The sequence below is a fragment of the Salmo salar genome, chromosome ssa10 (genome assembly GCF_905237065.1).
Source record: "Salmo salar chromosome ssa10, Ssal_v3.1, whole genome shotgun sequence".
In the NCBI taxonomy this organism is placed as follows: Eukaryota; Metazoa; Chordata; class Actinopteri; order Salmoniformes; family Salmonidae; genus Salmo; species Salmo salar.
The window spans coordinates 24,774,444-25,047,700 of record NC_059451.1 but is presented as its reverse complement, the minus strand read 5'-3'; the positions used below and the strand labels follow the sequence as shown (position 1 = coordinate 25,047,700).

Below are 273,257 nucleotides of genomic sequence, written 5' to 3'. Positions count from 1 at the left end.
GGGGGATGGGGGGTGCTGAGGAGTATTTGTCTCTGTAATAAAGCCTTAATGTGTGGAGTAAAAAATACTAATTCTGAATGGCTGGGCCTGGCTTCCCAGTGGGTGGACCTGGCTCCCAAGTGGGTGGGCCTATGCCCTCCCGGACCCACCCATGGCTGTGCCCCTGCCCAATCATGAAATCCATAGATTAGGGCCTATTGAATTGATTTAAATTGAGTGATTTCCTTCTATGAACTGTAACTCAGTAAAATCTTTGAAATTGTTATATGTTGCGTTATGTTTCTGTTCAGTATACATGAAGGGGGATATAAAAGGTCTTTGCATCTGGTGCTTGTCAAATGTGGAATAACTATTTTCCACCCTTCATATAGCATGGTATATTATTATGAATGATTTATGAAACATCTATATAGGCCTTATGGTAAAGGGATTGTGAAGGCTATGTTTCCTTTAAAGTGGGACTCTTTTTTTCATGTTCAAGTTTGTTTTTGAACACATTGTTTTATCTACACTAAAGTCAGTCACTGACCTCCCATCTTTTCCTGTGATTGTGTAAAGGGATGTAAGATGTGGTGTGATGTATACATTTTGACTACTGAGTGTGTGACCAGTAAGTGCTGGTATAAAGTAAGTTCACAGCTGTAAGAGAAAAGTGTATTAGAATGACATGTAATAATTAGTTAAATGTCATTATATGTATACCAAAAAACGGGGACATTCCTTTCTTAGAAATGTGTTCTATCCACTTTGTTGTGGGGTTGTGGAGGATTATGTGGCTGGAGATGGTTACATTGTAACAGGAAGGTGTTCCTATGTGGTGTCAGAGCTCTACCTACTGTTCAATAAAGTGCTGTCAATTAATCCTGCACTTCGAATGAGCTGTTTCACTTTTGTGCTGACAACATCCGTTTTGTGGCTTAATTTATGTCCTTATGAAAAACTTAACCTTTTCTATAATTAGTTGGCACCATTTTGAGGTGGTGGGGGCAACTTCAGATGACATGCATTGTGATCTAAAGCTCTGACGACTTTCCCACGTGTGGGCCATGCCCGTTATTATGACGAACTGCATAATTGTATGCTTATATATTTTTTACTGACGTATTACATTGTTACCTCTTGGTAAATTCATGTGACAACATATTTCTTTGCATTTGGAATACGGGAATAGAAAAGAGGACGTTTTTTTCGCAGAGTAAGTTAACCTAGGCCTACTTTTCAGACAAACACAGACAACCTTGTATAGTTGCACGTAGAAATTAAAATGAAATATTCTCAGAAGCTGATGTGTTCCTTATATAAAGTAATAGTCCGATATATTAGATTCATTTAATTTATATAATATTTCCCTTCAGGAGAATTATCTCAACGAGGTGATCCTCCGTTAAAGATGTCCTACAGATATTCCGCCAAAGTGCCTCCGGGCTTGATGACTCTTTTGGAAGGCCTCAGTCGGTCCGTGGTTAAAAGACGGCCAGATTCCATCTCACAGTTTGCTACATTTTACTTCGCCGAGCTCTTGCACTTCAGGACAGGTACACATGTTTGTTGAGAATAAGTACATTTTTTAAAACAAAATATCATGAAATATGTTGAGAAAACTGAAGTAACATGTTTCATTGCTATGTTGGGCACAGAAAATCCAACTCTTGCCATCAACGACCTTGTGAGAGAATTCAATACAACTAAAGGTAGGCCTAACTAGATAATAGCCCATAATGATAAGGCCGTACCCAAGTACCAAAACAGGTACCTGAAGAGTAGCCTACTGTAATAAAAATCGAAAGTCCACGGCAGCACAAGACATTAATAAATGTGACTATTACAAATCTCCTGGCTTTGTAAGAAATCACAATTCAAAGTCAATCAAATACCGTGACCCTTATATTTATTTTTCTCTTATAGTGCCTAAGTTCCCAAGTCATAGCATTGGAGCTGTGATTGCTCCGCTGGCAGTTCAGAATGAAAGTGCCACAGCAGTGTCTCCTGGTGGTCAATATGTCCAACCATTTGGAATTTACCCTCCAGACGGGATTTTCCAAACTCTTCCCAGTATTCCAGGAGTGGAGGAGCAGGATGCTGAGCAGCCCTGGGTTCACGGCCAGAACATTTTGTACACTGGCACAACGTTGCCTGATCTATCAGATTGCAAAGAAGCTGCAGAAGCAACCTCCCTGCCAAGCCAATACCTCAATGACTCTGGCCTCCAGAGAAGTCTGCAGGCAGTTACCTCTAATGTGTCCCCTCACCCCATCTCAGCAGATCAAGCCGAAGATGTAGTCGTCTTCCGCAGGAAATCCAGGAATGACTGCATGACGGCTACCTGCGATATCAACTCTGCTGCTCCAGACCGGTGCCGGCAAACCAAGTCAGCTTTCTTCGAGAGGGTTCCACTGAGTGAGATCTATCACATACCCAATGCTGTTCTGATCAGGACACCTTCTGTACCCTGTGGGTACATGATTGTGGTGCAGTCAGACAAGGTCCCGAAGACCATAGTGTTTCAGAGAGTCTCATCAGTCAGTAAGACAATGAGGAACGCTCGAACAGCAGCAGCTTGTGGTGATGATGTCACTGGTGCCCCAGGTAACACCCAGCTTGACTGCACACCATGTTTCACCCCGCCTACAGCCCCATCGCAGGTGGTCAAAGATCAGCCAGCCACCCAATTGGTCATGCCCCTAGCGCTGACTGAGGACACTCAGCTTTCTGGTGATGGAAATAGGGATCTCCTAACCCAACCTGTTTGGAATCCACTTTCACCTGGAGATAATTCTGTTTACAAGCACATGGACATAAATATAGCATTACCTGATCCGAATGCCTACAACCCATACATCAATGAAATGATAGTGGATCAAATGAACTGGGTGAATGAAGATGTTTCAACCATGGTGTCAGATGATATAATAGCCCCTGGTAATATGGGTCCCGTCAACTCAGCACTTCAGGATGGATGTTTCCCCAGTGCAGTACCTGATGTGAACGGGTACAACCCCTACATGAATGAGATGATACTGGATAAAATTAATGGGGTGAACTTTGGTGTTTTATCCAAGGTGTCAGATGAGATGACAGGCTTCAATGTTATGGGCCCACCAAACTCAGCACCACTGGAGACAAAGGATACAAGTGTGGTGAACACTCCTGTGTGTCAACCTATTTTAGCTCCACAAGAAGCAAGTGTCCCCAGTTTGGTGTACGCTCCAACTTCAGCACAAGAAACATGTGCCCCCAGCTTGGTGTATCCTCCAACACCACAGGTAACAATTGGAGCCACCTTCATGCCACCAAGTGTTTCACCAGCAGAAGAAATAAGTGTTCCTAGTTTGGTGTACCCTCAAATTTCAGCTGGACAGGGGGCTAATATACCCAGTTTGGTGCTCCCGCCTATTTATATTGCTCAACAAATTGGAGCACTCCCATTGCTTAGCCCTCCTATTGTGCCACCCGTGGCGGGACCAAGGGCAGTCACTTTACCAAACTCATATGTACCAGATCCACAAAAAACAACAGCCACTCTGCTTTATCCTTCAATCTTGGCTCAGGAGGAAACAAGACCCCCTTCATTGCCACTCCCCCAGGCCATTGTTGCCCACCAGCATCAGTGCACTGGTCGGAATGCAGAAGCATTCCATGTGAATGAGGAGAACAGAAGAACACCCAATGTGATTCCATTGGTCTACCAAAGCATTATGGGAGTGCCACAGATGTATGTTCAACCACAACAACACCAGTTTATTCCCAGCTGGTCCAGAGAAACGCGTAAGTTGAATAACGATTGGTTGTAAAAGGACAATATAATATGCTCATACCTACCCAATGTACCAATTGTAGTTCTTCACCCTCTTTGTGTAGTTATTGTCATTAACCCACCTAACAAATCTCTATCATCCCTGTAGATTCACAAAGGCTATGTGACCCAGCGCCTACTGGCCAGAGTGCCAGTATGTGCCAGTATGTTACACCTGAAGCATGTGGTAGGAGCTGGAGACTCTGCCATCTGGCATGCATTGAGACTATGGCTGGGATGCCAACAGCTGTGGCTTTCCCAGGAGGATCTAGGATTGTGATTGGCTGTGGGCAAGAGCAAGGCTACAACCCTGACCAGGCCAACTTGCCAATGTGCCAGGACTTTGGGCCCCGTTTCAGGACCCATCACATATCTATGGGTGGTGCCAGCTCGTTTCAAACCCTCTGCCCCATGAGTGGTGCCTACGTGCCAGTCATTCCTACCTTCAAACCCACAGACCATCGCTGCTGCCAGGCTGCCCCTGATGTGATCCCTCCACATTATGTATGGATCAACAGCCCAGCTCACAGTGTTGCCTCTTACCCTTGCCCTACTCCATCATCCCCACATTATGTACTGATCAACAGCCCAACTCACAATGTTGCCTCTTGCCCTACTCCATCACCTATGCAGCCCCAGGGCTTTGCCTATGCTCCTGTCCACATGTATGGTCCCCGCTGTGAAACTGAGAATGCAGTGTCATCCACCTTCAATATGAGGACCCATGCAGGCCACCAGCAAGGGACAGCAGAACACTGCAGAGAGACATGCAACAGGTGAAAATCCATATGTGCAGAATTATTTTATTATTATTTATTATTCTGGTATATGACAATTATTTATATTTTTTGGGGGGGTTAGATCAGCTTTAATATTGTGGATAGATTGTGGCTTCCATCAATGTAATTGTCTGCATCAATTCCAGTCCCCCATATATATTTTTTGTAAATATACAGTACCAGTCAAAGATTTGGACACACCAACTCAGTCCAGGGTTTCTTTATTTTTACTATTTTCTACATTGTATAATAATAGTGAAGACATCAAAACTATGAAATAACACATATGGAATCATGTAGTAACCAAAAAAGTGTTAAACAAATCAAAATATTTTTTTATGTTGGCGATTCTTCAAAGTAGCCACCCTTTGCCTTGATGACAGCTTTGCACATTATTGGCATTCTCTCAACCAGCTTCATGAGGTAGTCACCTGGAATGCATTTCAATTAACAGGTGTGCCTTGTTAAAAGTTAATTTATGGAATTTCTTTCCTTAATGCGTTTGAGCCAATCAGTTGTGTTGTGAAAAGGTAGGGCTATCTTCTGTATACCACCCCTATTTAGAAAAAGATCAAGTCCATATTATGGCAAGAACAGCTCAAATAAGCAAAGAGAATTTACAGTCCATCATTACTTTAAGACATGAAGGTCAGTCAATGGACATTAGACCGGTGGAAATCTGTCTATCTTCTGTATACCACCCCTATTTAGAAAAAGATCAAGTCCATATTATGGCAAGAACAGCTCAAATAAGCAAAGAGAAGTTACAGTCCATCATTACTTTAAGACATGAAGGTCAGTCAATCCGGAACATTTCAAGAACTTTGAAAGTTTCTTCAAGTGCATTTGCAAAAACCATCAAGCGCTATGATGAAACTAGTTCTCATGAGGACCACCACAGGAAAGGAAGACCCAGAGTTACCTCTCCTGTAGAGGATAAGTTCATTAGAGTTACCAGCCTCAAATTGCAGCCCAAATAAATGCTTCACAGAGTTTAAGTAACAGACACATCTCAACAGCAACTGTTCAGAGGAGACTGCGTGAATCAGGCCTTCATGGTCGAATTGCTGCAAAGAAACCACTACTGAAGGACACCAATAGTAAGAAGAGTCTTGCTTGTGCCAAGAAACACGAGCAATGGACATTAGACCGGTGGAAATCTGTCCTTTGGTCTGATGAGTCCAAATTTGCGATTTTTGGTTCCAACCGACGTGTCTTTGTGAGACACAGAGTAGGTGAACAGATAATCTCCGCATGTGTGGTTCCCACCGTGAAGCATGGAGAAGGTGGTGTGATGGTGTGGGGGTGCTTTGCTGGTGACTGTCTGTGATTTATTTAGAATTCAAGGCACACTTAACCAGCATGGCTACCACAGCATTCTGCAGCAATACGCCATCCCATCTGGTTTGCGCTTAGTGGGACTATCATTTGTATTTCAACAGGACAATGACCCAACACACCTCCAGGCTGTGTAAGGGCTATTTGACCAAGAAGGAGAGTGATGGAGTGCTGCGTCAGATGATCTGGCCTCCAAAATCACCCGACTTCAACCCAATTGAGATGGTTTAGGATGAGTTGTACCGCAGAGTGAAGGAAAAGCAGCCAACAAGTGCTCAGTATATGTGGGAACTCCTTCAAGACTGTTGGAAAAGCATTCCAGGTGAAGCTGGTTGAGAGAATGCCAAGAGTGTGCAAAGCTGTCATCAAGGCAAAGGGAGGCTACTTTGAAGAATCTCAAATATATATAAATATATTTGTTTAACCATTTTTTGGTTACTACATGATTCCATATTTGTTATTTCATAGTTTTGATATCGTCACTATTATCCTACAATGTAGGAAAAAATTAAAAAAACCTTGGATGAGCAGGTGCTCTAAAACTTTTGACTGGTAGTGTGTGTGTGTGTGTGTGTGTGTATATATATATATATACACACATACATATACAGACACACACACTACCGGTCAAAAGTTTTAGAGCACCTGCTCATTCAAGGGTTTTTCTTTATTTTTACTATTTTCTACATTGTAGGATAATAGTGACGATATCAAAACTATGAAATAACAAATATGGAATCATGTAGTAACCAAAAAATTATATATATATGTATATATATATATATATATATATATATATATATATATATTACTACCGTTCAAAAGTTTGGGGTCACTTAGAAATGTCCTTGTTTTTGAAAGAAAAGCACATTTTTGGACCATTAAAATAACATCAAATTGATCAGAAATACAATGTAGACATTATGTTAGCACAGCTGAAAACTGTTGTGCTGTTTAAAGAAGCAATAAAACTGGCCTTCTTTAGACTAGTTGAGTATCGGAGCATCAGCATTTGTGGGTTCGATTACAGGCTCAAAATGGCCAGAAACAATGAACTTTCTTCTGAAACTCGTCAGTCTATACTTGTTCTGAGAAATGAAGGGTATTCCATGTGAGAAATTGCCAAGAAACTGAAGATCTCGTACAACGCTGTGTACTACTCCCTTCACAGAACGGTTAGGACATCTACTTTGTGCATGACAAAAGTAATTTTTCCAACAATTATTTACAGACAGATTATTTCACTTACAATTTACTGTATCACAATTCCAGTGGGTCAGAAGTTTACTTACACTAAGTTGACTGTGCCTTTAAACAGCTTGGAATATTCCAGAAAATGATTTCTGCCCTCCGAATTCATATTCATTATATAAATAGGCCTGTTTAATTTTGTCTGACTTGCCGTTCCAAATAAAATTGAATATTTTTTTCTCATATAATTTAAAAAACAAGTTGATAGGTGTAGGCAAGGCCATAAGCAAATAGGTAAACTGGGATATGATTAAAGAGTTAATGAAGGGGATTTTTCTACAAATAGACAGGTATTTTCCTTTCAATGGTAGCAAGATCTTATCTGCTTTTGCTAACTTTCTATAAAAATGTATTGTAGTGAGATAATTTCTCTCCTTTGGGATATGAATGGCAAGTATGTCCACTTCACCGTCAGACCATTTTATTGGTCAACTCCACGGTATTGTAAAAGTTGTAGTTTAGTGATCCAATACGTAATATAGTACACTTATCATAATTTGGTTGTAATCCCGAGAGGTTAGAACAATTAACTAGATCCTCAATGAGGTATATGACAATGTTATTGCTCTGTAATTAGTTATAATGTGTCTTGAAAAAAGTGTTGTCAGACTGTAATTTTGGCTCTAATTTATTCAGCATAACTCTGTCTAAATTCCAGGTTAACGACAGCACGCCGGCAGGAATGAACAACTTCTTTCAATTGTTCCTGAAAACTGTTAACATTCCTCAATAAAATCCTGCAAAATTATGTTGTTATGTCATGATCTACAGTTACACCCAAAGCATAGCTGCGGGAAGTAGTTTGGGATATATTTCTATTGTGTTATTGACTGTGTGTTTGTTTATTCCATGTGTAACTCTGTGTTGTTGTTTGTGTCACACTGCTTTGCTTTATCTTGGCCAGGTTGCAGTTGTAAATGAGAACTTGTTCTCAACTAGCTCACCTGGCTAAATAAAGGTGAAATAAAAAAATTTAAAAAATAAGGCATCTGCTGAACATAATCAAAAAAATTACAAAAGTAAAATATTAGCTACCGAGCTAAGCTACAATGTTATGAATTACTGTGGCTAACTGAAAATGATTTCCTTGGCAACCCGATTAGATTTTTTTTACTAAAACAAGGGTCATGCAAGCCTAGCTGGCTAATTTAGCTAGCTAGATGTATTGAATACAATCAATAAGATAGAAACAGTAGAAGTTAAATATCATTGGGTGAATACCAATATTCATATCTCCCCTTCAGGGAATGGCCTCTGGATTTTAGTGGCAGCAGGTGTTCTCACCTTCCAACTGAAACACAAAATGATCTGCAACTGCTATGCTATATGGAGTGAGCATTGATTATGCATTGACTTACCTAACCAGCTAGCTAGCAATTCTAGTTGTAAATTAGCAAGCTAGAATTATTGTGTTTGTCTCTGGAACTTGTATCTGAACAGTAGGACACACCTGGTTAGTTTGCTAACGTTAGATAGCAACCCAGCTAGAACATACAGGTGAAGTCGGAAGTTTACATAACCTTAGGTTGGAGTCATTAAAACTCGTCTTTGAACCACTCCACAAATTTCTTGTTAACAAACTATAGTTTTGGAAAGTCGGTGAGGACATCTACTTTGTGCATGACACAAGTCATTTTTCCAACAATTGTTTACAAACAGATTATTTCACTGTATCACAATTCCAGTGGGTCAGAAGTTAACATACACTAAGTTGACTGTGCCTTTAAACAGCTTGGAAAATTCCAGAAAATGATGTCATGGCTTTAAAAGCTTCTGATAGGCTAATTGACATCATTTGAGTCAATTGTAGCTGTGCCTGTGGATGTATTTCAAGGCCTATCTTCAAACTCAGTGCCTCTTTGCTAGTCATCATGGGAAAATCAAAAGAAATCAGCCAAGACCTCAGAAAAAAAATTGTAGACCTCCACAAGTCTGGTTCATCCTTGGGAGCAATTTCCAAATGCCTGAAGGTACGACGTTCATCTGTACAAACACTAGTACGCAAGTATAAACACCATGGGACCATACAGCCGTCATACCGCTCAGGAAGGAGATGCGTTCTGTCTCCTAGAGATGAACGTACTTTGGTGCGAAAAGTGCAAATCAATTCCAGAACAGCAAAGGACCTTGTGAAGATACTGGAGGAAACAGGTACAAAATAATCTATATCCACAGTAAAACGAGTCCTATATCGACATAACCTTAAAGGCCGCTCAGCAAGGAAGAAGCCACTGCTCCAAAACCACCATTAAAAAGCCAGACTACGGTTTGCAACTGCACATAGGGACAAAGATCGTAATTTTTTGAGAAATGTCCTCTGGTCTGATGAAACAAAAATAGAACTGTTTGGCCATAATGACCATTGTTATGTTTGGAGGAAAAAGGGGGAAGCTTGCAAGCTGAAGAACACCATCCCAACCGTGAAGCACGGGGTGGCAGCATCATGTTGTGGGGGTGCTTTGCTGCAGGAGGGACTGGTGCACTTCACAAAATAGATGGCATCATAAGGCAGGAAAATTATGTGGATATATTGAAGCGACATCTCAAGACATCAGTCAAGAAGTTAAAGCTTTGTCTCAAATGGGTCTTCCAAATGGACAATGACCCCAAGCATACTTCCAAAGTTGTGGCAAAATGGCTTAAGGACAACAAAGTAAAGGTATTGGAGTGGCCATCACAAAGCCCTGACCTCAATCCTATAGACAATTTGTGGGCAGAACTGAAAAAGCGTGTGCGAGCAAGGAGGCATACAAACCTGACCCAGTTACACCAGCTCTGTCAGGAGGAATGGGCCAAAATTCACCCAACTTATTGTGGGAAGCTTGTGGAAGGCTACCCAAAAGGTTTGACCCAAGTTAAACAATTTAAAGGCAATTTTACCAAATACTAATTGAGTGTATGTTAACTTCTGACCCACTGGGAATGTGATGAAAGAAATAAAAGCTGAAATAAATCATTCTCTCTACTATTATTCTGACATTTCACATTCTTAAAATAAAGTGGTGATCCTAACTGACCTAAGACAGGGAATTTTTACTAGGATTAAATGTAAGGAATTGTGAAAAACTGAGTTTAAATGTATTTGGCTAAGGTGTATGTAAACTTCCGACTTCAACTGTAGATAGCTAGCTAGCTCAGTTACGCTGTCCATGGTGCTGAAAGTCTTATAGAACTGGCGTCTTGAGCGTTGTCCATGTTGCTAGAAGTTGACTGGCTGACTTTGATCTCTAGCTAACTAACATTAACAAGCTGGCAGCTGTACAGCTGTATAGCAGAAGTAGCCGTTCTGGCCACAGAGAGTTACCCATCTGCAAGAACTATAATCTTGCCTATGGGAAGCCAGCAAATAAGAACACCACAGCCTCGTACTCAGAGAGTCCAGCATTCCGCTCAGAGAGACCATCACCTCAACCAGAGAGCCCAGGCAGCACTCCACCCAGAGAAGCCAGCACTCCGCCAAGAGAAGCCAGCACTCTTCTCAGAGTCCAGCACTCCGCCCAGAGAAGCCAGCACTCCACCCAGAGAAGCCAGCACTCCGCCAAGAGAAGCCAGCACTCTTCTCAGAGTCCAGCACTCCGCCCAGAGAGACCATCACCTCACCCAGAGAGACCATCCATCACCTCACCCAGTGAGACCATCACCTCAACCAGAGAGCTTAGCTCTACACCCAGAGAAGCCAGAAACCCAGAGACCAACAGTCCAGCAAGACAGCTATGTTGAAATGGCACGAAGAATATGGCACCCTGCTACAGCCAAGCTAAAACAGATAAGGCATCATCTGCTGAACATAATCTGCTCAAAAATACATTAATTCCTTCTTTGTTATTATCATAAATATAATTATTAGAAATACAACCTATTATCATTATGAGTTCAGTTTAATAAGCTACCCAGGAAAGGGTTAAAATTTGCACATAAATATAAGTAGTCGCAGAAACAAAGTTCATGAGATTAGTGATTAGCTAATCTTAGATAATATTAACAAATCAATCAAATGTATTTATAAAGCCCTTTTTACATCAGATGATGTCACAAAGTGCTATACAGAAACCCATCCTAAAACCCCAAACAGCAAGCAATGCAGATGTAGAAGCACGGTGGCTAGGAAAAACTCCCTAGAAAGGCAGGAACCTAGGAAGAAACCTAGAGGAACCAGACTCTGAGGGGTGGCCAGTCCTCTTCTGGATGTGATGAGTGGAGATTATAACAGTACATGGCCAAGATGTTTAAACGTTCATAGATGACCAGCGGGGTCAAATAATAATAATAATCACAGTGGTTGTAGAGGGTGCAACAGGTCAGCACCTCAGGAGTAAATGTCAGTTGGCTTTTCATAGCCGAGCATTCAGAGTTAGAGACAGATGGTGCGGTAGAAAGAGAGTCGAAAACAGCAGGTCCGGGACAAGGTAGCACACCCTGTCATCAGGTCAGAATTCCTTAGCCGCAAGCAGAACAGTTGAAACTGGAGCAGCAGCACAATATAACGTCTATAGAAAAGACAGGAATGTCCAAGGGGGAGGTGTTGCTGTATATATTCAGAGCCCTATTCCTGTAAAGCTCAGAGAGGATCTCATATATCTCATTATCTCATTATTCCACAAAAAAGCTTTATGTGGGGAAAAATTGTGTAGGAAACATATTTTCCAGGCCATTAAAGCTTGTTGGTGAAACCTAGTCAATTTAGCAGGTAATCTTTCAGGAATATAATTACATTTCAGTAAAAATTGAAGACCTCCCAACTTATTAAATACATTATTTGGAATTAAATACCATATTGAATCAGTATTGATCAAACATCTTTTCAACCAGTTGATCTTGAAAGTGTTATTTATGTCAACATAATCCAACACTTCCAGACCTCCTTCAGCTCTTTTATTAAAAAGGACTGACTCCCCAAGAATCATTGTGAAAGAATTGCAGGCCTTGGTGGCGTCTTGGGGTCACCAGGTTTCAAAAAGCACCATCAGACGCCACAACCACAGGCTCTTTGGAAGGGTTGCCAGAAGAAAGCCCTTTCTGACCCCAAGACAGACGCAAGCGCTTGGAGTTTGCCAAACATAATTTAAATTATGACTGGAAGAAGGTGCTCTGGTCAGATGAGACCAACATTGAACGTTTTGGTCAGATACAGCATCAGCATCGAAACAGAGATGCATACAATGAGAGGCACCTCACACCCACGGTGAAATATGGTGGTGGGTGTTACGTTCCCCAGTTTCTGTGTTGTGGTTTGTGTATTATCATGTATGTATTTCAGGAAATGGATTCCTGAAATTCTCTACAAGCAGCTGATTGGTCAATCAACATTGATTGGAGAGCTGATATTTACTTTCTTTGCTTTGGTTCTGTTGGTGCTGACATCTTCAGGACAGGAATACCGGTTTACTTAACGGAGGAATAAACACATGTTCATCATTGGTGTTTTTAACTAGAATGGGGGAAAATGCACTTTATTTATTTTCGCACATTCGCAGTCATACATCTCTCATAGGGCATGACTGTACCAGTGTAAGAACACAACATTAGTCCACATGCCAACAGGTTCCGTCCAGCCCCTTTTCCCCAAACTTACCGTACAAGGAATAAATTCCCAGTAAATGGTATTCTCTGCCTTTTTGTCATCCTTGCTCACACCTACACTTCCATACCTCTTTCACACCACGAAGTTAAGTTGTAGCAGGGTGTTGCGTTCCCTCTTTCTAGAGGTGTGCGTAACAGTGGGTCAGTGATGTTTTGGGGCTGTTTTAATTCCAGAGGTTCAGGGGCACTGGTTAAGATTGATGGCATAATGAATTCCACCAAGTACAGGCAATTTTGGCTGACAATCTTGTTGCCTCTGCCAGAAGGCTGGGACTTGGCCATAGGTGGACTTTCCAACAAGACAATGACCCAAAACATACCTCAAGATCCACACAAATGGTTCAGTGACAAAATCAATGTTCTGCCATGGCCATCTCAGTCGCCGGACCTCAATCCAATCGAAAACCTGTGGGTTGAGTTGAAGAGGGCAGTTGATCATCTCAAACACAAGAATGTGAACCATCTTGAAAGGATCTGCAATGAGGAATGTTCCAAAATACCTCCAAATGTGTTTATTAACCTTGTCAAACATTACAGGAAAAGACTCCATGCTGTTATCCCCTGCCAGAGGTGGTTGCACTAAGTTCTAAATGAGTGCCAATAATTGTGAAACCTTGATTTAGTTAAATTTATTTTGTATTAAATAATTGGATGATTTTGGTTGGTTCCATTGAAACATTAAAGTACAGTATTTCTCATCTTTGTACATTGCAAATCAGGGGTACCAGTAATTTCAACCCACTGTATATACAGTGCTTTCGGAAAGTATTCAGACCCCTTGACTTTGTGGTACAGCCTTATTCTAAAATGTATTTTTTTTTTATCCCCCTCAATCTACACACAATGACAAAGCAAAAACAGGTTTTTAGAAAAGTTTTATTACAAATAACCTGAAATATCACAAGTATTCAAACCCTTTACTCAGTACTTTGAAGCACCTTTGGCAGTGATTAAAGCCCAGAGTCTTAGATATGACGCTATAAGCTTGGCACACCTGTATTTGGGTAGTTTCTCCCATTCTTCTCTGCAGAGCCATTCATGCTTTATCAGGTTGGATGGGGAGCATCGCTGCACAGCTATTTTCAGGTCTCTCCAGAGATGTTAGAAGTGTTCAAGTCCAGGCTCTGGTTGGGCCAATCAAGGACATTCAGAGACTTGTCCCGAAGCCACTCCTGCATTGTCTTGGCTGTGTGCTTATGGTCGTTGTCCTGTTGGAAAGGGAACCGTCGCCAAAGAGATTAAGAAGTGTCACCAGAAAGAAACCACGACTACAGCCACGACGAAGAAGCATGGAGAGGTCAACATATCAATGGCAAGAATCATGGAAAAGTATTTCATCCAATACAATATCGTGCGCCATGCTGTTGCGCTCAGTGAAGCAATCATCAAGAGTGCCCCTGCCAGTATCCTATGTCAAGACTACAGTTACCAAAATAAAAGAGTAGCACACTAATATATATATTATAAACTGCCAGTAATTTATTGGGTAAAATCACCAAAGTTTTGGCATCACTGTGCCTTCAGGACTACGGTTACCACCATGGATTACCGACCCACCATCAGTGCGCATACGACTACTCGCCTGTTTGTCAACCTCAAATAAACCTGTGTAATTGCGCTGCAGAGCACCCTGCCTCGTGCCATACGGGTGGATAATGGTGAGGACTCACACTACTGGTCGTTAGAAGAAGCAGACACACAAATCCTGTGGGACTTCGACAGCAACTAACTGCTTGAATGAAAGCAACAACTATCCACCGGACAGGGATTCCTATGGTCTGCGATGAGATACGTGCCTGTCGATGTACCAATGGATGAAGCCATGACACCTGTCCACTCCGCCGCCTACGTGCCATTCATGATGGAAAATGATGAAAGGAGGGCTCATAGGCGTCATTGCAGTGCACCCCTCAAAAGGCTCGCACCAAGGTGGATATTTATCAATTAAAAACAAAAACAAAGCACTTCTCTCAATGTTCTCTATGGAACATAGATTGGTGGTTCTTGAAGTCAGAGCCATGCCAAAAGTAAGGCATTTCATTGACAAAATGAACAAACCTGTTTACATTTAGAAGTTAGTTATTTTATTATACTCATTATTTACAAAGTTAAAGGGTCATGTTAATAATTGGATTGTACTACCTCTGCATACATTTTCCCACAACCTCAAAGTACCAGATAACTTGGTAACAGGGTTTCCCCCCATATAATCATGATACAAGGTCTCATAACCATATTACACTAGCCCTATTGTTAAATGACATAACAGTCCAATAACTTAGATTATTCTCTATTATGACCCATGCCCTATAGGATCTCTTCACAGTTGAAAAGAGGAATGTAAAAGGACAGCTGTTAGAGAATAGACACGGATAATCCTCTGTTTAGATAGTTGCATAGCTTACTGCTCTGAAAAATTTAAAGGAAGAAGAGAATTGTGCATAAAACATGTAACTACCATAACCTGTAGAAAAGTGTGCCCTTGAGTTAATTTTCTCCCGCAATGATTGTCATGAGCAGATCTTGAAGTAGTGTTGATCATAATTATCTAAGCAGTGTTGTAACGTTCAATAGTAAGCATTGTACCAGTATTTTTTTCTTCCTACAATCAATGGAGCAACAGACCAAAATATTAACAATCCACTGTGTTATGCATCAGTCAATCCGTGCCCTCACAAATTAATGTGAGCATTGATGGACTAAAAAGTCATGGGAATGAGGATCAGCAACAATTGAGCTGTGGGAGTTTACTAAAATATAAGTAAAGAAAGTGTTATAAACTAAATAAAAAAATCCCACCCTCTGAGAATATGTACATTATGTGAGTGCAGTTATTTTTTGTAACAGAAACATTTTATGAAGTTGTTAACACAAAACAGCTGTACATTAAGAGCAACATATTTAGTGTGTGGATACTGTATGTTCCTAAAGGGCCAAGGTTGTAGGATTGTGCAAATAGAATACTGTATGATAGATCACAGCATACACAATCAAAACACTGCATCATGAAGTTAAAACAAAACAGCGACTCAAATCATGATCCCGTCAACCAAGCTACAATGGAGTGAATACACATGCTAAAAAGTAATAATTATCTAAAATGGCTGCATGAAATGTGACTGAATGCTACATTTAAGCATGTTTAACAGCTTAATATTTTGTATTACAAAATCATCAATCATTGTTATTTTCATACACAGTATTTTAATTGTAATAAATTAAGGCTTTATTGTATTAATCTCCTATTTGCATATTGGCTGTAATTAACTGGTCTAAAAAAAATATTAGTGGAATGGAATCACATAATAGATAAGGAAGTTGACGTGGATAAGAATAAATCTCACTATTCAAGGAATGTCCATTAGTGTCCATTAATAAATATCAGGTAATAGGGAATAGTTGCGGTCCCAGTACCCAGTGGAGAACAACCAGTCCTGGTAGCCGTTGTGGGGATTCTGACCCTGATGAAACCACCTGGAGATACAGAAGGGATACAGAAGGGATACAGTGAGCATGGGTGGGTGTGTCAGGATTTCATCATGTCATTTTATGAATGAGAGTTAGTATCTACATTACATTTAGCTTTGCATAAGTAAAAAAAACAGTATGTCTAAAAAGATAATCAGGCATTGGTTATGTGTAATAAATAGTCAGTGGGTGTGTATGCAATTATTTCCAATTTGAGATCAGAACTGATGCATGCACAGTATGTATTATCACCAGTAGATGGAGCTACCACAACAGTTTGACAGTGTAAGGCACACCATAGAAGAGCAAGCAACTCAAACCTGGGGCCAAGGGCAGGGTTTCTTCACATCAAAGCAAAGGTGCAATACAGAGAACATGACAATGGAAGAGAAAAGTAGGACTTTGCATTAGTATAAAGCAGTAAACTAGATACCAAAGGAGAAATGGATTAAATGAAGGGATACCCTATAACAAAAATATATTGGTGTACATTGAGAATATAACAAATTCAATTGTCAAAACATGCATTTCTCTCAGTCTTACTTTGTTTTCCACTCATCATCAGATTTGGAACGGGTTTTGCGTGCAGCTCTCTGTTTCTCTTCTAGCCTCTTCTTCTCCTCACTTGCAAGATCTACAAGGAGAACACAAGGGGTTTTCATTGATCTACTTTAGATTAACTGTGCACTCAGTGCTAAATCTACAGCACCAAGTGTCACAGGAAGGCCAAGAAGATCATCAAGGACCTCAGCCACCCGAGCCACAGCCTGATCACCCCGCTACCATCTAGAAGGCAGAGACAGTACAGGTGCATTAAAGCTGGGACAGCTTCCATCTCCAGACCATCAGACTGTTAAACAGTCATCACTAGCTGGCCTCCGCCCGGTATCCTGCCCTGAACCTTAGAGACTGCTGCCCTATGTACATAGAATACATGTACATAGAGTCATTGAACACTGGTCACCTTCATAATGTTTACATACTGTATTCTAGGCATGGCTCATCGTATATAACTACTGCTGTACAACCTTTTATTTTCATACGATCTATACACAGTATATGTATTGTTGTGTCTACTTTTTTGCGCTGTTGTCGATGCCTAACAATGTTTGTACCATGTCTGTGCTGCTACCATGTGCTGATGCCATGTTGTGTTGCTCCTGTGTTGTTGTTGTTGTTGTTGTGTTGCTGCCATGCTATGTTGTGGTCTTAGGTCTCTCTTTATGTAGTGTCTCTTGTCATGATGTTTGTTTTGTCCTATATTTGTAATCCCAGCCCCCATCACCGCAGGAGGCATTTTGACTGGTTTGTTAAGCTGTCATTATAAATAAGAATTTGTTCTTCATTGACTTGCCTAGTTAAATAAAAGGTTCAATCAAATAATACAAAATAAAAATGACACTATTTTTATCCATATATATCCAGACTCTGCTATTGATCGTTCTGATGTCTTAATTTCTTGTATATTTTTTTTAAATGTAATTGTACTGCTAGATATAGAGCTGCACTGTTGGAGCTACAGACATAAGCATTTTACTATGCCTGCGATAACATCTGCAAATCTGTGTACACGACCAATAAACTTTGATATGAAACCAAGTGTTTGCAGATGATACACAAGCACATATCCTGATTCTTACCAATATCGCCGTTCTCCATGGCTCGTATGTCTGGCCTCAGCCTGCAGTCTGTCTTTGGGATGAGCCCCTCCATATCCTTATTCAGCTCATTCAGTTGCATGGCAAACGACGTGAAGCTGTACATCTACAAATACACACACAAAAAAATAACTGTTTCCAGGACTGAATATTTCAATACAAAGCCGTGAAGAAAATTATGCTTTATGATCTTGAGGTTTCTAAGCCTCTGCATCTTTGTATGCTTGAATATACCATCCATCTAAACAGAAGTGTTTTCTTATGTGTCTAACCTCTATAGAGTTTTCTGGTCTTGGGGCTATCCTCCACAGGAGCTGGCTGCCTGGGATCACCTCTACGGTGTCAGCCTCTGGTAGGGGGATCTCCTCCACCTCCTCACCAGAGCCCTGGACAACAGCACAAATGTATTTATCTTTATTTAATCAGGGAGTCACCATTGGGACCAGGGTCTCTTTGACAAGGGAGCCCTGCATATACAAATTTCATAAAATACATCCAAAATCTGATGCAGGAACACACGAGAGGAGCACTCCACTGAAGCTCTTCTACCTACAACTGTAAGAGTTGTCATAACACAGTACATATTTTTTTAATTTTACACTTTCAACATGTTTAACTTCACACCCCAGCACATTACATTCTTGGGAGTAACAAAAACCCTCAGGAATGGAGAACTCAAAAGTATTTGTTCACCATGTAATGGGGATTACAAGAGTTTATGGGGTATACACAGCCGTTTACATACACACCTGTTTACAGCTTTTCTTTTCCTCTGCCCTCTTCCCACTTCTCTTATGTGCCTCCAATGCAGCAGAATCCACTATGTACATACACTCTGTCCACTTTCCATAGAGAGAACAGACCTTCTTTTTGCTTTGCCAAAAAACACAAATACTGTCGGTTCAAATACTGCAGACATCACTGACAATATGGCAACATGCTGGAGAAATATGAAAAACGTGAGGTACTTTGAAAGGCTGGCTAAATCAAAGCCGCCACAACATTAAAATCATACCTTTTGTCCAGAATGTAGCCCTCAACTTTGTGCAATTCCTTGCCAAAAAGGCCACAGGGTTTGAAATTCAGACAGCATCTTTCTCCAGTTCTGTGAAAAAAAGCAACAATACCATCAAATATTTTCCCCTTTCATTTTTGTCATACTTCCTCATTCACACATTGCACTTCCTATCTTAGTCTAAACATGTGAGAGTGTTTCCCTTACTTGTGGTTGAGCACCTCCAAGTTGCCATACTGCTCAATCCACAGCTGCCCCACAATGATGTTGTGGACGCAACATGTAGGGTTTGTCCATGTGTAGGCCTCATTATACCTGGAAGTACAAATAACTCTAAAACAACATGTCTTTGAACAATACATTTTGGCTTCACACAGACAACATGAGAAAACATCACAACGATTGTTAGTGCATGAATGAGCATGCTTACCTGGGCAGCTCCAGTGTGATGATGCCTTTGGGTTCAGCCTCCACGCTCTTGCCCCAGAACTTGAGTTTGGGGTAGATGGAGCCGTGGAACACAAAGTCTTTCTTCAGGCCTTCGGCGTGGAACGCACTGACTGGTGGGTGGTGACTCACCTGCTCTGAGATCAACCTGAACCCTAGGTCCTCTCTGCCAGAGAAAAGGGTGTGGATTGGGAGGGTATGCTGTAAAATGGCTGGCTCAAACTTCTCATCCTCCAAATAAATCACCAGTCCTAGAGATGTACTACTCCCTCACTCTTACCTGACCAGTTCGTAGGTCTCCCCCAGTAGCGGGTTGAAGGGTTTTCCAGTTCTCTCCCACTGGGAAGCCACAGCAGAAACAGCAAACGCTGCCACACACTGTTAATGCAAAACAGATTACTTGATGTAGAGACTTTTCATTACTCTTTTTTTTTCTACATGCAGTATGTGTGTTATACAATATCTTTCTATGCTTGTCGCTCTCAATTTATGTGTACCAAAAAGTTGCCAAAAATAAATCAATACTCCAGATCATTTCTCTTGTGTGTACCTTCATTCTCTCTACGGAGTCAGAGGCGGCGTTGGCCTGGTGGATGAGGTATGTGTGCTCCATGTACTCTGTCAGACGCTGCAGGAAGCTCAGGGGCTCATTAAAAATCACTGGCATGGTAATCTTAGACAGCTCCTGAGAGAGAGAGAGAACAAGAGAAAGAAAGAAAGAGAGAAAACGAGAGCACAAGTAGTTGTACTACGTGATTCCCATCTTCAAACCATTAAATAATAAAGTCTCTTGGAATGAGGAATAAGCAGTTATGCAATGCATCATGGAAAGGTTGCATAATTCAAACATCCCATAGGCTCATCTTAGCATGACAAGCTATAGCAAAACAATGAAATGTAAATACTAGTGTATACTGTTTTAAAATGCACACATAAATCCTACTCAGAGCGTCAATTAGTCTGAATAGTATATTAGTACGCACGTACGCACGCACATACATACATATTAACCCTCCCCGGCTACTGAACCACATTCCACATCAGGATTATGACATGCTAGAGCCTGTACATGCTCTAAGCGGTAGCCCAAGAAAAGACACATAGATGTACGTTACTTACTGAACAAAACATCAGCATAGGATTGACTGAGCTTAATACAGGGACTATTATGGCCACAATAAAGCAGAATGCTGGTTGGTAGCTCACCATGCCAATGCATTTCCTCAGGATACTCCAGATGCTAAAGTCATTTCTGGAGAACATGGGTGCTGGTAAACTTGTTCTGGAGTGAGGGACATCATACACACACACATAAAAGGTAAAATGTACAAATGACACTGTGCGCTCTGTTGACTTTGACTCTACCCTTATGGTACAGTGATCTGCGTTTCATTGGATTAGACGTGTAACAGATACTATATCACTAATGCAGGAGTCATATCTTATTCAGGACAATATAGTCTGCTGAATGCAACAAAAGCCTTCAGTTTTGTTACAGGCACGTGTAGAGCGGACTATTGGACTAAGGCCCAGGTCTACAATCAACACCCCTATACAAGGTGTCCAGTAGCCAGCCGTGGAAATAGCTGCTCCTTGAGGCCTTCACCGCGCCTCTATTTATGGTTAGAGTAATTTGACCAACACATGTACATTCATATGAACAACTACATTCAACATGAATTCTTGCTCACACAAAGACAGCGGAAGAAGATAAAAACATGTGGATACTCTAGTTCACACACCCCATTTAGTGAATATGCTATTTAATTCACTTCCTAACTGCCAGACTGGTTGAGTTTGGCTATTTCTACCACCACAGGTTGTTGTTTTTTCATGTTTTTTTTCTCCCTTTGAGACACAATGAGACCGAGTGGAAAAAGCAATCAAATTAATGGCCATCCCAAAAACCTGCCCTCCACTCCTATACCCTGATCAGCCTCCAGACTGAATGGATCAGTGAACGTAGGATCCTACCGAGTTCCGATTACTGCATTATCAAATCAAATCAAATCAAATTTATTTTTATATAGCCCTTCGTACATCAGCTGATATTCTCAAAGTGCTGTACAGAAACCCAGCCTAAAACCCCAAACAGCAAGCAAAGCATGTGAAAGAAGCACGGTGGCTAGGAAAAACTCCCTAGGAAAAACTCCCTAGAAAGGCCAAAAACCTAGGAAGAAACCTAGAGAGGAACCAGGCTATGAGGGGTGGCCAGTCCTCTTCTGGCTGTGCAGGGTGGATATTATAACAGAACATGGTCAAAATGTTAAAATGTTAAAATGTTCATAAATGACCAGCATGGTCAAATAATAATAATCATAGTAGTTGTCGAGGGTGCAACAAGCACGTCCGGTGAACAGGTCAGGGTTCCATAGCCGCAGGCAGAACAGTTGAAACTGGAGCAGCAGCACGGCCAGGTGGACTGGGGACAGCAAGGAGTCATCATACCAGGTAGTCCTGAGGCATGGTCCTAGGGCTCAGGTCCTCCGAGAGAAAGACAGAAAGAGAGAAAGAGAGAATTAGAGAGAGCATATTTAAATACACACAGGACACCGGATAAGACAAGAGAAATACTCCAGATGTAACAGACTGACCCTAGCCCCCGACACATAAACTACTGCAGCATAAATACTGGAGGCTGAGACAGGAGGGATCAGAAGACACTGTGGCCCCATCCGATGATACCCCCGGACAGGGCCAAACAGGCAGGATATAACCCCACCCACTTTGCCAAAGCACAGGCCCCACACCACTAGAGGGATGTCTCCAACCACCAACTTACCGTCCTAAGACAAGGCCGAGTATAGCCCACAACGATCTCCGCCATGGCACAACCCAAGGGGGGGCGCCAACCCAGACAGGAAGACCACGTCAGTGACTCAACCCACTCAAGTGACGCACCCCTCCCATGGACGGCATGGAAGAACACCGGTAGGCCAGTGACTCAGCCCCTGTAAAAGGGTTAGAGGCAGAGAATCCCAGTGGAAAGAGGGGAACCGGCAAGGCAGAGACAGCAAGGGCGGTTCGTTGCTCCAGCCTTTCCGTTCACCTTCACACTCCTGGGCCAGACTATACTTAATCATAGGACCTACTGAAGAGATAAGTCTTCAGTAAAGACTTAAAGGTTGAGACTGAGTCTGCGTCTCTCACATTGGTAGGCAGACCATTCCATAAAAATGGAGCTCTATAGGAGAAAGCCCTACCTCCAGCCGTTTGCTTAGAAATTCTAGGGACAATTAGGAGGCCTGCGTCTTGTGACCGTAGCGTACGTGTAGGTATGTACGGCAGGACCAAATCGGAAAGATAGGTAGGAGCAAGCCCATGTAATGCTTTGTAGGTTAGCAGTAAAACCTTGAAATCAGCCCTTGCCTTAACAGGAAGCCAGTGTAGGGAGGCTAACACTGGAGTAATATGATCAAATTTTTTGGTTCTAGTCAGGATTCTAGCAGCCGTATTTAGCACTAACTGAAGTTTATTTAGTGCTTTATCCGGGTAGCCGGAAAGTAGAGCATTGCAGTAGTCCAGCCTAGAAGTAACAAAAGCATGGATTAATTTTTCTGCGTCATTTTTGGACAGAAAATTTCTGATTTTTGCAATGTTACGTAGATGGAAAAAAGCTGTCCTTGAAACAGTCTTGATATGTTCTTCAAAAGAGAGATCAGGGTCCAGAGTAACGCCGAGGTCCTTCACAGTTTTATTTGAGACGACTGTACAACCATCCAGATTAATTGTCAGATTCAACAGAAGATCTCTTTGTTTCTTGGGACCTAGAACAAGCATCTCTGTTTTGTCCGAGTTTAAAAGTAGAAAGTTTGCAGCCATCCACTTCTTTATGTCTGAAACACAGGCTTCTAGCGAGGGCAATTTTGGGGCTTCACCATGTTTCATTGAAATGTACAGCTGTGTGTCGTCTGCATAGCAGTGAAATTTAACATTATGTTTTCGAATGACATCCCCAAGAGGTAAAATATATAGTGAAAACAATAGTGGTCCTAAAACGGAACCTTGAGGAACACCGAAATTTACAATTGATTTGTCAGAGGACAAACCATTCACAGAGACAAACTGATATCTTTCCGACAATTACATTGTGACCTCGGTGTTTAACCGGTCCTACACGTTGCACGGCCTTCTCAATGAGAGCCTTTCTCCTGCCTGGACGGCTCGCTAAATTATTCACTCTGACTGACTTGGCAGGAACAGGGAAAACACAAAACAATACTCCATAGGTATGATCCTGGCAGTCTAGGAACACAAGTAAACAAGCAGTAAGGTAAAGAACAAGACTTAGCTTCAGGAGCTGGAAGAAATTCCACCTCTGTATTGAGTTAGTCCTAAAAACCATAAATTATTTTTTTTACAGAAAGGGTTTCTCTCAAATGGAAAGTTAGGGACAAAATGTTCATGACTTTAAAATGTAAGGTATTGTGCAAAGACGCAAAGTGACTTTTCTTTCCAGGTTTAATCCAAATCGTCTAGTAAAAACAGCTGTGTAATGTAAACAGGACGGTTGTCTGCGTGTGCGTGGATATAGGGTCGATGGGATAGAAGCTGGGTGGGTAGGAGGGGTGTGTCAGGGGGGCTCAGCTCACCTGTGCTTCACGATCCCATTGGGTTGGGACTCATCGTCATTCTGATGGTGATCCTCTCGAGACATGTTGGTGGGGCTGCTGCGCTCGCTGCTGAACAGGACAGAGCCTTCCTCATCGAACGAATGGCTGGCCACCGTCTCAAAGCCGCTCAGAGAGTGCTCCGATTCCGAGTCTGAGAGGGAAAGGTATAAGCAGGCATGTTGTAAAGACAGGGACTAGAAATATGAGGGACAGTGCTATGAATGACTGCATGTCGCTATTGGCAACTGACACTTTTCCCTGAGCCTCCTTAAAGCCCTGAGGGGAGAAACCTGATCTCTGGATAGAGTTGCATTTAAAGTGCCCTGAACCAACAGATGAAGGCATCACTCAATCGATCATTACAAAAATCATCCTAAATATCATCACAGGCCATCTTGTAAAGGACGGTTATAAGCATTTTCAAAGCTGAATAGTATATTGTAGGAATGTAGGCATTGCGCAACTGCAACTAAATTGGTGCACACGCTACATTCAAACAAACAAGTCATCTTAGCACAACATGTAAACACAAAGATCATAAAATACATGAACAGCTAAAGGCATCAAGACAATAATCACTGTCAATCAGGTGAGATAAGTTCTCTCACTTGAATTCCAATCGGAAATAAAAACAAGCCATACTCACCAGACACAGCGTCGTGGAAGTCATCCTCACTAAGCGCGCCCTGTGGAATGGAGCCCGTGACAACAGACTGCTCAAGTTCGTGGTGCTCTGTAGCCAGAGTCTGTAACGCTTCAGACAGGATCTTATTCTTCTCCACCTCCTGCTCCAATTTCAGACTGCGCACCTGAACCACACACACAATAATTAATAATCATACAGTATATGTTTGATGGCACTTCATGGCCTACAAATATCAACACCGAAAAGCAAGTTACAGTATACAGTGAATAGAGTATAGATATCAGCAGAGATCTCTGTACGGATGAGAGGACCTATATTGTGTAGGTCTATAGACTACAAGATCGGCATACTAACTGATCACTCTTATTACTGTTCTCAGATCAGCAGACAGACATCACAGGGCCAGAGTGAAGCAGCGCTGAGAGGAACAAGACAAGTTTGGCTGTAGTGGAGGACAGGTGCCTGAAACCTGCCATCTCAAATGGCTGTCCAGAGAACATGATCCTCATGGAACAGAGGAGATCAGATGACCACTATAGGCAAGGAAATGGCTAATTAGACATACCAGTTACTTGATCTTCTGTGAAAATACAATACATCAAAATTTACTTTTCTAGAACTGTTGAATCCTGGCCCCCGACCACTTCCTGTTGCGTGGCACAAGTTTGTTTAGTTTTTATTATGGTGAGAGCCATCAACATGTTGTAGCTAGCTCCCCTTCCCCTCTTCTGTGTCCCAAATGTGTAATTTGCACTTTGACCTGTGAAAGTTTCAGCTAGCTAGCTTTCGCTACTAAAAGGTAGCGAACACTGAGGTATAAGGGTCGAGTGCGGTGTTGTTGGGGTTTGTTGAAACAGGACAACATGCGTGGATCACTGCTATGAAGGTCTGGGTACATTTCACTTCAGGTAACGTGAACGTGTTATTTGATTAGCTAATATACTAGCTATCTGTTTTCCACTAAGTGTCTGAAGGCCTAGCTAAAGCTGTCTATTCTGTTAAAAGCCGTCTATGCCCCCCAGAAATAACTTTGTGCAACAGGAAAATAAATGTGATTGTGGGTTGCTGTAACATCTCTATCTAGTTAGCCTGTAGCTAACTAGCTAGCTCTTGACTAGTTAACATTTGAATAGCTAATTCTGTGAGACACAATAATCGCTACATCCATGTATTGTTGCTAAGCTACCATAGCTGCACTCTGTGCAAACAACTGTGATATAGCTTTTTACACCCAAAGCTGATTGGGTGGCTTGTCAAGTTAGCGCAAGGTCCATTACCGGGTTAACTAACTATCATAGAGGACTTGGCTACATTATTTTACAGTATTAGGCTTAACGTTAGACACGGTAGCTAGCTAGATATATTGAAATGCTAGCCCATAATCATAAGCCTAATACTACAGTTCAGTTCCAATCCCATGTTTGTGTTGCCCGGGCTGGGGCTTAAACCAGCAACTTTCCAGCTGCTGGTCCACCTCACCAACCTCTGTTTCTCAATCCTGGTCCTGGGGACCCAAAGGGGTGCACCTTCTTATTTTTGGCTTAACACTACACAGCCAATTCAAATGATTAACATATCTAGTGTTGATGATTTGAAACAGATGTGTAGTGGTAAGGCAAAAACAAAAATGTGCACCCCTTTGGGCCCCTAGGACCAGGAAACACTGCTCTAGGGAAAGACTACTACAGGAGCAATGAATAAGTGTGGTGCCATGACTACAATGGTTCAAGCCCAGGATGACAAAAAAAAAAATACAAATAAAAATAAAAATGGGTATGGAATTGAACTGGCAGCTGGAAGAATCCCATGTACCATCTCCTGCCATTGTATCCTTGAGAAAGGCACTTAACCCCCCCCACAATTGCTCACCACCTAGGGGTGCTGCACTGCATGGTGTTGGGAAAAGCAGAAGACACATTTCCGTTCTAACCAATGGACAATAAAGTATCTATTCTGTTCTTGTCACAAGATCTCTACACCCACACTGCTGTTGTCTCTACTGCAGCACTGCACATGGATTCCTTGTATTGTACTACACTGCCATTACGCTATGTTTGGATACTATTTAATTGTGCTATGTAAATTATTCTGAATCTTCAGAACAAATCAACTTTTAGTTGATTACTATGAGTATTAATGTGAATTACTTGTTTATTGTGAAAGATTATATTAGTCTCAAATTGTCACAATATAACATGTTTACTTTCTCAACAAATGAGAGAGACAAAATGAGAGCTAAAAATATACCTTTGAAGATGGGTTAAATGGAATACTAACTGCAATCTCACCACTATCCAGGCCAAGTAGCCCACGTCCTCTGAAGTGTCTGTCTGGCTAGCTCCGCCTCCTCCATACACTGACTAGGCTACATGTAATGCTGCATTTCCATTTTTCTAAGTAGACTTTGTTTACTTTTCTGCTTGTAATATGCATTTGGCATGTTGCGTTCTCTGGGGAGCTAGCTAGCCGGATGTAGAGTGGAGACGGGCGTGTTAAATTAGTTTGTTATTGTTTACATTCCAAAAAAAGGTCTATACCTCATGACCATACACCTTCTCCTTTCCAAAAACTGCACTTCTTAGATCCATTGAAACACTGTGGCTTGGCTGGTACTTCTCTGCATAAAGCCAGATATATGAGCCCAAAAAGTGAATTAACTTTCAAGAGACAGCAAGGATAGAGTTTCTGGTGAGGGCAACTCAAAGTCGTGAAGGTGAACTACAGTTAAGCTCAACTGTAACCAAGGCTGGGAATTGATGGGAGCGGAAGCAGACTTGTATTGTAATTGGACCGCCCTTCTTACAGATAACGTAAGGTAAGCATATAGACAAACAGCAAAATGTCTCTGAGGACTTGGTAGGATTCTGTATAGGCCTTCACTAAGATCCACTGAAACATCTCATTCAATGTCAATAACTAACAGCCTGAATGTAATGGATTAATTAACAGTAACAGCACAGGCAGTAAGTAACTACTTTAGGACCAATCTACTCAGAGATTATGCAATAGAGATTATGCAATAATCAGAGTCACATCCTGTGCAACTTCAGTATAATTATAAATAGCATATTGAATATCATATGATAACCAGGGAGCTTATGATATTATTATACCTTGCTTTGGTGAGGGTTCACCAATAAATGGAGAGAAAATCCAAACTGAAGTAATTAAACTACAGATTCAGCAACAAAATCATGCAAAATGTCTGTCCAACAGCTAGTCATCGTTAGTCCCTGTAACACTGCAATAACATCACTGATTCCCAATCACATGTAAAGTTGTTATATATATAGCAGTATCATCCTTGTTATCATACTTAAACAACATTTACAACCAAACAGTCACACTTCAAACCAGGAACCAACTGCAATAACACAATCACAGCAGAGCTCACTGAACCCAAGTCGCAAATAAATAAATGTAGCCTCTTCCATATGCTTTACTGGTAAAGAGTTTCTCCCATAGGATAGGCCTTCAGTGGGATACTGGCATTGGTCTGTGTGCTCACAGAACAGAGCAAAGTTGAGGAGCCAGCAGCAACGACAGCAGTAGCAGAATCACCCAACAGGAGATGCTGTGTTATAATCACCAGATGATGGTACTGTAGTAGCACTTAGCAGCAGTAGTAACAGTTGCCGTCCCAGTAGTTTGAGCTGGAGAGTGACTCTGAGCAATGGCGGATGTAGTTCTGTAGAGAATCCCTTTCAGACAGTCACGATCCACCAGAGTGAGTTCAATCCTTCACAAAGCACTCTATTACATTGACATTTTTGTCATTTAGCAGACGCTCTTATCCTCTATGAAGTAGGCCTAGTCACACACACATGCTCCCTCTCCACTCAAATTAATAGTGATCTCTGTACTGCATCTCTTTCCATCACCATCTGGCAGTGATGACACATGAACACATGTAGAAATGAGTGACACTCCTCTTCATTCTACCACATCATTAGACTTAAGTTCTTCCATCTCTCTGTAATCTCTACATATCTGGGCTATTGGGCAAAAATAAACATTACATCTAGGCATTTCCAAACATCAGAGTCAAACATCAGATATAATGTACAGTATGATGTAAATGCAAGCGGACACATATCAAATTGGGCCTCATTAAGTGTTCGCCCTCAAGTCCATATACAGTACACCATGGTATGGGAGAGCAACACCTACCAAGGTCATGACTGCTGGTCATTTCATTACTGTAGAGTGGCTCCACAGCCTCCTCCACCCAAGAGCCAGTTAGCTAGCACTGCTAGGCTGTAGAGCCCATCTCAAGGGGAAGCTAGCTAGCACTGCTAGGCTGTAGAGCCCCTCTCAAGGGGAAGCTAGCTAGCACTGCTAGGCTGTAGAGCCATCTCAAGGGGAAGCTAGCTAGCACTGCTAGGCTGTAGAGCCCATCTCAAGGGGAAGCTAGCTAGCACTGCTAGGCTGTATAACCCATCTCAAGGGGAAGCTAGCTAGCACTGCTAGGCTGTAGAACCCCTCTCAAGGGGAAGCTAGCTAGCACTGCTAGGCTGTAGAGCCATCTCAAGGGGAAGCTAGCTAGCACTGCTAGGCTGTAGAGCCCATCTCAAGGGGAAGCTAGCTAGCACTGCTAGGCTGTATAACCCATCTCAAGGGGAAGCTAGCTAGCACTGCTAGGCTGTAGAACCCATCTCAAGGGGAAGCTAGCTAGCTAGCACTGCTAGGCTGTAGAACCACATCTGGAAGCCACTTATGGAATGAGGCTGGAGCAATGGCTTCTTATGCTTCACTGCTCATCAATACTGTTTGAACTGTTAGTTTTTACTCTGTTTATTTAGAACCTAACTGACAACTAGAAAAAGCTCAAACCAAGTTTATTCACCCAATTGGTCAAACAGCTGAAAAATACATGTTCCCACCAGCACAAGTATATATATCCCCCCTTTAGGCGGAGTCTCCTCCTTTTCAATAAACATTACATCTTTGTTGCTTGGCAGGAAATGAAGTGACATGGGGTAATAAACTGTTCCTTCTCCCTTCATGTGACCTGACCTCGGCCCCATTCCTCACTAATCCACAGCTATCCACCCTTATCAGTGACCGTAACCATGCGATTGCCTTTCCCCTTAGTAGCCCATGGCTTATATCCACCCTTAAATGAACCCACCATATACATTCCTCCTACATATAACCCTTAACTTCTAGTGTAGCAAGTATTTCAAATTACAACCCAACAGAACACATTCACCACATGACCCTGTGATAGAAGCCGGAGAGATTGCTCTCTGACAGCTCAAATATTACAAGTTCAACTCAAAATGTAGGAGCCCAAAGTAAAAATGATTATTATAGTTCCAATGCATTGCACAGTCACTTATAATTATGTGATCGTTGAGACCTATAATACAACACATCCTGAGCTGAAATAGACATTAGCGTCACAGTAACAATCTGGGAAGCCATGGGACACTCTGTAAAGTGGTAACAACGGTTGGCCCCTGACAGCTGTGACATCCTACACAGTATGGTTGATAATCTAGATGAATAATCCATCATAGCAATCCATTTGCCTGCCAGATCACACATTTATTAGGCCTACACCCAGATGCTCATTTCACCTTTGCCACACAATCATAGGTTAGGATGAGAATAGTAAAATAATGCAGATAAGCTCTTACTAAAAAGCCAATTCAATTGCACATAAACATTTAATGTACATAACCAGCCAAGACTTAGGTGTAATACAGAAAAAACAACATCTATTCTCTACTTTATCTCTCCTGCATGTTTAGCGAGTCAAAACATCAGATATAATGTACAGTATGATGTAAATGCATGTGGATACATATCAAATTGTGCCTCATTAATAGCCCTAATGTTCTCCATCCCTATTCTGGAGCTCAACTCAGTTATATACTGGAACTCAGCTTGATTCTCTCTGCGCAAATCAAATGTTTGTAACCACAGATTCTACTCTCATAGCACTGGGAAATGGGACACTTCGCGTTTTTGTAAGGCTGCGTGTTTGCGAAATACTTCTGAATCTTTCTCCTCAGAGTGTATCCTCTGTAATCAAGTGACTTTGAGCGCTTATCGGTAGTAAAGACGAAGTCTATTGGCAGAGCAACGAAGTTAGTTGACACAGAAGTGAAGTGACGTACCCCATCCTGTCTGGAGAAGAGGCTGAGGCAGTGGTTGAGATTAGAGTAGGTCTCACTGGACAGCTCACACACCTCCCTCATCTTCTGCAGCATCAAGGGTGGCAGCTCTGAGGGGACAAACAAGACCACAGGACATTTTAGTGGTGTTCTGAGAGAACAGTCAAATGGTGTTTGTAACGGTAACATAATATGTACCACTAAAGCCTTGTCGGCTGAATTCAGACTAAATTTTAAAGGGCTATCATTGCATCCTAGTCTTACCCTAAAGATGGGTCAATTGGTTTAGGCACGAGCTTCTATTGGAAGTGAAATACAATGAAAAGTGCAATTACATTTGACATTTATGCTATGAATGAGGGTATTGTACTACATGTCTGTGGCAATGGAGTTCCTATGAAAGAAAAGGCTTTACTCTCTGCAAGTCCATCTTCTTTCACCAAGGAGAGGAATGCGCCAACCTCCTTCTCCAGCTTCTGGTGACAAGCTTCAGCTGACTGCCAGGGAGGAGGCGAAAGAAAGAAAGAGGAGAAACCAATGACAACCATACTTAAATGCATACTGCAACATTTGTATGTCTCTGCATGCAGTATGAAGGAAGTTAGTGAAAGTTTCGCCAGCCAATGCTAACTAGCGTTAGCGCAATGACTGGAAGTCACTAGCGTTAACTGTGAATATTAAGGATCTTAAGATTCCCCATTACATGTAAAAAAAAATCTAAAATTGCAGGAGAATTTACATTTTGACCATGAGAGGAGGATGGAGGTGTGAGGATAGACGGCAAGAGAGAAATAGCAACCATCAGATAAACAGGTTGTAGACTGGTATGTTACCTGTAATGATTCTGTCAGCTCTCCCACACTCAAGACTTCTTCCTCATCCTCCTCGCTGCCCTGATCCTGAGAGCAGTAGTGTGTACTGTAGGCAGAGTGTTCCTCCATAGCATCCATCCACCTCTGTAGGACAGAACAAACATGCACTCATCTGAGCTGCACGATGGACTTAAGCACACTGTACTGTGCTGCTGCATGTTCTGCTCTTAGGCTAATAATTGGGCTCTCACATGACTTATGACAGGGGGAAAATTAGGTTATGAGAATAGCGTAATTTGTTGTCTGCGCGTATGTCAGACTGTTTGTAGGTTTATTCAAATGTAGGCTGTTTTTTTCTAACAAAAAATACGTTTTATATAAAAAAATGTAAAAAAGGATGTTCCTTAGTTTATGAAAGCTATAGAAAAAAACTGAAGCAATGAAAAGCAGTATTGATGATATGCGGTGCATTCGGAAAGTATTCAGACCCCCACATTGTTACGTTACAGCCTTATTCTAAAATGTATTAAATTACTACACATAATACGCCATAATGACAAAGCGAAAACAGGTTAAGATATTGTTTTGCACCTTTATAAAAAAATTATTTAAAAAACTCATTTACATAAGTATTCAGACCCTTTGCTATGAGACTTGAAATTGAAATCAGGTGCATCCTGTTTCCATTGATCATCCTTGAGATGTTTCTACAAATTGATTGGACATGATTTGGAAAGGCACACACCTGTCTATATAAAAGGTCCCACAGGTGACAGTGCATGTCAGAGCAAAAGCCAAGCCATGAGGTCGAAGGAATTGTGCGTAGAGCCCCCGAGACAGGATTGTGTCGAGCCACAGATCTGGGGAAGGGTACAAAAACATTCTGCAGCATTGAAGCTTCCCAAGAACACAGTGGCCTCCAACATTCTTAAATGGAATAAGTTTGGAACCACCAAGACTCTTCCTAGAACTGGCTGCCCCACCAAACTGAGTAATCGGAGGAGAAGTGCCTTGGTCAGGGAGGTGAACAAGAACCCAATGGTCACTCTGACAGAGCTCCAGAGAGATGGGAGAACCTCTGTGGAGATGGGAGAACCTTCCAGAAGGACAACCATCTCTGCAGCACTCCACTAATCAGGCCTTTATGGTAGAGTGGCCAGACGGAAGCAACTCCTCAGTAAAATACACATGACAGCCCGCTTGGAGTTTGCCAAAAGGCACCTAAAGGATTCAGACCATGAGAAACAAGATTCTCTGGTCTGATGAAACCAAGATTGAACTGTTTGGCCTGAATGCCAAGCGTCACATCTGGAGTAAGCCTGGCACCATCCCTACGGTGAAGCATGGTGGTGGCAGCATCATGCTGTGGGGATGCTTTTCAGCGGCAGGGACTGGACGACTTATCAGGATTGTGGGAAAGATGAACGGAGCAAGTACAGAGAGATACTTGCTCCAGAGCACTCAGGACCTCAGTCTGGGGGCAAAGGTTCACCTTCCAACAGGACAACGACCGTAAGCACACAGCCAAGACAACGCAGGAGTGGCTTTGGGACAAGTCTCTGAGTGTCCTTGAATGGCCCAGACAGAGCCCGGACTTTCTGGAGACCTGAAAATAGCTGTGCACCGACGCTCCCCATCCAACCTGAAAGATCTTGAGATGATCTGCAGAGAAGAATGGGAGAAACCCCAAATACTGGTGTGCCAAGCTTGTAGTGTCATACCCAAGAAGACTCAAGGCTGTAATTGTTGCCAAAGGTGCTTCAACAAAGTACTGAGTAAAGGGTCTTAATACTTATGTAAATGTAACATTTCAGTTATTTTTTTGCTATTCATTTGAAAAAAATTCTAAAAACCTGTTTTTGCTTTGTCTTTATGGGGTAGTGTGTAACTTGTTTTTCCCCTCATCAATCTCAGAATAAGGCTGTAACGTAACAAAATGTGGAAAAAGTCAAGGGGTCTGAATACGTCGATTGCACTGTACAGTAATATTTCAGTAAAACAAACTACATCTCACTTTTCTTGTTGCCTCAGGATCATTCTTTGGGGACACTTTGAAATGATGCACACTGTCATCGAAGCACTTAAGGGTGAAAAAGCAGTTGTCTCTGGCTTTGATCTGAAAAATAAATGGTAAAACACAAAGTCATATTCTACCCTAATATTCCAGTAAATACTGTCACCATGTTAAATCTGATGAGAGAACAGACAATCAAGGCCTACCAAACAATGGGCTTGGGTCAGGGGCTTACAGCCTTGTCTTCGGACATTGGCAGCTGCATCCAACCTTGGAGGAAGGAGAGAGCGAGAGAGAGCGAGAGAATAGGTGTAAGAATCTAGTGCGTGTCAAGGGTGTCCTTCAGCAGTTGAATCTAACTTAAGATTCACGTCTGCTGTTGAAATTATTGTACCAATCATAGAACATCAGGAAGAGGTTCAAATGACCAAGCTTGTGTCTAAGGAAGGAGAGAGAGCACCTACTGTTTAGAGTACCAGGACAGAACCCCATCTTGGAGGACCACCCAGTAGGAACGCCAGCCTAAAAACCGGGAACTCTGACAGAAGGGTCAGGACAAGTTTATGTTTATAAGTCATCAATCATGTACATGAAAATGTTATCAAGTGATAATAAGCTTTTCAATGTTGACAACATGACAGTGAAAATAGTGGAATCATCTGCAAACAACTGTACCTTCCAAAGGGCTCCTTCAAACATCTGGACATGGTGAGTCATACCCTTTGAGAGACAGTTTAGAGACAACATTTGTAATGGTTGCTTTCTCCAACAACAATGTGCGGTCAAGTCAGACTTCAATCATTTTCTTACATAACAAATCACTTCAGCACTCACTTTATGAATATTGCCTTCCAGAATCTGCTTTATCTCTGTGTTGTTTGCAAGGTCAAACACAGTCTGATCTGTGCACAAGTCAAAGAAAAGGAATCATTATACAGAAAACTATACCAGAACACTGGCACTGATGTTAAAATAACCAACATGAAACTTTTAAGTAACCCATCTCATATGTACCCTTTCATTTACTGACTGAGCCCATCTTTACCATTTTTGTTCTTGATGTTGGGGCTAGCACCCTTCTTTAGCAGTTTCAGGGCACAAAGCTTCTGACCACGGTAGGCAGCGCAGTGCAGTGGGGTGTTACCCAAGAGATCACAGCAGTTAATGTCTGGAGGCTTTTTCCTGTTAAGCTAAAACAAGAGTGACAAAGAGAGCCTGTTGGGTAAAAAGACAAAACCCTGAAGGATATGTTTCTTATCATACACTGAAAGAAAAGTTAGTATTTGGAAATTGGTAAAGTAACAGATATTGTGTGGACCCAAACTTTGTATTGAACACAAGTCAAGCGCTCACCAGCTGTGACAGGGTAGAAAGGTCTCCCTCTCTCGCTGCCTCTAAAAGCTCTTCTTCTAGTTTCCGCTCCTCTGTCCTCTCCGCCGCTGAATGGATTGAGAAAGAATTCATGCTATAATTGACTCAAAGATTTGTAACAAACACTGATTCAGGTGCTTCTTTTTGGCCAACATAAAATAAGTTGATAAACTATTCTGAATATGTTGTGGACATATTACACCATGTTAATATGTTACCTCCCAGCATGTTTTTGATGTCCCCATTCTGAGTGACATCTTTAGGAATCTGTGCTGTTCCATTGATGACAGTGGCACATGCATCATAGCTTAGCAGCAGCATGACAACCTCCTGAACAATGCATAATTGAGTTACTGGTTGAGTGAAGGAATAAAACGCATGCATGGAATTCAACAGTCAATATCAAAAAGTCAAACATGCATATAAAATGAAAAATAAACTCAAATAAAGACAGACGTCAAAATGTTTTGTACAATTTGGTACCTTTCTTCCGGTGAAGGCAGCTTTGTGCAGTGGTGTGTCTCCTACATTATTGGGCAAATTAACATCTGCTCCTGCCTGCAGGGAATATCCAACACACGCACACATTAATTCTTCAAAATATATATGTTTGAAACAATCATCCATCTCTTAATTAAAAATAGATGCTTCTTACTGTACCTTGAGTAATTCCTCCACCACTGCTCTGTGTCCAAAGTAACAGGCCAGGTGGAGAGGCGTCCATCCCAGGTTAGACTTACTCTTACCTGAGGACAGATTAGACACTCAAATTTCTGCCTAGCATTCCTGTGTAGACAGATAACAGTAAGTGCAACCGTCCTGCAGGGTTATGCGCCTTGGCCTAAAGTTAGCTAAACCATTTTTCTAGACCAACAATGGAAATAGATTAGACACACTCAAATTCCTCAATACTGCAGTATACTAACGAAGAGCTTCACTCATTGAAATAACTGACCAGTAGCAAGCAACTACTTCATGTTACCTTTGCAGTTGATGTTGATGATGGCCTCTTCTTTAATCTTGGACATGAGAAGCTTCTGGATGCCTGCAAGATCCCCATTTCTGGCATGACGCAGAAACTGGTCTTCTGGATCGAGATCCTCCATAGATAACTGAATAAGAAGATCACAGCACTGAAATACTAAGATTTAGGCTACTACTCCTAATACACATTGCACATTCAACCAAACAACTGAAAATCAGATCTACTCTAGGACTAATTGAGATCATACAGTAAATGAAAAATGTAAGGTGGTCAGTTTCACTTCTGTCAAATGTAGCTTCTCTACAACAGTGCGAGGAAAATTCATTATCTAGGCTTTTCCAGCAACCAGACAGCAGAACCATACATACAGCACACACATTGTTACTCTCAAGATGCAAATAACGTGTGCTTTAATCATGGATTAAAAAAAAAAATGTATCTAGTTCTTCACTTGGATTGCAGAAGTAAAGCAAGATTAAAGTTGCCACATTTGTAAACATGTAGACTACCTAATGCATTGTAAGGCCTACTTGGTCTAAAAGGTAAGGAACATTTCTAAATGAAAGATGTCAGTGGAAATCACCTAAGTGGACAAGGAAACAACACAAATAGAAAAGGTTTCCGTCACCACACCAGCCCTGCAAGAGAAATCGTAACCATACAGTTTCCTTATCGTACACCACAAATAACATGTCTGGGATACACCAGGGTGGGATGTGGCTATAAAAATCTTGCTTCATATACTCTGCTGAAATGTTGCAAAGACAATGTCATACAATTATTTATTTATTAAATGAAATTGGAAAGTTGCAGTAGGAACATGCAAACATGTTTGCCTATGATTCCTATGTGTACATACAGTGGGGTCAAAAATTGACACCCTTGATAAACATGACAAAAAAAAGGCTGTATAAAATAAATCATTCATATACTGAGCTATATTGTATGTTCAAAATATTTGGGAAATTATAATATTTTATACTAATACAATTGCTCAGATAATTAGATTTTGTCTAAAAATGTATATTTTTTCCCTCTAAGGTAGGAGCCAAAATTATTCACAGCCCTGTTTTCAATACCTTTCAATTAGAGGTCGACCGACTATGATTTTTTTCGTTTTTTCTTATAGATACATACATACATACATACAATGCTCAAAAAAATAAAGGGAACACAAACAACACATCCTAGATCTGAATGAAAGAAATAACCTTATTAAATACTTTTTTCTTTACATAGTTGAATGTGCTGACAACAAAAATCACACAAAAATAATCAATGGAAAACCAATTTATCAACCCATGGAGGTCTGGATTTGGAGTCACACTCAAAATTAAAGTGGAAAACCACACTACAGGCTGATCCAACTTTGATGTAATATCCTTAAAACAAGTCAAAATGAGGCTCAGTAGTGTGTGTGGCCTCCACGTGCCTGTATGACCTCCCTACAACGCCTGGGCATGCTCCTGATGAGGTGGCGGATGGTCTCCTGAGGGATCGCCTCCCAGACCTGGACTAAAGCATCCGCCAACTCCTGGACAGTCTGTGGTGCAACGTGGCGTTGGTGGATGGAGCGAGACATGATGTCCCAGATGTGCTCAATTGGATTCAGGTCTGGGGAACGGGCGGGCCAGTCCATAGCATCAATGCCTTCCTCTTGCAGGAACTGCTGACACACTCCAGCCACATGAGGTCTAGCATTGTCTTGCATTAGGAGGAACCCAGGGCCAACCGCACCAGCATATGGTCTCACAAGGGGTCTGAGGATCTCATCTCGGTACCTAATGGCAGTCAGGCTACCTCTGGCGAGCACTTGGAGGGCTGTGCGGCCCCCCAAAGAAATGCCAACCCACACCATGACTGACCCACCACCAAACCGGTCATGCTGGAGGATGTTGCAGGCAGCAGAACGTTCTCCACGGCGTCTCCAGACTCTGTCACATCTGTCACGTGCTCAGTGTGAACCTGCTTTCATCTGTGAAGAGCACAGGGCGCCAGTGGCGAATTTGCCAATCTTGGTGTTCTCTGGCAAATGCCAAACGTCCTGCACGGTGTTGGGCTGTAAGCACAACCCCCACCTGTGGATGTCGGGCCCTCATACCACCCTCATGGAGTCTGTTTCTGACCGTTTGAGCAGACACATGCACATTTGTGGCCTGCTGGAGGTCATTTTGCAGGGCTCTGGCAGTGCTTTTCCTGCTCCTCCTTGCACAAAGGCGGAGGTAGCGGTCCTGCTGCTGGGTTGTTGCCCTCCTACGGCCTCCTCCACGTCTCCTGATGTACTGGCCTGTCTCCTGGTAGCGCCTCCATGCTCTGGACACTACGCTGACAGACACAGCAAACCTTCTTGCCACAGCTTGCAATGATGTGCCATCCTGGATGAGCTGCACTACCTGAGCCACTTGTGTGGGTTGTAGACTCCATCTCATGCTACCACTAGAGTGAAAGCACCGCCAGCATTCAAAAGTGACCAAAACATCAGCCAGGAAGCATAGGAACTAAGAAGTGGTCTGTGGTCACCACTTGCAGAACCACTCCTTTATTGGGGGTGTCTTGCTAATTGCCTATAATTTCCACCTGTTGTCTATTCCATTTGCACAACAGCATGTGAAATTTATTGTCAATCAGTGTTGCTTCCTAAGTGGACAGTTTGATTTCACAGAAGTGTGATTGACTTGGAGTTACATTGTGTTGTTTAAGTGTTCCCTTTATTTTTTGAGCAGTATGACAATTACAACAATACTGAATGAACACTTATTTTAACTTAATATAATACATCAATAAAATAAATGTAGTCTCATAAATAATGAAACATGTTAAATTTGGTTTAAATAATGCAAAAACAAAGTGTTGGAGAAGAAAGTAAAAGTGCAATATGTGCCATGTAAAAAAGCTAACGTTTAAGTTCCTTGCTCAGAACATATGAAAGCTGGTGGTTCCTTTTAAAAATGAGTCTTCAATATTCCCAGGTAAGAAGTTTAAGGTTGTAGTTATTATAGGACTATTTCTCTCTATACCATTTGTATTTCATATACCTTTGACTATTGGATGTTCTAATAGGTACTTTAGTATTGCCAGCCTAATCTCGGGAGTTGATAGACTTGAAGTCATAAACAGCGCAATGTTAAGCATTGCAAAGAGCTGCTGGCAAACGCAGTAAATGCTGTATGAATGAATGCTTACGAGCGTGCTGCTGCCTACCACCGCTCTGTCAGACTGCTCTATCAGATCATAGACTTAATTATAATAACACACAGAAATACGAGCCTTAGGTCATTAATATGGTCAAATCTGGAAAATATCATTTCTAAAAACAAAACGTTTATTCTTTCAGTGAAATACGGAACCGCTCCGTATTTTATCTAACGGGTGGCATCCATAACTCTAAATATTGCTGTTACATTGTACAACCTTCAATGTTATGTCATAATTACGTAAAATTCTGGCAAATTAGTTTGCAACGAGCCAGGCGGCCAAAACTGTTGCATATACCCTGACTCTGCGTGCAATGAACGCAAGAGAAGTGACACAATTTCCCTAGTTTAATATTGCCTGCTAACATGAATTTCTTTTAACTAAATATGCAGGTTTAAAAAAAATATATACTTCTGTGTATTGATTTTAAGAAAGGCATTGATGTTTATGGTAAGGTACATTCGTGCAACGATTGTGCTTTTTTCGCAAATGCGCTTTTGTTAAATCATCCCCCGTTTGGCGAAGTTGGCTGTCTTTGTTAGGAAGAAATGGTCTTCACAGTTCGCAACGAGCCAGGAGGCCCAAACTGCTGCATATACCCTGACTCTGTTGCACAGATCGCAAGAGAAGTGACACAATTTCCCTAGTTAAAAGAAATTCATGTTAGCAGGCAATATTAACTAAATATGCAGGTTTAAAAATATATACTTGTGTATTGATTTTAAGAAAGGTGTTGATGTTTATGGTTAGGTCGACATTGGTGCAACGACAGTGCTTTTTTTGCGAATGCGCTTGTTAAAAATCACCCGTTTGGCGAAGTAGACTGTGATTCAATGATAAATTAACAGGCACCGCTTCGATTATATGCAACGCAGGACAAGCTAGATAAACTAGTAATATCAACCATGTGTAGTTAACTAGTTTATGTTAAGATTGATATTTTTTTATAAGATACATTTAATGCTAGCTAGCACCTTACCTTGGCTCCTTGCTGCACTCGCATAACAGGTAGTCAGCCTGCCACGCAGTCTCCTCGTGGAGTGCAATGTAATTGGCCATGATCGGTGTCCAAAAATGCCGATTGTTATGAAAACTTGAAAATCGGCCCTAATTAATTGGTCACCCTCTACTTTCAATACCTCAACTTAAAAGGATAGCGGCACTGAGCCTTTTTCTAAAATGTTTTATGAGTTGGGGAACACATTGGGAGGGATCTTATGCCATTCCGCCATAGAGAATCTTTCCAGATCCTTGAGATCCCTTGTCTGCACTTATAGACTGCCCTCTTCAATTCAAAGCAAAGGTTTTCAATGGTGTTCAAGTCAGGAATATGAGATGGCCATTAACAATTTCTTTGTGGATTTTGATGAGTGCTTGGGGTTATTGTCTTGCTGGAAGATCCACTTGCGGCCAAGTTTCAGCCTCCCGGCAGAGGCAACCAGGTTTTTGGCTAAAATGTCCTGGTACTGGGTAACGTTCATGATGCCGTTGACCTTAACAAGGGCCACAGGACCAGTGTAAGCAAGATAGCCCCATAACATCAAAGATACACCACCATATTTTACAGTAGGTATGGGGTTCTTTTCTGCTCACGCATTCTCATTTCGACGCCAAATCCACCACTGGTGTTTGTGACCAAAGAGCTCTATTTTCATGTCATCCAACAAATGTAAATACATGCCGTTTGCTGAATGGCCTTGGCACTTGGATTGGAACCGGTGCTTTGGTCAGAAGACATGAAAATAGAGCTCTTTGGCCACGTACACCAGTGGTGGGATTGGCTTCGAAATGAGAATGCATAAGCAGAAAAGATAAAGTCTACCTACTGTAAAATATGGTGATGGATCTTTGATGTTATGGTGCCATTTTTAAATGGTTAATTGGCCACAAAATCTACATTTTGCAAGATCCATCCAGTCTCCGGACTTGAAACGCATTGAAAACCTGTGGTTTGAACTGAAGATGGCAGTCCATAAGCACAGACAAGAATATCAAGGATCTGGAAGGATTCTGTATTGAGGAATGGTCTAAGATCCCTCCCAATATATTCTCCTACTCAAAAAACATTTTAGAAAAAGGCTCATTGCCATTATCCTCACAAGGTGAGGAATTGAAAACAGGGGTGTCAATCATTTTGACTAATACCTTTTTGAGAATTTTTAAAAACTTGTCTAAAAAAAATCTGTCTATGAGCAAGTGTATTAATTACAATAAAATTATTTTGTTTTTTGCATACAATATAGTTCAGTAATTTAATAATATATTTTATACAGTAATTTTTACTCACCTTCATCAAGGGTGTACATTTCAGAACCCACTATACAGCAATTCAGCAATCATGCTTCTAGGCTTACAGTTACAATTTTTCTAAACCAACAATATATATAAAAACGTATATTATTATTTCTGTCATCCCCTGGTTTTGAGCCATGTCACCACTGGTAAATGTAACATTCTAGAAATGAAAAAAAAACATTGGCCTATCTTGTGACATCCTTGATTGAACCACAAGATTATGAGAAGCCATTACTTAGCAAAACGAATTATCACAGGCGTTTGATAGACAAAACGCCTAGATGGGTCAATTTGATTGGAGTAGCCAATGGGATGTGTTTGAAATGTTATCTGAAATGTTTAGGCTACAACATCATGATGTTTGCAAGAGGACACAAGACATTGTGGGAAATAAACTCCCCACATGAACACCAATGTTTTTCATCACGTCACACAATGGGCAACCTGAAAAGACAAATACATATATTTGTGAACAACATTACTGCTGATAAGATTAAATTCCCTAATTGACAGAAATCGTGAATACGCTTGAAAGGTCAAGGGGTCGTGTTCAGTACGGAGACAACGTTTATGAACGAAGTGGCACGTTTTGCCTACTAAATAAGACCCAGATGGTTTCAGAACATTAGTGGTTACCTTAGGACTATTAACACCAACACTGGCCACAAACATGAAGACATGTAATGAAAGATACACAGTTCAAAGAAAAACAAAATATGAACTAACCGTAAAAATCGTTCTGCGGGTGTCCTTCAGCCGGGGGATTGTTTTCGCAGTCTTTACTGCTCAACTTCTTCAGGAGTAGGCTAGGTTTCCATTAACATGTGATTTTCTAATCCCTCGGTTGGAACTCTTCCTGTTTTTGTGCACTGTCGGGTGAAAGTGTTTCGCAATACGCATAAACTAACTACATCACAAGTCAGATCAGCAGGCCACATAGTTGGGAACTGTATCAAGCATCCTGCATGTCAGCCATTAATTACAACGACAATTGATAAGCGTCAACTGCGAGCGTGTCACACATCTATGTTTACAGTGATCAGCTGATCGAAGGGATTCACGATGTGCACGCGCACTTGTCCCAGGCAAGTGTTGCATTATCAAAAATGCTCCTCTGATTACATTAATTTGATATTATTACTACTGTACCTTATGTAAATCATAGACCTATAGCTACAAAAATTGTATAGCCTAGTACAATGCATGTGTTATTCTTCTGGGATATACTTACCATATAATTAATTAATTTACTTTCCAACGCTTCAATATTTTTCAATACAAGCTATTAATTAATTATAGACGTGAGTGATTAAGGCATTTCACTTGAATCATTTGAATCCTTTCATTTCATATGGTAAACTAAACTATGCCCCGGAAGCGCAAGGTTATAGTGTTTCTTGGTCACGCGCAGAGACTGTATGCAAAGATGATATATTATATTGACACGATAGTCGAGTGACCGCTCTAACCACAGATCGAACAAAGAGACAGCTATTTCACCGGATGTTTAAATGTGAAGCATTCACTTCGCCTTTCTACTCACTACCAAAAATGGTAGTGAGAGGAATTCCAGTGGCCGGCAGTGGGAGAAGATGGAACGAGATTAATTTTGGCCGACATTCTGCAACTCTTGTTATCGATGAAACATTTGATCTCAATACAGTTTTATGTTCCCGAAACTAAAATATGTTATGAACAGAGTGGACAGAGTTTTGTAGACTTTTTTTGTTTGTTTTTGTCGCGTTGTTTAGGAGCGCAAAGGCGAATTGAGTTATTGCACACGTGCACTTCCCTAAAGGAAATATGAACAGGCACATCTCCACAGTAAAGTCGTTTTCTTTCGCCCAAAGTTGCCAACATACCACGTGCGTCCGTCACTCAGTGCACCAGTAACAACTATCCATTACGAAACTTATATTCGATAAAATAAGCCTCACGTAGCAAATTAAAGATGAAATTTTTTTGTCGACCAAATTCGACACTCATTGACCATACAAAAATGTCTCACTTTGTGGTCTTATTTTCGTGGACCGATTTTGGGCAGAGTAAATCCTCTCGGTTCGACTCATCCTCTCTGCTTTGTGCCTGTGGAACTTTCTTGTCCATGTGGGAAAGATGAAGTGCTGCTTGTAGCGAACTGTTACAGAAAATTCCGTGAAGTGAGTACGATTATCTTTGAGCTGTTCCGGTGAAGTATTTAACTAGGCGAGATTCGGCTTGGATATGGCATGATATTCATTAGCAAACCTAGCTAGCTAGCCATGTTATCAAACATCTTTACTAGCTAACGTTAGCTTGCTGGTTCTGTAACTAAAGTTATCTAGGCTGCTAGCCTGAAAAGCATAGCTTATGTGAACCAGCAATGCAGCTGTCTAGTTTTATACTAGGGAAAATTGTTTGTTGATTGGATTTCGTGTTTTATACTAGATGAGCAATAGCTAACTACATATTCAGTTAATTCACTTAACATCCTCACCTTTTCTGATATTTTCCCCCTTTTCAGATAGCTACAGCCATTATTATTCTCAGAATGGCAAGTGAGCAGGAGGTGGCAGCAGTGGGCAAAATTCTGGTCAACCCAAAGCAGCACCTGACAACACGGTTCAGAGCACTCTTCACCCTGCGTAACGTGGGTGGACCAGAGGCCATAGAATGGATCAGTCAGACTTTTGTGGATGACTCTGCTCTGCTAAAACATGAGTTGGCATATTGCCTGGGCCAAATGCAGGATGAGAGAGCCATCCCCACGTTAGAGACTGTTCTGAAAGACACAACACAGGATCCTATGGTCAGGCATGAAGCAGGTCAGTATGCCAGATCATGAGTCCACTCTCATTCATATACATACTGTATTGATAAACATGTTCACAGAATGTAATAGTGCTTATCTAAACGGTTCACTTTTTTATTTAATTTATTTAGGGGAAGCATTAGGAGCTATTGGGAACCTCGAGGTCCTTGACTTACTGAAAGAGTACTCCGAGGACCCAGTCATCGAGGTATGTAAAACTAGGCATATTGGATATAAATAAGTAGCAAAGAGATTGTGGAAATCAAACATCACACACATTTAGCATTTACATATAGTAATATTCATTGAGGAGGAATTCCAACCCGAGTTAAGCATGCGTAAATGGAACGTAATTCCCTTTATGCACTTCTCTCTCTGCGTATTCTGACCTTGAATTTAAGCCTGAGAATATTATGCTATTTACCAGCAGCTATTCATTTGGTGTGGCGATAGAGTAAATTAAGGTGTGGCGACAGATATGCCGTATTCTGACCTTGAATTCCGCCACCTTTATACCCAAGGAAACCATGAATAAATAGTCTAGCGACCTACTGGTTCCAAGTGGAAAAAGCATCTACTTTTTCCAATAGAAATAACACCATTCTCCATGCATTGTAATTTACAACTTGATTATAGCTAGGTAAATTAGTAATCTGTTTGGATAAGGGAATTGTAAATATCACACTTGTTCTACAGTGCATTTACTTTTTCCACATTTTCTTATTTTACAGCTGTATTCTAAAATGGATTTAAAAAGAAATCCTGGTCAATCTACACACAGCCCCATAATGAAAAACAGGTTTAGAAATGTTAGCAAATTTATTACAAGTTAAAACAGGTACATTTATTTACATAAGTATTCAGACCCTTTGCTATGAGACTCGAAATTGAACTCCCGTTGCGTCCTGTTTCCATTGATCATCCTTGATGTTTCTACAATTTGATTTGAGTCTACCTGTGGTAAATTCAATTGATTGGACATGATTTGCAAAGACACACCTGTCTATATAAGGTCCCACAGTTGACAGTGCATGTTGGATCAAAAACTAAGCCATGAGGTTGAAGGAATTGTCCGTGGAGCTCAGACAGGATTGTGTCAGTGCACAGATCTGGAGAAGGGTACCAAAAAGTTTCTGCCACATTGAAGGTCCAAGAACAGTGGCCTCCATCATTCTTAAATGGAAAAGTTTGGAACCACCAAGACTCTTCCTAGAGCTGGTCGGGAGGTGATTCTGACATGGTCTGGAGGAAACCTGGCACCAGCAGCCCTACGGTGAAGCATGGTGGTGGCAGCATCATACTGTGGCGATGTTTTTCAGCAGCAGGGACTGGGAGACTAGTTAGGATTGAGGGAAAGATGAACGGAGCAAAGTAAAGAGATCCTTGATGAACACCTGTTCCAGAGCGCTCAGGAACTCTGACTGGGTGAAGGTTCACCTTCCAACAGGATAACGACCCTAAGCACACAGCCAAGCGTCTTCAGGACAAGTCTCTGAATGTCCTTGATTGGCCCAACCAGAGCCTGGACTTGAACCCTTCTATCATCTCTGGAGAGACCTGAAAATAGCTGTGCAGCGATGCTCCCCATCCAACCTGACAGAGCTTGAGAGGATCTGCGGAGAAGAATGGGAAAAACTCCAAATACAGGTGTGCTAAGCTTGTAGCGCCATACCCAAGAAGACTCAAGGTTGTAATAGCTACCAAAGGTGCTTCAACAAAGTACTGAGTAAAGGGTCTGAATACTTATGTAAATGTAATGTTTTTATTTTTTATACATTTGCAAAAAAAATACATGTTTTTAGCTTTGTCTTTATGGGGTATTGTGTGTAGATTGGGGGGGGGACAATTTTAATCAATTTTAGAATAAGGCTGTAACGTAACAAAATGTGGAAATAGTCAAGGGGTCTGATCTGAATACTTTCCGAATTCACTGTATATCTATTTGACCATAGAATCACTGGAGACAAATGAAACCAGTCATATGGCAGCAAACTGAAGCATGTCAACATATTAACAGTCCCACAAAGTTTATAAAATACTGAGCCATTATGCATAATTTAAATTGTACGGCTTTTTAACTTGCAAGGATGGGCATTCTCAAATGTCTTAATTATAGGCTGCCCCGACATTGTTTCCTATTTCTATCATGTTAAATATTACCCACTATCAGTATCGAATGTCGGTAGTTCTAATAACCACACACATTCAACTGCCAATTTACTGTTAGTTCCCTTCAGTTGGTATAGCCTACATTATCATTCCATTTGTTTTCATTTACCTTCATTTGAGCCTCTGTAAATGCTGTCACGACCGTGCAGTTGAGGATCGTTATTGACAGTAGGCTAATTAAATCGTTATGGAGACCACGCCGTAACAGTTTGAACCCTATTAGTGCGGGCAATAGATGAGGGTATAGCCTACTATTGTACACTATTCTCCCTATTGTAATTCTATGTACACTAATCTTCCAACATTACCATGGGTTGAACTGAATATGACGACTTTCAGGATGAAGGAGATGTACCACTTTTTGAATCATCAATATGTTTTATGCGTAAAGGCCCTCCAAACCTTTTTTTAATGCTGAATAAAATACTGTCTTAACCCTAAATTGTCTACAAGATCAGAATATTTTTTTATCTACCAATTGGTGTTTATACGGAGATGAATATGCATAGTCACACTGAACAAAAATAAAATGCAACATGCAACAATTTCAATTTTTTTACTGAGTTACAGTTCATATAAGGAAATCAATCAATTGAAATAATTTCATTGGGCCCTAATCTATGGATTTCACGACTGGGAATACAGATATGCATATGTTGGTCACGGATACCCTTTTAAAAAAGATCGGGCGTGGATCAGAAAACCAGTCAGTATCTGGTGTGACCACCATTTGCCTCATGCAGCGTGACATCTTCTTCGCATAGAGTTGATCAGGCTGTTGTTGTGGAATGTTGACCCACTCCATTTCAATGGCTGTGCAAAGTTGCTGGATATTGGTGGGAACTGGAACATGCTTTTGTACACGTCAATCCAGAGCATCCCATACATGCTCAATCAGTAACATGTCTGAGTATGCAGGCCATGGAAGAACTGGGGCATTTTCAGCTTCCAGGAATTATGGGGCAGTCAATTATCATGAAGCATGAGATGATGGCGGCGGACGAACGGAACGACAATGGGCCTTTAGGATCTCGGCACGATATCTCTGTGCATTCAAATTGCCATCAATAAAATGCAATTGTGTTCATTGTCCATAGCTTATGCCTGTCCGTTCCATAACCCCACAGCCACCATGGGGCACTCTGTTCACAACGTTGACATCAGCAAACCACAAGACGCCATGCACGCTGTCTGCTATCTGCCCGGTACAGTTGAAACCGAGATTAATTTGTGAAGAGCACACTTTTCCAACGTGCCAGTGGCCATCGAAGGTGAGCAGGGCCTAAAATGAACTTTTTGGTCCACCAGCCCCTGTGGCAAGTACAGTAGATGAAAAAAATCTACCAGCCACTGATTTTATTTTACCAGCCAAAATATGTTTGTGCCATAATTACATTAAAAAAAATACTGATTACCACGCTTTGTTTCTAAAACAAGAAATGTATTAGTAAGAAATGTGATATATTGCTTAATTTCATTTTTTGTGACCTCAGTCTTATAATGAAAATATCAGAATCTTCAGCTGCCCCTTTAAGGGCAGGATGTTACCATGCTAACGGTGTCACTCCAGTCCTTTCACCTGTGTGAGAGAGGGAGAGAGAGATTTGGGATCTGACTAGGGTGTCTCTTCGCTGTCAGTAGAAGCAGCAGACTCAAACCAACATTGAAAAACACCTTAGCTTGTGAACAAAACAATGTTAATAGCCAAGAAATGAGTTCTAACCTTGTCAAAATTCAAGTGAATTAGAAATACTTTTATGCCAAATGTATCTATCATCACTTCACTCAGTGCCCCTGTGCGAGGTGAGATATAGGCTTAGCTGCTAATTGGACAAAAATACTATGAAACAAAACAGCAGAAATACTTTAAACAGCTACTGCAGCATTTTTCTAACTCGCACGTGTGCTTATACATGACTTTTGACTTTTAATTCGCAAATGTAATGCTCGCACTGTAGAGCCCTGCAAATTGACCACCCGCCAACGTGGCTGGTGAAAGACTTTCTTACCTGCCTATACCGAAATCTACCCACGTTTGGCTGGTGGCGGATTTATATTTTATGGCCTGAATTTGAACATTTGCCCACTGAAGTCGGTTAAGACGCCAAACTGCATTCAGGCCAAGACCCTGGTGAGGGCGACGAGCATGCAGATGAGCTTCCCTGAGACTATGGTTTCTGACAGTTTGCAGAAATTCTTTGGTTGTGCAAACCCACAGTTTAATCAGGTGGCTGGTCTCAGAAGATCCTGCAGGTGAAGAAGCCTGATGTGGAGGTCCTGGGCTGGCATGGTTACACGTGGTCTGCGGTTGTGAGGCCGGTTGCACTTACTGACAAATTCTCTAAAACGACAGAGGTCGGGTTATGGTAGAGAAATGAACATTCAATTCCTGCGGATAATTCCTGCAGTCAGCATGCCAATTGCACGCTCCCTCAACTTGAGACATCTGTGGGGTTGTGTTACAAAACTGCACATTTTAGTGGCCTTTTATTGTCCCCAGCACAAGATGCACCTGTGTAATGATCATGCTGTTTAATCATCTTCTTGATATGCCACACCTGTCAGGTGGATGGATTATCTTGGCAAAAGATACATTCTCACTAACAGGGATGTTAACAAATTTGTGCACAAAATTAGAGAAATAAGCTTTTTGTACAAATGGAATGTTTCTGGGATCTTTTATTTCAGCTCATGGGACCAACACTTTACATGTTACATTTTCTATTTGATACCTAATATTCTGAACCTCAATTATATTCTAGTGAGTCTGACAAAATTAAAACTAAAAGGGATGGCTTAAGATGAATGTAATAGACCCTATAGAATAAACTCAAATAAAATCTGTTGGTTAGCAAGTGGGAGGGTTTTCAGCAATTGAAAGAAATGTATTCAGAGCGTGCAAGGTAGCCACACCTGCAGAGCGCGTTACGCAACTGAATAAGGTAAGTCTGAATACCAAATACTGAAGTGCGTAGGAAAGGCGTCAATCGGCCCCTACAGTGCCTGTATGATGGTCATGACAGTACTCTCGTTGTCCTCCAGGTGGCAGAGACGTGCCAGTTGGCTGTCAGGCGGCTGGAGTGGCTGATATCTGGTGGGGACCAGAACGGAGAGGAGGGCACCGACGGAAACCCTTACTGTTCTGTGGACCCTGCTCCCCCAGCCCTGAGGAAGACTGTCCCTGAGCTGAGGACACAGCTCCTGGATGAGAGCCTGCCGCTGTTTGAGCGCTACAGGGCCATGTTCGCCCTCCGCAACCTGGGCACCGAGGAGGCTGTCCTGGCTCTAGGAGATGGTGAGAGAGACTGGCAGTCCTTCTTAGACTATGCTGTCTATGGCAATTGTTAATAAAGGAGTGAATTTGTAGCATTGAAGAGCTTATTTTCTGCAAAAATGTGCAGCCACATTCGTATTCACATAAGCACATTTTCTTGTCCTGAATCATTACGTATCCCTCCACTATCAGCGTCTGAATCAGTACGTATCCCTCCACTATCGGCGTCTGAATCAGTACGTATCCCTCCACTATCGGCGTCTGAATCAGTACGTATCCCTCCACTATCGGCGTCTGAATCATTACGTATCCCTCCACTATCGGCGTCTGAATCAGTACGTATCCCTCCACTATCGGCGTCTGAATCAGTACGTATCCCTCCACTATCGGCGTCTGAATCAGTACGTATCCCTCCACTATCGGCGTCTGAATCAGTACGTAACCCTCCACTATCGACGTCTCTGAATCAGTACGTATCCCTCCACTATCGGCGTCTCTGAATCAGTACGTAACCCTCCACTATCGACGTCTCTGAATCAGTACGTATCCCTCCACTATCGGCGTCTGAATCAGTACGTATCCCTCCACTATCGGCGTCTGAATCAGTACGTATCCCTCTACTATCGGCGTCTCTGAATCAGTACGTATCCCTCCACTATCGACGTCTGAATCATTACGTATCCCTCCACTATCGGCGTCTCTGAATCAGTACGTATCCCTCCACTATCGGCGTCTGAATCATTACGTATCCCTCCACTATCGGCGTCTCTGAATCATTACGTATCCCTCCACTATCGGCGTCTCTGAATCATTACGTATCCCTCCACTATCGGCGTCTCTGAATCATTACGTATCCCTCCACTATCGGCGTCTCTGAATCATTACGTATCCCTCCACTATCGGCGTCTCTGAATCATTACGTATCCCTCCACTATCGGCGTCTCTGAATCATTACGTATCCCTCCACTATCGGCGTCTCTGAATCATTACGTATCCCTCCACTATCGGCGTCTCTGAATCATTACGTATCTCTCCACAATCGGCGTCTGAAAACACCAACACTCACTCAACCCTTTTATCCTTCACAGGTCTTCAGTGTAGCAGTGCCTTGTTCCGCCATGAGATTGGCTACGTCCTGGGTCAGATCCAGCACCCAGCCAGCATCCCCCAGCTGCAGGCAGCTCTGGCGCTGGACGGGGAGAATGCCATGGTGAGACACGAGTGTGCAGAGGCCCTGGGATCCATCGGCAAGGAGGAGTGTATGAAGATCCTGGAGCGCTATAGGAAAGACGCAGAGCGCGTGGTGAAGGAGAGCTGTGAGGTAGCCCTGGACATGCTGGAGTATGAGAACGGCACACAGTTCCAGTACGCTGACGGACTACTACGACTGCAGGGGGAGCAGTGAGGGCCAAACGGCAAGCACGGACATTGGAAGCTATAGGAGAACTGCTATACAGCACTGTAAGAGCTTTCCGCAGAGGTCATAACTCATTATCACTTAGACCCATTTTCATTCATTGAAACGATCTTACTCTTGCCAGTGATTATTGGCCTCTGAGACAAGGCAGTGTAATAATAATATTACAGGGCATTGAGCTATGTTTTAGTTTGTTTATTCATTGTTTTCATGGAAGCTACATGAATAAATTAAGATAATGTAATACTTTTCCCCCTATGCTCAGTGAACCATTCACATTTATCTTTAATTCAGAATGATCTGATAAGCGTCTGAAATCAGAACCTGATTTGTCAATCAAGATTGTTAATCCACTTTTCTGCTCTGTCAATCACATTTATTTTTAATCTGAAATGAAAATAAAGGCTTAGGTAATAACATTGAGACAATAGAACAATGGTGTCATTTAGCACTATCATGGCAGTAGCTTGCCTGTGTTCTAGCCCAGTCAGCGGTGTTGCATCATCAGGGATAATCCACACAGCCACTCATACTCCCCCATCAGAGGCATTAATAATAGGGTCATATGAATTTGGAAATACTCTACAAGTTATTTCCCTTCAGCTTTCTCATTCCCACTGAGACACATTGCTATCCTCTGTGCTTTGACAAAGATTACAAATGGGATGAAAATGTAGCATTTACACTTAACAGTACAAACATACTCTTTTCATAACCCGGATCAGGGGAAAGCTTTTGTTCGTGTGATGTACAGTATGTGTGCATCTTCAGTTGTGAGCTCTACAGAGAGTGGAAAGAAAAGCAGCTGTCAGCTCTGTGGAGGGATAGAGAATTACCAGCATGCTGAGAGAGAGGGCCACAGCTATAGTAAAATGGTGATGAATGACCCATTCCTGTGCACTAAACGTAGCTAAACACAGAGCTATGGAAACAGTGCCCGGCCTTCCCTCAACCTACCAACACCTCAGTCACCATGATGCACCCCATCATGATCGGCATCGTTGTTGTCAACACCATCTCCGTCATCTACTGGTTCTTTGTCCTCACAGAGGCCTTCTGTAGAAAGGAAGAGGATAACCCTGTCTAAATAACTGACCTTACAGAGTTGTACTGCTCAGAGTAGATAGGAAACATGAAGCTGTTTTGTCTGGGGGAAATGCTCAGTCCTCCACAGCTCCTGCCGTTGGAGCACAGTTTTACACATAGTTAATGCATTTCTTTGAAACTGATAAACAAATATATTTCTGGATATAATTAACTATTTTTAACATTATGAGGGGTTTTCTGACTCACAGTTTAGGCTGTGACCTTGTCTTGCCTCTGTGGCATTTTGGTGTTGAAGCTTATCTCCGGATTGGGTAGAGATTTAATCATACACACAATGCAGAGTTTTTCACTTGGTGTGTCATCTTATGGATACCAGATGATTACTTACTACTGCTCACATAAGGAGAGGAAAATTCACCAAATACAGCCTTAGGGAAATGTTATGGACTGTAGCGAAACAGCCAAAGGAATCTTTGTCTGCAGCTCAACCCAGCAAGGTATTTTGCATCTCTGTTTTCCTCATTCTACAGTGTCAAAATGTGTCATTTGTTTACTGGTGCTACATTTGTTCACTCAACATACACTGCTCAAAAAAATAAAGGGAACACTTAAACAACACAATGTAACTCCAAGTTAATCACACTTCTGTGAAATTAAACTGTCCACTTAGGAAGCAACACTGATTGACAATGCATTTCAAATGCTGTTGTGCAAATGGAATAGACAACAGGTGGAAATTATAGGCAATTAGCAAGACACCCCCAATAAAGGAGTGGTTCAGCAGGTGGTGACCACAGACCACTTCTCAGTTCCTATGCTTCCTGGCTGATGTTTTGGTCACTTTTGAATGCTGGCGGTGCTTTCACTCTAGTGGTAGCATGAGACGGAGTCTACAACCCACACAAGTGGCTCAGGTAGTGCAGCTCATCCAGGATGGCACATCAATGCGAGCTGTGGCAAGAAGGTTTGCTGTGTCTGTCAGCGTAGTGTCCAGAGCATGGAGGCGCTACCAGGAGACAGGCCAGTACATCAGGAGACGTGGAGGAGGCCGTAGGAGGGCAACAACCCAGCAGCAGGACCGCTACCTCCGCCTTTGTGCAAGGAGGAGCAGGAGGAGCACTGCCAGAGCCTTGCAAAATGACCTCCAGCAGGCCACAAATGTGCATGTGTCTGCTCAAACAGTCAGAAACAGACTCCATGAGGGTGGTATGAGGGCCCGACGTCCACAGGTGGGGTTGTGCTTACAGCCCAACACCGTGCAGGACGTTTGGCATTTGCCAGAGAACACCAAGATTGGCAAATTCGCCACTGGCGCCCTGTGCTCTTCACAGATGAAAGCAGGTTCACACTGAGCACGTGACAGACGTGACAGAGTCTGGAGACGCCGTGGAGAACGTTCTGCTGCCTGCAACATCCTCCAGCATGACCGGTTTGGCGGTAGGTCAGTCATGGTGTGGGGTGGCATTTCTTTGGGGGGCCGCACAGCCCTCCATGTGCTCGCCAGAGGTAGCCTGACTGCCATTAGGTACCGAGATGAGATCCTCAGACCCCTTGTGAGACCATATGCTGGTGCGGTTGGCCCTGGGTTCCTCCTAATGCAAGACAATGCTAGACCTCATGTGGCTGGAGTGTGTCAGCAGTTCCTGCAAGAGGAAGGCATTGATGCTACGGACTGGCCTGCCCGTTCCCCAGACCTGAATCCAATTGAGCACATCTGGGACATCATGTCTCACTCCATCCACCAACGCCACGTTGCACCACAGACTGTCCAGGAGTTGGCGGATGCTTTAGTCCAGGTCTGGGAGGAGATCCCTCAGGAGACCATCCGCCACCTCATCAGGAGCATGCCCAGGCGTTGTAGGGAGGTCATACAGGCACGTGGAGGCCACACACACTACTGAGCCTCATTTTGACTTGTTTTAAGGACATTACATCAAAGTTGGATCAGCCTGTAGTGTGGTTTTCCACTTTAATTTTGAGTGTGACTCCAAATCCAGACCTCCATGGGTTGATAAATTGGATTTCCATTGATTATTTTTGTGTGATTTTGTTGTCAGCACATTCAACTATGTAAAGAAAAAAGTATTTAATAAGATTATTTCTTTCATTCAGATATAGGATGTGTTGTTTAAGTGTTCCCTTTATTTTTTTGGAGCAGTATATAATCAACAGACTATGTATGATGCAGAATCATGTGGAAAGTAATTGGTCATTACACATCATCCAATGTGTTTTCAATTATTTCCAATTGTATCCTTCTATTCTGGCAATTATATGATAATCAGTAATTGGCCTATTTATGGAGAACGTCCTACTAAATTGATACATATCTATTTTGACACATCTATAAGACTTTCCATCAAACATGATTTGGTGGAAACCAGGTTTATATGAAATCTGTCAGAGAGAAAGGATGCCATTGACTACTTACTCATGGTCATACTCATTCACAGCCATCATTCTAGTCTGACAGGGAACACCCTTGAGGAATAATTAGGTCTATGTGTCGAAGGTTATGAGGGACACAGACTTATTTAGAGTTAGACACAGAGGAGTGACTCTTGACCCTTCAGTCCAGTTTCACTCAAAGTTTGAGTGGAGTAGAGCTACTGACCCTGTTGCTGACAAGATGGACTCCAGTCCTCCCTGCCAGGCTAGCCTCACACAGCAGACAGACAGCCTGTTGTCTCAAGTTTTCTGCAAGAAGATCAAGGATGCACCCAACCCTGAGGAGATCGTCCTGGTATGAGTGAGCAATGCTTTTACTGACTAGAGAGAGAAGGCTTTAGGTTCATTTATAGGTTTTGCTAATGCTTTTGCTGTCAGTACTCTGCTTTTGATGAGGGAGAGTGGCTCATGTAGTACTTGTGTAGTATTCTAGTCAGTGATGATACAGCTAATGCTAAACCAGCCTGAACTGTTGAGAGGCAGTATTCAGTATTATGTTGGGAGGCAGTATTCAGTCTTGACAGCCTCAGCTCTGTTGGGAAGCAGTATTCAGACTCGACAGCCTCAGCTCTGTTGGGAAGCAGTATTGTCTCGACAGCCTCAGCTCTGTTGGGAGGCAGTATTGTCTCGACAGCCTCAGCTCTGTTGGGAAGCAATATTCAGTCTCGACAGCCTCAGCTCTGTTGGGAAGCAGTATTCAGTCTCGACAGCCTCAGCTCTGTTGGGAGGCAGTATTCAGCCTCGACAGCCTCAGCTCTGTTGGGAGGCAGTATTCAGTCTCGACAGCCTCAGCTCTGTTGGGAGGCAGTATTCAGTCTCGACAGCCTCAGCTCTGTTGGGAGGCAGTATTCAGCCTCGACAGCCTCAGCTCTGTTGGGAGGCAGTATTCAGTCTCGACAGCCTCAGCTCTGTTGGGAGGCAGTATTCAGACTCGACAGCCTCAGCTCTGTTGGGAAGCAGTATTCAGTCTCGACAGCCTCAGCTCTGTTGGGAGGCAGTATTCAGCCTCGACAGCCTCAGCTCTGTTGGGAGGCAGTATTCAGTCTCGACAGCCTCAGCTCTGTTGGGAGGCAGTATTCAGTCTCGACAGCCTCAGCTCTGTTGGGAGGCAGTATTCAGACTCGACAGCCTCAGCTCTGTTGGGAGGCAGTATTCAGTCTCGACAGCCTCAGCTCTGTTGGGAGGCAGTATTCAGTCTCGACAGCCTCAGCTCTGTTGGGAGGCAGTATTCAGTCTCGACAGCCTCAGCTCTGTTGGGAAGCAGTATTCAGTCTCGACAGCCTCAGCTCTGTTGGGAGGCAGTATTCAGCCTCGACAGCCTCAGCTCTGTTGGGAGGCAGTATTCAGACTCGACAGCCTCAGCTCTGTTGGGAGGCAGTATTCAGTCTCGACAGCCTCAGCTCTGTTGGGAGGCAGTATTCAGACTCGACAGCCTCAGCTCTGTTGGGAGGCAGTATTCAGTCTCGACAGCCTCAGCTCTGTTGGGAGGCAGTATTCAGTCTCGACAGCCTCAGCTCTGTTGGGAGGCAGTATTCAGACTCGACAGCCTCACCTCTGTTGGGAGGCAGTATTCAGCCTCGACAGCCTCAGCTCTGTTGGGAGGCAGTATTCAGGCTCGACAGCCTCAGCTCTGTTGCGAGACAGTACTCAGTCTTTTACGTGACATCAGCCTCCTCAGTCTGAGAGAACTCTTTCTGCACTTAGGTTGCATGAGGAAACTTCAAGTGTTTTTACATGTACTTACTTTAGACACCTCCACATTTCATCTTACAGTCACTCTCTCATTCCTGTGTCTGTTGTTTAATTCCATCTCCCCCACCTCATTAAGGGACATGATTTGGAGGGAAGTTGCTATCCGGAAAGACGGGGCAGTGTCACAGGAGGATATTTCCGGGTAAACGAGGAATGCACAACTGAATGGTGTGATGGGCGCTGGAGGGAAGAGGAGGGCTGATTAATAGCACTTTAAGCCTCTTTGTCCATAACTGAAGTCAGAACTAATATTTTCCTACCAACTGCTCAACATTACAAATAGCAACATATTCTCTGAAAATCAGACTCTTTGTCAGTTGACTTCAGGGAAGTTCATTATGGGAAGGAAGATATCCTTCGTCAACAGATGTACTGTATGTTCCCCTTATTTGATCTTTCATTTTGAGAGTTTCTGCCCTAAAAAAAAGATACTGCTACCTCCCTTATTCTCTTATTCTGTCGTCTTACCAGCCATAAGGCTCAGTATGAAGAATATACTGCACATGGGCCGCACAGACCAAGTCTCCATTCAGTTCATTGTTCTTTTCTTTGTAAAATAATCTTTCCATGAGATATCATTCCATGATGGTGTTTTTCACCAACATGGTCAATTCATTCTCATATACCCCTAATCAACGTCCCCTTTCAACTAATTCAATTTGCGGATGGATTCCTCACAGACCAGAATACTTTGTACCACGGAGCATCATGGGGCCCAGACCCAGCCTACTGCCATGTGGGGAGAGGTGTGGATCCGCCCCAGGACCTATAACCCCAGGCAGCTCCTACAGGCCGTGGAGAAAGACGATCTCTACTTTGTTAGCCTACGTCGCCTCTTCCCAGGATGCCTTTCACATGCCTCCTCATGTGCTCTATGTCATAGTGGTAGTAGTGTCCTGCTATGCCATCCTAGGACACCTGATCAATGACTTGTACCATGACTTGGCAGGTAAAGTGGGATGATCACATGAGAGAGAAACAGGCAGGCAGACAGACATCTTTGTAATCTGATTAATCCAACCAGAGTCCTTTCACTGTGACTCACCATTGATACTCAGCTTTCAGTTCACCTTCACACCTTGTAGCCTCCATCTGAAGCCATGGAACAGGCCAGTCAGCTGGATCTGTGGATTAAGAGGGCTAGCGAAGGCTACTTTTCAATCAAAAACACATACATGTAAAGGTGTAGTAGTGACTGAGCTTGTTCTTATATTTCTATATGAGAAATGTGTACATGCCAAACACTAAAACTGTCATTATGTGCATGCAGACTGGGTCTGAGGAAGGTGTGTGTGACCGCAAGGGAGTGGAGAAGGAGGACGGCTGCCGTCAAGGCGAAAAGGTGGATGACCATCAGAATAGTAGACGAGGGGAAGGGGATCCTTACATTGGTCAAATCTCCCAGCATATACAAGCAAAGACAACCTTCTTCTGAAGAAAACAGACCCACAACTTTTTCAGTCAGTTGGGGTCAGAAGAACAGTTTGCCTAAGGTCCCCTGATAACAATTCACTGTCCAGTCTATTCTGCTCTGTGCTCTGTCCTCAGTTCCTCCCAGGTTGGCTCCCAAACACCTACATCCCATCTCTGTTACTACCAATCATCTAATCCTGTTTTTATACAAATGAAATGAAACTGCAACCCAATCCATTTTTTAACAATGTAATTTAAGCATCAGATGCATAAACTAAGATACTGTATGTACAAACAATTCTACTATATTATGTCTGTACTGTATAGGAAAACAAGTGTAGACAGTTTGAACAATCCAACGGTGCAGAAACATTCATTTGTGCCAGTGCTCTGAGATTTTCCATTTCCTTTTGACCCCAGAAGAAATAACGGTTGAATCTTTACTATAAGATGTCAGCTCACATAACACCATAGGATTGAGCAGAACCTGAACCAGAACACATCCCTTTTGCGAGTGCCGAGCTATATGTGCTGCTGTAACGCTGTAGACGTAAATACATCTGTTTTCTTGAGGTGGCCAAAGAGGATGACCCTCGTTCCAATAAAGGAAGGACTAAACCGTTGTCTGTCTGAATGTGTATATCTGCTTTATCCCCTCATCTCGATCCTCCATTATCATGTGGCGCTAAACTAAGCCAGTCTGACTCAGAGACAGGGCAGGGGAGAATAAGGCCTCAGCCTCAGCAGCTCAGGGATTTAGCAAGGGCACACAAGGTCACACAAGACGTGCTGTCATCACCTACCATTCTGGTCTAGGACCACTATAGTACATTGAGGTGAGCAGCTCTGTAAGAGCAGTCTGGTAGGTCACTACAGCATTGGATATCAGTATATGGTTTGGCATTAGGAGAGTTTGGTTGATTGGAATTCTTCCATTGCCCAATAAAGGCCAGGATTATTACAGATCTCAGATTAAACGGTGGGTTGACAGAGGGGTCTTGGTAAAAAGATTATTGTCAGACATGCTTAACAGTAATACTTACTGACAAAACATACAAAAATAAAGGAACCATACCTCCTATCTCGCTTTTGGAACTATGGATAAAAGACCTCTCCGGCAACACAACCACCTCTTTTTTGGAGATGTGGGTGGAACCTCTGGCCTAATTTACACTTTTTGTTTTACAATCCTAAATCCAGGCTCAGAGAACTGACCTTGACCTGGCCCTTACAGTACGTCACTAAGTACATTAGCTCGCGTGGGTCTCTTTGCAGTCAATGCAATCTGGGACTAGAGCACTCCTGCAGCCATGGCAACCTCATGCTGCGTGGTACCCAGAACAAGGGCTGCAGTGGGATGACATGTAATACATCTAAAATAACAGCTTCTCAGTGGGAGAGAAGATTGATGAGCGAGATCAACTGATGCATGGTTGTTCTCGAAGATTGGAGATTACTGTTGGAAATTAATACAGCCTGCCAAATTAGGAAGCGGCGAAAAAAAACATTGAAACTGGTAGGTACACAAGTAGTTCTTATTTGAAAAAATCTTTGATACACATTACCTATAAAGAAATGTAATGGATACATTATACTGAATTGACTGCCAATATACTCAGCATACTACTTCAAGCACGTCTTTGTGTATGGACAGGTAGACCAGATGGCAACATCAATGAGGCTGCCACACTCCCCTTGAAGAAGAGTGGAGGTAGACTAGAGTCTGGGGACAATGGACCATAACTTGGACTATGGGGAACCACAAGAGGAGGTGTTCTTTGAAAGCTACAAGCCTCCCTCTCGGGACGCTATCACCCTGCCCAACTATGTTATCTATCTGTTCCTAGCATCGGTGGTGGCTCTGATCGCCCTGTACGCAATCATCAGGCACCTCATCAAAGAGCTGATTCATGACCTAGCAGGTACAGCTATCACTACACTCCCACACCACACTGAAGCCAACTGGACGCACTGTTTGTCTTGTGTCAGTCAGCAATGAAATGACGAGAATATTATCAAAATATCACAATCAAATTATTTGAAATTATCATTCGGTAGCTGACTACAGACATGCTGATACAGTCTGGATTTCACTGAATTGAATATCTCCGTTAAAAATTATTTTGCCATATTGTGTTCTCCCCCCCCCTTTGTAGACTACCTGTTTGGGGTACAGCCTGACGAGGAGGTGGTTAACCCCTGGGAGTGTAAGGACAAGTTCCAGGTGGACTGGTGTCCAGAGACCAACGCTGAGCTGGAGGCTATGGTCAAGGCGGAGGAGATCCACTGCCTGATGGAGGGCAACAAGAACATGCCTGCCATCTGGGTCATCTCAGATGGACGTGAGCCACGGCCCCCACGCACGGGCCCCAGGGTCGCCTTCGGCAGGATGAGCTAGCTACAAAGGGGCAGACACACAGACTCAGACTGCTAGGGACAAGGCAGGGTACAGCAACGTGGCAGATGCACTGTAAACTGTAAGCCAAAAGAGATATGCTGTGTTGTAATCATGTACTCATTACTGCATTACACAATAATCTCCACATGCTGGCAGCATGCCAAGAGCTTCATAAGTGACCAGTCCTTGTTGTTTTGCTAGTGTTTAGACTAGGCCCTAGACCTCCTTTTGACCATATGAAGAGGAAATGCTTTCAGGACTTTCAACTGTGAGCTATGTTGTTGAACACGTTTATTCCGTATGGTTTCCAATTTTAAACCATTTCTCTCACAAATACTCTTGTTTTCTATTTATTGCACATTTATTTTATACAATATTACACATTTGCATGCTATCCAGTAAACACATGGCATGATCGTTACTGAAAGCTGGTTTCAGGAACAAATGAAAAGTCATGAGTTTGGAGTGGACACACCTTTCAGGCAATAAAATCTGCTGGTATCATTGGCAACATGGTGCAATCTGGTTGCTCTCTGTGCTGTATACTGCACTTTGACCTCACAGGACGTTACCAGTCCAGAAGGAGTATCGTGACAGTGAACAGGTTTTACACAACACCAACCTCAGAGGCCTCCTGGGATAAACAAGGATTCATAATGTCTCTCCACAAAACTTTCCATGTCTGCTTATTACTGTCTGTTTGTGTTAACCTGGCCCAGAGTGGTATGCCAAACGGTAAGTCATCATCGATGATCAATCATACTGGCTAGATATTGATGCAAAGCACTGTGTTTAACAACAGTTATGTCATAATAACCTCACCTTGCATCTTCCCTCTGCGGTTGGCATTATGTTACAGCTGGGTACACTGTTAGTCAGTACTAGCCAGCGATGTTTAACTCTTTGTTCAAATATCTTACATCATCATGATAATATAGTCCACATACTACAACACTATCAATGGTGTGGTATCAATGATCAAATCAGAGTTTTCTGATCAATACATAACTATTTATTCCTTATATAGGAGGCTTACGGCTCACTACATCCAAGGGTGGGACCCTGCAGCCTTGGCTTGTTGGTCTGGCTGCTGTAGTGGGATTCCTCTTCATCGTCTTCGTCATCCTTATTGTACAAAGGCTTTTCTTCAAGAAGGAAAAGTGAGTACCACAGAGGTGATAACCTAAATGCACTGCACCTGCATATATTCTGTGTACTTACATGGTACTGGTGACACTTGTTGTAAAGTGGGACGACAAGGGTAAATATCTAAGCAAAAATAATCTCCTTAACCTTAGAGATCCTATTAAATGACTATTCTAATTCCTAATTCTATGTCCTAAACATTGTTTTGACCATTCAATACATAAAATTATTTAGCTTATTGCTGATTTGCTATACTATTGTCTTATCAGTGCAGGCTGCTAGCCATCTGCCAAGGTAATATTCAGTCAGTGACTACAACAACAAGTCCACAGAGATGACCAGAGGTGCCTTGTGTAACAGCAACCTGACTCCAGTGGTTTAAAGTACTTTAGTAAAAATACTTTAAAGTACTACTTAGGTTGTTTTTTGGGTATCTGTACTTTACTATTTATATTTGTCAACTTCTACATTTATTTTACTACATTCCTGAATAAAATAATTTACTTTTTAATCCATACATTTTCCCTGACACCCAAAAGTAATCGTTACATTTTGAATGCTTAGCAGGACAGGAAAATGGTCAAATTCACACACTTATCAAGAGAACACCCCTGGTCATTCCTAATGCCTCAGACTCACTAAACATAAATGCTTTGTTTGTAAATATGTCTGAGTGTTGGAGCTGCCCCTGGTTCTCCGTAAATAAAATAAAAAACAAGTAATATGGTGTTTGGTTTGCTTAATATAAGCAATTTGAAATGATTTATACTTTTACTTTTTATACTTATGTAAATTTGAGCAATTACATTTACTTTTGATACTTAACTATATTTAAAACCAAATACATTTAGACTTTTACTCAAGTAGAATTTTACTGGGTGACTTTCACTTGAGGCATTTTCTTTTACTCAAGTATGACAATTGGGTACTTTTCCACCACTGCCTGACTCTTCACTGACATAATCTTTTCATACTTTAATATTGTGACTTCCCGTTGTCCTTAACTGACTTATCAGGATCTCACAAACAAGTGTATTTTCTTATGAAATGTTCAACTGCTGCAGTCCTAGACAGTAGGTTATCAAACTACACACGCTCATTGTAAAGCCCATGTTTTTGTCATGCAGAGAGGAAGATGGTGGTTGGTATGAGAACACAGCTGTAGGAATGGAAGCTGGAGAGGCCAGTGAGGTTAAACAAACCAGCCTATAGAGAGACCAGCAAACAAACCATCCAGGGAGGGGAAACGCTCAGACACCAGTTTCCACGCCATATTGGGTTTCTTACTTCTCCTTCTCCTGCACATGTATTTCTTTCAACTCTATGATTGTCATATCCTATGTTTGTGCAATTAAACAAATTAAGAAAATATAGATATTGTCCTCAATTTTGCCAGTTTACTGTGCAAACAAGATCATTCTGAACAGGATCTGTTTTATTGTTGGTAAAACTGTTTGTTGTGCAGTCACAGTGTTGGCTGTATTATACTGTAATGAAAGACATGTTGATGGTAACAATAATGATTTTGTCTCATTTAGTAACCAATGCTTTTACAGTGTTACTGTAACAGAAACTAGTGATTTTACTTATACTACCACTAGATGGAACTGGATTCTCTTTTTCCATTTAGAACTCACTAGACCTACAGTACTAAACAAATTGTTTAGGGGAGAGTGGAGTAAGTTGAGCCATAGGGGTAAATTGAGCCACCCTTGTTTCTAGGAAACCATACACAATTAATAATTTGACCAAATATTTAGGAAGAGGTCATCATGTCACGGAGTCTGTGAAGGAAGAAACAAGAGTGGTAAGCAAGTCAGGTCCAACAAAACTGATTCTCACCAAGTCAAATGAATTTATTGTGTTAGAGGTTTCATAATGTATCTAAACCAAAGCAGATCATTTTAAGATGGTTCTATTTCAGTCGGGGTCTCTATAAGCTTAACTGTGACATCCTAAATCTAGCATGAAAGTGCATCCTTGGAGCTGTGTGGGCTAATATAGTCAAAATGTTTGCCATGGGGTAAGTTGAGCCAATGGATGAGCCAATGGAAAGTTTAGTAAATTCCCAGGCATTATCACTGGGATATGAGGTAACAACAGGCCTGTGTTAAAAAATATATTTTTTTAAGTACAAACTGTTTGTTAGGTGTTAAACCTGTGTTAAAGATGTTTCAAAGACAAACAAGCGATTGTGTTGAATTGTGTTTGGGAAATAAAGGTAGACATGGTTTTAAAAAGGTAGTGGTAATATTTCATTCAGTACAGGAATTTGTAGGCGGTTTAATTTACCTGGGGTAAATTGTACCAAGAGACCTCTTTTTTTGGACAAGCTATGTTTTCAAAATTGTAATGTTTACATGAATTCTGATTATTTTTAGGGATAAACAACATCCTGAAATATATGTACATATCTTTGTTAGAAATAATACTATATTGCCTTTGACAGTGTCATGCTGAATGTCAAAAATGGCTCAGTTTACCCCACTCTCCCCTAGTCAATTTTAAATTGAGAATAAAGAAAGTGTAAATTGTGAAGCTATAGCTGAAATGTATCTAAATACATGTATTACAATCAATGTTATTGATTGGTCATTTGCAAGTATATTTCCGCTGTCAGTTGTTGCAATTACATCCCAAAATACCATACAGAATAGGTAGTGTACATTCAACTGCCAAACCCTAGATTGGTAATACAATGCATTTACATCAGAAATTCTTGCCATAACCCTAACCCTAATCTCGGCATAACCCTAACCCCTAATTTGCATAACCCTCATATTAATTTTCGCATTACCCTGACCTCAATGAGGGAAATACCCATCTTTCCCTCATTGCTTAGGCAGTACCACAGCATGAGATGGCAATATTGATGTCCATGAATGCAAATCACTGGAGGACTTGAAATGAGGTCAATTTAGCCATCCTCTCAAATTGCTGAAGAGAGGATATAAAGGGTAGCTTGCCTTGTAGCTTAAAGTGGAACAATCATAGCTACAGTAGGCTGATATGCAAATAAGCAGTTTGCCTCACAGGCCTGCCATCCTCTATGAACTGGACTGTGATTACAGCCAGTAGTAACAGCGCAACATTAGAACGCATTCGCCAAAAGCCACCTGAATAGATTTCTGCAAATATGTAAATACCATGGGAGCCCTCTTACATTTGGGAAATTCACAGTCCTATTGATCAAACAACCATGAAAAGGTAGGCTCTCTCTCCCTCAGTTGCCTATGGACAAGTCAAGAACAACAAGATCAACAATTAATGCCAGCTAGAGCTCATCGTTTTGCAGTTTGCCTGCCAACGCATGCCATAGCGATTCACATTTCTTGCTAGCTAACGTTAACCAAATGACACCTGCATATCTCGCTGTAGGCAACGAACAACCATATGAGTGGAAATGTCTGTCACTCACCAACTCCTCCAATGACATGACATCCTGCCAGCACCTAGCAAGCTAACGTTAGGCTCCGTGTTGTTAGCTTGCTGTATATAGAACGTTTACATATTATAACAAAGTAAGAGATCAATAATATTTGTCCAGCCTTTGCTGCTATGCTTGTGTAACAGTGTAGGTTCCGTCCCTCTCTTCGCCCCAACCTGGGCTCGAACCAGGGACCCTTGCACACATCAACAACTGACACCCATGAAGCATCGTTACCCATCGCGCCACAAAAGTCGCGGTGCAAGGGGAACAACCACTTCAGGTCTCAGAGCGAGTGACGTCACCGATTGAAACGCTATTAGCGCGCACCACCGCTAACTAACTAGCCATTTCACATCGGTTACACTTGCAGATGTGCATAATATGCTGCGACCCTAATAAACAAGTATTTAATAAATCCAAATAACAAAAAGGTAGCTATAGGTTGTTGTAACATTTAAAGTTTAAACATGTTTAAAAAAGAGCTGTTCTCCATCAATCACCGGTGCAGTTGAATGCAGCATTGCTGTATGGCGCGCTCAAAATGTATTGTAGTTGAGTAGTCAGCCTAGGCTACTGGTCAAATGTAGTTGAAGTTGAATCCACCGAAGCAAGTGCATCAGGCTGTAATTTCATAAAGTAGATGGCTCAACTGTTGACTACTACTTGCTTGTGTGTCCTATTCGGCCTGCGGGCCTTGTGTTTGACACATGTGCGCTGGCCTATTAGCCAAGTTATGACTGACTTCTGATCATTGCCCTTGCTAGTTTGATTGTACTGACATTCAGTGGCGGTTCTAGACCATTTCAACTGGGGGGCCAAGCTGGAACCAGTTGTACTGTTAGAGGGGCCAGTTACATTAGACGTTATTGTTGTCATGTCTTTTTCTTCACTGCATTGCCGGTATTAGCAGGCAAAAGACCATGTTCATAATCATCATCGTTGCCAATGTCTAATAACGGATGTAAAAAAAGAACGATAGCAAAAATGTGTTATGTAAAAATGATTTCATACTGCACATTTAGGGGGGCCACAAGGGGGTCCAAAATTGTTGTCACAGGAGCACTGCCCCCCCTCAGAACCGCTAGTGCTGACATTCCCAGCCTAGTTACAGTCGTCTGTTTGTGTTCAAAATATTGAGTCATTGAAACTGAGTGGGTGGAGGCAGCAAACAATTTTCTCGGTAGCTGTGATTTACAACCTGATAGCAATATGTTTAAGACTATCAACGCATTTATTGGTGAATTATGTTAATCATACATTGAACTGCTTCCATCAATTCTGCCAACAATGCCTTACTGTACGTCATGGAAGGTTTTGTCAAATATAACCTATTTTTAAAACCTTTTATAGGTTTTGGAGCATAAACTGGGAATTTGATATTTTTGCTGATATTATGATTCTGTTTGTTTCATATCTGCAAAGTAGTTAAAAAAAACCCTGCCAGTTCCACTTTAAAGAGGTTTCAGCATATTCAGGCTTTCTGTTCCGGAGTTCAGGCTCTCCTTTTTTGTCCAAAGGGCCACCACAGTGCAGAGGGTATGTATATTGGATCACTGGCACTCTTCTCCCTGGATCCTGTGTTTTGTAGGAAATGGCTTGTTTAAATTAGTTCGTACATTGGGTGGGCTTGCGTCCAAATGTGAATCATCAAGAAGCCAGAGTGCCAGAATGGAATGATTAACTGGGCTTTGCATTATATTACAGCTCTGAAATCTACAAGTATATGTATAAATGCAGTGCCCTACAGTATGAGGTCGAATGCTCATTTTGAATGGCAGCCCTGACAGCTTAAATGGTTCCAGCACAGTGATGATATACGCAATTTTTTATCGATATTTCTCATTTTATATTCATCATCAGGTTTCCAACCATCCAAATACCAGAGAATGCTCAGATCTTTGGCACAATAAAACTGATTCACTTGATATCGACATAAATCAGTGACTCGGTCATGTTGTAAGATAAAAAGTCATTTGAAAGTAGGTGTTTGCGCTGGAGACCAATCCATTGTCTATTTCTCTATTTAAATTGAGCCTGCTGATTTTTAGAGAGGCACATAATCAATGCCTACTCTCTGATTACCCGTCCATGGGGTTAACTGCAAGTGGTGTGAGTACAGTTTGATGATGTTTTCACCTTCAAATATAAGCAACTTTAGGCAACAAATCCGTTTTATAATTGCAGGATAATCAACATAACAAGACCATCTGCACTCTACAGTGCACTCTACCTGACCAAAAGTTACTTTAAAACTTGATTGTATGTTAAGATTACAATGTTACAGGCGTTACAATTTCTCACCATTAGGTGTGACTCAATCCCACTGCTCCAAATGTGTAATGACAAGAGTCTGTAAAGGTCAACTTAAAAGTTAGACAACGAAAGATAGACAATGAAAATGTATTCATAATGCATCTAGATAAAGAGACTATAAGACCAAATTTAAAGTAAAGAATGAGCAAAATGGCTCAGAAAACATTTTTTTTTAGAAAAGCATGGAAAACCTTGAAATTGTTATTCCTGTTTGACTTCAGTATTACATTGATCCCTCAGTGGAGGAAAAAGAGTGACATAAATCCTGACTTTGCCTCCTTCTCCAGACAGCTTGCAGCACTCCAGTGGCCAGAGAGAAGACAGGAGACAGCCTGAAATAGAAGCACTCACAAATAGACCCATTTAGAGCCACATATGAGCCAGAAGTCCGTGTCAAACTTTAACTGGGCACGTGGTGGTCTGGTCCTCAACCACAGAGCATGAGGATACAGCAGGGGAAAGCTGTGCAATCCACAACTTGTGGCAATCTAGAACTTGTCAGCGAAGCAGAGGGGTTACACGTCTGCCCTTATTTAGACCACTACTTCCAGGGCCCAAACCAAACGATTTATAAACAACAGTCCAAGAGGATCCACTTTTAGCTGAAAATGTCTTCTGCCTTAGACTTTAGTGCTGCTTTTTATGAATCAAGCAAGGCTAACATGATCTTTGCTAAATGTTTTCCAGCCTTGACTGGTTTGAGTTCTGAACATTGGCTAGGCCTCCTCGGGACATTAAACAGAGTGGCAGCATGACAGGTTTCTGCGGGTGGAGCTTTTCAAAGTTAGTTGAATTTCCAATGTGTTATCACTATGCGTTCAACCATCTAAAAGCACAACAATGGAAAAACAATGTTTGATTTTTGGTTTAGTTGTCACCCAAATGTCTGTCACTCTGCTTTCAAACATTAAGAAGCACAGCGAAGTTGAAATGGGAATCCAATGTCAGGTATGTTATTTATTTATACAACAGATGGCGTTATCACTGTGCTTTATCTAATAGCAGAACCAAATGACCTGGATTGCAGTTGAGATTACATTAAAAGGACATGGTGCAAGCGATCAATGCCGTTTGAGATTCTATGTAGCAGATTATTACATCAATTGCGAAGATCTCCACAGACCTGTGACGACCTATGCATGCTATCTTGAACATGCACGCTTTATATGATTACATAAGAAGATATTTATAGTTACAGTAACCTCAAAATGTGGCCATGGGATGTGTTACTCATTTAAGGTTAAATGTTACATTAGTTTGTAAGATAGCCTCAATTTATTTAGTGCTATTTAGTGTATTACAAAAGTAATATTGAATTGTGTTTGCTTGACAAGCAACCAAATATCGACATTTAAAGGAGATGTATCTACTGCTTGGATAGTTCCATCTGAGCCACTGGATTAATCCCATTCTTTAACTTTTATTTTTGGTTGCGTTGGAGACGTGAATCCAACATATCATTTGCGAATTTGTCGACAAGTTAATTGGCTAGTTATTGTTTTTCAGAAGTGATACTGAATTGTGTTTGCTTGACAAGCAACCAAATCTCAACATTTGAAGGAGATGTATCTTCTGCTTGGATAGTTCCAGATGGAGACATGAATCCAATATATCAATTATAAAGTTGTAAACAAACTGGAATTAAAACCAGACTAAGTCAGTGGCACAGATGGAACTATCCAAGCTATTCTCTGGATGAATTGTGCTTTCAAGGCAACTGGGAACTCTGAAAAAAACAAGGTTGAATCATGATGACGTCAGTGATCTTCAGGTCGTAGCTCTAGAAAGAGACCCAAGTTCACGACTTACAATTACGAGTTGGATGACTGTTTAAAACTTGTTTTCCCAGTCGGCGCTCGTTTTTTCCCCGAGTTCCCAGTTGTTTTGAACTCACTGAAGTCAGATTTCCCAGCTCTGAGTTAAATTGTTTTGAGCGCGGCAGAAATCATGCTGGATTGACAGCATGGCCAATGTTGAATGTTTATCATTTTAATATTGGAAAAGAGACCCTTAAACCCAGACTTGGACCACACACCCACTCCACTGAATAGCAGGCTAGTGATAGCTTTGCAATGCTTGTAGTTAGCCACTGATTCCTTCCAAACCACTCATTGTTGAATTTGCGATTTCCAACTTGTTGTGTAATGTTTATGTCCAATGGCCGATGAGCACCGATGTGTTTTATCTATAATTTCTCTTCATTATTTATTTTCATATGACAAGGATTAAAAAGTATTTTCCAGTAGATTGTCGACTTGATTTATGTTGATGACTACTAGCTAAGATTTTGAAATCAGTCCAATCAAAGCAATTGTAGATATAACGTGATTTGGCATCATTTTATCTGTTGCCAATGACCTTGAGCCTTCTTGGATGGACACTTTTAATGTAACTCTATGGCAGCACCCAAGGGCCTTGAATTTTTTAGCTCTACCCTTAGATTTGGCGGTGACGTAGTGTCCCCATGAGTGACAGAACACTGAGCCAATCACGGGGCAACTAGAGAACATTACCAACCCCTACGCTCCATATTTTCCGCTGGCTGCCCCACCACCACAGAAAGCACTGAGCTAGGCTGAAACACCTGCATTTTGGAGCTGCCTTACTCAAGAAATCAAAAAAAGAGACCATGTTTGTATGCGGCTTTATTAACTCAATGATAATTTTTTACATTGTTTGTAAACTGATATGTGACACGTATAAAAAAATATTTAATTCGTTTTTTTGGGGGGGGGGCTAAAAATGTGGGGCTCAAAACCCCACCTGCCCGGAATGACGGGTCGCCACAGTATACAAGGTTTGTCTATTTTGAAATTTGGTTAATATGATGACATAAACATCTCCAATCCAAAAGTAAATCTAGAATCGGCTTCCTATTTCGCAACAAAGCATCCTTCACTCATGCTGCCAAACATACCCTTGTAAAACTGACCGTCCTACCGATCCTCGACTTCGGCGATGTCATTTACAAAATAGCCTCCAACACTCTACTCAACAAATTGGATGCAGTCTACCACAGTCCCATCTTTTTTTGTCACCAAAGCCCCATATACTACCCACCACTGCGACATGTACGCTCTCGTTGGCTGTCCCTCGCTTCATACTTGTCGCCAAACCCACTGGCTCCAGGTCATCTACAAGTCTCTGCTAGGTAAAGCCCCGCCTTATCTCAGCTCACTGGTCACCATAGCAGCACCCACCCATAGCACGCGCTCCAGCAGGTATATCTCACTGGTCACCCCCAAAGCCAATTCTTCCTTCGGCCGCCTCTCCTTCCAGTTCTCTGTTGCCAATGACTAGAACGAACTGCAAATATCACTAAAGCTAGAGACTCTTATCTCCCTCACTAGCTTTAAGCACCAGCTGTCAGAGCAGCTCACAGATCACTGCACCTGTACATAGCCCATCTGTAAATAGCCCATCCAATCTACCTCATCCCCATACTGTATTTATTTATTTATTTATCTTGCTCCTTTGCACCCCAGTATCTCTACTTGCACATTCATCTTCTGCACATTCTACCATTCCAGTGTTTAATTGCTATATTGTAATTACTTCGCCACCATGGCCTATTTATTGCCTTACCTCTCTTATCCTACCTCATTTGCACATGCTGTATATAGATTTTTCTACTGTATTATTGATTGTATGTTTGTTTATTCCATGTGTAACTCTGTGTTGTTGTATGTGTCGAACTGCTTTGCTTTATCTTGGCCAGGTCACGGTTGCAAATGAGAACTTGTTCTCAACTAGCCTACCTGGTTACATTTACATTTACATTACATTTAAGTCATTTAGCAGACGCTCTTATCCAGAGCGACTTACAAATTGGTGCATTCACCTTATGATATCCAGTGGAACAACCACTTTACAATAGTGCATCTAAATCTTTTAAGGGGGGGGGGGTCTCCGGAAGGTGGTGACTGACTCCGCTGTCCTGGCGTCGTGAGGGAGCTTGTTCCACCATTGGGGTGCCAGAGCAGCGAACAGTTTTGACTGGGCTGAGCGGGAACTGTGCTTCCTCAGAGGTAGGGGGGCCAGCAGGCCAGAGGTGGATGAACGCAGTGCCCTTGTTTGGGTGTAGGGCCTGATCAGAGCCTGAAGGTATGGAGGTGCCGTTCCCTTCACAGCTCCGTAGGCAATCACCATGGTCTTGTAGCGGATGCGAGCTTCAACTGGAAGCCAGTGAAGAAAGCGGAGGAGCGGGGTGACGTGAGAGAACTTGGGAAGGTTGAACACCAGACGGGCTGCGAGTTGCAGTAATCCAGACGGGAGATGACAAGTGCCTGGATTAGGACCTGCGCCGCTTCCTGTGTGAGGCAGGGTCGTACTCTGCGAATGTTGTAGAGCATGAACCTACAGGATCGGGTCACCGCCTTGATGTTAGTGGAGAATGACAGGGTGTTGTCCAGGATCACGCCAAGGTTCTTAGCACTCTGGGAGGAGGACACAAGGGAGTTGTCAACCGTGATGGCGAGATCATGGAACGGGCAGTCCTTCCCCGGGAGGAAGAGCAGCTCCGTCTTGCCGAGGTTTAGCTTGAGCTGGTGATCTGTCATCCACACTGATATGTCTGACAGACATGCAGAGATGCGATTCGCCGCCTGGTTATCAGAAGGGGGAAAGGAGAAGATTAATTGTGTGTCGTCTGCATAGCAATGATAGGAGAGACCATGTGAAGATATGACAGAGCCAAGTGACTTGGTGTATAGCGAGAATAGGAGAGGGCCTAGAACAGAGCCCTGGGGGACACCAGTGGTGAGAGCGCATGGTGCGGAGACAGATTCTCGCCACGCCACCTGGTAGGAGCGACCTGTCAGGTAGGACGCAATCCAAGCGTGGGCCGTGCCGGAGATGCCCAACTCTGAGAGTTAAATAAAGGTTAAATAAAGGTGAAATTCTGTGGTTGAAATTTCACCCTCAAAACAACAGTTTACGTTGATGACTTTTTTTATCCAATGTATTTTACACGTAGATTCCACAATACATGGACAAATTATGTTGAAGCAATGTTGAGTCAACCAGTTTGTACCCAGTGGGTATCTACGTATGGGTGAATTTCAACATAGTAAACACTCTGCTTTGACCTCTGAAGCAATGAAAGAATGACTATCATGAAGCATTTTACAATCCTGAAAAGCTCAATCTAGAGCTATACACTGAACTAGCAGATATGTATACACTGACATGCAACTGCATGCTATCAACCTACTAAAAACCTCTGGTACTTTTATAGGTCTCCTAACAATGCTGTCAGAGTCATGGGCATCACAAAGGAGTCCTCACAACCCTTTTGCATGCTCTGCCAGAGTCTTGTTAACAAGCAAGGGTCACTTTTTAATGCATGCTATTCCTCCAGCAGCCTCCATATAATTTTGTGATCTAATTGCTATCATATTGCAGAGAGGAGAGTCTCAGGGGAATACTGGCCTTTGTTTGGACATCTGGAAGCAGTTGACGCAGTGTTTTTACAAGGCGTTCACATCACATACTGTAAATTGACTTATTAAATTCATAAGCATAGACAAGCAGATTAGAGCAAGGGGGAAGAAAATGACCTTTTCATTATAGTTGACAGTCACACAAAATACAAACCACCGTAATTAAAAGAGCCACTGAATAACCTGGTCCAGTTCCAAGCATGGACCTTCTTGAATGGGGTTTTCTGAACAATATAATATATATTCTGTACATTATGTACATTGGAAGTAGGACGTTTCTACTCCCTTTGCATGGTCACATTTTGTTGCCTGTTTTTCAAGCAGATTTAGTGTAAATCAGAACTGTGATTAGGCCACTCAGTACCATTCTCCAGTGACTTTCAAGACGGGACTTATCTTTGGTTGATCTGGCTGTTGCTCCTACACAATTTCCCTTTGCAGTGCATAAAATCCCCCTTTTTTAAATTTGATGTGAAATTTGACATTTTTACAATGTGTGGAAATTTCACGTTTTATACTGCATCGCTCAACTGTGGCATCAACTTCATATTTCCTGGCAGTAGTTGGTGCTTTTGTCGGCTTTGTTTAATCTGGAGCCTGAAGAGCAACACACTCTTCCTCCCCTCATATTTAGAATCAGAGGAGCAGTTTTGTCATCCTATCCTGAGAAGGAGACATATAAGCTTTTAGTCTCTTTGTGTATAAAAGAGACTCATACTGTAGATGGCCTCACTTGTTCCAGCAAGCAGTCACTTGACAAAATGAAAAACGTGGAATGGAATAATCTCTCTATATATTCCAATCCAAATATAAACCTCTGTAGTTTTCATTTTGGACCCTTCCTGATGCACTGACCCCATATCTGCCCCAAGCAGAGTCATCAAATTCTCCCATCACATTGACACCAGGAAATGCTATTTCACTCAAAGGCTATATTTGTATGATTACTAGGATCAATGGCAAAGAAGCAGCGAGTTCACCCAGGGATTTCTCTGTAAAATCTACAGTATAGTGATAATTGAAGTCATAACAGTTAAGAAGCCAAGAACAATTGCAGGAGAGAAGCACCAGGCTGCTGTGTAAATACTTGGTGATCAGGCCGGTGTGACGTTTTTTTTCCCTCTATCTTTCGGATGGGACGTTAGACGGGTGTCCTGACTTTCCGTGGTCACTAAAGATCCCATGGCACTTATCGCAAGAGTAGAGGTGTTAACCCCAGTGTCCTGGCTAAATTCACAATCTGGCCCTCATACCATCGGGCCACCTAATCATCCCCAGCTTCCAATTGGCTCATTCATCCCCCCTCCTCTCCCCTGTAACTATTCCCCAGGTCGTTGCTGTAAATGAGAATGTGTTTTCAGTCAATTTACCTGGTAGAATAAAAAAACTAAAGACTGTCTTGGTAGCAGGCCCTATGCAGCAGTGTGTCATTAAAATGTTACTTTGTAAGTCATTGTTTTTATGAATCAGTCTTCAATTCTCTCTCTCATCTATATGCAGCGGGGCCTTTGCAAAAACAACTGACTTGGTCTCTGAGGTATTTGTTTTCTTTGGATCTGTGGACGGTGTAATTTCAGTATGAAACAGCTACAGCTCATGGCTCTGTCTGTATGGGAGTCGCCCCATTAGTCATTCATTCAATGGCTTTGTTTCATAACCCTGCTCACACTTGGCGCCACTTCTGTTCTCTGAGCTGTTCTCCTCCGGTTCTCTTTTATTTTATTGTCTCCCGCATTGATATCTGGAGCAGAGGAAAGATTGCTCGAGCCGTTACTCACTATGTTTCCATAAGGACATTGTACTTATATTTCTTAAAGCCCCTGTCTTAAATTGCACTCTACATTCTTAAGTATCTTTCAAGTAATCGGACTCAGGGTAAGTTAAAATGAGTTAGTGGGGTACAAACATCCCCCTGGGCACACAATGGTTGAATCAACGTTGTTTCCATGTCATTTCAATGAAATGACATTGAACCAACGTAGAACAGACGTTGAATTGACGTCTGTGCCCAGTGGGATCCCCTTATGTTTATTTCATTTTGATCTTTTTGTGGTGTGTATGCAACGTATGTGATACCCCTTCAACTAAAGTGTTTCTACACTCACTCACCCTTTCACAAATGTGTTGCTGGTATTTTTTATTGTGAATCATTAAAAACTAATAAAACTTCACTTCCTTTGCAAAAGTGAAATTGTGTTTTTCCAAGCTTGGTTCCAACAAACTTATATTGAGGGTAATGGCTTGAGGAATGATTAGAGTCAGGTGCGTCAAATCCTGCAGCCAAGTCTAACTGAAAACATACCTTAAACCGCAAGTGTTCAGCTTTCCTTTTTATTCTTCTAGAATTAGAGTTCATTGTCTGCTCTGCTGGCCTCCTGAGGTAAGTGCTGTAGTTGCCAGTGATTGACATGCTATTGTTAATATATTTCTCCAAGGACAGAGATGGGCCAATGCTTTGTACTCTTTAGTTTATGTAGGTAAAACAACACAAAGAGATGGAGCACTGCTAATCTGTCTATTATACAGCAATGGTGTGGGGTTTCACTTAGCCCCCATCACCAAACTAAGCATAACTAAACTGTATGCCTGCTAACATCTTTACATGGAACCATTTCAAAGCCGCCATTGTACAATTCCGGCCAAGGTAAAACCATCAAACTGCCAAACAGCCACAACTTTGAGATTCATAAAAAGTCTAGTAGCTGTGATAAGTGATCATACTGATGTAGGATCTTAATTTGAGCCAGTTTGCTATAGCAGGAAAATAATCCTGCAGTAACAGGAAATGTGAATTATTTTGTGGATTATAATTAATGGAAATGTTTTGTAGGGGTTGATACATTTTTCATTAGGGCAAATCAAGTATGACATTTTAAAGTGAAAATTTCAAACTTTAGAAGCCTTTTAAAATCTTTCATACACTACAGGTTTGCATTTCCTTCAGTGCAGGACATTTCTCAGCAACAAAGGAGTGATTAAATGAAGATCCTACATCTAAACATTGCAAGAGATTGCATACTTTAAAATGTACTATGACATCAATTTCTGGGAAATTGCAAGGCAAATAAAGGTAACTGACTAATAAGTAATTGATTATAAGTAGAAATCAGATATAAACTATTTTGGATAAATTAACAGTTTGATGACTGAGAAAAACACAGAAAGGTCAGCTAATAAACTTTTCACTCAAATGCAAAAGTAAAATGTTCCCCTGGTTTTGCCTACAGACTGTGTATGCTTATGCATACAGTATGTGCATTTGGCAGTTACCATTTAATGCATCATTACGTTTCCAAATGAGACATTTACCGTCCAAGAAATGACAGTATTTCCTCTCTGTGTCCAAGACGTTCCAGGAGGTGTGGGGGTTATGCGAGGCCAGGGCCAGAGGTGCTATAATTAGCCCATCTTTAGGCCTGGGTAGTGTCTGCTCTGTCAGCCAACCGGCCCTGGCCTCATCTGGGCTTCCCAACCTCAAGGCCAGAGATCACAGACACATCACTGGCTTCTATTAGAACTCTGTTCACAGTATCTTCAGTTCCATACAGCCAGACACCCCCACAGGTCTTCTTCCACTCCCATCCTCCAGCCCGGGAAAGCCTTCCAAAGTGCATTCCTTCCAAGGCAAATGCTTTTGTTGGTTCAAAGACAAGTTTTTATAGCAGAGAATAGATATTGAGGAAGAGCAGACAATTTCAATTGAGGAATCAAAATGAATGAGGAAAACTGCTTCTTCAAATTAGTCACTTATTAGTTATTCCTCATTGTCAAAATGAATAACATTGCAATTACCCTCAATGATGATATATTGTCAAGATCACTAGAATTAAACGAACAGATATCAAATCAGAATGTTCAAAGAATTACAAGGCAGACAGTACTTACATGTAATTGATATGAACAATGAAAATATAAAGATGACAAGGACACATCACTGAGTTGTAGCATAGCTTGTTTATTATTTTTTATACTTTTTTTGCATAGGGAAACATACTCACTTCCAGTAATGTATTTGCTAACAGCGATGGCTAAATACAATGTTATAATGAAATATTGTCAAAGCTGTAAATTTCTCCCACACCAGTTCAAAAACACATGGCAACTTTAGTTTTCCTGTATGAGAGTCATTTCAAATAATTAGCAGAAAAGTTTTATTACCGACTTTTGCTGATACTTTTGTACTAAAAGTTTCAAAAAGGAAAATAAAATCACAAGCAGTTCAAAGTGATCCGTGTGCGCTATGAAGCCGTTTCCTGTTCTATTCTACCGGATGTGTCAGAACTAAACGTCCACATGCTCTTTCCTGGTGTGCAGTGTGTATGTCTGTGCAGCAAGCAAGCGATTAATGAATAACTACTATGGTAATATTTGTAAAGAATAATGAGGAAAAACAAAAAACCTTAAAATGTAACACTGCATTAGAATGTTCTCTGAGAATCATCTCAATCTCTTTCCTCCTCCACCCAACCAACTTCATCACACTGAGAAAACAGCTTAAAGATGGAATCAACATACATGTCCAGAACCAGATGAAAGTAATAGAATTGCCAAGAAAGGTTTGGCGCGCCAAGCAGTTGAAGATCATGTGAGGAATTTTATTTTTGTAAAAAGAGCCCTCATTAAAATGTCGCCTTGTTCTTTCCTCTATTGTGTGGGTGGGGCTTCCTGGTCCTGACGTCAGTGAATCTGTGATATGGATTATCAATAATATTAACAGATCTTCATAACTGCACTTGTTTTGTATGGCTTTTCACCTCCATAGCCAAAGGCCATTGGCCAGTGGGTGCCCTTCACCTTGTAGTACTGTAGGACCTCATTGTGACAGTTTGTGTGGAAAGCTATGAGCAGAGGCCAATGTGAGAGTGGGGCTCAGGCACCAAACACAGTCCCACACAAAGTCAGAATGACCCCCAACAGCTTAGAGTACAAAGACTATGTACATCAGAGATTGAGAAGGGCAATGGCCACAAATAAATGAAATTAGCAGTAAAATGACAGGCACTGCTTGTTTAAATCATTTTTGGTATTCAGTATTCACATCTATGTAAGTTAGCTTTTTTACCTGCTGGTTTGTTGAAAGTAAAATATAGAGACCAAACTTAAAAACAGTTACCATTATCCACTGTGTGAACAGAAGCACATTTCACCACAAAAACGATGTTGTGACACATCTGAGAGTTGTGGCCTGGTCTCCATTATTCTGTGCTCCATGTCTCTTCATATAGTGACAAGAGGATTATGGAGACTGTTTACTACTCGCCTCCTCATTTGCGATTTTTGAGTTTGCATAAAAAAACTCCACTAACTGATCATTAAGGGGAATAGGAAAAACTAAATTCAATAAAAGTAAAATCATTGCGTTGATCTAACTGAACTGGGCTTCCCATCTACTGATCCCCAAAACTCTCACAAACATACAAGTCTGGTCATTCTACACTTTGGACTGGTGTACTGCTAGGTATTCTGGATCTCTGAAGAAATAATCTTGACACTTGAACGGGAATTGTGACCATTTTAATCCAGTCCGATTCTAATTGTAGGTAAATAAATATCTGCATCAGTCTGGACAGTGACTGTTGAGTTACTAGGAACTTATGAATGAATATCAATAGGTATCAGATTCCCAGGTCTTTACCCTGTCAGGGTACACCAGCCCTTAATTGCATAGGGAGAATTCAGAGTTCCTGCCCGAAATAGTTGCACAGACTATAAACCACATATTTCTAATCTATATACTGTACCAATTGCATAAAGATAAACTAGATCCGTTGAAAAACCGTGAAGGAAAATCATAGGCCAATATAGTAAATCAACTTTTTTCATATTCTAATCTTCAACGTTGTGTTGCCACCATGTGTAAAGACTTCTCTTTTCATAAACTCATACTCCATCAATACCCGTTGCAGTGCGGCTGCAGCATGAGCTACCACACACGCCTTCCACACCCTCGCATCATATCAGTAGCAAGTCTCTGGGTGGAGCAGAGCAGTGCGTCGTTGAGTAAAACTAGAGTAACATTCACAACAACGCAGCGCTGCTGAAGAAAGGCACTCGGAGCAGTGTGGGGCCTCACACCTGCACTACCAGAGGAATGTGCTTCATCTGCACACATGCCTTTCCTGACCAAACCCTCAGACAAAAACACACACAAACACACTGTGACCACACTTTGTATGGACTGCAGCAAAACTAGTACGACCGTCAGCCCTGCCGTTGTTTGTCTAGGACTGATTCAAATATCTTTACAAGCCCGAATCCCACAAACCAATTCAACATCTTCAATGGATGTTTAAAATGTACCACCCGGGTGGACGTTCAAGTGATGTACTCAGTGAGTTCTCTAACGATAAACAATAAAAGGGGCAAAATATGGTGAATAATATTCTTAGCTTGTTACAAGCAGCTGTTTTCTCAATTTATCTTGTTCTGTCTCTCTCTCACGCACAGAATTCCTACATCTCAAAGGTTAAGCTTGAGAAATATTTCCAGAGAAGCTCATCTTGAGAAGTTTCCTTAAACATCAATAGCAGGTTATTTAGTGCAACCTTCCAAATAGAAGGAGAGTGTTTGAGATCTTGAAGCTTGCACGGCAACAGTTAAAATAAAAAGAAGTGCAGAACTGTTAGATGACTTGTGGAAAAAAGAAAAATAAATGGCAATGGAATTTGCATATCCCCTTAGGCTTACTGAAGCTTTTGGCTCTGTTTAAAATGACAACAAGTGATGCTGAAATTACTGGAGTCCAAGTTTCAGGGTTAATAAAAAACAAATACAGGTACCTTGTTTAAAAAGGCATGCAGCATTGGTGGTGAGCTCATACCAACCATAGCAGAACCCTAAGAAGGAATTCTTATATTTTGTGGCTTGGCCACAAGCTTATAACAACTAAATCTAAACACAAACATAAACATGTACTTTCTTATACAAAAAAGGAAAAAAAATGGTATGTACATTTTGCCTATTTCATTCTCATTGATATACTGTAAGCATTTATACACAGGATAATGTGTCCAAAATGTAACACTCCTACAATAATCACAATGATAATAATCACTACAAAAATATTAGTAAGGGTTTTGAAATATAATAAGATAATGTTTTACATGCATCAGTATTGAATGCATATGAATGTCTTTCAGAGTAAGTTCAGCCATCACCTGTGGCCACTTTAAAAAGTGTTGGGGGGGTAGCACCCTGCTCTGAAAACCAAAATCTATGTCGCTGTCATAATAATATCATGTATAGCCGAGTTTAGTTACAAAAAGCGAATGAAAAAAGAAGACGGTGTGCTGAAGGACCACTGTGCTGGCTAGACTACCGTGGCGTTAGACCTCTGTCCCTATGTGTCCCAGTCAGACCCAGGCTGGAGGGTAAACTGGACTGGAGAGGTGAGTGTGGAGCAGTGCAAATCTTCACAGAACATGTCATGAGACTCCAGCGTCTGCTGCTACTGTACAGTTAGAACCAGAGGGGAACTTAACATGGGATTCATTCTCTATTTCCATGAATTGTGTGTGTTTAAAACGTACAAATGTAGTTTTTTGAAAAGCCTAATAAGTCGACATACAGTAAGCTTGAGCATTCTCCAGCGCTACCAAACATGAGCACTTTGGCGCCCTCAGTACTACAGCAGTAATTGGACTCCATGCTGAAATCAAGGAGGCGAATGTGATGACTTGATTATGGGCCTTGTGCTCCAACTAGCCCACTGATTGTACTGTGTGTATGGTTAACACGTCAGTTGGCCTTGTCCTCCTTCGATACATGACAGACCCCAGGGACATAACCCACACCGTGGGAGTTCTTTGATCAGGAGCAGACGCTTGCCTCACCACATGTCCTGTTTAACAAATAGAAATTAGCTTGCTGAATGACGGCAGCATTTTGTTTAGCTTGAGGATCGTATGGATTTGATGGAATGCCTTTGCTACAGCACGCCACTTCAACCTGGGACTTTGGACCGGGACACATAAACTGTCATCGCCAAGATCTTAAGAAGGGCATGCAAACCAGTGTTTCCCAACTCCAGTCCTTGAGTACCCCCAATAGCACACATTTTTGTTGTAGTCCCTGACAAACCCATCTGATTCGACTCATTGAGGGCTTGATGATTAGTTGACAAGTTGAATCAGGGGTGCTTATCCGGGGCTACAACAAAAATGTGTACTGTTGGGGGTACTGGAGTTAGGTAACACTGATGTAAACGATACCTCTTGTTCTGCCATTTTACTTGAATTCTCAATAGCTACCAGCATTGCAATATCCATTGCAGAAACAATACTGTACACTGCATAACAAACTTTCACATGGCCTTTTCTGACCTTGCTGAAAAAAATACACAATATCCTCTCTTATTCAATATACTCCCATTACACTACACAGTAAGAAATGATCAATTATAATCTACCCTCTAATAAAAAAACTAATGTCTTGGCATCTTTCAGTAATTTGAACAGCTATTAACAGATTTTCTGTTGTTTTCATTCTCTATACCATGATTCTGACTAGGTCAGTCTATACTTCTGAAGGGCTAATATTCAAAACAACATAAGGTGGATTTGTAGATTCCACACAATGGACCTAAATGCGGAGAACCTAAAAATGTAACTACACACTAAACATGAAAATAATAATCTACACATGGTACATAAAGCTTAACATTGTATTGTAGCCAGTGTTATGAAACCTTCAATTGTTTTTTCTTGTTTTTTTTGTATTTTTTTTTTTAAACAGATTTTCGATCAGTTAATTTCAATAACATCCAGGTATTGTGCATATTCCCAGTGAAATAATTTGACCCCTTAACCCGATGGAAAATGCAGTGCGATGCAAAAATGTAACTCTAAATCACAAGGTATAAAATTGAGGAGGGGATTTATCATGTCACTATTGCATCTCACTGCACTAGTTTATTGTGTCACACATTTCTACTCTCCTCCGACAATTCCATCTAGTAGTGCTAAAATACCCCATCCTTTTCTCTCTCTCTTTCGTTTTCAGTCTTCGGAAGTGAAATCCACATCTAGCGTTTTTGAACACTCCTTTCCCCAATACACCTAATACACTCTCTCTCTTTGCTATCGGCCGATTTATGTATGTGCAATCTGAGAACCAGCAAAGTACTGCGGTAGGTGAGGCTATCTAGCCACACACTCACACGATCTCAATCCCTTTCTCTCTCATACACCCATGAAACACACAAAGAAAAACAAAGATGTGAAGCACTGTGCCCTGCTCATCACTGACACCACATAATAACACAGTTAGCATTCCATGTAAAGAATTTGTCTCGGAAGCTTCAGCTTTATCCTTAAACAATTCCAAATTAGTATTTTCCCTTGTTTTAGCATATGGATAGAGATTCATCATTTTTTAGATGTTCCTGTTTGAAAAGCTATTAAAGTGCTTGGATTTGCCTATCTGCGTATGGGAGACTCGCAGGTTGTAATGTAACAAAATAGTGGGACAAAATGTACCCCATATTCAGTTCTGGTCATTTGGTGCTAAAAATTGTCTGCAGGGGCAGAAGTTGCCATGGTGCTGGGGGAAATGTGAGCCCATCTCAGTGCTTTACAGCTCTGTCCGTACTAGGAGCATGATCACCTACAACACATCCCTCACAGCTCTCTACCCTGACTTCCATCTTGAATTGGAGTACTTTGACATTTTCTCTAATTCCTGCAGCACATTCTTTATCATTGAAGAAGAGCTTTAAAAAGGGGGCAAAATACAACTTAAGCAAACGCTGAGCAGAGGAAACGAGAATTGCATATTTCACAATTTACACCAAGCTGGAAGACATAATGAAAGGGAAAGCAACCAGAGTAAATAAAAACGAAGAAATTAACAAGATTCAATTGTAGCAAGGTTTCCATGTGATGGAATGACAAATACTACTGTATAATAACCACAGAAAGGGAAAATGGTGAAAATACCCCATCTCGATAATCGCAATCTGTCACTACTTTAATCTACTACTGTATTCATCTAAACTGGATAATGACAAGCAATCAAACATGCATCAATGTTTTTTGTCATTTTTGCAGCGTTACCGGTTATACCAAAAAGAGAAATGAATTTACATAATTTGTATCATGTATTATTGTTCTTAACTAAAGGCAAGGCACATAATGTGTTATATAAAATATCGTGCAAAATAGAAGTTAACAATAGGGAATAAAAATCCAAACAAATAGGTAAAAAGTTAAGAACCCATCAGTATTACTTGCTCTCTGTTCCAAAGATTAGAGGGAAGAGCTATGGGGGCAGGGGGGTCAGCTTCAGAAGGGTAGTAAGAGTTTCTGCCATGCACCCATGTCAGCATTATGGTGGTCAATAGAGCTAGTATCTCATTATTTTCTTTTGAAAGCACCATGCATGAATATATATCAGTATAATTTCATATGAGCACCTTTAAAACAAGTCATTGTAGGTATTCTGTTTTGAAATAACAGATGTGAATTGGAACACTCACCGCAAATTTGACTTTTTCCATTGCAAAGCCGTATTTAAAGGTTAGCTTTTCATAACCAGCGTGTATGGACATTATTCCCTAGAAGTGTATCTGACTTAATGAGTAATATCTGCATCTGTGTTCTCTCTCTCCACTGAACAAAAATATAAACGCAACATGCAACAATTTCAAAGATTTTACTGAGTTACAGTTCATATGAGGAAATCAGTCAATTGAAATCAATTCATTAGGCCCTAATCTATGGATTTCACATGATTGGGAATACAGATATGCATCTGTTGCTCACAGATACCTTAAAATAAATGGGCCTCAGAAACCTGTCACAGTATTTCTGCGCATTCAAATTGCCATTGTTCAAATGCAATTGTGTTTGTTGTCCATAGCTTATGCCTGCCCATACCATAACCCCACTGCCACCATGGGACACTCAATTCACAACGTTGACATCAGCAAATCACTTGCCCACATGATGCCATAAATGTGGTCTGCGGTCGAGACCGGTTGGACGTACTGCCAAATTCTCTAAAACGATGTTGGAGGCGGCTTATGGTAGAGAAATGAACATTCAATTCTCTGGCAACAGCTGTGGTGGACATTCCTGCAGTCAGCATGCCAATTGCACGCTCCCTCAACTTCAAACATCTGTGGCATTGTGTTGTGTGATAAAACTGCACATTTTAGAGTGGCCTTTTATTGTCCCCAGCACAAGGTGCACCTGTGTAATGCTCATGCTGTTTAATCAGCTTCTTGATATGCCACACCTGTCAGGTGGATGGATTATCTTGGCAAAGGAGAAATGCTCACTAACAGGAATGTAAACACATTTCTGCACAAAATTTGAGAGAAATAAGCTTTTTGTGCATATGGTACTTTTCTGGGATCTTTTATTTCAGCTCATAAACATGGGACCAACACTTTACTTGTTGCGTTTACATTTATGTTCAGTGTGTGTATATAGCTTTGATATGTTGGTTTAATTATGTCATTGCTGATAGCAGGGTTTTACACTTGTCTTTTCTTAGCTTGTCCCCAGCAGACAACCAATGAGAATCCTGTGCTCAGAAAAACACATGGACGGTGCATTTGGCTGGAAACAGGTTAGGGCTGTGAGCTCTCCATAACTTCTCCCCCTCTGTGCATCACACCTCTCTCTCCCACCACTTCTGTTGCATGCCTAGAGCTCATTAATGTTTGCAGTACTTCAAACAAACCAAAACAATAATACAAAGAAATGTAGAAAGAACTCTTGCTATGTCTTAGGCACTTTTCATGGCTGTATATATGGTTTGGACTTGGTTGAGGAGTCTTAAGCCCTGATGTTTTCAATTTATAAATATGTATCTGCATTCATCCCAACACATGCTGCAACAAAGTCTGTTGTCAGAAACATTGCATTAGCAAATGAGACAAGGACAAAACCTGTAAAGAAAGTTCTGACCAAATAGACTGGTGATGGACACTGCTGGTCAGTCAGTTGCCCATCATCAATGAGCCAGAATCATGCCATGTGCACACATGGAAACATGCAGTGCCGTTGGCCTAGCAACCATTAGGACTGGGGTCAGTGGTGGCACTATCAATGGTTACCTTTACAGACACGCTTCTAATGATCAAATCATTCACATTCTTCTCGACTCATTCAAAGTATGTGATCTGCTTTAAAAAAAGAATCATAAATTGCTTTTGTTTTCAATTATATAAAGACAGCATGAGTAAGATAATAAAAGTGTGACTTAGATACACAGCATGTAGAAAGAGATCCAAAAGGGTGCGATTACCTAAACCTGTCAGGATTCCCTGTACCTCAACATACACAAGGAAACGTCCTCTAGATGAGTATAGAATATCTGAAACACAATAGGGCTGGATTGTTCTGATCCTAATCGATAGCTCAAGAAAGCCAACACTCATAACTCTTGTACCCTGCTACCAAAACAACACAACATAGTAGTTTCTACAACATAATCCTAAAACCTACCTCTGACTTGCAACATTTCATATGATTAGGCCAAGGGATAGCTGCTAAAAAGGAAACATTTACATTATAGTAGTGCAATGCCTGTAATGTCCAATGCAATTTAAACTAAATACACAAAAAAAGAAAAACTCTCCCCTCTACACCCAATACTGTCTCAATAGTGACATTACTATTTTTGTACTCCCTTTGTCACTATGCAGAATAAACCCCTGTTATCTACATTAATACAAACTTTATGCAATATTAACTCAAGAGTGGGGCAAGGATAGGAAGAGGAGGTTTCATTATGTTTGAATCGTATGCAAACACAAACAAATGTCTAAACAAACAGACAACAGTTGACAGGCACAAAAGGGCGTCTCAGTTATTGTGAAAACGAACACAGACCTGTTACAGTACCTGTCTTTTTACGATGCTCTCTACTGCTCTAAAGACTGATCCTTTTGATTGTGTGTGCATATCACTGTGCCTCATAGAAGACACTTTTAAACATGACAAATGGGCTGTGTTAAATGAAATCTTAAAATACCCCACTCTTTAAACAAAGTAACTGACACAGATACAGGATTGTCAATCAAACTGGATGAAAAGTAGACTTTTCGAGTGTAAAGGGAGGTTATTGACCATGCATGACCAGCCTCCCCTAACTATTTTCAAAGAGTTGTTTTTTACCGTCTCCGAAGAAGTGTGGAAAAGTATAATGACTGGATCCGGATTCTTCTCTTTCTTGTTGATTAAGAAAATAAAGGATACTTATTTTGCATATATGAGGAAGCAGCACCTGTAGCAGAGGGGGTGTTGAAGAGGAGGGGCACTATCCTGGAGACAGGGGGGTTCATGGGGTCATGTCTCTGCCCCACCGTTCATTTTGGCTGCACAAACCTTTTCTCTTTCTTTCCTTGGCGTTGCTCTCTCTGCCTCTGTCTTGCATTCCAAAAAGGTGTGTTGAAGTATCTTTTATGTTGATATACATAAATATATATGCACACATATATTTATATATATATACATTTTCCCTCTTGCATCTCATTTGCAATTTTCTTAATTCCACAAAAAGTGTTGAATCTCAAATCCATGTGTCCCTGCCCCTTTCGATTATCCTTGTGTTGTTTAGTTCCCCAGGTACCAGGACTGAAAGAAAGAAAGAAAAGTCACTTTACACATGAATTGCAGAAATGGTTATATGATAGTCAAAGACAAATAATGTTCTCTACATTTTCATATTTGACTACAATGCTGATAAACAGTCATTTTATGTCTACATCAAGTGCACATGCACCACACCCACCCACCACCACTTATGCTGCTGCCATACCGTTTACAAATATTATCATCTCTCCTGCTACCAGTCACTTTATCCTAATCCCTGACTACATGTACATATCTAGCTCAATCCTCCAGTATCCCTGACTACATGTACATATCTAGCTCAATACTCCAGTATCCCTGACTACATGTACATATCTAGCTCAAACCTCCAGTATCCCTGACTACATGTACATATCTAGCTCAATCCTCCAGTATCCCTGACTACATGTACATATCTAGCTCAAACCTCCAGTATCCCTGACTACATGTACATATCTAGCTCAATACTCTAGTATCCCTGACTACATGTACATATCTAGCTCAAACCTCCAGTATCCCTGACTACATGTACATATCTAGCTCAAACCTCCAGTATCCCTGACTACATGTACATATCTAGCTCAAACCTCTAGTATCCCTGACTACATGTACATATCTAGCTCAAACCTCTAGTATCCCTGACTACATGTACATATCTAGCTCAATACTCTAGTATCCCTGACTACATGTACATATCTAGCTCAAACCTCCAGTATCCCTGACTACATGTACATATCTAGCTCAAACCTCCAGTATCCCTGACTACATGTACATATCTAGCTCAATACTCCAGTATCCCTGACTACATGTACATATCTAGCTCAAACCTCCAGTATCCCTGACTACATGTACATATCTAGCTCAAACCTCCAGTATCCCTGACTACATGTACATATCTAGCTCAAACCTCCAGTATCCCTGACTACATGTACATATCTAGCTCAAACCTCCAGTATCCCTGACTACATGTACATATCTAGCTCAAACCTCTAGTATCCCTGACTACATGTACATATCTAGCTCAATACTCCAGTATCCCTGACTACATGTACATATCTAGCTCAAACCTCCAGTATCCCTGACTACATGTACATATCTAGCTCAAACCTCCAGTATCCCTGACTACATGTACATATCTAGCTCAATACTCTAGTATCCCTGACTACATGTACATATCTAGCTCAAACCTCCAGTATCCCTGACTACATGTACATATCTAGCTCAAACCTCCAGTATCCCTGACTACATGTACATATCTAGCTCAAACCTCTAGTATCCCTGACTACATGTACATATCTAGCTCAAACCTCTAGTATCCCTGACTACATGTACATATCTAGCTCAAACCTCTAGTATCCCTGACTACATGTACATATCTAGCTCAATACTCTAGTATCCCTGACTACATGTACATATCTAGCTCAAACCTCCAGTATCCCTGACTACATGTACATATCTAGCTCAAACCTCCAGTATCCCTGACTACATGTACATATCTAGCTCAATACTCCAGTATCCCTGACTACATGTACATATCTAGCTCAAACCTCCAGTATCCCTGACTACATGTACATATCTAGCTCAAACCTCCAGTATCCCTGACTACATGTACATATCTAGCTCAAACCTCCAGTATCCCTGACTACATGTACATATCTAGCTCAAACCTCCAGTATCCCTGACTACATGTACATATCTAGCTCAAACCTCTAGTATCCCTGACTACATGTACATATCTAGCTCAATACTCTAGTATCCCTGACTACATGTACATATCTAGCTCAATACTCTAGTATCCCTGACTACATGTACATATCTAGCTCAAACCTCCAGTATCCCTGACTACATGTACATATCTAGCTCAATACTCTAGTATCCCTGACTACATGTACATATCTAGCTCAATACTCTAGTATCCCTGACTACATGTACATATCTAGCTCAATACTCTAGTATCCCTGACTACATGTACATATCTAGCTCAAACCTCCAGTATCCCTGACTACATGTACATATCTAGCTCAAACATCCAGTATCCCTGACTACATGTACATATCTAGCTCAATACTCTAGTATCCCTGACTACATGTACATATCTAGCTCAATACTCTAGTATCCCTGACTACATGTACATATCTAGCTCAATACTCTAGTATCCCTGACTACATGTACATATCTAGCTCAAACCTCCAGTATCCCTGACTACATGTACATATCTAGCTCAATACTCTAGTATCCCTGACTACATGTACATATCTAGCTCAAAACTCCAGTATCCCTGACTACATGTACATATCTAGCTCAAACCTCCAGTATCCCTGACTACATGTACATATCTAGCTCAAACCTCCAGTATCCCTGACTACATGTACATATCTAGCTCAAACCTCCAGTATCCCTGACTACATGTACATATCTAGCTCAAACCTCCAGTATCCCTGACTACATGTACATATCTAGCTCAAACCTCCAGTATCCCTGACTACATGTACATATCTAGCTCAAACCTCCAGTATCCCTGACTACATGTACATATCTAGCTCAATACTCTAGTATCCCTGACTATATGTACATATCTAGCTCAATACTCCAGTATCCCTGACTACATGTACATATCTAGCTCAATACTCTAGTATCCCTGACTACATGTACATATCTAGCTCAAACCTCCAGTATCCCTGACTACATGTATATATCTAGCTCAATCCTCCAGTATCCCTGACTACATGTACATATCTAGCTCAATACTCCAGTATCCCTGACTACATGTACATATCTAGCTCAATCCTCCAGTATCCCTGACTACATGTACATATCTAGCTCAATCCTCCAGTATCCCTGCACATTATACATTTGGTACTGGCACTGACCCTATATATAGCTCCTTTATTTCTTATTTCTCGTGTTTATATATATTATTATTAGTTATAGTATTTCGATAATGAATACTGTACTGTTGGATAGGGCTTGCAAGTTAAGTAATTCACTGTACTTGTGTATGCGACAAAAAAAGCTTGAAGTGCATAAATACAATAAAAGTATGTTTTGCTTTAACAATTGCCATTAAGAGGTTTCGTAGTACATGTCCGTGTGTTGCATATGACTTGTATAATTGCACAGTCTGTGTGTGATAGTAAGTGGGTGCCCGCATGTCGGTGTTGTTCTGGGCCTACGGTACAGTATGAGATGTGAAGAGCAGTGATTGGGGATAATGCATGACCAGGGGTAGCACTGTGGCCAACACCAGACACAGTGTTCTGCAATCAGTGTCTTGGGCCCCAAACACTTAACTCCGGTCAGGACGACCAACCAAATAGAGCAATTCAAAATAACATGGAGTAAAAGAGCAGCTACGGCGACAGATCTCAGCAGGATTCCACCCAAACCTTTATAAAACATAATGAGACGTTGGCTTTCTCCTGCAGACCACTGAAGTCTTTTTAAAACTTGACAGGGCTGAATAAAGAAATCACATACAGACCTCGGCCCCCACCTCAACATTTTCCAAGTGGTTTATGTCATTTTAACAGCCCTTAAACAGACGTCTTTAACTACACCCAATTGTATTGATTTAATAAAGTTAAAAAAGGAAACATCTAGCCTATTCCTTGTTACTGCTCAGAGTAAAATACCATGTGGTCCATGGCCCCAGCCTCTAACTCCTGCCTGCCCACCAGGCAGGCAAGCAGGCAGGCAGGCAGGCAGGCAGGCAGGCAGGCAGGCACACACACAGCCTGCTAGTATGCTTATACCATCAATGTAGTGGCACTTCATCATTCACAGATTGCCAAATTTGTACTTACTTAGCACTGTATGCTGGGGGAATGGGGAGTGAGCTATGGACAGACTCTTGGAAAAACGTTGAAATGGGGTTTGGAAACAAACTGCTGAGCAGGGTCAGGAGAAACCAAGCCAAAGCCACATTAAAGAGGCAGTATTGTAATTCAGAGGGGTTGCCTGGCTCATTGGAAAGACCACAATGGAGGTTGCCAGTCAAAGCAGGGGGCGATGAGGGTCTGTGCCAGGGGTGAACTCAGGAGGGCCCCTTGCTTGTTGAGTCTATGGGGATAGAGCCTACTGTAATGACTGGGGCTGGTGTCTTCACCGTGTGCAAAGGCTAAATGCACATACTGTAGGCTACAGGCGCCATACCTTAGCCATTGAAAGAAAACTTACTGCAGCCCCTCGTCAAATTCATAACATTCAACACAGTCCCCTGAGTCTTCTACAACTGGCATAATTGAATCAACAAATACATGTGTTTCTTGAGTTCTGGATCTCATCTATGCAATAGATTAAAATGACCGCATGCCATTCCAGTATTTTGGAAACGCTTTTTTGTTGTTGGGATAAATATACAATCTACACCCACTCTCAAGAAGCCAGTCATGATTCAATACATTTTGAGTTTATGTTATAGAAACACAATACTTGCCTCAGTGGAGGCTCGTAATTTACATTCTGAGTTTCCCCCTCTCATTTGGGCATTTCTGTGGCAACCTCCTGGGTCTCTCTCTTTACAAATGAGCATAACCTTTACCAGACCCCTCTGCATTGGACTCCGACTCCTTCCTTCAAACAGAACATCTCTCTCTTTACATGTTGAGCAATACGACGTAACTGATGAATGTGCTTTCTAAAGGCCCAGCTTTAGGTGAAACCTTCATGTGAGTCGGTCAATAGCAGCAGCCCTAGCCTGGAGTCACAGAGAGCCCACGTTACCATCAGGGGAGCTGGAGAAAACATCCAGCTGTATCCTACTCCTCTGCACACTTGGAAGGAAAGACACATCTGCAATGGGAGCGATGTGGACTTGGAGCAGTGAGAATGGAGACTGTTTCAATATGCAGTAGTACTGGACCTACAGTCCAACTAAGTAACATACAGGCCAAACCAAAACACACTCAGGGCTAAATTAAAGTGTGAGGCTACAGTACATAAACAAAATAAACCCATCAATTATTCAAGGACTACTGTTGTAACAATTCATGTGATGATTATGAATGAACTTTGAACAACAATGAAGGGAGGGGACACTGCGCCATCAGTGAAGCAGTAGTTCACTGCAGTAGTTCACTATGTCCTCTTGGGGGAAGCCTCCCTCCCCCACTACTCCTTTCTTTACTACCGATACAACTAGAAAATACATTCATCCATATGAATGATGAATCTCAACAGTGTAACATGGTAATGAGTATGCCTACTAATGTAAAAATAAATGAATACAAAAAGTTGATCTCATCTTAAAGTTAAGTCCTTTAAGTCCCTTAAAATGTTATGATTTGATGGTGAATTACGCGTAAATAGGAATTACGTTGTCACGTCCTGACCAGTAAAGGGGTCATTTGTCATTGTAGTATGGTCAGGGCGTGGCAGGGGGTGTTTGTTTTGTGTGTTTTGGGGTTTTTTGGTTCTAGGGGATTTTGGTTCTAGTTTTCTATTTCTATGTTTCATTTTCCAGGTTTGGCCGAGTATGGTTTCCAATCAGAGGCAGGTGTTTTTCGTTGTCTCTGATTGGAAGCCATACTTAGGCAGCCTGTTTTCCTTTGGGTTTGTGGGTGGTTGTTTTCTGTATAGCCGTGTGCCTCACGGAACTGTTTGGTCGTTTGTTTATTTTGTTTGAGTGTTCTCTCTAATAAAGAAGGAAGATGAGCACTATACCCACTGCGTTTTGGTCCAATCCTTACGACGCCTATGACATACGTTTAGGGAAAGGAGCAGGTTAAAAATGCTGGAAATAAAACAAGATAGTCTTACCATTTCTCTCTGTTGTTTTGGAAAGGCGTTCAACTTTTCTTTCAGTACTCGTTGCATGCCAACTTATTTAACAGACTTCATTATTTGAATATTATACACGAAACCAAAAGCACATTTTAGTGACGGTACAGACAACCAATCACGGCCAATCAAGGTTAACCGTGGTGAGTTTCTCACTCCAAAAATAATATTTTGTTTCTTGCAAAACGTTTCGCCAGGAGGGGAAAGTATAATTCTGAAAATACAGGGCTGGGAGTCTGGGACAGAGCTGCACAGTCTGAGGGAAGCAAAACAGCTACCCAGATGTCTCCTCAACGCAGCACACTATTGTACTAAATACTCACCGACATTACATTACTCTATTACACTGCTGCCTTGAGTTAGGAGGTCGTATGTTTCTGAAAACAAAAATAAACTGTACCGCTATCCAAAAGAAAATGATAAGATAATTAAAATGTAAACAATAGTGACACAGACACACACAGTACACACTGCATGTGCTGGAGCAGGTTTTCAATCGAGGCCTGCGCAATCAATCCCAACTTTTTTGAGTAGTGGATGGGCCGCTAGCTGATGAATGACTGGCGCTGGACAGGGCTTGCATTAGTTTGGTCTGCTGTTACTTTTTATTCTACACTCCCTGAAGTTCAAGTTCATCCTGCAATTACACCATGTCTGGTTTCCCTTAGCAACCAGACAGCCCTGGACGTGACCATCCCCGGAGCAGGCTCATAAGGCCCCCTCCATCCCCCTTCGGTTCCCTTATGTTCCTCTCTCTGAGCAGGGCTGAAAGAGCAGAGGCCCACAAGAGGCCAGACGACACAGAGCAAAGGAAAAAGGATTTCCTCTGACAAAGAAAGACTTCCCCTATGAGTGCAGCAGGACTATGCAACAGAGACTAGATATCCTGTGACAATTGGCAGAATTAACACTACAAAGTCGTTTCTCTCTATACTTTTGAGTTGGGTTACAACAAAAGAAAAGGTAATCTGGGGTGTAGCATTGTCCCTGTGTTATTACATTCCAATGTGTTTGTAATTATTGCATGTGCATGATCCCTGCGTTCTTTCATGTTTCTACTGGCCAGATGACATGACTCTGCCATTTTACTTCACATCTAATTCACCTCTTACATTTTTAAAAACGCGCACACACACACGCACACCTCTCCTAGCTCAGCAGTCTCTCTCATTCTCTTCCTCTACATCATCACACCCCTCACCGAGGTGCACTTGCACTTTTTATGGAGCAGGAAGCACTGCAATGCAGCAGCAAGCCCCAAAATGCCTCAGCTCTGTAGCCACATTGGGACATATAGAGGTAATGTGTTTGTTTCGTTGGTATTTTGGTGAGATCAACTTCATATTTCAAAGTTGACAAAATTCAAGCCTCAACTATCCCTAAATGGAAGAGAAATCCATGAGTGTTAACACTGAATATCTACGATCACACTGAGGTAAATGTAAGCTTGAATAAGAGAGACATTTCTTAGGCCGTGTTAATCTCTCACACACAGCCAAAAGCCCTGTTATATCAAAAGGGTCCTGGGCTGGCTGTAAACATTCGGACCCTAAGGCAAATCCTAGCTAATGCCCTCAGATATATAATTGAACATAGACGTATGGCTTTGATATTAGCGAGAGGAACAGAGCCAGGGGGTGAGAGAGTTTACAGCTCTAAGCTGCTTTGAGCATTAGAGCAGAGGCCTATATACAGTATGTCTGACATCAGCAAAATTCTTCAATCATAGTGATTAGGATTATTTGAGTGATTTACATAATATACTGTAATACAGTGTATAGATATTCCTTTCATCAACTGTTACTAATTCAGTAGCATTCCCTGTGGTGGCTATGTGAACATGAGCGTGAGTTATGTACAGTTACGGACATCCGTAGTGTGTAACAAACATAGAAATCAAAGTTGCTTTTCTCCTGTAAAGTTAGAAGTGCTGTATACCTGTGCCTGATAGAGTGCGCCAGGGTCTCGAGGTCCGATCCCTACAAAGGAGCGGTTGGCAGGGGGCGTCCCAGGAGCTGAGTATGCTGAGAGAGAGAGAGAGAGAGAGAGAGAGAGAGAGAGAGAGAGAGAGAGAGAGGACACTCTTATAACATAAAGGCTTGTTATGTCAATCAGGTTGGGCAGTAATGAATATATGTGTTTAATCTCTTGTTAACTGAATTAGCAGCCTGTGCCAGATTGTTAAGAATGGCAGATGTGTCATGCACACAGTTATTTCAAGGGAATTCCCCGACCTTCAGACACTAACTGAAACTGACATCTTATTCTGGTATATGCATCATTTTGAAATACTGTGCAGCAATACAAGACCTCAGTCCCTTCATCAGAACCATTGTTGGTCATAACTTATCTTGATCATACGGTACAATGTAATGGAACTTAGTATCCTATCAATTAGACAGTGATCTGTGGATTGACATATTGATCTGTTGACAGGTAGGCCCTGTTCACTTCACTGAAACAGTGGACTCCTGTCAGCATCCAACAAACTTTGTACTGTAACTTTCCAATACTGATTAAGAAAATGTATCGCTAATGGAAGCTGGCGTGGTGAAGGACCTTAGCAGAGACTTCAATCAAAGTCACATGAGGATTTATTGGTATTGTTAAAGCGTCCTCAGTAAAGCATATAGAGCTGTCCTCTCTGAATGAAATAATCATGATTAATGATGATGGGAGTAGGAGTTGCACTGCAATGCCTGAACGTTTCCTCTCTCCCCCCTCTCTTATAAAGGACTGAGAGACTATAGCCTCGTCCTTCAGGTAATGAATCAGTAATAAGTACGATGGGTCTGTATGACAACCCTATGCACTTAGAAACTATTGTCACTGACGACCTAGGGGCTGGGAGTAGCAGGCTCACCAGCGGCCCACTTACTGGGTGACGTGGGGGAGTTGGCGCCCCCGTCCGAGGTGGTGGTGCTGGACTTGGAGTCGGAGGGCAGCGTCAGTCGGGGCATTCCAGGGGGCGGAGGAGGCGCCAGCATCTGGGAGGAGATGTAGTGACTGGGCACCTTCACTTGACCACTGCCGTTCAGCTGGGAAGGGAGAGATGGGGGCACATGTCAGCTGTACAGTGGGGGATGGTGAGAAGGAGGGGGAAAGGAGGAGGATGCTTCACTGCTGCAGCACAGATTATATAATACTGTAGATGTCACTGCACTGTCCCGGTCTCTCAAACTATTTCTCACACACACACTTTCCCTCTCCATTAGCGTGTGTGTGTGTGTGTGTGTGTGTGTGTGTGTGTGTGTGTGTAAGGGAGACAGAGAGAGAGAGGGGAGAGGGAATGAGTGATGTCCAGGGGACTGCACTGCTCAGCCAGTCATCCATCCATGGCTGCTCTTCTACTGGCTGGCATGGCTTTCAGAGACTCTCTCCTCCCCAGAGGAGAGGACTGCAGTGCACACTCACTGTCCTCCACAACAATGGATGAGCAAATGAGTCAGCTACATTGTGGTCCCATGCGCTCGTCCTTTGTGACTGCCTGGCTGCAGTCGCACTGCAGCAGGGGGAATTTCAATGACTCTGCAGTTTGGGCTGAGCAGAGCCCAGCGTGGTTGCTGCTGGGGGGCACTCCTGATAAATGTCTCTCCTCTTTCCTCTGTGAGCTGCCTGCCTGCGCCAGGCCGTGCACTCTGCCAACCTCAGCATCACCGCTAGAGACGTACAGGGATCTCCTTCTCCCTCCACCCGTCCACTCCTTTCCAAGTGAAAACAGCAACAGTACAGCAGCTTCATTGAGCAACCTGGCTTGTAATGCCGGCATTATTGAAGCAGGGAGGGGGGTCATTTGCATGTTGTGCAGTGGCAGGTCCTCTCAGCTGTGTGTCATAAATGGATAATGAGTATAACCATGTCTGAGGATCTGAGCTGGTCCCAGGGCCAGCAGGCTGAGTCTAAACACAGCAGGAAGTCTCTGGGATGATTTTCCTCTCTGTGACGGGGGATTCACAACTGCTGTACTACCAGCCAGCCAATACATTGAAAAAACTATAATCTAAGAAGTTGGCTAAAACACAGTGATTACAATGATTTTATGGCTTCAGATCAATCGAATTGTCGCCCCTTTCTCCTTTGTCATGTTTAAAGATACAGTATGGTGAGTGTTAATTGTTCTGAGAGTCACAGAGGGTCTGCAGTCTGGAGCAGAGGGGAAGAGTAGCAGCTATGTGAGGAAAACCTGATTCTAGCTGTTTACTATGTTCCTACATGGCTGTGGGCTGCTTCTCTCTCAGGTTACACCACCTACAGTAGAATATCCCCTGGCCAGTAAAGACCATGGTGGGGGAGAAATGGCATATCATACTGTTCACAGGGGACCAGGCCATCTGAGACAGGGTGACGATATAGGAAACATGAAGCATGAAGGAATTTAATATCAAACAAACGATTAGGTGAATTTAAATGACAAATGGAAATAACACAATTCTCTGAATAACCCACTCAAACGTATAATACATTCCCCCTGGGAAATATACCCGAGTGAGTGAACTTCCCTTAACATGACCTCAAACTGAAGAGCTGGCCATGAAATCACAGCCCGACATGATGTCACAATACTACAGGTTCTACTAGATGAACACATTAAACATGGTGAACTGGAGGCCACCTCTCTCTGCACATCAATGAGTGACAGCATTGGTGGCTGGCTCAGTTGTAACCTGGCGCTGCTGGGTTCTACTCCTATCTAGTATGACAGTGATTAATGAGTAGGGTCAGGAGTTTTACTGACCACATGACCTGACCAGGACAAACTCTGGGCCTTAGTTAGAGTTGTTAGATGGGCTGGACTCACTGGGCTGGGCTGCTGGTTGGACGGGTCACAGGCCAGGGAGACCAGGTCCTTCAGCGGATCTTGGGAGCTGAGGTGTGGCGGGTAGCGGATGGCGGTGTGGGGGAAGTAGGAGGTGGACTGGGGCAGGATGGAGGTGGTGGGGAAGTGCAAAGACGAGGAGGGGTGCGGACTCCGAGAAATCCCTGCACAGAGAGAGAGAGAGAGAGAGAGAGAGAGAGAGAGAGAGAGAGAGAGAAAGGGAGAAAAGAGAGGGAGGGAGGGAGAGGAAGAAAAAGAGAGATGGAGACAAAGAGGGACAAGAGAGAGAAAATATTTGAATAAGTGTACTTGTTCATGCTCCAAAATGATGGTATGCTTGAGATAATATAAGTGACATTGAAAGATGTGTGGTTCTGCAAAACAAAATTATAATTCCGTGTGAGTGCAATTCTCTACACTCAGTGACTTTAATACAACCACTCTTCACGGGAAAAAAATGGATATACATGTAATGAAATGACTCAGTCTTTGCGCCTCTCCTTTGGTACAGTACCTATTGCAAGAGTTTGTGTTTCACATTTAGTACGGCAACTCTATCAGCACCACGCGCTAATTTAGCTGACATATGAGGATGCACGGCCAATTCATTTTAATAGCGGCTTTAATTGTTCATGCATCATCCAGCAAACGTTTGGCTGGGGAACACTACCCAGTGGGAGTTCTAGACATTTCAACTAGGGGGCCAAGCTGGGGCCAGTTGTACTGTTAGAGGGGCCAGTTACATTAGACGTTATTGTTGTCATATCGTTTTCTTCACTGCATTGCAGGCATTAGCAGGCAAAAGACCATGTTCCGCGTTGCCACTGTCTAAAACGGATGTAAAAAAAGAACGATAGCAAAAATGTGTTATGTAAAAATTATTTCATACTGCACATTTAGGGGGGCCACAAGGGGGTCCAAAATTGTTGTCACAGGGGCACTGCCCCCCCCCACCCGAACCGCTAGTGACACTACCTGCTCATCGATTACTCTTCATTGACTCCACAACAAATTATCTGTCACAAATTATCTGTTCACGGGATGTTCAATTAAAACCTCAAATAATGCATTGCCTGAAAGGAAGCTGGTCTTGTTGAAAGCATAATGCCTGCAGTCAGAGCCTACATCAGGCTTAACTCAACAGATACAGGCATTAAAAATGTGGAACTATGTAGATAGTGTTGCTGTTGATGATGAACCTCCGTACGAGACACTACATACTGAAACTTAGCTGTGGAGAAGTACGACACGTCATCTCTTTTTTATTGACAGTTCAGACCTTTTTGATATTTTTATAAACATTTCCCATCCTTGGGGACGTGCATGTGTGAGGGTGATGTATTGTGGCAACAGTGACAAGACGTCTCCTGTGAATGTGATTTGCATAAGAGTGTGTGTACTGACCACTGTGCACTGCGATGACGGGCCGGTGGTGCTGTGTGAAGCCGAGACGTGGGGAGCTCTCCTGAGGAGACGGGCTGTCCATCTCTGTCTTCTTTACTCCAGGGGACATGCCTGGACACAGAGACACACAGAGGGTGTTACTGATGCCACTAGGACTCCCATAATAAAAATGCCTGTCTGGAGAAGACTATTGAAAAGACCCTACATTTAATTGCCCAATTGAATCTGCTACTACATGGCTTTTGTAATTACAGTAACTCACCACAGGGTGGCAGGGTGCATTGAGGAGACCAAGTAAGTCCTCAGTGCTGCAGCACATTGCAGTGAGCACATGGGCTCCCAACTAACTTCCTCATTGAGGGGAAACAACAGGATCAGAATCAATGTTATATTTTGGTCAGGCCTACCCCAAATCCGGTTAGTCTAGGTAGATCACTCACATTCCCAAGAGGCCTGCAGTGCCTGATACCAGAGTTGCTTAGATGTGCTAAACAAATGCATCTTTGTTGCAGTGGTATTACTGGCAGGGTGCAACCCTCCTCCTCCTCCTCCTCCTCCTCCTCCTCCGTGTTTAGTTTGCTATCGCACATAGAATGTGCGTGAGGAACCCTTTCTCCACCCAGCTCGGGCCTGTTATACATTAGGGTATTAACATTGCACAGCTCTTTGTTTCCTTCTTAGGAGTGGTGGAGCACACAGTACACAAGTTCTTACTGTGATGCCGTACAGAGGGAGTCAGTCATGGAGTGATGGAGGTTTCTCTCTCACACATTATACATTTATACCCCTCACTCTAATTGTTTTCTGAGAAAGAGATTGAGAGAGAGGGAGGAAGACAGAGAGAGAGGGGGAAAGCCTTGTTTGACAGCTTCCTCTTCCCCTGCTCTACCCCAGCCCTCTGTCTCAGAGTGGAGTGAGTAAACCAGAGCTTTTCAGGAATGTCAGAGGGCAAGCTGAGGTTCAACGGGAGACTTGCTCATAGGATAAACATGCACGTCCGGCTTAGTGCTGGGGGCTAGGCAAGGGCAGCCATTACAGCACTGACGCTAATTACCTGATCACACTAATCTGACTGACCACTCAGCTCAGTCTTCAAGGGTCTAGGCCAACCCACACATCTACCTACTGTAGTGACACATTATATTAATATTTACATTACAATATCTTGAGAATGTATCTTTTGAACAAAGTCTACAGAGTATGAGATGTAAGTGCGGCTTAAACCTCCTTAACTGAGAGTTGGTAGTGCTGGTGACCTGAGCCAGGGGTCAAACCACAGTTCTACAGGAGGCCAGGCATTACCCTTTCCAATCCAGTAGCCCCACTGCAGACTGACGCAAGCTTCCCCTAGTATAGAGACAAGCTTCCCCAGACCACCTCTACCTGGGGTAGGTGCACAAACATCCTCCTCTCACACAGCCTATAGCCCCCCCCATCATCTCAGAGCAATCATCCGAAGGGGTCGTTAAAGAGGAGCTCGTTAGAGCTGTCTAGACAGGAAGAGAGTGAGCACGACACGAGGAGGGCTGGGCCAGACTCCTGCAGGGTCTCTGACGGGGTTGGAGCTGGGGGGGAGAGGGGCCTGCTCTGCTCTGTTGACCTCCACAGCTCTGGTGTCAGCATCAGGGTCCCTGTATTGTGGGGCCCTCCTGGAGCCCGGGGCCCAGCCGGGGCCACTCTGGTTAATAGCACCACAAAGCCCCCAGACACACCACCAGGACCCTTTACAGGCCACTGGACACTCTATTAGCGTAGCGTGAAGAGTCCACCACAGTTTAAGAGCATTAGATCATATGGGAGACCGAGAACCCCCCTGGTAGAACAACACACAGTGTGTTAAAAACTCTGGTAACAGTTCTGTTGTAAAGATGTTGATCCTCCTCCCACTTACTGCTGCCAACCCATGATGAGAGAGCTGCCTCGTGGCTCGTACACACGTGTGTAGTGCACTTACTAGGCAGGCCCCACTCACTCTGCACACCCACTACCTGACCACTTACTCTGTCCCACACTCACTCACTCAACCATTGGACCACACTGTGCATGCTGTAACCTACTCATCCTATTTTTACCAGAACCAGGTCAGTGCTGTTGGGGGATGAGGGTCATACTGTACAAGACCATGAGAAAGGCACATGCCATTTCAATATTTAAAATACTGCTTTATACAATCATCTTGAAACGATTGCTTGTATCTAGATGAGAGATCCACAGTAGCTTTCCTGTTTACTAAATATCTTTGTTAGGAATATTATTCCATACTAGCAAACTGATAGGTGAACCTGAGGTGAGAGGAAAGCAAGAAGGAAGCTACTGCGACGTTGCATCTGTGGATTCTGCTCCAAGGTACCTTGGGCCACTTGACTTTTTGCAGACTTTCACAAAAAATGTTGGTTCATTAATTAATTACGACTTCAGGCTCAATTTGGGAAATTTGAAGCTGCGTACTTTCTGTTTATAACATGATATATTTATCATTTTCTCTTTTGCACTGTGTCAGTGGCTTTCAAGGTAATTGAAGTGAAAGTACGGCCTGATATTTCAGCTGTTTCCCCACTGTGAAAAGTACGAGTTGATGTTTCTCGACAGCCCTAATGAAGAACATTTAAGAGGGACACCAGAACTGAGTCACCGTTTGTAATTACTGAAGAGTTGGAGGATAGCCAGTGTCCTCAGCATGACATCATGAGTTTGTACTAACTGATGAGCAACAAGCACTGTCCTTGTCAAAACTATATAATAGTTAAGAGTTTGTGTGGAAGCCCAGAGGGGATGCTCACCTCCTTCCAGATCCTCTTGCCAGTTGCGGGAGCTGCTAGCCGGGGAGTTTGGAGAGGTGTAGTACTCCCCTCCAGGACTGGTGTCCACATCATCCTCCATGGAGCCTGACTTGTGCCTCTTACTCCTGAACGTCACACAAAGGGAGAGAGGGAGGAGGAAATAAGGGGAAGGCAATGTGACATATTGACAGTTCAAAACTGTGTATAAAGTATGCACACACGCACAGTACACAAGTGGGTCAACACCGGCAACCTGGAGATGGCCGGGAGGAAACTGAGCAGCTCCAGGATTCTCAGGTAAACCAGTTATTTACGGTCTCAGTTTGTCCCAGCTTTACTTGACGTTTCCAGTGAAAAATAAGACAATAAGTCACAGCTTGTGTTTTGGCAGTGTTGCACACGCCCAGATAAATCACATGAGGAACAGCCATTGTCACTGTAGTGAAGGTCTTGTGCTTTCAACACCAGGATACTGCTCTCTGTGCACCAATAAAAACAACCATACAGTCCTCCTGTCATCTGCCAAGTGGTTGCACATCCAGCCATTCACTTAGCCTCCTGTTAATATGGAATGTATTCTAACATTCACTCTAAATGTGAGTTTATTCGCAGGGTAGAGTACAAACAAACTGAGTGTTATGTCTATTTGAACTATATGCAGTATATTCATTTTCAGTCTAGATGTGTGTGTGTGTGTGTGTGTGTGTGTGTGTGTGTGTGTTTCGGGGCTGGGTACTGACCCGCTGGAGGAGGTGCTGGGCAGGGTTCTCCTCATGCCCACCCCTGAGGGGTTAAGGTCATAGGCCAGGTGCCCCTGCAGCTCTCCCAGAGAAAAGTTAGGGCCTGCCCCTGTCACCACCGGAGCTGCACACAACACACAGGGGGGACAGGTCAGTCAGGGGAGGAACACACACTGTACCACACTTTCAATTAGACATCAATTATCTATGGAATAACACTTAAATATCTACATAAATGACATAACACCATCCTCAAGCTCACTCACAACGCAGCTGAAGAAGTGTGTCGCTCTGTGAGCAAACATATTGTGTTATGTGTACTTCAAAAATCTAATCAAATCCAAGTTTATTGGTTGCGTACGCAGATTAGCTCCAACAGTGCAGTAATACCTAGCAATACATAACAATACACAAATAATCCATAAAAGTAAAAAGAAAGAAATTACGAAATATCAGAACGAGCAACGTCACAGTCCGGAATTTATATATACAGTACCAGTCAAAAGTTTGGACACAACTACTCATTCAAGGCTTTTTCTACATTGTAGAATAATAGTGAAGACATCAAAACTATGAAATAACACATATGGAATCATGTAGTAACCAAAAAAGTGTTAAACAAAACAACATTTATTTTATATTTGTGATTCTTCAAAGTAGCCACCCTTTGCTTTGATGACAGCTTTGCACCCTCTTGGCATTCTCTCATCCAGCTTCACCTGGAATGCTTTTCAAACAGTCTTGAAGGAGTTCCCACATATGCTGAGAACTTGTTGGCTGCTTTTCCTTCACTCTGCGGTCCAACTCATCCCATCTCAATTGGGTTGAGGTCAGGTGATTGTGGAGGCCAGGTCATCTGATGCAGCCCTCCATCCCTCTCCTTCTTGGTCAAATAGCCCTTACACAGCCTGGAGGTGTGTTGGGTCCTTGTCCTGTTGAAAAACAAATGATAGACCCACTAAGCCCAAACCAGATGGGATGGCATATCGCTGCAGAATGCTGTGGTAGCCATGCTGGTTAAGTGTGCCTTGAATTCTAAATAAATCACTGACAGTGTCACCAGCAAAGCACCCCCACACCATCACACCTCCTCCATGCTTCATGGTGGGAACCACACATGCAGAGATCATCCGTTCACCTACTCTGCGTCTCACAAAGACATGGCGGTTGGAACCAAAAATCGCAAATTTGGACTCATCAGACCAAAAGGACAGATTTCTACCGGTCTAATGTCCATTGCTCGTTCCTTGGCCAAAGCAAGTCTTTTCTTCTTATTGGTGTCCTTTAGTAGTGGTTTCTTTGCAGCAATTCGACCATGAAGGCCTGATTCACGCAGTCTCCTCTGAAAAGTTGTGTCTGTTACTTGAACTCTGTGAAGCATTTATTTGGGCAGCAATTTGAGGCTGGTAACTCTAATGAACTTATCCTCTGCAGCAGAGGTAACTCTGGGTCTTCCTTTCCTGTGGCGATCCTCAGCCAGTTTCATTAAAGCGCTTGATGGTTTTTGAGACTGCACTTGAAGTAACTTGAAAGTTCTTCAAATGTTCTGTATTGACTGACCTTCATGTCTTAAAGTAATGATGGACTGTCGTATCTCTTTGCTTATTTGAGCTGTTCTTGCCATAATATGGACTTGGTCAATTACCAAATAGGACTATGTCCTGTATACCACCACTACCTTGTCACAACACAACTGATTGTCTCAAACGCATTAAGAAGGAAAGAAATTCCTTAAATTAAGTTTTAACAAGGAACACCTGTTAATTGAAATGCATTCCAGGTGACTACCTCATGAAGCTGGTTGAGAGAATGCAAAGTGTGTGCAACGCTGTCATCAGGGTAAAGGGTGGCTACTTTGAAGAATCTAAAATCTAAAATATATTTGATTTGTTTAACACTTTTTCTCATTACATGATTCCATATGTGTTATTTCATAGTTTTGATGTCTTCACCATTATTCTACACTGTAGAAAATAGTCAAAATAAAGAAAAACCCTTGAATGAGAAGGTGTGTCCAAACTTTTGTCTGGTACGTACGTACACACACGTACACACACATACACACACGTACACACACTGTACAAAACATTAAGAGCACCTTCCTAATATTGAGTTGCATCCCATTTTTCCCTCAGAACAGCCTCAATTCATCGGGGCCTAAACTACAAGGTGTTGAAAGTGTTCCACAGGGATGCTGGCCCATGTTGACCTCAATGCTTCCCACAGTTGAGATGTGTCAAGTTGGCTGGATGTCCTTTGGGTGGTGGACGATTCTTGATACACACAGGAAACTGTTGAGCATGAAAAACCCAGCAGCTTGCAGTTCTTGGCACACTCAAACCGGTGCGCCTGGCACCTACTACCATACCCTGTTCAAAGGCACTTAAATATTTTGTCTTGCCCATTCACCCTCTGAATGGCACACACACACAATCCATGTCTCAATTGTCTCAAGGCTTAAAAATCCTTCTTTAACCTGTCTCCTCCCCTTCATCTACACTGATTGAACTGGATTTAACAAGTGACATCAATAAAGGATCATAGCTTTCACCTGGTCAGCCTATAACATGCCAAGAGAAGGTGTCTTTCATGTTTTGTACACTCAGTGTATATATAAAGTGGGTAAAGCAGTATGTAAACATTTTTAAAGTGACCAGTGTTGAATGACTATATACATAGGGCAGCAGTCTCTAATGTGCAGGGTAGAGTACTGGGTGGTAGCCGGTTAGTAACAGTGTCTAAGGTTCAGGCCAGGGTACTGAGTGGTAGCCGGTTAGTAACAGTGTCTAAGGTGCAGGCCAGGGTACTGAGTGGTAGCCGGTTAGTAACAGTGTCTAAGGTTCAGGGCAGGGTACTGAGTGGTAGCCGGTTAGTAACAGTGTCTAAGGTGCAGGCCAGGGTACTGAGTGGTAGCCGGTTAGTAACAGTCTCTAAGGTTCAGGCCAGGGTACTGAGTGGTAGCCAGTTAGTAACAGTGTCTAAGGTTCAGGCCAGGGTACTGAGTGGAGGCTGGCTAGTGATGACTGTTTAACAGTCTGATGATAGAAGCTGTGGAGATAGAATCTGTTTCTCAGCCTCTTGGTCCCAGCTTTAATGCACCTGTACTGTCTCTGCCTTCTCGATGGTAGCGGGGTGAACAGGCTGTGGCTCGGGTGGCTGAGGTCCTTGATGATCTTCTTGGCCTTCCTGTGAAGCAGGCTGCTGTAGATGTCCTGGAGGGCAGGCAGTGTGCCCCCGGTGATGCATTGGACTGACCGCACCACTCTCTGTCGGTGTGGAGGGACCATTTCAGGTCCTCAGTGATGTGTACGCCGAGGAACTTTAAGCTTTGGACTCTCTCCACTGTGGTCCTGTCGTTGTGGATGGGGGAGTACTCTCTCTGCTGTCTCCTGTAGTCCACGATCAGCTCTTTCGTTTTGTTGACGTTGAGCGAGAGGTTACAAAAAGTGGACCATCCCAGCTGCAGTCTGCTACTGCACTTCAACTCTCAGGACAACAGTATGAGGATGTAGCAGCCATCTATCAGCATTTACCGCATTTCCCCTCTCAGGTTTCCACTAATGTCATTTATATGGCCATGTGCATTAATGGCTGCCTGCTACTGTGCTGTGATCAGGCTGGAGTGGTCAGGGATGTTGTTGCAGTATACTACGCTAGTGTGTACTATACTGTACTGAGCCGTGGGGAGACAGTGAGCTTGGAGAACAATGTCCCATTTGTTAGGGCAGGTACGCTTATTAACAGTGGGATGGCGTCACTACAGCTCCCCAGGCAATCAATCTCTCCCTGACTCATACACTGTACCGAGACGCTGGGGAACACAAGACAAAGGGAGGTTTCATGGATCTCCAGTGTAGAAAGTCCTTCACGTGCACCTTACAGGAAACTCTGGCCAAAAAGGAATAACCATGGAGGGATCTCCAAACATGAGCAGGGGTGGTTGAACGCATAGAAACATAATTATTAGAACAGGAATCCCCCTTTAAGTCAATGTGTGGGATTCTATTTCTATGGTTGAGCTGGATAGCCGTGGTGATCCAAAGCAGTAATAACAACACATTCTGTTCTGTTTAATTACACTGGTAAAGTAGGTCAGTGGAGAATTCATAACTTCTAAAAAGCGGCTAATGTCTCATAGGATATGCATCCCATATGAGGCCTGGGTAAATACAGTAGAAAGCACTTAAAAGTAACATTAGTTAAATAAGCTAATTACGTAGTCTAAAATCATCGCCGCTTGGGGTTTAAAACACACGCTTTGATATTAGCGTAAATACATGATACAAGTGTTGTGGAGTTTGTGATATGAATTTGAATGTGTCACATAAACAGAGGTGCAGGTGATAGCTGTTATAGCATAGCATCATGTGCAGCTGAGGATTTGGGGAGTGGAGGGAGTGAATCTGAAATAGCAGTCTTTTCCCCAGAGAGACCAGATGGCAGGTGGTTAATTGAAGTCTTTAACTACGTTTCCTTCCAATTAGTCAGTCAAGGCGTGACATGGAAAACAGAGAGCCTGTTTGACAGGCGTAAAGTGAAATGTTTTCCCTATGCACAATAATAACTCACTCACTCATTTAGTTTTGATAATTGTAGCTACAGCGTTCCCCATCAGCTGTCAGCTGTGGTGTGTGCGTGAATGTACGCGCATCAGAGCTTGTTGCTCTTACTGAATGACCGATGAAGACTGACCCTTTGGAGAACGGCATATCACTGGGAAAACTGAAAATGTGATCAATTACATGTGACAGATGGCCGAGCTTCTCTCCCTTCAGCTCCCTTCACATTAGCCCTCTTTCAAATCGGATTCAACTCCATTTCTTAACCTAATGAAATAACGGATGCAAATGACAAGTCAGATTGGAGGGTAAGTGAATGGAGATCTCAGGTGGTGACCAGTGAAGCCTGTGTGTGGCTGGGAGAGGGTGCTTATTCATACAGAGTGATTAGAGGCTGGTTGGCCATGTGGGGGCTGTGTTAATGTGGCCCTAATTCACTGCTAATGCCAGGCCTGGTGAGCACAGCATCCCCAGCCAACGACTGAGCTCAGAGCATGCAGTACAGCGCACATAGCCTTGGCAATGTGAATAGAAAATATTGAATGGATATAACATCTGCAAAAATCAACCCTGAGACAGATAAAACGACATAAAGGACGAGGAAGTCATAAAAAATGTCATTCTAAAGCCATATGATCTGATTCCCAGTCAGAAATCCTATTGAGTGTCTGATGGGGTGTAGACAGCAAGGAGAGGTTTACTCTGCATGTTGTCTATGATTAATGCTGTAAGTGGATTACGTTAGTATCTCCCGCAATCCTGGACCTGGATATTCCCTACCATCTTTATCATCTAGCCTGTTATAGCATCCATGTGTTTCCTACCTCTGTGTATCTATCTGATGGGGATATGGTTGAATTGCAGTGAAACACGCAGCATTGCAGAGACTAGGAGCTCAGCTACTGAGGGGAGCAGTGTGACTGCCAGAGAGGCTGGGAGTTTCCACCCCCTGCCTGAGGGCCAGAGTTAGTGAGCTAGCAATGTTTTCACTGAAGAGGGCTGTCAGAACTTTAATCACCATAGTTTATGTGACACATGTCCAGCTCCTAAGCATGTTGATGTGTAAGTTATGGCTAGGAAGTTATAATGAAAGTAGCCACACATTACGTTTTAAGAACAAAATATGGATTTTTGTTATATTTTTCCATTCAACCACAAATATATAAAACCACGAGTAGCTTAATAAAAAGGTGAAAAATCTTACTTCTGGACACTTGCACCAGCTCTGTTACATTAAAAACTCCTGACGTCACAAAGCTTTCCTGAAACTCAGGAGCATCTGGAAAACACAGAGATGAGTCACCATGGAGAGTTCTATGACATAATACAACAAGCATCACAGTAACTTCTCACTTTTCAGAGACATCACAAGAAAAGGACACAACAAATGGCAGAGTATCAGCAAGCCAGTAAAACACATTTAAATAATGTTTTAGCCTGATAGAAACCTGTAATATATTGGATTCCATATATTACAGTGAAAGGTATTGTGTGTGTGTCTGTGAGTACTGAATTAATAACTATCTCAAAGCTTATGTCACTGTCTGGTAGTGTGTAAATGTGTATGAATAATTCAGTGTGTGTTGGTATTTGGATGTGTCTGTGTGTGTGTGTGTGTGTGTGTGTGTGTGTGTGTGTGTGTGTGTGTGTGTGTGTGAGAGAGAGTCCATCGGGCCCCTTACCCATGGTGGCAGCTCGGCTATCCTCCTGATCTGACCCAATACCTGTGCGTGGGCTACTGCTCTGCTCTGACTCTGAAGAGAGGGAATGAAAGGAAGAGAGAGGGGGTAGAAAGAGACAGACAGAGAGGGGGTGGGGGGGGGGGGGGGTCAGAAACAAGTCTAAACCCAGCATCATTTGTCTTACCACATAAAAGGCTCATTTAAGGGTGTTTAAGTAGTTGTAAACAGTCTCAAGAAAATAACCTATTTAGTGAGAAATAATGTGAATATTAAAAAATAAATAATAATAATAATAAATATTAAAAAGGTTAAGCACTATATTAAATAGATAGTACTAAAGCTATTGTAACAAGTAGGGTTTCAATGTGAAACATGACCCAAATACCTCACTTAATAACTTTCTTGTTTAGGAAATGTAACTCTAATCCAATTGCAAAAAAGGTTTCTGGCAGGCTATTTTAGTTGTTTTGCCAAAATGTACACTCAGTGAAGCGTCACAACAATGGCAAGGCCACACAATCCAACCAGAAAAACAACGTTTATTTGTGTGAACTGACACCTGGCAAATGCAGATAATCCAAGTAAATCAATAATGTGCGGTCCAAACCAGAAGAACACTAGATTTACCACAAAGAGTCTGGCTGGCATTCCAAGTGAACAGCAGTGAAAACCTAAAAGATAAATAAATGGGGCTCTCTTCTATCAGATAGGCATGACTCCACTCACAGATCAAAGCCACAAACATTCCACAATGGTCCACATGTTGGAGTTTAGAGCCTGTGGAGGGAGCGCCTCATTGAAATCTTCACATTGACTCCCCGTCACTAGAACAAGCACCCTGCTTCCCTCTACACTGGACAAGTGAGCCAGACATAGGGCTGTTGCGGTGACCGTATTACCGCCACCCCGGCGGTTGTGGTGGATGAATCAGAATTAGTTGGGTAACATAGATAATTAAGATGTTTTAATTTGGTAATGCAGAATTAGCCACCACACACACGGTCACGAGTCATGAAGGCAGTCAAATTCCACATGACCGTTTAGACACGGTAATTAGGCTTCTCCAAGCTCTGATGCTGCTGCTGGTCATTAGTAGCCTACCAAACTTGATAACTGCACTCTATTGTCCCATTAAACACTCTGACATCAATGCTATGCAATTGCGGCAGAAAACAGAGTGATGGCCACTAATAAAAAGAGGAGGATCCCATCAGCTTCTAACAGGCTAGGCCTATTATATTTATTTCTCAACTTTCCTAATATTACGCACATTGCTTATATTTACAACAGGAGTATAGCCTATATGGCTGGGATGAAGAAAAAAAAAACATGGGGAAAAGCGTCCTCCATTTGCTATTTAAGTGCATAGATGACATGTATTTTTTCCCACTGCCCCAGTTTCGATACAGGTGCACGATAATGGTCAATTCTAAATCAAAGTAAATGTCACACATATTATTTAGTATATGTAAAGACAAGATTAAAACAAGAATAGTCTGATGGGTGACAATATTAGCCTATCACTTGTGAATGATATATTATCACTTGCGAATGATGCACAGCATAAACAATGCCTTTTTTTTTGCAACTCGTTCTAATCAAAGTTGCACACCTCATGTAGCCTAGCCCATAGGCCTATATGTTTTAATAAGGTTGGTTTCACAACTAAAGTGACCAAATAACTTAAAATTAACCACATTAATCTGCTTTACAAGGGGTGTAGAGCCTAACTGGCATACAAGCAGCGTGTGAGTTTCAAGTTTGGGGAAGATCATTTTCACCATAAAAATGCAGCTTTATTATAAAAGCATTACATGCTTTTGCAGTCACTTTTGATAATGGTGTTTTCCACTAATGGAACATTTGTGTTTATAGCCTACTACCATGTGTGCACTGCTGTGCTTCTAATGTGAAGAAATAGCCTAATAGTTTATCAACATTTTAAGTTAAACGTTCTGATTGACATAGGCTAGTGCTTTTGTTGTTTGTTAGGTCTACTCATCTTGTTGACTGACGAAAAAAAATCTTCATTATGCATTGGATAAGGACGCGTGCGGTTGCATCCCCGATGTGTCTGTCTTAACTTGTAGCCTGTGAGAAAGACCCAATCACGTGACAGAGAGCCGTGTGAGTGAGAGACGCTTCCAATTGCGCAGCACACTCAGGGTGAAGGGCACAACGCAGCACTCCGGGCCGCAAAAGGCATGGATTTTTTTAGGGTGCATTACGTGGAATTCGAGGCATTATCAAGTGCTTGTCAAATTGTGAATGAGAGACTGATGTAGTGTGTACAACCTGCGCAAATAACAAAGCAGAGCTCATGCCTTTCAAGCGACTTTTTTTCAAATCATCATTAGAGTCGCATCATGCAGCCTTACAATGTATTAAAAATCAAAACATATAGCCCAACTAAAGTTACATTAATATGCCTAAATTAAGCATATAGGAATACCTATCTCTTTGTTAACCGCTCAACACAGAATAGCTGCATGTGCGCACACCCTCAAATCGTTTGGATAAAATATTTATATTTTATTCAGCTTTGTTCAATTGTATTCTTCATACTATAAAATAATGTCACGGAATTCTAAGTAAATCTTGTCTGCTAAATGACCTAATGTAGCCCACAGCCATTGGGCATAGCCACATCAGGACCTAACATAAGGACAACTCAGAGAATGCTATTATGTTCTTCTGAAACAGACTACATTTTCTTCATATCATGCTTCTTTAGACCTGTCTAAAATAAATAATGCACTTATTGTGCAGGTGTAGGCTATATTACATGGATTGATTAGACTTTTTAATATGCCCTCAGCCAAAATTGCTGGCACAATGAGCAAAAGAAAGAGAGAACGAGAGCAAGACTAGGCTAGACAGACTGGCACACACAAAGACCCGTAATGCCACAAAGACAATGCTCTGGAAAACAAATACATAGTTTCCATATTTTCTTTCATATATTTTAGAACAAAGTTTATATTAGGGTTTCTAACGGTTTTTGGGAGAGTGGGGGTGCAGGGCATCATACCATATGATGATGCAATAAAACGATGGCCGAAGCAGGACACCATCCATTTTCCCTACGAAGGTAGTTGACGGCCATTTTGTTAACTGTTCAAATCTTATTGTTATATTTTCAAGTAATATCTTACTTTTGATGGTTTTATCATTCCAGGATTGTAAGAGTTAATGAACAAATCACCAACACCTCTGCAATACCATTTAAACGTGATAAACTTATAAATGTCAGAACGGATATTAAATGACCATTGCAGCTGTCCCCTCGTGAGTTTGACCAAAGTTCAATAAGGGTGAAACTGATCTTCTTACTACCCCACCCTGGCCCTAAACTTGTTATTTTTTTATTTTATATTTTTTTATTCACATTCCATCAATATAAGCAGTTTGGAAATGTATTATTACGTACTTTCTGAATTTGCCGAAAAACTCTCTCTCCTATCTCTCTCTCTATCCTCTCCCTCATATTCCCCGACCTCATCTTTACACATTTACTATTAATACATATTTATCGTGGCCCTTGTTGTTGCTATTTTCTTTCCAAGTAAGTTATTTCTCTGGCCAGGGATCGCTCAACATAACATCATTTTTTGGCAGACATTTCATGTGCAGAGGACTTTGCTGTTGGCAGCCATTTTAGATTGCTCTTTCTCCCGTCTCTCTTTCACTCACTCACTCACTCACTCTCCCTCCCTCCCGCTCTCTTTCTCGCCCAGAGCAAGAACACACAAAGTACAACTAACCCTGTTGAACAGTGCCAGCATGCCCCTGTGCCAAATCACCCCTTGAGACGAAAGAGAAAAAGACAGAGCAGTGCCAGTGAACTGCTGTTGGCAGAGGGAGAGAAAGAGAGAAAAAGACAGAAATAAAGAGAGAGGGATAGAGATGCACAGAGTGTGTGTGTGGGGGGGGGCAGAGAGAAAGAGAGAATGTTTTGTTAAAGAAGTGACTTAACGAGAAAGACATTCTAGCCGAGTTACTCTGGAATCACAGTGAGTCACAGTTAAATTACAACACAGAAAAGACAGCATTACAAGCACCTGGGAAGCAAAGTAGGTTCCCTCCTCAGTCCAACCAGGGGACACATGCTTGTCTGTCGTAAACTGACCACAATTACTCATAAAAGTCCCCCACCATCAGAGATATGGTCCATGATGCAAGTATACTCGTAACTCAGAGATTCATTGTTGTAACACAATCATTTGTACAGTGTACATGTTCCCATAACAGGAAAACCACAAGGCTGGTGAATTAGAATTTCTACCATGCTCCCAGTATTTGGTTTCATTTTGATCTCATGACATTATTGTAAATACAGCGGCTGGCTAAAGCCAACAGCAGGCTGAAGTGGACAGAGGAAGCCAAGAGACGCATTTGGAGGCAAGGCTGTCTATTCACAGTTACCCTGGTGCCTGGGCTAATTTGGAGAGAAAACCTTTGGCTTCTCCCAAACCCATTTCCCATCAGTCACTCAGTGAGAGGAGCTATTTCTCCAGCAGCTCTGTTTCTGGCAGGAACTAGCACCCAAGCTATGATGATGTGACAGTAGGACAGCATAGGCCAAAATACTGAAACAATTATGACCGGTCTGTTCCCTTACAACCGAGAGCAAGAATTTCATATGAATCAGAGACATTGCTGTGTTCTCAATAACACATCCCTTACTGGAGCCATTAGGAAGAATAACTTAATAAACATGAACCATTATGAGAGGCTTTAATATGTAGTGATAATGCACTAATTAATGAAGATAATCAAGCTTTTGCCATCTGTGTCATTGGTATAGAGAAGGCTACCTTGTAACGATTAAACCGGTCAGACCAACTTTCTACTGTGAAATCTCAAATGGAATTGGAATTGAATGGTCAATTCAAATCCAATTTATAACTAATAACCTCTCTGTAGTGTGTAACAAGGTAATCACAGTAATGCACTTTTTAGCAGTATTGACAGTGCTGGAGCAAAGCTCATCTAGGCTCTGTCTGGCTGGAGTAACACCTCCCCTTCTTACTGCTGTATAATAGATAATTCACTCAAATTCTATCCTCAACCACAGTACCCTATATGTTTCCTAAAACATGAATATATACGAAGCTTACTTCTTGTTGTGGTATGTTGAAGCATACTGCACGCTTTACTAGTTTGGAATGATACTGAAAAATGCAGGTAAATAAAACAATGTCTCGTGCTTGTGCCCTGACACCAGTGGCTGTCTCTTGTGATCTCTCTCAAATCTGTTTACTTGTCACACGCACCAAATACAACAGGTGTAGACATACCCATGAAATGCTTGCTTTACGATGCAGAGTTAAAAAATTATAATAAAAATAAATATAGTAACACAAGGAATAGAATACACAAATGTTTAGCTCTATACAGGGAGTACCAGTACCAGATCAATGTGCAGGGAAGGGTATGAGGTATTTGAAGTAGATATGTACATTGACAACTTAGATGGAAAGCTACCGAGGATGGTACAGTAGCTGACTCTATAGCCACTACTATCTGTCATATCTTTAATCTGAGCCAAGAGGAAAGCCTTTGTCCTCAGGCCTGGAGGGAAGCCAAAGTAATTCCGCTATCCAAGAGTGGTAAAGCTGCCTTTATTGGTTATAACAGCAGACCTATAAGCTTGCTGCCAGCTCTTAGCAAATTGTTGGAAAAAATTGTGTTTGACCAAATACAATGCTATTTCTCAATAAACAAATTAACAACAGACTTTCAGTACACTTATAGAGAAGGGCACTCAACATGTACTGCACTGACACAAATGCAAAAAGTACACAAATGTACTTTCAGTACACTTATAGAGAAGGGCACTCAACATGTACTGCACTGACACAAATGCAGCACAAGTCTTTGATATTATTGACCATAACCTGTTGTTGAAAAACGTATGTGTTATGGCTTTTCAACCTCTGCCATATCATGGATTCAGAGCTGTCTATCTAATAGAACTCAAAGGGTTTTCTTTAATGGAAGCTTCTCTAATGTCAAACATGTAAAGTATGGTGTACCGCAGGGCAGCTCTCTAGGCCCTCTACTCTTTTCTATTTTTACCAATGACCTGCCACTGGCATTAAACAAAGCATGTGTTTGAAGCAATAAACTGGGCATGCACATCTCTAAAACTAAGAGCATTGCATTTGGTACAAATCATTCCTTAAGTTCTAGACCTCAGCTGAATCTGGTAATAAATGGTGTGGCTGTTGAACAAGTTGAGGAGACTAAATTACTTGACGTTACTTTAGATTGTAAACTGTCATGGTCAAACTATATAGACTCAATGGTTGTAAAGATGGGGAGAGGTCTGTCTGTAATAAAGAGATGCTCTGCTTTTTTGACATCACACTCCAAAAAGTAAGTTCTGCAGGCTCTAGTTTTGTCTAATCTTGATTATTGTCCAGTTGTGTGGTCCAGTGCTGCAAGGAAAGACCCAGTTAAGCTGCAGCTGGCCCAAAACAGAGCGGCACGTTTTGCTCTTAATTGTAATCAGAGGGCTGATATAAATACTATGCATGCCAGTCTCTCTTGGCTAAGAGTTGAGGAGAGACTGATTATTTTCATAAGAAACATCAATGTGTTGAAAATCCCAAATTGTTTGCATAGTCAACTTACACACAGCTGACACACACACTTATCCCACCAGACATGCCACCAGGGGTCTTTTCACAGTCCCCAAATCCAGAACAAATTCAAGAACGTTTACAGTATTATATAGAGCCCTAATTGCATGGAACTTCCTTCCAGCTCATATTGCTCAAATAAAGAGCAAACCTGGTTTAAAAAAACAGTTAAAGCAACACCTTAAGGCACAACGCCGCTCCCCTATTTGACCTAGATAGTTTGTGTGTATGCATTGATATGTAGGGTGTGTGTGCCTTTACATTTTTTTATGTAGTTCTGTCCTTGAGCTGTTCTTGTCTATTGATGTTCTATATTATGTAATTCTGTATTATGTTTAATGTTTTGTGTGGATCCCAGGAAGAGTAGCTGCTGCTTTTGCAACAGCTAATGGGGATCCTAATAAAATACCAAATATACCAATACATGAAGGCTGGGAAAAGTGACTAGTTATCAGGATGGATAATAATGAGTAAAATGAAAAACAGAGTAGCAGCAGCAAATTCCTGGATTCACCTGCTCAGTCTGTCACTCCCCCCCCCAAAAAAATGTAAATGTAAAGAGCAGGTGTTCCTAATGTTTTGTGCACTCAGTATAGTCGTGTGAGTGTGCATAAAGTCAGTGCAAGATCGGGTCAGTGCAAATAGTCCTTGTAACCATGTAATAAACTATTTAGCAGTCTTATGGCTTGGGGTAGAAGCTGTCTCAGATCCATTTGGTCCGAGAGCCGACGCTCTGGTACCGTTTGCTGGTACGTCTCAGTGTACATCTATGTCTCAGTGTTTGTGTGGTAAGATTGTTCTGCTCACTGCAGCTGAGCTTAGAGCCTGGCTGGCAAGGCCTACATGCCGAGAGAACAAACCAAACAATGGCGTTCTGCCCCAGCAACAGAGCTAGCGAGCTCACCGATCTCCCTTCATTTTGTCTGCCTCGCTCTCTCTCTCTCCATCTCGGTTTTCCCTTCAGCAACCCCAATCAATTTCACATCGCCAATTCAATTTCAAACCTAATTTTTGGGAATGACAAGAACATAGCCAATGCAGAGATATTACAGCAAAAAACGTTCTCCCCATCTGTTCGATTTCTTTCCACCTCTTGCTTGCACTTCTCTGCCTCGCTTCTTTCCCTCCCTCATTTCTGCCCATGCAGACAGTCTGAGTTACAGCTATCGACCGAGCCCCAGCAGCCCTCCCCACCCACAAACTCCCTACGCTGTTTAACATTTAGAATGGATGTTGTGGAGAATGTCCAAAAAATACAGTCAATAGAAGAGGACTGATCCATTAGACCAGATTCCATATAGAAACCAATCCTACGGAAAACTTTTATTGGCCAAATGATCCAACCATCTAATGAGTTCTATGGTATTGTTAAACATAATCCTAATTTATTCAGAATAAGTTGCAGAGACCGCTAATTTACATTCAAGATAGCTAACCTCTCTTGTAAACAAAGCAAGTGCTGTCTGCACTGGCTTGGCTGGTAAATGGCTGCTTTAATCCTGTTTATACTATATATTTCAAGACAGACTTTCCTACATCTTAAGCCTGAATCTGGGTTATTGCTGAAATACACAGTAAACCTGCTCTGATTACACAATGGAAAGTCCTTGCAGAATTACAGAGCCCTAAATCAGCTTGGAGATCATTCTTCTTTTAATTCATTCAGAAAAAAATAGCTGAGCATGAGAAAATCAGGCGCTGCAGCACTGGCTTTAATTTAACTTAATTTAATACAGCCATCCTTTTATGTGCTGGAGCACTAAAGTGTCCTATATACAGTCTGATAGATAGAGGCTACGCTGAGGAGAGCTGGGCAGAGGACAGCCTTAAGTCTTGTCTGTCAAACACTACGCACAGCTCTCAAACTGATAAACAACCACGGCCAACTGTAAAACACATACAGAAAAAGTACAGGGATTCAGAGGGGTGGAAAAGTAAGACGCAAGGACAGAGAAGGATGAAGGGAGAGAAAATTAGATGACAGGAAAAATAAAAGTACAGTAGAGGTCAGGTTGTCGTCAAATAAATGTTACGATACTAAAAAAGAAATGAATGGGAAAGGTCAGGCAGCTGAAAAATATGTCAACAGTAAAAGACGCACGTTACGCAGCTGCAAAAAGCCAAAATTCCGGCTCCTCGGCTGGCTGGGCTGAGAATCCAGGAAAGGAGTGGGTTACAGTGAATGTCAGGCATTTGTGTGAAAATGGTGGGCTCTGATAATTGGACCAGCTGGCCTTTTCTTGCAGTAGATTGCAGCTTCCTGTGGTACTGGGTCTTTAAGGGGTGGGAGCGGCGTGACAGTAATAACACACAAGGCTTTTTACTCTATCAGGAGACTAGAGGAATAGCTACCAGCTTGCGGAAGGGAACTCATTCAGATAAAGGATAAAGTGTCTGGATATGTGTGTTTTTCCCCTAAGCACACACATTGCAGTGTTTCCCTAATATTTATTTAGCAGTGGTGGTGCGCCGCTACCAAATTGTAGCCGGCACCCCGAAAAATATGATTTCATTGTAATATATACAGTACCAGTCAAAAGTTTGGACACACCTACTCATTCAAGGGTTGTTTTTTTTTTTGTACTATTTTCTACATTGTAGAATAATAGAAGACAACACTATGAAATAACACATGGAATCATGTCGTAACCAAAAAAAGTCTTAAACAAATCTAAATATATTTCATATTTGAGATTCGTCAAAGTAGCCACCCTTTGCCTTGATAACAGCTTTGCTACTCTTGGCATTCTCTCAACCAGCTTCATGAGGTAGTCATCTGGAATGCATTAACAGGTGTGCCTTGTTAAAAGTTAATTTGTGGAACTTCTTTCCTTCTTAATGCGTTTGAGCCAATCAGTTGTGACAAAGGTAGGTGTGGTATACAGAAGAAAGCCCTATTTGGTAATTGACCAAGTCCATATTATGGCAAGAACAGCTCAAATAAGCAAAGAGAAACGACAATCCATCATTACTTTAGGACATGAAAGTCAGTCAATACGGAACATTTCAAGAACTTTGAAAGTTTCTTCAAGTGCTGTCGCAAAAACCATCAAGCGCTATGATGAAACTGGCTCTCGTGAGGACTACCACAGGAAAGGAAGACCCAAAGTTACCTCTGCTGAAGAAGATAAGTTCATTAGAGTTACCAGCCTCAGAAATTGCAGATAATAGATTGCAAATAAATGCTTCAGTGTTCAATTCCTTTTTCAACAGGACAATGACCCAACAGACCTCCCCTAAGGGCTATTTGACCAAGAAGAAGAGAGATGGTGCTGCATCAGATGACAAGGTCTCCACAATCACTCGACCTCAACCCAATTGAGATGGTTTGGGATGAGATGGACCAAAGAGTGAAAGAAAAGCAGCCAACAAGTTCTCAGCATATGTGGGAACTCCTACAAGACTGTTGGAAAAGCATTCCAGGTGAAGCTGGTTGAGAGAAGCTGCCATCAAGGCAAAGGGTGGCTACATTTAAGAATATAAAATATATTTACATTTGTTGAACACTTTTTTGGTTACTACATGATTCCATGTATTATTTTATATGATGTCTTCACGGTCATTATTATTTTACAATGTAGAACATTGTAGAAATAAATAAAAACCCTTGAATGAGTAGGTGTGTCCAAACTTTTGACTGGTACTGTAGATACAGTGCATTTGGAAAGTATTCAGACCCATTGACCTTTTCCACATTTTGTTATTGAGTAGGTGTCCAAACTTTTGACTGCTACTGTGTACACACACGCACACACATATATATATATACATATATATACACATACATATATTATTATTTATATATATATATATATATATATATATATATATATATATACACACACATAAAAACACCAGTCTCAACGTCAATGGTGAAGAGGCTATTCCGGAATGCTGGCGTTCTAGGCAGAGTTGCAAAGAAAAAGCTATATCTCAGACTGGACAATAAAAATAAAATATTAAGATGGGCAAAAGAACACAGACACTGGACAGAGGAACTCTGCCTAGAAGGCCAGCATCCTGGAGTTGCCTCTTCACTGTTGACGTTGAGACTGGTGTTCGGCGGGTACTATTTAATGAAGCTGCCAGTTGAGGACTTGTAAGGCGTCTGTTTCTCAAACTTGACACTCTAATGTACTTGTCCTCTTGCTCAGTTGTGCACCGGGGCCTCCCACTCCTCTTTCTATTCTGGTTAGAGCCAGTTTGCGCTGTTCTGTGAAGGGAGTAGTACACAGCGTTGTACGAGATCCTCAGTTTCTTGGCAATTTCTTACATGGAATAGCCTTCATGTCTCAGAATAAAGATAGATTGACGAGTTTCAGAAGAAAGGACTTTGTTTCTGGCCCTTTTGAGCCTGTAATCGAACCCACAAATGCTGATGCTCCAGATACTCAACTAGTCTAAAGGGCCGTTTTATTGCTTCTTTAATCAGAACAACAGTTTTCAGCTGTGCTAACATAATTGCAAAAGGGTTTTCTAATGATCAATTAGCCTTTTAAAATGCTAGACTTGGATTACCTAACACAACGTGCCATCGGAACACAGGAGTGATGGTTGCTGATAATGGGCCTCTGTACGCCTATGTAGATATTCCATTAAAAAATCAGCTGTTTCCAGCTACAATAGTCATTCACAACATTAACAATGTCTACACTGTATTTCTGATCAATTTGATGTTATTTTAATAGACAAAAAATGTCCTTTCATTCAAAAACAAGGACATTTCGAAGTGACCCCAAACTTTTGAACGGTAGTGTGTGTATATATATACAGTTGAAGTGGGAAGTTTACATACACCTTAGCAAAATATATTTAAACTCAGTTTTTCACAATTCCTGACATTTAATCCTAGTAAAAATTCCCTGTTTTAGGTCAGTTAGGATCATCACTTTATTTTAAGAATGTGAAATGTCAGAATAATAGTAGAGAGAATGATTTATTTCAGCTTTTATTTCTTTCATCACATTCGGAGTGGGTCAGAAGTTTACATACACTCAATTAGTATTTGGTAGCATCGCCTTTAAATTGTTTAACTTGGGTCAAACGTTTTGGATAGCCTTCCACAAGCTTCCCACAATAAGTTGGGTGAATTTTGGCCCATTCCTCCTGACAGGGCTGGTGTAACTGAGTCAGGTTTGTAGGCCTCCTTGCTCGCACACGCTTTTTCAGTTCTGCCTACAAATTTTCTATAGGATTGAGGTCAGGGCTTTGTGATGGCCACTCCAATACCTTGACTTTGTTGTCCTTAAGCCATTTTGCCACAACTTTGGAAGTATGCTTGGGGTCATTGTCCATTTGGAAGACCCATTTGCGACCAAGCTTTAACTTCCTGACTGATGTCTTGAGATGTTGCTTGAATATATCCACATCATTTTCCTTCCTTATGACGCCATCTATTTTGTGAAGTGCACAAAATAGATGGCCCACTGGAATTGTGATACAGTGAATTACAAGTGAAATAATCTGTCTGTAAACAATTGTTAGAAAAATTACTTGTGTCATATGCACAAAGTAGATGTCCTAACCGACTTGCCAAATCTATAGTTTGTTAACAAGAAATTTGTGGAGTGGTTGAAAGACGAGTTTTAATGACTCCATCCTAAGTGTATGTAAACTTCCGACTTCAACTGTATATTTCTGCTTTAAAAAAGGGACAATGCAATATTTGGATATTTAAACCATTTTCTACTTACCCAGACTCAGATGAACTCATGGATACCATTTGTTTCTGCGTGCAGTTTGAAGGGAGTTAGCTCATCCCATAGACTTCCAGTCATTGCGATAGTTAGCAATGGCTCACGAAATTACCTTCAACTTCCTTCAAATTACATGCAGATCATTTTTATCCATCAGTTCAGATGACTCTAGATAAGTACCAAAAGGGCTTGATTGCCATAATCTTGCACTATGCCTTTAAGAACAGTGACAAATTATAACTTATATTTGTAGTAGACAGAGCGAGCAGTGGCACAAATGAGAGCCATGAGAGCACAGCCACAGCTTGCTCCTCATCATCTCCCTACAGTGCAGTGGCGTGCATCAGTTATATTTCAAATGGTGTCAACATAATACCATTTTCTTGTAGAGTAGAATGTCCTTTTAAAAAGTCACCAGAAGTGCCCTTCTCACAGTTGTTCTAAAACCTTTCAAATCAATAAAGTTTTGTCATTTAGCAGACGCTCTTTTCCAGAGCAAATTATAGGAGCAATTAGGGTTAAGCACCTTGCTCAGGGTCACATCAACAGATTTTTCACTTAGTCGGCTAGGGGGTTTCGAACCAGCAACCTTTCGGTTACTGGCCCAACAATCTTAACCGCTAGGCTACATGCCGGGAGGGTATTCCCACAGACCCCCCCCCCCCAGCTAACACGAAGAGCTATTAAACAACAATATAGCGACTAGTCGTGAGCTTCAATCGCGCCAGGAAAGGCCTCGTTTATATTGTGTGTAAGAATGATGAAACTCTATTTTTCCTGCTTTTCCATAAACCACAATATTAAAACCAGATGCGAATGCCGTGTACTTTTCAAGCTATTTTTGGACAGATTTCATTGACTTATTAAAATATATATTTATATAAAAGGTTTAAACCACCCACCATCCCCTTTGGATTGGATATAAAGCTCTCTCCCTAAAATCTGAGCACAACATGTCATTTGTGGAGCGGTGTGCACACAAAATCTTGCAGATTAAATAATAAATTATAAAACACACGCACACCTTAACATATAATCACATGATAACATAGTGACACCATGCTCAAGCATCCCCGTATGGACAGGGCGGCACAGTGACTCTGTGGCAGCCTGTCTTCGCCTCTCCTTCCTGGGTGGGCACCTAGGTGGCGTGGCCTGTTTGGTCTGTTTGTGTTGGAGACAGCTACAGGAGTCTTCCCGCCACCACCTGGACCCTCAACAGAGAGGAATTACCACCAGGCATGCATGCTGTCCTTCACGCTCCCCTCATTCTTCCATTCACAGCAGATTCCCTTTCAAATAGGCTTTTGGTTTGGCAACAATGTAGTATATCCATAACAAACTCTCACACTCCGTGGTGAGAAGCCCCGGCTAGCTCACTGATCCCTTTCTTTACACTCGGTCTACAGTTTCCCGCTTGCTTCAAGTGGACTTTACTGGAATGACAATAATGTGAGCCAGAGAGCTGAATTGATGGCAAACAATAACATATATCAGACCACAATGGTACGCTGTAGGAACAACTTCATGGACAGACCCGCCAAGGATGTTGATGTCTCACTTTCCTGCTGCTCTCTGTCTGCCCAGCTCATTTTTTACACAGATTTTTTTACACAGAGGCCAATGCCTTGTTATTCTGTGTGGTCAATGATAATTTCACAGCAGACTCACATAATGTTCACCAAGACAGTTAGTTACACTAATATACAGTGCATTCGGAAAGTATTACGTTACTGCCTTATTCTAAAATGTATTAAATTAAAAAAAATCCTCATCAATCTACATACAATACCCCATAATGACAAAGCAAAAACCTTTTTTCCATTTTTTTTGCAAATGTATTTCAAATAAAATTTCTGAGCAAAAATCAAGCCATGAGGTCAAAGGAATTGTCTGTAGAGCTCCGAGATAGGATTGTGTCGAGGCACAGATCTGGGGAAGCATTGAAGGTTCCCAAGAACACAGTGGCCTCCATCATTCTTAAATGGAAGAAGTTTGGAACCACCATGACTCTTCCTAGAGCTGGCTGCCCGGCCAAACTGAGAAATCAGGGGAGAATGGCCTTGGTCAGGGAGGTGACCAAGAACCCAATGGTCACTCTGACAGCACTCCAGAGTTCCTCTGTGGAGATGGGAAAACCTTCCAGAAGGTCAACCATCTCTGCAGCACTCCACAAATCAGGCCTGTATGGTAGAGTGGCCAGACGAAAGCTACTCACTCCTCAGTAAAAGGCACATGACACCTGGCACCATCCCTACAGTGAAGCATGGTGGTGGCAGCATCATGCTCTGGGGATATTTTTCAGCGGCAGGAACTGGGAGACTAGTCAGGATCGAGGGAAAGATGAAAGGAGCAAAGTAAAAAGAGATCCTTGATGAAAACCTGTTCCAGAGCACTCAGGAACTCAGACTGGGGTTAAGGTTCACCTTCCAACAGGACGACGACCCCAAGCACACAGCCAAGACAACGCAGGAGAGGCTTCGGGACAAGTTTCTGAATGTCCTTGAGTGGCCCAACCAGAGCCCGGACTTGAACCCGATCGAACATCTCTGGAGAGACCTAAAAATAGCTGTGCAGCGATGCTCCCCATCCAACCTGATAGAGCTTGAGAGGATCTGCAGAGAAAAATGGGAGAAACTTCCCAAATACAGGTATGCCAAGCTTGTAGCGTCATACCCAAGAAGACTCAAGGCTGTAATTTGCTGCCAAAGGTGCTTCAACAAAGTACTGAGTGAAGGGTCTGAATACTTATGTAAATGTTATATTTCAGTTTTTTTTATTTGTAATACATTTGCTAAAATGTTTTTGCTTTGTAATTATGGGGTATTGTGTGTAGATTGATTAGGAAAAAAACAATTTAATCCATTTTAGAATAAGGTTTTAACGTGGAAAAAGTAAAGGGGTCTGATTTCTTTCCGAATGCACTGTAAAAGCATTACCATTTTAAAAACCTTTTCCAAGTAGCCCTGGCCTGGGTGGATGTCCACCTGTAACCACAGGGGGCAGTGTGGAGGCCAGTGGTGCCCTGAGCACTCACTACTGATACAGCATGCTTCAGCTTAGATGACCAGGCCACAGCCACTAACTACTACATTACTGTACAGTGCTCTGCTTGTGAGTAAAGACATTTCCAGCTGCAACATACACACATTCACAACTGGTGGCTTGTCGTCTTGACCAGCCTTAACATAACGGTGCGCTTCATGGCGGCTATCAAGAGGATGAGCCTGAATTGACTAATGAGTGTTTTCGCAATTGATCTTAGTCTACATTACATCTACTGTAATACATTAAATTAAAGCACTAGTGTAATCAGTCACTATGGGACATTTCATTGGCAGATGCAGATGCTGTCATCCATCCTATTGGTGCAATAAGCAGCATTGAAGTGAACCAGACCCAGTGATGTCAGGGAGGCTAATGAGAATCAGACCGAGGTGGTCTAACTCTGGCATGTTTACGCCACATGTGAGGGGTGAACCAGCAGCGACCAGAAAGAGAAAGGGAGGTTGTTAAGCAACCAGAGTGGTTTTTCGTAAGATTGTTAGTGTTCTTTTGACGAGACCTCACCACTGTCTGTCCACCACCACAGCACAAATCTGTGAGCTGTCAAGTGCAGCCTGGGTACACTGAGAGAAAGAGAGAGGGGTGGGAGGGTGCAGCCATGACAGACCTCTGTAGGTCTCATGTTCAGTTTAGATACAGGGATAATGCTCGGTCTAATATGCTGTTGGAGATTCTTTGAAAGTATTGCCTTGAAAGTGAGACCCTTAACTTAATCTCTCAGTTCAAACCACTTATACTCTGAGTTGCTACTGTATTCACGTCATAAACAAGTACAATCGTGGGGGAAAACAATTGCGGTTCACCATCTCCTCCCATTCAACATAGCATAGATTTACTTAGTTATTACTTTTCATTGGCTTACAATTATGTTTTGTTAATTGCTTGAACAGTCACTAAGATTATATTTGGTTGATATAGTTGCAAAATACTTATTTTGGATGCAGCAGTTATTAGCTAGAATGCTAACACTCATTGACATACACTGTAGCAAAGCTAGCCAAAGAGCCATTTTACTGGTTGAAGTTGAAGTGTTTTTTTTTTTTTTTGTATAATGCAGCTGATTTTCATTCATACGAGCCTTACAATCCAATTATAATCCAAAAGTAGTGTGAAATGCACTCAAAAGCAACATATGCAGTGTCTTCAGAAAGTATCCATACCCCTTGACTTATTCCACATTCTGTTGTGTTACAGCCTGAATTCTGAAATGAATTGAATATATTTTTTACACAGAATACCCCATAATGACAAAGGGAAAACATGTTTAGACATTTTTGCAAATGTATTAAAAATGAAATACAGAAATATTTAATTTACACAAGTATTCACAGCCCTAAGTCAATACTTTGTAGAAGAACATTTGGCCACGATTACAGCTGTGGGTCTTTCTGGGTCTCTAAAAGCTTTCCACACCTAGATTGTGCCTATTATTCTTTAAAGAATTCTACAAGCTCTGTCAAATTGGTTATAGATCATTGCTAGACATACATTTTCAGGTAATGCCATAGATTTTCAAGTATATTTAAGTAAAAACTGTAACTCAGCCAGGAACATTGTCTTCTTGGTAAGCAACTCCAGTGTAGATTTGGCCTTGTGTTTTAGGTTATTGTCGTGCTAAAGGGTGAATTCATCTCCCAGTGTCTGGTGGAAAGCAGACAAACAGGTTTTCCTCTAGGATTTTTCCTGTGCTTAGCTCCATTACGTTTATTTTTTATCCTGAAAAACTCCCCAGCCCTTAACGATTACAAGCATACCCATAACATGATGCAGCCACCACCATGCTTGAAAATATGGAGAGTGGTACTAATTAATGTGTTGTATTGGATTTGCCCCAAACATAACACTTTGTATTCAGGACAAAAAGTTAATTGCTTTGCCACACTTTTTGCCGTATTACTTTAGTGCCTTGTTGCAAATATTTGGATTCGGTACAGGCTTCCTTCTTTTCACTATGTCAATTAGGTTAGTATTGTGGAGTAACTACAATGTTGTTGACCAAATCCTCAGTTATCTCCTATCATAGCCATTAAACTCTGTAACTGTTTTAAAGTCACATTGGCCTCATGGTGAAATCCCTGAGCAGTTTCTTTCCTCTCTGTCAACTGAGTTAGGAAGGACGCCTGTATCTTTGTAGTGACTGGGTGTATTGATACACCATTCAAAGTGTAATTAACAATGTCACCATGCTCAAAGGGATATTCATAGTTTTTTTTTTTTTTTTACCCATCTACCAATAGGTACCCTTCTTTGTAATGCATTGGAAAACCACCCTGGTCTTTGTGGGTGAATCTGAAATTGTTTGAAATTCACTGCTCGACTGAGAGACCTTACAGATAATTGTATGTGTGGGTTACAGAGATGAGGTAGTCTTTAAAAAAGAATGTTAAACCCTATTATAAGCACACAGAGTGAGTCCATGCAACTTATTATGTGACTTGTTAAGCACATTTTTATGCCTGAACTTATTTAGGCTTGCTATAACAAAGGGGTTGAATACTTATTGACTCAAGACATTTCAGCTTTTCATTTTTTATTAATTTATAGGGTATTGTGTGTCAGCCAGTGACAAAAAAAATCTAAATTTAATCCATATTAATTTCAAGCTGAAACACAACAAAATGTGAAAAAAGTCAAGGGGTGTGAATACTTTCTGAAGGCACTGTAAATTGAGGCTTCCCCCATGTTTTCCCCCAAGGTGGGGAAATAGTGAATAACGACTGAGTATCTCAGCACTCCTATAAAACTTGCAGCGTGTGCCGAGAGACCAGATAGGCATCAAAACAGGAGGTCATCTGAGGCAACCCTCCTCCCACAAATGGCTGGGTGCTTGCCTGGAGCCTGCTTGGGTGATGCGATGTGTTGTATAGATGGATGGCAGCTCCAGCTGATGGACTGTGGCTTGGCACTAGTGCCTAAAGGCTTAACCTCAACTACTAGGCAAAAGGAATCCCTCTGGAGGGAAAATTGCCTTGTCAAAAGGCGATCTGCTAGAGCTGGGGCCTGGGACTGACTAATATCTTGGGTGTTGATCATATAGACTTTGAGAGGTACAGTAGAACTACTGAGCATAGCTAAATAGTTCAGAAAAAGAGCACATGCATCTGGATTCAATCAATTCAATAAAGCGGTAGGAGGGAAAGCGATGAGCGAGGACGTTTCATAAGAATATCTTCATGACGCCCTCTCAAAGCTGTAGCTTTGTTACTCTTAAATAGCAGGACACGACATGAGAAGATGACTGCGTCCTTGGTTCGGTTGGAGGGTAAAGGCAGTTACAGGATGACGGTTATCGAGCTATCTTTCCTCCTGTAGTTGTGATCCCGCCCCTGACGTAGGCTACGCGGCAGTGTGCTTCACATCTCCCCAGTTTAGAGGGAGGGGTGTTATCTGCAGTGGCAGGGGGCCTGTCCTGGGACTCAGCTCTGCCTGATTATACTGACGAGACGTTGTGCCTGATTACCATATCTGATTTTGTGGAATTAGGGAAAGCATCACTGCCATGTACTTTGTCATTATCCCCAATCTATACCCTACAGTTAACAACTATCCTAACCTAGCTAGATTCACCAAGATAATACAGTGTGTTGTTTCTGAAACCCTTCACTGATTAAAACTGGAGAAATGGAATTAAATAACAGACGCTTGTCATTTCTTCTGCATGGAAACTTAAAAACAAGATTAATCAAGGCTGAGGCTCCCTCCATCTGTGTGGGATTAGAAAACCTGCGATAGACAGTTATGGTTCCAATCAAAATGATGGTGGAATCAATCACACATGCAATCCATGAGGTTGAAGGAGATAGAAAGTGACATTTAAAAAGGTTCAAAGACTTGCTGTGTTGACATGCTGTTCTCTCACTATATCACTGGTGTGTTAGTGTAACTTTAATATCATACTCTGAACTAAGATTGACACTCTCTGGCAAAACATTTCTTATAAAGATATGATATTGTACTGTGCAGTAATGGCGACAGAGAGAGAGAGTGAGTGAGTGAGTGAGGGAAGGAGGGAGAAGGGGATGGAGGAAAGTTTGAGGGTGTGATGTGGCACTTGTCCTGAAATGCCCTTTCTTCAATACGTGACTGTTATTCCCCTCCCCCAACTCTCTCTCTCCCCTTCCCTCTCTTGTTTTTCTCTCACTTTCCTCTCTTTATAGTTTTATTGTATGCTTTGTGCAACAATGCAGCAACGTGGCAAACATGAACATTAACCTCAAGCCATCTGGAATCCTCGTTAGAAAGGGAGCTACATCTACTTCCCTTCTCTCTTTTTGCTGCCTCTGTAATCAAGTTTGCTCATTTTCTGGGCTTCATCCAAGTAACAAAGGAACAAGTAGAGAAGAAGTATAAATCAATCAAACAAAATCATGTCATAGTATATCATTACTAAACGCAAATAGGCTACTGTCTAACTAAGTCTGAAAAAGTGAAACATTATTTTACAGCCCAGTGCCTGCAGTAACCAAAAACAAAGTATACTTCAATGTACAGAGTCCAGTGCAGTGTTCAGCATTTCTACATGAGTGTCCCTATCTTGGCACTAACAAAGCGTTACTATAATTTTACACGTGGTAATACAGTATACTGGCTCGGATGCTTGTCTTGATACATATACAGTAAAGAAAAAAACTCAAAAGTAAAACATAACAGTAATATCAGTGCTTCTGGCTTCACTTCAAGCACAATTTTCTTCATTGTCTTGTAGTTGAAAAGCATCATGACTGCTCTACAATAGCAGACAAGCCCTACAGCATGATAGTGCATGAAACTAGGCCTGTGTTCCCATGGAGCGGAGCAGCAGCCCCATGTTGTGCTGAGTGCTCAGGGCCCCAGTGGGACTAAGAATAGCATGGAAACCCTGATCAATATGAGAGAGGCAGACAGAGAGACACAGCCAGGAAATCCAACCCTCTAGCAGGCTCATCCAGTCACAGAGCATGTGTCTGGGGCTGCCAATCTGCAGGTATTCTGCTGATTGGGGCCGATCCAGATGGGAGCTGAGCTGCTGTCTGTGACTGACATACACACACACACGCACCACAGATCCACAATCCAGACTCCTTAATAAAAATACCAGAATGGCTGTGGTTGTGTGTGTGTGTCAGAGCTGCAGTGGCACATTCTAGACCAACATCCACTTTTAGCCAGTTGTTTTTGGATACACATTTACTCCCGTAGAGACGTTTACTCTCCTATAGGCAGAAGACTTGAACACGAGCCAAAGGCATACCGCAAGGCCTTGCAAATAACTGATTGACGACTCTTTGATTCACAGCATAATTATGTATGGTAACGCTACAAAACGCACAAGCCATCCAAATACTGTCCAAACAGCGTACTGTACAAAGCCAGTCATTCAGACGGACGATGCGGTCACCCACTTGGAGAACAGGAAACGTCCAATTGAGCCAATGGATTGCAGTTCATGGCCCCAACAAATGAGGCCTGTCTTTTAAATCAAAACAGACTTTATTAGCCATCGATACACACGCCATTAATCATATGGATGAATGATGATCTAAGCAGATACTTGCAGCTGTAAATCTGCTGGAAGAAGCTCAATGACCTTTGCAACCTGTAGTGGTCTTATTTTGAGCAAAAGGTATTAACACTAGTAATACATGAGCTTGTCTATTACAGTCAACCTGCATGTTCATAGTTTTCCCAGAGCCAGATCTCCACACCACTCCTATCTATTCATCTATCTATAGTATCTATCTATCTATAGTATCTCTCTCTCTCTATCTATCTATCTATCTATCCATCTATCTATCTATCTATCTATCTATCCATCTATCTATAGTATCTATCTATCCATCTATCTATAGTATCTATCTATCCATCCATCTATAGTATCTATCTATCCATCCATCTATAGTATCTATCTATCCATCCATCTATAGTAGCTATCTATCCATCCATCTATAGTATCTATCTATAGTATCTATCTATAGTATCTATAGTATCTATAGTATCTATCTATAGTATCTATCTATCTATCTATCTATCTATCTATCTATCTATCTATCTATCTATCTATCTATCTATCTATCTATCTATCTATCTATCTATCTATCTATCTATCTATCTATCTATCTATCTATCTATCTATCTATCTATCTATCTATCTATCCATCCATCTATAGTATCTATCTATCATCCATCTATAGTATCTATCTATCCATCCATCTATAGTATCTATCTATCTATCCATCTATCTATCTATCTATCTATCTATCCATCTATCTATCCATCCATCTATAGTATCTATCTATCTATCTATCTATCTATCTATCTATCTATCTATCTATCTATCTATCTATCTATCTATCTATCTATCTATCTATCTATCTATCTATCTATCTATCTATCTATCTATCTATCTATCTATCTATCTATCTATCAGTCTGTTGCAGGCTCATTTATGGGGCAGAAATCCCTGCAAGAGGCTTGGGGCTGGTAGGATGGGGTTTATGGAGGGAGGCGAGGGTCATGGGTGAATGCAGCTGTGTAACTCAAACCCCCTAAACAGCTGCTGCCAGCTCGTTCTCTGTCGGAGTAATCGCTCACAAGCTTTTTATTCCAAATAAACATGCATATAAAATATGTAATATTTTTCGGGTGGATTTAAGTATACAAGTCTACATTTTCCTGTTCTCAATCAATTTAATAAGGGATTGAGGGAAGAGGCAGAGATGGAAAAAATCTGTTCAGTGAAAAATTCTACCCCCTCCCACTTGGACCCTATGCCCATAAAATGTGATCTGGACACAATAAGGGAGAGCCATTTAACTTTCCCCTAATATCTGGACTAAGCAGTTGTCCCATACTAGGAACATTATCCGGAGCTTATCCTGAACTTGTACCAGATATTTTTTCTTTTCTTTTAAATAACTTTTTTTCTCTTCCTTTTTTGAATTACACTGCCTTTTCCAACGTAAACAATCCAGATACTTTATCGCCTGTGTTTATGAAGCATTTATTCCACTGTCTACCTCCTCTTACAACAGTTCAAATCAATCAAATGTACAACCTAGTGAATTTACTGTCGTTTTTTAGGACAGCCCTTTAGGACCAAATCAGTAAAGGACCTAAAACATCTCCCTCTCTCCTAACATGCTGACAGAGCATAACACAGAACACAGGACGAGAGGCACTAAAAGGAACCCCAGTCCACTATCTCCTGTTCAATATCCATCTCTGCTCTAGCTGTCTTCCCTTCCCTCTCTCCTCCCCTTCAGTTCCAGTCCAGCTGCTCTGTGCTGCCCCTGCCCTGCTGGTGCCAACGACCCACTGTTCTGTGTGCAGTCTAAACACACAAACACACACAGTCAGTTGGCACATGGAAGGTTTGCCCAGGCCTGTCCCAAGTCCAGCAGCCCTGAGTAGCCTTCTAGTCATGTGCAAAGAAAATGGCCCTACTACCACACTTCCGCTCCAAGAAATGAAAACAGAGACAGTCAAAACCAGACTGTAACTGTACAACAAATAGTAGTAAAATCCTGAAAAGAGCGGTCTGGCCAGATAAGGTGTGGCAGGACATTTCTGACCTATCAGCAGGCTTCCTGTCTGTCTGCAGGCCCTCCAGTCTTGGGAGATAACTCAAATTCGCAATCTAGCCTCAGATTAGTGGAAAGGTCATCTCTCTGGGTGAAAAGAACCAGTGTTAATATTATTCTATTTTAGAATGTAGACCATACATTACAGGTGAACAAAGGTGAACAATAACAATCATTTCAATGTGAGCCCCTAAAATGGACGCCAAAGACACATTTCCATTTTTAAGGTAAACAGTTTTGAACTTGAAAAACCAAGTGAACCTTCACTAATCATTAACAATAGAACACGTTTAACATGTTTCATTCTCCCACAACAGGTCCTGAGGTAAAATAACCTACTGCAGCTCCTGAGGAATAAACAGGACTGGGCCTTGGTAAAATCAACTGTTCATCTGCCAGCCCCTGGGGAGTGGTATTGAGTTCAGAGGCTGAAAGGATCAGGGGAGGGGAGAGAGATTTATTATTAAAACCTGCTTAAAGCGTAGCCTCACTTTGTCCCTGTTCAGTCCTCCTCTCCCCATCTCTGTCCCTGTTCAGTCCTCCTCTCCCCATCTCTCTCCCTGTTCAGTCCTCCTCTCCGCATCTCTGTCCCTGTTCAGTCCTCCTCTCCCATCTCTCTCCCTGTTCAGTCCTCCTCTCCCCATCTCTGTCCCTGTTCAGTCCTCCTCTTCCCATCTCTGTCCCTGTTCAGTCCTCCTCTCCCCATCTCTGTCCCTGTTCAGTCCTCCTCTCCCCATCTCTGTCCCTGTTCAGTCCTCCTCTCCCCATCTCTGTCCCTGTGGCTGACATATCAATCTGTTTCCTCTCAGTCAGGCCACTCACTTTGTGCCACTGTTCTGTGGTAGAGCTGGAAAATATATATTTTTTTGGGGTTGACCAACAACACAACAAAGGCTGTGTTAGATCTTAACACAGATTATCCAGATTTTTTATCTATTAAATTATGACAATTCTTATTTCCCCATTGATGTGAAGATACATGGGAGATGTCCAGTCAGTTTTTCTGAATCATTGATCTAATAGATAATGTGGAAGAGTTGGGACAAACAGAGCTTGCCATTTTAAACACAGTAGATGTTGCAGCCACAATGTTTATACCATAATGCTTCTAACTCTAGTTAGCACCGTCTTGGCACTGTGTGGTTTAATGCAGCCTGACGACACCAACAAAGCCTTGTGACTTACTGCCATAGACCACATACTTCCTCAATCATAAAGGCAATAAAGGCTGCCTCAGACAAAGCAGACAATATTATCAGTAAGCAGTAAACACGAGAGGAGAACAATAACACCCTGTGTAGCATACGGACTGCAAATGGACCAATCTAGCACGTTGTAATTAATGTGTGACACAAGGCAGCTGCCCCATTCTGCCAGATGTAGATTGTGGAGTGGAGAGGTTTTTAATCAAACCGTAATGAATCAGTAGGGGGAGGGGAGAAAGGGGGAGCTGCGTAAACCTAAACAACCATGTAATTGCCCATTCTCTCTCTTTTCTCCCTGTGTAGATCCGCTCCTGCTGCTTTTCCATCCTTCCCCCTCTTCATCTTCCTCTTGATGCGGATGGGCAGCATGCCAAGCATGCCATCAGTGGCAGTGTCATTGTCTCCATGCCACCAGTGATACCAGCTGCCACTGTTGGCAGGGCTCCATGCGGCCTATAGACAGCTGGTACTATGCTGGGAACACTGAGGAGATGAAGGTTCTGGGGGGTTGGGAGATGGGATGGGAGGGACGCTGGTTGTGGGTAAATTAGGGTTGGGGGGAAATGTTACGTTAAAGCCTGTGTTGAGTTAAAGACTCAAAACAGTTTAGGCCTTGCACTGACATAATGCAGTGATCTGTGATGATACTACTTATGACCTTTGTCTTCTGCTGAATGAGGTAGGCCTACATCATCTGTTTAGAGACAGTGTGTAATGACATGATAAACAACAACAAACAGCATCCAACCTGACAACGTCCACCATCTCTAGCCTGCCTACCTTCTCAGAGGCTCCAGGTGTGTATTGGTTCATAGTGAACAGCTGCCACCAGTAACCCCACTCTGTGCCCCTAACCAGATGCCCAACGGAATGCCTTGTCGACTGGCTGTTATGTTCCTTCTCTCTCTCGCTCTGTTGTTTATTTGTTTGTCTCATCAATAGCAGGTGGTGCAGGATGCACAGCAGCTGCTCACTATCAACCTCTCTTTATCTTTGATGAATTCTTTTTTATGGAAATAAAGATAAAAACAAAAGATGTCTTAAATTGGAAACAAGCATGCGTGCATAATACACACCCACGCACACGCACACACACGCACACGCACCCACACACAAAATTGGGTCTCTGACAAAAAGTATGCCCAAAAGCTGTGCTATTCTGGTCTCCAGAGAACCATGAACTATAATACTCCCTGGCATTTAGTCTCTGTCCCTTTTAAGTACAACTAAAATGTAATTGTAGGAAGACATACGCTTACAAACAGAAAGGGGAATAATAATGATGAATCTGTTAAACTTGAAACACAATTTGAAAATGCAGATCCTATGGGAGTTGAACGCAAATGCAGACAGCCTCCTTTTATTCAGTCTATTCAGCGTGTTCACTGTGTTATGCACCAAATTAGGAACTAGAAGACTAGAATGGACATGATTGTTCTTATGACAGTATAAAAGGTCAGCCATTTTGGTCAGGGAGAGTAGCTCAGCCATGGTCAGCCAGTGCTGTGATAAGATACTGTAGTGTAAAGAATGAATTTGAAGATTATCTACACAGCATGTTTGTTAGCTAGCTAGCCCGACAGTTTAAGTGGAATGATTCCAAAACAAATTCAAATGAACTGCTAATACGCCAACATTCCATACAAACAATGCAGTCAATCCACAGTCATAAACTGTCTGAAATCAGATGATGATAGGATTTACACAGGCTTTAAATGCAACAAGTACTGATATTGTATCATATTATAACACTCACAGCTTTCCAAGAAAACAAACATGAATACATTTATGTTTACATATATTTTAGAGGCTATGTATACAGAAACTTGGTATAAAACCTGTATAAACTGTATTTAGAACTGTATTACAATATTTTAGGTTAACAGTATTTCTATAACATCATTTCTGATATATCACATGCCTTACTTTTATTTTCCTGCATAAGTAAAAGCAGGAAATGCATCACCCGTGCCTCTGCTGCTATTCATTCCAATTAGAATGGTTTGGATTTCTCCCTGACCACAACGGCTGCCACTTTCATACCATTCTGGAACTTTTGAGGGTTTATGACACATCCCCTCTAGTAATTTAATATGATCTCTATGGTGTTTAGTGTGAGAGATAATAGAGACTGCCATTTGTTTTATTTTACCTTTATTTAACCAGGTAGGCCAGTTGAGAACAAGTTCTCATTTACAACGGCGACCTGGCCAAGATAAAGCAAAGCAGTGTGACACAAACAACAACACAGAGTTACACATGGAATAAACAAACGTACAGTCATGAAAGGAGGAGCTAACTGAGATGAAGTGCAGAACACACACCCTTCTCAATCTTTGGACCCTCATGTTCCACTTTCTAATGCCAAGGGGTGACAGGTGGAAGGCAGTGGAGACACCCCCTTTCTCCCCCCCCTTCCCCCACCAAGGACACTTCATCCACAGTCCTCCTCTCAGCATAACCGACTGGTAATGTGCAAATATGTGACATTTACTGTAGATGTGTTACTCTATTCCAATGAGACAGTTGAATCAAGTCTGTTCATGTGGGTACACTGTAGACCATGGCACATCACTACAAAGTTAACCCTACTTCAAAGTACTGTACAGCAGCATCTACATGTACTGCTACACTATTGATTTATTATTGTGGAACTGTAAAAATATGAGAACTGTGGATATCGAGCATTGTAACTTCAACGAGCCTTGTAATACAAATAAAGTTCTGCATGGCTGATGCAATAAATATTGTATATTAATGAGACCACAATGCCGCTGCAACAATATTTTCTCGCTATCCTGTTATTTTTGTTTAACTTTTGTACCCTACTTTTATCCATTCTTGTAAAATCAATATTGACAATGTATCACATACTGGCAGTGAAAAATAAACCCTGGAACAATGAAAACCACAAACACGCTCAGCCAAACAGTCCGACCACACTCCTCCTGGGTACAGACATAGGGAGATAGACAGAGCAAAGGAGGACGACTTATGCTGAGTAGGTGAAAAGAAACAGAGGTTACTTATACATATACAGTGTGAGAAAAGAATTACAAGCACAAGTTTCAAACTCCTTTTACTCTGTGTACTTCAATGAGCTGAAAATGACCTTCAGGTGGCCCTAAGCACACAACAGCCTCCATAACTCCCTAGAACTTTAATGAAACACCATGACATGCAGTAGGTACATCACATTATGTGTACACCTTTACTGCCTCGATCATGTCCCTCTACAGTAAAATAACTCAAATCGTCTCACACACACAATGGCGACGTGAAAAAGTTTGACATCCTATTCAAAGTGTCATTTGTTTATTCCCCAAGGAAGAAGCCAGCCTTCTTCCGAACCCTCAAACGAGTATCACGTTTTGTTGCTTTATATGCTACCATTGATTAAATATGTTATCCATTACTCTGTGAATGTTTAAACATGAATTAACTTACAGAAAATCTAAGTTGACAGATAATTTATTCCTTGCACAGAGAAAAATATAAATAAACGCTGATCCAAGCACTAGCTTTGTTGTGTATAGCTGGAAAACGGTTTGAGCTATACCATGATGTCAACTGAGGTTAACTTACTGCAGCCCAAGCCTGCTGTGGCTCATTTGAGAGCTATTATGGAGAAAAGAGAATTCTCCAGATGTTGACAGTGAATTAGGCTGACAGCAAAAAGAATCTATAGATATGGACCAGATAAACCAGGCTGAACCTAAAGCATTCCCTCTCCCTTTTCTCAGCTTATGGAGAGAAAAGAACTGATCAGATCACACTACAGTAAATAAAGGATGTGCATGATAATTGAAGATACTGGGTTTATAAAATGTGTTAAACGCAACATAGCACTGTTTCCCATTGTTTAGGGGTAAGCTGGCAAGGTTTTTTCCTTTTACAGTCGGACAAGGCACAATATATCATAACCAAATGTCATTTCAGAAATGTTGAGTTTAAAGGTCCAATGCAGCCGTTTTTATCTAAATATCAAATCATTTCTGGTTAACAATTACTGTGATTGTTTTCAATTAAAATGGTCAAAAATAAACACAATTAGCTTCTTAGCAAAAAGCAATTTCTCAAGCAAGAATTTATCTAGAACTGTCAGAGTGAAAAACGGAAAACTATCTGTTAAATGCAGAGAGGTTTGGAACTTCTTTCTTATTGGTCTATTAATTAATTTACCACCTGGATGAAGTCACCTGGCAGGCCAAAACTCCATCCCACCAAAACAGGCAGACATTTCAGGCGGTACTATCAAACAGCTCTTTCACTAAAAGGGCATTATCATCATTTTCACAGTATTATTCCAATCTCATGGGTTGGAAATATACACTGAGTGTACAAAACATTAACAACACCTTCCTAATATTGAGTTGCAACCCCCCCCTCCCCTTTTTGCCCACAGAACAGCCTCAATTCGTCAGGACATGGACTCTACAAGGTGTCGAAAGCGTTCCACAGGGATGCTGCCCATGTTGACTCCAATGCTTCCCACAGTTGTGTCAAGTTGGCTGGATGTCCTTGGGCAGTGGACCATTCTTGATACACACAGGAAACTGTTGAGCGTGAAAAACCCAGCAGCGTTGCAGTTCTTGACACAAGAACCATACCCCGTTCAAAGGCACTTAAATCTTGTGTCTTGTCCATTCACCCTCTGAATGGCACACACACAATCCACATCTCAACTCTCATCCACATCCCACATCTCATTTACAAGTGGAAACATCAATAAGGGATCATAGCTTTCACCTGGTCAGTCTATGTCATGGGAAGAGCAGGTGTCCTTAAGGCTTTTGTATATAAAATACAGGAAATCACGTTTTTTGACCACAGTGGGCCTTGAACAGCCAGGTTTTTCTTTGTTGGTTTTAGTGAACAGCTACCATAAAGGGACTGACCACAGCACTCTGACTATAAACACGTTGTCTGTTTTGTCATATGCATCATGTGTAACATCAGCAGGTTTGGCTCACCCCTACAGATGAAGTCACACACATACTGTAGGCTAGAAGGAGAGATTGAAAACTGGAAAGACAGATGGGGAGAGGGAGAAATGCTAGATAGAAAGAGGAGGAAGACAGGACTGATTGCCGCCAGCTGTGTAGTCCTGAGAAGAAACCTCTGGAGCCTAGCTATTACAATCCCACATGAATTTGTAAGTGCCTATTTAGTCCATTACATAACATATACTCCAAGATCATATGGTTTGAGAGAAAGAAGAAACCTCCCTGATTCAGACTGTAAATTAGAACTCATTCTGTACATTTGCACTAAAGAGAAACAATTATTTTTATGGTCAAACTGTAAACTACTTGCCCCCAAGACACACTTGTCTTTCCAAATTACCATACTAAGCTTCCAGTTTTAAATCATAAATCTCATAAAACATAAACTAAAACATAAAACATCCAGGACAGTTGCAGTCGCATTCTCAGAGCAACTTTACTAAAATACTAAGTTCATTTTCAGTTTCAGTTCAAACACTGATATACTTTTCTCTTTAAAGTAGTTCAGCCTTTTAACCTCGGCTAAATACCGATCCTGCTATTCCCAACAGCAGTCCCTCTGCAAAACAACCACTTATGGTTCATTTGGCCGTCAAAGTAGTCTGCAATCTCCCTGTTTAACTGCAGGGATTTAAGGAAGGGTCTTAATTGCTTCCTTTGAGGGCAGAAAGGATTTGATCAAGGGAGATGAGGCCAACAAGAAACTAGGCCGAGGCGCAGGGTCTCGTAGGATTCTCCCACCAAATGAATAAATACGTGCATTTACAGACTCTTAGCACATTAATTGGTTCTAGGTAGGACTTTTCCAGGAATTTAGAGTGTACTAATGACATGCTGGCATGTTGGAGAGTAAATAGCTTGCCTTAAATGTATCATATCTGTCCAGATCTAGACTATTAGATGATCTACTAAAGACGTCATCGTAATCACAGAAAGTCAGATATCTAGGGGAAGCCAAGTTTTCCAACATTTTCCACCATCCTCCATTGACAAGCCTACTGCATTTCTCCACCAACGAAAACAAGAGGGACTGTTTGAGCACTGCAACTTTATTTTGAACTCACTGAACTATACTGTGATCAATATACTTTGTTTTAGAACGTACCACTGTCAAACACCAGCTCAGTATTCAAAGGGGATGCACATGACAAATGCTTATGGATGGAGTGCCGTGTATGCAGGGCAGCAAAACGGTTAATGCTTTCAATCTCTGTCGGGGAAGCGTCACAAATGTGCAATAAGCCAACACCCACAGCAGCACAGACAGTAGCTGAGGAACAAACTGTAATGCTGTATGCTGTTCCACTACCACGCTTTGAATTGCTGTTATTAAGGGTGCACATCTCATGGATGTGTCTCCTGTTCATCTTCATGGATGGACACTTCATCTTATGTATTGTGTAGCATGGGTATCTGGAGCATGTACGCTCCTCTGTGACTCCCCTGAGTGTTTATTCATGCGCACGTGTACGTGTGTGTGTGCGTGCATGCGTCTGTGTATGCTGTGTGAGAGTTGCTGCTCCCCGAGCATTGAAAGGAGGCCAGTATGTAGGCTAGGTCTCAGTGAGCGGGAGATCCTGCCAAGTCTCTCTGGGAGGACCTGTGCTCCATCTCTCCATCTGGGAGGAACAGCAGCACTCCTTCATGTCTGCCTTTCATCTGTCACTTCTATCCTTCAGCAATTTGATCAGCTCCAACGCTACCAACACCGCAGCCTGGCTACCAACACCACAGCTCCCAGCCATCCCCTACAACAGGCCTCAAAGAGGCTCAGAGGTCTAATCATCTACCTACAACAACGTATGGATGCAGATACATCATCAACCTCTGAAAAGTGATTTCTCATGAGTAGGGCTGGGCGGTATACTGTATTTTATGATATACCGGTATTGATGCTGGGCCAGGTTTTGGTATTTGAATGTTTGGTTTGTTAAATGTGATACGACATGTGTAATGTCAATTTTTATAGTTTACTTCATCGCTCTCCGCTCTTTCTCTCCATGCCGCTTTCCACAGACCTAGCCACGCCCCCTGTCACTCAAGGAGCACATTTGATTTTCCTCAACCACGAGACGGTCAATGCAGCACATGCAATAATGTTGACGACAACAATCCTGTTTCACTTTGCTTCTTAATATAATTCCACTAGCGTTCTATTATGACACTATTAGTTTGTGTTTCTTACATCAGCAAACAGCTAGTTTGTATTTTCTTAGCAAGTTGCCCTAAATCTTGTGAGACGCTAATTGTTAGCCGCTAATGCTAATAGCTAGCTAGCTAATAAATGTACTGAGTAAGAGCAAACATAGCTAGCTAATACAGCCTGATAATACCAGTGATTGTGTAGACCTAAATCAGCATGTTGTTTGCACAACAGTATCTTCTAAATCAAAGAGGAATATGCAAAGCAAGAATATGCTAGCTACATGAAGTAGCTAAGAGAAAACATGCAATGTAGCCAAAGCTTATTGGGTCCCCTAGGAAACACTTATCAACACTTTAGTTCCTACCCTGTCACAATAACTCCTCCCTGGCATTTGAATTCGTTGTCAACTCAAACAACACTGTATTCAAAGTGCCCACTATTATATTCTAACTATAGAATTATAATAGTCATTCTATTTCCATGATTCCAAGAGTTTTGCTCTAATTCGCAAGTCAAATGGCAACATTTGGTTAAAAATAAGTCCTAGATTATTTGCCCACATCGTGCAGCCCTACGTGGCAGTGTGGAAATTATTTCAATTGAGCAGTGGTGTAAAGTACTTAAGTAAAAATACTTTAAAGTACTACTTAAGTAGTTTTTTTTGCTATATGTACTTTACATTACTATTTTTTATTTTTGACAACTTTTACTTCACTACATTCCTAAAGAAAATACTGTACTTTTTACTCCATACATTTTCCCTGACACCTAAAAGTAATCGTTATATTTTGAATGCTTAGCAGGACAGGAAAATTATCCAATTCACGCACTTGTTAAGAGAACATCCCTGGTCTTCCCTACTGCCTATGATCTGGAGGACTCACTAAACACAAATGCTTTGTTTGTAAATTATGTCTGAGTGTTGCAGTGTGCCCCTGGCTATCCATAAATATAAAAAAACAAGAAAATGGTGCCATCTGGTTTGCTTAATATAAGGAATTTGAAATGATTTATACTTTTAGTTTTGATAGTAAGTACATTTGATCAATTACATTTACTTTTGATCATTAAGTATATTTAAAACAAAATACTTTTAGACTTTTACTCAAGTAGTATTTTACTGGGTGACTTTCACTTTTTCTTGAATAATTTTCTATTAACATATCTTTACTTTTACTCAAGTATGACAATTGGGTACTTTTTCCACCACTGCAATTGAGTGCAGGAAATGCAGAAATTATTAATGTGCTGAAATTTGTTTAGGTTGAAGTTGAATTGAACAGTATAAAACAATCAGAATGGAGAAAGACCGATTGAAATCACTTAGAATATGTGTGTTGCCATCCTAGGATCAGTCACTACTCATAAAGCAAATGTAGAACTTTTATTATTCAAAAACCTAAAATACCATCAAATACCGTCATACCGTCCAATTCCTTTTAAATACTGTGATATAATATTTTGGCCACATCGCCCAGTCCTACTCATGAGTCATTTCACCAACTGCATGAAAGCAACTTAAAGTTATGCTCTGTAAAACAGAAACCTCACTAAGTTTTGGAGTCCCATAGGTGTGTCTATGTGAAGTTTCACTCTGTGTATGAGTGCTTTGTTTACTGTACACATACAGTGTGATACCAGAAATGACAGAGAGCTACTGTAAACTGGACGCTTTAGAAGGTTACAGTCCCTATACTATATGAATATACTGTGCAAAGTTGGAAACAACGTGACTGTGTGTCAAATTGTCACTCCTATGTACTCAAGATGGGAAATGTTTTATGTGTAAGTTCCCATTAGTGAGGAGGATGATGTACATATACTGAAAATAACACTGGCTGAGAATGAGACGTGTTTTTACATTGAAGTCCCAGGCCTAATGAAAATAAATGTCTCTCCTGCTGCTCCAGTACAGTGCTGGTGCTTGGCTGGGGCATGGCTCACTAAGGAAACCAATCAGAGCACTGGGGTTTGGGGAGGCTGTTGGATTGGCCAGGGGCTCCGTGGCTACACTAAGGTCCTGGAGGTTTTAAAGAGATTTTATTAGAAACATCAACAGTGGGAGAAGCAGGGCGGCCAGCTGAATTAGCTTGTTTCAAACCATGATTAATGGAATCAGGTGGTTTACTGAGTGACTGGAATGAGAGTATAAACAACAGCTCCAGCTCCAGGACTAGAGGCTTATTTTCCTCTCAGTGGGTCTCTTTTGTCTCTGATACACAGGCGTAACGTAACACGGCTCTGTGGAGAGGATTCTGACGTCTGACGCCCTCCACCAGACCAAATAACAGTCTGGCAGTGTCGGGACAAGGGGAGTCAATTAAGCTGTCTTTCTGCATGACAACAGCTGCACATCGATTCTGATGAAAATATTTGTATTGAGAGTGAGACCTCTTCACTCTCTCTCTGACAAACTCCCCCGTCCTCCCTCCATCAAAATCTCTCTCTCTCTCTTTTGCGAATAGCTGGGAGTTGGGGAAGAGTTTCCCTCACATTGTTTGGCCTGAATAGAGAGACCTGGAGGTAGGGCTGTGACGGTCATGGAGTTTAGGATGTCGGTAACTGGCCAGCCAAATGACTGCGGTCTCCGTAAAACACATTCGAATACGCACATGTTCCCCTTTCCTCTGCTCCTGATTTCATGTGCTTGCCATAGAAATATAATGAATAGAACGGGTATTTCCATTCAAGTCAAAGATGGGATAATGAGTGGACTAGCGACCAATGCGAGTGTACCAATAGGAGCAAAGCAGGAAGTAATAGCAGGAAGTGTACCCATCAACACGTGCTGTGATTTTTTTATTTGACTCAACTGAGGTTACAAAAAATACATTCCACTGCATGAGCCACATCAGTTAGCATCATTTGAATGAACGAACATTCTACATTACATAGAAATGATTGCATCACAATACCAGACAGCCATTGCGAGTGTAGCCAGTCAAATTGCCTGGGTTAGAGGTTCCAAGCCGATTCTATTCATCATTTGCTACAACACCTTGCTTGTTTCAGCAAGTGGAAAAGCTTCATCATGTTGTTAAGAGTCCATGTTAATCGCAGAAACTGACTCAACAGCACGAATGCCAGGGCCGTCCCATCTTCAGTCAGCTGTTCATTCCAAAATAAATGATGATGTTTAATATATTTTCATGACGGTCTTCAACCATAACCGTCGGTTACATGGTGAATTAGTAATGTTGCCAGCCCTACCTGGAGGAGAGGTAACTTCAGACTCCCAGAGAGACTGATGGCCTCATCGCCTACCCACAGGATCACGACTCAAATCCACTTCTCCTCAGCTCCAATTAGCTGTGGTTGGGAGCCCTGCTCTGCTGTCTGCCAGGCCCTGACCAGACCACTGGGCGTGGGATAGACCAGGCAGGGAGAGAGTGAGCCTAATGTTAAGTCACTGATGTTCTAACCTTCTCAGCAATTAGGGTGCATATGAGCCTGCAGCTGGTCTGAAGCTGAAAAGCAGCAAGGGGATGGAGGGTGTTAGCACTAGCAATTTTAACTGCCAGGCATTAGGGCTAGTGAGCTCTTTGTTTTTCACTTTTTGTTTGGAATATTTTTAAATTGTATATTAAAACATACAATCTACCAGCAGTGAAGCCATTTACTTAACATTCGAACAGACTCCCATCCAGAGCGACCCACAAGAGCAACCAGGGACAAGCACCCCGTCCAAGGGCACGTCAACAGCTCTCCCACCAAGTCAAAATGGTGACCCGAACCAGCGACCTATCGGCCACCGGCCCAAGCCCCCAACCGCCAGCCCTCCAAGATCCCCTTGGAAAGTCAAGTGTGTGTTATGGTGGCAAGAATTCTGTACAATAATTTTTGCTGAAAAGCACATTTTTCAATCTGGCATCGTTTTATATATCAACTCATAAAATCTCTTCCCAGCTATTTTGAAATCTGCTTGGCACAGCTGTCAACATCTTGGTCCTCAAATGAAACTGGCATACTTTCCTATTTATGCTATTTTTGTTCCTCTGCCAGCTTTGATCCCTTTATATTGGGCAGACAGACCAGTTCCCTACCTCCTTCTGCTGCCACCTGCCTTCTCCATTTTTGTGGTAATGCTGTAATCAATTGTAATTTTGGATTGAGCAGATCTTCCCAGAGAATTCTGACAACTCCATGAAAGACATAATTCTACCATTCCAATTTACAATATAATTTAAAAACTAAATCTTCTTTTCAAACATATTTTCCATAAATACAGGTCTTTTATCAACCAACACATTTAAGTTCAACCATCATTTTTGTTCTATCTTTTCAGGAGGATGAAATTGAAATTGTTACCAGCTCTGTGACGCTTGTTTGAAAAATGTATTGAAAATGAGACATGGCAATGTGCAGTAAGGTAAAACTGCAATTTTTAAACAATGGATCAGCTTTTCTTAGTAATCTACTTGAGAACCATTTTGGGTTCAAGTAAAACTTTTGTATAAGTGAAGCTTTTAGAGAGAGGTTTAGTGCTTTTATAGTTAATAATCTCAACCCACCCAGTTCATATTCATTATGTAGATAGGCACACTATATCTTTCTTGCTCATAAGATTTGAAAAACTAATCCTCAGGGGTAGGCAGCGCCGTAAGTAAGTGAGTAAACTGAGATATGACTAAGGAGTTAATCAGGGTAATTTTTCCATAAATACAGGTATTTACCTCTCCATGGTTACAGGATCTTATCTATTTTTACTAGTGTTCTATTGAAATTCATTGTGGAGAGCCCATTTATATATTTTGTGATGTGAACACAAAGAATGTCTACTTCAGCGTCAGCCTATTTTATAGGTAAACTGCAGCGTAATATAAAAGTAGTATTTTTTTAAGATCCAATACGTAATATGGTACACTTATCATAACTAGGTTTTAGTCCAGAGAGGCCAGAAAAGTTACCTAGATCTTCAATGAGACGTTACAGGGATCTAGCATCCAGATTTAATATAAAACATGAGCCATCGGTGAGCTCTTTCTTAGCTATAACATTATGAGTAACTTTGTGAGTTGGGTTACAGCAACATAGAGGATGTGGTCTCATAATGGTTTGGTGGGGGTGGTAAATAGCACTCTTACAGCACAGAGACAGGGACTCAGAAAGCAATGTGTAAAAGTGCTCTGCTTGAAAATCAACTTAGAGAATGTCAGATATAATTCTATTCCATTAGCCTCTTCAACTATTATTGGTGAGTAGAATGGTGAGTAGAATTTGTTATTGATAACTTAATGCTGCTTTTGATACCATCGATCACCACATTATTTTGGAGAGATTGGAAACCCAAATTGGTCTACATGGACAAGTTTTGGCCTGGTTTACATTTTATCTGTCGGAAAGATATCAGTTTGTCTCTGTGGATGGTTTGTCCTCTGACAAATCAACTGTAAATTTCGGTGTTCCTCAAGGCTCCATTTTAGGACCACTATTGTTTTCACTATATATTTTACCTCTTGGTTATGTCATTCGGAAACATAATGTTAACTTTCACTGCTATGCGGAAGACACACAGCTGTACATTTCGATGAAACATGGTGAAACCCCAAAATTGCCCTCCCTGGAAGCCTGTGTTTCAGACATAAGGAAGTGGATGCCGGCAAATGTTCTACTTTTAAACTCGGACAAAACAGAGATGCTAGTTCTAGGTCCCAAGAAACAAAGAGATCTTCTGTTGAATCTGACAATTAATCTTGATGGTTGTACAGTCATCTCAAATAAAACTGTGAAGGGACCTCCGCGTTACTCTGGACCCTGATCTCACTTTTGACGAACATATCAAGACTGTTTCAAGGACAGCTTTTTTCCATCTACGTAACATTGCAGAAATCAGAAACTTTCTGTCCAAAAATGATGCAGAAAAATTCATCCATGTTAGACTACTGCAATGCTCTACTTTCCGGCTACCAGGATAAAGCACTAAATAAACTTTAGTTAGTGCTAAACACGGCTGCTAGAATCTTGACTAGAACCCAAAAATTTGATCATATTACTCCAGTGCTAGCCTCTCTACACTGGCTTCCTGTTAAGGTTAGGGCTGATTTCAAGGTTTACTGCTAACCTACAAAGCATTACATGGGCTTGCTCCTACCTATCTTTCCGATTTGGTCCTGCCATACATACCTACACGTAAGCTACGGTCACAAGACGCAGGCCTCCTTACTGTCCCTAGAATTTCTAAGCAAACAGCTGGAGGCAGGGCTTTCTCCTATAGAGCTCAATTTTTATGGAATAGTCTGCCTATCCATGTAAGAGATGCAGACTTGGTCTCAACCTTTAAGTCTTTATTGAAGACTCATCTCTTCAGTAGGTCCTATGATTGAGTGTAGTATGGCCCAGGAGTGTGAAGGTGAACGGAAAGGAACTGGAGCAACGAACCGCCCTTGCTGTCTCTGCCTGGCCGGTTCCCCTCTCTCCCCTGGGATTCTCTGCCTCAAACCCTATTACAGGAGCTGACATGCTGACCAGACCGGACACGTTGCGTGCGCGAGCGTCGCAAAATACATTTAGAAATCCATGTTATTCAATTATTGCACCCACACTGCCCGCGCCCGCCAACGAGCGTCTACGTTGCCAAGGGCTAAAATAGAAGTAATTCCTATTTCTGACGCAGATCACGCTGCAAGTCCTGCCTCTCCCATCTCCTCATTGGTTTATAGAAGCAGGTACCCACGTGCCTTCTCCTCATTGGTTATACCCACGTGGGTGACTGAAAGATGAAATGTTTTGCCGGTTGTCGTGGTAATACTATGAAAGTGTAGATGCCAATCACCATATAAGTTCAAAGATGAAAAAGCCTGGAAGGAGGAGAGATGACTAGAAACGATTCGGTTGGCCGTTTTATGTGTGGATTAATAGTCAGAGTAGAGGACCTTGTGCATTTCAGATAAAATAACAACTCAATATTTATATCCCAGGACAAATTAGCTAGCAACAGCAAGCTAGCTAAATAGGACAAATTAGCTAGCAAGTGCAAGCTAACTAGCTAAATTGCCACACATATTTAATGCTTTTCAACCTGTCCCCAAATGAATGTAATTGGTTCACAGTTTGTTGTGATATTTTAACCTGCGTGTCGTGATCGCATTTGGTGTAGGGGGACAAAAAAAATGTATGCACGATAGCTCACAATGGCGCACGCGTGCAGCCGGTTTGGGTTCCGTGTGAGTCACTGGCTTACTGGTGCTCTTCCATGCCGTCCCTAGGAGGGGTGCATCACTTATGTGGGTTGAGTCACTGACGTGGTTTTCCTGTCCGGGTTAGCGCCCCCCCCCCTGGTTTGTGCCGTGGGGGAGATCTTCGTGGGCTATACTCTGCCTTGTCTCAGGATGGTAAGTTTGTGGTTGAAGATATCCCTCAAGTGGTGTGGGGGCTCTGCTTTGGCAAAGTGGGTGGGGTTATATCCTGCCTGTTTGGCCCTGTCTGGGGGTATTGTCGGACGGGGCCACAGTGTCCCCGACCCCTCCTGTCTCAGCCTCCAGTATTTATGCTGCAATAGTTTATGTGTCTATCCGGTGTCCTGTGTGAATTTAAGTATACTCTCTAATTCTCTCTCTCTTTTTCTCTCTTTCTTTCTCTCTTTCTGATGACCTGAGCCCTAGGACCATGCCCCAGGACTACCTGGCCTGATGGCTCCTTGCTGTCCCTAGTCCACCTGGTCGTGCTGCTGCTCCAGTTTCAACTGTTCTGCCTGTGGCTATGGAACCCTGACCTGTTCACCGGACGTGCTATCTGTCCCAGACCTGCTGTTTCAACTCTCTAGAGACAGCAGGAGTGGTAGAGATACTCTGAATGATCAGCTATGAAAAGACAACTGACATTTACTCCTGAGGTGCTGACCTGTTGCACCCTCTACAACCACTGTGATTATTATTATTTGACCCTGCTGGTCATCTATGAACATTTGAACATCTTGGCCATGTTCTGTTATAATATCCACCCGGCACAGCCAGAAGAGGACTGGCCACCCCTCATAGCCTGGTTCCTATTTAGGTTTCTTCCTAGGTGCTGGCCTTTCTAGTGAGTTTTTCCTAGCCATCGTGCTTCTACACCTGCATTGTTTGCTGTTTGGGGTTTTAGGCTGGGTTTCTGTACAGCACTTTGTGACATCAGCTGATGTAAGAAGGGCTTTCTAAATACATTGATTGATAACTACCCCCAAAAAAATTCTAAATATACACCTATTTCCTGTTTTGGACTAATTTTCAATGAAATTCATCACCAGTCATCGCTAGGCCTACTTTAAATGGCCCAATAACCAAGTCCAAATGTATAGATATTGACGTATGACCAAGACCACTTGCTGTGCTAAAATTATACTTTCTTTGAGAACACAAACACCTAGAAAATGAAGGTAAAAAAAAAGCCAATGCACAACAAAACAACTTGCTTGTGGGACAGAGCATACAGGCATATCTCTTATTGAGTCAGTCTGTGTTGTTTCGTGTTCCTAGTAAACAGGCACATTAGTATCCTCTCACACCCCGGCCAGCCTGCCTATCTGAGTTCTCTCACATGTCCACTGACATCTCTCCAACACAGAGCCCAGACTCAGCACAATGCCTGGGTCGTTCTACGAATAGAGTACATTTTGCGTCCCTTTGATATTTTAAGTCGAAATTTTGCACCAATATTGAATTTTAAAAGTGTTTTATATTAAATGAAGTACCCTATTAAAAGCAACAAATCCATTTGAAAACAGCCTACAGTTGAAGTCGTAAGTTTACATACACTTAGGTTGGAGTCATTAAAACTTATATTCAACCACTCCACAAATTTCTTGTTAACAAACTATAGTTTTTTTAATTTATTTTATTTCACCTTTATTTAACCAGGTAGGCTAGTTGAGAACAAGTTCTCATTTACAACTGCGACCTGGCCAGGAATAAAGCAAAGCAGTTTGACACATACAACAACACAGAGTTACACATGGAATAAATAAAACATACAGTCAAGAATACAGTTGAAGAAAGTCTATATACAGTGTGTGCAAATGAGGTAAAATAAGGGAGGTAAGGCAATAAATAGGCCATGGTGGCGAAGTAATTACAATATAACAGACACTGGAGTGATTGATGTGCAGAAGATTAATGTGCAAGTAGAGATACTGGGGTGCAAAGGAGCAAGATAAATAAATAAATACAGTATGGGGATGAGGTAGTTGGATGGGCTATTTGCAGATGGGCTATGTACAGGTGCAGTGATCTGTGAGCTGCTCTGACAGCTGGTGCTTAAAGCTAGTGAGGGAGATAAGAGTCTCCAGCTTCAGTGATTTTTGCAGTTCGTTCTAGTCATTTGCAGCAGAGAACTGGAAGGAAAGGTGGCCAAAGGAGGAATTGGCTTTGGAGATGACTAGTGAGATATACCTGCTGGAGCGCGTGCTACGGGTGGGTGCTGCTATAGTGACCAGTGAGATGAGATAAGGCGGAAATTTACCTAGCAGAGACTTGTAGATGACCTGGAGCCAGAGGGTTTGGCGACGAGTATGAAGCGAGGGCCAGCCAACGAGAGCGTACAGGTCGCAGTGGTGGGTAGTATATGGGGCTTTGGTGACAAAACGGATGGCACTGTGATAGACTGCATCCAATTTGTTGAGGAGAGCGTTGGAGGCTATTTTGTAAATGACATTGCCGAAGTCGAGGATCAGTAGGATGGTCAGTTTTATGAGGGTATGCTTGGCTAGCATGAGTGAAGGATGCTTTGTTGGGAAATAGGAAGCCGATTCTAGATTTCATTTTGGATTGGAGATGTTTAATGTGAGTCTGGAAGGAGAGTTTACAGTCTAACCAGACACCTAGGTATGTGTAGTTGTCCACATATTCTAAGTCAGAACCGCCAGAGTAGTGATGCTGGACAAGCGGGCAGGTGCAGGCAGCGACCAGTTGAAGAGCATGCATTTAGTTTTACTTGCATTTAAGAGCGGTTGGAGGCAACAGAAGGAGAGTTGTATGGCATTGAAGCTCGTCTGGAGGTTAGTTAACACAGTGTCCAAAGAAGGGCCAGAAGTATATAGAATGGTGTCGTCTGCGTAGAGGTGGATCAGAGAATAACCAGCAGCAAGAGCGACATAATTGATGTATACAGAGAAGAGAGTCGGCTCGAGAATTGAACCCTGTGGCACCCCCATAGAGACTGCCAGAGGTCCGGACAACAGGCCCTCCGATTTGACACATTGAACTCTATCAGAAAAGTAGTTTGTGAACCAGGCGAGGCAGTCATTTGAGAAACCAAGGCTGTTTAGTCTGCCGATAAGAATGTGGTGATTGACAGAGTCGAAAGCCTTGGCCAGGTCAATGAATACGGCTGCACAGTAATGTCTCTTATTGATGGCGGTAATGATATCGTTTAGGACCTTGAGCGTGGCTGAGGTGCATTCATGACCAGCTCTGAAACCAGATTGCATAGCGGAGAAGGTAAGGTGGGATTCGAAATGGTCGGTAATCTGTTTGTTAACTTGGCTTTCGAAGACCTGTTTTGGCAAGTCGGTTAGGACATCTACTTTGTGCATGACACAAGTAATTTTTCCAACAATTGTTTACAGACAGATTATTTATCTTATAATTTACTGTATCACAATTCCAGTGGGTCAGAAGTTAACATACACTAAGTTGACTGCCTTTAAACAGCTTGGAAAATTCCAGAAAATTATGTCATGGCTTTTGAAGCTTCTGATAGGCTAATTTACATAATTGGAGTCAATTGGAGATGTACCTGTGGCTGTATTTCAAGGCCTACCTTCAAACTCAGTGCCTCTTTGCTTGACATCATTGGAAAATCAAAAGAAATCAGCCAAGACCTCAGAAAAAAAATGGTTTACCTCATCCTTGGGAGCAATTTCCAAACGCCTGAAGGTACCACGTTAATCTGTACAAACAATAGTGCGCAAGTATAAACACCATGGGACCACGCAGCCGTCAAACCGCTGAGGAAGGAGATGCATTCTGTCTCCTAGAGATGAACGTACTTTGGTGCTAAAAGTGCAAATCAATCCCAGAACAGCAAAGGACCTTGTGAAGATGCCGGAGGAAACAGGTACAAAAGTATCTATATTCACAGTAAAACGAGTCCTATATCGACATAACCTGAAAGGCCGCTCAGCAAGGAAGCCACTGCTCCAAAACCACCATAAAAAGGCCAGACTACGGTTTGCAACTGCACATGTGGACAAAGATCATACTTTTTGGAGAAATGTCCTCTGGTCTGATGAAACAAAAATAGAAATGTTTGGAGGAAAAACGGTGAAGCACGGGGGTGGCGGCATCATATTGTGGGGTTGCTTTGCTGCAGGAGGGACTGGTGCACTTCACAAAATACATGGCATCATGAGGAAGGAAAATTATGTGGATATATTGACGCAACATCTCAAGACATCAGTCAGGAAGTTAAAGCTTGGTCGCAAATGGGTCTTCCAAATGGACAATGACCCCAAGCATACTTCCAAAGTTGTGTCAAAATGGCTTAAGGACAACAAAGTCAAGGTATTGGTGTGGCCATCACAAAGTTCTGACCTCAACCCTATAGAAAATGTGTGGGCAGAACTGAAAAGGCGTGTGCGAGCAAGGAGGTCTACAAACCTGACTCAGTTACACGAGCTGTGTCAGGAGGAATGGGCCAAAATTCACCCAACTTAATGTGGGAAGCTTGTGGAAACGTTTGACCCCCGAAACGTTTGACACAAGTTAAACAATTTAAAGGCAATGCTACCAAACACTAATTGTGTATGCAAACTTCTGACCCACTGGGAATGTGATGAAAGAATTAAAAGCTGAAATAAATAATTACCTCTACTATTATTCTGACATTTCACATTCTTAAAATAAAGTGGTGATCCTAACTGACCTAAGACAGGGCATTTTTACTAGGATTAAATGTCAGGAATTGTGAAAAACTGAGTTTAAATGTATTTGGCTAAGGTGTATGTAAACTTCCCACTTCAACTGTATGTGGCATCAATATGAGTCAAAAACAGTTATTCTAGTGTCAACATTTACTACAAAGTGTAAATAGGATAATTTGGGGCATAAATTCAGTCTTGTCTAAAACAGAGTTTGGCACATCCGTTCATCACAACGGGTAAATGAAGGTTGGGTTTTGATTTGATTATGTACATTTGCCCATTAACATGGGTTAAACAACTGCGGTGATTGCTCTCTATCCAATAGCGTAGACAGTGAGACAGACCTGCCCAGCATCCCAACTGTTTACATAAGACAACACGTCATACAATTTTTTACTTGAGAAATATTGCACCAAACAACTTAGTTATATGTAAAATTGCGCAACTAAAACATCCTTGGCAAAAACGTCAACATTTATTATAGATTTCTTGAGTTTCTAGATTCATTCTGTGGATTTTGAGGAAGTGCAATAGGCGTGCCCGCGTCTACATTGTCGCATGGGGGACAAACATCATTAACCAAACGCGGAATCAGTCAGGAAACACCTCCAAGACTGAAATCTTGTTTTTCTAATGAGCAACTGAAAAACACGTGCATATTGGCATGCTCAGTGGCTCTTTAATATAGACCACATGGAACATTAAATAAATCAGATTTTTTTTATATGAATAAAGACTTGCTAAAGCGCCAAACATCAGCATTTTGACATGTCCCTCTTGATGTTTTTCCCGACTTCTAGGAAGAGTTTAACCCACTTAAACCCAAAATATCGCAATTCTTTCACCATCATTGTAAAGCCCTAGTTATGTTCTTGCTTTGACAAAGTATTTTCTGAAGAAAATAATCAATATCATGTGATTAGTGATCAATTTACTTCTGTCCCTCATTTTAAGGTCAACCCTGTTATGTGAACTGAACTCTTGTTTTAATATGGTAAAACTATTCCTTTTTTTTACTCATATACTAGTCAAATGATAGTGTAAAAGCAGGTGAGCTGGTTCTACTCTTTTGTTGGCCATTGTCTGGTGTTTTGTGATGGAAAACTGAGTGCATCGAGCATAAAACGTCAACCATGAAACCCATAGAAAGATAGGCAATACAAATGTTTTAACAATTAAAAAAATATATGTGTGAAGTGAAGCTTGCATTCAATTGCCCTTCCCTGTGGCACACAACAAGCTTCCATTTCCCCTGTCACAAGGGGGAGTTATGCCTGATTTAGGATGAAAACCCTGTTAAGGTCAACCCTGTTACTTTAAAGCCACTTTATTGGCACTTACTATAGTACTTTTTTTATGGAGAAAACACTTTTGTTATTAAGTTGAACTTGTGCTCTATGACAGAATGCTAAAATATGTTGATTTTTGACAACTTCTTTTATCAAGTTACACTACCCAAAATGTACTCTATTCGTGGAACAACCCATCTGCATTCTGCCAGCACACTCCCAGCCTATCGATCTACTAGATTGATTACTGTAGCGCTGCAATGTCTTTGACTTTCACCCGTGACCTCCCTCTCCTTCTCTCTCATGCTATCTACTGTATTTTCTCACTCACTCTCTCTCTCTCCCTCTATTTATCTCTTGCTTGCCTTGCCTTTCTATCCATGTCCTCTCTCACACTGGTGGTATCTATGTGTGTGTGTGAGTGTAGAAGCCTGGTGATAATAGTGAAAGATAGGGTTGTGAAGGTGACTACAGTGGAATCACATCCACCAACTCCCTGCTCTACTTCATTTCATATTGACATATGCAGCCAAGCGCAAGCTGGAGCGGGGAGGGGGGGGGAAAGGGGTCAGCCCCATGGATTTTCCAGCAGGCTGAAAGTGAGACTCCTGGCCAGGCTCTGGTCCAGGCTCAAGCTTTATTTCTGTCGACTGGGAATGGGAGCCCTAAGGGCCAGAGGGGGTAGAGACAAAGGATACATACCTCTATTTACGGTAAACAAAAGGCAAACTCATATGACAATATGGACTAATGTCTTGTTTACCTTTAAACTTCTGTGTTTAAATATCAAGCAGTAATTAACACCACCACCAGATTGATTAATTCCTATGTTGAACAACGTGGCCTACCAATGAATGTAGCCTGGTGTGGTTCCATATCAGTCATACTACAGCACCTTCAAACTACTGGCAGTGATATATGATAACAACCAGAGGGGGAAAGGCATGCAAAACATGGAGGGGAGCTCACAGTACCATTTTTAGCCATCCAAGGTGATATAATTAGCTCAAGTGTCTATCACAGCCTGTTTCATTGGCTGTTGAAGAACTCCAGGCGCTGGCCCTTTAAAAGAGATTAGGCGAGAGCAGAACACCTCCCCCTATTGGAGGCAAACAACACTGCTGAACTTGACCTGAGGTGGCTCGCTCCTCCTCCCGCCCCTTCTAAATTTCCGTTGCCAGACCCGCGGACCACATTCCTCTGTGGCTGTGTTGACTGAACATGCGTGCTGTTGACTGAGCCGGAGAGAGCGTGATCTCTCTGAGGCTGAGCCTCTGCAGCAGCAGACTCCAGCCGCCACAGTGCAGGGTGCAGACTTACGGTATGCCGTTCAACAGTCACAGAGACAACTGTACTGTACAGTGCAGTGTAGTAGTTTTAGTCTGTGTGAGATAACAGCACAATGTTACAGTAAACACATACAGTACCAGTCAAAAGTTTGGACACACCTACTAATTCCAGTTTTTCTTTATTTTTACTATTTTCTACATTGTAGATTAATAGTGAAGACATCAACACTATGAAATAACACATATGGAATCATGTAGTAACCAAAAAAAGTGTAAAACAAATCTAAATATATTTTTTGCCTTAATGACAGCTTTGTACGCTCGGCATTCTCTCAACCAGCTTCATGACGTAGTCACCTAGAATGCATTTAAATTAACAGGTGTGCCTCGTTAAAAGTTCATTTGTGGAATTTCTTTCCTTCTTAATGTGTTTGAGCCAATCAGTTGTGTTGTGACACGGTAGCGGTGGTATACAGAACACAGCCCTATTTGGTAAAAGACCAAGACCAAGTCCATATTATGGCAAGAACAGCTCAAATAAGCAAAGAGATACGAAAGTCCATCATTACTTTAAGACACGAAGGTCAGTCAATCCGGAAAATGTCTTGACCTTTGAAAGTTTCTTCAAGTGCAGTAGCAAAAACCATCAAGCGCTATGATGAAACTGGCTCTAATGAGGACCACCACAGGAAAGAGTAACCAGAGTTACCTCTGCTGTAGAGGATAAGTTCACTAGAGTTACCAGTCTCTGAAATTGCATCCCAAATAAATGCTTCACAGAGTTCAAGTAACAGACACGTCTTAACATCAACTGTTCAGAGGAGACTGTGTGAATCAGACCTTCATGGTTGAATTGCTGCAAAGAAACCACTACTAAAGGACACCAATAAGAAGAAGAGACTTGCTTGGGCAAAGAAACATGAGCAATGGACATTAGACTGATGGAAATCTATCCTTTTGGTCTGATGAGTCCAAATTTGCAATTTTTGGTTCCAACACCTGTGTCTTTGTGAGACGCAGAGTAGGTGAATGGATGATCTCTGCATGTGTGGTTCCCACTGTGAAGCATGGAGGAGGAGGTGTGATGGTGCTTTGCTGGTGACACTGCCAGTGATTTATTTAGAATTCAAGGCACACTTAACCAGCATGGCTACCACAACATTCTGCAGCGATACACCATCCCATCTTGTTTGCAATTAATGGGACTATCATTTGTTTTTTAACAGGACAATGACCCAACACACCTCCAGGCTGTGTAAGGGCTAATTGACCAAGGAGAGTGATGGAGTGCTGCATCAGATGACCTGACCTGCACAATCACCTGACCTCAACCCAATTGAGATGGTTCGAGATGTGTTGGACCACAGTGTGAAGGAAAAGCAGCCAACAAGTGCTCAGCATATGTGGGAACTCCTTCAAGACTGCTTGTTGGAAAAGCATTCCTCATGAAGCTGGTTGAGAGAATGCCAAGAGTGTGCAAAGCAGTCATCAAGGCAAAGGATGGCTACTTTGAAGAATCTAAAATCTAAAATATATTTTGATTTGTTCAACACTTTTTTGGTTACTACATGATTCCATGTGTTAATTCATAGTTTGATATCTTCACTATTATTCTACAATGTAGAATAATAGTAAAAATACAGAAAAACCCTTGAATGAGTAGCTGTATCCAAACTTTTGACTGGTACTGTACATACACACGCACACACACACGTGTTTTGTGCAGTGCTGTGGCTGCAGATGGAAGAGGCCGCAGATGGGAGGGGTTCACGGGCAGGTCGAGGAAGAGAGACTGAGCTCGGCTTCTCAGTATGAGCTCACTTAGAACTTTGGCACACTCTCCTCACAAGAGTGTTTTGTGAAATTGGTTAAACCACCGTACAATCTATTATGACAACTTTTATGCCACATTGAGTTTAACAAAAAGTATTTGAACATGAGATCTGGAAAATCCCGAATGACACAATATAAGTTGAACGTGTTCAAAGAGCTGGCACAGTTTGCATTGGGTAATATTTTTTTCCATTCTGCAATAGAAACTGTTAACTCAAACAACAATTTTTAACCCAGCATCGTCCTTGCGGATCCAATGCATGTAGGAGTACTGCACTCTGTTCAATTAGTTAAGATACCAAAACACAGGCCATGAGAAGGGACCAACACAAAGCCCAGCTGGTGTTGCTGTTTGATGGCTTAACACTGCTCACTCTGTCCAAGTCAGAGATGAGAGCAGGGAGGAGGGGGCCAGAGAGCTCTGATGAAGGAAGCAGAGCATAACATAGCCTTGAAACTGAAAGGGGGGTCTGTGCCTTTAAGAACAAATGCTGACTGGTTGCCTCCCTCCCCCTCCCGCCTCCTTCCTTTCCCTCTCTCAGCACTAGCCTTCCTCCCTCCCTCCCTCTTTCTTTGGTCTGAGTGAAAGTGAAAAGCTGCAGCTCCTTATCTGAGTGTTTACAGCCAGGGGTTTGTAGGCTATTAGGCAGGTCAGGTGACAGGGAGGCCGAGCAGCACCATGACCCAGACGTTTCAGGGTGAAGGTCAACTAAGGGGGGGGTTGTGATAGGATTTACTGGGAGGGGCCAGCCGGCCAGAGGTAGATCAGTGGCGGAGACACGCAACACACAGCTGGAGGACAGAAACAACTTCCAGTGCTAGCTCTGCTATCAGGTTCCCACCCCCTTTCTTTTTCTCTGCCATCTTCCTTTCTCCGTTCACCTCAGGAACAGCCATGTTTATTCAATCTAAACGAGTACAGCAGATTGACCAGAACAGAAAGGCTTTCAGCTTTCCAGATACAGTAGGCCAGTCATACTCAGTGTGAAATGTAGAAAAATATCCTAAATAAACATACCAAGATATTAATAATTAAGAAGAAAACAAACTAGGCTAACAAGCGCCAAAACTTTTGCAAAATGTATTTTGGCTAAGAGTATTCAGGGAAATGAAAGCAATTACTGATAATGTAGCCTACACAACACACTCACACACACACACACACACACACACACACACACACACACACACACACACACACACACACACACACACACACACACACACACACACACAAATCACACCGGGACAGTGTGCATAGCAGGGAACATCCACAGGGTTGCCTGGGCTGTACAGGGGAGTGCTGTACAGTACAGTATGTACAATTGCATGATGATACTGGTGGTGACATGAGAAGGTAATGAATGTGAGCATCCGTAGCTGCAGAGGGAGGGAGGGAGGGAGGGAGGGAGGCCTGTGTGTGAATCGGGGCTGTGTGGAGACAGCCTGCCCTGGGATGCTGCTATTGCTGAGTACAGAAGGTTGGTAGCACCTTAATTGGGGAGGACGGGCTCGTGGTATTGACTGGAGCGGAATAGTGGAATGGTATCAAACACATTGTTTCTTTGTGTTTGCTGCCATTCCATTTGCTCTATTCCAGCCATTACTATGAGCTGTCCTCCCCTCAGCAGCCTCCACTGCTGCGGAGTCACCCTATCTGGGCCACCGCACTGCACACACACCATTGGCAAACTTGCCACGGGGGATGGGACATGTTAATACGTCCCACCCAAAATTGTCTTTAAACCCCCCCCCCCCAAAAATAGATAAATTATTTTTTAGAACCATTAAGCAATGGCTAAATGTGGAGAATTGCAGGGAATTAACTTTAATGGTCAACTTTGGGCACGAAAACGTTCCAACTCCTCCTCTTTCTCAATTTTTAAACATAAATGGGGTGTGCCTTTGTAGTGTCATACTGGTCATGCACGCCACGAAAAAACATAGCTAGTTCACTAGCTAAGCTAACTACGTGTAGTTAGCCAGTAACTCTTCCAGTATGTGTTGACGTCATTTCACAGGATTTGTTTTTGGGCAAAAGCTGTAGAGCATGGTTTCCCAACTGGCGGCCCGTGGATGTTTTTTTTTGTCCCCCCAAGTCTTTTGAGAAAAAAATAAAAAAATAAAATAAAATAAAAATATATATATATATATATATATATATATATATATATATATATATATATATATATATATGTATTTTTATTGTTGGACATATATATATACATTTTTGAACACCATCAAATCAGCTCAAATTGATGTTCATTTTGTAAATCTGTTCCAAAATATTTTCCATGCATAATAGAGAGATATAAACTGAGTGTACAAAACATTTGCTCTTTCCATGACATCGACTGACCAGGTGAATCCAGGTGAAAGCTATGATCCCTTATTGATGTCACTTGTTAAATCCACTTTAATCTGTGTAGATGAAGCGGAGGAGACAGGTTCAAGAAGGATTTTTAAACCTTAAGACAATTGAGATGTGTATTGTGCGTGTGCCAGTCAGAGGGTGAATGGGCAAGATTGAAGTGCCTTTGAACGGGGTATGGTAGCAAGTGTCAGGCGCACCGATTTGTGTTAAACCCGGCAGCGTCGCACTTCTTTTCACGCTCAACAGTTTCCCGTGTGTATCAATAATGGTTCACCACCCAAAGGACATCCAGCCAACTTGACACAACTGTTGGAAGCATTGGAGTCAACATGGGCCAGCATCCCTGTGGAACACTTTCAACACCTTGTAGTTTAGGCCCCGATGAATTGAGGCTGTTCTGAGGGCAGGGGCGGTGCAACTCGATATTACATGCTGACTAGACGGGGCACACTCATGCGTCCGGGTGTGCCATCTCTCACATGTTGATTTTGTCCATCCACACCAGACACGATTAGGACAAGCAGGTTGAAATATCAAAACGAACTCTGAACCAACTATATTAATTTGGGGACAGGTTGAAACAAATGAAACATTCATGGACATTTAGCTAGCTAGCTGCTGCTAGCTAATTTGTCCTGGGATATAAACAGTGGGATGTTATTATACCTGAAATAAACAAGGACCTTTTTTCTGGATCTTTGTTGAATTTTGACCCATTTTGAGTCACACAAAATCGTATGTTCTCTACTCCAACAATTCATCCACAGAAAAAAGGGGAAACCTAGTTCGTTTTTAGTAATCTTTCCTCCTTCAGTCTTCTTCTTATTCTGTGGACTTTATATAGCGCTTGGCAACCAACTTTGACTGGAGTGTGGACCTCAGTTCATCTTTCAATCACCCACGTGGGTATATGCTCTATTTTAGTGCCTGGCTACACAGACGCTCGTTGACGCGCGTGAGCAGCTTGGATGAAATGATTGAATAACAAGTATGTGTACATTTATTTTGCAATGCTCAAGGAAACACACCGCAGGCGGTATGGTCAGCATCTTAGGAAGGTGTTCTCAATGTTTTGTACACTCAGTGTATGGTCATGATCATCGGGCCGCGGCTGAATCAAGTTGATGATACCTGCTGTAGAGATAAGTAAGAAATGGGACTTCTGTAGCCAAATATCTTATTCATACATTTTTATTTATTTTAATGACCTGGTATGATGGTACAGTACATTGATCAGCTATACAGTTTAAAGGCGTTATTTGTGTTTTTGCCAAGTCAACCTTTAAAGTAACTGTCCAGTGTTTCCAGATTTATATTAAATATATTACAATATGAGTGTAATAGTTTTCCATCCAAAAAAATTGTTATTACGTATGTTAAAAATAAGCTTTTCTGTGTTGGAATGGTGTAGGCGTACGCCAACAACAGAATGGTGTGGGTGTATACTGGTCATTAAAAATATTAATGCGAGTAGACTGCATGGCCAGCTCATTCTCCTCAGGAAGATGACATCATCCTCTATGAGCAAATAGCAAGCATTTTTTAAACGGTCTGTTTGAGATACAAGTGTTCTTTTTACTTCAATTTATGCTTTGACCACAAATATGAGTATAGGATGAGTCAACAACATTATTTAGGTATGAGTTAACAGAATATTAACTTTTAAATGTGGGATTTTCACTAGACAGTTACTTTAAAACTGCAACATTTTCTCTCAGCCTCATGGCAAAATGTGTAGAGTAGTTGGAAATGATCTTTAAAACTGTAAAATGTTCTCTCAGCCTCATGGCAAAATGTGTAGAATAGCATTATAAAACTGCAAATATCCTTCCACTTATACTGTTTTTCTAAATACCCCTCCATATAGCTCTCAAAATACCCCTCAAGAAAAGCATAATAAGAAAAGTCAAACTGTATAGAATTGCAGGAAATGCATTTTAAATATCCACACCACAATTTCGGCCATGCCATACACACATATATACGCACACATCACCCCCTCACACTCGCTCTACATCATCCTGACACACACACACACACACACACACACACACACACACACACACACACACACACACACACACACACACACACACACACACACACACACACACACACACACACACACACACACACACACACACACACACACACAAGACCCTGTCTGTCTGCTAGGGCCAACTCACACACTGAGGACTTCATCTGCAGTGCTGATTCCCAGCGTTCAGTATTTAAAACAGTAAAATTATTATTTTAACTGCATACGGACGCCAAATTGTTCCCATAATATTTTAAAGCTGTTTTCATTGTAACAGAGGCTTACAGTCGCAGATTATTCCGTTTTTATGATCATTTTACTTGATGACAGGCTGTGCTCCTCCCTGCCACTAAAGATGCCTAATAGAACAGCCTATTCGCCTAATAGTGGGCACACAGGCCCATTGTGTGTCTATCCTAATGGTTGTGGGTTATGTGGGGTGGCCTGGCAGGCTGATCGGGACCCACGGCAGGGTCCAGGGAAGAGCTGCCCCATCGGAGGATGAACCAAGTAGCAGTGGATATGGAGAGTGGTCCTGGCTGATGTCTGCTGGCACCAGCCCTGAGAGACAGCCCGCCTGCCTGTGCATCAGCTGGCGCCCAGCTTTCCCCGCTAACTACCAGGCTACGCCCTTTTTTATTCAACACTGTAAATTTTAACACATCTCCGAGGCTGGTGTTCGAAACCCATGCTCATTTAAAATTATTTACACTGTCAGGACTTTTTCTTTCTCCCTCTCTCTCGGTAACGGTCAGTCTCTCTCCTTCAAAACAAACCAACTTCTACAGCACAGTGCTGAGACAGAGTAAAACAGATGTTTAAAAGGTCCCAGAGCACAGTGCTAGGTCTGCTGCTGCAGGATGTGTGCGTTTACAACACCACCCCTGGACAGGGCTGAACAGCCACTGAGTTTTCACTATGACTATCTACGTAGGCTTCCTCCTACAGCACTGACATGTCACTGACGCATAAGGATACTTCCTACCTATAGTCTGTTCCTAGTAAAACACGTAGGCGTCATAATTGTAATAAGTATTTGCCGTTACTGTATGGTTGACTGACTTCTGATAAAGACTATAAAGAGGGAGAATGCGTGTGTGTGTTTGTTTGTGAGTGTAGTGCACGTACCTCTCTCCTGTACGAAGTAGGCCAGGTAGAGGTCCAGCTCCTTGACCGAGACGCTGATGTGGTGTGGCTGGACACAGAGGATGGGGTTGTTGCACGGCCCCGCCTTGACCAGGCGCTCTCCGTCCGTGCTCTCCAGCGGGATGCCCTTGAACAGGATGACCATGACCAGGTCCAGCCTCCATACCTTGTCGGCTTGGCGAAGGCAGTCGATCCTCCTCATCTTGCCCTTCTGGTCTGGGTTGGAGAGGACGCAGCAGGGGGGCTTCTTCCCTGTGATAGACAGCACAAAGTCCTCGCGGCACTCGGGCCGGATGTCTTTGCGGAGTTTGGCCAGCAGGCGCGACGCCCACTTCTGCTTGACCTCGGGCTTCTCTCCCAGCAGCTCGTCCTTCACTGCCCGCTCTTCCTCCTTGGTCATCCTCTTCTCGTGCTTCTTGAAGTACTTGCGTTTGCGCGCCTGCAGGTTGAACCAAGTGTAGGCAAAGGCACGCACATGCGGCAGTAGGGCCTCGATGAACGGATGAAACTCATCCTGGAGAAGGAGACAAGAGAAGAAGGGGTGAGTACTACTGTACCAGAAAAGACCATGCTGTATGAACTGTAACCGTTAACAGCATCTACAGTACACGTGTACGGAACAAATGACCGTAAATAAAATACAAGTTTAACCATAGTTGTTCTTTGTCTCCATGCTCAGTGAAACACCACCAACAGTAATCATTTATTCAATTATGCTTTGTTGATTGTTTTCCTTCTTTGTGGTCCGATTTTCAACAACCAAAATATACATCTGCATGCCTTTGGGGCACCTCACAAGCCAGTTGCTTTGCTGTTTAGAACACAACCGTTCAGCAATGTCCTCTTGGTATCTCTAATTACTTCCATATTTCCACAGAGCAAAAAGCCCATATACACCAGCCTGCCCACACCTAGTAATTCCAGGGTTTTTCTTTATTTTGACTATTTTCTACATTGTAGAATAATAGTGAAGACATCAAAACTATTAAATAACACATATGGAATCATTCAGTAACCCCCAAAAAAGTATTAAACAAATCAAAATCTCTTTTAGATTTTAGATCCTTCAGTCAATCCGGAAAATTTCAAGAACTTTGAACGTTTCTTCAAGTGCAGTCGCAAAAACCATCAAGGGCAATGATGAAGCTGGCTCTAATGAGGACCGACACAGGAAAGGAAGACCCAGAGTTACCTCTGCTGCAGAGGATAAGTTCATTAGAGTTACCAGCCTCAGATTGCTGCCCAAATAAATGCTTCACAGAGTTCAAGTAACAGACACATCTCAACATCAACTGTTCAGAGTTGAAATTATAAATATATTTTTATTTGTTTAGCACTTTTTTGGTTACTACATGATTCCATGTTATTTCATAGTTGTGATGTCTTCACTACTATTCTACAATGTAGGAAATAGTACAAATAAAGAAAAAACCTGGAATGAGTAAGTGTCTAAACTTTTGACTGGTACTGTATAATATGCAAAACTATATGGTATTAAATATAGGCATGGTGCCTGCGTGTATGTGCTTGCACGTATGCAGGTTGAGCCAAACAATGTATTTGTTTGTGAGCAGATAGTTGTTTGTGAGCACATAGGCTATAAATGCATGCATATGTATGTGTTTGTACTCGCACATGGAGGCCAATGAATTTTGAGTGACTGTGTGCAAAGAGATCATCCATCCAAATATAATAAAATGAAACTTGCACACATAAGCAGAGTTAAAGATGTATTGCGAGTATAGTGTTCAAATTGGTACAAGTTGCCCTGCTGCCCTTTTGGCTTAGTATGTTTGTCCTGGTGTCAAAGAGGTTTAACCCTTCGTGGAATACAAATGTCACAATATCAACTATCCAGTGATCATCATCTCTTTCATAAAACTGTACAATTCCAAATAGAACATTCTAGAATCTCTTTCCTCAAAGGGTTAATATGTTGAATAATGGAGTCTCTATGGGCTGCTTGGTGTCCACACACAGAGGTTGGAGCAGAGTGGAGTGTGAAGGTGCTTCAGAGAGCAAATACAGGCCCTAGGAGCCGGCCAGGGAGTGTAATTGGACATGACTGTGGCACTCTGCAGATCTCATGCAATAAACAGTCTGCAGCACCGCTCTCAGCAGCACAACATTTTAAATGCTTCCAGCTGTCTCAACCATGGCTGCCTGCTCCAAGCGGACGCCATCGGTTTCAGATAAACCTTTAAAAAACCCATCCCTCCCACACTGATGTTTCATTTCATCTGGGATGGCCAGTGTATTCTTTCCTTTGTTCTTGAAAAGTAACACTACTGTTTGTATTAAATAAAATATGCATCATGTCCTTGAGGGCATTCTGTATGATAAGGTTTATGCTTTTTATTTTTTACTTTAATCGTAATAAAACATCTGTGGTGACATCCTTCATTCAGGTTTATTCAGTCTGGCTTCATTGTATTCCGATTTGGGACAGTTGTAAAAACCAATATATTGAAAGCAGTGACTCCACTGAGAAGAGGAAACCAGACTTATACCTTCTATTTTAAACAGTAACAACAGGGCAAATTGTGTTTTCATGACCGCTTATGTCAACTTTATATCTGAACAGGGTTCAAAGAAAACAGTCAGCTGTAATTCCAGGGTTCAGAGTCCCTTGTCTTGGCTTGTTGAATGCACAGCACACATACACACATCTACAATCAGGGGCGGAAGAGGGATCATGGAGAAGTGATAGAGTTACGGTGTAAACGTTCCAAAGCTAACAGAGAGAAACTCTCCTGATAGAAACCAGAGGCCTGGAAACAAGACAGACAATCTGACGAGGGCTTTATGAATTTCCAAAAAGAGAAGGCAATTCAACACTGCCACGGGTACAACAATCTCTCACTACATCTATATAACATCGACATAACGTTTGGGTTTTGAACTGAACGTTTAAAGTAGAGCTGCATCTCTCCAGTCAAAATGAAGAGAGGTTAGCTTCCATTTCAGGCATTCATAAATCATGTGTTTTAGCCAAATGATAACACCACAAAACATTTACGGGGGAAAGCCTGAAGATATTGTAACAGTTTGAGACCAAGGCCAAATCCATTTTCAATGTGTGCTATACTTCTCAATTGGTGGCTTATTTAACAGTCTAGCCCAGACATACAAGACTCCTAACCATGGATGTTCCCCTCCCTGGCCCATGTAGAGTTGCTCTCATTAAACACATTGAGCTGGAATCTCCACCAACCACTGCTGCGGCAAAAGTAAACACTAATTAGGCTTTCACTGAGGTTAGTTCATATTTTTTAAATATTTCCATGATGTTTAGAGTGTACTCCAAACATGTTAACTGGAGTTAAAGGGGTGCATTTCTGATCTTTAGGGTAGGTCGCTCTTTTCCACTTATCCCTGCCTCCACTTTTATGATGTTCTTATGTTTTCTTAGCTCTTTCCATCCACATACCCCCTAGCTATAGCCCCCATCTGTGCAAACCAGACTTTTACAGGCCCCTAATGGTAGTCCCTAGCCACACAAACCTGTCCCTCTTTCACCTGTGCTCCAGCGTCTCTTCAGCCCAACTCCACCAATACACAGGTGAATAGAGGTCTGAGACCAAACAGACGCCTTCATTTAAATGTACCCATTAACCTAGCCGCAAAACAAGTGCTGCTTTATGGCGTGTTTACTACAGTAACACGAGGATGAAAAAGCTGCGCAGAGGGAAGGAGTTGAGAAGCAGGCCCTCTCTCTCTCCTCTTGCCTTTCCATATTAGGCCTGGACCTGCTCCAATGGAATGCTCTGATTTTCCTACAATCAAAATCAAAAGGTTGCCTCGACTTCAGATCTGTTTACGCTCTGATGATGAGAATGTTATTGATAAACAGAAGTGATGAATGAGTTCCCTATTGCAAACAGACTGCAGATCTTTGATCAGAGCCTGGGTCTGATGGCAGCTCAGCACAGAGGCTTGCTGAGAGATCTGCTCTGTGCACCTAGCTCAGTCTGGCCATTCAAAGGTATCCCTTACAAAAAAAACACTTGGTTTTCAGACACGTGTGAACAAATCACATCCGAAAAATTCCACGTGAATGTCTCTTTTTTTTTAATGATCTTTTTCCCCCCCCCCCAAGAACCAGACACAAGGTTTTCAGACATGTGAAGTTTCACATGTTAACTTTTCAAGTGACATTTATTTTTCCCACGTTTATTTTTTACCACTTTCAGCTACATCTGGTCTTCCATCCAGGGACCAACCAGGACCAACTCTGCTTAGCTTCATAGGCAATCCAGCAGTGGGATGCAGGGTGCTATGCTGCTGGAATGAACCTGCCAAAACTTGCAACTACAAAAAAAAGGCATCCAAAACAAAGGTCAGGGTAACATAATTTTACTTCACTGAAAACATTTTTTGGCATCCATTTACAATTAATTTCTTCTCGCATTTTGAAATGATTTCCTTGCAATATTTAGTTTTGCAATCAATACTTTTGGGTTTATGTTTTGCTTTCAATATCATTATTTTTGTTTGCAATAATGAGAATTTTGTTCTTGACTTCTGAAGTTTGCTTGATATTAATGCCGCAAAAGTAACTCACTAGAGGATCACACCATATAATAACACCATTACTCTTTTAAAAGGTGTTTAGTTTAAAGTAGCAATCCTTGATTAAAACATTAACAAAGTAACCTCCCCGCCACAGTTTCAGTAAAAAGCTGAGGGATGGGGCTTGAGAAATGCAACCACAAAAAAACGGAATTCAATTGTTGCCAGCACTCAACCACTATCAAATCTATAGACTATGCTATGGATGCAACGACTGACTAATCACGATATCAAAATGATAGTTTTAACCACGTTTTTAGGATATACAGTTGTTGTTTACGCTTTGGTTACAAACATTTGAGTAAAACAAGCTAATATTTGGAGTTATGATGGGGTACGACAATTCAACCTGGTCTCAGAGAATATCGTATTATTCTGTATGAATGAATTACATTTTATTTTTGTATCAAATCGCCAGTTGGCAACCCATCCCTTATGGGATTAATTGACACATCAACAAATATTACAATAATTCACTGTGATAATTAATTGATCCTTCTTCCGGTGTTCTCTGCAGTTCGCATCGCATAAAGAGTGAAACATTATTTGATCAAAAAAATCTATAATAACAGTAAATAAGGTTATCCAAACAATAATTATATCCCTGGAGCAGAAAAAAATCGATACATATATATACACACACACACACACACACACACACACACACACACACACACACACACACACACACATATATACACATACACACTGTATATATACACATCCAGTGCATTCGGAAATTATTCAGACCCTTTGACTTTTAACACATTTTGTTACGTTACAGCCTTCTTCTAAAATTGATTAAACCATTTTCCCCCCTCATCAATCTATACACAATATATTGTAATGACAAAGCAAACACAGATTTGTTGAAATGTTTGCAAATGTACGTTAAAAAAATGTAAATATCACATTCACATAAGTATTCAGACCCTTTACTCAGTACATTATTGAAGCACCTTTGACGGCCTCGAGTCTTCTTGGGTATGACGCTACAAGCTTGGCATAACTTTATTTGGGGAGTTTCTCCTATTCTTCTCTGCAGATCCTCTCATGCTCTGTCAGGTTGGATGGGGAGCATCGCTGCACAGCTATTTTCAGGTCCCTACAGAGATGTTCGATCGGGTTCAAATCCAGGCTCTGGCTGGGCCACTCAAGGACATTCAGAGACTTGTCCCGAAGCCACTCCTGCATTGTCTTGGCTGTGTGCTTAGGGTCATTGTCCTGTCTGATGGTGAACCTTCACCCCAGTCTGAGGTCCTGAGCGCTCTGGAGCAGGTTTTCATCAAGGATTTCTCTGTACTTTGCTCTATTCATCTTTGCCTCGATCCTGACTAGTCTCCCAGTCCCTGCCGCTGGAAAACATCCACACAGCATCATGCTTCCACCACCATGCTTTACCGTAGGGATGGTGCCAGGTTTCCTCAAGACATGACGCTTGGCACTCAGGCCAAAGAGTTCAATCTTGGTTTCATCAGACCAGAGAATCTTGTGTCTCATGGTCTGAGAGTTCTTTAGGTGCCTTTTGGAAAACTCCAAGCTGGCTGTCATGTGCCTTTTACTGAGGAGTGGCTTCTGTCTGGCCACTACCAAAAGGCCTGATTGTTGGAGTGTTGCAGAGATGGTTGTCCTTTTGAAAGGTTCTACCACGTCCACAGAAGAACGCTGGAGCTCTGTCAGAGTGACCATCGGGTTCTTGGTCACCTCCCTGACCAAGGCCCTTCTCCCCCGATTGCTCAGTTTGGCCGGGCGGCCAGCTCTAGGAATAGTCTTGGTGGTTCCAAACTTCTTCCATTTAAGAATGATGGAGGCCATGGTGTTCTTGGGGACCTTCAATGCTGCAGAAATGTTTTGGTACCCTTCCCCTGATCTGTGTCTCGAAACAATCCTGTCTCGGCGCTCTACAGACAATTCTTTCGATCTCATGGCTTGGTTTTTGCTCTGACATGCACTGTCAACTGTGGGACCTTATATAGACAGGTGTGTGCCTTTCCAAATCATGTCCAATCAATTGAATTTACCACAGGTGGACTCCAATCAAGTTGTAGAAACATCTCAAGGATGATCAATGGAAACAGGATGCACCGGAGCTCAATTTCGAGTCTCATAGAAAAGGGTCTGAATACTTAGTTGAAGTCGGAAGTTTACATAAACCTTAGCCAAATACATTTAAACTCAGTTTTTCCACAATTCCTGACATTTAATCCTAGTAAAAATTCCCTGTCTTAGGTCAGTTAGGAACACCACTTTATTTTAAGAATGTGAAATGTCAGAATAATAGTAGAGAATGATTGTTTTCACATTCCCAGTGGGTCAGAGGTTTACATACACTCAATTAGTATTTGGTAGCATTGCCTTTAAATTGTTTAACTTGGGTCAAACGTTTCGGGTAGCCTTCCACAAGCTTCCCACATTAAGTTGGGTGAATTTTGGCCCATTCTTCCTGACAGAGCTGGTGTAACTGAGTCAGGTTTGTAGGCCTCCTTGCTCGCACACGCCTTTTCAGTTCTACCCACAAATTTTCTATAGGATTGAGGTCAGGGCTTTGTGATGGCCACTCCAATACCTTGACTTTGTTGTCCTTAAGCCATTTTGCCACAACTTTGGAAGTATGCTTGGGGTCATTGTCCATTTGGAAGACCCATTTGCGACCAAGCTTTAACTTCCTGACTGATGTCTTGAGATGTTGCTTCAATATATCCACATGATTTTCCTTCCTCATGATGCCATGTATTTTGTGAAGTGCACCAGTCCCTCCTGCAGCAAAGCAACCCCACAACATGATGCCGCCACCCCCGTGCTTCATGGTTGGGATGGTGGAAGGCATATATTCAGCCTAGGTATAATTTACATTACATTATTAGTGAGTCTTATGGTTGTGGAAGGCCTATATTCAGCCTAGGTTTAATTACACAAGCTCTGAATTCATTATATTATTGCTGACTGTTTTAAATCCAGTGTATCTGACCTTTAATTGTACAACGTTTATTTAGAGAAAACATAATTTTTTTAAATCAAGATATATATCGTGAATCGCCCATAAGTTAGAAAAAAATAGAGATATGAATTTTAGGCCATATCGCCCAGCCCTTAAATTTGACATGTTTTTATTTTTTATTTTTAAAGGGATATACTGGTGGCTACTGGAGTCAGAGTGGCCAGAAATAACTTTAGTCTAGGGCCCTGCACACAGAGAGGAAAGACACAGAGGAAAGACATGGCCTTAACAGCTGTATTTATGCAGTAATTGAATAATTTTGTTATTGCAGAGCCCAGGGAGATGTGCTTTTATTCCTGTTCGTTGCTCGGATACCATTTTTTATTTTGTTTTAAACAGAGAATGTAATTTATTTGCCAATCTTTTTTCAAGAAGAGAAGAATTGGGAGGGGGTTGGTCTTTCTAGCGGATGAGAGAATGGTGGAGTTGTGGTCAGACGCACGTGTCCCGACCCAAGCAAAAGTGTTCTTACAGTTAATGAAATAAATCTAAGCGGTGGAACTTTCAAATGACTTCTACAGAATCTATCAACTTTGCCATCAGGAAGGTTGGTATAGCCTTACTCTATTTTGCATTGTGAATATTATAGGTACGGTATTATCACATCAACTTAAACTGAAGAGATTTTTTTTCTTCATATTCTCTTTATCCAGGCAGGTGTGATGGAGAAGTTATTAAGCTCTGAATTTATGCCTTTCTAAGCTTTCATGACAATAATCCCTCCCTCCCCACACCATCCTGCACTGTAACTGCCCCAATCGCCAGAGGCTCTGGATTCAAATTGAACTAAATCTCTCTCCTACCCTCTCTCTGCCACTCCCTCCCCTTTTCGCTCTCTCGTTTCAATGCAAATGGTAGTAGAATACTAAAACAGCTGATTGCCAACAATCTGAAAAATGCTCTCTGCTAGTACCAAAAAGGCCTTCCAACCACACTTCCGGCCAACTCCACCTACAAAGAGGCACAATACTGCAGAGAAGGGAACCAGATTTAGAAAGAAAGTGACGAGGGTGTGACTGGCTAGACACTGACCATTCATGAAAGTGTCTGCAATGTCTGTCTCCTCCAGACCAAAAACTCAATTCCACTAGTTTCAGAGGCATTCCTTAATATGATGTTAAACGATATCATTCCCCTCAAGAACAAACCAACAATCATAACCTCAAGAGTGCACCACTCTCACACTTCTCTATTACAGGAATGTGCCTGTGTGATTCTGAATGTCAATAACGTTGGCTCCATTACTGACTAATAACAGAGCTAGTTAGGGAAAGTGTGTTGGCGTGTTTCCAGCAGGGCCTTGGAAGGTAGGGCTGTGCATGTTAAGTGGGTCAAAGGGGATATGTAGTTAACTTCCAGCAGTGAGTCATCCTGCCTTGTCGCTGCACAATTGCTGAGTCAGCCCTCAGCCACGCACAATGACAATAGTGAGGCGGGAGGACACTCAAACAGAGGCAGCAAGCTACAGAGGGAAGACTCACTGCAATATTTGGGTTAGCTCCTTGTGCCGGCTCTGTCGATCTCCCTCGTGGAGGCTTCAACTTTGTGAGGTTCTGACAACTATGGAGGTGCTCCATCAACTGAAAGGAAACCCCCTGACCTTTGAAATGATGATCTAACAAACTGTGTTTTGTGATGTGTTGGTATGAGTTTCGCCACATTCACATCTTAATACGACACAGTTCAATACTGGGAAAAACCCATCTGGCATTTCCGCTTCAAAGTTGTTTATTATTGTTGATGAACAGATCACCCAACAGATAATGTTCATTCTCTCCTACAGGGGATTGATATGAAGGGCCATTGTCCATGGAACTTCTTCTTCTTAGAAAAGACTGAAGTCTGAAGCTGAATGAGAAAACAACATTAAATCAGTCTCAGTGTGAGTAGTGAGGGTGCATCATTCTCTGCTATTAATTGTAAAGAAGTGGCAAATAAACCATTAACTCCACTGCGTGCCATTAACAATAAGTTGCTTTATGTTGACGGATCTATTTCCTGCCTCTGCCTTGGGTTCAAGCAGCACAAGCAGTTGTGCGTCTGAGCTGCTTTGAGACAGCCTTATGTCAGAGATAACGGAGCCACGGGGGGCATCTGTGTGCCTTCAACACATCCCAAGAGAGCCCCTAATGTGGGAAAAGAGACTGCAAGTAACGACCATGCATGTCTCTGTGTATATAGGATGGTTGAACATGTGGGAGTCTGGCTCTCTAGGCTTGGCAAAGGACTGTTCAGTAACAGACATCCTGAGAGAGTAACTGATAATGTAGTCTTGCCTCAACATCAAAGAAAGACCTTTCAATGTTAAAAAGCATAATTTAGGAGCGTGGGAGTGATGGGGGTAGGTTTTCTAATTGCAAGAAATAACAAGATTCCTGAACCGTTCAAGAAATCACAGCAACAGGAAAAGGAGGACCGAGCACGCCCCCATTCTCATCGACGGGGCTGTAGTGGTGCAGGTTGAGAGCTTCAAGTTCCTTGGTGTCCACATCACCAACAAACTATCATGGTCCAAACACACCAAGACAGACGTGAAGAGGGCACGACAAAGCCTATTCCCCCTCAGGAGACTGAAAAGATTTGGCATGGGTCCTCAGATCCTTAAAAAGTTCTACAGCTGCACCGTCAAGAGCATCCTGACTGGTTGCATCACTGCCTGGTATGGCAACCGCTCAGCCTCCGACCGCAAGGCACTACAGAGGGTAGTGCGTACAGCCCAGTACATCACTGGGGCCAAGCTTTCTGCCATCCAGGACCTTTATACCAGGCAGTGTCAGAGGAAGGCCCTAAAAATTGTCAAAGACTCCAGCCACCCTAGTCACAGACTGTTCTCTCTGCTACCGCACGGCAAGCAGTTCCTGAGCGTCAAGTCTAGGTCCAAAAGACTTCTTAACAGCTTCTACCCCCAAGCCATAAGACTCCTGAACAGCTAATCTAAAGGCTACCCAGACTAGAGGTTGACCGATTAATCGGCATGGCCGATTAATTGGGGCCGATTTCAAGTTTTCATGACAATCGGTAATCGGCAGTTTTGGACGCCGATTACATTGCTCTCCACGAGGAGACTGCGTGGCAGGCTGACCACCTGTTACGCGAGTGCAGCAATGAGCCAAGGTAAGTTGCTAGCTAGCATTAAACTTACCTTATAAAAAACAATCAATCTTAACATAATCACTAGTTCACTACACATGGTTGATGATATTACTAGTTTATCTAGCTTGTTGCGAACTGTGTGAAGACCATTTCTTCCTAACAAAGACCATAATTAGTTTGCCAGAATTTTACATAATTATGACATAACATTGAAAGTTGTGCAATATAACAGCAATATTTAGACTTTGGAATGCCACCCGTTCGATAATATACAGAACGGTTCCATATTTCACTGAAAGAATAAACGTTTTGTTTTCGAAATGATAGTTTCAGGATTTAACCATAATAATGATTTAAGACTCGTATTTCTGTGTGTTTATTTTATTATATTTAATCTATGATTTGATATAGCAGTCTGACTGAGCGGTGGTAGGCAGCAGCAGGCTCGTAAGCATTCATTCAAACAGCACTTTCCTGCATTTGCCAGCAGCTCTTCGCTGTGCTTCAAGCATTGAGCTGTTTATGACTTCAAGCCTATCAACTCCTGAGATTAGGCTGGCAATACTATAGTGCCTATAAGAACATCCAATAGTCAAAGGTATATGAAATACAAATGGTATAGGGAGAAATAGTCCTATAATTCCTATAATAATTACAACCTAAAACTTCTTACCTGGGAATATTGAAGACTCATGTTAAAAGGAACCACCAGCTTTCATATGTTCTCATGTTCTGAGCAAGGAACTTAAACGTTAGCTTTCTTACATGGCACATATTGCACTTTTACTTTCTTCTCCAACACTGTGTTTTTGCATTATTTAAACCAAATTGAGCATGTTTCATTATTTATTTGAGACTAAATTGATTTTATTTATGTATTATATTAAGTTAAAATAAAAGTGTTAATTGTTCATTCAGTATTGTTGTAATTGTCATTATTACAAATATATATATAAAAATCGTCCAATTAATCAATATCGGCTTTTTTAGGTCGTCCAATAATCGGTATCGACGTTGAAAAATCATAATCTGTCGACCTCTAACCCAGGCTATTTGCATTGCCCCCCCCCTTTTATGCTGCTGCTACTCTCTGTTTATTATCTATTATACTACCTACATGTACATATTACCTCAATTACCTCGACTAAACGGTAACCCCCGCACATTGACTCTGTACCAGTACCACCTGTATATAGCCTCGCTACTGTTATGTTACTGCTGCTTTTTCATTATTTGTTACTTTTTTTCTTACTTATTTTCAGTTACTTTTCTTAAAACTGCATTGTTGGTTAGGGGCTTGTAAGTAAGCATTTCACTGTAAAGTCTACATCTGTTGTATTCGGCGCATGTGACAAATACAATTTTATTTAATCTTAACCGTTTCAGTATTCCTGTAAACTGTGACATTGGGATTGAATACAAATGTATAGGCTATTTCAGTTTATATTTCAGTCATGACTGAATCAGTGCTATTTATGTTTGTTTGTGGGAGGGAGTTGTGCATTTCCTCTGCCATACATAAGTTTCAGATCCATGAATGACTGGAGCAACCCATGTCATGACGAAAGATTCAAAAAGTGCGAATCCAGAATCATAATGGCACAGTTTAAAGCGACGATACAGACATATCTCTCCTCCTCCATCAGTGCCAGAATGATGAACTCAGGCTGAAAATACTCAGCCGATTCAAGGTGAAACTGATAAGCTTACTTTCCTGTAAATGCAATATGACATTTTTTTCAGTCCGTGTCTCACTTCAAAGAACTTACTTTTAATCTGTCCTCTCCAACCCTCCCCTGGCTTGCTCATACTGAGAAAGAGAGAGAGGTGAGCAGGCTAGGAATTCCCTGGTTTGCACCCATGCTGACTGAAGACTGAAAGTCATGTTCTGCGAGCAGGTTGAGGCGCCGACACTGCAGACTGCAGCTGAGACCACCAGCACGGTTAAGTTGTTAGGCCGCCAGCGTGGGAACAAGACCAATGCTTCAACCTGACATTGAAACTGACAACCCTGCCAGCCCGGTTCTGATCGCAGGTGTGCTAGTAGGGCTCTTTGAAACAAAGACAGGCAGTCATACATTAGCTACATTGATTGGTGCAGCATAACAGAAAATGACACAGGGGAGTCACGTCTCAAAATCAATAGTGTTTCAACACGTCTCTCTCTCTCTCTCTCTCTCTCTCTCTCTCTCTCTCTCTCTCTCTCTCTCTCTCTCTCTCTCTCTCTCTCTCTCTCTCTCTCTCTCTCTCTCTCTCCTCTCCCCCAGCTCGCTCTCTCTCTTTCTTTCCCAGCTCGCTCTCTCTTTCTTTCTTTCTTTCCCAGCTCGCTCTCTCTTTCTTTCTTTCCCAGCTCGCTCTCTCTTTCTTTCTTTCTTTCCCAGCTCGCTCTCTCTTTCTTTCTTTCCCAGCTCGCTCTCTCTTTCTTTCTTTCTTTCCCAGCTCGCTCTCTCTTTCTTTCTTTCCCAGCTCGCTCTCTCTTTCTTTCTTTCCCAGCTCTCTCTTTCCCAGCTCTCTCTTTCCCAGCTCTCTCTTTCTCAGCTCTCTCTTTCTCAGCTCTCTCTCTCGCTGACAGACAGTGTGTTTATCTTGGTTTGTTGTCTAGGTTACAGAGTAGACTACATATACTACAAACTATGACTACAAAGACACTATATGATCCATTTGTTGTTCATTAAATTGGATCATAGACTAATGATTTTGTGTCGCCACATGGCTCAGAACAGCATGATTGGTCAGGTGTCCTCAGTCATGCATTGCTGAATCTCACAGCAGAGCAAAAAGTTTGAGCTCTGACCTTGTTAAGCACAAAACAATGGGCCTTCGATTTATAGGATCAAAGTGCCCAAGCCCCCTTGACCTTGAGAATATATGCTGTCTCATAGACTCCCATAGCCTCCTATTGACTCTACAGTCCCAGGCCTGAGAGACACTGACCTCCACACTGAGCTCTGCTTAAGCCCCAACTCAATGGCCAGGTCAGACAGGGCATGACCTCGGGACTAAAACGATTTGAGGCCATGCACACTGACATTGAGACAGCATCGCCAGGGGCCACTCAACATTATGACACGGCTGACATGAATAACTTTCAAGTTTAATTAGTCGTATGTACGGGATACACATGGTATACAGTACACCATCCAACTAAATGCTTATTTGCAGGTTCCTTCGCGACAATGGAACAATAAGAAATAATAATAGATAAGAATATGAACATAAAATAAGTGGCTCAGTAGAATAGAACATTTTAGCATAAGTATTTATACGTGTTATGGGGAATGGGGGATTGGTGGGCAAGTGTTTAAATTGTGCAGTATTTAATTGTAATGTGCGTGTAGCATGAATGTTTGTGTAGCGTGTGTGTGTTTGGATCAGTGTATATCTGTGTGTGTGTGTGTGTGTGTGTGTGTGTGTGTGTGTGTGTGTGTGTGTGTGTGTGTGTGTGTGTGTGTGCTAAGGTGTGGAGAATCAGTACAGGTGGTCAGTCTAGTTCAAGTGTTCAGCAGTCTGATGGCTTGTAAATATAAACTGTCTCTGAGCCTGTTGGTATCAGGCCTCATCCTTAGGTCTTTGATGATGCTGCGGGCCTTCCTCAGGCACTGTTTCAAATAGATGCCCCAGATGGGTGGGGACACGGTCCAAGAGATGTACTGGTCAATCTTCACCACCCGCTGGAGGGCCTTGCGGCCGTGGTCCCATTCCCGCACCAGGTCAGGATGCTCTCGATGGTGCAGCAGTAGTATATGGAGAGGACCGGGATGGCGTGCCGAATTTCTTCAGCCGCCTTAGGAATTAGACGCTGTTGTGCCCTCTTGACAAGAGTGGTGATGTTGTTAGTCCATGACAAGTCCTCGGTGAGCTGGACGCTCAGGAACTTAAAACTGCTGGCTCTCTCTACTGCAGTTCCATTGATGTTTCCTGAAGTCAACAATCAACCCCTTTGTTTTGCTGACGTAGAAGATGATGCTACCATCTGCGTCGCACAACATCCATCGAAACTCGCATCGGACTAACCAACCGGTTACTGGGTTCAAACGCACACTAAAAGACCCATTGAGCGGCTTGAGTCACAGATGCTGTTATTCCCTCATTGAGTAATAATATAAAACCATATGCATGACATCATGACAGAACTTTCTAGTGGTGCTGTTGGATCATTTCCATTCATAGTCCCAGTTTGTCACAGTTGTACACATATAAAATTGGTTTAATTGGAACTTGATTCAGATGTTATCCTGATCTTTCCCTTGCAGTAGATATCAGAAACCACAAACCCAATGAACCTACAGACACACAAAGAAGGCCTAGCTAAAACAAAAACATTGTAACAGACTTCATATAACAGCCGGTGGCAAGACTGAAAATTCCAATGCGCCACGGCCCATCGATAACTATCAGAGGGGGCCCATGTAGAGCAGACACTGTGACTGCAGGCTAGTGGACACGTCATGTCTCCACACGTGAACATGACAGCAGCAGACCCCATTAGCTCCAGTGACACAGAGATGGGGTCGATAGTGTTCTTCAACACATACTGTACTCACAAAGATACATGTACAGTGTGCTCAGGAAAAACACACCTTTAGATACAATATATACACAAAAGTATGTGGCCACCCCTTCAAATTAGTGGATAAGGCTATTTCAGCCACACCCGCTGCTGACAGGTGTATAAAATCGACATGCAATCTCCGTAGACAAACATTGGCAGTAGAATGGTCTTACTGAAGAGCTCAGTGACTTTCAACGTGGCACCGTTATAGGATGCCATCTTTCCAACAAGTCATCTTTGCCCTGCTAGAGCTGCCTCAGTCAAATGTAAGTGCTGTTATTGTGAAATGGAAACATCTAGGGGCAACAAAGGCTCAGCCGCTGAAGTGGTAGGCCACACAAGCTTACAAAATGGGACCTCCGAGTGCTGAAGTGCGTAGCGTGTAAAAATTGTCTGTCCTCAGTTGCAAAACTCACCGAGTTCCAAACTGACTCTGGAAGCAACGTCAGCACAATAACTGTTTGTTGGGAGCTTCATGAAATGGGTTTCCATGGCTGAGCAGCTGCACACAAGCCTAAGATCACCATACGCAATGCCAAGCGTCGGCTGGAGTGGTGTAAAGCTCGCCGCCATTGGACTCTGGGGCAGTGGAAACACGTTCTCTGGAGTGATAATCCACTCTTCACCATCTGGCAGTCCGACGGACGGATCTGGGTTTGGCGGATGCCAGGATAACTCTATCTGGCCGAATGCATAGTGCCAACTGTAAAGTTTGGTGGAGGAGGAATAATGGTTTGGGCCTGTTTTTCATGGCTCGGGCTAGGCCCCTTAGTTCCAGTGAAGGGAAATCTTAACCCAACAGCATACAATGAGATTCTAGACAATTCTGTGCTTCCAACTTTGTGGCAACATGTTTCAGCATGACAATGCCCCCGTGCACAAAGCGAGTTCCATACAGAAATGGTTTGTCAAGATCGGTGTGGAAGAACTTGACTGGTCTGCACAGAGCCCTGACCTCAATCCTATTAAACAGCTGCGGGATGAATTGGAACACCGATTGAGAGCCAGGCCTAATCGCCCAACATCAGTGCCTGACCTCACTAATGCTCTTGTGGCTGAATGGAAGCAAGTCCTCGCAGCAATGTTCCAACATCTAGTGGAAAGCCTTCCCAGAAGAGTGGAGGATGTAATAGCAGCAAAGGAGGGACCAACTCCATATTGATGTCCATGATATTGGAACGAATTGTTCCACAAGCAGGTGTCCCCATTTGGTCTAGTGTAAAAACTGCTTGTTTTACTTCATTTGAAAACTCAACTGCCCTGCTATCTAATCTGGTATCTTCAGAATACTATTCTTATTAGCTAGAGTTTTTAGTTAAGCACAGACTACTGGTGTGACCTGTTGTAGTAGCTATATGGCTTATAGTTTTCAATCATGTTGATAGCATGGATCTGGTAAGCAACAGCACGATGGTGAGATCATTTGACTGTCATCTCATTCTAATCTCATTCTAATCTCATCTCAATCCAAATACATAAAAAGGACAGTCTCTGGAAACTATTTCCACTCCAGCTGTTTCTACATTACAATAGTCTTTATTTAAGTGGAGACAGATTACAAAATGTTTTCATGGAATTCTGACGTCCTTTTGAAAACTGCCCCATTTCAAAGCATGTCCATCTCTGTGATAGAGAAACAATGCCATTTTGTAAACCAGACAATTCTTTTTTTAGGCTACACTCACAGTCATCATTTTTAGGTTTTTACATGTGAAGGTGCACCATGTACACAATCATTAAGTCATTGTACAGTGAAAGTACAGTATGCACTAGACAGAACACAGGCCCCCTAGACTTCATGCAAATACAACGGAACATGTCTATACAATATTGATGTCCCTATTACGGTACACTGTGCATGGAAAGTAGAACATGGAGTCTTGGAGAGGCATCTGCAAAATAGCATAAAGCGCACCACAGGGAACCCTGTGAAGAACTACTCATAGCTGGATTAATAATGGATGTTTATCACGCTGCTAAACACAACAAAACTATTTGGGAAAGCAGACAGCAGCTATTTAAAACCCGCCTGTGTAATGAGTGTGCCAATGCAGGCTCAGACAACACTAAACCCAGAACGGTCCTCCTCCCAGCTCGACGGAGAATAACCCAAACAAGACAGGGAAATAAACTGACTGTGGTGAAGAGCAGACCACAGACGCACAGGTGACAGATCTTCCTGTTTCTACAGAAGATGTTCATTTATTGTAGTGTCATAAAGAAATCATATTTGATACTATGTAAGGTGATTTATGATTAGAATGAGGGGAAAAAGGACCCAGGCTGATTATGCCTGAGGAGCTAGGGGCTTCAGTAGCCTTCCTGGTCTGCAGTTGACTGGTCCGTGGACAGGCGGGGTCCTTGTCTCCTCTCCCCCCGTCCTCTCCACTGCTTTAATCACATTAATTGAATTTGGGTTTAGCTCTCTACTGTGACAGCACAGTTCTAATCCTGGAGAATCCAGGGAAAAAATAACTAGGTCTTCCTTCTCTCTCTATGTCTTTTTCTCCACTCCTCTATGTCAGGGGAACCGCAGATCCGAGAGAGAGCGAGAGACCCAAATCAAATTAAATCTACTTCCAAATGGGATGAATAATTGATCAGTCAAAAAGAGGACGATATGGAGCCTTTCAATAATTTAAAGTCAGAAGTAAATTTCAAGACTGGCTGACAGTTATCCGTCCCAGTTTGAAGCTTTCCTTATCAAGATCGGTTAAGTCATATGGTTTTTAAAAGCAAGTGTGAGAGTTTTATTGAAGCACTAACAAAATGAGTTGCTGTCAAGAGAATGTAGTTCCCTTCCATGAGTGCGAGCAACACTTGCAGCCTCTGGCTCTGTGCTGTAAATCTGATTGAGGAGCAGGTATAATGTGTTTAACATTTACGTCATTTAGCAGACGCTCTTACCCAGAGCAACTTACAGCAGTGACTTAAAACATTTTCATACCTTTTTCGTACTGGTCCCCAATGGGAATCAAACCCACAACCCTGGCATTGCAAGCGCCATGCTCTACCAACTGAGCCACACGGGATACTGACTAACATATTTTACTTTACTAACATCTCTAATGAGAAAAATGTAATGAATGGATAAGCTGTTGGTGCCAGAAGCACAAGCGTTCACAAAATGTTTAGCCTCATTAAAAGTAGGTCTGTAGCAACTCTGTTCAGGTGCTGTGCTAATATTCAGGAAACATATGAGAACTTGCATACGTGGATCGATGTCTTGAACAACCAGTTAGATTTCCTATGATCATAAATACAGTTATCCTAAGTTGCCCTGACCTCTTAACAGCCAGGATGTTGTGGCCAGAAGCCTCAAGGCATTACATAAATAGAGGGAAATAGAGAATTACAATAGTATTACTGTGCTTTTCTAGTGGATTAAAGCACATAAAAGCAGTGGTTTAAAGTACTTAAGTAAAAATTGTTGATGTACTACTTATGTCGTTTTTTGGGATATCTGTACATTACTTTACTATTTATATATTTTTTACTTCACTACATTCCTAAAGCAAATCATGTACTTTTTACTCCATTATATTTTCCCTGACATCCAAAAGTACTCGTTACATTTCGAATGCTTAACAGGACAGGAAAATGATCCAATTCACACACTTATCAAGAGAACATCCCTGGTCATCCCTACTGCCTCTGATCTGGCAGACTCACTAAACACAAATGCCTCTTTTGCAAATGATGTCTGAGTGTTGGAGTTTGCCCCTGGCTATCCTTGGAAAAATAATAATAATGGTGCCATCTGGTTTGCTTAATATAAGAAATGTGAAATTATTTATACTTTTACTTTTGATACTCAAGTATATTTTAGCAATTACGTTTACTTTTGATACTTAAGTATATTTAAAACCAAATACTTTTTGACTTTTACTCAAGTAGTATTTTACAGGGTGACTTTCACTTAAGTCATTTTCTATTGAGTTATCTTTACTTTTACTCAACTATGACAATTGGGTACTTTTTCCACCACTGCATCAAAGTACATTGTTGTTTTCCATACTGGTCACTGAATGATTCAAATAGAGAAATGTTGGAGGCTTACGTGGCTGATTAAAAGAAATGACAATTTGTGTCTATTCATATAAATTGATTGAATAGATAAACATGGTTCTATATCTCAGAGGGCATAACAGAAGGATCAGCTTAAAAACAAAATATAATTAGGACCAGCTTGGCAATGGATAAATTTCTGTTGACTTTCCGCTAAATGTTTTCCAGATTAAACTAACTCTGACCCAAATTGGAAGAGCTTTACGTCTGCCGCGCCATTCTAGGTAAAATAACTGAGCGACCTGATCATGACGGGCCATCAGCAAGCCCCTATCTCTGTCTCTTTCTCCATCTCTCTCCGTCTCAGTCTTTCTCTCTCTGTGTCTCTCCCTCGCTCTGTGTCTGGGTGATTTTTCAAGCAGCAGTAAATCCTGACAGTGATGTCCCTAGCGCCTCTCTCCCTAACAGTTACATTCAATTACATAACATACTAGCGGGCTAATCTCCCTAATCCCTGTCGTGCCACAACAGGGCACCGCTCTGAGCCTTGAACAAAGCCTGTTCTTTAAGCTCCCTTCCTCCTCCATAAGTGTTTTGAGGAAGAAAACCCTGCCCTGAGAGCTGTGCTGGAGCCATCAGGCCTTGTGCTGCCACTCAGTGAGATGTGGACTGACTGCTCTTTGAAGATCAACCCACTGAGCCTCACTGTGGCTGAATCCCACTCTGGTAATGAGGTTTGCTTTTATTGAGTCTTCAATTGACCTGCTTGTTCCCTAGTCTCAAGTATCATTTCGTAACTGGAATCTCCCAGTGATATTGAAACAGCGTGGTCGGGGGGGGAAAAGCATCCTTTCAGTAACACATGTTCAGAATCATAATTTCATAATATACAAACTTAAAAAATGACTGGAAAAAATGCCCACCATTTCTCTGAGGAAGTGAGTAAGCTAAATGCTTTGTTTCAATATTTTCCCACTGAAATGTTAAATATGTAGTCTATTTCCTGTAGACTGAGTGTTCTCAGAACAGCTCATATGAAACAGTTACTGTACTTCACCATCGTTTCATTGATGTCATAACATTCAACCTTTACTTAACCAGGTTACAGTATTGAGAACGTATTATTTTTCCATACGTGTTCCATTAGACAGCCTCCTCTACAGCTTCCAACAACCTTGACAATGTTTATCAATAAACATCCCACCGCCTCGGAGTGCAGTTATGTGGCAACCATCAGGGCTGAAGTAAAAGGAAATTCTCATGTGCAATACTGCCTGTTGAGATAAGACTGGGTGAGAGCGATATTCCTGCCCTACGTCTGCAGCCGAATGGTGCTGGAGTCATATTAGGTCACAGCAGAATGGCCAAATGTTGACGTGTCCTCATGGTTCCCAGCTCGTTGCCAAGCCTCCTAATTCACAGGGAGCCCTGTCTGGGCTTGTGACACACACACCTCTGAAGGGGCCTGCAGTCTTTCTGCTTCTCCCTCTCTCTCCTTCTTTAGGGCTCAATACAATCTGTTTTATTTTTTCCCAAATTCAGTTTTCAGTTTTTTCCCCCGTTTTTTGTGGGGGTTTCTCTCTCAAAATCACACGTTTTTAATAGAAAGACAACAACATTGTGTGTTCTATGTCCACAACAATACTTAAACCACATCAAAGAAATGTGTATCATTGGGTGTAGATACCCTTTAATTCAGTGCGAACCAGCAAGAGACAGTTAGCGTACCAGAAGACAGTTAACATTATTAGCATCATTGCTAACGGCTACACAAAGTGGAAGACCAACATGCACATACAGACAAAGACATTCCCACACTGCCGCTGTAGAAAGCTGAAGGAAAATAAGAATCACTGATGCATTTTGTTCATGTCTTATGATAATCTGTTGCAAATTACTGAATGAATACATTTAGTAGATTTCCTACTTGGTTCAATACATTTTTTTATATTGTTGAACTCTGTTTTAAAGCATGTATTCCGTGATTCCGTCCGCGTTTACCGCATCACGGATTTTATAGGGCCCTCTCCTCGAATGTCATTTCTGACAACTCTTAAGACCGTGGATATATGTTGCACAGTGAGAGAGCGCCGGGAAGAAGAGGAATACACTCACAGCGTCATCTAAAGTGAAGAGAAAAGAGAGTGAGCAGGATGCTCTTAAACCCTTTCAATAAAGAGACCCAGCATGAATAGACCCTCTGTCCTCAGTTTTTCTACTCTGCTCTGCTTGGTGGGAGAGCGGTTGTAAGTGAACGGTTCATGCAAAAAAATGAAGTCCACAAAAAAAGAGGGAGAACAGAAAACTTGCTGAACATTTGTTATCCCCCAGCAGCTTTGCAATAGAGATTCATTCAGGCACAGGGTAAAGCCCCCAATCATATCCCAACCTCTTGTCAGCCCAGGCCCAAGCACTGTCCTCACAGGTATCCTAGGTCACCGCCCTTGAGAGTACACCCCTGCCCACCCTCCTGTTCCCCCCACTATTAGCATGGCACACCGGATGAAAGGGTGAACTTATTTCCCACACAAAGAAATCCCTCTACAGGGGGACAATGACAAACATGACTGTGTCGTAGATTGCCTCATTAGGTCAACTGTCATGGAAACGTTGACATGCACTTAACTGTAACTGCAAAACAATATCCTTTCATCAAACATTCAGATCATCACCACCATCATCAGATCTTCTGAAACATCAATATCATACAATTCCCTCAAGAATTGACTTTGGTTTGCCCTCATTTTGGAGAGGAGCTTCCTAAATGAATTCAGCTCATGTCTGGGACCAGTGCCGTGTGAGCCAAGGAGAGTTGAGTTCCAGCAGCCCAGAAGCAGCCAGCTAGCAGGAGTCCCACGGGACTGTCTCTATCTCCGTACTTCCTGCAAATCTCTACACTGACCAGCCTCTGCTTTGACAGTGATATATGATGTGCCTAAATACTCACACATTGTCTGCATTCACTGCCACAATGAAGTTATTGCTGATGAATAGGTCTTTGTGAGTTATTATTTTTCTTATGCAATTAAGTTAACCCTGTGTAACTAGGAAACCCTGTGTAACTAGGAAACCCTGTGTAACTAGGAAACCCTGTTTAACTAGGAAACCCTGTGTAACTAGGAAACCCTGTGTAACTAGGAAGCCCTGTGTAACTAGGAAGCCCTGTGTAACTAGGAAGCCCTGTGTAACTAGGAAACCCTGTGTAACTAGGAAACCCCGTGTAACTAGGAAACCCCGTGTAACTAGGAAACCCCGTATAACTAGGAAACCCCGTATAACTAGGAAACCCTGTGTAACTAGGAAACCCTGTGTAACTAGGAAACCCTGTGTAACTAGGAAACCCTGTGTAACTAGGAAACCCTTTTTAACTAGGAAACCCTGTGTAACTAGGAAACCCTGTTTAACTAGGAAACCCTGTTTAACTAGGAAACCCTGTTTAACTAGGAAACCCTGTTTAACTAGGAAACCCTGTTTAACTAGGAAACCCTGTGTAACTAGGAAACCCTGTTTAACTAGGAAACCCTGTGTAACTAGGAAACCCTGTTTAACTAGGAAACCCTGTTTAACTAGGAAACCCTGTGTAACTAGGAAACCCTGTGTAACTAGGAAACCCTGTGTAACTAGGAAACCCTGTTTAACTAGGAAACCCTGTGTAACTAGGAAACCCTGTGTAACTAGGAAATCCTGTGTAACTAGGAAACCCTGTGTAACTAGGAAACCCTGTGTAACTAGGAAACCCTGTTTAACTAGGAAACCCTGTGTAACTAGGAAACCCTGTTTAACTAGGAAACCCTGTTTAACTAGGAAACCCTGTGTAACTAGGAAACCCTGTTTAACTAGGAAACCCTGTGTAACTAGGAAACCCTGTTTAACTAGGAAACCCTGTGTAACTAGGAAACCCTGTGTAACTAGGAAACCCTGTGTAACTAGGAAACCCTGTGTAACTAGGAAACCCTGTGTAACTAGGAAACCCTGTTTAACTAGGAAACCCTGTGTAACTAGGAAACCCTGTTTAACTAGGAAACCCTGTTTAACTAGGAAACCCTGTGTAACTAGGAAAACCCTGTTTAACTAGGAAACCCTGTGTAACTAGGAAACCCTGTTTAACTAGGAAACCCTGTTTAACTAGGAAACCCTGTGTAACTAGGAAACCCTGTGTAACTAGGAAACCCTGTGTAACTAGGAAACCCTGTTTTGACTGAGTGAAACTAAAACAAGGGAGTAAAATCAACCACGGAACAGTTTCTAAGCATTTCAGGTTCCTGCTAAACCAAATAATTCAACAGAAGGGATCTGTCATTCCTTTCTAAATTCCACCTTTATGTCAAAGTAACAATGAACAATGCGTGTGGTTTCGAACCTGCAGGACAGTGTCAGTTTCCTTCACGGTAAATGTTTTATGCTTCCGATTCTGCTAAAGAAACATAGGAATGAATTTTGTTCTGGTTATTACAGGCCGACTATTAAGCAGTGTGAACCAGTACCTCGATGCACTGGGCATCTCAACTCTTCCCCCTACTGTAATGAAATCACAAATGACCTGCAACGATGATGGAATATCACAACTGGGCATCTCAATAGAGGGCAGGATAGTTCCTTGTCACTTGTCCAACAGGAACATAATAGACGCAAGAGAGCATGCTGCAGAGGGCACCACCATACAGTACAACACAACACACATCCCATCCGTACTGCACTGTATGTCTGCTGGTGTCTGCTGAAGCCCACTGGGCTTCTGCTGCAGCAGTACAGTACCTGCTGTGTCCCTGACCTGGATGAGATGACATGATGGGCTGTGGATCAGGCTTTAAGAGAGGCTGTTCTACTGTATGCATTAGTCAGTCAGGGATATAGCTGAACCCAGCTAGGAGAGATGGAGGGACAGAGAACAAGCCTGTTTTCCACTGTGACAAGCATCACTAGTGTTTCAATTGAGTATGTTCTTAGAGACATGCATTTTGAAATATGCCAATAAACTGTGTTGCATTAATTAAAGCCTCGTACGCTATTAGATAGCGTTTCTAAGCCACTTAATTTCAGGTGGTAATATAGTACCCGTATTAATATTAAGGATATAAACAAAGTGGTGGACAAGTCACACGAGGCTGGAAGTCACATGCGGCTGTCTCACACTGAGCCAAAATATTTGAATTTCAGCTCCAGGAGGGAAAAAAAACTCAAGCCATACAAAATATGCATGATTGACCTCCTGAGAGCACCTGCAGCAGAACAGTGAGCAGGACGAATGTTTGCTCTCCCTCAGCGGCAGTCGTGCATGGCTAGGTCCCAATCCCAAAACACAGCTTTATCTCCTCGCTTACCGTTCCTCTCTACAGCCATAAACAACAGAACCATCTCCACACACTGCTACAGCACTTGCCATGTATGCCATTCTTTTATATTGCAGTACACAGGAGAAGAGGTGTTAAAGTGGTCACGATCACCCTGCCACCGCCCACCAGCACCTCTACCGACACACACACACACACACACACACACACACACACACACACACACACACACTTATCAAAGGCAAACAGAGCCAAGATCCTGAATGCCCTTTCTATCCCTATGTGTTGAGCCTTCAAAATAAGAACTTGTCAAGTGTCAGAGTATTCCTGATAAACAATATCACTGTCGGATCAATATACACTACGTGGCGTACAGCCTCACACAAAGACAACCTGAAGCTATGAAGAGTTGAGCAAAATCCTTCAGAAAATATTTCCCATTTTACGAGCTCTATGGTACACTTAAGGATAAAGTTTGGTGGACGTTAGAAAGAGTAATTGAATGGTTAAAACTCAGGAATTCAGTCAGGTGCATAAAAAGCCTACATAACAAGGCTACATTGGCATCAGCAGCGGACCAAGGTTAGATTCACAGATATTTTAAATAAACCCAGTGCTGTGCCACGGCAGCAGCATATTTTTGATATCCCTCCAGTTGGACCATTTCAAAAAGCGTCTCCAGCAGCCCTCTGTGTTGCCAAGAACGGAGGTTCATCTCACATCGACCTAATACTGAGCCTCAAACCCTGTAACTCTGAAACAAACTGCCTGCCTTCACAAGCTTTCATCCGCTTCCAAAACACATAGACAGACAGAAAACATAGTAAAGACCATGTCTCTCCATTTCCAGAACTTTGCCCATGTGGGTACACACAATAATAGATATTATATATCTTTCAGCCAAATACAAATAACAACTGAATAAGAATAGGGACCACAGAGCTGTGAGCTGAAGTGTAGCCTATTTGTTTGTGTTTGTAATTCCTTCTATCTAATAGCTCTTCAGAGACTAGATGTAGTTGTTCTAACTGGCTCCTGAAGGCCAGTTCTGGGCCAGGGTTTTGCAGGCCAAGGCATCCACTATAAGCATCATTCCACAAGAGAGACATTGCCAACCTGGCTAAACTGTCACAGAGAGCTAGCAACACCCTGGTCTGGCCAATGTGACAAGTGAAAAGCCCAGAAAGCTTCCACAGTTCTAACCTCCCCTGGCTGCCGGTGAGAGGAGGTTGCATATTCAGATGGAATTTAAACAAGGCATCATACTGTAAATATTTAAAAATGTTCCTCACCATGCTCCCTGCCGAGGAACCTGGGTGTGATATGAAATGCAGCCAACCTTCCACAGACATCTGCAGCGACGGACACATGGAGTCCCAGCCTCTATGCCAAGAGTCCCGAGGTTTTATAACTGCGGGCACTTTTTAGGGCCCCCGCCCTCTCACTTTCCCTAGTGACAATCAGGCAGTCACCGGGATCAACACATGAAGGCAGTTGCTCCACTTAAGAACCGTCCCATTTTTCCACTTCTTGACATGAATAAATAAAGACTTTTAAAAAGTATAAGACCCTCCCCCAACACTCTGGAGAGGCCAATAATCAAAATAAACCTAATTTGCATGTTGATTGGCACAGGCAGGCAGACAGCGACCGTCATCAGATACAGTGCGTCTGATGAGTGGTGCAGAGGAACAGCATGTCAGGGACTGCCCCTCAGGACACAGAGGAAAAGTGGGGCAAGAATTTCTGCTCCGAAAGAACTCTCCCCACCCCCACTCTAGCGATGATTGCTTCAGAGAGGACCAGTCTCTGCTGGGTAGAGACTGGTCCTCTCTGGCTTCAGAGAGGACCAGTCTCTACCCAGCAGGGGTTCTGTTGATGATGATGGCTTCAGAGAGGACCAGTCTCTACCCAGCAGGGGTTCTGTTGGAAACTGTTGGGTTTGAGAGAGCAGCAAGCGCCACTCAAAACACAATGTGTCCAACCATGGAGAGCATTTCAGCATTAATTAAAGAAGGGCCTGCTCTGTCTGCTAGGCCCAGAACAACTGTTAAACACAAAAACAGTTCTTGTTGAGACTGGGCTTAAAAAGTGTTGGGGAGGAAACCTACATTTTATAACACGCTTATGCAACGCATACACTGATCGCACAAAAGCAAAACTATTATGCGGATGGATGAATGGAAACAAGTTTGCAAACGACAAGTACCACAGGGACAAAAAGAAAGGCCTGTGTTGAGTAAGAGAACAACCATGAGATTTAGATTTCACATCCATTACAACAAAACACAGGGCAAGTGAGTGAATTCTGGGTGATTTTAACATGGTGAAATGGTGGATTGGCCTGACGCTGGGCTCTCTTGTGGGAACTAATTGCAGCTCTAATGGAATGAATCGATGACAAATGGGGGCAGGAGAGCACACTTACAACACAGTGGGATTTGAGATCTCCAGCAGATATCAGAGTGTGTTGGCAAACATGCCCCAAACTGTGTCTGCTCAGGCTTACAAAGCGGCAGTCTCAGATTGACAGATAATATAAACTGACATGCTTCAAGGTACCCTATCTTGAAAATGTATGCCTTCACAAAACAAAAGGTGGGTCATAATTTCATGTTATTCATGATCATGTGATTCAGCATATAATACATTTAGTAAATATCTACATTTGTCAAAAAGAACAGATTAATTGTCATCCATGAATTCCACATATATTTTACCAAGCATTAAACCCCTGTCTACTAATTTTATGCTCTACTCCCTCTTAAAATATATATTTGACCCTATATCTGTTTTTGTATGCAGCTGTAGGAATACCCTGGTGTGACTGTCACTTTGTAGCTGAGGGCATGCACTTTGTCATGACCAGATTTATTGACCATACTGATGCTAGCTTGGGGTTATGCCCCTTAAAACACACTACCACAAGCAGGGAAACCTGCTGAAAATAATTTGCTAAACAGTGGTTTAGGGGTCAGCAAAAACTCAGTCAGGCCATTAAAGGAGAATCGCTCATGAATTCAAGGAAATGAAACTCTGAAGTAAAGAAAAAAATCTTCTTCTTGGAAAAGTTAGCAGAACATTTGACTCTAGCGATCTGCATTTTGCAGCTACAGAGAGGAGAAGCAGAAAAGGAATAATGTGTAACAACTTGTGTTTAGCGTTAGCAGTGCCACAACCCTTCAGGTTGCCAGCAGAGCCAGAGCCGCAGCAGCGTTGCCTGGCACGCCCTGCCTCCCTCCCTCGCTCTCTTCCAGCCTCCCCACTCTCTCCCTGCCTCAGACAGCCAGCAGACCAGAGGCCTCATGCAAGCCTGGTCCGGCCCTTCACCTCCCGCCTGCCTGCCTAGCTGGTTGGCCTGCTACAGCACAGTGCAGCAGCACACTGTGGAGCTCAGCCTGGCTCACTCCAGCTATCAGACCCTGTCAAAATCCACACCAGGAAAAGGTGCAACTTGAGCTGGGCACAAGAGCAGCTCTCCTCTCCTCAGGTGGAGGCTCACGGCTCAGAAATTAGCATGGCAAAGTGCCTCAACTCCAACTTTAGAAAACTATAGCGGAGTGCTTTTTTGTAAACAAACATTTCTTCCCTCATTTAGAACAGGAATACTAGTGGTCTGAACTCAGAAGTCTCAGGTGTTTACAAATTAAAATAGACAGGAATTTATGAATTACTTGTGCATTCCAACTCAATGAAAGGAGCCGATCGCTGCTGTTTTAAAAAGAACCGTTTCACTTTATTAACGTGAATCTAAATATTACAAACAGCACTGATATTCTACTACCATAAAACAAGTCTGAATTCACCATTGTTCAAAACTTTTAAAGATATGCATATGAGCAATTCAACAAACCAGCTGGCTGCATAAACTAGGGGTTAAAACTACTAATCCTACATAATTACTCAACTTTATTACTTTTCACGTCACAATTGGTTTAGCATCTTAATTATTTCATTTGGATAATCTCAATAAATAAACCATAGGCTCATTTTAACGAATCATAATTATATACTGTACATTTCAGTAAAAATATAATGTCACTATCTGAGACATCAATAAAGTCTTATAAAAAAGAAACTGGCAAAGGCATTATTTAGTTTGAACTACTACAATTCATATAAGGCAACTCCAAAAGCACACGAATAATACAACTGTCACCAGTATTATTACAAAGTTAAGTTACAATACTATTGAAATATACATTCAGTAAAACATATGAAACCTGTTGTATACAGCAACATGAGTAATTGTTTCTAATATTATTTTTTCTCCTTCAGAAACCCTCCTTCAGAATAACAGTTTAGAACCATGCAACAATGTGTCTGTTTATTTTTGAAGAAAAGTACAATTTCCTCTGTAATTAAAACAAATCTTTGAACAGGGCTATTAAATCCATTGCAGATCCCAAAGCCAAAGTAAATACGGCAGTTGTGTCCATCTGAAATGCCACATCAAGTCTCATATTCAATATACAGTATGCTGCCTTTTACTGAAAATCGACCTTAAAACACCCTTTGTCCTTGCTTGAGTTCTGCCAACTGGCAAGAAAATCCAAGCTCTTCCCTGGATTCCTCTTGCAGTGCATTTATTAACGGAAACTAAAGCACTATTTATGTCTCCAGCTATTAAAACAAGGTATATACATTTTTTATCCCGTTACTTTATGTGAATTAAGTTAAGTGTATTTCCATTTGAAAATAAAAAATACATTTGAATTTTACTGGTGAACTACATAGGTCTCTATGAAGACTATATGGCTATGACTTGTCGTGTGTAAATGGCATCTAAAGGCTATCAATAAATGGAAGAAAGTTTTTTCATATTTAGATCATTTTAACCAAGTGAAACACATCCACCTACAGACTGAAACAGGCTCCTCAAATCTAACCATGGACTATTATAGGCCTACCTTGCAAGGTCATAGGCTACGTGGTTTCTCTCATACAGGCCAGGCTGTCCCTTTCTTTAGATATTACTTCTCTCTAAGTTTTACATTCAAAGTGTATGAAATATTATCTCCTCAATTAAATGTTAATTGCATACTAGATGAAAAATACATTTTCTTCAACTAGTCTAAAAACGTTGTGCGTCAACCTGACTCAAAATAAGCCTAATCCTAATGCATGAAGCAAAAATAAAAGAATCCTCAACATCAGGTAAGAAATGTGCCTCTGACTTGTTCAATCATAAATATTCTAAATGAATATCCTGATAGCAGACTGTGATAGTTGTTCTAAATAAACAGATAGACTATTTGGATACACAACTTTCCGCACTCCAAAATGTCACAAAACGCTTTAAGTGCAAATTACTCCATGACACAGGTAAAGAACACACACACACACACACACACACACACACACACACACACACACACACACACACACACACACTTTATTTACAATGATTCTAAGCATTTAAATAATTAATCAGGACATCATTACTGAGCCGAAGTGCTCCAGGCCTGACCACAGTTCTTGGGCTGGTTTGTTGTCCCTCCTTAACTCAAAAGAGAGTGGGATACTTTGTGGAGAACTCTCCCATACACAGGGTCGATAGCCTAACTTTTTCTGATACTTTAAGATGAAGAATTCTGATACTTCTGGCATGCACAGGTTGCCATCATGCGTCTTCATTGGTCACAGCTAATTAATGAAATGTTATTTTAGCCATGCACTTCTCCAAAGTTAACAAACTTCATGAAAAGCTGGGAGAAAAAAAAAATCTACTTTAAACATGAGTCAGCATAATGCTATTGAGTAAACTATAGCAGTGATAACAAAAAGACTGAAGTTAATATAGGCTGAGAGACTCAGGTTTCCACGTCTCCTTACCGACTGTGCCAACACTCATCCCGCCCTTTTCTAAACTGAAATATCATCTGCATTTCATAGCCACGTTCATTCAGTCAACACAGACGCTCATGCATAATAACTCCCCAAAAAGTAAGCAAAATGAATAATTTACCTGAGTAAGACAGAGAGGAGAGTACATCATGATGAAAATGAACTTATAACGACTTGTCAGGTAGCAAAAGACAGACAAGTTAGTGAATCATTCTTTTACAGTTCATCATCATCATCATCACCATAAACACCTCCACCATCGCCTCAATTGACTTGCAGTTTACGTCCACTAAGGTGTTAGCCCTCCAAAAACGATGACACAGAAGAAAAGTTCAACTTAAAAATCCTGAAAAATAAAAAGAGTAACTTTGAATAAAAATTGGGAAAGCTAGGAAATGAAAAGGCTCGGGCAATCTGTTCCATTTAGGAAATGGGGGGAGAAAAAGAATCAAAGAATGACAAAATGAAAAAGAGGGAGGAATGAAATGACGTTATGAAAATAGCCCATCCCCCAAAAAGAACTTAAAGAAGCAGTAACCCTGATTCCCTGTGTCCAGCAATACCCGTTAAATCCACGAAAAACAAAGTATTGCGTTTAGATCATCAGGAGCAACGCTGGACCGGATGGTCAGAAACAAAAATTGCAGAGGACTTTCTCTCGCCCAAGCAAGAACGTACACTCCCTCCCTCGCATAGCCTATCCCAGCATCGAGGACAGCGATGTTGCATGTGCGCTTGTGCCGTTTATTCAAAACGTGTCGTTGGCAAATTGCTGCGTAATATCGTACAAATGAACCATTGGAGTGCGTTGATGACAGTCTTGCATCACAGATACAATAGCCTGCACTCCCAAGTGGCCTCTCACGACTAACCTACAACACTTAATTGAGCTGTTATTACTGTAAATGTAACAGCTCTTCAAAATGTTCAGAATCGATACACTTCTGATAACGTGGATATCCTAATTATGCAATACCAATTCAGAAAACCAAGCTTCTGAATTCATCATCCGTTATCAACTGTTTTCTATAATCATGTCACACAGACATCTATACAAACTAATAATAAGCTATAAACGTATGTACGTAAAAGCGCTAAGACGTCAATGGTGAGCATAGTTACTTTTCATTGAATTCAGACTTAACCTACTTTTATCAAATTCTACAGTATTGTATTTATTGTCCGATGGGACTTGACCACAAAACAAGTGGTAGGTGTAATGACAATAATATTTGGAGAACTGTCCAAGAAAGATGGTCACATTCTTTCTTTCAACTATATGGACACGTTCTGCTTTTGTAACTATGCACACAAAAAGTTGATTGTAAGGGGCCTATAAAGTGTAAGTATATCCCCATGTCATTACACACAAGAGTAGGCCTATACATGGACTCTCCATATGGGCAGACCAGAGAAAAAGGACATACAACATTTCTTCTTGGTCTACTTTGAGTGAGTAGACCAGGTTATCTTGGGCAAAGCTAAGAAAACTATTCTGAGATCAGTCTGAAGGGACAATGTTGTCTGCATCAATATTGTTTTCACCTTGATCTGACAATACCGTGAAGTAATAATTGCATCCAATCCATTAGCACAAGTTTGTCTATAGCAGTTCGGTGGTGGTGGGTAAATCAACCTTCATGAAGTGAACTGCAGTTCAGACAAAATTGGCCATTTTGTTATCTATGACACCCAAAAATATAACGTCCTGAATATATTTGTTTGATATTTCCAAAACAGAGGGCCAAATAAATTATATTGTTTTCACAAAAACTCTAAATAAGCCAGTTGAGTGCACTTTCAAAACACTCGCGAGTATGTGTGTTATAACCGCACTCGGACTGTACTGCAACCAGGGACGGAGCGTCTCTGTCGGTCTATGGTTCAAATTCAAGCCGGCGCGCCTGAGGCTACGGCCACGGCCATTTTCTGCTGAACAAACTAAACCCGGTACAGAGTCTATTGGCTTTGAACTTCAACTTGGCCTTCGACGTCAGGTATTGAATCTGCGTTGCCCCACTCAAACTGGCAAAAAACTAATACATTTCACTACGGGAGAAGTGCCAAAACGCTTTGCAGACGATCTTAATCATTACGCGCCGGTGTAACAAATATACAGTATGTCTGCATTTCTAGCCTTTCCCACAAACGTTCCGCTTGGCTGAAAACCAACAAGAAAATGAGTAGCCCAACTGCTGAGAAACAAAGGAGCAGAAAACCAAAATACAGCTCTACGCGATTATCGTAATTGGATTTTACAAAGTGCACACAACTCGTGATCATTCTCGCCTTGCGTCTGTTGGAACATGGACAAATAATGATTAAATTGATTTGTTAACGTACCATTTCAAAGCGAAACTGCCAACCCCCCTAGAAAAGTTCTAGTTTATGCAGCACCGCGGTTCAGCGCCTGGTCATCTCGTCGACTGGTTTCTATTATTATTCCATATCCATTTATCCGCGAACAGAGGTAATCCGTGGTCTTCGGAGGGGAGACTACACCGCACAGAGATCAATCAGAAACGTCCCACGCGAAGTCTACAGCTTCAACCCCAGCAGAATCTTCGCTACAAGGTACAATAGAACAAAATAAAGATTTTACTACAATATTACAGCTACGATTTCGGGCAGAAACTGCTAACTGTAAACTGCTTGATGGTGTCGTAATGTATCGTGCTGTTGTTGGTTGTCTATATTTAAATTACAGAACTGAGTCTTCGGTCTCATTGCTTTGCAGCATTGTACACATAGATGTCCTTAGTTATGATGGTACCAATGCTTCGTATGATCATGGATGTCCTTAAAGACTGCCCGAACGATGGGCTAATAGGAGATCTTACAGTCGTCTCGGAGAAAGGATATATATGAACACGAAGGTGGTGTGTGTGTCTGTGTGCGCGGAAGTGTGTGTGCGAGAGAGGGAGTGTGTGTGGTTTAGGGCATTGTATTAGGGTGGCACTTGATGCCGTAGTTCATAAAAAGCAAAAAGACAACTATTTACCCACTGTGAGCCACTATTACAAAACATGTCATCTCTGACAGATATACAATGAAATTGTTCTTCCTCTCACTGTTCTAGGGCAAGTTTCAAGTTTGGAACGTAGCTATACTTCTTTCTCTCTCTGTATGTATGTATGTGTGTGTGTGTGTGTGTGTGTGTGTGTGTGTGTGTATGTATGTATGTATGTATGTATGTATGTGTGTGTGATTTCAGAATTAGATCCCCAGCTCTTTATTACACTGGTGATTACATCTAAACAATTCAATTCAATGTATTTCCTGGGAGGGATCCTCATGGTTTAGAGAGCTGTCAAAAGTTTCAGGTGTTGTCAAATCTGCCATTGCCTTTAACCCCACTTTGCTCGCACACTTTTCAAAAGAGCAGCAGGGAACTTGACCACAGTCGGTTGTGCGTAAATCCTCAAGGAAAATACATCCCAAGTTTGCTATAGCCTACTATTATACTAACATTCCAAACAGAAGATGATTTGATAATGTATTAATGAGTAGCCTATTTATAATTAATTCAGAGTCTAGTCGTTTTGCTATTGATATTCACTTTCATAAATGTAGAAGTATTCTTATAACTTAACTTTTTCACGGAATTAACCCCGCGTCTCCAACTGGTTTCTGCAGCTTCATATTGGAAACGTAAAAAAAAAAAAGGTTTACCAATATTCTTCAACAGTCACGAAAGAAAGTATGTGCCTTGTGACATGTTATAACTGAAAACATTTAGGAATGTCATACTTGAGTTTATAAGAGTGACATTCCCAAATAATAACCCAGTGTGTTCACCTGCTTTCTGCGTTTCAGTTCATTAGGCCTAAAGCGCTTGAAAACTGTAGGCCATGAGTACATTTAAAAACATCATAAAGCAGTATATATATTACATCATTCTAGAAATTAGTGATAATTGACCTACATGAATATGCATTCTTTGGTTGAAGAATTCGGTTTTTATTGCAATTATATAACTAGGTTCTAAGAGATGTGTAGCTTGCATGCGAGAGACCATTTTTGTCGCTACCTATCTTAAACTGAACTAATGATTTTTAGTACTAGCAATTACATCCCCCATGTATAGGCAATTACTGGATTATTTTTCTCTTTCGATTTAACTTCACTGTTCAAATGTCAAATGGCCCTTTCATTAGAATCATAATATAACAATTTGATTAAGAATATTAATGTCTTATCTAGGGTAGGAACGTGATTACGCAATGGATAATACACCTGTTTGAATTGAAGTCTCAGGTTTGCATTTTAACAGTCAAACGAATCATGCAAAATCCATTCAATAGTGAGTGTGCGATTGTGTTTTCTGACTTTTATTACACTTTTTAATTTGCTAATGACGCAATAGCCTAATGTTTGATAGTTAGATCTAGGCCCAAACAAGGCATAGGCCCACTTTTCATTATGTTCTGTTTTTTGAAAATGCAGGTTTATGCAACTGAAAGCATTCTTTTTTTATAACATCTACTCATGGGAAAAATATGTTTTAACAAATGTTTTACTTGTTGCTCACTTCTTGGATGACGTTAATCAACAACAAAAAATATTGGGGTCCATGCATTGTGTATTTCACCACAGTGTACTGGGTAGACCTATTTCAATTGAATATGGCTATTTGTAATTGACGGTTCCAACATGCATTGTACAAGACATTAATGGATTTGATTATCAATAACCATAAATGTATCATTTGAAGACTAACTATAAACCATTTTTCCTAAACTGGTGATATGAGAGGTAAAACAAATGAGTAGGCTATTTATATAAAACAAACAATAATATTTCTAAAATGTCACATTGCTTTGACAATAAACTCAATGTATTTTAATATTTTTTATTGAAGAAACCTAAGTTGTATTTCTCCTGACATGGATTTAAAATACAAAATCATTTCCAGGCTACCAATAATTATGAGGTCTTTTACATTACACTGTGAGATAAATTGTATTTTTTTCTTTATTTGTGGTTGGTTGTTGATACGTTTTAGTTCTGAAGTCCAGTAATTGTTCATTCTAAGCCCCTTAGCAGGAGTATTGGAAGTGTTATAAAATGTTTATGATAGTTTTGGACAGGACCACAAGAACATTCATTAAACAGTAAACAAAATTAGAAATGCAATTATCTTGTATTGATTAGAAAGCCTCTGGCCAAACAAATTGTTTTGCTTGGAAGAGTTTGTTAAACTCTAGCCTATATGGTATGACATCAGAATAACAAATGCAACAGGTTTTGTCTATAGCTGCATGCGGAAATGTCTAATTAACCATCGGGAAACATTCACTGATCCATGGATGCACGAATCAAAAGGAGACAAAGAGAAAGTACAATACTTAAATCTCAAATGAAAAGTTATTTTAACCTCAGCAGAACTACTTGGGATTGGTCACTCTTTTGTTTCTTTTACCTTGGACTTCTTAAAAAAAACAGATGTCTGGTAGTTATTTTATGATTTCTAAATCTGTAGCCTAATTTTAAATGAAATTATTAGAAAATCAAACTGAAGAAATCTTGCAGACAGGATAAAAACATTGCTTTTGTCATTTAATTTGAATGAGTTTTCAATATGAAACCATGTGGTGCAAACTTCATACAATCTCCCGCCATTAGGCTATTGTGCATCAAAGTTGTTTTTAAAATGTAAATGATTGATTTCATAAAGTTGGCCTTGTCAGGCTAATTTATAACTACATCTTCTCATGGTGTAGGCCTGATATAGACTCAATTGCGTGGATAGTAGGCCTAGATTAATATAGCCTAAGGTATCATAAATACTTCATTTGAACATTCCAAAGTATATTTCCTTTAATAATAAAATATGTATGCTACTGAAATCTCAGATTAGGATTTGGCCCATCAGGAGGCATTATACAGATTTATTATTATTTTTATAATGAAAAGTGAAGAACAAATACATAGTCTTATAATGCAGAGTCTGGGTCTGTGGGACCACTCACAGTAAAAGACTATGGGTTGGACCAACACATATAGATGCTGTAAAAAGTAAACATGTATGCTATATATAATGAACAAAAATCTAAGCGCAACATGTAAAGTCTTGGTCCCATGTTTCATGAGCTGATATTAGAAAAGATCCCAGAATTTTTCCATACACACAAAATGCTTATTACTCTCAAATTTTGCGCACACATTTGTTTACATCCCTGTTAGTGAACATCTCTCTGTGCCAAGATAATCCATCCACCTGACAAGTGTGGCATATCAAGAAGCTGATTAAACAGCATGATAATTACACAGGTGCACCTTGTGCTGGGTACAATAAAAGGCCACTCTAAAATGTGCAGTTGTGTCACACAACACAATGTCACAGATGTCTACAATTTTGAGGGAGCATGCAACTGGCATGCTGACTGCAGGAATGCCCACCAGAGCTGTTGCCAGATAATTGAATGCTAATTTCTCTACCATAAACCAACGTTGTTTTAGAGAATTTGGCAGTACGCCCAATCAGCCTTACAACCTCTGACCACGTGTGTAACCACGCCAGCCCAGGACCACATCCAGCTTCTTCACCCACGGGATCGTGTTGAGACCAGCCACTCGGACAGCTGATGAAACTGAATAGTATTTCTGTCTGTAATAAATCTCTTTTGTGGGGAAAAATGAATTCTGATTGGCTGGGCCTGGCTCCCCAGTGGGTGGGCCGATGCCCTCCCAGGCTCACCATGTCGGCCGTCATTGTAAATAAGAATTTGTTCTTAACTGACTTGCCTAGTTAAATAAAGGTTAAATATTTTTTTTAAATAAATGGCTGTGCCCCTACCCAGTCATGTGAAATCCATAGATTAAGGCCTAATGAATTTATTTAAATTGAAGGCCCAAAAGATTGTCAAAGACTCCAATCACCCAAGTCATAGACTGTTCTCTCTGCTACCCGCACGGCAAGCGGTACCGGAACGCCAACGCCAACACTACTCACTGGTTATTATCTATGCATAGTCACTTCACCCCTACCTACCTCAACTAACCTGTATTCCCACACATTGCCTTGGTAGCGGTACCCCCTGTATATAGCCTCGTTATTGTTATTTTATTGTACTTACAACTGTTTACTTTAGTTTATTTAGTAAATATTTTCTTAACTCTATTTCTTGAACTGCATTGTTGGTTAAGGGCTTGTAAGTAAGCATTTCATGGTAAGGACTACACCTGTTGTATTTGGTGACAAATACAATTTGATATGATTTCCTTATATGAACTGTATGTTGCATTTATATTTATATTTTTGTTCAGTATACAGTACATGTCATGTTCTGCAACAAATATTGATATTGGAGAATAGCATCCTCTATCACCTGTAAAATAGGACTTGACAATGTCAAGCATACATTTGTTAATAAACTCTATTTGCAAGATGCAGAGAGGAACATTTAAGAAATCACTAAATGAGAGCAAAACCCCAACTTGATTAAATACTACATACATTACTCAGTGAAAAACTACTTATGTTACCACTTGCTTACACAATGCAATTCCTGAGATTCATTCACTTATGGTAAAATTAACTTGCAGATTCATGATGTGTCTAACCCACCTTTGGTTATCTGCTCTTCTCATCCATAGGCCACTGAGTTTGGTGGAGTAAGCTGTCTTGGCATGCCATCTGACTTTACCACAGGAAGGCTGTGCTGGAGCGAGAGGTAGAGACATGATCCGACCGTTCAATGTGAATTGAAGGGTTCCTGTAAAATCTACAGCTAAAAAGGTGTATTTCCTAAAGGCAGAGGAGTGAGAGCCAGGACTCACGCTATGATATCAACTGACAATGAAAGTAGTATTTCAAACCTCATAAAACTATGACAAGTGTGTTGCATGTCATCTTTACGCAAGTGAACAGGATGCATGCAAAGCATACAGATATGCTGAACTCAATCGAAAAGTGAGTGAAGTGTAATGTTTGACATGAATAAAGGTCTCCTGAAGAGGGCAGTACCAAAGTGTGTTTCATGGAGTTGCCTGGTAGTCAGCATTCTGTCTCATTGCTTTATGAACCTTACAGTGATGTTCACTTTGCAATGGTGAAATTCTAAATGCTGTACATCAAAATGATAATAAACTACACTACATGACCAAAAGTATGTGGACACCTGCTCGAACATCTCATTCCAAAATCATGGGCATTAATATGGAGTTGGTCCCCCCTTTGCTGCTATAACAACTGCCACTCTCTGGGAAGGCTTTCCCCTAGATGTTGGAACATTGCTGCGAGGACTTGCTTCCATTCAGCCACAAGATCATTAGTAAGGTCAGGCACTGATGTTGGGCGATTAGGCCTGGTTTGCAGTCGGCGTTCCAATTCATCCTAAAGGCCTTCGATGGGGTTGAGGTCAGGTCTCTGTGCAGGGTGTCAAGTTCTTCCACACCAATCTCAACAAACCATTTCTGTATGGACCTTGCTTTGTGCACACGGGGGCATTGTCATGCTGAAACAGAAAAGGGCCTTCCCTAAACTGTTGCCACAAAGTTGGAAGCACAGAATCATCTACAATGTCATTGTATGCTGTAGTGTTAAGATTTCCCTCCCCTGGAACTAAGGGGCCTAGCCCAAACCATGAAAAACAGCCCCAGACCATTATTCCTCCTCCACCAAACTTTACAGTTGGCATTATGCATTCGGGCAGGTAGTGTTCTCCTGGCATCCGCCAAACCCAGATTCGTCCGTTGGACTGCCAGATGGTGAAGCGTGATTCATCACTCCAGAGAAAGAGTTTCCACTGCTCCAGAGTCCAATGGCGGCAAGCTTTACACCACTCCTGCCGACGCTTAGCATTGCGCATGGTGATCTTAGGCTTGTGTGCGGCTGCTCAGCCATGGAAACCCATTTCATGAAGCTCCCGATGAACAGCTCTTGTGCTGACGTTGCTTCCAGAGGCAGTTTGGAACTCGGTAGTGAGTGTTGCAACTGATGACAGACAATTTTTACACGCGTGGTCCGTTCTGTGAGCTTGTGTGGCCTACCACTTCGCGGCTGAGCCGTTGTTGCTCCTAGATGTCTCCATTACACAATAACAGCACTTTAGCGGCAGCTTTAGTAGGGCAGAGACATTTGACAAACTGACTTGTTTGAAAGGTGGAATCTATGACGGTGCAACATTGAAAGTCACTGAGCTCTTCTGTAAGGCCATTCTACTGCCAATGTTTGTCTATGGAGATTGCATGGCCGTGTGCTCAATTTTATACACCGGTCAGCAACTGGTGTGGCTGAAAAAGCCAAAACCACTAATTTGTAGAGGTGTCCACATCATTTTGTACTATATATATATATATATATATATATATATATATATATATATATATATATACTTTATAGTATTTCTAAGTGGAATCTAAGAGCATTGTTCTTGTATCTATGAGTGATATATTAAAGTATTTCTGTGCATACATAAAACTAGAACTGTTGTAGAACTTTGACTGCTTCATGGTGAACTACTCCAGATGCTGGCAAGCAGAGGTACTACAACAGCTTTTGTTTAGTTTAGAAAAGCAGATAACCATCAATTGGCAGCAGACAAAGAGTAGGCCTACTTATAGGCTACACAGATTTATGTGTGGTGTAATTAATGAAGTGGTTTGATATCTGTATAGTGTAGCACTTTTTATCCCCTGCACAAACAGCCTGCAGATGTTATAGATAATTAAATAACCAACCTACGATCACATCTACAAGCTGTAAAATAATGAAATAATTCCCCGGGGATGGACGGGAAAAGACATCAGACCGGTTATTGCCTCGGGGAGTCAAACTATAGTACACAGCATTCAGTTTGATGCTTATGCCACTTGACAGTTGGTTTAGTGTAGGGTACTCAGGTAGCTCATGAGTGAGAACACATGTCAGTGGGTCTATGTGTCATACAACTGTAGAACAGCACACACAGTAGAAGGCTTTCTGTTACTGACCTGTTACTGGCTCAAAACTCTGCAGAATGAGATTCGCCTCGCTTTCCAAAACATAAGCTAGATAAAAGTAGAAAAAGGAGAAAAGTTCTGGAAACTCTCTCCAAATTGGACCAAGACTTGCCAAGATGCAGAGTGCCAAGACCTCTCTCCTTTTCAGTGAAGGTAACTGTTTTACTACGCTCAGCCTCTGAATGATTACTAAGAGAAAATTGCGCATAATTTTCCCAATTTGGACCATTTGTGGCACATTACAGTCATCTTCAGTGAGCCAAACCATTCCATTAAAAACTAAATGGTTCAAGTCAAGCAGCCTTGCTTTTATATATAAATGTTTTTGATTCTGCAACCCCACAGTAACTTTAAAAAAAAAATGTTTTAGACAATGTGGGTGCAGAGGGTCAGTAAGGGTCATATGTACTCTGCTTGGGAACATGACAGACAGTAAGGTCTAGATGTTCTAAGTGCTTATATATGCAACTTGAGGAAGGTGGGAGAAGATTTAGTCAGATTTAGAAGGACTAAAGTGACTGACATGGTATTGGAAGTTCCTAGATATACAGTGTCTCGCTGGTGTTGGGCCAGCAAGAAATACAGTGGACAAGCCTGAAATCCTCCAAACCAGAGAGATGTGGATGGGAGGCCATCAATGGAGGGGAACTTCAGACGTGCTGCCAGCAGGGAGACGCGCTACATCATCCACTGGTGTGGTCCCGGTATTGACAAGAACCAACGTAAACCAGAACTAAAAAGAAATGGGAGCTTGTCCAACTAGGAAAAGTTGATGAAAAGAAATCTGTCATTAACCAGGTTTCCATCCAACTATTTCATGCAGATTAATTACCTGGCGTATAGACCTAAAAAAAAGACTAGGCTGACGGTAACACAAAATCTCTGTACAATTTCATGGATGTCGACAGACAATTTGTTAGTTCAACATAGCGGGATCTTTTTGTGTCTGTAAAATTAACTACGTGAGAAATGTCAGTGGAATCGTCTCTATGCGCAAATATTAATATGATAATCAGTGAAGTAAACTTGTAGTCACGCGATGACATGATACGTTGTAGGCCTACCAACACTATGTGGAAAAGCATGAAAAGTTTAAAGGCAGATGAAATAAGTTATGAACTTCACATGGTAGTTAAGTGGACGGTGATCATGCAAATTTCCAATAGGCTAAATATCGAGGGTAGGCTATTATTTGAAAGCTGGTGACATGATGATCAGTGCCTGGCTGCCAATTATCAACTAAAATGATCATGCTCTTGTCCATATCTCATCATATAACCAACCCCCGTCCACTTTATCAGCAAACGTTTGTCTGGAAACCCATTTATTTAAGTTTTCTGTTCGTTACACAGGAACTTAACTGCAATAGTGATTTTTATGTACAATACGTCATCACACACAGCCTTTTATCCAGTTTGCTGGAAACGCACCTCTGGTGGGATATTGTGCATATTGTTTTTATGCAGATTTTTTATCATATTCGCATGAAAATCTGTCACCAATTGGATGGAAACCTAGCTTTTGTCAGTAGAGTGAAAGTGTTCAGGATTGGACTGGAACACCAGGATAGCTTTTGAGAGGGAGCTATCTACATTGTCTTCTAAAAGAACTGACATAAATCACTTCAAAGAGTGAAACAGTTACACAACCTACAGTCTTGAAGTGATGATCTGAAACTGGCGGAGGTGGAAAGGGTGGTACAAAAGCTGAGGGGAGAGATCCAAATTGTTATACAGGGCATGAGCCGAAAGCATAAAAGCTTGACAATTTGTAAAAACAATCAATTGTCCCATGAGGTGCTGTAACCCTGACCAAGGAAACTACTGGGCCAGATAAAACTCTCTATCCTGCAAGAGGGTTGGAAGCAGCTGCAATTGACCTGATAAGGTACAGTAAGTAGATCTACAGAACAAGGTTGAGATGGGTATGTATAATAAGCCTGAATCACGTTAAAATACCTAGAGTAAAAACACATATAGTGCTCAAAACGACCCTCTTTAGAGGCTAAAGGCATCTTTCAAACAGTATCAGCAAAAATGTAAATGACAAAGAAAAGAGCAGTGTCAACCCTCCTTGTCATAATAATTGAGGGTGCTTGGTACAAAATGAAAATCTGAGTGCTTTTAATTTAATAATATATGCTACTTAGCAGACGCTTTCATCCAAAGCAACTTACAGTTATGCAAGCATACATTTTACGTATGTGTGGTCCCGGGGATTGAACCCACTACCCTGGCACTACATGCGCCATGCTCTACCAACTGAGCTACAAAAGGACCACAAAGTAGGCTTATTCAGCTCCCTTTCCCAGAATCACACCACATCAATTTGCATAATGTAGAGGTTTAATTTATCATGATCCAAATCTCCTTGGAGACAAAACTAATGGCTATTAGAAAATGATTACTCTGCAGTAATTTGGCACTGATTATCCTGTAATAAGCTAATGTACGTATTAGGTACAGCCAATCCAAGGGTTTTCATTAGGTACTGATGTTAGTTCATGTCAAGGCCTGTTATTACATAATCGTAAATCTATAATTCAAACCTTTGCTTACTGCACAGAAATACAATAAAAGGACAAAATGAGTAAGAATTGTACTGCTGACTGAGTAATTACAAATATGGATGACTTTGGAAAAGTGAGTTGCTAGAATTCTACTTTTAGAGAGAACAATGGGAGATAAAGGTATGTGTCAAGTAGACTGTGAGTTATTTCACAAGACAGCTTTTGAAGCATTATGTCATTATTCTCCTACCAAGGACCTATAAGGTTATGTGGGGCCATACAGTACATTATAAACTGGGTGGTTTGAGCCAAGAATTCTGATTGGATGAAGGCCATGGTATACCATGGGTATGACAAAACATTTAGTTTTACTGCTCTAATTCGGTTGGTAACCAGTTTATAATAGCAATAAGACTTCTCGGGGGTTTGTGATATACGGCCAATACACCACGGCTAAGGGCTGTGTCCAGGCACTCTGCGTTGCGTCGTCCCTAAGAACAGCCCTTAGCTGTGGTATATTGGCCATATACCACACCTCCTTGGGCCTTATTGCTTAAGTATACACCAGCACGTCTGGCTCTATGAGTTGGACCCGAAGTGCAAGTGCTGACTAGCCTGGAAGACTCACACAGCAGTCTCACAACACACAAGGCTGGTCTTGTTTCTGTACCCATCTTGTCATTCCTTTTTCCATTTCACCTGAACTGGGCATTTCTTGCAAATCTGTGAACAAAAGTGATGGTCCCGTAATCAAATAAATAGTTAGATTATCACAGGATACCTTTTAACTGACTTTCTGATTTCATTCTATATTCCACATGAGCTAATGCTATTTTCTTCTCTCATCTAATGCTTGTATATCAATGTTTAGGTTGTTTAACTTCATCTTTATTGCAGCTCTGTAAAAATAAAATGAAATAAATTCAGTCATGTCACCGTGCCAAGAAACAAAATGCAATAAAATCAGACAAATGTGCAAATGACGTCATGTGCAAATGTTTTTGCTGTAAATGTATTTTATCCAACTAAACTTAAAAATGTATTGTCTGTGGTCCTCTTCTGTGATCTCTGCTCTCTGTTCCAACGTCAAAGGCTGAAAGTTAAAGTGCAGGACGTCCATATGTAAAATCTACATCAGGAGCAACCAGTTACTGCATGAAAAACAACGTCTACAGGTCTGGGACTGAGCAGAACTGAGAGTTCATACCATTCTATCAGTAGAAAACAAAAAAGTGCACGATAATAAACCAAAAGCAAATTCAGTATTTTGGAAGCAAATAGTCATGAAATTAGTCTACCAAGAAATAAACAAACTGTAATTAAAAAATGTCAGGACATTCAGTGACTATCTAGTGACACCTACTGTTGAGTCTCCACTCCAGACTCAGAAATATGATCAGAAAAAAAGAAGAGGTTCATTACCACCCTCTACTGGTGATGAAATATCTAATTACAACATCCTAGTCCACATATTATTGCAACTAGTGGGATTCAACAGATTAGTTTACCTGACCTCAGTAGTCAACAAAAGCAGTGACCTTTCAAAACCGACTGAAGGTATCCTCTCTCTATACACATTCAAATAAACTCAAGCTCTGGTAATGCCCACTTTAAGGGTGATGTTTGTAATTCAAGGTTAATGCCCTAAAGCCAGGTAATATGTAAGCCTCTTCAAATAGGTGAACCATGCCCAGGCTCTCACTCATTGAGGATAACTTGCACTCTGTAAACACTTAGACTCCCTTTTTACATGTTCAAACTTTTCTAAAGTCCAAAGAAAGTCCCACACAAATCCGGCAAGTAATCCAAAAACTTAATCACGCTAAATGCACAATTTCCAAAAAGGAGAATTACACTAATACCCAATTCAATCTAATGAAAGCTGGGATGGAACAGAAAACTCTCAGGAAGGCCAAAGTTGAACAGGCAAGTGCCCTAAAACTTTAAACCTCCCTTATTCAATCTAGTTGGGATTATCTCAATGTAAAGCAGCAAGTGCCACTCCCTTATTTAACAAATAACTCAGTTCTGAATCGGTACCATACCGTTGCTCACTTCAACACTAAGAGCATCAGTGAGTACTGAGTAGGCCTATTCTATCCATATGAAAGGACTGTTTATAAAGCTATATAATCTATTATATGTTTTAAACATCCTTGTAGTCACAGTTTATTTGTATAGGACGGTGGACATGAAAACATCATAAAAAACAACTGACTGATCATCTGGCCGAACCAGCTGAATAGAATACCTTTTCCATAATACTACTGATAAGCAAATAACCACTCATGTCTTACAGAACAAAGTAATGTCCCTTTCCAATGAATACAGTCTATATAGATGATACAGAATGTTACATATTGTGTGTGTCATGATCAAATTCAATTGAGTGCAACCAAATAAAAGTCATTTTTTTTGTAGAGTATGTCCTGAAATAAAGCTGGGACGATAAACCGAACATTTTCGACAACAACGATTTATCGAGGACATTTAACAGATATTGATAATCACCACAAGTAGCCTATACTAGAGAAATGTGACGTTTGAAATGAAATAATTCTGCTAATATGGGCTATCGATAACGGTAGTTATACAATTGATAGTTACAACATTCAAAGTATTAGTAGTAGTTCTAAGGGTATGGTAATATACAAAAGTAGGTTAACTGGTGCACATTAAAGTTAGAAACGTATCGTTCTCGGGATAATTCAGTCAATTTATCATACAGATTTTTGTCCATATCACCCAGCTCTATCTTGAAAGTATATACAACTTCTTGCAGACACCATGATACCACAGTGTTTTTAAACCCAGAGAGACGCAACATCACAAGACTTCCGGGAACACTTTTGAAACAGACCAAGCAGGCCAGGGCAGGGTTTGAGAAGTCAATGAGAGAAGTGAAAAATTCTTCCTTAGTTATTAATTTTCTAAAGGTACAACCTAGTTTCGAGCCAATGTCTTAAGTAGTTGAACATGTTATCAACCTCGTGAAAGTGACACATTTTCATCAAAAACAACTTTGCGCTGCTCGGCCCAACACGCCGTTAGACCCAATGACGTGTCCTGCGCATGAGCTTAGCTTGCGTCGCCATGGCATCGCTTACAAAAGTGATCTGGGATTTCTATTGGAGAAGCAGTTTCTGCCTATCTTTATACTGCACTGTCTTTGATGATACTTAGCACAGAGTGATGTACTTAAAGTGTCAATCAGCAGTTGAAACAATAAAAAAGCGAAATCCCTGCCACTGTTTCGGGTAAAAAGCTGAGGAATTGGGCTGGAGAAACGTAACCACTCAAATTCATAGACAGAGCTATGGATGCAAGGACTGACCATCCATGATACCAACATTATACTTTTAACCATGTTTTGAGGCTAAATAGGGTTTGTTTACATGTATTTGTTTCCAAACATTGGAGTAAAACAAACCTATATTTTGGGTTCTGATGGATGTAGCAACTGCAGATTGCCCCTTCAATGAATAATATCTTGGGCCAAGTGAAGCCAAAACAGACCAGAGGGAAAAGGATAACATGGGATATAGTGTACAGTAACTAGGAAGGATTGCCACAACATGGCGTGCATTCCTTAAGATCTGATAGCACAGATGGTGTGAGGATTATACTGTCCGATTTGCAGAGAAACTGAAAATAAAATGTTTTGGCCTCTTTAAAGAGAGGGATAATCTGTAGTTTGGAGATTGCCCTTTCTGTGCTTAGCCTGGGCTGTTAATTATGAGTTGGTCAAGAAAAGAGTGCATCCTCCTCCAGCATCTTCTCATCACTCAAAGAGGATATCAGGAAGGTCATTTTTGGGGGAAGTGGCCAGTTTTGTTAAGGCTTTAAAAAAGATGAATAGAGAAAGCAGGAAATAATATCTTCTTTTGTCATGCCAGCTCCTCCTGTATGTCGGAATCGCATGTCAAGGCAGATAAATGACTGTTACCATTTTCTCGAATAACCATTATTTCCCCCTAAGTTTAGCCTTGTTGAAGTAGCCTATGGTTCTCTGAATAATTCACGTCAGTTTCCAGACATCTGATGTCATGGCCTGGAACCACAATCCCAGGGCTGACTCTGTTCCCCCAGAGGATAGGAGAAGGGCTGAGGAAGGAGATCCACCAGCATAAGGATACATTTTACTGCCCTCTGTGGTGAACAGCAACATCCAGAGGACACTTTAATGAAGTCGGGCTGTAAAAACTAGGCACGGATGGTAGCAGAGGAAATACGCACATTGTTCTAAATTCACACTGCAATGCTGGACAATGATGCAAGCAAAACAACAAGTGTCAGATGTGTCATGCTGGGGGGTTGGTTGCAGAGCGACACATTGTGTACAGACAGTGAAAGGCTCTCTCACTCTCCAGACTTCCTGATGAAAGCTAGTGAAGATAATGTGGTTTATCTCTTAGGACCTCCTTCATGATATATCACCCAGCTAGCTGCACTGTACATTATTGGGTAATAAATGCAAAATTGGCTCATATAAACATCCGGCATTGGAAAGCACTGACTGGACAATATGCACAAAGACTTCAGAGTACGATCAAAGGCCTCTCATGCACCGTCCAAAATACGATTTAATCAAGCTACACTTAAAGCTGAGTTACAGTACAAGAGCTCTTTCATGTTGCCATTCATTATTCAATCATCACTGAGTAATTCCTCAATACAAACCCTTGTACTAAAAGACATACAGTACAGACCCTGAGAATAAACTGTCATTAACTCGTTTTTATGTTAGATGCAAAGAACTTAAAAGAAGTACACTTTCATTAACATGTTTATAAATGTCCTGTCAGAGGGATAAGGAACTTGGAAGGATTCCTCCAGAGTGGCACAGTAGGGGGTCTTAAATCCCAGCCCAAATTCAGATTTTCACTGAGCTGCAACTATAGCGTAATGCTGCATGAGCCTGAAGTCCACCAAACTTTTGGTCATGTAAATGTTGGTATTTAATTTCCCAAACCCATTAGACATTACAGCCAACACTAATTCCCTCCCACCATTTGGCCCCTACTTTTGGAAATCCTACATTCTGAAGAGATGTTTCTTTGATTAAGGATTTTTATTTGGTTCCCTTAAGCATGGTGTAGATCAGATTTGACTGAATCAAAAATGTAAACATTGGTACTTGGGACATGTCTACATTATAAAACGCAGAGGCAAGAGACTTTGGCAATTAGACTATCAAGTATTAGTCAACTGAAAGTTACTGAAACTTTGATTATAAAGTAAATCAAGGCCAATTTGGAATATCACTGTAGTCCTCACACTTCATTTTCCATGACAATCTTTGGAATCAGCACATCAATAATGGTAAACCTCAGGCCTCCCGGGTTGCGCAGTGGTCTGAGGCACTGCATCGCAGTGCTAGCTGTGCCACTAGAGATTCTGGGTTCGAGTCCAGGCTGTCGCAAGCCGGCCGCGCCCGGGAGACCCATGGGGTGGCGCACAATTGGCCCAGTGTCATCCGGGTTAGGGAAGGTTTGGCTGGCAGGGATATCCTTGTCCCATCACGCACTAGCAACTCCTGTGGCGGTCCGGGAGCAGTGCACGCTGACACGGTCGCCAGGTGTAGGCGTTTCCTCCGACATATTGGTGCGGCTGGCTTTCGGGTTAAGTGGGCATTGTGTCAAGAAGCAGTGCGGTGCGGCTTGGTTGGGTTGTGTTTTGGAGGACGCACGGCTCTCGACCTTCGCCTCTCCCGAGTCCGTACGGAAGTTGCAGCGATGAGACAAGACTATAACTACCAATAGGATACCAGTGACATAATAATAAGGTGAAAATATGAAGGTCTGGATGGAACATCCTCTCACATCCCTATTTTTGAAATCCAAATGGATTTTTGTTGTATCTCCCCTTTTGGAAGGTGAACTTCTTTTTCCGGCTTGTACTGCCTTTTACCCAAAACCACAACCCAGTCCAACATGTGTCACCCATTCCTAATGATCTTGGCAGAGGTTTGCATGGGGGGAACAGGAAGCTCCAGTAGTACACAGACATGCATTCGACTGGGCATAATGGCTGTTTTGGCATGAGTTTGTTATTCAGAAGTAAAGAAACAGGCCATTAGGGCAAGACAGTGGTTTGTGCTCAGCCTCAGCTAGAGATGGCTGTTGACTGAGACCAGTCAACTAACCTAAACCCTTGTCAATCTTTAGCAACAGCAATGTCTGTTTATTGTAACTGTCACACAGGCATACAGTGCCTTCAGAAAGTATTCACACCTCTTGAATTTTCCCACATTTTGTTGTTACAGCTTGAATTTAAAATTGATTAATGAGATTTTGTGTCACTGGCCTAAACACACACAATACCCCATAATATCAAAGTGGAGTTATGTTTTTAGAAATGCCTCGAGTCAATAAGGATTCAACCCCTGTGTTACATAATATGTTACATGGACTCACTGTGTGCAATAATAGTGTTTAAAGACCATGGAGATTTTACAATGCCTCGCAAAGTAGGGCACAAATTGGTAGATGGGTAAAAATAAAACAAAGCAGATATTGAATATCCCTTTGAGCATGGTGAAGTTATTTGAGGGTGTATCAATACACCCATTCACTACAAACAAAGCCGTCCTTCCTAACTCAGTTGCCGGAGAGGAAGGAAACCGCTCTAGGATTTAACCATGCGGCCAATTGTGACTTTGAAACGTTACAGAGTTTAATGGCTGTGACAGGAGAAAACTGCGGATGGATCAACAACATTGTAGTTACTCCACAATACTAACCTAAATGACAGAGTGAAAAGAAGGAAGCCTGTACAGAATAAAAATATTCCAAAACATGCATCCTGTTTTCAATAAGGAAAATGTGGCAAAGCAATTAACTTTATGTCCTGAATACAAAGTGTTATGTTTGGGGAAAATCAAACAACACAGAGTACCACTCTTCATATTTCAAGCATGGTGGTGGCTGCATCATGTTATGGGTATGCTTGTCATCGGCAAGGACTAAGGAGTTTTTTTAGGATAACAATAAACAATGTAGCTAAGCACAGGCAAAATCCTAGAGGAAAACGTGGTTCAGTCTGCTTTCCAACAGACACTGGGAGACAAATTTACCTTTCAGCAGGACAATAACGTAAAACACAAGGCCAAATCTACACTGGAGTTGCTTACCAAGACTACATTGAATGTTCCTGAGTGGCCTAGTTACAATTTTGACTTAAACTGGCATGAAAATCTATAGCAAGACTTGAAAATGTTTGTCTAGCAATGATCAAAAATCAACTTGACAGATCATTTTTTAAAGAATCATGACTCTTAGATACTTACCCAGAAAGACTCACAGCTGTAAATAACTGCCAATGGTGATTCTAACATGTATTGACTCAGGGGTGTGAATACTTATGTTAATAAGATATTTATGTATTTCATTTTCAATATATTTGCAAAAAATTCTAAAAACTTGTTTTCACTTTGTCATTATGGGGTATTGTGTGCAGATGGGTGAGAGAAAATGTATTTAATCGATTTTGAATTCAGGCTGTAACACAACAAAATGTGGAATAATCAAGGGGTATGAATACTTTCTGAAGGCACTGTAGGCCTTTATGGAATGAAGAGAATGAATCATATAGGCTAGATTCACATTCAGAGAGAAGGAACTAAACTACTCATTAGCTCTAAAAGCTTTTCATATGTGCAGTGGAAGAAAAAAAACTCTGATGAATTGAATGAATTGAGTTACAAGGCAGCACGCACGCAATTTTGATTTGATGTTTTCCAAAAGGGTACTTCCAGGGTAATGGCAGCAAAACGGCTCCGCACACATACAGGCAGGATCAAAAGGTAACTCAAGCAGCTAATGTTGACAAAGGAGAACATGTGTGAAACACCAGCTAGTGAGACAGCTCATTTCTCATTGTGGGTTTGACAAACAATCAAAGAGCAGCATTTTGATTAGTTATTAGTTAGGCCTCGTAGCAAGTCTTAATTGCCAAGCTGAATTAAACAAAAGTGCGGGTGGCTAATGCAGAAAGAGAGAATGAGCGGGAGGATAGCAATCACCTTTGTTATAATATGGGAGAAAAAAAACGCAATTTATTACAGATGAATAAATAATCAAAACTGGGAACTTGGACATTAAGCAAATACAGACCATTCTGAAGGAAACTGGCTGAGAGAAGACAGGAGCAGGCCAGACTTTAGTAGACAGTCTAGGAACTGCTGCCTAGTCACTTTATTCCTAGTTATATGTCCATATCTACATCATTTACCTTGTACCCCTGCACATTGACTCAGTACTGGTACCCTGTGTATATAGCCAACTTATAGTTACTCATTGTGTATTTATTATTACTTTTCTATTATTTCTCTATTTTCTTTCTCTCTGTATTGTTGGGAAGGACCCATAAGTAAGCATTTCACTCTCAGTCTACACCTGTTGTTTACGAAGCATGTGACAAAATAAAAATACATTTGATTTACAGTAGAATGTACAAATACTGTGCAGTGCATACCCATAGAACAGTGCATATGCATATCACAGTAGGAATGGTATAGACTCAGCATAATGATAACACCCAAAACATTTGAGAGCTTGATTATTTACATAACTACTGATATTGTATATGACTGCCAAATTGTGACCAGGTTCACATAACTGCAGTTAGGATGTAGTCCGCTCTTACTGAAACTGAACACGAGACATGAGTTTTCGTGTACAACTTAAAAGTATGTTTATCTTCTTATGTTGTGCTTCTCCAACATTTTGGGGACAGAAAATAGTGTCTGTGTTCAAATGCATTTGACAGTGTAATCCAATATAGACTCACAGATTTGTCGCAATTGAGCTAACACAATAACAAAACATGAGAAAATGTGTGAATGCGTGCATGAGAGTGGTTTGGGAATATGCGTGACAGTACTTATGATCTACATGATAGTGTAAGCAAACAGATTTTTTTTGCTGATCAGTTGTAAGAGCGTACTCTGTCTCAAGTTTCTCACGAAGAGAGAAGTCATGCATTTAGGTCAAAAGAAAGACCTTGACCTAGTTTATTCTGCATCTGTGAACGAAAGAGTAATGAAACAAACACAATGTCAATTGTTTTCCCCTCAACAAATACTAAAATATAGATTTTAGTTCATAGTAATCAATCGATGAACTACAGTGGCACTATTGTCTCTATAAGTTGAATGTATAGTGTATTTTTGTGTGTGGTGATGCATGTAATATCTCTGAAGACACCAGGGGACACCTGCTGCCCACATGGTTTGTGTAGATTCATCAACATATTGACTTTCATACTATTTACCAAGAAATAAAGAAAATAAACTATCATGCAATGTATTCAGTGGGCTATAAATCATGGTGATGGTGGCCCACATATTTTGATCAAAACTAAATATTTGCAAAGCACAAAGTTCTGTATATTGGCACAGGACAGACAACACAGTGACGTTCACGATGTTAGTATAGGCATTCACTGTTGTTTTGACCACTTGTATATTAAGTTTTAGTATAAACAATTAGCCTAGGCCTAACCATTTTTGAATTCATGCATGTTCAAACTTTGCATTTTGGAATAATATCAACACCAAACAAGGTTATTATGAATGACGGGTATTTCTATGGCCATTTTTGTTTAAACTATAATAAATCTGTAAACTACAAAGCAACTGAAACATCTGGACGCACAACAATATTCAGTGAGATATCAGATAGCATAAAATACATCTTCAAACCAAAGGTAGTTTTAACAAAAGCGGTGGATAAAGGCAATAGAAATTATGATTTCAGGAATACTTAAAACACTGACCATACATAAAGACCTCAAATTAGTTTTCATGTGAACTCACCATCCACCAGGTTTTGGCCGTCATGTCATAGCACAGCTGCCATTTGATAGCATTGTCTGCTGCCTTGCCACCCATATGTGTGATGTTGGGGAGCTCCATGGAGAGCCAGATGTAACGCTACAGTGAAGTACGGACGCTCAGCACAACTCCAGTCTCACAGTCAGGCAGGAGTCACTTGCACACAGCTACCAGCCCTCTCCGGCATCTCCCTCTCTCATCCTTCCTTACCTCCCTGCAAGGCTCTCAGAGAGATTGGGTAGTCTACAGAGAGTGGGTAAGACCAGGAAGATTAGGACACCAGCAGCCAACTGCAGCCATACACACACACACACTCACTCCAGACCATATAGACACCACCACCACAGGCTGCTAGACAGCCTACCAAATTCCAGCTGTACTAACCCACACACACACACACACACACACACACACACACACACAAGTTTGAATAATATATCAAGCACACGTTTGGAAAAAACATAAGAGTGGGAAGATATTCAAAGAAAAACAACAGTACAGAACATATTAAAATTCAGACTATCCTAAAAAGACATATAGGCTAACCTTTGTTGAACAGAAAGTACAAAACGACCCATGTTCAAACGACCCATTCCTAAAAACAATCACCCCCATGTTATAAGAAGTGGACCCCACGAGGCAATCCTACTTCAAACAAGCAAGAGGCTGTGCTTTAAACTTTGCAAGCCCCTTTCTATATAGCTTTGAGTGAGCTTATGATACAGGGGCATCCGGTCTGTGGCTTTTCTCTCCCCCCCAGCCAAGGGAAGCCATCAGAGAGAGCAGCTTCTCACCCATAATAACCACACAGCTGGAGTCAGTTAACAAGGCTGTCTTCCAAGATTTTCCTTCTTTTTGGACTTTAAATGAGAGAAACTCATTACATGCTTTCATCGGAGTGTAGTCAGCAGGCATTCTGCACTGGCTTTTTCTTTTAAAGAGTGTAGAAAACAAATGTCTCTTCCACAAATCCTCCCCACTCCCCAGGCTTGAGGTTACCAGCCTTTGATTCATTAACATGTGTTTTGACCACATAAATGCTGAATGTGCATAGAAGAGATGTAGGTTACTCGTTTTGTCTTGTTATTCTTCCTTTGTTTCTCTCATAACTGTTTCTGTGGTCAAAGATATCAATGACCAAATATGTTGTTGCATGTTTCATGTTTTTAAAATTAGGCAAAAAAAAAGATACAAAATGAAGACCACCACACAGGTTTAACGATCCATTATGAAATACGTAGATCTAAAAAGAATCACTGAAATGTACAAAAGACTAACGTCTACTTTGCATAGGTATGGACAATGCAGACTTCTTTCTCATAATCTAAAACTGCATTTTTAAACTATCACTTTGTTTTTGACAACCCTAAGTGTTGTGATGAAAAATACAAGTGAGCATAAACCAGGCAATGGCATCAGTCCAACCACAGTGTCTCAGAGCATGCTGTTGGTTCAGACACTTCAGTTAGCATCTTCTCAGTAGAAAACAGAAGGTCTGCATGAACCACTGTCTAAACGAACCACATGCTTACTCTGACTTTATGAGCAAGCATGACCATAGAAAAAGGGCAAACCTCAGACGAGGATGACATTTCACCAACCTTCTTGGGGACAATTGGCTGAGACAGACTCAATGTTTTAAAATGATATGTCAGGCTTGAAAAGTGGAAAAGGCTGGCATTATTCAAACATAAAACCACAACTAAACTTTGGTGGCGCTCCGCAAATAAAACCAGAGTCATTTGAAATATCCTCATGAGGTGATATGCAACTTCTAATGGCTGGTGAAAGCTCTTTCAGGGTAAAAAAAAAAAAACAGCCCTCCTTTATAGGCTGTTGTTGGATCATACATGCTGTTGTAAGTATGTACGCTGGAGTAATGATATGGTAGTAAATGTGACTGTTTGAATTCCAGCTCCAGCAGGTCTGATCTGGACTTTTGCTGGCTGAGTTGGCATCATAACTCATGTACATTCTTTGGCCATCCACAATGAATCATGACCTATCCTTACTCTGAAAATAATGACACACTGCGACAGTAACCTTTTCCCTCCTCTAATTCTCTTTTCACAGAGTTTCATCAGGACAGTGTGGTAATATTGTGGCAACACTCTTTCCATACCATAAAGAGATGTTTCCCCAACCATAAAAATAATAATAGTTTCAAAAGGAAGGCTAAAAGTTGAGAAATTGTTGTGCCCACAAAAGGGGCATCATTCCATGACTCACAAATGTAACCCCATTCAATCAGGCACTCAACAAACAACCTCCATAACTCACAAGAAAATACATATTATTTGTCCAGGAGTGCGTGGACATCAATAGAAACCTCAGTAGTCTTCAACTGAAGAAAACACAAAACCAGTATCTGACTCAACATAGGCTAGTGGGCTACTTAGGCAATAGCTATGGTCCCAACACTGGTCCAGGGCGTTCCTGCAATAACAAACATAGCTAGTAGACTACTGGCTACATAAGCCCTACTTGAAGTCAAACAAAAAAATGCATTGACATTCTGCTACGTCGTAATTATGTGTTCTAACGTGTTTTAATGAGACTATCTATTTAGCTGCTTAGCTAAATTAGCAGCGTATAACAGCTAGCTAGCACTTCTGCAGCCTTCACATTTTTTGCCTACTTTTTGTGGTTACGTAGCTAAGTTTAGTTTCAAACAAATACGTTTTCCTGTAAACACAAGCTGAAATTTCCTCTAAACGCCGAGTGAAAATTGATTCATTTATTTGAATGCAAAATGTTAGCAATGTTCTTGTCAATGACTGGCAAATAGTAGACTACTTTATCTTCATGGCTGGCAAATAGTAGACTACTTTATCTTCATGGCTGGCTAGCTAGCTAGCTCTCACCTGTGTATGCCTACAGTCGACTTTCAAGTTGGCGGGAGTTTCGTGACGCTCTATTTTCAATCGAATGAGCAAGCGCTCTGTCTGGTTGGTTGGCCCATGCAACGCATTTGAGCCGTCAATCATCCACATTTTGACTGCAGCACCTGACCTGAGTGGCTTGTTGCACCCATTACACCACTAATGAGTTAACTTCAGCATTGTCTTCCTGTTTCTATGTAAAATATAAAAAGTATATAATAAAAAAAGATACATGCCAGTTTATTAGGTACACCACCCTACACAAAAATGGATCTCTCCTACAGTCAAGTGGCCATGGCTTGCTATATAAAGCAGGCAAATAGGCATCAAGGCATTCAGTTACTGTTCATTGAGTGTTAGAATGGGAAAAAAGAGTGACCTAAGCAACTTTGAGTGTGGTATGATCGTCGGTGCCAGTCCCGCCGGAACCAGTATCTCAGAAACGACCACCCTCCAGGGATTTTCACACGACAGTGTCTATGGTTTACCGACAATGGTGCGACAAACAAAAAGCATCCAGTCAGCGGCAGTCCTATGGGCAAAAACAGTTAATTGATGCGAGGTCGAAGGAGAATGGAAAGAATCGTGCAAGCTAACAGGCTGGCCACAAACAGACCAATAACTGTGCAGTTCAAGGCCAGTACAACAATGGTGTGCAGAACGGCATCTCGTAATGCACAACTCGTCGATCCCTGTCATAGATGGGCTATTGTAGCAGATGACCACACCGGGTTCCACTCCTATCAGCTAAAAACAAGAAGAAGAGGCTCGTGGGCTCACGATCACCAACACTGGACAATTGAGGAGTGGAAAACATGGCCTGGAACATGACATCACGTTCAGTTTACTTGAGTGGCCTGCACAGTCCCCAGACCTCAACCCAATAGAGTATCTTTAAGATGAGATGGAACGGGCTGTTCACAGTACCAATATACCGCTGTCCAATCAGCAGAAACTGCGTGATGCTATCGCGTCAGCATATACCAACATCCCTGTGGAACGTTTGACACCTAGTAGAATTACCTGAAGAATTCAGGCTGTTCTGGAGGCAAAGGGGGGTCTGACCCGGTACCAAATGGGTGTACTTAATAAACTGTCCGGTGACTGTATATGTTTCATCCACAGTAGTCTGTAGTTTAGGCCAGTCAAACATCTCCTTAACTGTTTCACCTAATCAAGGGCTTGATAATCAGGTGAAAAGTTGAATCAGGTGTGACAGCTTTTGAATAGTTCAAATACATGGAATCACTGGGGGTCCCTGAGGTGAGGTTTGAAAAACCCTGGTTAAGGCTATACTGGCCTACAACAAATGAAAATGTATATTGTTACCACAAATGCAATGAAGTATTTAAATATAGCATAGTCAGAGTAAAAATAAAAACATAATTTCAGTACATGTCCATTGTCCAATGCTTTGTCTTTTATTGCAAAACAAATTCAACTCAAGGTACTCAACTCAAAGCAGCAGGGCAAACACACAGGAATAGGTCAGCGTGTCACAGATCCAAGAGCGCAACTCAAGCAGCTGTCGTGACTTGCCACAGTTATGTTGGGACACAAGAACTAATGTAAATGTCAAGTTGCTGTTTTAAGCCATGAAATATCTTCAGAAACCGAGACGTTGGCTATAATTACATCTGTTTGAGAGAATTTGATAGCTTCGAGGGGCCACAGAGCATAAAAGAGACATAGCATTGACATTGGAACAATGGACACCAATAGTTATTTTGATCAAGAATAGATGGGTTGGCCAAGTTAATTTTCAAACATGCTGCTGTCCTAAAATCAAGCCTCCTTATTTATACAATTGCTCACCAAGCACTTATAGCTTTATCGCTGGCAACACATTGGGGGAATTTCTGCTGTTTACATTCATCAGTTAACACTGAACAAAATCTGTTTGTTCTCTGACTCCCTCTAACTCTATTGGAGGTTATGTATCTGTGTGTTTTAAACACTAATTAGATGGTGTGTAGGAGGTGGTTTATGGTCAATCTGACACATTAATGAGAAAGAGCTCAGATTTAATGGGATTTATCCACTGATTAAATATTCCTCCTGAAGGAAGCATGATAGCTGTAGTTGACAAGCAGGCCTACAGTTGACAAGTAAATGACTGTGTGATATGTGCCTTCTTGGTAGGAGGTGGTTCATTTTCCAAGACACAACTGAAAAAAACAACTGATGAAGCAGCTAGTGGTGTAGAATGTCGTGTAGACTATCTTGATATACAGTATGATAACATTTAAATGGGGCAGCAAAAAATGTAATCTAAAAAATGTATTTGTCATATGGACTTATGAAAACAAAGAAGGGTGTCAGTCCTGAATAAGCCTCTGATGATGGTGTGCTTTCTGTACAACACTGTTCCAAATCTATAGCCCCTGAGGGGACCACTCACAGTGTACCACCGCTCCCGCCCCCCACCAATTGCCAGCACAGACTCCAATTAGTGGTTCAACTAACAAGCAGTGATGACGCCCGCCCTCCAAATTACCCAAGACCGCATCTCTAAACAGTGCTTTGGGGAATCAGTTAGATGGCTGTAGGCTGAGCAACAAGCCCATCTCACAGAGAATAATGAAAGGACCTTTTCTCTCTTTGCTTCTCTTGATTATATTTCATAACCTTTGGACTCAACTGACTGTACTCACCAAATGGTTACAATGTGTAACTCACAACATTAAATTCAACCTTAACAACCACATAAATCCAAGCTGCAACGTGGTCATTTGCGATTGCTACCCAGGGAGCCCACCTGTGGAAAATAGTATGCAACTGTACTGATGATGAATTGTCTCATCTCGCTCTGTGAAGATGTGAGTGAGACGTAAATGTTTATTCCTCTGAGATAACCCATCTGCATTTTCATCAGAAACTAGGCATTGTGGTCATTTTGTCATTCTTTCCACCATGCATCAGGCAAACGTGTCCAAAAGCTCTCAAAATCGTAAAGGAAACAAGACATATTAACATTTTAAATCTGAAAAGAATAATGCAAAAACAGTTTACATCGCTAAGTGACTGACAATTTCAAAATCTGTACAATGAAAATCTGAAGGAAATAATGGAGACAATAAGCAATGGAAGAAAGAGAAAAAAGTGATTCCCTTTTAAGTGTAAAACATTGGCATGTCTGTGTAAGTAGACAGTATTATTATAAAGTAGAATATTGTACCCATTTATTGGTACCCATCATTGTAAATAAGAATGTTATTCACTGACTTGAGACATAAACGTTTAAAAAATGATTTTTTTCCCCCATAAATTCCCCATAAATGCATTACATCTAAATCGCTTAAAGGTATAGATAGATATGGGGATGTTAAAGTCTTGCTGTAAAGTTCCTATTGTATTTCCAATGGGTATACTGAACGTCTCCTGGTCTTTGTCCTGTGAACAGGCACAATGTTTTCCCCACAGATTAATCAGTGTAATGAATCTCTGTTCTTCAGTTGACTCCTGTGTAGTCTCATTCTCTATCTTCTGCCTCCATCTGGACAGAAGTACTGGGTAAACCTATGAGGAGAGAACAATGATAGGAAATACAGTGTGCCCATGTTTGAGTGCTGTTGTGTGCAAGGGCCATATCAAACTGAGGTGGTGTTCAACATTGTTTCCACTAGATGGAGACGTGGTTATATCTTATGGCAGTAAAAAAAAAAGTTTGGATAAGACATTATTTGTAATTAGCAAATACAAAATCCAAGTCAAAATATTTCTGGAATTAGTAGCTCAAGCTTGCAAATATAAACAGCTAAGCATATTACCTATATACCTTCAAGCTGCATGCGGACTAATTTTAACCCTTCCCCTGTCAAAAATAATTTGATCATCAAAATAATAAAAACACCTCTCTATAGAGCAGATCTCCCACCGTTTAACTGATTTTACTGTGAGACTGGAATACAGAGCAGTAAGTTACAACACCACCTCCACCAAGATCATACTCTCACAACCCAATAACCAGATATTGCACACACTCAGAGATAACATCTGCGTTCCCCTGCTCAGACGTTGCATGCATCAACCAATGGTTGCGTGCCACGTCATCAACTTTGCTGCAGTCACCAGATTGCTATAAAATATGTGGTTCTTCGATATGTGAAATACCTTACAAGCGTAAGATCTGGCATGCTTCAGCAATGTCTGAGCAGCGGAACATGACCAACAACTGATTTGGACACTTACGTTGGCGGATCCTAATAGGCCAGATGAGGAGGGTGCATAGGGAAATTGCTGCTGCTAAGGCCACACCCCCGGTCACAATCACCATGACATCACGATAGAACCACACACTTTCTGGACAGCTGTCTTGTGAACTGTATACAACCAAGAGCGATAGTTACTCGTAAAGTTGTACCCTGGTTTCCCTTGGGGTCTGCAAACCGCGCTACAGAAGGGATATTTAGAAGAACAGATCCCAGTCTGGTCCATACTCACTTGCAGGGATGCAGTCTCTGGATTATGACGACACCAATGCCATTGGCCACCTTATCTGTGAAGCTCATCGCCCCGTACACAAAGGCCCCACTTTGCTGCCAAACAAGGTCACAGTTAATTCCTTTGACATTGTGAGAAATGTCATGACAACAGTGGAGGAAAATCATCTAGCTACAACATGCAGGGTGTTCCTACCGTCTGCTCTCCAATCAGTTTGGCCGTCATGGAGAGCGACATGACCAGGATGGTGGCAGAGCCTGCACCCAGCAGTACAGCAGCTCCATAGATCAGCCTCCCTATGTTCATGCCCACCAACACCCAGGAGGAAAACCCCAGGATCAGCACAAGGCCAAGCAAATAAGTCATCTAAGGAGAGCGGGAATTACAAAATAAAAAATGGGTATACAGGAAACTTAATACTCTGGCTTTTTATACGATTTTTCTGACAGTTTTAAAACATCACAGACAGAAAAACTCACACTAATGCCTACGAGCTTGCTGATTGGCTTCATGACCAGAGAACACACAAACCCACTGACATACATCACTAATGGAACGGTGGCAATGAAGTTCTGGAAAAGGAGAAGGAAATGAGCCCAACATTACTAAACAGTCAGCAAGTTTCACAAGCACAAAGGATTCTGAAGAATGGTTATAAATGGCACCATTATAATGTATTATATGCATGTAGCCTTACCTTTGGTAGCAATAAGGAGTTGATGAGATACATGGAAACGTAGGTCTGGGACAAGTTGACTGTCAACCTGGTGCACATGTACAGAAAAGCAACCTGGACCAAAAGAAGCAGGTTTACAGTTTAAAATACACTTCCACAATACCTAAAGGTCATTTATATTGTATACACTCAGATTAGAGAAAGACCTGGTAAAATGAAGGCTCCTTCAGCCAATGATTCCATTGGAGGAGAGATTGGGGTATGGTGTTATGGGAAGTTGGGGAGATCAGGGGTTGACTCTCATCATTCTGCGCGCCTGGCTCTTCCCTGTGAGGAACCCTCTCTCGGGTGCCCAGGTGGAAGACGAAAGAAAACACTGCCCCGATCCCCAGCACAATGAGGGACAGATCCTGATGGCAGGAGACAGAAGAGGGGAGGGAGAGACAAAGACAGACACAAAAGAGAGAGAGAGCGAGAGAGACAGACAGAAAGACAGAGAGAAACAATATATAGAATCGTCACCTTCATTCACCAAGTACATTTACCCATACCCAGAGTTTGCCTTAGAGAAGGCGTTGCCAGAAATAGACAATATACAAAAGAGAATATTGACACAGACATCATACAGAATATGCAATATCGGAACAGTAAACATAAAACTCTGGAGTATAGGCTGATTACAGAAAGAATATACAGAGGGGACATAGAGATATATAGTAGAGGGATGCCGCAGTGGCAAATATATACAGTACATATACAATGTTGTCGACATACTGCATTTGTGCTACAGTGCAGATTTGCATTAGAGGTCATTGATGACTAGGTGCAGTAATCGGCTCAATGCAAAATCAACGAATCCCTATGAACCCGATGGCCGGTTTATGAGGGACATAGCATGTCGGATGAAACTGCTCAGGTTGGCAGGCGGTTTTGGTCATGATTGATAGAAAGTAGATGGGATGGGTGCAGGGTGGTGGCGGTATAGTCCTGACGGCTGAGGGTGTTGTCAACTGAGGGGCAAGATGGCTGAGGAGACTATTGATGGCCGAGGGCACTTTGTGTTTCAAAACGACAGTAGAACTCGTTTGCAGTTTGTGATCTGTTGGAGAACCTTCCAGACAGACGAGCAGTCGTTAGATACGCTCCTTGAAACAACTTTTGGCCACTTTAATCCCCTTGTTGAGCAGCTGCTTTGGAGTTCTATAATCATCTTTGTTGTTACACCTATGTGCCACCTCTTTAGCGGAGTGCAGCACTCGGAGTTCAGCATGAACCAGGGTTTGTAGTTGTTGAATTTGACAAAAGTGCTGGTTAGAATGCAGTTTTCCTCACAAACACTGATGTAAGATGTGACCCTGTCAGCGTAATCGAGAATGTTGGCGTTTTCATCTTTGAAAATGTCCCAATCGGTAGAGTCGAGGATAAAGTAATATCCAGGATTACAATCGAGAGCAGCCTACCCACCGGGCACAGATGTCAATTCAATGTATATTCCACATTGGTTCAATGTAATTTCATTGAAATGACGTGGAAACAACGTTGATTCAACCAGTGTGTGCCCAGTGGGTAGTCTGGGTACCAGTCTTTTTTAACTAACATTCTTCTCCTTGCCACTCCTGTCTTTGGCAAATGACAGGAGTGACAAAGAGTGGAATGTTAGTTAAAAAGACAGGTACCCAGACTACATTCAGCCATCATGACTAACAATCTGAACACCCATGTGTTCTTGAGGACTAAATGATCTTCCCATTTCAACTGTATTGTACCAGAGTACCGTTTGTAAAACAGTGAGGTCAGGAAGGGAAGCTCTTACCCTGAATATGGGGATGTCAACAATGCCCAAGCTGTCAGTGACAGAGGGATCTCCAGTCTGCTGGGCCTGGAAGTGAAAGAGTAACAAGGCCACAGCATACACTGTAATATTGGCCACCACCGTGAACGCATACCTACACAGTGAGAGAGACGGTACAAGGTTGTAAAACTACATCAGAAGATATCACTAATAATTAGACTATGTAATACTGGTGGTAAGGTGGCACCTTAAATGGGGAGAACGGGCTCGTGGTAATGACTGGAGTGGAATGGTATCAAATACATCAAACACAATTTGCAGGAGTTTGATGGCATTCCATTTGCACCATTCTGGACATTATAATGAACCATTCTCCCCTCAGCAGCCTCCGCTGGTACAGTACCTTATTTCTTTCACTTTAAACTGATTTCCTCATACATGCTTTTATTTAGGGCGATAAGAGTCACCTCACTAGATGGCTGTTTACCTCCTGCTAAAGTAGCCGATTCAGCTCACCTGTAGGCAGTGAGCTCCACCTTGGCATGCTCACTGGACACCAGCTCTGGGATGAGTGACAGGTGGGAGATCTGGGTGGTGGCCCAGCCAAACTGGAAGATGATGATGAAGGGGGTGAAATAGGTGAGCCACACCCACTGTGGAGTGTTGTCACCACATCCCAGACACGGGTTAAATATGAAGGGAAAGGAGATAAGTACACTGATAGTGCCTGTAAGGGTGGAGGGATACGAAGGATGAGGTCAGGGTAAACAAACTATCCAGCCTATGAGAGTTAGTCATGCATGGAACTAACAATAAAGAGAAATGTGGACAGGACAAATAAATCATTTTTTCATGAGCCTGTTGTAATGATGTTTAATCAGCTGGTCTAGTTATTATACGATTATTAGTTAATTGATGGTTTTTATAATACAGTATAATCCTGTACAATATGACTATATTTTACATTTTTATCCATAGGAATTAGGGTTAAGTGCCTTGCTCAAGAACACATACAGATTTTATCTAGTTGGCTCAGGGATTCGAACCAGCGACCTTTCGGTTACTGGCCCAACGCCCTTAACCACTAGTCCTACGTGTAAACTTACTGGGATTATTTCATAATTACATTAATAATGGTCCAATGCATGGGACATTTCAAAACCTAAAGCTGGGCACCCTTACTAGGTACACCTCTGTCCTTGACCCCCCAGAGGACCACTCACCCTGTAATCACAGAAAGTTGCTGGTTCAAGTCCTGCCTGTTCCCCCTCAAATACTACATTGGTGGTAGTGGTGAGATGATCCCAACAGTAGCTATATTTTCATTAACTTGCCCAGTGATTTTTTTGTCTACAGTTATACAGTTTGCATAGAAAATAGATTCAACAATACCCTGCATCATTTCCAATGTAGTCATTTAGCAGACGCTCTTATCAAGAGCAACTTACAATAGTGTGCATATACATTATCGTACTGGTCCCCCGTGGGAATGAAACCCACAACCCTGTCTTTGCAAGCGCCATGCTCTACCAACTGAGTTACATTGGACTCAAGACTGTTAAAAAAACATTCCTCGTGAAGCTGGTTGAGAGAATGCCAAGAGTGTGCAAAGCTGTCAAAGGCAAATGGTGGCTACTTTGATGAATCTCAAATACATAGTATATTTTGATTTGTTTACCACTTTTTGATTACTACATGATTCCATATGTGTTATTTCATAGTTTTGATGTCTTCACTATTATTCTACTATGTAGAAAATAGTAAAAATAAAGAAAAACCCTGGAATGAGTAGGTGTGTCCAAACATTTGATTGGTACTGTATGTGCCAACATAACGCCTGGGTCCGCGCCTTGGTGAACTTGCACTCCTGTAGATCTGAAATAATTGGATGGTGGAACTTAACAGCCAACCAGAAAAGCAAGGGCAAGCAATTCAGGCATTCTTGAAATACAGGAAAATCCTTGTCCTGCAAAGAAACATAATTTTGATAGTTGAAAAAATATATTTTGCAAGGAGTAGGCATTTAGAATTAAATGTGGATTGGAATTTATAGTTACGTGATTACATCACTTGCCCCCGTGTTCCTTAAAAAGTATTCGGCAATTACTTATTCGAAAAACATCGGTTTCCATCATCATTTGTCGCAATAAAGGAAGTTCGACAAAATAAAAATACACCCGTCTAACAGATACAAATATCGTCGATCTTTAGAAAACGTATCCTCTGCAGTTTCCTTTAGACCTACACATCTCGCAATGATTTTTTAGTTGTTATTGCGATATTTCTTTAGTCTAATAAACCTGGGACAATTGAAACCTGCCAACGGTCTCAAGCTTGTTGGAACTGTTCTCTTATTCTCATGTGTGCAAGAGATTTTCGACAGATGGAGTGTAACCTAGCCTACCTGCATGTAAGTATAGAATTATGGCCTCTGCCAAATGGTCTGGATCTTTATGGCACAGGTGCACTCACCTAATAGTGTTACTGGGTAACCCCTCAATTGCTACATAACTTTAGTTAAACCAGGTTAATCAATTATCATTATTGAAGTCATACTTACCGACTAAATGCCATGTTTTTCTTTTGCCATATGCTCCACATCCAGCTGTTCGATCCGACTCGATACCGACAAGGGGCGTGGAGACACCATCCGCTATTTGACCTATAAACAGCAATACACCTGCATATGTGCTCTTGAACCCAAGCACGGAATGGTAGTAGACCAATAGGTAGGTAAACCATAATGACGCGCAAAGGTCGTTCAAAAAGTGACCAGCTGCGTAACACAACCGCCTGAAGAGGGGTAAAGACCGCTCATTAGAGAGCAACTGGTCAGACATAACTGTTACCAACAATTTCACTTCAATATCAGTGATTTAAAAAAAAAAAGTTCCTTTCATATCCCCAAAAACGAGCTAAGGATACATTTCTTAATTGCGCAAGGCAACTCCAAAAACGCTCAACAATATTGCTAGAAAACTGAAACCAGCCAAATTAGGATTACATCAAACTGTTTCCCTGCTTGATCAGCTGAAACGATTTAACATAGGATTAGGTCAAACTAGGTCCTAAAACAAAAGACACTTTACGCAGGCTGAGTCTCAACCTGCACCCACAAGCCAGAGACTCCTATCTGCTGGCAAAATTGTTTAGAGTGAGTGCTCATGTCTTCAATGCCGCCTGTTAAAACGAAACCCATGAATTTGACATGGTTCTCCAATTTGCATTTCCAGTCCTGTAGAAACCAATATCATCCAAGTGCAGACTACTCAATGTAATCTAGCCTTGAACAGGCTGAACCTCCTACATACAGTATGTTTCGCTTCCCTCTCACTTCACTGAAATAGCTCAAATAACATGCTGAATACACTGTCATACAGGTTGATCAACAGCATCATGTGATTACAATCTGTGATATTTTCATATTGCAAAAGTCCTATGCATTTGTGGGTTATTTGAGTAAAACCTAGTGACAAGTGGTGCACCAGAGCTCAAACCACATAATCCTAATGGAGATTGGCCCGAATCAGAATGATCATGACATGAATATAAAGCTTCTTGTATTGGTGAAACTCATATTCATTCTGTTGTGTTGAATATTGTGTCACTGTTGAATATTGTATAACCAAAGCACTCACAGTATAGCCAGGGGTTAAATTAGGAGGAAAAGAAGTGGAGGAGTTCTACCACCTCCCTCGATAGACAGCACATCGTGGAAATCAAATAGATTTATGATAAAAATGATCATTGGAAAACAACGTCGGAGACAGTTCTACTACATGAAACATCTCAATTTAACCCAATGAATTAACCACTTAACTCCATTCATTTAGTTTAGTGAAACATATTTTCAATTACATCTATATTGCTCTTTTCAGTTTGAGACGTTTATGAAAATGTTCACATATAGCTGCTATTGATATTGTCATAGTTTTGTTTAGCAACCCTAACCCAATGCCCTCATGTCGACTTTTCCAGAAAAAGCTAACATCTATGACTGATCTCATTACAACAATAGATTCTGGGTCACATGGCCTTGACTCATAACCACAATGACACCAGCATACAGTATGCTACTTAAAAGGGCAAAGTGATAAATCAGTCTTTTGTAACAGGGAATATACACTAAGTGTACAAAACATTAGGAACTAATATTGAGTGCACCCCTCCGGCCCTCAGAACAGCCTCAATTCATCAGGGTATGGTCTCTACAAGGTGTCGAAAGCGTTCCACAGGGATACTGTCTAATGTTGACTCCAATGCTTCGCACAGTTGTGTCAAGTTGGCTGGATGTCCTTTGGGTGGTGGGCCATTCTTGATACACATGGGAAACTGATGAGAATGAAAAATCTAGCAGCATTGCAGTTCGTGACATATTCAAACCGGTGCGCCTGGCACCTACTACCATACCCCGTTCAAAAGCACTTAAATACATATTTTGTCTTGCCCATTCACCCTCTGAATGGCACACATACACAATCCACGTCTCAAGGCTTAAAAATCCTTCTCTAACTGGTCTCCTCCCCTTCATCTACACTGATGGCAGTGGATTTAACAAGTGACATCAATAAGGGATCATAGATTTCACCTGGTCAGTCTGTCATGGACAGAGCAGGTGTTCCTAATGTTTTGTCCACTGTGTAAATCTATACAGTAATAAAAAAATCAAGGGGACTTTGCTTGTGAACTAATATATATATATATGCACGGCCCCACACTGCAGTCATCTCTGATCAAAACCATTTGGGACAACTGTATATACTGTAGAGATGACAGAGCATGTTGTTGTGGTAACATCTCATGTTAGGCCATGACAAACATAGACCATTACCATGTTCAGGCAAAGATGCATGTAACTAATGCAGCGAGGAACTTCAAAAGAAAAACAGTTGTGCATCCAATACTTCTGGTGGAAACTTCAGTCATTGATGGGCTGTCGCTTCATTTGTCTTTAAAAAAAAACTTGACTTGCTTGCTGCTACTAACTTTGATCTGCCGTCATCAATGACTTGAATTGCTTAGCTCGCAATACACAAGCTTTAAAATCTTTCCTTTTTTTCCCAGAAAGTGCACATAGAGTTAACCTCCACTGTAAAGATCCCTTGATTGTCATAGCAGAGGAGATAGACTGTAGTTGTGATGGTGGAGACCCATACAGTCATTAGTGGAGACAGTATGACCTCTACATAGGACCACACCCTGGGAATGTCAGACATCGACAATGCTTTCAGAGAGATAAAGCACACACGCGCAGTCAATGAGCAACATTTGGAATAATTCAGATAAAATGTCATTGCAGGACACTTACTTGAGCTTTAAACATTTTACTTGGAAAGGCACAAACTATGATTTCCTGGTAAATGATTCTGATGTAAGAAATAAAACTGAAAGACATCTTGTTTCATGTAGATTGACATTTCGGCCCTTACTCAGATTTAAGCATTGTATAGGACTATTCCTAGATCAGTCTTTATTTTGTTGTTTGTTAATTTCAAACCTAGTATTCCGCTGTACTTTTGTTTTCTTTGAAAAGTGCAATAATAAGAAAAGAGCTTAATATCTGTTTCTTTCAATCTTCCACAGTACCTGAGGCCAGTGACTGTGCTACAAAGATTTCCAGAAACACTACAACATAAAAGTAAAAGTTTGTTTTCAATCCAGGAAGTCAACTTTGAAAACTACTGAGGATTAAATTACAAAAAAATGAAAAAAAATCAAATGCATAAAGATCCTCCAATTCTGGTTTAGATGAAATGCTTCCTGTTGCGCTCAGTGATTCCAGAGTTAGTATTGTTCATTCTTGCTTCTTACCTTGATCCCATAAATAAAGGACTATTTCTATGGAACAGATTTCTTTCACTCGACTCATTGACAGTTTCCTCAGATCAATGGCTGTTGAACAGAAAATGTTCTGTATGGAATCTAAAATACAACAACTGTTTCAAACAGTATCTTTTTTTATATATTCACGTCACGGTATTCACGTTTCATTTTTACAGCTTTTAACGTTCTCTCAATCTCCCTTTACTATGCAGGTACTTTAAAATGTTTCTTTTCTTTTTTTAAAGGAGCCAGAGTCTGTAAGACAACATTCCTTTACACGTCTGTAGCAGGGGAGTGCTGAGAGAGAGAAGAGAGAAAGAAAGAGAGATTGGGAAAGAGATAAGATGGGTGATCTGTGTAGTTGCTTCCATTTAAAACTTGACAGTGACCAGAATGTTTCAAGTTCTTCTCTTCACTTGTGCCGCTGGAGGGGTTTCCTCTTTCTCCTTTTGAAGAAACAACAGCACCTGCAGGCAAGGATATACTATCATTTAGTTTCAAAGTAAATTAATGTTGCATATCAAAAAATGTCATGTTAAAAATGTAATGTAAACTCAAAACAGTATTTTGAATGAATGGGTTCAGAACCCATATTTCTATTTGACAGTGTGTTTCTTGCAATGACTGGCAGAGGTAGTGAGACCGAGCCAGTCAACCCCAGGGAAAGACAGCTGTCTTACTTTGTATCATCAGCCACCTCCACCTCCGTGGGAGCAGTAATGGGAGCGTTGGAGTGTCCTGCCGTCGGGTCGTCAGTGTTCAGCTCTCCATTTGTCGAGCTCATAACCTGTACAGGTGAACACAGGGAATTTTAGACAGGATGTCTGTTTTTAGGATATATGATCAAATCATGATACATTATCTGTACTTAATCCTTCATAGGAAATGAGTTAATTGAAGCATTAGCTTATAATTGTTACCCTTGACCACATTACATTGTAAATGTATCTACTAGTTGGCAAAAAGACGTAATAATTCCAAAGGGTGCAATTCCCTTCCAGAACACTAGATGGCACATTTGCTTTACTAATTATCCTAAAAGTTTCTAATCTGAGACTGGAGACTGTACATCACTTACCATTTAAAGCAAGTCATAATTGGACTATAGATATGAAATATCCAGTCAGATATTCAAATGTTTTTAAACAGAGGTATCTTCTGAGCTGCTGTTGCCCCTTCATCCCTTCAAAGTGGAGTCAGCGCTGAGACTGTTCATACTCAATGAGATCCCTTTTCTAGGGAGAGGGGAGGGGGGTTCCTGTCCTGATAAAATGTTTCAATGACAGTGACATGGTTCTCCTGACAGCTTCCCTCCCCTGTTATCAGCCTGGAGCAGATGAGTGAAGCAGAGCAGAGCAGACAGAGCGAGCAGACAGACCGAGCAGACCGACAGACAGACAGACAGACCGGCAGACAGACAGACAGGCAGAGAGGCAGAGAGGCAGAGAAAGCTGGGGTGGACAGACCATCATGCAGCACCATGCGCAGCAAGCAGTACCTGTACAGAGCCCCCCAGCCTTTCGGCCGTGAGATGCGACCCCAGTGTCTCCTTATTGGTCATTGGAGAGGGCTGACGCTGAGACTCATCTCCTTTGGGCTCAGGAGACTGACGCAAAGAGCACAGGGGGAGGGGAGGCAGGTTATGGGGGCAGGAGTGAAGAGGTGGAAGGTAATGTGGTGGTGATGGGGGAGTGAATGGGGAAAGAAAGTCAACAAAAACAAACAAACGAAAATAAATACAGAAGACATCTCACAAGAAGCAGGCTTGTTAAAACAGACTATGTTAACAGAAGGAAAATGGAGCAAAACCAAGCAGAGCCCACTGCCTCATGCAGGAGTGAAAACAGCCTTGATCGGAAACACTAAGTATCTAGTCTTTTATTCCAAAATCTATATTTTCTTCCAGCCCGCAGCAATCTCCTGTCTATTGTCCTGACTGAATTAGCTAGTCATTGTTGTGACTATTCCTGGTTTCTGTAATAAACTCTGTGATTGTTTGTACTATGCAACGTGTTGCCTGTTTATGTTCATAAATGATGATACTCATTACATTGTACTGGAGAGTCATAATTACAGCCGCGAGTACACGGCAAAGGACAATTATAAAACCTTGTGCTTTTTTAGAGAAAAAGATTGAAAAAGACTAATAAGGTCTAAAAAACATGATGTGTCATGTTGATGACAGTGTAGTAGGATCAAGGCTCAAATAGCATGCTGATAGAACCAGGAAGAGATTAGAAAGCATGCAATTTTGCCACACACGAAGCAAACTGCTTTGTCATTGCTGATGTGAACAACGCACTGCATTTTGCAAAGCAATGACTCGTTTTTAAGGAGAAAGGTTGAAGACAAAACCCTCCAATGCTAAAGCAGTTGAACTTTCAAAAATGATGCTACAACATTTAACCACAATTATAATAGGGCCATCAGTTCCCTATCATTCTTGCTCAATCGCAAAAACAGAGTAAAGAGTAGATTAAAGAGGACGGAGTGAATAAAGGTAACACTGTAAAAGAGGCCATATTCTTGAGGAAGCTGAGAGCAGGACAGGAGGGTTGGCAGTTGCCTCTGAGACAAGGGGGAACTCGACTGACAAGGTGGGTGGGTGTTGCGGGCGGCGGTGAGGTCACCTGGTTTTTGGTCTGCTGTTGTGCTTTGTCTCTGCTGGGCTGAGCGGGTGTGTCACTGGGGATGGGGCCTATCGGTGTAGGCTATGGTGGGGGACAAAATGACACAGCATTTTATCTAGGACATAAAATACTTTACTCCGACCACAACATGAAGATATGAATATCTAAAAAAATAAATAGGCCCTTGAACCGCTAAGACATCACAGGAAATATCCCGTCTGATTATTTACAGAAAAAGACAAATGAAAATCTGCAGATAGAGGGGTCAAGCGGTCCCCTCAAAACTTTGAATAGGGAAAAGAAACAAGTGATGAAGGAGACTCACAAGTGGCTTGCCGACCCAGTCGTATTCATAATCAAAGACATAGCCGTTCCTATCGAAGAGGTCAGTGAAGAGTTTCCGTAAGTAGTCGTAATCAGGTTTCTCAAAGAAGTCCAGCCTCCTCACGTAACGCAGATAGGTGGCCATCTCTTCTGCAGGACGAAGGCACACAATTATTACATTTGCATAAACTGATCTAGAACTAGACCTAAACAAAAAGGAAGGAGTAACACATTCCAAATGAAACCAATCAAATCTGACCCGGGAAGCTTTCACAAAGCACTTCAATTGGAGTAGCTCGCTTGGTATCTCCAATCTTCTGATACCTCTCCTTCAAAGTGTCTGCCTGGAATCAACAAAGTACAACAATTATTCTCCCACGCTTTTAGCTTTAATTCCCACACAGCACAGTAGAGTCGAAAAACTACAGCTTTGCAGAAAGCAAAATATTATGCCAAATTTGGGGCAACACATAGCTGGAGGCAGTGTAATTGAATGGGAATAATGTTCACACGTAGAAAATTAAAGTCTTAGTTCGCATCCACATGCGAATCCTCTCGTAAGCCATTTTATATCTTGAGTCATCCCATTGACATGAGGCTGTTATACAGGGGGGTTCTTATTTTTTTAATTTAACCTTTATTTAACTAGCCAAGTCAGTTAACCTCTATGGGATCGGTCTCCCCCCACGGGACGGTTCAGCTAACGTAGGCTAATGCGATTAGCATGAGGTTGTAAGTAACAACAACATTTCCAAGGACATAGACATATCTGATATGGGCAGAAAGCTTAAATTCTTGCTAATCTAACTGCACTGTCCAATTTACAGTAGCTATTACAGAGAAAGAATACCATGCTATTGTTTGAAGAGAGTGCACAGTTATGAACTTGAAAATGTATTAATAAACCTATTAAGCACATTTGGGCAGTCATGATACAACATTTTGAACAGAAATGCAATGGTTCATTGAATCAGTCTAAAACTTTGCACATACACTGCTGCCATCTAGTGGCCAAAGTCCAAATTGTGCCTAACCTGGAATAGTACATTGTCACCTTTCTCTTGCATTTCAAAGATGATAAAAAATAAATAATAATAATAATGCATCTTTGTATTATCTTTTACCAGATCTAATGTGTTATATTCTCCTACATTAATTTCACATTTACACCAACTTCAAAGTGTTTCCTTTGAAATGGTATCAAGAATATGCATATCTTCGCTTCAGGCCCTGAGCTACAGACATTTACATTTGGGTATGTCATTTTAGGTGAAAATGAAAAAAACGGCCTACCCCAGCCAAACCCTAACCCGGACGATGCTGGGCCAATTGTGCACCACCCTATGGGACTCCCAATCACGGCCGGTTGCGATACAGCCTGAAATCAAACCGGGGTCTGTAGTGACGCCTCTAGCACTGGGATGCAGTGCCTTAGACCGCTGCGCCACTCAGGAGCCCCCCAAAAATAGTTCTGAGTTCTACCATGATATTCTACAGTTGGATAGCTATATGCTGCCACACAGGTCCTCTTCCTGACACTAGCCTGGGTGGAGAGGACCTCAAAGGGGAAAGTGTGGGAGTGACTTATGTTGGTAAAATAACATGACATTTACATCTATTAAAAACGGCAGAGACCAAAAGGTATGAGCTAAACGGTGGTATCCAGTATAAATTGTACAATGATAGAAATAAAACAATTACAAAAATGTAGAAACTGCATTATATGAATATGTTTTTCCATTGTTAATTCAATTACACAGAGACGATTCAAATCTTAGGAGGTGAAAATCCTTCCTGTGTATGGTTACAGCACTATTTACATTGTATTTTCCCCTAGCATGTCTTCCTCGTCCCTAAATACTGTAAACACTTTCTAGAGTCTGAGGCCTTGAAATGTCACTTGGGTCTTGAATGAGAGAAGTTATTTTGTGCTGGGGGGCTAAGTGACAGGGTGAGTGTCTGAGATCATGTAGATATCATGAAACTGTATACCTTCAGGCCTTGCCAGGGAAGGCTGCCTCGCAGGAAGTACATAAACATGTGACCCAGAGCCTCCAGATCATCCCGTCTGCTTTGCTCTGGAGGAGAAGAAGAGTTTGTCACTCACACAATTATCCACCACTTCAACTATATATGACACCATAAGGCTTAGGTCATAATGTGAAAATCTAAAATGCATCAATCAATGCATGATCCATCTACATGAAGTTATGCATACAGATCTCAAGTTGGGATTCAGCTCTTACTGAACATAATAGAAAACTTGATAATCAACTTCAGCCCAGGACAGGGTCACAGGATTAGGAAAGAAAAGGTCCATCTTTCCAATAACACAGCAGCGTGTCTTCATGATCATTTCTCACCTTTCCCCAGGTGTGTGTTGATGCTCATGTAGCGCGCCGTGCCTGTCAGGCTCTTGTGCTCCCGGTACGGGATGTGTTTTTTGGTCTCGGGGTCGATGTATTCTTTGGCCAGCCCAAAGTCGATGATGTGGATTGTGTGCTGCCTCTTGCTGCCCGGCCGCCCCACCAAAAAGTTCTCTGGCTTCACGTCTCTGTATATCAAGCTCTTTGTGTGGACAAACTCCATCCGCGTTATCTGGGAGATAGAGCATTGAGCATGTAGACAAGCTATGATCTCAAACTCTCTCAGTGCACTTTTCAAATGCAAACACTGTAAATGAGCCATCGGCACATCTATAGACTATAGAGATAACATCATTATAAAATATGGGTTGGGCACCTGTGTGTAAGACACTTACATAAAGAACAATTCAAATCTTACCAGCTGTATGGCTATCATGAGGACGGTCTTGAGGGAGAAGGTGCGGTCACAGAGATCAAACAGGTCTTCCAGGCTGGGCCCCAGCAGCTCCAGCACCATAGCATTGTACTTCCCACATGGCCCAAAGTAGTACACCTGAGGAATACCCTCTGCAACACAGAGACAGGCAGGGACACATGATATGAGTGGGACCACACAACTTACAGGGAGAGTGCTAGCATCCTAAGGGTTTAAAAAAGGCTTAACTACTAACCATCTGTTTTAGCATCATAAGAGCCACAGATATTCTAAAAGCATTAGGCCCTTCTAAAAAAGCTTAGAGGCGGAGGGACTACGGATGCATGAAAGGTGGTAGTTAAAAAAGGGTAGTAGGGCTTTGACTTGCTGACATGAAATCAGGCTACAGAGCCATGTTGATATTGAGCAGCCTATGTGTGTGGGAAGGCGGTTTCGATTAGAACAACATGGATGGTAAACAAAAACGTGTCAACGTTGATGCCGTGTGATGGAAAAAAACTGTTTGCCAACACGCCCTGTCATGTGGTCATACACTATATGTACAGAAGTATGTGTACACTCCTTCAAATTAGTGGATTCGGCCATTTCAGCCACACCCGTTGCTGACTGGTGTATAAAATCGAGCACACAGCCATGCAATCTCCATATACAAACATTGGCAGTAGAATGGCCTTAATGAAGAGCTCAGTGACTTTCAATGTGGCACCGTCATAGGATGCCACCTTTCCAACAAGTCAGTTCATCAAATTTCTGCCCTGCTAGAGCTGACCCACTCAACTGTAAGTACTGTTATTGTGAAGTGGAAACGTCTAGGAGCAACCATGGCTCAGCCGCGAAGTGGTAGGCCACACAAAATCACAGACACGCTCTGTAGGCCACACAGGACCGCCGAAGAACATAAAAATCGTCTGTCCTTGGTTGCAACACTCACTACTGAGTTCCGAACTGCCTCTGGAAGCAACGTGAGAAGAAGAGCTGTCCGTCGGGAGCTTCATAAAATGGGTTTCCATTGCTGAGCAGCAGTAGACAAGCCTAAGATCACCATGTGCAATGCCAAGCGTTGGCTGGAGTGGTGTAAAGCTCGCCGCCATTGGACTCTGGAGCAGTGGAAACACGTTCTCTGGAGTGATGAATCACGCTTCACCATCTGTCAGTCCAACGGACAAATCTGGATTTGGCGGATGCCAGGAGAACGCTACATACTCGAATGCATAGTGCGAACTGTAAAGTTTGGTGGAGAAGGAATAATGGTCTGGGGCTGTTTTTCATTGTTTGGGCTAGGCCCCTTAGTTCCAGTGAAGGGAAATCTTAATACTACAGCATACAATGCCATTGTTGACAATTCTGTGCTTCCAACTTTGTGGTAACAGTTTGGGGAAGGCCCTTTCCTGTTTCAGCATGACAATGCCCCCGTGTGCACAAAGCAAGGTCCATACAGAAATGGTTTGTTGAGATCGGTGTGGAAGAACTTGACTGGCCTGCACAAAGCCCTGACCTCAACCCCATCAAACACCTTTGGGATGCTCTTGTGGCTAAATGGAAGCAAGTCCCCGCAGCAATGTTCCAACATCTAGTGGAAAGCCTTCCCAGAAAAGTGGAGGCTGTTAAAGCAGCAAAGGAGGGGACCAACTCCATATTAATGCCCATGATTTTTATTCAACGAGCAGATGGCCACATACAACATGACCAAAAGTATGTGTGACCTGGGAGGAATTTAGGAGTTTATCATCACAGTAAAAATTCTCTGAAGAGGAGACTTCCAGTTTAACAGTAACTCTATTCCCTATGTGGAATAGAACAAAGGGCAATGGCCATTTGTGACCCCATGGCCACCATGACCTTATGGTCCAGCCTCCAAGGACACATACAGCTCCAGGTTATGTCTCACCAGTTCAGACCAGTATCTGATACCAGTGGCCTTCATTCCATTCCTTGGCTGGCAGTTGTGCCAAAGTGACTGCATGCTCCCCTCCCAGCAGGCGGCTGTCGCTCCGAGGGCACCCCGACCCCGTCAGAGAGAGGACAGGATCAGCAGCTTTAATAGTATGGCAGGCTGGCCGGGAGGCTGTGTGAGTGTGGGGAGGAGGGGAGAGATTAGAGCAGGATTTACCTGATCACCCCTCATGTCACTCCCACAGCGAAGCAGTGCAGATCTCACACATCCACACAGCTGTCCCAGGGCGCTTTCGGCAGCAGGACTTGCCTGGTAATGATGGCAATGGTGGACGAGGCAGCAGCGACAAAAGATCAACAAGTAAGCTGACTCATCAAAGCCCGCCCAAATCTAGAGGGAGGGCATTCAGCAGCCCTGCCAATGCACTGATCAATTGGAAAGTGCCTACGCTAGAACAACTGTCCCTGGCTACACCTACAACACTCCCTACTGGGGAACACAACAAAGATAACAGCTGGGGAAAAGCTTCAACTGAAATGGAAAAGGCCTAGAATAAATGTCAATTTCAGAGAAACCATTCAAAAGAGAATGATTTTATCTTTGACAAAAGCTAGACCTAATCATATTTGCTAAGTATTATGTGGATGATGTTATTGCAGTGTAAAAATAACCCTAGCCAATCACGCCTGTAATAAAAGCACTTATGCAAGGGGTGAGTGGTTTCCTAGAAACTATTCTTTATCGTGATTTATGACAGCAGATATAATTGGCTGCTGTCCGCAGCACCACTAGCTTCAAAGTCTATTCTGCTGCCTTCCAGTGCCATTCTGTGCACTGCTCACAACCCACTCTCTCCAAACACAAGTGAAACGTGTCTGGAACAATCCAGAGTATTGTCTCAGACAGGGGCCCCTCTCAGTCTGGCCACTGTGGCAGACAATGTTGCCCTACAATGAAATGTCAAAGTTTAGGCCGAGCCCGAGAGGGAGGCGGTCTCAATTAAACATTTAGAATGCCGAGTGCATCGGGGAGAGAAAAAGAGGCGCTGATTTCATTAGGCCGGGCTGTGGCGATGTAGCCGGGCTGAAACGTGATCGTCCAGCCGGCCTGCCCTGCATAGAGCCTGTCTGACTCAGTGGTAGATTATGTTATCCATCCCAGGCAGGCAGCGCATAAAATATCCAGACTGCTCTGGACTGGATGGACCACAGAAGATCACTGCAAACTCATACTCAAAATGGCACTGATTGATTTATCACTCCCAAGATACCAGGGCAGTGGGCATTGAAGAAGGACACATACGACTTGTGTAAGAGCAGGCAATGCTGCGAGGCAAAGCTTTGACGATGGGTTACTAAATATTCACATGCACTGATATTATCAGTGAAATCTTAAATCATCTCATAAGGAGACGTGAAATCACTGCATGCGACCAAAGTGAAGAACATGCTATCAGGACTGTGAGCTCAGTCAACCAGTCATCCAGTTCAATTATTCATAGTGACGTAAAAAGTGTATGTCGTCTCAGACACCCCATGCTCATTGGTTAATGTTGGGGTTGGGGCGTGGCCAGACCAGCTAGTGTGTGTAGCTGAATGTGTTGTTCTAGTGATTGGGTGCTTTCCAGGGCAGGCGAGAATTAACACTCTTAAGATAAGCTCCTCTTAAGCATCATGTACAGCTGACAACGCTCCAGTATTTGTGGCAGTGGGGTCCAGGTTCAGACCAGGGCTTGACCCTGGCTTAAATTGTGTCACATTCACATTGTAAAAGGACTAGACGCCTGTATCCATCTTTACCATACAGAATCATTTTTACAGAAGAATCATAAGCAGAAGAAGACTTGATAATTCCTCACTACTCCACACAATCTTTCAATAGATGTAGCAACCAGTAAGAGGAACACTTTCCCCCCTCCATTCTATAATGCGAGGGAAGCTGGACCAACATTGTCACTGGCTCCATCTTTAGCTCAGCCTATGAGATTGTAGCAGGCCTCTCTCTGGTGGTCCCTCTGCCACAGTGGCCGGAGGAGGAGAGGGAAGTCAGGATGTGTATAACGCATTAGTGGAAACACTACAGAGGACATAGACTCCTTCAATGGGCTGGCCCAAGGGGTGGGGATAAAGACTCACTATCCAATGAATGGATGAGGATCCACAAGCAACTTCGATCGACTGTTCTCAAATAGGTGTAAGGAAGATAAATAGTACATTGTGCTATGCTGTGCTGCCTGGGATGGGGAATACATCTACTGGCCCAGTCAGACAGATCACAACAAAGGATAGCTGACAGACAGAGATAGGCCAGCCCTTTTCCCTGTACATCACGGGAGAGTTTCCCTGGGCTTTCTTCTTCAGGCAGGCCAGAGGCATTGCTGAGACGAGCGATGGAAGTAGATATACGATAATGACCCTACTGCACATTGAAGGCCATCTATAAATAGACTAGCCTAGGACACCTCTAATGCCCTGCACTCCAACTCCCTATTAACACTGTGGAGCTGCTGCTCTGGCACAGGGACCGAGAGCAAGCTGGCAGGTGATCAGCTCTCTATGAGAAAGAGACACACACTTGCCTTATGAAAGAGAACATCCCTGGGCGCAGTGACACACACACTCGTCTTAGAGTGCGTGTGTCTGCGTGTGGCCTTCCACTCCAGTGATCAAATGAATGCACAGGCTTTGCCCAAGCTGTTTATCTCTTTCTTTAAAAGCCAAAAGGATCAAAGACCAGTGTCCTCAGTCACATTTAATGGAATTAGAATACAAGTGGTCAGCTTGTCCCTACCTACCCTCAAATACAATACAATCTATTTACGGACCGTAAATATAATATATATTCACCAGCTGTTTTCTTAACAGATCAAACGCTCATAGAAAGTGACTTGAACTAACGAATGATGAAAAGTATAGTACTAATCACTTTGGTAAAAAAAAAAATAGAAAAAGTGGCCCAATGTCAGAGAGATTTTTCAATGATAGAATTAAGCAGTGAGAGGATCAAACATTAAGCATTCCAGGCTGGCCAAGCTTTGCCGTGGGCTGTTTCAGGTCCCTGTCCCTCCCCACCACCTGATCCTACTGCCCCACCTCTCCCCTCTGAAGCCAAGCGGCCACATCAAAGGGCTGGAGGTACAGCACAGCACAGCCCCATGGATCACAGCACAGAGAGAGCACATAGACATGGCATGAAGGTCCTGGGCCTGCTAGGGAACAACCATCTGTAGGAGGGGGACAGGGCTCTCATATCTCCCAGATACGTGTGCAGAGAAGATCGCCATCCATCCAGCTGAGCCTAGTAGCGAACACTGCGTTATTAAACAGTTATAATACTGTAGCTGTATGTGCTTACCTGAACTTCCCAACTGTTTATAAAATCTATATTCCAAGTGAAGCTGTGGAGCCCGGGACTTTATCGGTTCCTGAAAAAGGAAAGAAAGAGAACCCCATTAGTAATGGAAAACACGTAGTGGTTATTAACATATTCAATAGGTGGATCAACGTCAAGATTATGGTGATAAATGGTTAAAAAACAATATGTTGTATGTGAAACAGTATAGGCCTTTTCATAGATTCCATGAGACAACTAAGCGATGCATCCATGCTTACTATAACATTCCCAAGATCCCTCAGGCTTAGACACCACGTAGAGCTAAGAACCTAAAACGTAAATCATCATCAACTTAACACAACATCCTTCCTCCACGATGATGATGCAAGGGCATTATGTATTTATGAACAAATGTAGCTTGCAAGATGCAAAACAAACCTGTAAAAACTAATAACGGAGAAATCGGAACCAGGCAAAACATTTCACAGATTTTATTGGGCCCTAGACACATCAGCCACCCAGGACAGCATTAGCCTCCTCCACACAGCTCATCCAACCAGCACCAGCCTCACCCGTTTCACAAAATTGGGATCCTTAACTTTAAGAAAAAGGTATTTTATTTTCCGTGTTATAGCCTAACTAGACAATAGGCTATATAGGCTGGGGAACTTTGTGTCATTTCAATAAAACCGGAGAGGAAGAGGCAAACTTTTGCCTACTTTGGTGAACGTGAGGCATGCAAGACAAGACATTAAGAGAAACAGATTACCAAGACGTATACAGACGGTTCCTTCTGCCTGCCTGCCTGCCTCCTCCTCTCTCTCCCTCACACTGGCTCGCCTGCTCTTTACAAATGATGCGAGTGTGTGTTCAGTCTTCGGTCTGTTGCGTCTAGAATATCCTAGCCTATTCATTGATGATAGACCCTGCTTTATTGAAGTTGTGAGACATTGCAAGCCAAGAAATTGCGAGATGCAATGGAATGCTGTGAGATACAGCTTTTGATTGCCACAAGGCCTAGTGTATGGTTCTGACTGTGTGCCTGGTGGCCGACCTGCCTATACTGTGCCCTTCCCCTCGCTAGTTTGCTATGAAAGATGCAAGTGTTTATGTTACCGGAAGTACTGTTCCAAAAATACTGAATCATAAGAGTTGATTCATAGCGGAATCGAATCTTGACACTCAGAAATAGGAGTCGACCTGCAAGGAATCGTGGAAACAATTCTTTTGGAGTCGACTCTCCACCATGACGTCATCGTCGTTACAGTTGGAAAAATTGATAGAGAAATGCAAGAGAGAGACCCAAACCGTTTCTGGCAGCATCGCAGCTGCATTGTGAATTCACATGGAATTTTATGATAATGGAAAACCAATAAAAACAAATTGCAGTTTAAACACGAAGGAAACATTTTTATTTGTCACATCCCTATTCAACAGCTTTCATCCACCCAGCACCAGTCTATTCAACAGCTCTCCTCCACCCAGCACCAGTCTACTCAACACCTTTCATCCACCCAGCACCAGTCTACTCAACACCTTTCATCCACCCAGCACCAGTCTACTCAACACCTTTCATCCACCCAGCACCAGTCTATTCAACAGCTCTCCTCCACCCAGCACCAGTCTATTCAACACCTTTCATCCACCCAGCACCAGTCTATTCAACACCTTTCATCCACCCAGCACCAGTCTATTCAACAGCTCTCCTCCACCCAGCACCAGTCTACTCAACACCTTTCATCCACCCAGCACCAGTCTATTCAACAGCTCTCCTCCACCCAGCACCAGTCTATTCAACACCTTTCATCCACCCAGCACCAGTCTACTCAACACCTTTCATCCACCCAGCACCAGTCTATTCAACACCTTTCATCCACCCAGCACCAGTCTACTCAACACCTTTCATCCACCCAGCACCAGTCTATTCAACACCTTTCATCCACCCAGCACCAGTCTACTCGACACCTTTCATCCACCCAGCACCAGTCTACTCGACACCTTTCATCCACCCAGCACCAGTCTACTCAACACCTTTCATCCACCCAGCACCAGTCTATTCAACACCTTTCATCCACCCAGCACCAGTCTACTCAACACCTTTCATCCACCCAGCACCAGTCTATTCAACAGCTCTCCTCCACCCAGCACCAGTCTACTCAACACCTTTCATCCACCCAGCACCAGTCTACTCAACACCTTTCATCCACCCAGCACCAGTCTATTCAACAGCTCTCCTCCACCCAGCACCAGTCTACTCAACAGCTCTCCTCCACCCAGCACCAGTCTACTCGACACCTTTCATCCACCCAGCACCAGTCTACTCAACACCTTTCATCCACCCAGCACCAGTCTATTCAACAGCTCTCCTCCACCCAGCACCAGTCTATTCAACAGCTCTCCTCCACCCAGCACCAGTCTACTCAACAGCTCTCCTCCACCCAGCAGCAGTCTAGTCGACACCTTTCATCCACCCAGCACCAGTCTATTCAACAGCTCTCCTCCACCCAGCACCAGTCTACTCAACAGCTCTCCTCCACCCAGCACCAGTCTACTCAACAGCTCTCCTCCACCCAGCACCAGTCTACTCAACAGCTCTCCTCCACCCAGCACCAGTCTACTCAACAGCTCTCCTCCACCCAGCACCAGTCTACTCAACAGCTCTCCTCCACCCAGCACCAGTCTATTCAACAGCTCTCCTCCACCCAGCACCAGTCTACTCAACAGCTCTCCTCCACCCAGCACCAGTCTACTCAACAGCTCTCCTCCACCCAGCACCAGTCTACTCAACAGCTCTCCTCCACCCAGCACCAGTCTACTCAACAGCTCTCCTCCACCCAGCACCAGTCTACTCAACAGCTCTCCTCCACCCAGCACCAGTCTACTCAACAGCTCTCCTCCACCCAGCACCAGTCTACTCAACAGCTCTCCTCCACCCAGCACCAGTCTACTCAACAGCTCTCCTCCACCCAGCACCAGTCTACTCAACAGCTCTCCTCCACCCAGCACCAGTCTACTCAACAGCTCTCCTCCACCCAGCACCAGTCTACTCAACAGCTCTCCTACACCCAGCACCAGTCTACTCAACAGCTCTCCTCCACCCAGCACCAGTCTACTCAACAGCTCTCCTCCACCCAGCACCAGTCTACTCAGTGTTTTCATATTAGTGCAGGTGAAGGAAAGGAGATGAAAATAAGATTAAGACACAGCCCCATCCTGCTCCCAGGCTGAACATTAGGCACATCTCGTCCATCTTAAGTGGATATCTGAGGAGAGAGAGACTGGTTTAGTGGAACTGAACTGGACACATGACCAGGCACGGGGCGGTGAGGGAGGTCAGGGCGGGGCACTGTCTGTGACATCATCAGTGGAGGGAGGCTTAGCCTCTCCACTAGGGAGGACGTGGGAAAAATATATAAATAAAAACAGATGGCTGAAAACCACAGGACCCTAAAACAGAGGCTTATGGGGCTTTACATGCTTAGACTCATCCCAGCAGTTAACTATGCAAATGACCAAACCAACCCAGGAAATAATATCTACAATCGCGGTAGGTAGCCTACCTTTCCATGTTTAATGGTTCATAAAATTCCTTATCATTGCCTCTCAAAAATTATAGCAGACCCTCTCGATGCCCAATCTCCACACCCAACCTTTTAAAAGAAGATACTCACAGAGCTCGCACTAGAAGCATTACAAACAACCTTTTCACTTAGATGGAATAAAGTGCTTAGGAGCAAACAATAAAATGTTATTAGACACATGCTTTGTAAACAACAGGTGTAGACTTAACAATGAAATGCTTATTTACAGGTCCTTTTTCAAACAATGCGGTGTTAAAGAAAAAACATTGAAATAAAAATGTAGAAATAGTGACACGAGGAATAAATACACAGTGATTAACAAATAACAATAAATAGTAAAAAATGACATGGCTATATACAGGAAGTAGAAAATAACATGGCTACATAGAGGAAGTAGAAGATAACAAGGCTATATACATTAAGGGGAGTAACCAGTACCAAGTTGATGTGCAGGGGTACAAGGTAATTGAGGTAGCTATGTACAAATACACTCTCCCGGCAGTTTATTAGGTTCACCACCCTGTTCACAAAAACTGATTGCTCCTAGACAGTGAGGCACGTGGCCGTGGCTTGTTATATAAAGCAGACAGACAGGCATCGAGGCATTCAGTTACTGTTTGATTGAACGTTAGAATGGGCAAAACGACTGACCAAAGCGACTGAGCGTGGGTTGACAAATAATGGAGTAGTATAACAGTGTGCAGAACAACATCTTGGAATGCACAACTAGTTGGTCCTTGTCACAGATGGGCTGGAGTGGACAGTTGAGGAGTGGAAAACATGGCCTGGAACATGACATCACGTTCAGTTTACTTGAGTGGCCTGCACAGTCCCCAGACCTCAACCCAATAGAGTATTTTTAAGATGAGATGGAACGGGCTGTTCACAGTACCAATATACCGCTGTCCAATCAGCAGAAACTGCGTGATGCTATCGCGTCAGCATATACCAACATCCCTGTGGAACGTTTTCGACACCTAGTAGAATTACCTGAAGAATTCAGGCTGTTCTGGAGGCAAAGGGGGGGTCCAACCCAGTACGAGATGGGTGTACCTAATAAACTGACCAGTGGGTGTACAGTGCCTCCCTTGACTTTTTCCATATTTTGTTGTGTTTAAAATGGATGAAATTGAGACGTGTCACTACAGTACACACAATACCCCATAATGTCAAAGTGGAATTATGTTTTTAGAAATGCTTACAAACTAATTAAAAATGAAAAGATGAAATGTCTTGAGTCAGTATGTATTCAACCCTTTTGTTATGGCAATGTCACGTCCTGACCAGTATAAGGGTTATTTGTTATGGTAGTTTGATCAGGACGTGGCAGAGGGTATTTTGTTTATGTGGTTCGGGGTGGTGTTTTATGTAGTAGGGTGTTTGATTTATTATTTCTGGGTTTTTTGGTTTATGTTCTATGTTTTGTATTTCTATGTTCTTTCCGGTTTGGGGTATTTCTATGTGTAGGTTAATGGGGGGTTGGACTCTCAATTGGAGGCAGGTGCTTTCTCGTTGCCTCTGATTGAGAGTCCTATATATGGGTAATTGTTTGGTGTAGTGTTGTGGGAGATTGTTTCTTGTTTTGCGTGTGCGACAAGACTGTTTGTTGTTCGTGAGTTCTTTGTTTTTGTTATTTTGGTGTTCACTTTGATTTAAAATAAATACAAGATCAGCATCCACATTCCTGCTGTGTTTTGGTCCTCCATTCCCGACGACAACCGTTACAGAATCTCCCACCACAAAAGGACCAAGCAGCGGAGAAAGGAGCCAAGGGAATTCGGTCTGGACTATAGGAAGCAGCGCGCTCGGGAGGAGATGGCATCCTGGTCGCTGGAGGTATTGGAGTCTAGGATTGACTGGACATGGGAACAATTACTGGACCACTGTGACAACCTGCCTGGGAGGAAGGTAGAGCACGAGAGGCACCCCCAATAAACATTTTTGGGGGGGGCACACGGGTAGTTTGGCTGGGCCAAGGGTGAGCCCTAAGCCAGCTCCCCGTGTTTATATGGAGTGGAGGGTGCCGTGTTTTGCTGAAGTGCGCACAATTTCGCCCATACGCACGCACAGTCCGGTGCGAGTTATTCTAGCCCCTCGCAGATGCCGTGCTAGAGTGGGCATCCAGCCTGGTAGGAGGATGCCTGCGCAGCACGTCTGGTCGCTGGTACGCCTCCTAGGACCAGGCTACCCTACTCCCGCTCTACGCACGGCAACCATCAGGCCCCTGCACAGCCCAGTTCGCCCTGTACCAGCACTCCGCTCGTACAGGGCTACTAGTTCCATCCAGCCAGGACGGGTTGTGCAGGAGGTGAGATCAAGACCGCCTGTGCGCCTCCATGGCCCGGTGTTTCCAGTTCCTGTCTCTCGTGCTGACCCGGAAGTGCGAAACCCCAGTCTGGCACGTCCAGTACCAGCACCACGCATCAAGCTTCCAATGAGTCAGCCCAGTCCAGTACAGCCTGTTCCTGCTCCTCGCACTAGCCCTGAGGTGCGTGTTCCCAGGCTGATACCTCCAGTACCAGCACCACACATCAGGCTTCCAGTGCGTCAACCCAGTCCGACTCGGCCTGTTCCCGCTCCCCGCACTAGCCCTGAGGTGCGTGTCCCCAGACTGGCACATCCAGTACCAGTACCACGCATCAGGCTTCCAGTGCGTCAGCCCAGCCTCGAGAGTTCGGCAACAGTGTGCAGTCCAGAGTATCCGGCAACAGTGTGCAGTCCAGAGCATCCAGCAACAGTGTGCAGTCCAGAGTATCCGGCAACAGTGTGCAGTCCAGAGTATCCGGCAACAGTGTGCAGTCCAGAGTATCCAGCAACAGTGTGCAGTCCAGAGTATCCGGCAACAGTGTGCAGTCCAGAGTATCCGGCAACAGTGTCTAGTCCAGAACCGAGGGAGTCTGCCTGCGACCCGGAACCGAGGGAGTCTGCATGCGACCCGGAACCGAGGGAGTCTGCCTGCAACCCGGAACCGAGGGAGTCTGCCTGCGACCCGGAACTAAATATGAGTAACTGTGTTTCAAATGAGTCTGCCTACAGTGTGGAACGGAAGAGGTCTGCCTACGATCCGGAACGAGGGGAGTCTGCCTACGGCCCGAAACTGATCAAGTCTGTCTGCATTCTGGAGGACAGTAGGCCGGAGCAAGAACCACCTCCTGTATAGGTGGGTTGGGGAGGGGGGGTGTAGCACAAGTGCCGTTGGTGACGGCAGCCACGCTCCCTTCCCTCCGTTTAGTTTAGGAGGACTTTTTTTGATGGGGGGGGGTTGTTTATTTATGAGGTGCATCCGGGGTCTGCACCTTTAGGGGGGGTACTGTCACGTCCTGACCAGTATAAGGGTTATTTGTTATGGTAGTTTGGTCAGGACGTGGCAGAGGGTATTTTGTATGTGGTTCAGGGTGGTGTTTTATGTAGTAGGGTGTTTGATTTATTATTTCTGGGTTTTTTGGTTTATGTTCTATGTTTTGTATTTCTATGTTCTTTCTGGTTTGGGGTATTTCTATGTGTAGGTTAATGGGGGGTTGGACTCAATTGGAGGCAGGTGCTTTCTCGTTGCTTCTGATTGAGTCCTATATATGGGTAATTGTTTGGTGTAGTGTTGTGGGAGATTCTTTCTTGTTTTGCGTGTGTGAGCGTGACAAGACTGTTTGTAGTTTGAGTTCTTTGTTTTTGTTATTTTGGTGTTCACTTTGATTTAAAATATATACAAGATGAGCATCCACATTCCTGCTGCGTTTTGGTCCTCCATTCCCGACGACAACCGTTACAGGCAAGCCTAAAGTTCAGGAGTAAAAATGTGCTTAACAAGTCACATAAGTTGCATGGACTCACTGTGTGCAATAAGTGTTTAACATGTATTTTTGAATGACTACCCCATCTCTGTACCCCACACATACAATCTGTAAGGTCCCTCAGTCGAGCAGTGAATTTCAAGCACAGAGTCAACAACAAAGACCAGGGAGGTTTTCCAATGGTTCTCAAAGGGCATCTATTGGCAGATGGGTAAAAAAAATGAAGGCATTGAATGTCCATTTGAGCATGGTGAAGGTATTATACCTTGGATGGTGTATCAATACACCCAGTTACTACAAAGATACAGGTGTCCTTCCTAACTCAGTTGCTAGAGAGGAAGGAAACCCTTTAGGGATTTCACTATGAGGCCAACGGTGATTTTTTTTTAAAGTTCCAGAGTTTAATGGCTGTGAGAAAAAAACAAAAACGGGATGGATCAAAAACTGTAGTTACTCCACAATACTAACCTAAATGAGAGTGAAAAGAAGGAAGCCTGTACAGAATAAAAAATATTCTAAAACATGCATCCTGTTTTCAATAAGGCACTAAAGTAATACCGCAAGAAATGTGGCAAAGAAATTTACTTTTTGTCTGAATACTAAGCGTTATATTTGGAGCAAATCCAACACATCACTGAGCACCACGCCATATTTTCAAGTATGGTGGTGGCTGCATCATGTTATGGGTATGCTTGAGTAACCGGTGTAAAACGGCTAGCTAGTTAGCGGTGCACGCTAGTAGAGTTTCAAATTGGTGACGTCACTCGCTCTGAGACCTTGAAGTAGTTTCCCTAGCTCTGCGAGGGCTGTGGATTTTGTGGAGCGATAGGTATTGAGGCTTCGAGGGTGACTGTTGTCGATGTGTGCAGAGGGTCCCGGTTTCATGCCCAGGTGGGGGTGAGGAGAGGGACGAAAGCAATACTGTTCCACTTTTAGGATAAAAAATACGGAATAGAGCTAGAGGAAAATCTGGTTCAGTCTACTTTTCAACAGACACTGGGAGACAAATGTACCTTTCAGCAGGACAATAAGCTAAAACACAAAGCCAAATATACACTGGAGTTGCTTACCAAGACGACATTGAATGTACCTGAGTGGCCTAGTTACAGTTTTGACTTAAACCGGCATGGAAACCTATGGCAAGACTTGAAAAAGGCTGTCTAGCAATGATCACCGACCAACTTGACAGCACTTGAAGAACATTTTAAAGAATAATGGACAAATATTGTACAATCAAGGTGTGCTAAGATCTTAGAGAGACTTACCCATAAAGACTCACAGCTGTAATCTATGCCAAAGGTGATTCTAATATGTATTGACTCAGGGGGTTGAATACTTACCTAATCAAGATAGTGTTTTATTTACCATATATCTTTTTTTTACCATATATCTTTTTTTAAGTTATAATTTTTCTTCCACTTTGACAGAGTAGTTTGTGTAGATCGTTGGCAAAAAAATTCCACTTAAATCAATTTTAATCTCAACACTGTGGTTTGCATGCTCAAATGCCGATGTGGGCTTGTTTACATTGGTCAGACAAATCGCGCACTCAAAGTAAAAATAGCTGAACACATAACAGCTATCCTCACCAAAAATATGGACTATGCGATTGTGCGGCATTACGTAAATGTCAGTCATCGCTCAGCCTCTACCTTGAAATTCTGGGGAATTTAGAAAGTTTCTCTTTCCTCCAGAGGTGGCAATATAGTGAGAAAATTGTTACAGTGGGGCACTTTGAATCGACTGCTTAGATTGTGGCGAGGCGAAGGGTCTGAATGAACAGCTCTCTTATCTTTTTTGTAAATACATTTCTTTGTTTCTCAGTCTTTTGTTATTCAAGAGGAATGTTTGTGTAGGAATCTTGAATGATGATCATACTCCTGTTTGAATAACCTGTGTAGTTGCTACTACTACTTCTGACAGTATAGATATTATTGACATGTTTAGTTGACATGACGAGTGGGACACTCCCCTGCGAGGACACATACAGTAGGTGCTTCCCACATGTTTCCTACTCAAATCAAATTTTATTTGTCACATGCGCCAAATACAACAGGTGTAGTAGACCTTAGTGAAATGCTTACTTACAAGCCCTTAAACCTACAATGCAGTTCAAGAAATAGAGATAAGAAAATATTGACTAAATAAACTAAAGTATATAAAAAGTAACACAAAATAACAATAACGAGGCTATATACAGGGGGTACATGTAGTACATGTTTGTACATGTAGGTAGGGGTAAAGTGACAATGCATAGATAATAAACAGCGAGTAGCAGCAGTGTGTGGGGGGGGGTCAATGTAAATAGTCCGGGTGGCCATTTGATTAATTGTTCAGCAGTTCTATAGCTTGGGGGTTGAAGCTGTTAAGGAGCCTTTTGGACCTGGACTTGGCGCTCCGGTACCGCTTGCCTTGTGTGTCGTCAGCAAACTTGATGGTGTTGGAGTCGTGGGTGAACAGGGAGTACAGGTGGGGACTAAGCACGCACCCGAGGGGCCCCGGTGTTGAGGATCAGCGTGGCAGATGTGTTGTTGCCTACCCTTACCACCTGGGGGCGGCCCGTTAGGAAATCCAGGATCCTGGTGGGAAAGGGCAGTGTGGAGTGCGATTGAGATTACGTCATCTGTGGATCTGTTGGGGCGGTATGCAAATTTGGTGGGTCTAGGGTTTCCGGGATGATGGTGTTGATGTGAGCCATGACCAGATTTTCAAAGCACTTCATGGCTAACGACGGCTCTGATGAAGGCGATTCATGCCAAAACATAAGCCTATTGTTTGCTTTTCCCATCAATAAATCTATAACATTTACACAGCCACAAAGTCCTCCATTATCTTTATTGTCCCAGATAGTCAGTTGAAGTATCCTGGGGTAAGGAATGTTTTTGGGGGTTTTCCATTTTAATGCCACACAAAAATATGTGGAAAAAGTCAAGGGGTATGAATACTTCGAGAGTCATTGTAGTTAGGGGTAAAGTGACTAGGCAACAGGATAGATAAGATAGTAGCAGCACTGGTGCCGCTTGCCTCGTGGTAGCAGAGAGAACAGTCTATGGCTTGGGTGGCTGGAATCCTTCACCATTATTTTGGGCCTTCCTCTGACACCGCCTGGTATAGAGGTTTTGGAACCTTAAGCGTTTAAGGATGTCCCTACAGCTGCTCTTTTCAGGAAATGAGCAGTCCAAAAGCAGATTATCTGTAACGTAAGGTTAAATCTAATATTCAAATGAAATCACGCATTTGGGCTTGTAAAGATTTTAACGTATAGGCTGCCTAATGGCTTACGTACTTCAGTGAAACAAATGTATTCTTCCTAGAAACTTGTCAGCTGGACTGGACACAGGTGTCTGTCAAACCCAAAATGTGTTGGATTTATGTATGGAAAGCCCATTATGTGTGGAAAATCCAATTTTGTTGGGGGGGGGGGGGTTTGAGAAGATAAATAGAAAAATAGGCTACCTTTTTGTCAATATCCTTTTCATAAATTGTGATTTTTGTAACATTCTATAAGCATATTATTTAGTTGAGCATGTACAGCAGACATGGAGTGTGACCAGGCAAGTCTGGGGACTGGGGCAGCTGACCTGCAGCCAGGGCTAAAAGGAACTTCAGTGTTGGACCTCCTGCTGCAGCCCCTCTCCTGCTCAGCTGCCACCACCACCACACTGCTCACAGACCGCTCTCCAACAAAGGACTAACCAAAAAGGATCAGCCAGTCTGTTTCACAGCCAAGTCTGTAGTAGCATAGTAGTTGTTGTAAGGGAGATAATTTTCCTATCAAGCTTGCCTTGACTTATTAGCATTTTCATTCCAAGAAACACGCTTTAGGCTCGTCAACATCTCATTATGTCATAGATCTCATGATCATGGCAGATTTTAACTTTAACTCATTAATGTGTTCCTGAGCTGGTCTGAAAACTGTGCTACGGATCTCTGGGTGGATTACGGACGCAGCTGATCATCTAAATCTGATCATGGTAGCTCCATCGCAGCTGACAGAGAGAGAGAGAGAGAGAGATCCTGTTGCCACGGATCCCGGGAGACTGCCTCTTGACCCTTCTCCGGAAGATCCTCACTGTAATACAGCATATTACTGAAACTGCCATTACGTAAGACGTGGGAAATAAATACACTACTGTGTATCCTCATCTTGACCATCAATCAGGCACTGTACGTGGTGCAGAGTTCAGAGAAATGGGCATCCCTGATTATATCCTCACTGCTATAGTGAAATACTAAACCATAAAAATGAAAATTATATTTATCATTTTAGAGAGCCGACTGAACATTCAAACAGAGCATAAGCCCAGGTATCGCCACTGTGCCCAGACCTGCATAAGGAAATGAGTGATGCTATAATACTAGTAAACAGGGTGCAAGGGGCTGTCCCTTCAGCTTTAATTGCCAGAGGTGTGGAAGAGGCAATGTGAGAGAGCAACAGCTGGCCTGTGTCCAGCCCTTCTCCTGTTTCAGATCAGGTTTCAGACGGAGCCGGCAGCTGCCACCACGTGATAGCAGCGCTTCAAACATGTCTGCCTCAGCTGCCCCCCAGCCACTGAAAGAACACTAGCACCAGTGACACAGGCGGCTCCGCTCTGACACGAGATGGAGGAGTGGACCTCAATAGCTAATGGAACGACTACTACCCCCAGTGTCCCCCTGCTACTACACAGCTCTCTCTCCCCACAAACACAACCCTGGGTTTTATAGGTCATAATTAACCATTTCCAGAGCAACAGCTTGATGTATGTGTTGGGCATTGATTACGTGAATAGCCTGTTCACTAAAAGCAGCCTTTTTACATCACAGGGTTAATCGGTTGGCTTGTGAAAAATAGGCAGTTCAATCATCAACATGTCAGTTTCGCTCATGCACAACATGCTGATGGAGCGTTTGTACTTGAACACACTACAACAACCACCACAAGCTGCAATAGGTATGTGATACAGTAAAAGGAGGAAGAGGACACAGCAACTCTGATTTCCATGTTATGGTTGACCACAATTCACCTTCTCGCCAGCCACAGCAAGTCCTTAGTATCTTACACATATTGGTCTCCACATACATATCCACTAAGTAGTAATGAGCACTATGAGGTCATTCAAATATCCGTCCTTCAGCAACAGGGAAATATCTTACAGGGAGTCTCCATGGAAGTGTAATTGACTTATCACTCTCCTTCAAAGCCGTGAGCTATTGCCAGTCAAAGCAGAAGCTGTCCATCACGGTCACCAGCAGATTCAGCCCACAAGCCTGCCCGGGGTTTATTGCAAATAACATGGGCCTCATAGGTGGCAGGTTTAACAACTCCCATCCTCTATCTCCAGCTGTCAATAAATGACTGTACAGGAGGGGGAGAAATGAAAGACAAGAATGATTTCCCCCACACCTCTTCCTTATAGAGGGATGGAGGCTGACTTCTATTTACAGTCTTCGCCCTAAGTGTGTGTGTGCGACAGGGAGAAGAGGTCCCTTATGTCTAAATCCATGGCAGATTTATTGAGGGGGCACCAGGGCATCATGACCTTGATCGCCAGATCCCTAGTCCACTCAAAACGGCAGAAAGGGTGCCAACCAGGAAAGAGGGACACATTAACTGGGGGAAGATTGTAGCACGTGAAGAGATTTCAGTAGGAAAAGAGAACCTCTCCGGGGCAGTAAAAGAGAATGAGTAGTAGCCTAATAAAAATGTGATAGGAAAAAGGCTAATGGATATCAAACAGCATAATAGATCATCTTTATGTACAGAAACGTTATCCGTAAATCACAAGTCACCATGGGAGAGCAGACGAAAAATGTCATGGCTGTTTTTCCAAGTAAACGGCTTAAATGAATTATGAGCTGCAATTACTGTAAAGTTGTTAGGATGTGTTTCTTTAAGGCTTGGGTTCCCCCCCAGATTGTAAGCCTGCAGTGTACTTACAGGAGCGGGCTCCTGCTTCCATCACTGAAGGATTCGTCAGTGTGAGAAAGTGTACAGCTGAACCACAGACTAGACCACTGTGTGTGGAAATGGCTGGCCAACAAAGACGACCTTTCAGCGCTCAGCAGTTTGTCGCTCTGCCTTTTCTCTCTGTGCAGTGCAGTTCCAGATAGTCTGACTGAGGGCTGCAACTAGCACGTCCCTCTCTCTCACTGGCAAGGGTAACACTGGCATTCACCTTTGTCCCAGGTTTAGCCACCACCCAATCGCATGCTGCTCATACAACTTCGTATGAGGCAGAAAATTATATACAAAACACTTGCCAGTCCATAATGAACAGAGGCTAATACTGACAACTAAAACAGAAGCCATATTACAAAGGGCTGCAACATTCACTGGGTTATTCAGGGCCTGCATGAGAGTCGTTCCATGTCATTTCAGCAAGACATGACACCCACCATGTCAGACTGTTCTGAAATCTTTTTTGTAGTTAGAAATAGATAAGATTAGGCCTACCGACCAGCACAGCGGTCTAAGGCACTGCATCACAGTGCTAGAGACGTCACTACGGACACGTGTTTTCGGGGGACGCATTGCTCTCGACCTTCGCCTCTCCCGAGTCCGTACGGGAGTTGCAGCAATGGGACAAGACTGTAACTACCAAATGGATATCACGAAAAAGGGGTAAAAAGTACAAAAATAAAATAAATAAAATCGATAAGATTAGCATTCCGGCAACTTTATTTTGTTGAGATTTCTCTGGGAAATTAAGTTCATTGATTGCACCCATATTGGCTATTCTAATTTATAGGATTCACATAATATTCAATAAATACAGTAACCAAACATCCAATTATCACTTCTCCATGTCTGACAAGTAGTATGGAGCTTCTTTAGTATATTTTACATTTTTTGTGAATTTTAAAACATACAATCCACCTGCAGTGAAGCCATACAACATTTACATTACATTTTAGACATCTAGCAGAGGCTCCCATCCAGAGCAACCGACAAGAGCCCCGGGCATATCGATGGATCCCCCACCCAGACGACTCGGGGACCCGAGGCAGCGTCCTCTTGGCCAACGGTCCAGCGCTCCCAACCACCAGGCCACCCTCAAAACGGGCATTGGCTGTAACAACCTTTTTTAGTGTCATTAAAAAAAATATATATTTTATTTTTTACCATCATTTTACCTCTCAGTCAGCAATTTCACTCTCACTCATCTCCAGTTCCACATTCCAACCCTGAGTTTCCCTCATCCCATCCATCTCTGCTGGCTACTCCCTCTGGATTTCTACACACCATATACAGTATATTTCAGCTATGCTGTGATGTTGAACATACAAGTTCAATCTAAATCGAATAGAATCTGATTGAGAGTTAAATAATAATTAAGATAAATCATTTTGCAAAGAGCAGTGTTTCCACTGCATCACGGCAAAATGATTGCTGCCGCCCCTAAAGAAATATGGAACATGAAAATATATTTCTGCCGAGGCGCAATTTGAAGATGCAAGAACAGTCCACATTAACTTTTCCTCTGCAAACAAAAAGAGTAATGAATAGAAACAACAGACAACCCCATCGTAGAATAGTATATCCATTTACCTAGTCGGCTTGTTGTGTGTTCTATAAGAGAGAAAATATTTGAGGCACATTGAAGTTACAGTGCATTCGGAAAGTATTCAGACCCCTTGACTTATTCCACATTTGTTATGTTACAGCCTAATTCTAAAATGTGTAAAATTAAACGTTTTACTCATCACTCTACACATAATACCCCATAATGACAAAGTGAAACAGTTTGACATTTTTGCAAATGTATTAAAATGAAAAAACAGAAATACCTTATTTACATAAGTATTCAGACCCTTTGCTATGAGACTCGAAATTGAGCTCAAGTGCATCCTGTTTCCATTGATCATCCTTGAGATGTTTCTACAACTTGGAGTCCACCTGTGGTAAATTCAATTAATTGGACATGATTTGGAAAAGTACACACCTGTCTATATAAAAGGTCCCACAGTTGACAGTGCATGTCAGAGCAAAAACCAAGCCATGAGGTCGAAGGAATTGTCCGTAGAGCTCCGAGACAGGATTGTGTCGAGGCACTTGGTCAGGGAGGTGACCAAGAACCCGATGATAACTCTGACAGAGCTCTAGAGTTCCTCTGTGGAGATAGAACCTTTCAGAAGGACAACCATCTCTGCAGCACTCCACCAATCAGGCCTTTATGGTAGAGTGGCCAGACGGAAGCCACTCCTCAGTAAAAGGTACATACATGACAGCCCGCTTGGAGTTTGCCAAAAAGCACCTAAAGGACTCTCAAACCATGAGAAACAAGGTTCTCTGGTCTGATGAAACCAAGATTGAACTCTTTGGCCTGAATGCCAAGCGTCACGGAGGAAACCAGGCACCATCCTACAGTGAAGCATGGTGGTGGCAGCCCCGGCCAAAGCCCTGACTTGAACGCGATGAAACATCTCTGGAGACCTGAAAATAGCTGTGCAGCGATGCTCCCCATCCTACCTGACAGAACTTGAGAGGATCTACAGAGAAGAAAATGGGAGAAACTCCCCAAATACAGGTGTGCCAAGCTTGTAGCGTCATACCCAAGAAGACTCGAGGCTGTAATATCTGCCAGAGGTGCTTCAAAAGTACTGAGTAGAGTCTGAATACTTTTGTAAATATGATTTGCAAAAAATTATGGGGTATTCTGTGTAGATTAATGAGGGAAAATGTCATCAATTTTAGAATAAGGCTGTAACATAACAAAATGTGGAAAAAGTCAAGGGGTCTGAATACTTTCCGAATGTAATAACTTTTTGGGCAACCCAACAAAATTCACATAGAAATGTGAGTTATAGATCTGTCACTCGTTGAAAGCAAGTCTAAGAAGCGGTAGATATTTTCTATGTGCAATATTTCTATGCTTCCCATTTGTAAGTTTAGTTTTTGCATTTTTTTACTTTATCACAAACTGAAATTAGGTGAACTATTCAAATTTCTGCAACCAGAAAATGGCAGAGCGATTTCTGCATAGTGCATCTTTAAGAACAAATTGTCCTCCAGTTGACGGATTACATTTCCAATATCCCCATCCTGTAAGAGTTATGTGAAGGCCAAGTAGTTCGAAGCTGTGGCTTAGAGTATTGCTTCTTCATCCTTTGTAAAGTATTCCCAGTGAAACTGGTAATGTTTTTTCCCCCCGTTCAGAGAAATTAGCAACTGAAGTCACCTGCATTATTTTGCATAATTTAGTGTTAAAGTAACAACCACTAAATGCCGCTGTTCCTGCTACTGCAAGGCTACACATTGCAACCATTTTAAAATCACATATGCACCTAAATATTTTGCTGTGTGCCATGGACATTTTATTTAGGAGCACCAGTGTGCCTTGGAATATTTGTTTTAAATCACCCAGATGATTTTTGTTGTAATGATCACTTCACCGTAGCGCAGCCAGAGTGCCATGGTGCATACACTGAACTCAGATTCCTGACCATCAAGCTTGTGCTCCTAAATGTGTGCGCTCCTACATGTTTTACTTAGGCACACGTGCTCCGAAAAAAGGTCAGCATAGAGCCCTGTACTGCCACACTCTTGTCCACTTTGCTGGTCACTTGTTTTTATTAAATGGATCACAACATTTTTTATTTGCAACTTTGGGTAGAAAACCAATAGCTTTTGCTCATTAGACCCATTTGTATCCTGCTGCAATTTTGATCCTTTTAAAAATGGTTCCGAGCACAATATTTGTATTCACTCTCAGCAGGTGAACACCGCTCCGGCGACCTCTGGGTCTGTCTCTGCCCTCTAGGGCAGGGTCTAGTTCTTTTACTTCGCACAGTAATGGTGCAGGCAGATATTGGAGGCTGACTGTGGGGCTCCCATTCCTGGTTCTCACTCCCCACATTAGACCATCCATCCCCTTGGTCCCTCTGTGTGTCCTACCAGTTTCACTCCTCCTCACCGATAAGCATACATGATCCACCCTGTGAGGGCCCCATCAGCCGTGCCTCTTTTGGACACCGCACCCCCCTGCTCTACTTGTTGATCCTGCCATTTTCTTGTCCCAAAGATTAAGCCATGCTAGTCTTAGTACACATGGTCGATACAGTGAAACGGTGAATGGCTCATTAAATCAGTAATGGTTCCATTGATCGCTCCAATGTTACTTGGATAACTGTGGCTGAACGCCAAGAAATGGCACTGACCTTCGGGGACACATGCATTTATTAGACAAAACCTATACAGGGTGCTCTCTGGTGCCCCGGCCGCTTTTGGTGACCCTTCGTGGCACTCATTCAAATGTCTGCCCCTATCAACTTTCAATGGTAGTTTCTGTGTACTACCATGGTGACCATAGGTAATGGGGAAATCAGGGTTCGATTGCAGAGAGGGAGCCTTGAGAAACAGCTACTACTTCCAAGAAAGGCAGCAGGCACACAAATGATCCACTCCCGATTCAGGGAGGTGGTGATAAAAAAAAAAAAGACAATACAGGACTCTTTCGGGTCCCTGTAATTGGAATGAGTACACTTCAAATCCTTTAATGAGGATCCATTACTGATGTTTAGAAGCATTTTTACAGTGGTCAAAACTTCTGAAAGTATCATTGTTTTAACAGTAAAATTTGACTGCATGTTGTACATTGTCCATCGGTGTGACAATGTCCTATTGGGTGACGCCAATAAATAAAAGGTGCTGTCTTGGACAAGATGTAAAAAATAAAAAATTAAAAAATACATAAAAATTGTTAGGCATGAGGCAGATAACATAATAATACAATAGTTTTGTCTAGGTTTAGAGAAAATACTGTGAATCTTACCCAAAATGTAATAGTTATGATCATTACACAGGGAAATTGTGCTGTTCATTTCAAATGCCAGAATGTGACTGGCTTAAAGACATCTAAATAACAAATCCAAGTATTTTGTCTATTTTGGGAATTGTTAAATGCGCTGTTGAAAACTGTTTAACCGGAATAAAGTAGCCCAGGCTACTGCCGGTGACGACTCATCTCGCTCTAGCCTACCAGCTGATCAGGGCTACGTCAGATTTTATTTCAAATGTTCAGGTTCACCATCAGCAATAGTTCTGCTAGTTTTGTTTTAAACAATCAGTGTATAGTCATTTATAGATATGAAATGATCAACTTTATCCTATATAACGAAGACAGCTACCCGCACTGCATGGCCGAAGCAGGAGAAGAAAAAAGTTCACTCCGTAAAAACTTTGGCGTGAAATCCAAAGTTGTGCTCACACATTGGATATGTAATGGCACATTTTAAGATAAATATTGACACATTACTAGATCAAACACTTTGAATCTGCAAAAATGACAAATTAGTGGGTGATGGTGTTTTCACATCAAAATTGAGGGGACAAAAAGCAATCATCAAATGAAATTGTATTTTGTCACATGGTGTAGACTAACAGTGAAATGCTTACTTATGGGTCCTTTTCCAACAATGCAGAGTAAAAAAATATTTGAAAAACAATGACAAATACACAGTGAATAACAAATAATGAGTAAAAATAACATGGCTATATACAGGGTGTACCAGTACCGAGTCGATGTTAAAAAAACAGTACTTAGTGTATGGGCAGAGTCCAGTATGTGTGCATAGAGTCAGTGCAACAACAAAAAAATAAGATCAATGCAGGTTGTCCAGGTAGCCATTTGATTAGATATTTAGCAGTCTTGTTTAGCAGCCGTTCAAGGTCCTGTTGGTTCTAGACTTGGTGCAATGATACCGTTTGCCGTGTGGTAGCAGAGGAAACAGTCTATGACTTGGGTGGCTGGAGTCTGATAATTGTTTTGGGCCTTGCTCTGACACCGCCTGGTAGAGATCCTGGATGGCAGGGAGCTCGAGCCCAGTGATGTACTCACCAACCTCTGTAGCACCACGCGGTCGGGTCCCTTGCATTTGCCGTACCAAGCCGTGATGCAGCCAGTCAAGACGCTCTCAATGGTGGAGCGGTATAACTTTGAGAATCTGAGGGCCCATGCCAAATCTTTTCAGCCTCCTGTGGGGGAAGAGCCGCTGTCGTGCCTTCTTCACAACTGTGTGGACCATGTTAATTCTCTTATTGATGTGATGTGGACGCAGAAGGAACTTGAAGCTCTTGACCTCCTCTACTACAACCCCATCGATGTGGAGAGGGGTGTGCTTGCCCGTCCAGTTCCTGTAGTCCATGATCAGCTCCTTTGTCTTGCTGACGTTGAGGGGAGGGGTTGTTGTCCTGGCAGTCTCGGACCTCCTCTCTATAGGCTGCCCCATCGTCGGTGATCAGTCCTATCACCGTCGTGTCGTCAGCAAACTTGATGATGGTGTTGGAGTCTTAAGCGGCCACGCAGTTGTGGGTGAACAGGGAGTACAGGAGGAGACTAAGCACACACCCCTGAGGGGCTCCCATGAAGGTCAGCGTGGTGGATGTGTTGCCTACCCTCACCACCAGGGGGCGGCACATCAGGAATTCCAGCATCCAGTTGCAGAGGGTTCGGTCCCAGGGTCCTGAGCTTGGAGGGGACTGTGGTGTAGAATGCTGAGCTGTAGTCAATGAACAGCATTCTTACATACTGTGGTGGGTCCAGGGTGATGGTGTTGATGTGAGCCATGACCAGCCTTTCAAAGTATTTCATGGCTATAGCATTTCTTGGCGTTCTTGGGCATGGGGACTATGGTGGTCTCCTTGAAACAAGTTGTTATTACAGACCGGGTTTATTGTTACGAAGTGGGATTAAAATGGATTTAATTGTCAACAACCTACTGCAAAATACTATAATGTCAAGGAGGAAGATTTTAGATAAGTTGTATAAGTATTCCACCCTTAAATTAGTTAAGGAGTAACATTTGCCTTAACAAATCAAATAATAAGTTACATGGACTGTGTGAAACAGTTGATTGACTAACAATTCCTCTGTCCTCCATACATACATCTGTAAGGTCCCTCAGTCAAGTATTGCATTTCAAGCACAGATTCAACTACCAAGACAAGGGAGCTTTTCAAAAGCCTCTAAGAAGGGTAGTGATTGGTAATAATAACAAATCAGATATTGAATATTTATTTAAACAAGGTATTTATTTGTTTGGGGCAACAGGTAGCCTAGTAGATAGAGCGTTGGGCCAGTAACCGAAAGGTTGCTAGATCGTATCCCCGAGCTGACAAGGTAAAAATCTGTCGTTCTGCCCCTGAACAAGGCAGTTAACCCACTGTTCCTAGGGCGTCATTGTAAATAAGAATTTGTTCTTAACTGACTTGCCTAGTTAAATAAAAGGTCAAAAAAATATATTTATTAAAAGTCTAGTTAATTATGCCGGGGATTATACAGTCTAAAAAACATTAAGGACACCTGCTTTTCATGACAGACTGACCAGGTAAAAGCTATGATCCCTTATTGATGTCACCTGTTAAATCCACTTCAATCAGTGTAGATGAAGGGTTTTTGAAGGATTTTTAAACCTTGAAACATGGATTGTGTGTGTGCCAGTCAGAGGGTGAATGGCCAAGACAAAAAAGTTCCTTTGAATGGGGGTATAGTAGTAGGTTCCAGGTGCACCAGTTTGTGTCAAGAACTGCAACGCTGCTGGGATTTTCACACTTAACAGTTTCCCATATATATATCAAGAATGATTCACCACCCAAAGGACATTCAGATAACTTGACAACTGTGGGAAGCATTGGAATTAACATGGGCCAGCATCCCTTTGAAACGCTAGACACCTTGAATAGTCCTTGCCAAAACGAATTGAGGCTGTTTTGAGGGCAAAGGGGGGGAGCAACTTAATTAGGAAGGCGTTCCTAATGTTTGGTATACTCAATGGATATAAGGGCTGTTTGTGGGACAGGTAACAGAAAGACTGACTGATGCTGTTGAAAAGCAGTTCTTGAGGAGAAACGACCACATCGGATGTCCAAGGACAACACGGCTTGGATGGCTGCAGGTCAAGTTGTCTAGTCCCTGTGTCCTTTTGTGGACAACAGGGGTAGGAGGTACCATTTCATAGAGCCTGTGCTGGCAGATTAAAGGGTGTAACATTAATACAAAGCATGAGCTCATATAAAATAATAAGAAGAAGAATTGAGTTGTTGTATGTTTATTCTGTTACTCAGTAGGTGATTTATTTTAAATATGAAATGTTATTATCAAACAGTCATTAATGATCTAGAAAGAAACGACTAAAACATACATTTGAAATGGAGTGCAGTGTCATTTGTCTGGTCTCTTTTGGGACCCTGTCACATCCATAACAACATTTTCCTCTAGCCTTATTATGAAAGCTCAAATACTTCTATAAATTGTTGAGGTCTGCCATGTCAGAGCAAAAACCAAGCCATGAGGTTGAAGGAACTGTCAGCCGTGCGCCGAGGCAGGATTGTAGTTGTAGCATCATGCTGTGGGAATGTTTTTCAGCCGCAGAGACTGGGAAACTAGTCAGGATCAAGGGAAAGATTAACGGAGCAAAGTACAAAGAGATCCTTGATGAAGTCCTGAGCGCTCTGAAGCAGGTTCCCATACTGGAGCGAAGATTCACTTTCCAACAGGACAACAAGCCAAAGCACACAGGCAACGCAGGAGTGGTTTCGGGACAAGTCTCTGAACGTCCTTGAGTGGCCCAGCCAGAGCCCGGACTTGAACCCGATCGAACATCTCTGAAGACCTGAAAATAGCTGTGCAGCGACACTCCCCATTCAACCAGACATCTTTCTAGATCTACAGAGAAGAATGGGAGAAACTCTCCGAATACAGGGTTGCCAAGCTTATAGAGCCATACCCAAGAAGACTCAAGGCTGTAATCGCTGCCAAAGGTGCTACAACAAAGTACTGAGTAAAGGGTCTGAATACTTATCTAAATGTAATAGTTATTTTTAATACATTTGCTAAAAATTCTAAACACGTTTTTGCTTTGTCATTATGGGGTATTGTGTGTAGATTGAGGGGAGAAAAAAACAATTTAATCCATTTTAGAATAAGGCTGTAACATAAAATGTGGAAAAAGTGGTCTGAATACTTTCTGAATGCACTGTAGAAATTAACATTTATGCCTGATAAGTCAATTTTGTGAGACATTGTGTGTAAATGTCATATCCGTAATGCTGAAATTGCCCTTACTCATTGTTAGGAAGAATGATGGTTTAAAAATAAGATGATTTTATGAATACCATAAATTAAGATTTAGGTACAATCAACTATCTTAATTTCTCAGATCAAATTATATTTGAAAATAATGTTTCAGGAATGCTAATCTCATCGGTTTCTAACTACAGAAATGATTTTAGCACAATCTGAGATGGTGGGTCTCGAAATCCTATTTCCTTGTGCATGAGGTGGAAGAACCCATGTTTGAGTGACCAGGGAGGGGAACGCACAAACATGTGGACAGCTGCACTAGACTGGAGGTCAGCCAGGGGAGCTAAAGCAAAACACGCCACTCATGCCCAAACTTAGGTCAGAGGAGTTCACATGGGTCAAAGCCTCAGAGGAGAGGACACAAGTCAAACCAGCAGCACATAAAAGCCTAAAGTTCCCTGGAGAAAAACAGTCTTGCGGGCAGTGATGCCCAGTAACAGTTCAGTAATGCCATTATCTGTTGCCTGGCTGAACAGGTCCATGTTGCTAGCTAGCTGATGAGATCAATCAACGGGGCACAATGCCATTGCCCTTATTAGGAAAGGTGAGAGAGTAGCTAGCTAGTAACTAGCGCCATTGAAACAAATTCTTTGGTTCACTTCAAAATGTACTCATGGAGCAACAGTGGCACAATATCCAGCGATGTTACGGAAATAATGCCAGAGCCGGATATAAAATGGACATGAGGATAAAAATACCCAAAACAGATGGAACGTTTCAGACAGAGAGGAGAAGCATCGCAGTGGAGGATTTCAGAAGTAAAAGAGATTAAATTACAGCGCTAACCTCGGCTTTCAATGCGGTTAGCAAAGCCTTCAATATGTGTCTAGTCAGAGATAATGACCTCCCTGGGAGATACAAATGTAAAGATAATCATACACGGTCCAGTGTTGCTGTGTAGGTGTTGACGCCAAGCCCACACTCGAGTGCAGCGTTCAGACGCCATTTATGACAAACAACCGCTCTCGAGGTAGAGTGCAGAATTACACCAAGGCCTTTTTCCAAGAGACTTCTAATTGGCAACTTTAAATGACCCCATTAAAACATATGGATATACCAGCGTTTACGGTGACATTCAGGCTTCTACATGACTGGAGGAAAGCAGAAACTTAAAATGTTGCAGAGGAAGCTCAATTTCTGGCTGGCTTCCCTTCACCAATCAGAAAAATAAATGGCTCTTGCCATTTCATGTGGTTTCCCAGACCCACTCTCTGCAGGCTGCAGAATTAAAATCTTGACTTGCAACCTCTGAGCCCCCTACGCTGGTTTACTCTGAGATTCCATTTCACCTTTGAGCTAAAAGGTAAGAACCCTACTGTGTGTGTGTACATGCATGCACACACCATGAGACAGTACTGTAGTTGACTTGTTCTCATAGCGATATTGTGCAACAATTCCCTTACCTCCCTCAAGGAGTTCTAGTGGGCGTTTCTCTGGTGTGTATATCATGACCTAGGAAGTTAATTATTCTTCCTTCTCTTTAATATAATACAAATTGAGCATAGTTGACTCATTAACAGTGCATGGGACAAGCTACAGATAAGTAAATATTTGCCTGTGGGAGAAAGAGATTGTCAGCACTAAAATGTTTCCTGTCTCTTAAAGGTCAACAAGTCATCAGGGGTGGGGTGTTCTGCTGCTGTAAGGAAACAGGATTCAATTACCTTGGCCAAACTACAGTAACACAAATCTAATAACACAACAAAAAAAATGAATGTCACAATGCAGCAAACCAATGGCAAGCTGCACTAGTTGTAGTGAAGTAGCGTAGAGGAATGTTAGATTGGAGGGGATGGCAAAATATAGACCTACAGTATGTAATTTGAAAAAGACAGTGGTGAGGATGATTAATGGAGGAGTGCATCCAAACAGAAACACACCACAGCCATGCCGTTTAGTCAAACATGTTGGCCTTACCAATTTGATGGCCACATATTCGTTGGTGTAGAGGTTCTTCCCCAGCCGCAGCTCTCCAAAATTGCCACAGCCAATCTTTTTTCCGACACGGAAGTTTGGGCCAACCATAAGAACCCCAGAATTGGTCCCTGTACCCCGGCCCCCATGTCCAGTCCTGCTGCCAGCTGCCTTAGACATCTTTTTCCCTTCCTCTGTCTCTCCTTTACTCCCCTTCTTGTCAAAATCCATAAGCTTGTGATACCCTGGCCTCTCCACGATTACTCTCCGGCCATGCAAATCACAGAGGGGCCAAAACAACCAGGACTCTTAAGGGAGGGGGAAGGCGATACAAAGACAGAGGAAAGGTGTTGTATAGAAATATGCAGTGTATTAAAAGCCACTTCCACAGGGGTAAAACTGCAACCAAAACACACAGTATGTCTATCTGCCAATGTTGTACCGCGTGCTCTCCCCTTCTTGTTTATGGTGGTCGACTCCTTTCTTCTCTGTTTGTCCAACTCCAGTCTCAGAGTAGCATGTCCCAGCCTGAAGTGAGCAGGTTGTGCTAGCATGCACCCACGCACACACAAACACAAACACAACAAGCACTCTGAATCCCAGCTACTGGATCCACAACGCAGCTTGGCAACTTTCCCCGGAGCCCCTCATTGCATCCTTCTGGTCAGTCTTTGGTAATACAGCAGACATTCTTCATGTTCCAGTGCCACGGCGGAAGAGGCAATGGTGGAGGCAGAGTCAACAATGATGAGATACTGCAGTAGAGTTCTGTTAAGTTGGATATCTGAAAAACACAAACAAACTGAATTAGCCCTTAGGTGTAACAATCCATTACAGAACATCTTGCCAAATACACATTTGCAATGGTCAGATATCAATGACATGTCTTTTCTAATTGCAAGCCTTAAAAATGCAGCAATCCGCATGCAACAATAGTCTGAGATACAATTTTATAAAGCCTAGTATGTTACTGGTAATTCATACATTTCTAGCCTGAAGTAGAAATGGGATCCATTTTCTGAGTGGTACATGCAGTGAATTCAATAAAGCAATCAATACGGGTGGAAACATCACAAACTAGACTGAGTGTTGTGATGAGAACAATGCACCCCTTTCCAGGACGTATCATTTTTGAACATCCAAAAACCAACACTATAGGGCTATGGCTTTGGACAAATGGTGTTCCTTGACTATTAGCTGTAAAGACTATCAAACGTGACTGATTCACAGGAATGTAAAATTTGACATTCAACTGGAGTGTGCTACCTAGCCTATGCTTTGGCACACTCATCCACAACATATCAGTTTTCACTGGTAGTGTGATTTGAAAGCCTTTGAATAGTTAATAGCATACATGGAAGTTTCTGTATAACCCTGAGGCCTAGCTTTCCTCCCTCTCCTTCCCTTGGGAACTGTGATGTTGCTGATACTCATGGAGAGCAGGTAATGCCAGCAATATCAGCAGGCAGCTATGCTTTCCTCAGGAAATGCACTTAAACTGATCAATGACTGCCAAAAAACTGATTCACTGAAAAATGATTCACATCAGAGTTAAGGGGATACATAGAAATGGAGGGCAAGCCAAAGGGCTTTTATATATATATATATATATATATATATATATATATATATATATCTCATATATCTCCATGTGCATCATTGAAATAGCATGTAAAGAAAGCAGTAAAACACAACATTAACCAATTTAACTTGGCCAATACCCAGTGCAAGCTTTTTGCAGTAGTAGAATAAACTAATTTACATGAGTAGAATAAGCTAGATGTAGGAATGTGTGTGTGCCTTTACCGGTGCAAAGACAAACAGAAGCATGTGTTCAGAGTAGATAAGGTCAATTATTAAATCACTGTATCCTCTATGTAGTTGGACAAGTCTTGGTCATTAAAAGGTCTATCAATGAAATGGAAACCCCATTACTTGCTAAATGTATCCACCACAAATTATGAAATTGTGAGAGCACTGAATACAAGCTACTTCCATCCCAGTAATGTAAACATAATGGGGTAGCAAGTGCAGCTGGTTTTAATAGGAAAACCATATTTAAAATCGGACAGTAAAAATAAAAGAATTTGAGTCAGTGTGCTAATACATCTATCTATTCCAACTGACTTTGTTTAACTGAGAAATTGAAAAGCCACAGAAACAGAACATAACAGTTGACTAACTAGGGACTAGTTAAACAGTTGAATATCATTGTCATTTTTTTTACCTGGCATAAATTGCCAAAGTGGTTATGAGTGTAACCACCGCCTTTCATACATAAATTAGCCAGCATGTATTTACAATATAGTCATCATTCAAGCAATATAAACATACTAACTAGCTATGAATAATATAGCCTATATGAACCATTGCATTTAATCCTATTTGGTAGCCAATTTGACACTGAAGAAAGAATAAATGCCTGGTCAAATGTTTGCGCGACTAATTTTCACGAGATGTTGTGTTAGCTAGCTAACGTTAGCTATTTGCCTTAGTAACCTGCTTTATTCTCTTACCAAATAGTTGAGTCCTAACAGTAACAAACAAACGAAACAATAACGTCTGCAGTAAATTAGCTAACAAGTAAGATTACTGACAAAATATAAAACTAGCTTATGTGATGAAGGCAACTCCACTGGTTAATGAAGGCCTCACATCGAGCTAGCTCGCTAATTTAGCTAGCTCATTCTCTTCGTCGCGCAGAGTTCATGCTAGCTACCGAGTTATCTAGTCTGATTCTATGGCAGTTGCTGTCAGTTGTGTGGCCCATTTAGGAAAGGTAGTTTAACCTGGTACCCGTACGAAGATGACAATGCTTGTGATCAGTCTGTAGTTCCCATATTTTTCTACTTGTCAACTCCGTAAATACTCCGCAGAAGTTACAGAAACGGGAGTCTGAAAAAAAGAAAAATATCAAATCGTTTCAGACTTGCAAGCTAGATAACTAACGTTAGCTACCGTATCGTCCGTAGTGCTACCTAGCTAACGTTAGCGAACTAGCTACTACTAGTACTAGCGTGCTGAGGTGAGGTAGCTGACATGTAATTGGAAATGGCCAATACTGATACATTATCACCAGCTTGTTTTCTTGTCAAACTATTCAAATTGTTGATTAGTTAGCTACTCATCGAACATATCCTGGCCTAGTAGCTACTTGTTCCCAACACACACTGATCAGTCACGTACTAGCTAACGTTAGCAAGCTAATGCCGAGTAGAACAAGCTAAACTGCATAGAACATCAAATATTCATTACCATAACCTTAATTACACATTAATCAAGACAAACCCTTATAATATTGCAAACACATTATACGAAGTACGTAAAAGCGAATTAACAAAGTTCATTTCACCTAAATTAGCTGCGTTTGTTTTCAATTCCCAAACATATCAGTGGGCAACTCCTTAATCCCCACAACATAAATCCAGTTTGCAGCTAGGTCGTTAATTTACGGCTAAATGCGATTGCCTTCGGAAAAAGCTCTCCCACTTAACCATGTATCATCAAAGAAACGTATTTTACCTGTCAACGTGTATTTTCAAAGTGGATGTATCAACATGGTCATGTATTTACGAGATTTTATCTCTTCTCCCTCGCTAGGTCTTGCTGTCTCTTTAAGTCTCCCAGCCGATAAGCAAGCATTCAGCGTCATCTTTCACTCCTACCGTTATCCTTGCGCTGGTAAACTAGCGCACCTTGCTTGAAGAATAGAACCAAAATCCATACAGCTCAATAACCCATGAAAATATTCGAGTGTGGATGCTGTGGCTCAGTTTCCAGCTATACAATTTATGAAGCACAAATTCTGAGCTTTTGTGAACTACTGGACTGTCATTTGGTCAAAATCATGAAACATCAAGAGCATTTGTTTGTCTAACTTTGGTGTCTTGAGGGGGCTATATAACATACTAGACATACAAGTAATTGGCATGTCCTACTGATTTACACAGCATGAGAATTTGGTCAAATATTTCCTCCTCTGCCATGACCCTTATTTCAAGCTTTTATTGTGCTTTTGACTAGTATATTAGTTAAATCTAACAATCTTCTATCTGAAGCTCTATAGTTGATGTGTGCTGTAGGCCTAAAACCACCATCTGCTACCTCTGGTCACCTGGCTGGTAGCCTCCCATGCCAGGCTTATTGGCTGTCCTGACACAGGGGTATCTGGTTGGCACTCCCTCCCTGCAAAGAATCTGTTGGAGCACATCCCAGTCATTTACCCTCTGTTCTAACACCTTGACCTCCCATTGCTTGAGTTATTGCCTTCTTCTGCCCTAGACCAGAGACCCAAACTCATCTGGGTTATTATTTTTCTATATGCAAAAAGAAACAAATGGAAACTAAAAAGACATTCAAAATAATTGTATTCACACAGAGTTGAATTATGATTTTATTGTGTATTACCATGAAATTAATGTAGGATAGGCCTAAAGATTCACTGGGGCGGCATGTAGCCTAGTGGTTAGAGCATTGAGCCAGTAACTGAAAAGTTGCTGGATCGAATCCCTGAGCTGACAAGGTAAAAATCTGTCGTTCTGCCCCTGAACAAGGCAGTTAACCAACTGTTCCACGGTAGACCGTCATTGTAAATAAGAATTTGTTCTTAACTGACTTGCCTAGTTACATTTTTTTTTGATCATACCTTGAGACATTACAGAAAATTGTCTTGAACAAATGAATATATGATGTGAAAAAAGTGCCCGAAACCACATCTCAATTCTCTATTCTCCTAAGTGCTTGTCATAAGTGAGTAAAAACTGACTGTAACAGCTCTATGCAAATGAAGTATGTACCAATCCACTCCTGATTGTGATCCTGAATGCTCACAACATGTCTTGAGTCTTTCTTAATCAATCTAATCATCTACAGACATAATCACTTGTCAGGGGTCCTTCACACATACATACAGATGCATAGTGTCAAAGTATACAATCAGTAGTTTATGTGTCCGTATTGATACTAGTGCACCAGTGTACCAGTCCCTTTTTGCCATCACACACTGCAGAGAAGTTATAGACCCAGGTTGGGGTGGGGTACAGCTTTACTGGGAAAGAAAGTCTGAAGGGAAAGGCTGCAGTTTTTACCAACCGGTGGGGCAACTCCTAAGGCCGGACTGTGTTGCTGTAGAATGGGCCAGAATTTGGGGGTGAAATCTAGGCCAGCTGACAGCATCCCTAAAGCATGATGATGTGGAAGGTGGTTCCGCTCTCCATACACAAAGGGAAAAACGGGAGGATAATGTAATCTTGTGTGGACCTGAGTTGCAATGGTATCTCCAGGACAAGAAATGGTTGGAGCATCACTGACTTCCCAGAGAGGAGCGAATTTGCTTTGTGTTTTGGAGTCCTTAGTAGTGCTCTCTTCCCCTCCTGCCTTGGTCTGATGTGGTTCCTCCAGGTTTTGCTCTCTGCGAAGAGGGGAGCATCGCTGTCCCTTACGGAGCTTTGCTCTTCTGTTCTTGAACCACACCTGGAGGAGCATATCATTTAGTTATTGGTGAAGGGTTGAAGTGTTTATAAAGCTTTTAAAAAGTAATATCTGAAAGCACTACAGCTTTTATATACAGTTCCGTTCAGGAAAGTATTTAGATCCCTTCAATTTTTCCATATTTTGTTGTTACAGCCTTATTCTAAAATGTATTAAATAGTTTTTCCCCCCTCACACAATACCCCATAATGACAATGCAAATTTTAGCTAATTTATACAAAATAAAATAAAAAAAGATCACATTTACATAAGTATTCAGACCCTTTACTCTGTACTTCATTGAAGGACCTTTGGCAGCAATGAAAGCATCGAGTCTTCTCGGGTGTGATGCTACAAGCTTGGCACATCTGTATTTGGTGAGTTTCTACCATTCCTCTCTGCAGATCCTCTCAAGCTCTGTCAGGTTGGATGGGGAGAGTTGTGCACAGCTATTTTCAGGTCTCTCCATCCCCACAGCATAATGCTGCCACCAATATACTTCATCGTAGGGATGGTGCCAGGTTTCCTCCAGACGTGACACTTGGCATTCAGGCCAAAGAGTTCAATCTTGGTTTCATCAGACCAGAGAATCTTGTTTCTCATGGTCTGAGAGTCTTTACGTGCCCTTTGGCTAACTCCAACCGGGTTGTCATGTGCCTTTTACTGAGGAGTAGCTTCCGTCTGGCCACTCTACCATAAAGGCCTGATTGGTGGAGTGCTGCAGATACGGTTGTCCTTCTGGAAGGTTCTCCCATCTCCACAGAGGAACTCTAGAGCTCTGTCAGAGTGACCATCGGGGTCTTGGTCACCTCCCTGACCAAGGCCCTTCTCCTCCGATTGCTCAGTTTGGCCGGGCGGCCAGCTCTAGTAAGAGTCTTGGTAGTTCCAAACTTTTTCCATTTAAGAATGATGGAGGCCACTGTGTTCTTGGGGACCTTCAATACTGCAGAAATGTTTTGGTTTTTTTTACCTCATGGCTTGGTGTTTGCTCTGACATGCACTGTCAACTGCGAGACCTTATATAGACAGGTGTGTGCCTTTTCAAATCATGTCCAATCAATTGAATTTACCAGAGGTGGACTCCAATCAAGTTGTAGAAACATCTCAAGGATGATCAATGGAAACAGGATGCACCTGAGGTCAATTTCAAGTCTCATAGCAAAGGGTGTGAAGAGTTATGTAAATAAGGTATTTCTGTTTTTAATTTTTAATACATTAGCAAAAATTTTAAAACACCTGTTTTTGCTTTGTCATTATGTGGTATTGTGTGTAGATTGTTGAGAAATATTAATAAATAATAATAATAATAATACAAATATTTAATACATTTTCGAATAAGGCTGTAACTAACAAAATGTGGAAAAAGTCAAGGGGTCTGAATACTTTCCGAAGGCACTGTATATTACAAGAATAACGTTAGTAAAAGCAGCAGTTCAAATAAATATTATGAATGAATGAATGAATGCACACTGGCTGGTCCTTTTTGAAGAGCGACCTTTACTGACCTGAATGCGAGCTTCGGGCAGGTTGATGCAGACAGCCAGTCTTTCTCTCATGCTTACATCAGGGTACTGGGTCTGCTGGAAGGCTTTCTCTAGAGCCTGTAGCTGGGACACGTTGAAGGCTGTGCGGCTCCGACGCTGCTTTTGCTGGTTCCCATAACGGGCCTCCAGGATCAACTCTGTGGGGACAGAGGAAAAGCCACAACAAGATTACTGGTGAAACAGCCAGACAGTTGGCATTTCAGATATCGGGCTAAACGTGAAAATACCAGCATTTTGGCAGCCTACAAATGTTTTTTAATGTTTGTTTTTTTGTGTGTGTGAAAAATGTTGCCATCTGCATTTGTTTGATTGCATGCATCGATTGCAGACACTGTCATAAATGAAAGTAGTCTAGTCTAAATACCTGCAAGTCTTTCAGCAACAGAGAACGTGTTAACCGAGGAGGGATTGGCCAATGAATAAACCTGGTACTGGTCTGCCATCTGGTGGTGGTCGAAACAAACGGAGTTGAAGCTGTGTAGAGGATAGACTCCACTGTTGGATCCCCCGCAGAAATTCAAAGCATTCATAGCGCCCCTAAATGAATATAGACAAAATAACAGTTTTTATTTTATTGGCATTACACCATAATAACTAAGCATACAATGTCGCCTATATAGCTTACTGTAAATGTAGGACGCTTGCACTGTGCAAAATTGCACGGTGCAATTTTGATTTACAGTCTAAACTCACAACAACAACAAAAAAATATATACAGTACAAACGGTAAATATACATTTTCAACTTTCTTGATAATTCAAGGTAATTGAAAGTTGTTCTTCTCTAAGCATAAACCATTGCCACTTGATTTAGTGGCAATCTGCTGCAGTAGGCTACCAACATACAACTATTTTCAAAATACAGATCAGACCAAAAAAAAATATTCCAGTGATGAAGTGTGTAAAAGTTCCAGTATTTTTTATTTTACCTGAAAAGCTCACAAAACAGCAGAAATGTAACCGATTCTCGTGCGCTTTAGAGTCAAAGAAGTCCACCTATACAGTCCAATACTTTCGAAATGCAGGCCTTATCCTCGTACGCCACGGCATGGATCTAATTCTCCGAAAACCATTCTCACCCACCAACCCACGACTATTTAAGAAGCATTTACTTCAGCTCCACTCAACCATTAGCCAATAGAAAGAAAGGTATTAGCCTGGATTAGGTGGGATGAGGGAAAAGAGGGGGGTCCAAGGGCTCAAGTTTTTGAAACTATTGAACTTGGGGAGATTTACGCAAAGGATCCCCCCATAATAAGCGAGCGCATCACTCCCTCCCGTTAAAACAATTAAAACAATGTGGTCTGCTAATCTCTGAGGCAGCCCAGATTAAAATAACAGCCTTTGATTGTCCTCTGTTCTCAGCCTCCTTTCTCCCAAACTCCCTGCTTTGTCAATCTCTACTTGGAGGGGGTTTGCTTTGCGGTTTGTTTTGCTAACAGACTCCATATTTTGCCCATAAACTGTCAGCCTGTGAAATAAAATCTAGACATTGGCCATTAAGACCAATTTCCTAAAGTTCAACTAAAACAGATTCAAGATCTCTTCAAAGATAACTATTATCCCACCAAAATAAGGAAAATAATTAATCAATTAAGTTTTCCATATTATTGTGCTTTGCTACATTGTCACACTCAAATAATTAAAAACAACATGCAAATGTTTCATTCATAATTTGCATGTAGGTTAGATGGAGTGTTTTTTCAGTACCACTTGCATAGAACTCACAGCACTTATATTTTTTTCACAAATGCAGTATTG

General features: G+C 42.0%; 7 protein-coding genes and 2 long non-coding RNA genes across 31 annotated transcripts; 4 read left to right on the top strand and 5 right to left on the bottom strand.

Annotated features, from left to right (window-relative positions):
- The first annotated feature begins 1,108 nt into the window (after positions 1–1,108).
- LOC106614018 (uncharacterized) lies at positions 1,109–2,021 on the top strand. The gene is made up of 4 exons (XR_006757145.1): positions 1,109–1,195; positions 1,356–1,535; positions 1,638–1,691; positions 1,906–2,021. It is a non-coding gene; the product is annotated as an uncharacterized lncRNA (long non-coding RNA).
- Positions 2,022–2,061: 40 nt separating this feature from the next.
- LOC123723809 (uncharacterized) lies at positions 2,062–7,903 on the top strand. The gene is made up of 3 exons (XM_045688779.1): positions 2,062–3,765; positions 3,903–4,569; positions 7,820–7,903. The coding sequence occupies exons 1-3, from the start codon at positions 2,313–2,315 to the stop codon at positions 7,845–7,847; spliced, it is 2,148 nt and encodes a 715-aa protein (XP_045544735.1). The 5' UTR covers positions 2,062–2,312; the 3' UTR covers positions 7,848–7,903.
- A 6,899-nt stretch (positions 7,904–14,802) lies between these two features.
- osbpl1a (oxysterol binding protein-like 1A) lies at positions 14,803–60,100 on the bottom strand. Of its 5 annotated transcripts, XM_045687547.1 has the most exons (30): positions 42,614–42,766; positions 42,109–42,251; positions 35,890–36,019; positions 35,568–35,653; positions 35,391–35,465; positions 35,126–35,237; positions 34,890–34,975; positions 34,582–34,726; positions 34,371–34,438; positions 34,212–34,256; positions 34,001–34,074; positions 33,743–33,806; positions 33,537–33,638; positions 31,544–31,666; positions 31,126–31,207; positions 30,714–30,820; positions 24,589–24,751; positions 23,922–24,093; positions 20,536–20,611; positions 19,880–20,014; positions 19,610–19,707; positions 19,313–19,495; positions 19,090–19,197; positions 18,883–18,972; positions 18,617–18,740; positions 18,140–18,253; positions 17,850–17,973; positions 16,753–16,843; positions 16,530–16,550; positions 14,803–16,215 (listed from the first exon to the last, which is right to left on the bottom strand). In XM_045687547.1, exons 3-30 carry the CDS (start codon positions 36,011–36,013, stop codon positions 16,113–16,115), a joined length of 2,895 nt encoding a protein of 964 aa, XP_045543503.1. In that variant the 5' UTR covers positions 36,014–36,019; positions 42,109–42,251; positions 42,614–42,766; the 3' UTR covers positions 14,803–16,112. The 5 variants fall into 5 exon arrangements, with proteins under 5 accessions (XP_045543503.1, XP_045543505.1, XP_014072012.1 ...); XM_045687549.1 differs by lacking the exons at positions 42,109–42,251; positions 42,614–42,766 and adding an exon at positions 59,855–60,100; XM_014216537.2 differs by lacking the exon at positions 42,614–42,766 and having other exon boundaries at positions 42,109–42,553.
- Positions 43,114–51,456, top strand: LOC106613855 (deoxyhypusine hydroxylase). The gene is made up of 5 exons (XM_014216539.2): positions 43,114–43,541; positions 43,886–44,186; positions 44,305–44,381; positions 49,385–49,637; positions 50,705–51,456. The coding sequence occupies exons 2-5, from the start codon at positions 43,913–43,915 to the stop codon at positions 51,019–51,021; spliced, it is 921 nt and encodes a 306-aa protein (XP_014072014.2). The 5' UTR covers positions 43,114–43,541; positions 43,886–43,912; the 3' UTR covers positions 51,022–51,456.
- A 16,256-nt stretch (positions 60,101–76,356) lies between the features above and the next one.
- Positions 76,357–216,443, bottom strand: LOC106613851 (nuclear factor 1 C-type). Of its 10 annotated transcripts, none has more exons than XM_014216524.2 (12): positions 216,405–216,437; positions 213,523–213,783; positions 160,873–161,404; positions 107,761–107,832; positions 107,283–107,357; positions 101,520–101,643; positions 100,780–100,904; positions 98,000–98,110; positions 96,515–96,759; positions 94,643–94,817; positions 93,718–93,803; positions 76,357–86,004 (listed from the first exon to the last, which is right to left on the bottom strand). In XM_014216524.2, the coding sequence occupies exons 2-12, from the start codon at positions 213,619–213,621 to the stop codon at positions 85,984–85,986; spliced, it is 1,665 nt and encodes a 554-aa protein (XP_014071999.1). In that variant the 5' UTR covers positions 213,622–213,783; positions 216,405–216,437; the 3' UTR covers positions 76,357–85,983. The 10 variants fall into 10 exon arrangements, with proteins under 10 accessions (XP_014071999.1, XP_014072000.1, XP_014072002.1 ...); XM_014216525.2 differs by having other exon boundaries at positions 94,658–94,817; positions 216,405–216,435; XM_014216527.2 differs by having other exon boundaries at positions 96,578–96,759; positions 216,405–216,431.
- Positions 193,541–199,249, top strand: LOC106613853 (uncharacterized). Its single transcript, XR_001330568.2, has 2 exons — positions 193,541–193,825; positions 198,851–199,249. It is a non-coding gene; the product is annotated as an uncharacterized lncRNA (long non-coding RNA).
- A 2,763-nt stretch (positions 216,444–219,206) lies between the features above and the next one.
- On the bottom strand, positions 219,207–226,692 carry LOC106613850 (major facilitator superfamily domain-containing protein 12). The gene is made up of 10 exons (XM_014216523.2): positions 225,894–226,692; positions 223,850–224,060; positions 223,355–223,487; positions 221,748–221,951; positions 221,563–221,655; positions 221,345–221,437; positions 221,061–221,231; positions 220,866–220,960; positions 220,614–220,744; positions 219,207–219,941 (listed from the first exon to the last, which is right to left on the bottom strand). The coding sequence occupies exons 1-10, from the start codon at positions 226,171–226,173 to the stop codon at positions 219,895–219,897; spliced, it is 1,458 nt and encodes a 485-aa protein (XP_014071998.1). The 5' UTR covers positions 226,174–226,692; the 3' UTR covers positions 219,207–219,894.
- Positions 226,693–228,641: 1,949 nt separating this feature from the next.
- csnk1g2 (casein kinase 1 gamma 2a) lies at positions 228,642–268,147 on the bottom strand. 10 transcript variants are annotated; one of them, XM_045687139.1, is made up of 12 exons: positions 268,007–268,147; positions 267,274–267,379; positions 264,488–265,268; positions 240,161–240,230; positions 234,895–235,043; positions 234,474–234,708; positions 234,103–234,188; positions 232,370–232,454; positions 232,112–232,260; positions 231,787–231,867; positions 229,837–229,943; positions 228,642–229,623 (listed from the first exon to the last, which is right to left on the bottom strand). In XM_045687139.1, exons 3-12 carry the CDS (start codon positions 264,713–264,715, stop codon positions 229,569–229,571), a joined length of 1,245 nt encoding a protein of 414 aa, XP_045543095.1. In that variant the 5' UTR covers positions 264,716–265,268; positions 267,274–267,379; positions 268,007–268,147; the 3' UTR covers positions 228,642–229,568. The 10 variants fall into 10 exon arrangements, with proteins under 10 accessions (XP_045543095.1, XP_045543092.1, XP_045543094.1 ...); XM_045687136.1 differs by having other exon boundaries at positions 267,281–267,379; XM_045687138.1 differs by having other exon boundaries at positions 267,287–267,379.
- Positions 268,148–268,864: 717 nt separating this feature from the next.
- LOC106614016 (diencephalon/mesencephalon homeobox protein 1) lies at positions 268,865–272,568 on the bottom strand. Its single transcript, XM_014216909.1, has 4 exons — positions 272,426–272,568; positions 271,862–272,034; positions 271,459–271,634; positions 268,865–269,956 (listed from the first exon to the last, which is right to left on the bottom strand). The coding sequence occupies exons 2-4, from the start codon at positions 272,025–272,027 to the stop codon at positions 269,498–269,500; spliced, it is 801 nt and encodes a 266-aa protein (XP_014072384.1). The 5' UTR covers positions 272,028–272,034; positions 272,426–272,568; the 3' UTR covers positions 268,865–269,497.
- Positions 272,569–273,257: the final 689 nt, after the last annotated feature.

What these genes read in the sequence shown, in the direction of transcription:
- LOC123723809 (XM_045688779.1), top strand. Translation starts at nt 2,313, where the DNA reads ATGACGGCTACCTGCGATATCAACTCTGCTGCTCCAGACCGGTGCCGG. An exon ending in CAGCTGGTCCAGAGAAACGC is followed by an intron (nt 3,766 to 3,902) that starts GTAAGTTGAATA and finishes TCATCCCTGTAG; the next exon opens with ATTCACAAAGGCTATGTGAC. An exon ending in TGCAGAGAGACATGCAACAG is followed by an intron (nt 4,570 to 7,819) that starts GTGAAAATCCAT and finishes TCTAAATTCCAG; the next exon opens with GTTAACGACAGCACGCCGGC.
- osbpl1a (XM_045687549.1), bottom strand. Translation starts at nt 36,013, where the DNA reads ATGGAGGATCTCGATCCAGAAGACCAGTTTCTGCGTCATGCCAGAAAT. An exon ending in GAGACCTACGAACTGGTCAG is followed by an intron (nt 19,496 to 19,609) that starts GTAAGAGTGAGG and finishes TTTCTCTGGCAG; the next exon opens with AGAGGACCTAGGGTTCAGGT. An exon ending in GACCAGAAAACTCTATAGAG is followed by an intron (nt 17,974 to 18,139) that starts GTTAGACACATA and finishes GTGTATTTGTAG; the next exon opens with ATGTACAGCTTCACGTCGTT.
- LOC106613855 (XM_014216539.2), top strand. Translation starts at nt 43,913, where the DNA reads ATGGCAAGTGAGCAGGAGGTGGCAGCAGTGGGCAAAATTCTGGTCAAC. An exon ending in CCGAGGACCCAGTCATCGAG is followed by an intron (nt 44,382 to 49,384) that starts GTATGTAAAACT and finishes GTTGTCCTCCAG; the next exon opens with GTGGCAGAGACGTGCCAGTT. An exon ending in TGTCCTGGCTCTAGGAGATG is followed by an intron (nt 49,638 to 50,704) that starts GTGAGAGAGACT and finishes TATCCTTCACAG; the next exon opens with GTCTTCAGTGTAGCAGTGCC.
- LOC106613851 (XM_014216524.2), bottom strand. Translation starts at nt 213,621, where the DNA reads ATGGAGCTCCCCAACATCACACATATGGGTGGCAAGGCAGCAGACAAT. An exon ending in CCCAGCACCTCCTCCAGCGG is followed by an intron (nt 100,905 to 101,519) that starts GTCAGTACCCAG and finishes TGTGACGTTCAG; the next exon opens with GAGTAAGAGGCACAAGTCAG. An exon ending in CGTCATCGCAGTGCACAGTG is followed by an intron (nt 96,760 to 97,999) that starts GTCAGTACACAC and finishes CTCTCTGTGCAG; the next exon opens with GGATTTCTCGGAGTCCGCAC.
- LOC106613850 (XM_014216523.2), bottom strand. Translation starts at nt 226,173, where the DNA reads ATGTCTGACCAGTTGCTCTCTAATGAGCGGTCTTTACCCCTCTTCAGG. An exon ending in AGGAGCCTTCATTTTACCAG is followed by an intron (nt 221,656 to 221,747) that starts GTCTTTCTCTAA and finishes CTTTTGGTCCAG; the next exon opens with GTTGCTTTTCTGTACATGTG. An exon ending in AACTGATTGGAGAGCAGACG is followed by an intron (nt 220,961 to 221,060) that starts GTAGGAACACCC and finishes CTTGTTTGGCAG; the next exon opens with CAAAGTGGGGCCTTTGTGTA.
- csnk1g2 (XM_014215699.2), bottom strand. Translation starts at nt 264,715, where the DNA reads ATGGATTTTGACAAGAAGGGGAGTAAAGGAGAGACAGAGGAAGGGAAA. An exon ending in AATATGTGGCCATCAAATTG is followed by an intron (nt 240,231 to 264,487) that starts GTAAGGCCAACA and finishes TTCCTTTTTCAG; the next exon opens with GAACCGATAAAGTCCCGGGC. An exon ending in TCATGATAGCCATACAGCTG is followed by an intron (nt 234,709 to 234,894) that starts GTAAGATTTGAA and finishes TCTATCTCCCAG; the next exon opens with ATAACGCGGATGGAGTTTGT.
- LOC106614016 (XM_014216909.1), bottom strand. Translation starts at nt 272,027, where the DNA reads ATGAATGCTTTGAATTTCTGCGGGGGATCCAACAGTGGAGTCTATCCT. An exon ending in TGTTGCTGAAAGACTTGCAG is followed by an intron (nt 271,635 to 271,861) that starts GTATTTAGACTA and finishes CTGTCCCCACAG; the next exon opens with AGTTGATCCTGGAGGCCCGT. An exon ending in TGCCCGAAGCTCGCATTCAG is followed by an intron (nt 269,957 to 271,458) that starts GTCAGTAAAGGT and finishes ATGCTCCTCCAG; the next exon opens with GTGTGGTTCAAGAACAGAAG.